At 46.0% G+C, this 288,358-nt stretch overlaps 2 protein-coding genes across 3 annotated transcripts in view; one reads left to right on the forward strand and one right to left on the reverse strand.

The window, feature by feature from the left end:
* Positions 1-55,227: 55,227 nt before the first annotated feature.
* PDZD7 (PDZ domain containing 7) lies at positions 55,228-219,018 on the forward strand. Its single transcript, XM_063961904.1, has 15 exons — positions 55,228-55,589; positions 87,400-87,540; positions 103,818-103,992; positions 106,780-106,956; positions 110,286-110,433; positions 116,235-116,295; positions 118,732-119,223; positions 131,740-131,931; positions 151,218-151,381; positions 173,939-174,030; positions 177,595-177,686; positions 205,999-206,070; positions 214,322-214,948; positions 217,954-218,054; positions 218,565-219,018. Exons 1-15 carry the CDS (start codon positions 55,397-55,399, stop codon positions 218,715-218,717), a joined length of 2,880 nt encoding a protein of 959 aa, XP_063817974.1. The 5' UTR covers positions 55,228-55,396; the 3' UTR covers positions 218,718-219,018.
* A 15,874-nt stretch (positions 219,019-234,892) lies between these two features.
* The window catches only part of LZTS2 (leucine zipper tumor suppressor 2), a 285,481-nt gene continuing 232,015 nt past the window's right edge, over positions 234,893-288,358 (reverse strand). For both annotated transcript variants that reach the window (XM_063961905.1, XM_063961906.1), the window contains 4 exons: positions 272,971-273,492; positions 256,587-257,177; positions 244,697-244,966; positions 234,893-236,699 (listed from right to left, as the gene is read on the reverse strand). In XM_063961905.1, the coding sequence (XP_063817975.1) occupies positions 235,995-236,699; positions 244,697-244,966; positions 256,587-257,177; positions 272,971-273,453 (2,049 nt within the window). In that variant the 5' untranslated portion in view covers positions 273,454-273,492 and the 3' untranslated portion in view covers positions 234,893-235,994. The remainder of the gene's footprint in view (positions 236,700-244,696; positions 244,967-256,586; positions 257,178-272,970; positions 273,493-288,358) is intronic.

Genomic DNA, 288,358 nt, shown 5'->3' on the forward strand with positions numbered 1-288,358 from the left:
CACCTAGCACAGTGAGACAGGATTAGACAGGCAAGTCTTAGAATACAGCCGCAAACTTGCTAAGTTCACAGAGTAGTAACAGAACCCCAGCAAGCTAAACGACTGACTCCAGTCTTACTGCTAGGTCTGGATTGGCAGAGTGTAATACCAAATCCCCAGGCCTATTTGCAGTAAGCAACAAACAAATACAAAGCTACACAGTACTGGCTAACTTTCATGAACTGACTAACCAACAAAGATTCAGCAGCATCTGCTTACCCTGAAAAGAGGCCTTATAAAGCAGGTGCTGTCCACGCCCCACTCAGACCTCACAGACTGTGAGCACAAAAACCAGCACCGGATCCCCTGCCGTGCACAGAGCCTATAACCACTGCACAGCAAAAGACCCGAACCGGAGTATCAGCTGCGCTCAGGTTACTCCACTAGCACTTGTCTCCCGGTTGCCATGACGACGTGGCAGCACAGGGCAGGAGACCCTAACAGTACCCCCCCTCTGACGAGGGGTCAAAGAACCCCTACCACCGGGTTTATCGGGGAACTGCGAGAAGAAAGAGCGTATCAGTCTGGGGGCATGAAGATCACAACTGCGCACCCACGACCGCTCCTCCGGGCCATACCCCTTCCAGTGCACCAAAAATGACAGCCGACCCCGAACCACCTTGGAGTCAAGAATCCTTTCAACAACAAACTCCCTCTGGCCACGTATCAGAAGAGGGGAAGGTCTTCCACTGGAAGAAGGATTACTAATCGCCCGTTTTAAAAGGGAACAATGGAATGTTTTATTGATACCCAAAGAACGGGGCAGATCTAACTGAAATGCCACCGGATTGATAACCCTGGTGATCTTATAAGGGCCGATGAACCGGGGCCCTAACTTATGAGATGGCTGTCTCAACTTCAAATTCTTGGTAGACAACCAGACGAAGTCTCCTAATTTGAAGCTGCAGGGTCTTTTCCGCTTATCAAAAACCCTTTTGGTCACTAATGACACAGACACAAGGGCTTTCTTCACTTTCCGCCAAATACCTCTAAGGACCGAAACCACAGAGGAACCACCAGGCGTGGAGTCCAGGGGGTCAAAAGAATTGGCCTTAGGATGATGCCCATACACACAAAGGAAGGGAGAGATCCCTGTAGCAGAGTGAGCCGCGTTGTTATAGGCAAACTCCGCCATGGACAGATGAGCAACCCAGTCAGTCTGACACTTGGAGACATAACACCTGAGGAACTGCTCCAAGGACTGGTTCACCCTTTAAGTCTGCCCATTAGACTGCGGATGGTAGCCTGACGACAAGCTGACAGAAATCTGGAGATCGGAACAAAATGGCGCTCCCTGATTGGCTGAAGGGACCCTCTTTGACAGGAGTCAGGGGGGGTCCCAGCAGTCGGGGAAAGGGGTCCCATGTGTAAACATGGGACCCCTTTCGGTGCGTGGTTCGGCTTTTTCGGTTTGTTTTTTTGCCAAGTACGTGGATTACAAAGAGGACAGAAGCTACCCTGGATTATGTGAGTATAATTTTTTTCTCAGGTACCCCGTGGAGTCTACATGGAGAAGTGGACCGAGCCTCGTGTGAACATATGTATGTATGTAGGTGTGCATGTATGTAATAAAGTTTTACTGTCACGGTGTGTGTGTCCTGTTTTTTGTTGGGTATTTTTTTTGTTTTAGTACTACAGGTACCAGCGAACCCGTTTCCCCCCCGCATGCTGGTACTTGTGGTTTTCCAAGTACCAGCTGATAGAGTCAAATATTACCTTTGAACATAAGCTATATACTTATTATGGACTAAGTACGCAATTGGCGCACGGAGTACCGTAAGGGTACGCACTTAGCGTAGCAGACGCTTATCGTGGGTGCGACGCACGAGCCGCACGTACGCTTAATGACTGACACACTGTAAACCTTGTTAACAACACACTGTAAGGGTATGCTTATACTGTACACCTTAACACTGTAATATTACCACAATGTAACACTAATTGACCTTGATAATATAAAAGCTGTTTGAGCGATTGAGATGCTCAGAAACCCTATTCAATAACTGGTGAAACACACAAGACCTGGTAAGGTTCCAACACCTTCGTAGAAGATACTTTAGTATAAAAAGGGGAAAAACAGTTACAGCTTATACACTACAGACCTAACATCAATATCTAAACAGAATAACAAGAAATAAATGTAAACAATAGCAAACGATCGCAAACTGAATAAACACACAGAGAATAAAATGGCAAACACTTAAAGGATAACAAAATGAGAACGAATGGCGTACATAAAGAATAACAAAATGGCTACAGAGAAACTTACACACGTGGGAATGATTCGCAAGCGCGTCCTGGACCAGCCCTCAGCCTTCAGTGTGAAAACCTTTGTAGAGAGAGAGTGAGTGCTGGTCCAGCAATGGTGGCCTTTATATACACAACATACAGTAACAATACAATGGTCCCTATAATCTTATGGTTCATTGGACACAGGAATGTGTCTCTGCATTATAACAAAAGGTCATAGGTGCGTTCGAACAGGTGGGCTGTGTCTATTTCCAACTGCTCAGGTGGGAGGTATCCTCAGGATTCCCGCCGCATGGATAATGAACAGCAAATACAGTAAATGTCTAGAAACTACTTTTAAACATAACTATACGCAGGAGCGAACAATCTCTTCCTAACCAACACCGAAATGTTACTATTAAAATACTCTACAGCTGGATACTAAACACCACCGTTCAACCTTTGTCTGACCCTTCATATCATGCAAAGAGGAATTCCTCTGTCCAAGAACCGTTTACACTAAACATACTTTCTAACATTGTTAAGGGGAATATTCACTATAAAACACGCTATGTGGGTAAAATATGATCGAGTCGCCCGCTAGACGCTCACAAACTCTACCGTAAATGCGCATATACCGCGCGTGATCGCCGGAGCGATCTTACGCAATTTGCGGATATGTGCACGCACGGCAGAGCTCATGCACGTGCAGCGGGCATGTGCATGAGGGGTTAGTACAAGGCATATGAATCAGGATATTTTTCGACTTTGACAGTCCACCCTTTGGCAGTCAACAATAACTGCCACTTTCTAAACAATTCAAGCAGAAAAATATATATATTACCATGAAATACCTCATTATGATTGGGAGTAGGGAGGAGAGGAGGAGGTGGGAAATGTATGACCTAGTGGGATAGCAAAAAGCATGTGTGTATGAAATCCATGTCTGAGGGGTCATGTATCATCGTGCTGTACGTGTTCTAAAATAAGCTTCGAGGTATTGCGAAGTATACATTTAATCCTTCTCATCCCGTATTAAGGGTCTGTAAGTGGGCTAACAAACTCTACCGAGCTCTTTTCGGCTTTAGTTCCAACAAATGGGGGTGCACATTAGTTGATGATACATGAAGGGGGAGAATATGTGAGTGCTAATATATGTGCCTATATTACCTGTCGACTATGTGTGTCACTACCTGAAGATAGTAGAGATGAAGATAAGAAACATGCGTTATAAATGCAGTCGTATGATTATGTATGTGGTCGTCTTTGGGTGTCTTGTTGACGTCTTGTCTGATGTCTTGTCTCTTTACTGTATCTTTGCTGTAAGTGGCAAGCAAAGCTCTTCAAGTGTCCATAAAAATTTTACAGTCTCTAAAAGCTCATTAGGTGTCTGTGACACCGTTCATCAATGGTCTGTATATAGGGTCATCAAATTCTTCTTCCAGGTGGATGTCTTTGTACCTTGGAGAAAACCAAAGGAGAATGGGTGAAAGAAACGGACCGTGGAATCACATTTTATCACAACATTGTCTCGATTGACGGGTCATAAATTAAACTAGTTGTTGTTACAATGCCCTCGCTCCTCAAACTCATCAATTTGGTACTACGCTTGCAATTCATTAAAATCCGAACACATCTGAATATCAGACCAATCATTATGACAACTCCTAGGATACATAAGAGGAACTTCCCTACAGTAACGACAACATTTTGAGCCCATTCTCCTAAACCTGAGAACCAATTACGTGGGTTCAACCATGATACCCAGCCGGTCAGTTCATTACCCACAGAAGCAAGGGTAAGGTTGTGTCTCCTTCGGAACTCCCACTTCAATTGCAAGATATCGTCCATCTTTTGATCTATGACCTCTGTTGGGTCCTCAGTGCTGTTTGTGATATACGTACAACACTTCACTCCATACTGAGTTGCTAGGGTGACACAATACCCTCCTGTCATTGCTGTGAGGTAATTTAGAACCATCCTGTGCTGGATCAGTTCCGTTTTGTAAGCTTGCAATTCTCTCCCTGTATACCTGAAGGTGTCATCATACATCTCGGTGATATTGTCTATCAGGTTCGCTAGCGCGGTAATGTACCTAAAATTTATAACTCCTCTGGCGGTACGGGTGATATCTAACGCGAGTAGGAATTGAATCCCGGTGGATTCGTGAATCAAATCAGAGGCTGCATGCTCTGTCCTATCTATAAGGTGTCTTTTTACAATGTGTTCGTAATGGGTGTGAGTGTAAGGAGCTTGAGCATTGCGGTGAACATCTTTCATCTTTTCATGGGTAATGGTCATTACTTCCGGTAACACTCTTCCAATGTAACACAATCCCTCTGAGTTTGGGGCAAGCCACTTATACGCCTTCCTCCCACATATGAAATATGCATCATCGGGGAGGACATATGGGACAGAATATGACATCACCATATTACAAACCTTCCAGGTGAAGACTCCTATCCCTAACTCTCTCATCTGACTAGTACACGTATCAGGTTGTATGATATGAGCACAGTATCCTGGTGATACTTCTCCAACTCGCATGGGCCTACTTCCTAGAGTGTACCTATATTGGAAATATCTTCCACTGTTGGCTATTTGGCGTATAAGCTCTGAGTCGATGGGCATTCTATCGGCTCTGTGTGAGAATGTCATGGTTCGGTTGTTCCATGTCACTTACCAATTTCCCGGCTTTCGGGAATTGGAAATGTTAAAACATATTAGGGACCTATCTACATGGTATTGGTGGAGCTTCAAACTAGGAGGGAAAGAAATATTAAATTTCTTGTCCACCGGTCTCCCACCCCTTAATTCAAGTACCTCATCTATCGTTAATGAGTATGGCACTAGTCCTGACTTTCTATGACCTTGAGGTACTTGTGAGCACACCCAGCATTCCGTTTGGTTTAAAACCTTACCCACTAATGAGTGATAGTCACTCAATGGATGACCGTCCATATTGATATTAATGCTGGACTGACATCTCTGAATGCACCCGTCCTCAACTATGTTATCACAATTTCTACATATACAGTTCTCTTCAGATAACAATCCTTCACAATGTCTATTAATGTCATGGCTACTAGATCGTTTTCTGATACTCGCCGTTACTCGGTGATTGTGTTGCTCTTGGAATTCTACGAATCCATCCTGATCATCAGAACCCATTCCTGATCCTTTCTCGACCTCACTGGTACTCTCACCGAAACAGACTGCTCTGGTCAACAACAGGGTCAACAGGAAAACACGAACTGCAGTCTCTTGGGGCGAGTCCATCTTACAGGAGGAGAAAGAGAAAGTTGTAATGGGTGAAAGAAAACAACTATGAGGGAAAGAAAACTTGGCGCGACAACCGCCTCCTATCTTGTAATTCTCTGTGCTCAGGTGCCGTGACAACAGTCCTGCCTCTCAGCCTTCCCGGAACAGACACTCCAATTATATGGTTTCCTCCACACTCTGTTCTATGTCACGGGCTTTCTCTGGGTCAGCGACCTTCTTACAGTGGGACGAGTGGACCCAAGTCTCTCTCTCGGCAACCTTCAATGCTGTTGTGCTGGTCAGTAAGACTTGGTACGGTCCTTCCCAACGGTCAATCAGGCAACCTGAGCGTAGAAAATTCCGAATCATTACATAATCCCCAGGTTCAATGTCATGACAATTACTGTCTGGCAGATCAGGAATCACCAGCTTTAGATTGCTATTCTGATTCCTCAACTGCTTGCTCATCTTAACCAAATACTTTACGGTTACTTCATTGTTACATTTCAAATCATCCTGGGGGTCAATCATAACATGGGGTTGTCGACCAAAAAGAATTTCAAAAGGGGACAGATTAAGAGGGGACCTGGGAGTGGTTCTGATGCTGTACAATACAAGTGGCAAAGCTTCTGGCCACAACAATCCAGTTTCAGCCATTACTTTGCTCAACTTGTTCTTAATAGTGCTGTTTACTCTTTCCACTTTCGCACTCGCCTGTGGGCGGTACGGAGTATGCAGCTTACTATTAATTCCCATTAATTTGCACATTACCTGAAAGACTTCACCTGTAAAATGGGTACCCCTATCACTTTCAATTATCCTAGGGATACCATACCTGCACACAAATTTGTTATGCACACCAGTGCCTGCAGGAAAGTACTGGTGTTTGAACTGTTATGCAAAACAGATGGACTCACAGACAAACTGGGGGATATGACATAATGTACACAGAAGGTGATAGGGTAACAAAATACACACAAAGTGAACAGAGAAGCCCAGAGGCTAAGGAACTGGGTATCTCCCTTGTATTAGAACTGCTCAGATGGAAAAGCAAGATGTTGTGTTTTAATACGTAGAGAACCCGAAATGCTGTTGCTAAGGGCAACAGCAAAACCCTAAAGGGTTACCAACGGGTGTGGCAGTAAACTCCTTGGTCAGAGATGGAATGATAGACACAAGGAGAATCTCCACAATCCTAATTCTCACTTGCAGTGCACAGGTTTTAGCTTACTGCCACTAAACTGACCCCTGACACCTAGCACAGTGAGACAGGATTAGACAGGCAAGTCTTAGAATACAGCCGCAAACTTGCTAAGTTCACAGAGTAGTAACAGAACCCCAGCAAGCTAAACGACTGACTCCAGTCTTACTGCTAGGTCTGGATTGGCAGAGTGTAATACCAAATCCCCAGGCCTATTTGCAGTAAGCAACAAACAAATACAAAGCTACACAGTACTGGCTAACTTTCATGAACTGACTAACCAACAAAGATTCAGCAGCATCTGCTTACCCTGAAAAGAGGCCTTATAAAGCAGGTGCTGTCCACGCCCCACTCAGACCTCACAGACTGTGAGCACAAAAACCAGCACCGGATCCCCTGCCGTGCACAGAGCCTATAACCACTGCACAGCAAAAGACCCGAACCGGAGTATCAGCTGCGCTCAGGTTACTCCACTAGCACTTGTCTCCCGGTTGCCATGATGACGTGGCAGCACAGGGCAGGAGACCCTAACAGTACCCCCCCTCTGACGAGGGGTCAAAGAACCCCTACCACCGGGTTTATCGGGGAACTGCGAGAAGAAAGAGCGTATCAGTCTGGGGGCATGAAGATCACAACTGCGCACCCACGACCGCTCCTCCGGGCCATACCCCTTCCAGTGCACCAAAAATGACAGCCGACCCCGAACCACCTTGGAGTCAAGAATCCTTTCAACAACAAACTCCCTCTGGCCACGTATCAGAAGAGGGGAAGGTCTTCCACTGGAAGAAGGATTACTAATCGCCCGTTTTAAAAGGGAACAATGGAATGTTTTATTGATACCCAAAGAACGGGGCAGATCTAACTGAAATGCCACCGGATTGATAACCCTGGTGATCTTATAAGGGCCGATGAACCGGGGCCCTAACTTATGAGATGGCTGTCTCAACTTCAAATTCTTGGTAGACAACCAGACGAAGTCTCCTAATTTGAAGCTGCAGGGTCTTTTCCGCTTATCAAAAACCCTTTTGGTCACTAATGACACAGACACAAGGGCTTTCTTCACTTTCCGCCAAATACCTCTAAGGACCAAAACCACAGAGGAACCACCAGGCGTGGAGTCCAGGGGGTCAAAAGAATTGGCCTTAGGATGATGCCCATACACACAAAGGAAGGGAGAGATCCCTGTAGCAGAGTGAGCCGCGTTGTTATAGGCAAACTCCGCCATGGACAGATGAGCAACCCAGTCAGTCTGACACTTGGAGACATAACACCTGAGGAACTGCTCCAAGGACTGGTTCACCCTTTAAGTCTGCCCATTAGACTGCGGATGGTAGCCTGACGACAAGCTGACAGAAATCTGGAGATCGGAACAAAATGCCCTCCAGAATTTGGCCACAAACTGGGATCCGCGGTCAGAGACCACATCAAGTGGCAACCCGTGGAGACGCACAACATGCAGCATAAATAATTCAGACAGGCGTCTGGCTGATGGCAGCCCAACCAGTGGAACGAAGTGCGCCATCTTCGAAAACCTGTCAACGACAACCCAGATGGCTGTCATCCCCGAGGATTTGGGCAAGTCCACCACAAAATCCATAGAAATGTGGGTCCATGGCTTAGATGGGATAGAGAGTGGATGTAATGGGCCAACAGGAACCCCTCTAGGAGTCTTATTTCGGGCACAGATGTCACATGCCCGAACCCACTGATCCACATCCTTAGCCACCGAGGGCCACCACACCGCCCTAGATAGCAACTCCCGAGTTCTGGCAATACCCGGGTGACCTGCCGACTTCTTGGCATGGAATTCCAGGAACACTCGCTGTCTTAACCTAGGAGGCACAAACAAAAGACCTACCGGAAGGTCTGGAGGAGCCTGCTCCTGTGCTCTAAGGACTAATGATAAGAGGTCCTGGGTAATGCCCACTTTAATACATGATGGGGAAACAATGGGCAACGGCTCCTCGGTGGTCTCCTGGATTGGAGCAAAACTCCGCGAGAGCGCATCAGCCTTGATGTTTTTTGACCCAGGGCGATATGTTATCAAAAAATTAAAGCGAGCAAAAAACAAAGCCCATCGTGCCTGCCTGGCATTGAGACGCTTCGCTGACTCTAAATATGCCAGATTCTTATGGTCAGTGAGAATTGAGACCACAAACTTAGCCCCCTCAAGCCAGTGTCTCCACTCCTCGAGTGCATCCTTAATAGCCAACAATTCCCGGTTACCCACGTCATAATTCATCTCGGCAGGCGAAAATTTCCGGGAAAAGTAAGCACAGGGATGAAGGCGATTATCAGACACTCCCATCTGAGAAAGCACTGCCCCAATACCCATCTCAGAGGCATCCACCTCCACCACAAAAGGACGCTCTGGATCTGGGTGTCGCAGCACCTTGGCCGAAACAAATGCCCTTTTGAGACGGGCAAAAGCCGCTTTAGCCTCACAAGACCAGTGAGCAACATCCGCCCCTTTCTTAGTGAGTGCCACCAAGGGCGCCACTATAGACGAAAATCCAGCGATAAATCGTCTATAAAAATTTGCAAAGCCCAGGAAACGCTGAAGCGCCTTCAAACTAGTGGGCTGCACCCAATCCAGGACTGCCTGTACCTTGGAACCCTCCATTTGGAAACCTTCTGGGGAGATAATATATCCTAGAAATGCGATTTGCTGAACTTCAAATTCGCACTTCTCCAGCTTCGCCCCAAGCCGGTGGTCTCTGAGTTTCTGGAGGACTAAGCGTACATGCTTCCGATGTTCCTCCAGGGAATGGGAGAAGATTAGGATGTCATCTAAGTATACAACTAAGAATCTATCCAAATATTCCCTGAGCACATCATTCATGAAATCCTGGAAGACTGCCGGGGCATTACAGAGCCCAAAAGGCATCACCAAATATTCATAATGCCCTGAGTGGGTATTAAAGGCAGTCTTCCATTCATCCCCCTCTCTTATTCGGATTAGATTGTACGCACCGCGTAGGTCAATCTTAGAAAAAATGGTGGCAGTACGAAGCTGGTCAAACTAGACCGAAATGAGAGGCAGTGGGTATGAGTTTTTAATCGTGATACGGTTCAATTCCCTGAAGTCGATGCAGGGTCGCAACGAACCGTCCTTTTTACCCACGAAGAAGAACCCCGACCCAACTGGAGACTGTGAAGGTCTGATAAATCCCTTAGCCAAGTTCTCCTGAATGTACTCTGCCATAGCCTGAGTCTCAGGACGTGACAGGGAGTACAACCTGCTCTTGGGAAGCTTAGCATTTGGCAACAAATCAATGGCACAGTCATAGGGGCGATGGGGAGGTAGTACCTCTGCAACTTTTTTGGAGAACACGTCCGCAAAATCTGCATAACACCCTGGCAATCCTGGCAAACTTAGCTGCGAGAGCCTGACTGGAAGGCTCAAGCAACTCCTGAAACAATCAGTACCCCAACTAAGAATCTCCCCAGAGACCCAGTCAAATTGAGGATTGTGGGCCCTTAACCAGGGTAACCCCAACACCAATGGGGCAAAAGTACAAACAGTCACATAAAAGGACAATTTTTCAGAGTGTGTGGCTCCAATAAACAAAGAAATCTGGCTAGTGCAAGAGGTAATTTTACCTTGGGATAATGGTTCCCCGTTTAACCCACAAATCTCAATTTCCGATGCCAAGGGTACTAAGGGAACAGAGTGTTTCAGGGCGAATTGGCGGTCCATAAAAACCCCGTCGGCCCCACTGTCCACAAAGGCCTCAGTCTTGACAGTTTGACCGAGGATCTTCAAGGTCACCGGAATGATAAAAGTCTTCTTGGGAAATTCTGACTTCTGGCCTGACAGGATATTTCCCATCACCCTCAGGCCCTGAAGTTTTCCGGCTTTTCTGGGCATGATACTACCACATGACCTTTATTCCCACAGTACAAACACAACCCCTGCTGTCTCCTCCGCGTCTTCTCACGCGAGGAGAGGCGGGTAACCCCAATCTGCATAGGCTCCTCAGAAAATTCCTCAGAGTCTGAGGTTCCCTTGGGAAGGAAGGAAATCTCAGTCTCCCTTTCAAGCCTACGCTCTCTCAGCCGTCTATCCACCCGGATGGATAACTGCATGAGCTGATCCAAGTTATCAGGCAAGGGATATTGTACCAGTTGGTCCTTTATCTGGTTAGAAAGACCTCTTCGGTACTGGTGTCTCAGGGCTGGGTCATTCCACTGGGTATCATGGGCCAACCTCCGAAACTCCGTACAGTAAACCTCAACTGGCCTTCGCCCTTGCTTAAGGATCGAAATCTGAGCCTCGGCTGAGGCCGTCTTGTCAGGGTCATCATACAACATGCCCAGTGCCGTAAAAAAAGCATCAACACTTTTAAGCGACGGACAGTCAGGCTGCAACCCATATGCCCAGACCTGTGGGTCTCCTTGTAGCAAGGAAATCACTATGCCCACCCGCTGAATCTCCGACCCAGAAGACTGAGGCCTAAGCCGGAAGTATAGCTTGCAGCTCTCCTTGAAACAAAAGAACTGCGAGCGATCTCCAGAAAAACGATCCGGGAGATTTACTTTCGGCTCCTTAACCCCTGCAGGTGCTGCTGCTGCGGGAGCTCCGCCAGCAGCCTGGGAGGTGTGCATTTTAATGGACAAATCATTAAATTGTCGAGTCAGGACCTGCACCTGATCGACCACCTGTTGCAACGTATTTTGAGGGGTATGCTCCATATTCCCACAAAATTTCAACAGGAGTATTAGGCTGCTGAATATGTTATGCACACCAGTGCCTGCAGGAAAGTACTGGTGTTTGAACTGTTATGCAAAACAGATGGACTCACAGACAAACTGGGGGATATGACATAATGTACACAGAAGGTGATAGGGTAACAAAATACACACAAAGTGAACAGAGAAGCCCAGAGGCTAAGGAACTGGGTATCTCCCTTGTATTAGAACTGCTCAGATGGAAAAGCAAGATGTTGTGTTTTAATACGTAGAGAACCCGAAATGCTGTTGCTAAGGGCAACAGCAAAACCCTAAAGGGTTACCAACGGGTGTGGCAGTAAACTCCTTGGTCAGAGATGGAATGATAGACACAAGGAGAATCTCCACAATCCTAATTCTCACTTGCAGTGCACAGGTTTTAGCTTACTGCCACTAAACTGACCCCTGACACCTAGCACAGTGAGACAGGATTAGACAGGCAAGTCTTAGAATACAGCCGCAAACTTGCTAAGTTCACAGAGTAGTAACAGAACCCCAGCAAGCTAAACAACTGACTCCAGTCTTACTGCTAGGTCTGGATTGGCAGAGTGTAATACCAAATCCCCAGGCCTATTTGCAGTAAGCAACAAACAAATACAAAGCTACACAGTACTGGCTAACTTTCATGAACTGACTACCCAACAAAGATTCAGCAGCATCTGCTTACCCTGAAAAGAGGCCTTATAAAGCAGGTGCTGTCCACGCCCCACTCAGACCTCACAGACTGTGAGCACAAAAACCAGCACCGGATCCCCTGCCGTGCACAGAGCCTATAACCACTGCACAGCAAAAGACCCGAACCGGAGTATCAGCTGCGCTCAGGTTACTCCACTAGCACTTGTCTCCCGGTTGCCATGACGACGTGGCAGCACAGGGCAGGAGACCCTAACAAAATTCCTGCACAATTTTCTTTGCAGTAAACGTAGCGGTATTTGTGGCAGCGGGGAATGCTTCAACCCAATTTGAAAACACATCAATACAAACCAATACATACTTCAAATTTCTACAAGGTGGCAATTGTATGAAATCAATCTGTATTACCTGAAAAGGGCCGTCCGTTGGCAGAATATGGGATGGTTCTGTTGGTATTGCCTTTCCAATGGTCTTCCTCAAGCAGGTGAGGCATGTCATTGCCCTCTTGCTCGCATGAGAAGAAAATCCTGGTGCGCACCAGTAGGCTCTTACCAACTTGCACATACCTTCTTTACCTAGATGAGTCAGCCCATGTGCCGCCTCCGCTAAACTCGGAAGGTATGCTCTGGGTGCCACTGGCTTACCCTGTCCATCTGTCCAGAGTCCTGAGGACTCCTGGCCATATCCTTTTGATCTCCAGACTGCCTTTTCCTGTGGCAACACAAATTTTGCATTTCACTCAATTTCTGTGTGTTGACGGTATTGAATACCATCAGTTGTGTGATGTCTGTCTGTCTGGGGGTATTGGCTGCTGATTTAGCAGCTTCGTCTGCTCGGCTGTTACCAAGTGACACTGGGTCTTGACTGTATGTGTGGGCTTTACACTTGATAACAGCCACTCTGTCAGGTTCCTGTATTGCTGCTAAAAGTCTTTTGATGTGGGTTGCATGTGCCACAGGTGTGCCAGCTGCCGTCATGAAATTTCTGAGGCGCCATAGGGCCCCGAAATCATGTACTACTCCAAAGGCATACCTAGAATCCGTGTAGATATTGGCTGATTTACCTTTAGCCAATTCACACGCTCTGGTTAGGACAACCAGCTCAGCAACTTGTGCTGAGTGAGGTGGGCCCAGGGGTTCCGCTTCTATGGTGCCTTTGTCATCTACGACTGCGTATCCAGTACACAAGTCTCCCAAGTCCGTCTGTCTGTGGCAACTACCGTCAGTGTAGAAAGTAAAATCTACACCGTCCAGTGGGTTGTCACTGATGTCAGGCCTTGCAGTGAAATTTTGGGTCAAATATTCCATACAATCATGTGTGTCAGTGTCTGTACTAAATCCTCCTTCACCATTACTCTCATCCCCCACCCTTTGTGCCTGTCCAGGCACACCTGGGAGATACGTTGCAGGATTTAGTGTGCTGCATCTCCTTATGGTGATGTTTACAGGGGCCATTAGTGCTAATTCCCACCTTGTAAACCGTGTGGATGAGACGTGTCTGGTTTGGGCAGAATTCAGTAAGGCTGACACTGCATGAGGTGTGTGTATGGTCAGGTTGTGTCCTAGCACTACATCTTCGCTTTTACTCACTAGCAATGCTATCGCTGCAACACTTCGCAAGCATGTGGGGAGGGATCGCGCTACCGTGTCTAGCTGAGCACTGTAGTAGGCTACCGGCCTGCTGGCATCACCATGCTTCTGGGTTAAGACACCTGCCGCACATCCAGCACTTTCCGTACCGTACAGTTCAAAGGGTTTCCCATAATCTGGCATACCTAATGCTGGTGCCTGCGTTAGGCACTGTTTTAGTCTCTCAAATGCCAGTTCGGACTCATCTGTGTGCGAAATCCGATCTGGTTTGTTTGATGAGACCATCTCTTGCAAAGGTAAGGCCAGTATGGAAAATCCTGGGATCCAGTTACGACAGTACCCACACATTCCTAGGAACGTGCAAATCTGTTGCTGAGTCTGTGGCAGAGTCATGTTGCGAATTGCCTGTACTCTATCAGTGGTGAGGTGTCTCAGTCCTTGTGTCAAACAATGCCCCAAATATTTTACCTTGGTCTGGCATAATTGCAACTTATCCTTTGAAACCTTGTGTCCCGTATCAGAAAGATGAAACAGAAGCTGTTTCGTGTCTCTCAAGGACGATTCGAGTGAATCAGAACACAGTAGTAAGTCGTCTACATACTGTATTAATATTGATCCGCTCTCAGGTTGAAAGGATTGTAAACAATCATGCAAAGCCTGTGAGAAAATACTTGGGCTGTCAATGAAACCTTGTGGTAAGCTAGTCCAGGTGTACTGTACTCCTCTGTATGTGAATGCAAACAAATATTGACTGTCAGGGTGCAGAGGTACCGAGAAGAAGGCGGAGCAGAGGTCAATTACAGTGAAAAATTTTGCAGTGGGAGGGATTTGCATAAGGATGACAGCTGGATTTGGCACTACGGGGAATTGGCTCTCAACTATTTTGTTGATCCCCCTTAGATCCTGCACTAGCCTGTAACCCCTCCCCCCGCTCTTCTTTACAGGGAAGATGGGACTATTGGCAGTGCTGGACGTCCTAACCAGAATGCCCTGTTGTAGCAAGCGCTCTATTACTGGGTAAACTCCTAACTCCACCTCTGGCTTCAGAGGATACTGTGGGATTTTTGGAGCTATCCCACCATCTTTTACTTGGACTACTACAGGAGCTACATTTGCCATTAATCCAGTGTCTTGTCCATCCTTGGTCCAAAGTGACTCCGGTATCTGGGAAATCATTTTCTCTACCTTGGACGGACACCTATCTATAACAGCAGTATGCGTCATTAACCTTTGTGGGGAATCTAGCATATCCTGTACTTCCTGAGCGTGATTCTCGGGTATATCTAAGTACACACCTCCAGGAGTACAATATATGACACACCCCATCTTGCACAGTAAGTCTCTCCCAAGTAGATTAGTCGGAGCCGATGCAGCTAGCAAAAAGGAATGCTTGGTCTGCAAAGGCCCTATCGTAATCTCTGCTGGTTTGCTTAAAGGGTAGTGTTGTACTACTCCCGTTACTCCCATGGCTGGAATTGTTCTACCAGTGGTCTTCATACCCACTGTTGAATTTATCACTGACTTGGCCGCCCCCGTATCTACAAGGAAAGGTAGAGATCTACCAGCTACATCAATTGTGACATCGGGTTCACTCCCAAGGCTTGCAATTAATTTCACTGGCTGCAGACTACAGGTGTGGCCCCACCCCTATTGTGTGTGGTGACCTCCCCGCAGCGCGCTGGCAGCTACTACATGTGAAGGGGGTAACTGGGAATTATCAGAGACTTGCCAGTCTCTTCTTGGTGGGTACCTTTTTGTTTCCCCTGCATGTGGCTCATAACTCCGTCTCTGCGGTCCCTGATCCCAATTTCGTGTGTCTTGTCGTTGTCTAGGGGGTTGGTATACCTTATATGGGTCGTTAAACATACAATTCCGTGCAATATGTCCTTCTCTGCTACAGTTATAACATTTTATTACATTTGACTTACCCACAGGGGTCTGGGGCTTTGGCTGAGGTGGCTTTGTTGTAAGGGCTTGTATACTTACTGCCATCAGCTTATCGCCCTGTGACTCCCTGTGTCTCATGATGTTCCGATCATGTTCAATAGCGGTCTCTCTCAAAGCAGCCACCGACAGACCTCGCCAACTTGGTTGAGTGGTCTGTACCCTTGTCCTTAACACTTCCTTTAAACTATCCATTAACAAAGAAACTGCTACTTCCCTATGATGCACATTTGTCTTAATGTCTTCTATTCCAGTATACTTAGCCATTTCCTGCAGTGCCCGATGGAAATACTCAGAAGCAGTTTCCCCTTCTTTTTGTCTTATGGAGAAGATTTTGTTCCACTTGACAACAGTTGGGAAATATATTCCTAATTGCATGTTGATCTGCTTAACATTTTCCTGATTGTATGCATCTGTGAGAGGCATCTCTTCATCTAGCCTACAATCAGTGATAAATCTCGCAGAGTCGATATTGGGGAGCAAACATGCCCTCAGCACTGTCCGCCAATCTTTGTTATTGGGTTCTGCAGAGTTACCTAGTTCTCTAACGAACCTTTGGCTTGCAACTAGATCTTTCCTAGGATCAGAGAATTCAGACATAATTGCTCTTAATTCTGTCCGGGAAAAGGGACAATGCATTGCAATGTTCCTGACGGGAGTGACTCCCGAAGTGTCAGTTTTCCCATTTGGGACCGCAATTACCCTGACAGGATTAAGTTCAATAACATCACTCTGGGTTGATTCTACAATATGTGGTGTAATTGTTTCTGCGTAGTGTACAGTGCCGTACTTACCTGCCGACACGACCTCACCTGTCCCACCACTAGGGGCCTTTGCTACTCCTCTTACTGGTTGGGCCGTGCCCACTGTAGTCTCTGCTATGGTGGCTGCTAGAGAGAGTGCCGATATTGTGGTAGGCTCATCTTCCTGCTCGCAATCCTGGGGGAAGTTTAAGATGGGATACAACTTGCACGGGTTAGTATTAACATCAATACACTTATCTACTTTACTCTTATCACTAATACATTTATTAAGTGCATTTTTACCATATACCAGTATGCCATTCTCTGCAGCCATTTTCTCTCCTGTTATGTATGGTGGTGGTGGTGCGGTAGCTATCAGTTTCCTGATAGGATTGGAACCAGCTGCTTGAGCTAATCCTCTTTGTATCTCACCTTCCTGTTGCCATAACTGTAAATAATCATAATGTCTAATCCGTTGCTTGCCGGACTTTATTAGACATATCCTTCTCCTTAAATTTTGCAAAACCTCAGGATTAAAACTGCCTACCCTGGGAAACTTCTCCCCATCGTTCACAGTCATACGTTCCCACTCATTGCATGAAACCTCGGCGTGTGATCCATATTTTTCACACATTATATACCTGGCCGACCCAACTGGTCGCGGTACTGAATCAACCTGAACCCTGGTTGATCGCCCATTACTTGAGCAACTGGCCCCCATTATTTGCAGATATTGCTTTCTCAGCGAATTCCTACAAAAAAAACCAAGTTCCCAGAGGTAAGGCAACGGTGAAAGTTCAACGAGTGCCTTCACTCACTCTCGCCCACGTCGACCAATACGCCCACACACTGCCTTAGCGCTGGCGTACTCAACCCAGGGCCCCTGCAACCTGAACCTCTATTTACTGGGGCGTGTGGGAGTATGCTACCCTCCCCAGTAAATATCAGTTGCTGGAGAATTCCTGAGTGATCAGCGAACCTCCCTTAAAATAAAAAAAACCTACACAAATCACGTTAGAATGTACAAATAGCGTTTATGATCCCGCAAAGAATGGGTATCAAGGTAACAAACTAATGCACACAATTACATGCGGTACAGTAGCAATGCGTATAAGTAACTATTACTTATCCGCAGAACGACCAGCGGAATCGGTTGTTTAGGCTGCGAAACCTTCAGCCGGAGCGTATTCTCAAAACGGGCCTATATGGGTATTGCGCCAACTCCCCTGGGTTGCGCTCACTACCTCTGACCTTTCTTAAGACAGGGTTTTCACAACTTCATATATGTACTTTTAACGGATTTCTGACTTTCGCGGACCTCCTGGTCTGCTGTAACACTAATTGCTCCTCTTACCTTATGGACTTTTAACATGAGATGGCCTTCTCCCACGCCACCACGTGTTCACTTCACGGGTATCCTTCTACGAGATCTCGATTTTTCTCAAGGTTCACACCAAAAAAAACTTTACTTGCATACGCACGCTCTTTCACTTCATATATACTTTGATTTTTCTGTACAGAAAATTTCTTTCATTCAGGTAACACAGGCTAATCCCAGAGGAAATGCAACGAGAGAAGGACCTTTTTCCTTTAAACTAAATTTTGGAAACTGAACAAATTTGTGCTATTATCTTGTGGCTTCCGTATCTACTACCAAAACAATGCTATTGTGTGGTTTGTATTTAGTGGACGTATCCGTACGCACGTTGCGTAATTACGCCACGTGTGTAGGCCTTTGCGTTGCGTACTCTGTCTTGCACTCGGTGAGAGACACGTGTATACAGGCCAGATACGTCCGCAGTAACACAAATAACACGCTTCTATAAATGTAAACGATATTTAACTATAATCGTTTACTAAACACCACACAGTTTCATCTGTATCAACCCTTACAACTAGGCCAGGCTGTGTGCGTGCTTTACAATTACTCCCTTAAGTATTACTCTTTACTTTTAACTAAAATAGCAACAAATTTTCTCAGCACGTTATCAATGCAAATGGCAAACAGGAAAGTTAGATATGTGAAAGTACACAAATGAAAATACAGGTGCGTTGCGTGTGTTGCGTGCGCAATGTGCGCCAAACAGAAATTAAAACAGTTTTAAAAGACAATAGCTTAGCATTCTTACCTTTCGGTTCCGGATCCCACCAGCATCCCTACAAACCAAGCGGAACAGACGCCTATCTGATCAGCACTACCGTATCCCCAACCAAAAACACGGATACAGGGGATACTACCTTCCCGCCCTTTGCTGATGGATAAAAGTCTGCCTAGTTCCGCTTGGCTGCGGGTATGAGGAGGCCCGGACGATGCCCCCAATTGATAGAGTCAAATATTACCTTTGAACATAAGCTATATACTTATTATGGACTAAGTACGCAATTGGCGCACGGAGTACCGTAAGGGTTCGCACTTAGCGTAGCATACGCTTATCGTGGGTGCGACGCACGAGCGGCACGTACGCTTACTGACTGACACACTGTAAACCTTGTTAACAACACACTGTAAGGGTATGCTTATACTGTACACCTTAATACTGTAATATTACCACAATGTAACACTAATTGACCTTGATAATATAAAAGATGTTTGAGCGATTGAGACGCTCAGAAACCCTATTCAATAACTGGTGAAACACACAAGACCTGGTAAGGTTCCAACACCTTCGTAGAAGATACTTTAGTATAAAAAGGGGAAAAACAGTTACAGCTTATACACTACAGACCTAACATCAATATCTAAACAGAATAACAAGAAATAAATGTAAACAATAGCGAATGATCGCAAACAGAATAAACACAAAGAGAATAAAATGGCAAACACATAAAGGATAACAAAATGAGAACGAATGGCGTACATAAAGAATAACAAAATGGCTACAGAGAAACTTACACACGTGGGAATGATTCGCAAGCGCGTCCTGGACCAGCCCTCAGCCTTCAGTGTGAAAACCTTTGTAGAGAGAGAGTGAGTGCTGGTCCAGCAATGGTGGCCTTTATATACATCACATACAGTAACAATACAATGGTCCCTATAATCTTATAGTTCATTGGACACAGGAATGTGTCTCTGCATTATAACAAAAAGTCATAGGTGGGTTCGAACAGGTGGACTGTGTCTATTTCCAACTGCTCAGGTGGGAGGTATCCTCAGGATTCCCGCCGCATGGATAATGAACAGCAAATACAGTAAATGTCTAGAAACTACTTTTAAACATAACTATACGCAGGAGCGAACAATCTCTTCCTAACCAACACCGAAATGTTACTATTAAAATACTCTACAGCTGGATACTAAACACCACCGTTCAACCTTTGTCTGACCCTTCATATCATGCAAAGAGGAATTCCTCTGTCCAAGAACCGTTTACACTAAACATACTTTCTAACATTGTTAAGGGGAATATTCACTATAAAACACGCTATGGGGTAAATTTACTAACATTCGTAATTTTCGGGAAAAGGTCAAAGTTCAATTACGAATGACATCGAAAGTGTAAAACTGCAACTTTTTGAATTGATTACGACTAATTTACTAAGCTGCCGTATTCAGGTTTTTCTTTTGTTCCGATGTCGATGTCATTCGTTTTTTTTGTTTGTTTTTTACGGCAGTGATTAGCAAAACACTGCCGACTTTTTTTACAATTAATCTCGGCCGGATCTGTGTGATCCGTGCTGGGGTTCATTTTTTTTTTTTTTTTTAATTAAACACTGTAAAATCTAAAAAAAAAATTGCGTGGGGTCCCCCCTCCTAAGCATAACCAGCCTCGGGCTCTTTGAGCCGATCCTGGTTGCAGAAATATGGGGGAAAAAATGACAGGGGTTCCCCCATATTTAAGCAACCAGCATCGGGCTCTGCGCCTGGTCCTGGTTCCAAAAATACGGGGGACAAAAAGAGTAGGGGTCCCCCGTATTTTTAAAACCAGCACCGGGCTCCACTAGCTGGACAGATAATGCCACAGCCGGGGGTCACTTTTATATAGTGCCCTGCGGCCGTGGCATCAAAAATCCAACTAGTCACCCCTGGCCGGGGTACCCTGGGGGAGTGGGGACCCCTTCAATCAAGGGGTCCCCCCCCCAGCCACCCAAGGGCCAGGGGTGAAGCCCGAGGCTGTCCCCCCCCATCCAATGGGCTGCGGATGGGGGGGCTGATAGCCTTTGTTGTAAAAGAAAAGATATTGTTTTTAGTAGCAGTACTACAAGTCCCAGCAAGCCTCCCCCGCATGCTGGTACTTGGAGAACCACAAGTACCAGCATGCGGCGGAAAAACGGGCCCGCTGGTACCTGTAGTACTACTACTAAAAAAATACCCAAAAAAACACAAGACACACACACCGTGAAAGTATAATTTTATTACATACATACACACATACATACATACTTACCTTATGTTCCCACGCAGGTCGGTCCTCTTCTCCAGTAGAATCCAAGGGGTACCTGTTGAAGAAATTATACTCACGAGATCCAGGGGTCCAGGGTCCTCGGGGAATCCAGGTGTAATCCACGTACTTGAAAAAAATAACAAAACGGACACCCGAGCCACGCACTAAAAGGGGACCCATGTTTGCACATGGATCCCCTTTTCCCGACTGCCAGAAACCCACTCTGACTGATGTCTAAGTGGGTTTCTTCAGCCAATCAGGGAGTGCCACGTTGTAGCACTCTCCTGATCGGCTGTGTGCTCCTGTACTGAGTGACAGGCGGCACACGGCAGTGTTACAATGTAGCGCCTATGCGCTCCATTGTAACCAATGCTGGGAACTTTCTGCCCTGCGGTTGACCTAAAGTGACGTCACCGCTGAGCAGAAAGTTCCCAGCATTGGTTACAATGGAGCGCATAGGCGCTACATTGTAACACTGCCGTGTGCCGCCTGTCACTCAGTACAGGAGCACACAGCCGATCAGGAGAGTGCTACAACTTGGCACTCCCTGATTGGCTGAAGAAACCCACTTAGACATCAGTCAGAGTGGGTTTCTGGCAGTCGGGAAAAGGGGATCCATGTGCAAACATGGGTCCCCTTTTAGTGCGTGGCTCGGGTGTCCGTTTTGTTATTTTTTTCAAGTACGTGGATTACACCTGGATTCCCCGAGGACCCTGGACCCCTGGATCTCGTGAGTATAATTTCTTCAACAGGTACCCCTTGGATTCTACTGGAGAAGAGGACCGACCTGCGTGGGAACATAAGGTAAGTATGTATGTATGTATGTGTGTATGTATGTAATAAAATTATACTTTCACGGTGTGTGTGTCTTGTGTTTTTTTGGGTATTTTTTTAGTAGTAGTACTACAGGTACCAGCGGGCCCGTTTTTCCGCCGCATGCTGGTACTTGTGGTTCTCCAAGTACCAGCATGCGGGGGAGGCTTGCTGGGACTTGTAGTACTGCTACTAAAAACAATATCTTTTCATTTACATCAAAGGCTATCAGCCCCCCCATCCGCAGCCCATTGGATGGGGGGGGACAGCCTCGGGCTTCACCCCTGGCCCTTGGGTGGCTGGGGGGGGGGACCCCTTGATTGAAGGGGTCCCCACTCCCCCAGGGTACCCCGGCCAGGGGTGACTAGTTGGATTTTTGATGCCACGGCCGCAGGGCACTATATAAAAGTGACCCCCGGCTGTGGCATTATCTGTCCAGCTAGTGGAGCCCGGTGCTGGTTTTAAAAATACGGGGGACCCCTACTCTTTTTGTCCCCCGTATTTTTGGAACCAGGACCAGGCGCAGAGCCCGATGCTGGTTGCTTAAATATGGGGGAACCCCTGTCAATTTTTTCCCCATATTTCTGCAACCAGGATCGGCTCAAAGAGCCCGAGGCTGGTTATGCTTAGGAGGGGGGACCCCACGCAATTTTTATTGAAAAAATAAGCACTTTCCCACCCCTTCCCACTGATATACATGCACGGATCTCATGGATCCGTGCATGCCTATCCAATCACGAATAAAAAAAAAAGGTCTGTTTTTTTTAGCACTTTTTTACGAGTTGTAATTTTTCACGGCAGTGTTTGTTTTTTTTTGCTTTGCACTTCTTAGTAAATGACCGAGATTCATACTTAAACAGCCGCGTTTTGACCGATGGTGTATTCATTCGTGATTTTTTTCCTAGGACTTCAAAATATTACGAATGCCCTCATCACTGCCGTGATTATTGCTTAGTAAATTACCGAGATGACACTTTGATGAAAAAACGGCATCTCGGTCAAAATCGGGAGCTTAGTAAATTTACCCCTATGTGGGTAAAATATGTTATGATCGAGTCGCCCGCTAGACGCTCACAAACTCTACTGTAAATGCGCATATACCGCGCGTGATCGCCGGAGCGATCTTACGCAATTTGCGGTTATGTGCACGCACGGCAGAGCTCATGCACGTGCAGCGGGCATGTGCATGAGGGGTTAGTACAAGGCATATGAATCAGGATATTTTTCGACTTTGACACAGCTTGCGGGGGAGGCTTGCTGGGACTTGTAGTACTGCTACAAAAAACAATATTCTGTTTTTTTCACAAGGCTATCAGTCCCACACCTGCCGCCCTTGGATTGGGGGGACAGCCTCGGGCTTCACCCCTGGCCCTTGGGTGGCTGGAGGGAGGGGGCCCCTTGATTTAAGAGGTTCCCACTCCTCCAGGATACCCCGGCCAGGGGTGACTAGTAAGTTATTTAATGCCAGGCCCGCAGGGACCAAGATAAAGTGTCCCCCGGCTGTGGCATTATCTCTCTGACTAGTGGAGCCCGGTGCTGGTTCCAAAAATACGGGGGACCCCTACGCTTTTTGTCCCCCGCATTTTTGGCACCAGGACCAGGTGCAGAGCCCGGTGCTGGTTGATCAAATATGGGGGAACCCCTGTCATTTTTCCCCCCATATTTTTTCATCCAGGACCGGCTCAAAGAGCTCGAGGCTGGTTATGCTTAGGAGGGGGGACCCCACGCAATTTTTTTCCCAGTTTTTACTGTAAACAGACCCTTTCCCATAGATAACCATGCACAGATCTCACTGATCCGTGCATGGTTATCCAAACTCGACTGGAAAAAGCAGGTCTTTTTTTTGCTGCTTTTTTTAACGATTTGCAAAAAAATACACCCGCACTTGAGCATTCAGAGACTAACACCCAAATACGAATGAATAGTGAATACCCTTGTTGTATGAAATAACAGCCGCGTTTGACCGATGGTCTATTCATTCGTATTTCTGAACTTTGCCAATCAAACCATTATGAATAGCCCAAACACTGCCGAGATTTGTGCTTAGTGAATTCCCGTGTTGGGACTTAGAAAAAAAAACACAAATCGGACAAACTCAGATTTTTAGTAAATATTGGCCCATGTCTGGATTTTGACCTTGTTGGGATTTTGACCGTCGGTCAATGGTTGTTGGTATTTTGACCATCGGTATTTTGATTGTAGGTAAATTGACCACATCCCAATGTGACATCAGGGAGAGGAGCATTAAAAGAAAAAAACAGACGCTGGACACTTGGCGTTTGCAGTGTGCAGGCTCCTCAAGTCTAAAATGACTATATGTATATACTGTAAATATAGAAAGTTGGTGCTCCAATCATGCTTTGGCGGAACTTGACTCTGTCCAAGATATGCAACGGAACTCTATTTAAGGTGACTGCTTGGCAGAGGAATCTAATTGAGGCAGAGATTCTAACGGGACCTGGCGCAGGTAAGACTGTTTATGCCACGTATTCCCCTTATCCCCAACAATTTTACTTTTCAATTCAAGCGCCTGCAGTTTCCTCTAAGCATCTGCTTTGTGTCGAAGTCGAAAAATATTGCAGTACACACATCACGTACAAACTACACACAGATGGCCTCCGTGCGTGTACTTGTTCTGCCGTGCGTGCGCATATTCGCAATTTGCGTATGGTCGCTCCCACGGTCCTGTGCATTAGCGCGTGGTATGAGTATTTACAGTAGGGTTTGTGGACGCATGGAAAAGCTATCAAAACACATTACATATTTAATCCAAATAGTGCACAATGTACACATAGTCTCCCTGCATCACACCAGCAAGTTACAACAGTTTAAATGGTATCAGAACAAAGGGATTCACCTTTACAGGATAGGAGGGGACAGAACAAGGTTATAAGGTGGTGTTTGGTATCCAGCTGTAGGGTATTTTAAGGGTAATATTCCGGTGTTGGTTTGCAGAAGATCGCACGTTCCTGCGAATAGTTATGTGCAGGAGCAGAATATAGATATAAACTGTATTTACTGTACATTAGGTATGCGGCGGGAACCCAGAGGAGACCACCCACAAGTGCATCTTGAACAGACCTCGCCCACCTATTCAAACCAACCTATGACCTCTCCTGTACTGTAAATGACAATCCCTGTGTCCAATGGACAAAGAGATTACAGTATCCATTGTGTTAAGTTTTGGAAGATTGTATAAAAGGAGCCAGTGGCAGGCCTGGTCTCTCTCTCTCTCTCTCTCTCTCTCAAGACTCACAAAGTTATCTATCTAGATGACCGAGGACCAGACTGGGTAGCGCGGCGAAATTCAAACAAGTATGTACCATTGACTGTAGCCATTATTCTATTGTATTGTATTGCTTTGTGATTGTAACCCCCTTTCAGTAATAATATGCTGTGGTGTCGGAACCCAGCAGTTTAAATACAAAGCTGGTGTTGTGTTTTCCTTTCCCTGCTAAGGTTTAAATAAGAATTTACTTACCGATAATTCTATTTCTCATAGTCCGTAGTGGATACTGGGGACTCCGTCAGGACCATGGGGAATAGCGGCTCCGCAGGAGACTGGGCACAAAGTAAAAGCTTTAGGACTAGCTGGTGTGCACTGGCTCCTCCCCCTATGACCCTCCTCCAAGCCTCAGTTAGGATACTGTGCCCGGACGAGCGTACACAATAAGGAAGGATTTTGAATCCCGGGTAAGACTCATTACCAGCCACACCAATCACACCGTACAACTTGTGATCTGAACCCAGTTAACAGCATGATAACAGAAGGAGCCTCTGAAAAGATGGCTCACAACAACAATAACCCGATTTTTGTAACAATAACTATGTACAAGTAATGCAGACAATCCGCACTTGGGATGGGCGCCCAGCATCCACTACGGACTATGAGAAATAGAATTATCGGTAAGTAAATTCTTATTTTCTCTAACGTCCTAGTGGATGCTGGGGACTCCGTCAGGACCATGGGGATTATACCAAAGCTCCCAAACGGGCGGGAGAGTGCGGATGACTCTGCAGCACCGAATGAGAGAACTCCAGGTCCTCCTCAGCCAGGGTATCAAATTTGTAGAATTTAGCAAACGTGTTTGCCCCTGACCAAGTAGCTGCTCGGCAAAGTTGTAAAGCCGAGACCCCTCGGGCAGCCGCCCAAGATGAGCCCACTTTCCGTGTGGAATGGGCTTTTACAGATTTTGGCTGTGGCAGGCCTGCCACAGAATGTGCAAGCTGAATTGTACTACAAATCCAACGAGCAATCGTCTGCTTAGAAGCAGGAGCACCCAGCTTGTTGGGTGCATACAGGATAAACAGCGAGTCAGATTTTCTGACTCCAGTCGTCCTGGAAACATATATTTTCAGGGCCCTGACTACGTCCAGCAACTTGGAATCCTCCAAGTCCCTAGTAGCCGCAGGCACCACAATAGGTTGGTTTAAGTGAAATGCTGAAAACACCTTAGGGAGAAATTGAGGACGAGTCCTCAATTCCGCCCTGTCCGAATGGAAAATCAGATAAGGGCTTTTACAGGATAAAGCCGCCAATTCTGACACGCGCCTGGCCCAGGCCAGGGCCAACAGCATGACCACTTTCCATGTGAGATATTTTAACTCCACAGATTTAAGTGGTTCAAACCAATGTGACTTTTGGAATCCAAAAAAAAACTACATTGAGATCCCAAGTGCCACTGGAGGCACAAAAGGAGGCTGTATATGCAGTACCCCTTTTACAAACGTCTGAACTTCAGGGACTGAAGCTAGTTCTTTTTGGAAGAAAATTGACAGGGCCGAAATTTGAACCTTAATGGACCCCAATTTCAGGCCCATAGACACTCCTGTTTGCAGGAAATGTAGGAATCGACCCAGTCGAATTTCCACCGTCGGGCCTTACTGGCCTCGCACCACGCAACATATTTTCGCCAATTGCGGTGATAATGTTTTTGCGGTTACATCCTTCCTGGCTTTGATCAGGATAGGGATGACTTCATCCGGAATGCCCTTTTTCCTTCAGGATCCGGCGTTCAACCGCCATGCCGTCAAACGCAGCCGCGGTAAGTCTTGGAACAGACAGGGTCCTTGCTGGAGCAGGTCCCTTCTTAGAGGTAGAGGCCACGGATCCTCCGTGAGCATCTCTTGAAGTTCCGGTTACCAAGTCCTTCTTGGCCAATCCGGAGCCACGAATATAGTGCTTACTCCTCACCATCTTATCAATCTCAGTACCTTGGGTATGAGAGGCAGAGGAGGGAACACATACCCTGACTGGTACACCCACGGTGTTACCAGAGCGTCTACAGCTATTGCCTGAGGGTCCCTGGACCTGGCGCAATACCTGTCGAGTTTTTTCCAACGGTTTATAATCATGTGGAAGACTTCTGGGTGAAGTCCCCACTCTCCCCGGGTGGAGGTTGTGCTGAGGAAGTCTGCTTCCCAGTTGTCCACTCCCGGAATGAATACTGCTGACAGTGCTATCCCATGATTTTCCGCCCAGCGAAGAATCCTTGCAGCTTCTGTCATTGCCCTTCTGCTTCTTGTGCCACCCTGTCTGTTTACGTGGGTGACTGCCGTGATGTTGTCCGACTGGATCAACACCGGCTGTCCTTGAAGCAGAGGTCTTGCTAAGCTTAGAGCATTGTAAATGTCCCTTAGCTTCAGGATATTTATGTGAAGTGATGTCTCCGGGCTTGACCATAAGTCCTGGATATTCCTTCCCTGTGTGACTGCTCCCCAGCCTCGCAGGCTGGCATCCGTGGTTACCAGGACCCAGTCCTGAATGCCGAATCTGCGGCCCTCTAGAAGATGAGCACTCTGCAACCACCACAGGAGGGACACCCTTGTCCTTGGTGACAGGGTTATCCGCTGATGCATCTGAAGATGCGACCCGGACCATTTGTCCAGCAGGTCCCACTGGAAAGTTCTTGCGTGGAATCTGCCGAATGGGATTGCTTCGTAGGAAGCCCCCATTTTACCCAGAACCCTTGTGCATTGATGCACTGAGACTTGGCTCGGTTTGAGGAGGTTCCTGACTAGCTCGGATAACTCCCTGGCTTTCTCCTCCGGGAGAAACACCTTTTTCTGGACTGTGTCCAGGATCATCCCTAGGAACAGAAGACACGTCGACGGAACCAGCTGCGATTTTGGAATATTGAGAATCCAATCGTGCTGCCGCAACACTACCTGAGATAGTGCTACACCGACCTCCAACTGTTCCCTGGATCTTACCCTTATCAGGGAATCGTCCAAGTAAGGGATAACTAAAATTCCCTTCCTTCGAAGGAATATCATCATTTCGGCCATTACCTTGGTAAAGACCCGGGGTGCCGTGGACCATCCCTACGGCAGCGTCTGAACTGATAGTGACAGTTCTGTACCATAAACCTGAGGTACCCTTGGTGAGAAGGGTAAATTTTGACATGAAGGTAAGCATCCTTGATGTCCCGAGACATCATGTAGTCCCCTTCTTCCAGGTTCGCAATCACTGCTCTGAGTGACTCAATCTTGAATTTGAACCTCTGTATGTAAGTGTTCAAAGATTTTAGATTTTAGAATCGGTCTCACCGAGCCGTCTGGCTTCGGTACCACAATAGTGTGGAATAATACCCCGTTCCCTGTTGCAGGAGGGGTACCTTGATTATCACCTGCTGGGAATACAGCTTGTGAATGGCTTCCAAAACTGCCTCCCTGTCAGAGGGAGACGTCGGTAAAGTCGACTTTTGGAAACGGCGAGGGGGAGACGTCTCGAATTCCAATATGTACCCCTGATATATTACCTGAAGGATCCAGGGGTCTACTTGCGAGTGAGCCCACTGCGCACTGAAATTCATTGAGAACGGGCCCCCACCGTGCCTGAGCTTGTAAAGCCCTAGCGTCATACTGAGGGCTTTGCCAACAAAGGACTGCGCCTGATAATACGGCGTCTTATTTTGAGAGGCGACCTGGGGTACAAACGTGGATTTCCCAGCTGTTGCCGTGGCCACCAGGTCTAAAAGACCGACCCCAAATGTCCCCTTTCAAAGGCAATACTTCCAAATGCCGTTTGGAATCCGCATCACCTGACCATTTTACTGGTAGAATTGGACAACGCACTTATACTTGATGCCAGTCGGCAATTATTCCGCTGTGCATCATGCATATATAGAAATGCATCTTTTAAGTGCTCTATAGGCAATAATATACTATCCTTATCTAGGATATCAATATTTCCAGTCAGGGAATCCGACCATGCCAACCCAGCACTGCACCTCCAGGCTGAGGCGATAGCTGGTCGCAGTATAACACCAGTATGTGTGTAAATACCTTTTTTTGGTTACCCTCCTGCTTTCTATCAGCAGGATCCTTAAGGGCGGCCATCTCATGAGAGGGTAGAGCCCTTGTTCTTACAAGCGTGTGAGCGCCTTATCCCCCCTAGGGGGTGTTTCCCAATGCATCCTAACCTCTGGCGGGAAAGGGTATGCAGCCAATACTTTTTAAGAAATTATTAATTGTTATCGGGGGGAAACCCACGCATCATCACACATTTTATTTCTCAGATTCAGGAAAACTACAGGTAGTTTTTCCCTCACCGAACATAATACCCCTTTTTTGGTGGTACTCGTATTATCAGAAATGTATAAAACATTTTCCATTGTCTCAATCATGTAACGTGTGGCCCTACTGGAAATCACGGTTGTCTCTTCACCGTCGACACAGGAGTCAGTATCCGTGTCGGCGTCTGTATCTGCCATCTGCCTGACGGCCTATGAGACGTCTGGACAGGCACAAGCTGAGTAGCCGGCTGTCTCATGTCAACCACTGTTTTTTTATATAGAGCTGACACTGTCACGTAATTTTCAACAGTACATCCACTCAGGTGTCGACCCCCTAGGGGGTGACATCACTGTTACAGACACTCTGCTCCGCCTCCACATCATTTTCCTCCTCATACATGTCGACACACACGTACCGACACCCAGCACACACACAGGGAATGCTCTGATAGAGGACAGGACCCACTTAGCCCCTTGGGGAGACAGAGGGAGAGTTTGCCAGCACACACCAGAGCGCTATATATGTATAGGGACAACCTTACAATAAGTGTCTATCCCTTATAGCTGCTTATATCTGTTATTTTGCCAAATAAGTGCCCCCCTCTCTTTTTTACCCTGTTTCTGTAGTTGCAGGATGCAGGGGAGATTCTGGGAGCCTTCCTACCAGCGGAGCTGTGTGGGAAAAATGGCGCTGTGTGCTGAGGAGATAGGCCCCGCCCCCTTCACGGCGGGCTCTTCTCCCGCTTTTTTCTGGAAAACTGGCAGGGGTTAAATACATCCATATAGCCCAGGAGCTATATGTGATGTATTTTTTGCCAACTAAGGTAAATTCATTGCTTCCCAGGACGCCCCCCCCCAGCGTCCTGCACCCTCAGTGACCGGAGTGTGAAGTGTGCTGAGAGCAATGGCGCACAGCTGCAGTGCTGTGCGCTACCTTATGAAGACAGGAAAGTCTTCTGCCGCCGATTTATGGACCTCTTCTTGCTTCAGCATCTGTAAGGGGGCCGGCGGCGCGGCTCCGGGACCCATCCATGGCTGGGCCTGTGATCGTCCCTCTGGAGCTAATGTCCAGTAGCCTAAGAAACCCAATCCACTCTGCACGCAGGTGAGTTCGTTTCTCTCCCCTTAGTCCCTCGATGCAGTGAGCCTGTTGCCAGCAGGTCTCACTGAAAATAAAAAACCTATTTAAACTTTTACTCTAAGCAGCTCAGAAGAGCCACCTAGATTGCACCCTTCTCGTTCGGGCACAAAATCTTAACTGAGGCTTGGAGGAGGGTCATAGGGGGAGGAGCCAGTGCACACCAGCTAGTCCTAAAGCTTTTACTTTGTGCCCAGTCTCCTGCGGAGCCGCTATTCCCCATGGTCCTGACGGAGTCCCCAGCATCCACTAGGACGTTAGAGAAAAGTGTATTACTATCGCATGCATATCTGTTAAGGGTTCACTGCGTAACTTTGGGTGTGTACGCGTTGTGTGTACTTTGTACAGCCAGCGCAGCGTTTGTACGCAAAGTCCGTACGCGGTATGGGACTCGGTACGCTAATGGTGTAATAAGTACGTAGATTGTGGATTAAGTATAGCGGCCGCAGCGGCTTCATTTAAAGTGTATGAAATGTCTTTTCAAAGCGTTGCTTTTAGTCCTGTATGTAAATCAGCGTTTATAATTGGGGGCATCGTCCGATTTCCACATACTCACAGCCTAACAGGTCATAGCAGACTTAATCTATCAGCAAAGGGCGGAAAGAAAGTATCCTACGTAACCTTTTCGTGGTCGATGGATGCACTGAAAACCCTACTTGTATGCTGATTAGATGATGTCTGCTCTGTATGGTTGGCACAGGTGCTGGAAGAACCCGTAATGCAACAGGAAAAAAGCTATTTAAAAATCTGTGAATTTTTTTTGGGCGCCAAATAGCGTACACAAAAGGCACCCATACTTTGCATACCCTCTCACATTGTTGCCATAAAACTCAGATTGCTAATTTCATTTAGATCTGTGTGAAACCGGAGATATTTGTTGCTATATAGTTAAAAATAAAATAAGTGTTTAAGGAAGTAAGTGTAAAGACACAAACTCAGTCTGGCCTGGTTGTAAAGGTTTATACAGAAAAAACTGGGTGTTGTGTTAAGTGAGCGATTATAGTTAGCATTGCTCACATTTATAGAAGTTGTGGGATTTGTTTTACTGCAGACGCACGGTTTTGTACACGTGTCTCGGACAAAGTACAGGACAGCGCAAGCAGCGTAAAAAGACACGCGCGGTCGCTAGTTTACGCAAAGTGCGTAAGAAGTGCGGGCGATAAGTACAAATTACACAATAGTGTCGTTTAGTTCAAAGGTGGGACAGTAGCCATGCTACAATAGCACAAAACTACTCGGTTTCTAAAGCAGATTAGTATAAAACTTTTGTTTAAACTGTATTGCCTCTGGGGTAAAGCTGCCTATCTGAATGAATTAAAATTTTCTGTACAGAAAAACCAAAGTGTATTTGAGTGAGCGAACGTAGGAGTGAGTGGATTTGAACTCCGGAAATCGGGTCCCGTGGTACACCAAGTAAGTGGAGGCTTGGTGGCTTGAGGCGGCTGACTCACGTTAATATAGATTGAAATACGCAAATCGTGAGGAGATTTGCAGAGGAGCGTAATAGGGAATTGTGCATTGTGTAGTATTGTAGTAAAAAGGTTTTTTGTTACGCTCCGAGCTCCGAGCTGAGGGTCGCATCGACCTGTGGTTGTACGGCAGATAGATAACAAGTACCTATACGCTGTGCGATTGGACCGCGCGTTTGAGGGTGCAATATATAGCTCAACTTGATACCCCTTTTACGAGTTTTTTTTGCGTAAAATCGCGGTATCATTAGCGCTGTATAGAGCATACGCAAGTGTGATTTGTGTATAAGTGTATAGGGAGTTTTCGCTGGTCTCTCTCAGGAAAATCTCCAGCGGCAGATATTTACTGGAAAAGGTAAGTCACTCCTAGCACTTCCAGTAAATAGAAACTAGATAGGGCCTCACTGGGTACGCGGTGGTCACTATTGGAGTGAGTCGTGGTACTCAGCGGAGAAGGAGCGAGTGAAAGCGCTAGGTGTCTTTCACGTCTATCTGCGGTGTGCATTGGGGATTGCGTTTATTGGCAAAAAGTCCGCAATGGGATCCAATTGCACAAGCAGTGGGCGTTTAGTAGCTAGGGTTCAGGCTGAAGAAGAGGGACCGAAAAGGTCAGAATTGCGACCGAGAGGGTCAGCAAGGTTTATTATGTGTGAAAAGTATGGTTCACACGGAGGCTTTTTGCAATACATGGTTATGTATGACTGACAAAGATAGGGTACCATTCCCTAAGGTGGGCAGCTTTGAACCGGAGGTATTGCAGAACTTAAGGATAAGGATATGTCTGATAAAATCCAGAAAACAAAGGATTAGACATACAGATTGTTTAAACTTATGGCAGCAAGAGGGGGATGTGCAAAGGGAATTAGCTCGTGCAGCAGGTTCCAAACCTAGCGGGAAAACAATGGCGACCGCACCACCACCACCATATATTGTTGGGGAGAAAGTGGCTACAAGCAATGGTGCATTGGTACAGGATAGGAATGTGATTAATAAATGTACTAACGCTAACCCTTGCCAGCTGTATCCCATTTTAAGTAGTGATGTGCACCGGACATTTTTCGGGTTTTGTGTTTTGGTTTTGGATTCGGTTTCGCGGCCATGTTTTGGATTCGGACGCTTTTTGGCAAAACCTCCCTGAAAATTTTTTGTCGGATTTGGGTGTGTTTTGGATTCGGGTGATTTTTTACAAAAAAACATCAAAAACAGCTTAAATCATAGAATTTGGGGGTCATTTTGATCCCATAGTATTATTAACCTCAATAACCATAATTTACACTCATTTTCAGTCTATTCTGAACACCTCTCACCTCACAATATTATTTTTAGTCCTAAAATTTGCACCGAGGTCGCTGGATGGCTAAGCTAAGCGACCCAAGTGGCCAACACATACACCTGGCCCATCTACGAGTGGCACTGCAGTGTCAGACAGGATGGCACTTCAAAAAAATAATCCCCAAACAGCACATGATGCAAAGAAAAAAAGAGGCGCACCAAGGTCGCTGTGTGACTAAGCTAAGCGACACAAGTGGCCGACACAAACACCTGGCCCATCTAGGAGTGGCACTGCAGTGTCAGGCAGGATGGCACTTCAAAAAAATAGTCCCCAAACAGCACATGATGCAAAGAAAAAAAGAGGCGCACCAAGGTCGCTGTGTGACTAAGCTAAGCGACACAAGAGGCCGACACAAACACCTGGCCCATCTAGGAGTGGCACTGCAGTGTCAGGCAGGATGGCACTTCAAAAAAATTGTCCCCAAACAGCACATGATGCAAAGAAAAAAAGAGGCGCACCAAGGTCGCTGTGTGACTAAGCTAAGCGACACAAGTGGCCGACACAAACACCTGGCCCATCTAGGAGTGGCACTGCAGTGTCAGGCAGGATGGCACTTCAAAAAAATTGTCCCCAAACAGCACATGATGCAAAGAAAAAAAGAGGCGCACCAAGGTCGCTGTGTGACTAAGCTAAGCGACACAAGTGGCCGACACAAACACCTGGCCCTTCTAGGAGTGGCACTGCAGTGTCAGGCAGGATGGCACTTCAAAAAAAATTGTCCCCAAACAGCACATGATGCAAAGAAAAAAAGAGGCGCACCAAGGTCGCTGTGTGACTAAGCTAAGCGACACAAGTGGCCGACACAAACACCTGGCCCATCTAGGAGTGGCACTGCAGTGTCAGGCAGGATGGCACTTCAAAAAAATAGTCCCCAAACAGCACATGATGCAAAGAAAAAGAGGCGCACCAAGGTCGCTGTGTGACTAAGCTAAGCGACCCAAGTGGCCGACACAAACACCAGGCCCATCTAGGAGTGGCACTGCAGTGTCAGGCAGGATGGCACTGCAAAAAAAATAGTCCCCAAACAGCACATGATGCAAAGAAAAAAAGAGGCGCACCAAGGTGGCTGTGTGACTAAGCTAAGCGACACAAGTGGCCGACACAAACACCTGGCCCATCTAGTAGTGGCACTGCAGTGTCAGGCAGGATGTCACTTCAAAAAAATTGTCCCCAAACAGCACATGATGCAAAGAAAAATGAAAGAAAAAAGAGGTGCAAGATGGAATTGTCCTTGGGCCCTCCCACCCACCCTTATGTTGTATAAACAGGACATGCACACTTTAACGAACCCATCATTTCAGCGACAGGGTCTGCCACACGACTGTGACTGAAATGACTGGTTGGTTTGTGCCCCCACCAAAAAAGAAGCAATCAATCTCTCCTTGCACAAACTGGCTCTACAGAGGCAAGATGTCCACCTCATCATCATCCTCCGATTCCTCACCCCTTTCACTGTGTACATCCCCCTCCTCACAGATTATTAATTCGTCCCCACTGGAATCCACCATCTCAGATCCCTGTGTACTTTCTGGAGGCAATTGCTGCTGGTGAATGTCTCCACGGAGGAATTGATTATAATTCATTTTGATGAACATCATCTTCTCCACATTTTCTTGAAGTAACCTCGTATGCCGATTGCTGACAAGGTGAGCGGCTGCACTAAACACTCTTTCGGAGTACACACTGGAGGGAGGGCAACTTAGGTAGAATAAAGCCAGTTTGTGCAAGGGCCTCCAAATTGCCTCTTTTTCCTGTCAGTATACGTACGGACTGTCTGACGTGCCTACTTGGATGCGGTCACTCATATAATCCTCCACCATTCTTTCAATGGTGAGAGAATCATATGCAGTGACAGTAGATGACATGTCAGTAATCGTTGGCAGGTCCTTCAGTCCGGACCAGATGTCAGCACTCGCTCCAGACTGCCCTGCATCACCGCCAGCGGGTGGGCTAGGAATTCTTAGCCTTTTCCTCGCACCCCCAGTTGCGGGAGAATGTGAAGGGGGAGCTGTTGACGGGTCACGTTCCGCTTGACTTGACAATTTTCTCACCAGCAGGTCTTTCAACCTCTGCAGACTTGTGTCTGCCGGAAAGAGAGATACAACGTAGGTTTTAAATCTAGGATTGAGCATGGTGGCCAAAATGTAGTGCTCTGATTTCAACAGATTGACCACCCGTGAATCCTGGTTAAGCGAATTAAGGGCTCCATCCACAAGTCCCACATGCCTAGCGGAATCGTTCTGTTTTAGCTCCTCCTTCAATGTCTCCAGCTTCTTCTGCAAAAGCCTGATGAGGGGAATGACCTGACTCAGGCTGGCAGTGTCTGAACTGACTTCACGTGTGGCAAGTTCAAAGGGTTACAGAACCTTGCACAACGTTGAAATCATTCTCCACTGCGCTTGAGTCAGGTGCATTCCCCCTCCTTTGCCTATATCGTGGGCAGATGTATAGGCTTGAATGGCCTTTTGCTGCTCCTCCATCCTCTGAAGCATATAGAGGGTTGAATTCCACCTCGTTACCACCTCTTGCTTCAGATGATGGCAGGGCAGGTTCAGGAATGTTTGGTCTTCGGCACGCGGTGGCTGAATGCCGAAAGTGGCCCGCAATTCTTCAGGCCACCGACAGCATCTCTTGCACACTCCTGTCGTTTTTTAAATAATTCTGCACCACCAAATTCAATGTATGTGCAAAACATGGGACGTGCTGGAATTTGCCCAGATGTAATGCACGCACAATATTGGTGGCGTTGTCCGATGTCACAAATCCCCAAGAGAGTCCAATTGGGGTAAGCCATTCTGCGATGATGTTCCTCAGTTTCCGTAAGAGGTTGTCAGCTGTGTGCCTCTTATGGAAAGCGGTGATACAAAGCCTAGGAACGAGTTGGCGTTTGCGAGATGCTGCTACTGGTGCCGCCGCTGCTGTTCTTGCTGCGGGAGGCAATACATCTACCCAGTGGGCTGTCACAGTCATATAGTCCTGAGTCTGCCCTGCTCCACTTGTCCACATGTCCGTGGTTAAGTGGACATTGGGTACAACTGCATTTTTTAGGACACTGGTGACTCTTTTTCTGAGGTCTGTGTACATTTTCGGTATCGCCTGCCTAGAGAAATGGAACCTAGATGGTATTTGGTACCGGGGACACAGTACCTCAATCAAGTCTCTAGTTGCCTCTGAATTAACGGTGGATACCGGAACCACGTTTCTTACCGCCCAGGCTTCCAAGGCCTGAGTTATCCGCTTTGCAGCAGGATGACTGCTGTGATATTTCATCTTCCTCGCAAAGGACTGTTGGACAGTCAATTGCTTACTGGAAGTAGTACAAGTGGTCTTCCGACTTCCCCTCTGGGATGACCATCGACTCCCAGCAGCAACAACAGCAGCGCCAGCAGCAGTAGGCGTTACACTCAAGGATGCATCGGAGGAATCCCAGGCAGGAGAGGACTCGTCAGACTTGCCAGTGACATGGCCTGCAGGACTATTGGCTTTCCTGTGTAAGGTGGAAATTGACACTGAGGGAGTTGGTGGTGTGGTTTGCAGGAGCTTGGTTACAACAAGAGGAAGGGATTTAGTGGTCAGTGGACTGCTTCCGCAGTCATCCAAAGTTTTTGAACTTGTCACTGACTTATGATGAGTGCGCTGCAGGTGACGTATAAGGGAGGATGTTCCGAGGTGGTTAACATCCTTACCCCTACTTATTACAGCTTGACAAAGGCAGTGCCGTTTCTAGCGGCGGGCGAGCCGTGCAACAGCATGGGGCGCCGCCGCGGCACTTTGTTACTCCTTCTCGCCTCTCCCGAGCGCTCCTGCTTGGAGGGCGGAGTTTCGCGGAATGACGCGTTGCGTCGTGACATCACGACGCAAACGCGTCATTCCGCGAAACTCCGCCCCCCAAGCAGGAGCGCTCGGGAGAGGCGAGAAGGAGATAAGCGTGAAGGAGGCGGCCGGCGCGAGGGACGTGAGGCGGCGGGACCGAAGAGCGGGAAGACGTAAGTATTCTCTCTCTCCCCCCCTCTCCCCCTTCCTTCCCCTCAACTTGAAACCTGCCTGCCGCTGCTGCACTGTGTAAAATGGGGACACCTGCCTATGGGGATACCTGCCTGCCGCACTGTGTAAAATGGGGGCACCTGCCTGCGTACTGTGTAATATGGGGGCACCTGCCTGCGTACTGTGTAATATGGGGGCACCTGCCTGCGTACTGTGTAATATGGGGGCATCTGCCTGCGTACTGTGTAATATGGGGGCACCTGCCTGCGTTCTGTGTAATATGGGGGCACCTGCCTGCGTACTGTGTAATATGGGGGCACCTGCCTGAGTACTGTGTAATATGGGGGCATCTGCCTGCGTACTGTGTAATATGGGGGCATCTACCTGCGTACTGTGTAATATGGGGGCACCTGCCTGCGTACTGTGTAATATGGGGGCATCTGCATGCGTACTGTGTAAAATGGGGATATCTGCCTGCCGCGCTGTGTAAAATGGGGATACCCGCCTGCCGCACTGTGTAAACTAGGGATACCTGCCTGCTTACTGTGTAATATGGGGGCACCTGCCTGCGTACTGTGTAATATGGGGGCATCTGCCTGCGTACTGTGTAAAATGGGGATATCTGCATGCCGTGCTGTGTAAAATGGGGGCACCTGCCTGCCGCACTGTGTAATATGGGGATACCTGCCTGCCGTGCTGTGTAAAATGGGGATACCTGCCTGCCGCACTGTGTAAAATGGGGATACCTGCCTGCTGCACTTTGTAAAATGGGGGCACCTGCCTGCCGCACTGTGTAATATGGGGATACCTGCCTGCCGCACTGTGTAAAATGGGGATACCTGCCTGCCGCACTGTGTAAAATGGGGATACCTGCCTGCCGCGCTGTGTAAAATGGGGACACCTGCCTGCCGCGCTGTGTGATATGGGGACACTTGCCTGCTGTAATGTGTAAAAAGGGGACTTTTTTATTTTTATTTTTTTCCCCCTGTGGTGGGTGTGATGATATCAGATGAGGCCATGCCCACTTTAATGAGACCACGCCCATTTTAATCAGGCCACACACCCTTGTCGGGAGCGCGCGCGCCTACGGCGCGCGCATGCTTTTTCTTTTTATGGCTATATGGGGGGGGCACACATTTTTTTTTTAGAGCAATGGGGGGGAGGGGGGGGGGGGCGCATTTTGAAATCTCGCACTGGGAGCCAAATTGTCTAGAAACGGCCCTGGACAAAGGCAACACACGGCTTGGCACCTGTTGTCCGCATTTGTGTTGAAATAATTCCACACCGAAGAGCTGATTTTTTTTGTATTTTGACCAGGCATGTCAATGGCCATATTCGTCCCACGGACAACAGGTGTCTCCCCGGGTGCCTGACTTAAACAAACCACCTCACCATCAGAATCCTCCTTGTCAATTTCCTCCCCAGCGCCAGCAACACCCATATCCTCATCCTGGTGTACTTCAACAGTGACATCTTCAATTTGACTATCAGGAACTGGACTGCGGGTGCTCCTTCCAGCACTTGCAGGGGGCGTGCAAATGGTGGAAGGCGCAAGCTCTTCCCGTCCAGTGTTGGGAAGGTCAGGCATCGCAACCGACACAATTGGACTCTCCTTGGGGATTTGTGATTTAGAAGAACGAGTGCTTTTGCCAGCTTAAGTCTTTTCATTTTTCTAGCGAGAGGATGAGTGCTTCCATCCTCATGTAAATCTGAACCACTAGCCATGAACATAGGCCAGGGCCTCAGCCGTTCCTTGCCACTCCGTGTCGTAAATGGCATATTGGCAAGTTTACGCTTCTCATCAGACGCTTTCAATTTTGATTTTTGGGTCATTTTACTGAACTTTTGTTTTTTGGATTTTACATGCTCTCTACTATGACATTGGGCATCGGCCTTGGCAGACGACGTTGATGGCATTTCATCGTCTCGGCCATGACTAGTGGCAGCAGCTTCAGCACGAGGTGGAAGTGGATCTTGATCTTTCCCTATTTTAACCTCCACATTTTTGTTCTCCATTTTTTAATGAGTGGAATTATATGCCAGTATCAATAGCAATGGCCTACTACTATATATACTGCGCACAACTGAAATGCACCACAGGTATGGATGGATAGTATACTTGACGACACAGAGGTAGGTACAGCAGTGGCCTACTGTACCGTAATGCTATATATTATATACTGGTGGTCAGAAAACTGTTCAAAACTGAAATGCACCACAGGTATGGATGGATAGTATACTTGACGACACAGAGATAGGTACAGCAGTGGCCTACTGTACCGTAATGCTATATATTATATACTGGTGGTCAGCAAACTGTGCAAAACTGAAATGCTCCACATGTATGGATGGATAGTATACTTGACGACACAGAGGTAGGTACAGCAGTGGCCTACTGTACCATAATGCTATATATTATATACTGGTGGTCAGCAAACTGTGCAAAACTGAAATGCACCACAGGTATGGATGGATAGTATACTTGACGACACAGAGGTAGGTACAGCAGTGGCCTACTGTACCGTAATGCTATATATTATATACTGGTGGTCAGCAAACTGTGCAAAACTGAAATGCACCACAGGTATGGATGGATAGTATACTTGACGACACAGAGGTAGGTACAGCAGTGGCCTACTGTACCGTAATGCTATATATTATATACTGGTGGTCAGCAAACTGTGCAAAACTGTATGGATGGATAGTATACTTGACGACACAGAGGTAGGTACAGCAGTGGCCTTCTGTACCGTACTCCTATATATTATATACCGGTGGTCAGCAAAGTTATGCACTGTACTCCTACTATATACTACAATGCAGCACAGATATGGAGTGTTTTTCAGGCAGACAACGTATACTGGTGGTCACTGGTCAGCAAAACTCTGCACTGTACTCCTCCTATATAATACTGCTGGTCCGCAGTCCCCACAATAAAGCAGTGTGAGCACAGATATATGCAGCACACTGAGCACAGATATGGAGTGTTTTTCAGGCAGACAACGTATACTGGTGGTCACTGTCAGCAAAACTCTGCACTGTACTCCTCCTATATAATATACTGGTGGTCCCCAGTCCCCACAATAAAGCAGTGTGAGCACAGATATATGCAGCACACTGAGCACAGATATGGAGTGTTTTTCAGGCAGACAACGTATACTGGTGGTCACTGTCAGCAAAACTCTGCACTGTACTCCTCCTATATAATACAGCTGCTCCCCAGTCCCCACAATTAAGCAGTGTGAGCACAGATATATGCAGCACACTGAGCACAGATAAGGAGCGTTTTTTTCAGGCAGAGAACGGATAAAACTGGTGGTCACTGATCAGCAAAACTCTGCACTGTACTCCTCCTATATTAATAATACAGCTGCTCCCCAGTCCCCACAATTAAGATATAAGCAAGCACAAATATTTGCATCAACAATGAATAAACGGAGAGGACGCCAGCCACGTCCTCTCCCTAACATTTCCAATGCACGAGTGAAAATGGCGGCGACGCGCGGCTGCTTATATAGAATCCGAATCTCGCGAGAATCCGACAGCGGGATGATGACGTTCGGGCACGCTCGGGTTAACCGAGCCATACGGGAGAATCCGAGTATGCCTCGGACCCGTGTAAAATGGGTGAAGTTCGGAGGGGTTCGGTTTCCGAGGAACCGAACCCGCTCATCACTAATTTTAAGTTTTCCTGTGAAGATGATCCCAGCACGATATCGGCACTCTCTCTAGCAGCCACCAAACAAGATACTCAAGTGGGCACGGCCCAACCATCAAGAGTTGTAGCAAGGCCCACTAGCGGAGGGATAAGTGAGGTCGTGTCCACAGGTAAGTATGGTACCATACATTATGCAGAAACTATAGCTCCCCACATTGTAGAATCAAACCAGAAGGATGTAATTGAATTAAATCCTGTCAGGGTAATTGCAGTCCCCAACGGGAAAACTGACAATCAGGGAATAACTCCCATCAGGAACATTGCCATGCATTGTCCCTGGTCCCGGGCAGAGTAAAGGTCAATTATGTCTGAATTTCCCGATCCCAGGAAAGATCTAGTCGGATGCCAGAGATTCATTAAAGAGTTAGGTAACACCCATGAGCCTACAAATAAAGATTGGCGAACAGTGCTACCTGCAAATATTGACATCACGAAATTTATAGCAGACAGTAAGTTAGATGCAGAAGTACCTCTCACTGATGAATACAATCAGGAGAATGTACGGCAAATCAATCTGCAATTAGGAGTATATTTCACTACTGTTGTCAAATGGAATAAAATTTTCTCCATGAGACAAAAGGAAGGTGAAACGGCATCCGAATATTTCCATCGGGCACTGCAGGAAATATCTAGATACACTGGGATCGAGGACATTAAAGATAATGCGCATCACAGGGAGGTAGCTGTTACTGTATAAATGGACGGGTTAAAGGAGGCATTAAAAACAAGGGTACAAACCTCTCTACCTAACTGGAGAGGTATCTCGGTGGCTGTATTGAGAGAATCCGCTATCGAGCACGACCGGAACATCAGTAAACACAGGGAGTCTCAGGGGGATAAGCTGATGACAGTAAGTATAAATGCTCTTACAACAAAATCACATTAGCCAAAACTCCAGACCCCTGATGGTAAGTCACGGTCAATAATATGCTTCTATTGTAAAAAGGAAGGACATTTTGCAAGGGACTGTAGGAATAAAGGTACACATAACATATACCGACCCCCTAGACCAGAATACGAACCACACTACAACTCACATAATTGGGATCAGGGACCATATAGAAGAGATTATGAGCCACATAGAGGGGAAACAAGGAGGTACCCACCAAGGAGAGATTTGCAGACCTCCGAAAATTCTCAGCTACCCCCCTCACATATTGTAGCTGCCAATGCGCTGCGAGAGGGTACCCATACACAATAGGGGTTGGGCCACACCTGTAGTCTGCAGCCAGTGAAATTGATTGCTAGCCTTGGAGGCGAACTTGAGGTCACGGTTGATGTAGCTGGTGTACCATTACCATTTCTTGTAGATACAGGGGCGGCCAGGTCAGTGTTGAATTCCACGTCAGGTATGAAGACCACGGGAAAAATGATTTCGGCAATGGGAGTAACAGGAACGGTGCAACAATACCCTTTGAGTAGACCTGCAGAGATTACGATAGGGCCCTTGCAAACCAAACATTCTTTTCTGCTGGCTGCATCGGCTCCGACTAATCTACTCGGCAAAGATTTATTGTGTAAAATGCGGTGTGTCATATACTGTACTCCTGAGGGTGTCTTCTTGGATATACCTGAGAACCACGCTCAAGAAGTGCAAGATATATTAGACACCCCTCAAAGGCTAATGTCGCATTCTACTGTTATAGACAAGTGTCCATCAAAGGTAGAGGAAATGATCTCACAAATACCGGGTTCCCTTTGGACCAAAGATGAACAAGACACTGGATTGATGGCGAATGTAGCTCCAGTAGTAGTACAAGTAAAAGATGGTAGGATAGCTCCAAAAATCCCTCAGTATCCTCTGAAGCCAGAGGTAGAATTAGGAGTGTACCCCGTCATAGAGCGGCTGCTACAGCACGGCATCCTAGTCAGGACATCCAGCACCGCCAATAGCCCCATCTTCCCTGTGAAAAAGAGTGGGGGGAGGGGTTACAGACTAGTGCAGGATCTAAGGGGGATAAACAAGATAGTTGAGAGCCAATTCCCCGTAGTGCCCAATCCAGCTGTCATCCTCATGCAAATTCCCTCTACTGCAAAATTCTTCACTGTCATTGACCTCTGTTCTGCTTTCTTTTCTGTCCCTCTTCACCCTGACAGCCAGTACCATTTTGCCTTTACATACAGGGGAGTACAGTATACCTGGACTCGTCTTCCCCAAGGTTTCATTGACAGCCCAAGTATTTTCTCCCAGGCTTTGCATGACTGTTTACAATCCTTCCAACCTGAGAGTGGATCAGTACTAATACAGTATGTTGATGACTTATTGTCGTGTTCTGATTCACTCGAATCGTCCTTGAAAGACACGAAATAGCTTCTGTTTCATCTTTCCCAAACGGGACACAAGGTTTCAAAGTATAAGTTGCAGTTGTGCCGGACCAGAGTCAAATATTTGGGACATTGCTAGACTCAAGGACTGAGACACCTCACTGCTGATAGAATACAGGCGATTTGCGACATGACTCTGCCACAAGCGCAGCAACAGATCCGCACTTTCCTTGGAATGTGTGGGTACTGTCGAAACTGGATTCCAGGGTTCTCTATACTGGCTTTACCTTTGCAAGAAATGGTCTCTTCGAACAAACCAGAACGGATCTCGCATACAGATGAGTCCGAACTGGCATTTGAGAGACTCAAACAGTGCCTATCACAGGCACCTGCATTAGGTATGCCAGATTATGAGAAGCCCTTTGAATTGTACGGTACAGAAAGTGCAGGGTGCACGGCAGGTGTTTTAACTCAGAGACATGATGATGCCAGCAGATCGGTAGCTTACTACAGTGCCCAGTTGGACACTGTAGCGCGGTCTCTCCCCACTTGCTTACGAAGTGTTGCAGCGATAGCTTTGCTGGTAAGTAAAAGCGAGGAGGTAGTGTTAGGACATGACCTGAGCATTCATACACCTCATGCAGTATCAGCCTTACTAAACTCAGCCCAAACCAGACATGTCTCATCTGCTCGGTTTACAAAGTGGGAATTATCACTGATGGCCCCGGTAAACATCACCATTAGGAGATGCAGCTCACTAAACCCTGCAGATTACTTGCCAAGTGTGCCTGGACAGGCACAAAGGGTGGAGGATGAGAATGTTGGTAAAGGAGGATTTAGTGCAGACACTGATACGCATGATTGTATGGAATACCTGAATCAGACTTTCACAGCGAGACCTGACATCAGTGACAACCCACTGGAAGGAGTAGACTGTACCTTCTACACTGACGGTAGTTGCCACAGATAGACAGAATCGGGAGACTTGTGCACTGGATATGCAGTTGTAGATGACGAAGGAATTATAGAAGCTGAACCCCTGGGCCCACCACACTCAGCACAAGTTGCTGAGTTGGTCGCCCTAACCAGAGTGTGTGAAATGGCCAAGGGTAAGTCAGCTAATATATACACAGATTCAAGGTACGCCTTTGGAGTGGTGCATGATTTCGGGGCCCTATGGCGCCTCAGAAATTTCATGATGGCAGCTGGCACACCTGTAGCGCATGCGTCCCACATCAGAAGGCTTTTGACAGCAATACAGGACCCAGACAGAGTGGCTGTTCTCAAGTGCAAAGCACACACTTACAACCAAGACCCAATTTCACTTGGTAACAGCCATGCAGATGAAGCTGCTAAATCAGCAGCAAGCACCCCCATACAAATGAACATCACATCACTAATGACATTTAACACGATCAACACACAACAATGAATCGAAATGCAAAATTTGTGTTCCATACAGGAAAAGGCAGTCTGGAGGGCAAAGGGGTATGGCCAGGAATCCTCAGGACTGTGGACAGGTGGACAAGGTGAGCCGGTGGCCCCCAGAGCATATCTTCCAAGCCTAGCTGAGGCAGCACATGGTCTGACTCATCTGGGCAAAGAGGGTATGTGCAAGCTGGTAAGAGCCTACTGGTGTGCGCCAGGATTCTCTTCTCGCGCAGGTAAGAGAGCAATGACATGCTTTACTTGCTTGAGGAAGAATATTGGAAAGACAATACCAACAGAGCCATCCCATATCCCTCCTACAGACGGACCTTTTCAGGTAATACAAATCGACTTCATACAGTTACCACCCTGTAGGAATTTTAAATATGTGTTGGTTTGTATTGATGTATTTTCCAACTAGGTAGAAGCGTTCCCTGCTGCCACAAATACTGCTACGTTCACTGCAAAGAAAATTGTGCAGGAATTTGTGTGTAGATATGGTATCCCTAGAATAATTGAAAGTGACAGGGGTACCCATTTTACAGGTGAAGTCTTTCAGGTCATGTGCAAACTGATGGGAATTAATAGCAAGCTGCATACTCTGTACCGTCCACAGGCAAGTGCAAAGGTAGAGAGAGTGAACAGCACTATTAAGAACAAGCTGAGCAAATTAATGGCTGAAACTGGATTGCTGTGGCCAGAAGCTTTGCCACTAGTGTTGTACAGCATCAGAACCACTCCCAGGTCTCCCCTTAAGTTATCACTTTCTGAAATTCTTTTTGGTCGACAACATCATGTAATGATAGACCCCCAGGATGATTTGAAATGTAATAATGAAGTGACTGTGAAATATTTGGTTGGGATGAGCCAGCAGCTGAGAAATCAACAAAGAAATTTAAAGCTGGTGATCCCTGACCTACCGAACAGTAATTGTCATGACATTGAACCTGGGGATTATGTGATGATTAGAAATTTCTTACGCTCAGGTTGCCTCATAGACAGGTGGGAAGGACCATACCAAGTCTTGTTAACCAGCATGACTGCATTGAAGGTCGCAGAAAGAGAGACTTGGGTCCACTCGTCCCACTGCAAGAAGGTCGCTGACCCGGAGAGAACTCGTGACAAAGAGCAGAGTGTAGAGAATCTCGTGTCTGTTCCGGGAAAGTTGAGTGGCAGGACTGTTGAAGGGCATCTGAGCACAGAGAGTAACAAGATCTAGAACGGTTGTCGTACCATTTTTCTTTTTTCACCTCCCTCTGCATTTTCCTTTCTTTTTCTCCTTCTTATTTTCCACCTTTCCCCTAACGAAATGGATCGATCACAAGAGACTGCATTTAGGGTTCTGTTAGTAATTCTGGTTTTGATCAGGACAGTTTGTTTTGGTGAGGGTCCCAGAGAGGTCGAGCAGGGATCTGGAATGGGTTCTGATGGCGAGTACGAAGTTGTAGGATCTCAGGAGCAGCACATCACTTTAGTAAAGGCTGGCATCAGTAAGCGCTCTGATAGTCAGGGAGCTCGGAGGCACTGTGAGGGGTTATTGTCTGATGAATATATTATTTGTAGGATTTGTGAGAATATAGTAGAGGATGGGTGCATCCAGAGATGTCAGTCCAACCTTAATATCAACATGGACCGCCATCCGTTGAGTGATTACCACTCACTAGTGGGTAAGGTCTTAAACCAGACAGAATGCTGGGTGTGCTCACAAGTACCTCAAGGTCAGAGTAAGTCAGGATTAGTACCATACCCTTTAGCAATAGATGAGGTACTCGAATTGCGGGTGGGAGACCGGTGGACAAGAAATTCAATATCTCTAGGCCCCCTAGTTTGAAGCTCCACCAGTATCATGTAGACAGGTCCTTGTTGTGTTTTAATATTTCCAATTACCGAAAACCGGGAAATTGGGAAGTGGCGTGGAATAACCAGACAATGACCTTTTCATACAGAGCTGATAGGATACCCATAGACTCTGAACTTGTACGCCAAATAGCCAACAGTGGGAGGTATTTTCGGTATAGGTATACTCATGGAAGCAAGACCATGTGGGTTGGAAAAGTATCGCCAGGGTATTGTGCTCATATCATCCAGCCCGATACTTGTACTGAGCAGATGGGAGAACTAGGGACTGGTTTCTTTACTTGGAAAATTTGTAATATGGTGATGCTATATTTTGTCCCCTATGTTCTCCCAGATGATGCCTATTTCATATGTGGGAGGAAGGCGTACAAGTGGCTTGCCCCGAGCTCAGAGGAATTGTGTTATATTGGGAGAGTACTACCAGAGGTCATGACCATAACCCATGATAAAATGAAAGACGTTCACCGCAGTGCTCAGGCTCCTTATACTCATACTCACTACGAACACATCATCAAGAGATACCTCATAGATAGGGCAGAGCACGCAGCCTCTGATTTGATCCACGAATCCACCAGGATTCAGTTCCTTCTCGCATTAGACATTACCCGTACTGCCAGAGGAACTATAAATTATAGGTATATCCATGCGCTAGCGAACTTGATAGATAATATCACTGAGATGTATGACGACACCTTCAGGTATACGGGAAGGGAGTTACAAGCTTACAAGAAGGAACTGATTCAGCACAGGATGGTCCTTAATTATGTCACAGCCGTGACAGGTGGGTACTGTGTTACTCTGGCAACTCAATATGGTGTGAAGTGCTGTACTTATATTACGAACAGCACTGATGACCCAACGGAGATCATCGATCAAAAGATGGACGATATCTTGCAGTTGAAGTGGGAGTTCAGGAGGAAGCACAACCTTACCTTAGCGACTGTGAGTAATGAACTGACCGGCTGGGTCTCATGGTTGAACCCACGTAAATGGTTCTCAGGTTTAGGAGAGTGGGCTCAGAATGTCATTATGAGTGTTGGGAAGTTTCTCCTTTGTATCCTGGGAGTCGTCATAATTATTGGTTCGATATTTAGGTGTGTCCAAATTCTAATGCGGCGCAAGCACGGCACAAATTTGATGAGTCTAAGGAGCGAGGGCGCTGTTATAGCAGCAGATTTAATTTATGACCCATCCATAGAGAAGGTGTTATGATAAGGATTGCAAATGAATTTCATGGCCTGTTTCTTTCACCCGTTTTTCTTTTGTCTGCCTCTCTGCCCAGATACATCCATCCGGAAAAGACATCAGCCCTACCCAAAATGTTTATGTGAAAGTATTTTTATATATGTGTCTTATCTTCATCTCTGCAACCTCCAGCTAATGGCACACAGTCGACAGGTGATATCCACATATACTAGTACTCACATATGTTTCCCCATCCATGTATCATCAACTAAATGTGCACCCCATTTGTTGGAAAAAGAAGCCGAATAGAGCTCGGTAGTGTTTGTTGGCCCATTTACAGACCCTTAATACGGGATGAGAAGGATTTAATGTATACTTTGCAATACCTCGAAGCTTATGTATAACATATACGGCACGATGATACATGCCCCACCCAGACATGGATTCATACATACATGCTATTTACTATCCCACTAGGTCATATATTTCCCACCTACAACTCTCCCCCGACCATCCAAACTTCTGTAGATATTGTATAGATATTTTTCTGTTTATTGATTAGGTAGTGGCAGTTATTGGTGACTACCAAAGGGTGGACTGTCGAAGTCAAAAAATATTGCAGTACACACATCACGTACAAACTACACACAGATGGCCTCCGTGCGTGTAGTTGTTCTGCCGTGCGTGCGCATATTCGCAATTTGCGTATGGTCGCTCCCGCGGTCCTGCGCATTAGCGCGTGGTATGAGTATTTATGGTAGGGTTTGTGGACGCATGGAAAAGCTGTCAAAACACATTACATATTTAATCCAAATAGTGCACAATGTACACATAGTCTCCCTGCATCACACCAGCAAATTACAACAGTTTAAATTGTATCAGAACAAAGGGATTCACCTTTACAGGATAGGAGGGGACAGAACAAGGTTATAAGGTGGTGTTTGGTATCCAGCTGTAGGGTATTTTAAGGGTAATATTCCGGTGTTGGTTTGCAGAAGATCGCACGTTCCTGCGAATAGTTATGTGCAGGAGCAGAATATAGACATAAACTGTATTTACTGTACATTAGGTATGCGGCGTGAACCCAGAGGAGACCACCCACAAGTGCATCTTGAACAGACATCGCCCACCTATTCAAATCAACCTATGACCTCTCCTGTACTGTAAATGACAATCCCTGTGTCCAATGGACAAAGAGATTACAGTATCCATTGTGTTAAGTTTTGGAAGATTGTATAAAAGGAGCCAGCGGCAGGCCTGGTCTCTCTCTCTCTCTCTCTCTCTCTCTTTCTCTCAAGACTCACAAAGTTATCTATCTAGATGACCAAGGACCAGACTGGGTAGCGCGGCAAAATTCACACAAGTATGTACCATTGACTGTAGCCATTATTCTATTGTATTGTATTGCTTTGTGATTGTAACCCCCTTTCAGTAATAATATGCTGTGGTGTCGGAACCCAGCAGTTTAAATACAAATCTGGTGTTGCGTTTTCCTTTCCCTGCTAAGGTTTAAAGTGTATTACTATCGCATGCATATCTGTTAAGGGTTCACTGCGTAACTTTGGGTGTGTACGCGCTGTGTGTACTTTGTACAGCCAGTGCAGCGTTTGTACGCAAAGTCCGTACACGGTACGGGACTCGGTACGCTAATGGTGTAATAAGTACGTAGATTGTGGATTAAGTATAGCGGCCGCAGCGGCTTCATTTAAAGTGTATGAAATGTCTTTTTAAAGTGTTGCTTTTAGTCCTGTATGTAAATCAGCATTTACATTCGCTATGATGATCAACAAGTTGCAGGGGCAAATGGTCAAGGCTGCAGGCGTAGATCTCAGGACCAGCTGCTTCTCCCATGGGCAGCTTTATGTGACTTGCTCACGAATTAGTAGCCACAAGCATCTTTTTGTGTTAATCCCTAAAAGAAAAACTGCAAATATTGTTTACAAAGAAATTTTGTGATCAATGTGTACACTATAAAATAATAAGATATACATAACAATATTAGATGGCACTACTGTCTTTGTAAAATCAGTTCACTAAGAAATAACAGCCATCCACATGAGCAGAGCCGCGGGCAAGCACAAGTACATTATAATTATAAGTGCATCTAAGTGTATAATATTTGCAATCCTGTTCTGCTCTTTTGCACCTGTTTTATTTTGTTTTTGTGTCCTGTCAGCACTGTGTTTAGTTTTCATGTATTTGTCATTGTTTCATATGTATGAGCTACATCATACAAAAGAGGATAGATGCAAAGTACACAAGTACTGTATGAAATGTCCATAAATGTACAATATGTGGAAATGTCAATTTTCTTAAATAATTAGATGTCTCCAAGTTTCACTAGATCCCTGACACACAGCAACTTCTCTCTAGGGTACCAGCATCTTCACCTTCCTGACTTATCCTCACCTTGTGCTCTCTCACCCCCAGTACAAAACATCATTGCTACAAATAGTTCTATACACCTGATTAGCCTGGTGCAGCAGGCTTCTCCTATTGGCCGGCAGCAGCCAGTAGAGGGCGCACACAGGTCCTGTCCTGTCTCCCATGTACTGTGCAGGCTGGTGATGTAACAGCTCATTCCCTGGCTGAGCACAGCTCCAGCGTCAGATTATCCCTCTGCAAGGACAGCAGTACAGTAAGTCTACGTTCTGCATGCATGCTACAGCTTTATATTTACTTGCAGGGCTGGGGACTGTATTATCACCGTAGGTGTAAGAGCAGTATACTCTTGGCACATGTGATGCCTTAATATAGCTCATTTAGTGCATAGTAATAGTGTTACCCCTAGTATCCTCTCTGTGTAACTCTATTACACTTTATGCTAGTTACTGAACAATGAATGGTATATGCAGTGTCGTAGTATTGTCTATTAATAAACAAAACTATTGAAATGTCCACCTTTATATTTCATTACTGTAATAATTACATGTTTTCACTATTGTCATTAACCTTTAAAATTGGTTAAGTGTGTGTGTGTGTGTGTGTGTGTGCGTGTGTGTGTGTGTGTGTGTGTGTGTGTGTGTGTGTGTGTGTGTGTGTGTGTGTAGATAGATAGATAGTACACACACAAACTTGTAAGTTGATAGTGTAAACAACACATGAGAATCCATGCTATGACGTTACGTTGTATTTCATCTTTATTTATTGTTTGCTGAGGGTTTTCCCTAAGACAGTCCTGGTTACAGCCAAATGTTCAGCAGAGTGACTAGCTGGGCACACACTGGGTGAGTTTTTAAACAATTTGGCCGATTCTGATATTTCTGTACGACATATTGTTTCATTCGTCCAGTGTGTACCCATCAGCCTGTGGGTCGCTTGCGACATCGCCCATCAACTGTACATGTAGCTCAATATGGCGATGTCACAAGCGTTGCCATGCTGGCGAACTCAGCATGGCCCAGGTCCTCCCTCCGCCGCCGTTCCGACGAAGCCAACATCGGCAAGTGTGTACCGGCATTAGGCGGATTTCAGTCTGGCAGTGTTATGTGCATGAATAAAATGCAGTAGTGTTTGCTGTAATACCTTCTCTTATGGGGAGAGGGAATTAGTGGTGAGGTTCCCCATATAGGTGTGAGCGGAAGTGAGAAAGGGTTTCCTCCTGTAATAACCTGGAATGTGTTCTGCTGCTGCACATCGTGCATGGTCTAATGGATTTCATAGGACTGTGAGCTGGGAACAGAGAAAATGCTGTAATGCTGCTCATTTATTATTTATTTATTAACAGTTTCTTATATAGTGCAGCAAATTCCGTTGCGCTTTACAACTAGACACAATTAGAAGACAAAACTGGGTAAAAACAAATAGTCATAGAGGTAGGAGGGCCCTGTTCGCAAGCTTACAATCTATGGGGAAATAGGCATGGATACACAAGGACAGGTGCTATCTGTTGCATAGTTGTCCACCAGATTGTAAAGGTTCTTGGTGGGCTGCATGATATCACATCACAGCAGTGATGAACCAGGGTCAGGAGGAAAGGAGACTGAAGAAAGAAAATATGTAAGGATAAGTGTGGACTGTACTGTGGGGATATAATTGTATCGGAAAGCTATGAATGTAATGTGGGCGGTTCTGGAAATTGATACGCTTGCCTGAATAGGTGAGTTTTCAGGGAACGCTTGAAGGTCTGTAGACTAGAGGAGAGTCTTAATGTACGTGGTAGGGCATTCCACAGAGTGGGTGCAGCCTGCAGAAAGTCCTGTAATCGTGCATGGGAGCAAGTAATGAGTGTGGATGAGAGACGCAGATCTTGTGAAGATCGGAGATGTCGGTTGGGAGATATTTTGAGATAAGCGAAGTGATGTACGTTGGGGTAGTATGGTTAATGGCCTTGTGTGTGAGTAAAAGTATTTTATATTGAATGCGGTGGAATACAAGTAACCAATGGCGGGACTGACTTAGTGGGTCTGCAGACGATGAACGTCTAGCGAGGAATCTTAGCCTTGCAGCTGCATTCAGAACGGATTGTAATGGTGAAAGTCTCTTCTTAGTGAGATCAGTAAGAAGACTATTGCAATAATCAATGTGGGAGATAATGAGAGCATGGATTAGGGTATTAGCAGTGTCTTGTGTAAGGTATGATTGTGTCTTTGATATGTTTATTAGATGCATGTAACATGATTTTGAGACAGATGAATGTTAGGAGCAAAGGACAGTTCTGAGTCAAGTCTCTACCTTCTTATAGGAATATGGCACCAAATGTCTATATCTATCTATCTATCTATCTATCTATCTATCTATCTATATATAGGAAGTGCTTTATTATAATGCATGTAATATCTGTAATATTTGTGAGAATGTTGTGATTGGGAGATATTTTCCTACATGACCGCAGAAGAACTACCGTGGGTACAGAGGGCATGGTCACTACAGGACCCCAGGGCGAGAAGGGCCCAGATACGCCCCTGTCGGACAGCACGGTGGGTGCAGCAGCAACACTGGGTCACTAGCTAAACACAGCAGACCTCAGTGATAGTGTCAGTGATAAGAATCCAGGACACTACAGTACACTCACCTTTAGCCTCTTACAGCCAAACGTATGCAATGTAGCATTTTCCAAGTTCAGTTACAGTATGGGGACATTCACCTATAAACGTGTGAAAGATATTGGTGTGTTTAATACATACGGAAACTAGTACTTTGCAATTAGTGGACCCCTAAAGATCAGAGAAAAGCAAACAAGTTGAAAAGCCATTAAAGCCCTGCAACCTAATTATTGAGGTCATCTGTAGAGGTATACCGTTCTCAGTGACTGCTCTCCCATTTCTAGCATAGTAAAGGTCCAATGTATTGTGCATCACTTTGCTCCCTACAGCTTAATGTACTGGTATGCTCTGTATTCTGGCGCTCCTCTCTCTGATGAGTGAGGATAAAACATGTTAGTCAGAAGTACAGTATATTTTCATACTGTCTGGCTAAAGAGGAACGGGTTAAACGACATGTGTCCTTTGTGTTGGGTATACAGTCCTATGAAGTGTAACAGCAATCTGTCATATGATACCGCTCTATCGTTCTGGTGAGATGTGAGTTTGCAGAACACAAAGCAGTCACTAGACAGAGTTATACTGCTGCATTTATCTCCTGTGCGGGATGTGTTTTCTGCTGCTGCAATACAGATACATATCCGTTATTATTATTGCAATTAGTGTTTTATTTGTGTTCCTAGCTGATATGATGGAGAATTGGAATCAGTAATAACTTCTCCTGTACCTCTATCATCATAATGCTTTATTTTCTTATTTAGACAGCTAACAGCTCCTGCATGAAGTCAGGTTACAATGAAGCTAGTCATCCATGTCACCTATTTACATTTTGGAACTCCCCCCCAAAAAAACAGCTGCTTGTTAGCTCTGCTTACCAACCATGTCGAGAAAGCCACAACATCTTATTAATTATTCATGCAGCCAGGTATATCTTCCAGGAGTGCCTCGTATACTGCTGACCTGGCTATTCTTTCAGAGGTGAACTCCAAGGCACCTTGCAAGAGATATCTGCCGGCAGAGATTGGGTGAAATTATACAGGACAGGTTGTGCAATGCAATGTGACTGATCCATCAAATGTCACTCAGGATTCTAGCTGCTTGTATTTTAGCTGGGGGAAACAGGTAGCATGCTGCACACTTAGGGGTTCATGTGTGAATTGCCCAACTTGCTGTAATGAGATCTGATACTTAAATGGAAAAATACGTCAAATGCCACCTACAAGGTCCTTGAATAAAGTTTTTCTGCTAATCACCTAATAGGTACAATACATAGATATTAGAGATCGGGGAATACCTACTATAGCATTGACTGTTACCTAGTAAGATTGAATTGAGCTTACTTTCTGTATACAGTAACAATTGAGGCCTCATTGTCATGGTTAATGGATGGTACAACATTGCCAATAACAATACTTTAGTAATATCTTTCAAAAGCATAGCTATAGTATAACAGTGTGCATTGGGGGTCATTCCGAGTTGTTCGCTCGCAAGCTGCTTTTAGCAGCTTTGCACACGCTAAGCCGCCGCCTACTGGGAGTGAATCTTAGCTTCTTAAAATTGCGAACGAAAGATTCGCAATATTGCGATAAGACATCTCTGTGCAGTTTCTGAGTAACTCGAAACTTACTCTGCCACTGCGATCAGTTCAGTGCTTGTCGTTCCTGGTTTGACGTCACAAACACACCCAGCGTTCGCCCAGACACTCCTCCGTTTCTCCAGACACTCCCGCGTTTTTCCCAGAAACGGTAGCGTTTTTTCGCACACTCCCATAAAACGTCCAGTTTCCGCCCAGAAACACCCACTTCCTGTCAATCACACTCCGATCTCCAGAACGAAGAAAAAACCGTGAGTAAAATTCCTAACTGCATAGCAAATTTACTTGGCGCAGTCGCAGTGCGGACATTGCGCATGCGCACTAAGCGGAAAATCGCTGCGATGCGAAGAAATTTACCGAGCGAACAACTCGGAATGACCCCCATTGTGTGTGCTAAATTCACAGACAACTACAGTAGTATTATAGTCACATATGTGGGTCCAAATCACTGGTTATATGGAACCCAGGCCCCAAATTCTGGTAAATGTGGATACAGCTGATATTAAATTGAATCCAGCATTAAAACATTTAGGAGTCAGTGTACTAAAACTTGGAGAGAGATGACATGGATGGAGATAAGGTACTAGCCAATCAGCTCCTGACTACCATGTTACAGCTGTGTATGAAAATTGACAGGAGCTGGTTGGTTGGTACTTTATCTCTCTCCAAGGCTTAGTGCATAGGGGGTCATTCAGACCCGAACACAGCCTGCATTCGGAAGGCCATGGACCGCCTGACAGCTCAGCCAGGCTGCACTGCCAGGGGTTAACCTTAAATCAATGCCACATCATGAGGCGGCGCTACACATACTGGGCGGCCTTGTCCTGTGCTGGGCGGCCCCCAGAATTTGAGGAGATGCGTATGCAGCGATCTGCATCCATCTCTGAATAAGGTCCATAGACCCCTATATTCCTGCCAGTATCGTATTGCAGACTTTAGATATGTAATACAATTATTAAGATTAGCCGGCACCAGAAATGTCCTTAAGATTATTGTATAGTCCTTACTACTATATTATACATACATGAAGTATCTGTATAGTGTATGGTGCCTTAATAATCTGATGTAAAATTGGAAGAAAAAATAAAAGAAATCCAGATTTCTAAAAATGTCTTTTTTGTTTGTTTTTTATTACCAGTGCAGGACATTATTTTCTGTTGAATGGAAATTAATAGGATGGAAAACACAGACTTTCCAGTCATGACCTGAACACATGCTTTTCCTCAATATGTCCAACATACATCTCTTCTGGTGGGAGATGACATGAAGGAGATTCACATTTGAACGTACATAGGAATTATTCACCACAAGCATTTATCTGACTCTAGGTTCCCTATGACTCTCCCTCACGTTCTGCCGCCATGGCACATGCTATTGAAATGGATGACAGTGAGATGACCAATGCTGTCTTGCCCGGGACTTCCAGGAGAGATTCTTCAGTTAGAACTCGGCAAATATTCCGGAGGTTGAACAGGCAGGGAAATGGCCATCCCAAGGGACTTCGAGCCATGTCTCCAATGGGAAGGGTCATTCTGATAAACTCTCCCTTAGAAGGTAAATCACAGGATATATTTACCTGCATCCTATTAACCAATGTGCCACTGGATATGTGCATACTTACATTATGTGTGCTATGGATGAATAATGTATATATTGGACAGTATTATATTTCCTTTTGTAATGTCTACTTTTTTTTTACATTTCATGGCGCTGTGTAAAGAATATTTGTCAATCACATCAATCCTAGTCCCATTGGAGCTTACAGTCTGAAACATGGGTCTATTCTACACAGATAAGGCCCTAGTCGGGAATCTGTCTCATTCTGTAAGGCTACAGTGCTAACCACTGTGGTGCTATGCTACTTTAACTTTATTAGTGTGTACATATTTGCAGGCACGCCACAAAATTTTTAGGTTGGGTGGGGCCACGATATAATTTCATTTTGGTGCCCCTAAATATCTGAATGCCCTCAGGGGCAGCCGGACGTACATACCACACCACCTACCTAACAGACAGATAGAAATATATATATATATATATATATATATATATATATATATAAACCAAAACCACCTTTATCCTGCGCTGTAAAATTGCTGCCCTCTGAAACGGTCCTACTGTTAGCCAGGACCAAACCAAAACACCTCCAAACAATGAATCAGATGGCGCTAATAATCACTTCCTTGCTTGACCAGCAATGCAATTGACCATATCAATGAATAAATAATATCAATTTATTAAAAGCACATATTGCTAAAAGAGATAATCCTTTCACAAACACATGGCAATGATTAGTGTCAGATGATGAAATGAAGGGTATATTTTCTCTCTTCCACCCTGACGCGTTTCGTCCTTAGCGGACTTCTTCAGAGGGATGATCAATACAGCTAAACAATCCAAAATTGACAATCATAGAAATCCTCAGGTCCTTAAGACCATTTACCAGTACAGGTTTGTTTGACAATTTTAAAAATTAAGAGACCTCAGTCTTAATTCGTGAGGGTCTATTCAATAAAATCTGAAAAATAACCCCACTCAGGGAGAATCTCAAAAAATGGTTTGTATATATCCACAAATGAACCACAAGTTCAAGTGTGCTCCTATGTGCTCTCCCAAAGTGCAAGTGGACACACTCAGGTGTGAAGACAATTCGTATTGGTTTAGAACCTAACCAGTTCAGAACATGTAGCAAACCCTCCAGAGACTGGGCTGTCAGTACTGCACTACTGGAGGGTTTGCTACGTGTTCTGAACTGGTAAGGTTCTAAACCTATACGAATTGTCTTCACACCTGAGACTCTGAATGTCAGGCTCAAGCTGTTGACTGATGAGGTGTCTTACGGATATGAACCGGTTAGATTCTATATCCTTATGAATCTTCTCCATATTTGGGTATCCGAATGTCAGGTTCAAGCTGATAATTCATAAGGCCTGGTCCTTGCTGTACCAATCAAGTTCCACTGAAATTTTGAAAAAAACTTTGTTCAAACATCTTTGAATGATCATTTATGTGCAGACAATACTTATTAAATTGATGAGATATCACCCCTGATGAAGTCTCGGAACAAGATGAAACACGTTGGGTTATTTATCTATCTATTGTCCGATGTTACCTCCGAATCTACAATAAGGAGAAGGAGGAAATTGTAGTGACATATCTACATCTTTCCTCACCACTACAAGCTGATTGTTCAAATTGTGCAACAAATTCAAATGTATCAACTCTGTATATTCATGGACATTGGTTTTGAACTTGTGTTTTTATAAATAAATCTTTTATATATGTTATCAGACGAAATTTATCTGTAAAACGTTGCAAGGGTCCGTTTTAAAGTAGGGTGTTGATACGACCCCCTTGGCGCCAATATACCTCTATTTGCTTTGTATATATATATATATATATATAGTCTTTTTGAAAAAGAGGGCACTCACCAATAATTTCTTAAAAGAAGGTCAGAAGGTCATTTTAATGATACATTCGCTGGTCGACGTTTCGATCACATCCCAGTGATCTTTGTCAGGACAACAAAGCGGTGTTGTATGGTGACAGAGCACCAGAAGCAGAATGCCAGACATGTTCAACATACAGGTATTTATACCACCATCAATTTGAGTATCACGCCCCTACTACATATGTCACTTCCTGTTGGTGTGTATACTGAAAAACAGGAATTATAACCTGAAATATGTTCAATATAGCTACTGTGGAAAAAAAGTACATGATACATTAGTGTAGGTGCCTCATGTAGCAAAAAGTTTGCTTTGAATGGTGCTAGTTAGCATAAAACACACCAGCTACGAAAAACAGGAAGTAGTCCGTGCGTTCCAGCGATTGCTGGAACGCACGCGCCAACCGGAAGTCGCTTCCGTAAACCGGAAGTGGGGTATAAACAATCAAAAACACAAGATGAAGGAGTGTAGATGCGTTCCAGCCACCCTGGAACGCACAACAAAACAAAGGAAGTGACAGGTGTGTCAATCGGGGATGACAATCAGGTCATAGAAACCGGAAGTAGTCAATGTAGTAATGAAATAATGATATTTGCAATAGTCAATAATATAATTAAATCAAGAGGATAACGTGGGCAAATACTACTCAGTAGGTCGGCCGAAGATCTCAAATGGATGGTGGTGCACAATTTCTTCCAAATATTAAAAATTATCGAATAAAACGTAACTTTTAATACTAACAATAAAACTAAAAATTAAAGTTATTTAAAAGATATGTATTATGCAAACACCGGGCTATAGAGTGCTCGAGTGTGGCCGCCACAGTACTGGCTGGCATCAAGAGAGCCACAGTATAGCCACGGGTCACACTGATACATATACACAAATATGCCTGAGGAAAAAATATATGTAAGATGAAAATACACCATGACTGTCGATTATCCTAAGAAGATACCGTAAGGGTTAGTTTCATTGAGACCTAGCGGAATAAGTGTCTCTAATTCAAAGATCCACCGTGATTCACGTCGTTTCAATTTCAATTCCCTATCACCACCTCGAATCGTTGATGGAATGTGGTCAATTAACATACATTTCAGATTTGAGACTGAATGTTTATGTTGTAACCAGTGTTTGGCTACTGGTTTATCTGTCTTATTGGTCTCCAATGCCTGCCTGATGGAGTAACGGTGGTTCGCCATGCGTTCACGGAAGCACCGTGTAGTGAGTCCCACATAGTATAGCCCACAGGGGCAGATGATAATATAGATCACAAAGTCAGACGTACATGACAGCTTATGTTTGATTGGAATGCGTTTTCCACTTTGTGGGTGAACAAAGGAAGATCCACTCATCATAGATCTACATGTTGTACAGTCAGGGCATCGGAAACAGCCCAATTTTCTCTTTGCGAGCCATGTTTGATTTGTGATACGTGGTTGTAGAGTCGGACGCATCAATAATTGTCGCAAATTAGGCCCCCTGCGGTAGGAGTGCATCGGTGGTCTTTTGCTCAGACTCACCAGTTTGGCATCTGATGCAACTATAGGCCAGTGTTTCCTGACTGTTTTTTCAGCATCCTTAGACTTTGTGTCAAACGTAGAGGTAAAGATGAGTCGACCAGGCTCAAGTCTTGATGTAGGTTTCTGACCAATATTCTTGAATTTGACCTTAGCCTTCCTGAGGCATCTGGCGACCACCTTCGGTGAGTACCCTCTCGCAAGAAATCTTTCAGACATTTCGGAAAGCTGTTGATCAGCAGTGTCCATTGAAGAGTTGTTACGTAACACACGTAGGAATTGAGAGATAGGCATATTTTCTTTTAAGCTTTCTGGGTGGTGACTTGTTGCAAATAACAGTGTATTCCTATCAGTTTGTTTGCGGAATAGGGTAGATCCTAAGTGTGTACCTTCCCGGAAGATCGTAACATCAAGAAAATTGATACAGTCATGGTGTATTTCATAGGTAAACCGAATAGGGCCATCAATTGTATTAAGATACTGAACCATTCCATGAAACTCGGACACAGTGCCCTTCCATAAGACAAATATATCGTCAATATAACGACCGAAATACGCCAACTTATCCCCAAATTTGGGGACAATATGTGTATTCTCATACTGGTGCATAAATAGATTAGCGTAAGATGGCGCTAAGTTCGAACCCATAGTAGGGGCGTGATACTCAAATTGATGGTGGTATAAATACCTGTATGTTGAACATGTCTGGCATTCTGCTTCTGGTGCTCTGTCACCATACAACACCGCTTTGTTGTCCTGACAAAGATCACTGGGATGTGATCGAAACGTCGACCAGCGAATGTATCATTAAAATGACCTTCTGACCTTCTTTTAAGAAATTATTGGTGAGTGCCCTCTTTTTCAAAAAGACTATTATCAGGAACCCAAAAAATTCCTTGGAGTTGAGCACCACCGTGTTGTCTTCTGGAGATTCAGTACAGTGCGGATACTTGCATATTCTATAGTGTGGCAACGTGTATATCATACCTTTTGCCTTTATCCAGCACCTGTGGACTTAATTTTCTTGATTTCCCTGTTAAATTTATAAGAAGATTTGTTTTTATGCATGTGTTGATTGCTACAGTGCGACAGATTGCATATTGCACCAGCTTGTTCTGTTGTTTTTAATATATGCCTGTTTTAGGGTTTTACCCAGCCATCATTGTTATACTTCTGACTATTCCATGATATTTGATTTAGGTTTTATATTAACTTAAGATAATCTTTTGTTTTGGAGCACTATATTGTCTGCTTAGTATGTCATTTGGGGCAAGCAATATACTCGATGAGGCTACGCTAAACTTAGCACAGAACAATTTTGTCTCATTAACTGATGATGACGCCGAAAAAGTTCTATTTGATCACCGTGATTTTCAAAAACTACCAGACGATACACCCATTGATTTGTATCACAAACTGTTAAAATTAAGGAAGCGGGAGATAGATCTCACTCTCCATGGTCAATTTTTATCTGACTATTATAGAAATAAAAAAATCCCTCGTGGTTTTAGGGTCAGTAACACTCCCACCATTGGACGTAACAATCTGTCATTTTGCACACGATGGTGTGGAGTGTTAAATAAATGCTCACTTGATTTGATTCTTCTTGTAATCGAAGAAGTAGGTACTGAATTGGGTAAGATTAGACTAGAACTCACTGAGTTTAATTCATTACATCTGAGTACACTCACACGTGAAAAAACTGAAAATTGGATTGAGAAACTTAAGGAGCAGGTCACTACATACCAACGTGACCTTATCTCTTTTAAGAGAAAAAAATTAGACACTGTAAACGCTGATTATTCGAACCACCAAGTGTATAGGTGGTTGAAAGGGGACACTAGGAATTCCACACGTAGATTTCAGCATAATCCTAGGTATAGATCACAGAGACAATACGATAGCTCTTCTCAATCTAACTCCGATAGTGAATTCACTGACTCTAGACCGCTTAGGGGTGATTTTTTAGGCCGGGGTACCCGCAAAAATACTACACCCCCAGTCAGGCGTCCCCCAAATACCCGACAAGGAGGGGCGGGAGGAAACACAAAAAAAGACAAAGGAACAAAGACCTAACTACTGTCTTTAATTTGTCCACTACAGCACTTTCCTCCACCGAAATGGAAGTCCTTTCTTTAGGACTATCCTTTGTCCCTACAGTTAGACACGACGCCTTCCAATGGTCTGTTGATCACTTTAAGTTTGGTAGGAAACTCAGACTCAGGGAATTTTTTTCAAATCAACTTTGTGAGAATCCCCGGGATCATACTTTTTCTAAACCCAGTAACTTTGACCCCATCTCTCACAATCCGAGTATTAAATCATTCCTTAGACTTACTGAACATGACTTAAAACAACAGAGGGGCGACCGCCTTTATGATAACCTCAACAAACAACAGAGGCTAGCATTACAGGCACTTAAAAACAATGACCAAATTGTGATCCGCCCAGCTGATAAGGGCGGGGCGATAGTGGTACAGGATTGGGCCAAATATAATAAGGAGATAATGCAACAGTTGTCGGATACTCAGACCTATTGCAAAATTACACAGAATCCCATGCCCGGAATAAAAAAACTTGTAGACTCCACTATCTCTATGGGTCTCCAGAATAACTGGATTGATGCACAAATTGCCATGTATCTCACTGTTGAACACCCGGTGTGCCCAATCCTGTACACATTGCCAAAAATTCACAAATCCCTTGACACCCCCCCTGGACGCCCCATCATATCAGCAAAGGATTCACTATTGCAACCGATTGCCCGTTTTGTGGATAGTTTCTTACAACCACTAGTGAGCAATATGTGGAGCTATATCCGGGACACGGGTGATTTTCTTGATAAAATACACAAAATTGGTGATATCAATGATGACGTATTTTTGGCATCTATGGATGTCAATTCACTGTATACAGTGATCCCCCACTCTACTGGTCTTGAAGCATTGAGGGTGGCGCTGAGTAGTGGTACTCATGGTGGTCCCCCCACTGAATTTTTGATAACACTGGCAGAACTTGTTCTAAGTAAAAATCATTTCTGCTATGGCACTGATTTTTATCTCCAGTGCAATGGGACCGCCATGGGTTCGAACTTAGCGCCATCTTACGCTAATCTATTTATGCACCAGTATGAGAATACACATATTGTCCCCAAATTTGGGGATAAGTTGGCGTATTTCGGTCGTTATATTGACGATATATTTGTCTTATGGAAGGGCACTGTGTCCGAGTTTCATGGAATGGTTCAGTATCTTAATACAATTGATGGCCCTATTCGGTTTACCTATGAAATACACCATGACTGTATCAATTTTCTTGATGTTACGATCTTCCGGGAAGGTACACACTTAGGATCTACCCTATTCCGCAAACAAACTGATAGGAATACACTGTTATTTGCAACAAGTCACCACCCAGAAAGCTTAAAAGAAAATATGCCTATCTCTCAATTCCTACGTGTGTTACGTAACAACTCTTCAATGGACACTGCTGATCAACAGCTTTCCGAAATGTCTGAAAGATTTCTTGCGAGAGGGTACTCACCGAAGGTGGTCGCCAGATGCCTCAGGAAGGCTAAGGTCAAATTCAAGAATATTGGTCAGAAACCTACATCAAGACTTGAGCCTGGTCGACTCATCTTTACCTCTACGTTTGACACAAAGTCTAAGGATGCTGAAAAAACAGTCAGGAAACACTGGCCTATAGTTGCATCAGATGCCAAACTGGTGAGTCTGAGCAAAAGACCACCGATGCACTCCTACCGCAGGGGGCCTAATTTGCGACAATTATTGATGCGTCCGACTCTACAACCACGTATCACAAATCAAACATGGCTCGCAAAGAGAAAATTGGGCTGTTTCCGATGCCCTGACTGTACAACATGTAGATCTATGATGAGTGGATCTTCCTTTGTTCACCCACAAAGTGGAAAACGCATTCCAATCAAACATAAGCTGTCATGTACGTCTGACTTTGTGATCTATATTATCATCTGCCCCTGTGGGCTATACTATGTGGGACTCACTACACGGTGCTTCCGTGAACGCATGGCGAACCACCGTTACTCCATCAGGCAGGCATTGGAGACCAATAAGACAGATAAACCAGTAGCCAAACACTGGTTACAACATAAACATTCAGTCTCAAATCTGAAATGTATGTTAATTGACCACATTCCATCAACGATTCGAGGTGGTGATAGGGAATTGAAATTGAAACGACGTGAATCACGGTGGATCTTTGAATTAGAGACACTTATTCCGCTAGGTCTCAATGAAACTAACCCTTACGGTATCTTCTTAGGATAATCGACAGTCATGGTGTATTTTCATCTTACATATATTTTTTCCTCAGGCATATTTGTGTATATGTATCAGTGTGACCCGTGGCTATACTGTGGCTCTCTTGATGCCAGCCAGTACTGTGGCGGCCACACTCGAGCACTCTATAGCCCGGTGTTTGCATAATACATATCTTTTAAATAACTTTAATTTTTAGTTTTATTGTTAGTATTAAAAGTTACGTTTTATTCGATAATTTTTAATATTTGGAAGAAATTGTGCACCACCATCCATTTGAGATCTTCGGCCGACCTACTGAGTAGTATTTGCCCACGTTATCCTCTTGATTTAATTATATTATTGACTATTGCAAATATCATTATTTCATTACTACATTGACTACTTCCGGTTTCTATGACCTGATTGTCATCCCCGATTGACACACCTGTCACTTCCTTTGTTTTGTTGTGCGTTCCAGGGTGGCTGGAACGCATCTACACTCCTTCATCTTGTGTTTTTGATTGTTTATACCCCACTTCCGGTTTACGGAAGCGACTTCCGGTTGGCGCGTGCGTTCCAGCAATCGCTGGAACGCACGGACTACTTCCTGTTTTTCGTAGCTGGTGTGTTTTATGCTAACTAGCACCATTCAAAGCAAACTTTTTGCTACATGAGGCACCTACACTAATGTATCATGTACTTTTTTTCCACAGTAGCTATATTGAACATATTTCAGGTTATAATTCCTGTTTTTCAGTATACACACCAACAGGAAGTGACATATGTAGTAGGGGCGTGATACTCAAATTGATGGTGGTATAAATACCTGTATGTTGAACATGTCTGGCATTCTGCTTCTGGTGCTCTGTCACCATACAACACCGCTTTGTTGTCCTGACAAAGATCACTGGGATGTGATCGAAACGTCGACCAGCGAATGTATCATTAAAATGACCTTCTGACCTTCTTTTAAGAAATTATTGGTGAGTGCCCTCTTTTTCAAAAAGACTATTATCAGGAACCCAAAAAATTCCTTGGAGTTGAGCACCACCGTGTTGTCTTCTGGAGATTCAGTACAGTGCGGATACTTGCATATTCTATATATATATATATATATATATATGTCTATCTATCTATCTATCTATCTATCTATCTATCTATCTATCTAGGGGTGGTGCTGTGAGGGAGGGAGAAAGGACGAAGCGGAAGCTGAGGGGGAAAAGGGGAGGAACATATTAGGTGAGAAGGACACGTGGGAGTTGAGAAGGACACAGGGCTGGTCTCAGAGGAGGGGCCAGCCCACAGAAACTAGCTACACACTGTAGAAGTTGCTGGGTGCAGGACGAAAGAGTGCCCTGGAGGGAGGCAGAGAAGGGCTGTGGGGAGGGAGGAGGTGGAGCAGCCGGAAAGGAGATTGGGGTCTATTCATGAAGCAGTGAAAAGAGTGGAGAAGTGAGCCTGTGGAGAAGTTGCCCATAGCAACCAATCAGCTGCTCTGTACAATTGTATAGTACGCAAATTATAAATGTTACTTCAATGCTGATATTTTGCCACGGGCAACTTCTCCACTGGCTCACTTCTCCACACTTTTCACTGCTTCATGAATAGAATCCATAATCTCCTTCCTGACACTGCCTGTGGTAAGCCTATGGTGGTCACACTGCACCCCATGACTGAGTACATTGACTAGCACCTCTCAAATATAGGGGGGAGGAGGAAAGCCGCTGCCATGCCCCCCCCACCCCCCTTGCTCTGACACCTATGCATATTTGTATATTGCTTTATCTTTGTAGCACCTTAAGATAACTCAGGCTTTACTGTTTATTCATCTTTCTGCTGCGGGGTACACTGGGCTCCACAAGGATAGACATTGGGGTGTAGAGTAGGATCTTGATCAGAGGCACCAACAGGCTCAAAGGCTTTGGCTGTTCCCAAGATGCATAGCACCGCCTCCTCTATAACCCCGCCTCCCTGCACAGGTGCTCAGTTTTGTAGTTGGTGCCGCAGATAGCAGGCACGTAACAGAGAGGCTGCTCCAGGCAGCCCTAAGAAGAGCTTTTTATGAAGAAAAGTGAAGACTTCAAGGGCTGCAGCAGTGTGTAGATGTCAGGAGACATTCACTGCTGCAGCTCCATCTCTCCCTAGCGGCGCTGTACACTCCCGCACCCTGGTTGCCGGGTAACTACAGCGGGAGGCTCCGGTTCTCTTCCTGTCAGGCACACACGACGGGGGCTCTCCGGGATCGCGTGGCCGCGCTTCGGGAGGTGGTGTGTGGGTCCCGCTCACGGGACCTGTGCTGGATCGCGATCCGGCGCGGCCGGTGGGAGGCGGGCCGCGCGCGCTGGCGGTGGACACTGTGGCAGTACAGGCGATCCCACCAGGGCATGGGTGCAGGTCAGGTTTTCTCTATAAACCGTTTTATATGTAGCCCGCAGTACAAGGTGGTTTTGCCAGCAGAGGGGATAAGGCTTAGACCTGGAGCCCCTCCCCGAGCCCCAGGGAGCCATTTCCAGTAAATGTTCCTGCCCTGGAGCTGCATATCTGTCTCTCCCTCACTCCCTGTCAGTGTTTGGGCGCCATTTCCCCAGCTACACTGTTCCTGGGACTGCTTGGGCAAATCCTCCTTTGTAAAGCTGCCTGGTTGTCAGCGCTGTGACTTTACATGACACTTAAGTATTCTACATGTCACTTAGACAGTGATAGTTAAGAAAGAGTGCATTTAGTCAGGGTTCTCTGGTACAAGTACCCTGTGATATACATCCAGTTCTTACTGTGTAGTGTTATATCTATTGACTACATAGCTATATATATAAGCTAGTCCAGTGCAGTATTATTGTTAGTAATAACCTCTGCATTGTACAACTGTGTCTATATGTGTGTGCATTAGCTTGCTGGGTGATTTTCATTTCGTGTCTCTCACTCAACTTGCTATCCCTATATTCTATAACCTGAGGGGGCTTGGTACGTCAGGTTTATAATACTGTAATATAGGATATTCACAAGACATACTCTAATTGTATTTTTCTCTGTGATTCTAGTCAGCATATCTCTCCTGTAACCCTGCTTGTGCTGACTACACTGCGCAGGGGTTTGGGCAAGAGGTATTGTGCTGCTGGCAATTGTACTGTGTTACCTGATATTGCAAGTTATATCATGTCTGCTCCTGAGGGTAACGGTTCTGCTGACGCCACAGATCCCTATGAGGAGAATATAGCAGGTACGGGCTCTGGTTCTGGGGGCTCCTTGCCCCCCAGTGGGACTGTGGCAACGGGGGTCCATAATGACCCGCCGTGGGCTACTTTCTCCACACTTCTGAATACGCTAGTTACTAAACTAACGCCCCCTATGGGACCTCCTATGCCAGTTCAACCGTATGTGGTCCCCGCGGCTAACCCGCCGTGGGCAGATAGCTTGTCTGCTCAATTGAAGAAATTGAACCAGTCGTTGACTACTAAAAAGTCTGACCCTCGCTCGCCTAAGACCAAGGGGTCCTCTCAGCGAGCTTTTACCTCCTCACAATCCACTGCTGTCACTGACACCTCGTCTGATGAAGATGGCGCTTACACTGACCCTACAGATTCTGACACAGATACTGCTGATGGGGAGGGTAGTTCACATGTGGATGTTCCTGATCTTTTGGAGGCTATTAAGTTGATTCAACAGATTACGGATGATCTCGAGCCATCCGTCCTTCCTAAGAAACCAGATAGGTTGAAGCGTCAGAAGGTGGTTAAACAAGTTTTACCTCATTCTGATCACCTGGTGGATAAACGTCAGGAATCCTGGAAAATCCAGGAAAGAAGTTTGTGCTGCAAAAGAAGATGCTGGCTCGCTATCCCCTCGCGCCAGAGCTGTCTAAAAATTGGGAAACGCCTCCTCCAGTAGACTTGCATGTGGCTAGGATGGTGGTTTCCTCAACTCTACCTGTCACTACCGTCACGTCTCTGAAAGGGCTTACGGATAAACGTGTGGAGGGTTGTCTGACAGCGATTTACACCCTCACGGGTGCTGCACAAAGTCCCACTATTGCAGCAACATGGGCTGCAGAGGCTATTGAAGGCCCTAGAGTTGGAAGCTGAAATCTCTTCTGACCATGCTAGACAGTGCTTGTCATATATTGTCACAGCTTCTCATTATATTAAAGAGGCGGCTTCTGATGTCGGTATTCTAGCAGCCAAGGCCTCTACTACGTCAGTCCTGGCTCGCCGGATATTGTGGCTGAGATCCTGGTCTGTGGATCTGGATTCTAGAAAAACCCTGGAGGTACTCCCTTTCAAGGGAGATATTCTGCTTGGGGAGGACTTAAATAAGATAGTGGCTGATTTGGCTACTGCCAAAACTGCCTGTCTGCCAAGTACCGCTCCTTCTGTGCCGAAGGCTAAAGGTACTTCCTTTCGTCCCTTTCGTCCTTCAGGTAAAGCAAAAGGTCAGGCGTACCACAAGTAGGCCCGCACTTCCAAACCTGGTAAACCAAAGCCCAAAAGAGCCTGGGCTGCCCGTCAGCCAGCTTCCAAGACCGATAAGCCTGTTGCATGACGGGGCGGGCCTCCCCCTGGGGGATCCCAGGGTGGGGGGGCGGCTTCTAGGGTATACCCAGGATTGGTTGAAGTCCACTTCAGATGCCTGGGTACGGGAAGTCGTCACTCGAGGTTACGCCATAGCCTTCAAAAACCGCCCCCCTCATCGATTTTGCCTGACAGACGTCCCTTCAGACCAGATAAAGGCAAAAACTCTATATTCGGTGGTACAGACCCTCCTGGATACAGGAGTGGTGGTACAGGTGCCTCTTGCTCAGAGAGGCCAGGGGTACTATTCTCCAATATTTCTAGTCCCAAAACCGAATGGGTCCTCCCGGCCCATTCTCAACCTCAGGCATTGAACAAGTTTGTGAAAGTCTCCAAGTTCCGTATGGAAACCCTTCGCTCTATCGTTCTGGCCTTGGAACCTGGGTATTATATGGTCTCCCTGGATATACAGGATGCTTATCTGCATATTCCTATAGCAGTGTCGCGTCAGCAATACCTGAGGTTTGCGATTGGCAACCTCCATTACCAGTTTCGGGCGTTACGTTTTGGTTTAACCACGGCTCCGCGAGTCTTCACCAAAGTTATGGCGGTGATGACGGTGGTACTCCGCCGTCAAGGGGTCAGGATCATACCGTATCTGGACGACTTGTTGATCCTGGCAAATTCCCCAGAAATTCTCCTACGTCACCTAGATCTAACTGTCCAGTTTCTGCAAGCCCACGGGTGGCTCATCAACTGGAAGAAATCCTCCCTGGTCCCTGCTCAGAGCATGGTGCACCTGGGAGCGCTATTGGACACACACAACCAGCGGTTGTTCTTGTCTCAGGAGAAAGTCCTGAAGCTTCAGGACAGGATTCGTTGCTTCCTCTCTCGTCCGCAAGTGTCGATACATTCGGCGATGCAGGTGCTGGGCCTCATGGTGTCAGCATTCGACATGGTGGAGTATGCTCAATTCCATTCTCGCCCCCTCCAGAGGCTTATTCTAGCCAAGTGGGACGGCCTGCCTCACCGGATCAGGTCTGACATGATCTCATTGACTCCGGAGGTCCGTCTGTCGCTGTACTGATGGCTCCAGGACCAACGATTGTGCAGGGGCCGTCCCTTCTGGATATCTGACTGGGTCCTGTTGACGACAGATGCCAGTCTAAGGGTTTGGGGTGCGGTGCTGGAGCAACACTCCCTTCAGGGTCGGTGGACCAAGGAGGAGTCTCTCCTCCCGATCAACATTCTGGAATTGCGGGCGGTCTTCAATTCATTGAACCTGGCCCAGCATTTAATTCAGAACCGTCCTGTTCAAGTACAGTCGGACAACGCCACCACAGTGGCTTACATAAATCATCAAGGCGGCACTCGAAGCCGCTTGGCAATGAAGGAAGTCTCACGGATTCTTCAATGGGCGGAACGCCATCAACCGGCCATATCGGCGATATTCATTCCGGGAGTCCTGAATTGGGAAGCGGACTTTCTCAGTCGTCAGGACGTACACGCCGTAGAGTGTGGCCTCCATCCAGAAGTGTTTCAACTCCTAGTGGAAAGGTGGGGCCTTCCAGACGTGCATCTGATGGCGTCTCGACACAACCACAAGGTTCCGGTCTTCGGAGCAAGGACAAGGGATCCTCAAGCAGCATTCGTGGATGCGCTGGCCGTGCCGTGGAGGTTTTCGGCTGCCGTACGTGTTCCCTCACTCCTGCCCAGGGTAATTCGGAAGTTCAAGCAGGAAAGAGGAATACTGCTTCTCATAGCTCCAGCGTGGCCCAGATGGCACTGGTTCTCAGACCTGCAAGACCTCTCGTCAGAGCGTCCAATTCTACTTCCACAATGCCCAGACCTCCTCGTTCAGGGCCCCTGTGTCTACCAGGACCTAGCCCGGCTGTCTTTGACGGCGTGGCTCTTTAAGTTTCCGTCTTGAGGGCTAAAGGGTTTTCTGAGGCGGTCATTCAAACTATGTTGTGGGCCCGGAAACCGGCTTCTGCTCGGATTTACCATAGGGTCTGGCATTCTTACTTTGTTTGGTGCGCATCTAACAATTATGACGCTTCCAAGTTTAGTACAGCCAAGTTGTTGGCTTTTCTTCAACAGGGACTGGACTTAGGCCTGCGTCTGGCCTCCCTCAAGGTTCACATTTCTGCCTTGTCGGTATGGTTTCAGAGAAAAATTGCGACCTTACCTGATGTACATACTTTTACTCAGGGTGTGTTGCGTATCCAACTTCCCTATGTCCCGCCTGTGGCTCCTTGGGACTTGTCGGTGGTTTTGGAGGCATTATAAGAGTGTCCGTTTGAACCTCTTGGTTCAGCTGATCTTAAGTGGCTTTCCCTGAAGGTGGTGTTTCTGCTGGCTATTGCCTCAGCTAGAAGAGTGTCGGATTTGGGTGCCTTGTCTTGTAGTTCACCATATCTGATATTTCACCGTGACCGGGCAGTTCTTAGGACTCGTCCCGGATATTTACCTAAGGTGGTTTCTTCGTTCCACCTTAATCAGGAGATTGTGGTTCCGGCACTTGTTTCTCCTGATCTGTCTCCCAAAGAGCGGTCTTTGGATGTGGTACGGGATCTCCGTATTTATGTGGAGAGAACTGCTTCTATTAGGAAATCTGATTCTCTCTTTGTTCTGTTTGGGTTTCACAAACGGGGCTGGCCTGCTCACAAGCAGACTTTGGCCAGATGGATTAGAATGGTGATTGCACATGCTTATGTGAAGGCTGGTCAGTCAGCTCCTGCTCACATTACGGCCCATTCTACTCGGTCCGTTGGACCTTCTTGGGCGGCCCGTCGTGGTGCGACCCTTGAACAATTGTGCAAGGCGGCTACGTGGTCCTCAATGAACACGTTCATAAGGTTCTATGCCTTCGATACTGCCGCTTCCCAGGATGCTTCCTTTGGACGCCGGGTTCTTGTGCCCGCTACAGTGCGTCCCCTCCCATAAGGGACTGCTTTAGGACATCCCCAATGTCTATCCTTGTGGAGCCCAGTGTACCCCGCAGCAGAAAACGAGTTTTATGGTAAGAACTTACCTTTGTTAAAACTCTTTCTGCGAGGTACACTGGGCTCCACAAGGCGCCCACCCTGACGCAATTAGCTTCTTTGGGTTGGTATGGCATTAGCCGCTGACACTTTCTCCTGTCGTAAGAGTGTGGTTTATGTGGCTACTAACTGTTGTCGTCTCTTTTCCTGCTACTGCATTGGGCTGGTTAACTAAAAACTGAGCTCCTGTGCAGGGAGGCGGGGTTATAGAGGAGGCGGCGCTATGCATCTTGGGAACAGTCAAAGCTTTTGAGCCTGTTGGTGCCTCGGATCAAGATCCTACTCTACACCCCAATGTCTGTCCTTGTGGAGCCCAGTGTACCTCGCAGAAAGAGTTTTAACAAAGGTAAGTTCTTACCATAAAACTCGTTTTCTACTTGGATATAACAAAAATAAGGGCAGCTGTGAATTGGATGCAGTTCTATCCACATAATGGTTTTGTTTTGCATTTGAAGGCAAGTATAATACTAAGGCTACAGTATGTCGGCATGGGTATTGAAAAACGGGTGGTATTCATGTGACCGGCGGTCTGCTGACCGACAGTCACATGACCTCCTCCACCATCCCGCTGGCTCAGTATCCCGATGGTCGGCATGCCGACCAACAGGGACTATTTCCACTTGTGGGTGTCCACGACACCCATAGAGTGGGAATAGAACCCGTGGCGACCGCAGGTCGCCACCGAGCCCGCAGCGTGGCGAGCGCAGCGAGCCCGCAAGGGGCTTGCTGCACTCGCCCCTCCCCGCCGGGATCCCCATTGAAAAACAACGTTTAACTATAGCTAATTTGACTTTACTTTATACCCCTTTCAGACTGACAAGAATGTGTACATGGGTGCTTCCCAGGTGCGACCCGGCTTGAGACCCCTTCAGACTTGCGGCCCGACCCGGCATATTGCCGGGTTGGTGACGTCATCGCTAACGCTACCGGAGGCTGTGCATGGAGATAATCATCTCCAAGCGCCGCCTCCTCCTATGCAGAGAACGGGTGCCGGGTCGCCTTGACCCAGCACACCCGTTCACACCGTACCACATCCCGGGACTATCCCAGATTCAACCCCGGTCGAGACCTGGGATGAAATACTGGGACGCTCGTCCTGGGATATTGTTCCTGTACCCTTTCACACTGAGCAATTTCCCGGGTTGATGAGCGTTTATGTGCAATAACCTGGGAAATTTTTGTCAGTCTGAAAGGGGTATTAGTGAAGCTTTTGAACCAGTAAATTACCATTTATGTACAATACGTGGTTTATCTGGGATTTTGTTTCATCTGCCTGAGGCAGGCGAAACCACATCCCCAGAAACAGCCCAGTTTTCGCTGTATCTACCGAAACACACAGGTTCCACTGAACCTGTTTGTTTTCGGGAGGAATGCTATTTTTTTTACGGATGATCCAGATTGGATAGCCTGTTAAAAAAATAATAATAATTTGGTGAAACATTGGAAAAAAGTGCTTTTTTCACCTCTGATTGGATACCCCTCTATGTTTCTATGTGTTAAGTTGGGTTGCAACCTGTGCAATCTGGTTACATATTGGGGGTCATTCCGAGTTGATCGCTCGCTAGCAGTTTTTAGCAGCCGTGCAAACGCTATGCCGCCGCCCACTGGGAGTGTATTTTAGCTTACCAGAAGTGCGAACGTTTTTATCGCAGAGCGCCTGCAAACATTTTTTGTGTAGTTTCAGAGTAGCTCAAAACCTACTCAGCGCTTGCGATCACTTCAGACTATTCAGTTCCGGATTTGACATCACACACCCGTCCAGCGTTCGCCCAGCCACGCTTGCGTTTTCCCTGGCACACCTGCGTTTTTCCAAACACTCCCTGAAAACGGTCAGTTGCCACCCAGAAACGCCCACTTCATGTCAATCACTCTGCGGCAACCAGTGCGACTGAAATGCATCGCTAGACCCTGTGCAAAACTGCATCATTCGTTGTGCCCGTACATTGCTGCATACGCATGCGCAGAACTGCCGTTTTTTAGCCTGATTGCTGCGCTGTGAACAAATGCAGCTAGCTATCAACTCGGAATGACCTCCATTGAACGCAGTACAAGGAGAGCACGGACATGTTTTTGCAATTGTTTATTTGAATGTTTTGTTGTTTATGGAAGAAAACAATAAACAAATACCTGATTGAAAAAAGTTGGGCTGCAACATAACGTACTAAGGGGCCCATTTATCATGAATTGCATGTGAGATGTGATCTGGGCCCAATATTAGCACTCAGAATCGCATTGCAATATGTGATTCTAACTGCGGGATGTATTATAGAGCACCCGCAGGTATATGGAACCCATCCCTACAATGTGCTCTCAGAGCTGCTGGGGCTCCTGTGCATGCGCGCTCCTGCTGACTGCACATACACAGCAGCCATTGTGGAGAGGGTTATGGGGGAAAGCTTTGCCAGCTGACTATGCGAAGTGTAGCCCATAGGCTACAACGGTCTACCAGGATCTTCAGATGGCAGTGGAGAGAGATAAAGTACCACCCAATCAGCTTTTTACTCATTTACAGGCTGTGTTTAAAAAATTACAGGAGCTGATTGGTTGGTACTTTGTCTTTCTCTCCACCTTATCTCTCTCCAAGCTTTGATAAATCACAGACAGTTCTTCTTCTTGGGACTGGACTAATCACCTTTTTTTTCTTCTCATCTCTCAGGTATGTAAATTCATTGCTACTATGCTACCAGGCTCAGACTGACACAAATGCTGCGTACAAACCACATCTTATATTTGAATGTATGTAAATTCATTGCTACTATGCTACCAGGCTCAGACTGACACAAATGCTGCGTACAAACCACATCTTATATTTGAATGTATGTAAATTCATTGCTACTATGCTACCAGGCTCAGACTGACACAAATGCTGCGTACAAACCACATCTTATATTTGAATGTATGTAAATTCATTGCTACTATGCTACCAGGCTCAGACTGACACAAATGCTGCGTACACACCACATCTTATATTTGAATGTATGTGAAGTTTTTCTTGTAATTTCCTATGTATGTGATTGAATTTATTGTGAATAGCTAGAGTAGTTTTAGTCTGTTGACCCACCCTGTGCAATTTGTTCTATGATCAATTAGCATTTCAATCAGGTGACCAAATGTTCAGAGATTGGCCTGTTCCTAATCAGAGACAGTATTTCCTTAGAGTCAGTTAAGGGGTCAGCTTGCTGGAATTTATTAAGTGTGGAATTAATAAGTGTGTTATCCGAACAGTTAAAAAAACAGTTGAACAAACATTGAAAACAACAGGAAAAGGTAACTTACTTTACCAACTTACTCTAACTCCACTTAACTCAAGAAAACACAAACAACCACAGCATGTTCATCAAACTACTGTGTCTAATTTCAATTCATGGAATTCTCTCCAAATTTAACACATTCTACACTATCCCTGAAACTCACCCCTCTGTACACATTACAGCTTCTATTCTCCACTCCCCTCTTCTAAACACTCATGAGATTTATACTTTCCTCTCTGCAAGTACTTTGACAACCGCAATTGGCCACCAGTACAAACTAGAGATGAGCGCCTGAAATTTTTCGGGTTTTGTGTTTTGGTTTTGGGTTCGGTTCCGCGGCCGTGTTTTGGGTTCGAACGCGTTTTGGCAAAACCTCACCGAATTTTTTTTGTCGGATTCGGGTGTGTTTTGGATTCGGGTGTTTTTTTCCAAAAACACTAAAAAACAGCTTAAATCATAGAATTTGGGGGTCATTTTGATCCCAAAGTATTATTAACCTCAAAAACCATAATTTACACTCATTTTCAGTCTATTCTGAATACCTCACACCTCACAATATTATTTTTAGTCCTAAAATTTGCACCGAGGTCGCTGTGTGAGTAAGATAAGCGACCCTAGTGGCCGACACAAACACCGGGCCCATCTAGGAGTGGCACTGCAGTGTCACGCAGGATGTCCCTTCCAAAAAACCCTCCCCAAACAGCACATGACGCAAAGAAAAAAAGAGGCGCAATGAGGTAGCTGTGTGAGTAAGATTAGCGACCCTAGTGGCCGACACAAACACCGGGCCCATCTAGGAGTGGCACTGCAGTGTCACGCAGGATGGCCCTTCCAAAAAACCCTCCCCAAACAGCACATGACGCAAAGAAAAAAAGAGGCGCAATGAGGTAGCTGTGTGAGTAAGATTAGCGACCCTAGTGGCCGACACAAACACCGGGCCCATCTAGGAGTGGCACTGCAGTGTCACGCAGGATGGCCCTTCCAAAAAACCCTCCCCAAACAGCACATGACGCAAAGAAAAAAAGAGGCGCAATGAGGTAGCTGACTGTGTGAGTAAGATTAGCGACCCTAGTGGCCGACACAAACACCGGGCCCATCTAGGAGTGGCACTGCAGTGTCACGCAGGATGTCCCTTCCAAAAAACCCTCCCCAAACAGCACATGACGCAAAGAAAAAAAGAGGCGCAATGAGGTAGCTGTGTGAGTAAGATTAGCGACCCTAGTGGCCGACACAAACACCGGGCCCATCTAGGAGTGGCACTGCAGTGTCACGCAGGATGTCCCTTCCAAAAAACCCTCCCCAAACAGCACATGACGCAAAGAAAAAAAGAGGCGCAATGAGGTAGCTGACTGTGTGAGTAAGATTAGCGACCCTAGTGGCCGACACAAACACCGGGCCCATCTAGGAGTGGCACTGCAGTGTCACGCAGGATCTCCCTTCCAAAAAACCCTCCCCAAACAGCACATGACGCAAAGAAAAAAAGAGGCGCAATGAGGTAGCTGACTGTGTGAGTAAGATTAGCGACCCTAGTGGCCGACACAAACACCGGGCCCATCTAGGAGTGGCACTGCAGTGTCACGCAGGATGTCCCTTCCAAAAAACCCTCCCCAAACAGCACATGACGCAAAGAAAAAAAGAGGCGCAATGAGGTAGCTGACTGTGTGAGTAAGATTAGCGACCCTAGTGGCCGACACAAACACCGGGCCCATCTAGGAGTGGCACTGCAGTGTCACGCAGGATGTCCCTTCCAAAAAACCCTCCCCAATCAGCACATGATGCAAAGAAAAAGAAAAGAAAAAAGAGGTGCAAGATGGAATTGTCCTTGGGCCCTCCCACCCACCCTTATGTTGTATAAACAAAACAGGACATGCACACTTTAACCAACCCATCATTTCAGTGACAGGGTCTGCCACACGACTGTGACTGATATGACGGGTTGGTTTGGACCCCCCCCAAAAAAGAAGCAATTAATCTCTCCTTGCACAAACTGGCTCTACAGAGGCAAGATGTCCACCTCATCTTCACCCTCCGATATATCACCGTGTACATCCCCCTCCTCACAGATTATCAATTCGTCCCCACTGGAATCCACCATCTCAGCTCCCTGTGTACTTTGTGGAGGCAATTGCTGCTGGTCAATGTCTCCGCGGAGGAATTGATTATAATTCATTTTAATGAACATCATCTTCTCCACATTTTCTGGATGTAACCTCGTACGCCGATTGCTGACAAGGTGAGCGGCGGCACTAAACACTCTTTCGGAGTACACACTTGTGGGAGGGCAACTTAGGTAGAATAAAGCCAGTTTGTGCAAGGGCCTCCAAATTGCCTCTTTTTCCTGCCAGTATAAGTACGGACTGTGTGACGTGCCTACTTGGATGCGGTCACTCATATAATCCTCCACCATTCTATCAATGTTGAGAGAATCATATGCAGTGACAGTAGACGACATGTCCGTAATCGTTGTCAGGTCCTTCAGTCCGGACCAGATGTCAGCATCAGCAGTCGCTCCAGACTGCCCTGCATCACCGCCAGCGGGTGGGCTCGGAATTCTGAGCCTTTTCCTCGCACCCCCAGTTGCGGGAGAATGTGAAGGAGGAGATGTTGACAGGTCGCGTTCCGCTTGACTTGACAATTTTGTCACCAGCAGGTCTTTCAACCCCAGCAGACCTGTGTCTGCCGGAAAGAGAGATCCAAGGTAGGCTTTAAATCTAGGATCGAGCACGGTGGCCAAAATGTAGTGCTCTGATTTCAACAGATTGACCACCCGTGAATCCTTGTTAAGCGAATTAAGGGCTGCATCCACAAGTCCCACATGCCTAGCGGAATCGCTCCCTTTTAGCTCCTTCTTCAATGCCTCCAGCTTCTTCTGCAAAAGCCTGATGAGGGGAATGACCTGACTCAGGCTGGCAGTGTCTGAACTGACTTCACGTGTGGCAAGTTCAAAGGGCATCAGAACCTTGCACAACGTTGAAATCATTCTCCACTGCACTTGAGACAGGTGCATTCCACCTACTATATCGTGCTCAATTGTATAGGCTTGAATGGCCTTTTGCTGCTCCTCCAACCTCTGAAGCATATAGAGGGTTGAATTCCACCTCGTTACCACTTCTTGCTTCAGATGATGGCAGGGCAGGTTCAGTAGTTTTTGGTGGTGCTCCAGTCTTCTGTACGTGGTGCCTGTACGCCGAAAGTGTCCCGCAATTTTTCTGGCCACCGACAGCATCTCTTGCACGCCCCTGTCGTTTTTTAAAAAATTCTGCACCACCAAATTCAAGGTATGTGCAAAACATGGGACGTGCTGGAATTTGCCCATATTTAATGCACACACAATATTGCTGGCGTTGTCCGATGCCACAAATCCACAGGAGAGTCCAATTGGGGTAAGCCATTCCGCGATGATCTTCCTCAGTTGCCGTAAGAGGTTTTCAGCTGTGTGCGTATTCTGGAAAGTGGTGATACAAAGCGTAGCCTGCCTAGGAAAGAGTTGGCGTTTGCGAGATGCTGCTACTGGTGCCGCCGCTGCTGTTCTTGCGGCGGGAGTCCATACATCTACCCAGTGGGCTGTCACAGTCATATAGTCCTGACCCTGCCCTGCTCCACTTGTCCACATGTCCGTGGTTAAGTGGACATTGGGTACAACTGCATTTTTTAGGACACTGGTGAGTCTTTTTCTGACGTCCGTGTACATTCTCGGTATCGCCTGCCTAGAGAAGTGGAACCTAGATGGTATTTGGTAACGGGGGCACACTGCCTCAATAAATTGTCTAGTTCCCTGTGAACTAACGGCGGATACCGGACGCACGTCTAACACCAACATAGTTGTCAAGGACTCAGTTATCCGCTTTGCAGTAGGATGACTGCTGTGATATTTCATCTTCCTCGCAAAGGACTGTTGAACAGTCAATTGCTTACTGGAAGTAGTACAAGTGGGCTTACGACTTCCCCTCTGGGATGACCATCGACTCCCAGCGGCAACAACAGCAGCGCCAGCAGCAGTAGGCGTTACACGCAAGGATGCATCGGAGGAATCCCAGGCAGGAGAGGACTCGTCAGAATTGCCAGTGACATGGCCTGCAGGACTATTGGCATTCCTGGGGAAGGAGGAAATTGACACTGAGGGAGTTGGTGGGGTGGTTTGCGTGAGCTTGGTTACAAGAGGAAGGGATTTACTGGTCAGTGGACTGCTTCCGCTGTCACCCAAAGTTTTTGAACTTGTCACTGACTTATTATGAATGCGCTGCAGGTGACGTATAAGGGAGGATGTTCCGAGGTGGTTAACGTCCTTACCCCTACTTATTACAGCTTGACAAAGGGAACACACGGCTTGACACCTGTTGTCCGCATTTCTGGTTAAATACCTCCACACCGTAGAGCTGATTTTTTTGGTATTTTCACCTGGCATGTCAACGGCCATATTCCTCCCACGGACAACAGGTGTCTCCCCGGGTGCCTGACTTAAACAAACCACCTCACCATCAGAATCCTCCTGGTCAATTTCCTCCCCAGCGCCAGCAACACCCATATCCTCCTCATCCTGGTGTACTTCAACACTGACATCTTCAATCTGACTATCAGGAACTGGACTGCGGGTGCTCCTTCCAGCACTTGCAGGGGGCGTGCAAATGGTGGAAGGCGCATGCTCTTCACGTCCAGTGTTGGGAAGGTCAGGCATCGCAACCGACACAATTGGACTCTCCTTGTGGATTTGGGATTTCAAAGAACGCACAGTTCTTTGCGGTGCTTTTGCCAGCTTGAGTCTTTTCAGTTTTCTAGCGAGAGGCTGAGTGCTTCCATCCTCATGTGAAGCTGAACCACTAGCCATGAACATAGGCCAGGGCCTCAGCCGTTCCTTGCCACTCCGTGTGGTAAATGGCATATTGGCAAGTTTACGCTTCTCCTCCGACAATTTTATTTTAGGTTTTGGAGTCCTTTTTTTACTGATATTTGGTGTTTTGGTTTTGACATGCTCTGTACTATGCCATTGGGCATCGGCCTTGGCAGACGACGTTGCTGGCATTTCATCGTCTCGGCCATGACTAGTGGCAGCAGCTTCAGCACGAGGTGGAAGTGGATCTTGATCTTTCCCTAATTTTGGAACCTCAACATTTTTGTTCTCCATATTTTAATAGGCACAACTAAAAGGCACCTCAGGTAAACAATGGAGATGGATGGATTGGATACTAGTATACAATTATGGACGGGCTGCCGAGTGCCGACACAGAGGTAGCCACAGCCGTGAACTACCGCACTGTACTGTGTCTGCTGCTAATATATAGACTGGTTGATAAAGAGATAGTATACTCGTAACTAGTATGTATGTATAAAGAAAGAAAAAAAAACCACGGTTAGGTGGTATATACAATTATGGACGGGCTGCCGAGTGCCGACACAGAGGTAGCCACAGCCGTGAACTACCGCACTGTACTGTGTCTGCTGCTAATATATAGACTGGTTGATAAAGAGATAGTATACTCGTAACTAGTATGTATGTATAAAGAAAGAAAAAAAAAACACGGTTAGGTGGTATATACAATTATGGACGGGCTGCCGAGTGCCGACACAGAGGTAGCCACAGCCGTGAACTACCGCACTGTACTGTGTCTGCTGCTAATATATAGACTGGTTGATAAAGAGATAGTATACTCGTAACTAGTATGTATGTATAAAGAAAGAAAAAAAAACCACGGTTAGGTGGTATATACAATTATGGACGGGCTGCCGAGTGCCGACACAGAGGTAGCCACAGCCGTGAACTACCGCACTGTACTGTGTCTGCTGCTAATATATAGACTGGTTGATAAAGAGATAGTATACTCGTAACTAGTATGTATGTATAAAGAAAGAAAAAAAAACCACGGTTAGGTGGTATATACAATTATGGACGGGCTGCCGAGTGCCGACACAGAGGTAGCCACAGCCGTGAACTACCGCACTGTACTGTGTCTGCTGCTAATATATAGACTGGTTGATAAAGAGATAGTATACTCGTAACTAGTATGTATGTATAAAGAAAGAAAAAAAAACCACGGTTAGGTGGTATATACAATTATGGACGGGCTGCCGAGTGCCGACACAGAGGTAGCCACAGCCGTGAACTACCGCACTGTACTGTGTCTGCTGCTAATATATAGACTGGTTGATAAAGAGATAGTATACTCGTAACTAGTATGTATGTATAAAGAAAGAAAAAAAAACCACGGTTAGGTGGTATATACAATTATGGACGGGCTGCCGAGTGCCGACACAGAGGTAGCCACAGCCGTGAACTACCGCACTGTACTGTGTCTGCTGCTAATATATAGACTGGTTGATAAAGAGATAGTATACTCGTAACTAGTATGTATGTATAAAGAAAGAAAAAAAAACCACGGTTAGGTGGTATATACAATTATGGACGGGCTGCCGAGTGCCGACACAGAGGTAGCCACAGCCGTGAACTACCGCACTGTACTGTGTCTGCTGCTAATATATAGACTGGTTGATAAAGAGATAGTATACTCGTAACTAGTATGTATGTATAAAGAAAGAAAAAAAAACCACGGTTAGGTGGTATATACAATTATGGACGGGCTGCCGAGTGCCGACACAGAGGTAGCCACAGCCGTGAACTACCGCACTGTACTGTGTCTGCTGCTAATATAGACTGGTTGATAAAGAGATAGTATACTACTAATATTATATACTGGTGGTCAGGTCACTGGTCACTAGTCACACTGGCAGTGGCACTCCTGCAGCAAAAGTGTGCACTGTTTAATTTTAATATAATATTATGTACTCCTGGCTCCTGCTATAACCTATAACTGGCACTGCAGTAGTGCTCCCCAGTCTCCCCCACAATTATAAGCTGTGTGAGCTGAGCAGTCAGACAGATATATAATATATATAGATGATGCAGCACACTGGCCTGAGCCTGAGCAGTGCACACAGATATGGTATGTGACTGACTGAGTCACTGTGTGTATCGCTTTTTTCAGGCAGAGAACGGATATATTAAATAAACTGCACTGTGTGTCTGGTGGTCACTCACTATATAATATATTATGTACTCCTGGCTCCTGCTATAACCTATAACTGGCACTGCAGTAGTGCTCCCCAGTCTCCCCCACAATTATAAGCTGTGTGAGCTGAGCAGTCAGACAGATATATATAATATTATATATAGATAATAGATGATGCAGCACACTGGCCTGAGCCTGAGCAGTGCACACAGATATGGTATGTGACTGAGTCACTGTGTGCTGTGTATCGCTTTTTTCAGGCAGAGAACGGATTATAAATAAAAGTGGTGGTCACTGGTCACTATCAGCAAAACTCTGCACTGTACACTACTGAGTACTCCTAATGCTCCCCAAAATTAGTAAATCAAGTGTCTCTCTAATCTATTCTAATTCTAAACGGAGAGGACGCCAGCCACGTCCTCTCCCTATCAATCTCAATGCACGTGTGAAAATGGCGGCGACGCGCGGCTCCTTATATAGAATCCGAGTCTCGCGATAGAATCCGAGCCTCGCGAGAATCCGACAGCGTCATGATGACGTTCGGGCGCGCTCGGGTTAACCGAGCAAGGCGGGAAGATCCGAGTCGCTCGGACCCGTGAAAAAAAACATGAAGTTCTGGCGGGTTCGGATTCAGAGAAACCGAACCCGCTCATCTCTAGTACAAACACTCGCAAACATCCACCAATATATATCTCACTCTTCTGCTTTTATTAGCTGGGGACATATCACCAAATCCAGGCCCCAACCACCTTTCCCTCTCACACTCTGCTATCTCAAAACAACATAGAAATCCATCTAACCTCATAAATATCACGTGTCTCCCATCCCCCTCCAAATCACTAAAATGTGCCTTATTGAATGCACGCTCTGTTTGTAACAAATTAACATCCATCCATGACCTCTTCATATCTCACAACTTTAATCTGCTGGCTATAACAGAAACATGGCTCACACAATCAGACACTGCCTCCCCTGCAGCACTGTCACATGGTGGTTTCCACTTCTCACACACATCTAGGCCTAATAATAGTAAAGGTGGTGGGGTCGGAATCTTACTGTCTCAGTTTTTCACATACACTGTTCTACCTCAGGTTCCATCACTCGCATTCACCTCATTTGAAGTTCACTCTATCAGGATTTTCACCCCCTTCTCTCTGCGTGTTGCAGCTATCTATCGCCCTCCTGGGCAACCTAAACAACAATTTCTAGAAGATTTCTCTGCCTGGCTCCCACACTTCTTATCCTCTGACATCTCCACCATCATTATGGGCGATTTCAATATAGCTCTTGACAGTCCACAATCTGTTCATGCATCCAAACTCCTCTCTCTAACCTCCTCTCTTGGCCTAACCCAATGGTCCAACTCCTCTACTCACCATGAGGGCCACTGCCTTGATCTTGTGTTCACCAGGCTCTGCTCAGTTTCCGAATTCACTAACACTCCTTTCCCTCTCTCTGATCACAACCTGATCACCTTCACAATCTCTTTTATTACTTTAAATTCTAGGACACTAAAACCAAGCAAGCCTCCTCTAACCCGCAGAAATACTAACAATATACATTTTCAACAACTTTCCACTTCTCTGCAACAACTGCTCTCACCAATCTCTACATTTACTACACCTGACACTGCTGTATCACACCTGCACCAGACCCTAGAGAGTGCCCTTGATGAAGTGGCTCCAGCTACCCATCACACTCCACGTAGGCTTAGATGCCAACCATGGCATTCTAAATCAACAAGACACTTACAAAAACTGTCACGTAAAGTAGAACGTCAGTGGCGGAAATCTCAGAATCCAAGTGACTTTCTCACATATAAGACTACCTACCAGTCCTATCGTCAGGCCCTGGACACTGCCAAACAAACATATTTCCAATCTCTCATCTCTTATCATGCCAACAACCCCAAGTGACTTTTTAATACATTTAAATCACTTCTTTACCCTCCCTCACCTCCCCCACTAGCTACTATCCGTGCACAAGAACTTGCTTCCTACTTCAAGGATAAGATTGATAAAATCCGAGATGAAATGGTATGCTCTAACTCAGCCAGTGACCTGCTCAATTCCCTACCTGAACCCTCTGGCACTTTCTCTTCATTTGATCCCACAAGTGAAGATGAAGTATCAACACTCTTTTCATCCTCCTACTCCACTACCTCTCCTCTTGATCCTATACCCTCACAGGTCAGTAAAACTTTGTCTCCTGTGCTTATCCCAACCTTAACTAAAATCTGTAATCTCTCTCTCTCTACTGGTATCTTTCCCTCTCTGTTTAAACATGCAGTCATTACTCCCATTCTAAAAAAACACAACTCTGACCCAAACACACTCTCTAACTACCGTCCCATTTCCCAGCTACCCAGTCCCTCCAAGCTACTTGAGAGGCTTGCCTACACTCGCCTTACACACTTTCTTAACTCGCACAACTTATTGGATCCACTTCAGTCAGGCTTTCGTGCCCAACACTCCACAGAGACGGCACTGACCAAAGTAGTGAATGATCTAGTCACTGCTAGATCAAAAGGCCATTACACACTACTTATTCTTCTAGATCTCTCTGCTGCTTTTGACACTGTTGACCACTCTCTTCTCATACAAACACTACAATCCCTAGGTCTTCAGGATACAGCCCTTTCTTGGTTCTCATCCTACCTATCTAATCGCTCTTTCAGTGTTCACTTCTCTGATTCTACCTCCTCTTCTCTACCTCTATCAGTTGGAGTACCGCAAGGCTCAGTCTTAGGTCCTCTGCTTTTCTCAATCTATACCTCCTCTCTTGGTAAACTAATCAGCTCCTTTGGATTTCAGTATCATTTGTATGCTGATGATACTCAAATCTACCTATCCTCCCCAGATTTGTCACCACCAGTATTGGCTCGTGTCACTGGATGCCTGTCTGCCATTTCATCTTGGATGTCATCTCGCCACCTCAAACTCAACATTTCCAAAACCGAATTAATTATTTTCCCACCAGCTAAGAGTAGTTACCAACCTGATATCTCTATAACTGTTGACAATGCAACTATCCACCCCACCCCACAAGCTCGTTGCCTAGGTGTCACCCTTGACTCTGAACTGTCCTTTGTTCCACACATTCAATCTGTCTCTAAATCATGTTACATGCACCTTAAAAACATATCCAAAGTACGCCCTTATCTTACACAAGACACTGCAAAAACTCTAATTCATGCACTCATCATCTCCCGCATTGATTATTGTAATAGTCTCCTTACTGGTCTTCCCAAACATAGGCTATCACCACTTCAATCCATTTTAAATGCAGCTGCGAGGCTAATCTTCCTCGCCAGACGTTCTTCATCTGCTGATCCGCTCTGTCAGTCCCTCCATTGGTTACCGGTATTCTACCGTGTCAAATATAAAATACTTTTACTTACATACAAGGCTATTAACCAAACTGCACCATCATACATCTCCTCACTCATCTCAAAATATCTCCCTACCAGACCTCTCCGCTCTGCACAAGATCTGCGTCTCTCATCCACATGTATTACCTGTTCCCACTCAAAATTACAGGACTTTACCCGGGCTTCACCCACTCTGTGGAATGCACTCCCACGCACAATAAGACTCTCCTCTAGTCTCCAAACCTTTAAACGTTCTCTGAAAACTCATCTCTTCAGACAAGCCTACCAAATTTCTGACCCACACACATAACCTTCACAGCTTCCCTATCAAGTTACATCCCCTCTGTACAGTCCACATAAACTCACATTTTGTCTTCCAACATTGCTGGGTGATCATATCATATACAACCCATTAAGAACCTAGCAACCTGGGGAACCATTATGTGACAAGTAGCATCTATCCTTGTGTATCAATGCCTATTTCCCTATAGATTGTAAGCTCGCGAGCAGGGCCTTCCTACCTCTGTCTGTCTGTCTGTCTTTACCCAGTTTTGTTCTATAATTGTTGTTCTAATTGTAAAGCGCAACGGAATATGCTGCGCTATATAAGAAACTGCTAATAATAAATAATAAATAAATCTTCACCCAGGCTTTGATACATCAACCCCTAAGTACTTTACATATTGCTTTGACAGGAATTCCTAATACAGTATTCTACCTAGCGATTATGAAAGCTTTAGGCAATAGCGTTGATGTGAGACAAGGTTGTTCGTTCTCTTACAGTATATTTCCCCAGCATCACAGATCATTTCCTATGCTTTATCAACCATCGGATTTAACACGGGTTGGGTATGTTATGTCGGCTGCCGGGATCTCGGCAGTCAGCATACCAAAACCAGGATCCCGGCAGCAGAATGCCAGCAGGGCGAGGGGGGGAGGGGGGTCGAGCGCAATAAAGCCCCTTGCGGGCTTGCTGCGCTCGCCATGCAGTGGGCTTGGTGGTTCTCTGCACTCGCCACAGGTTCTATTCCCACTCTGTGGGTGTCATGGGAATAGCCCCTGTGGATCACATTCCGACTGCCGGCATTTATAGTGTTCGGGATCCCTGCGTCGGCATGCTGACTGCTGGTATTCCGAGCGCCGGTAACATACCTGCATCCCATTTAACACATGTATGTATGAGTCCTTTATCTGTCTTAGTAACATTTAGGCCTTGGTGGAAAGACATAGAACAAAGCCAGAAAGACGTTTATTTTCATAAAAGTCGATGAAATGTTTCTATGCACCAATAAAATAAAGTATTAGTAACATCATTTGTTTTGTTTTTCTTTCTTGGAAAAAAATTTGGGAAACTTTTTGTGAGAGTTGGGTTATGTTGGTTTAAAAGTGTTAGGGGGAAATTTATCAAAGCTTGGACAGAGATAACATATCAACCATTCAGCTACTGTCATTGGGGGTCATTCCGACCCGATCGCTCGCTGCAGTGTGTCGCACCGCAGCGATCGGGTCGGAACTGCGCCGGCGCATGGCAGCTTTCATTACCTAGCGATCGTCTTTGAGACAGAGGCGGTCGCTATGCGGGAGGGGACTGAACGGCGGCGTTAAGCCGCCGTTTAGGGGGAGCGGTCCGGCCAACGCAGGAGTGGCCGGACAGTTTGGGAGGCGGGCTGCGTGACGTGTCACGCAGCCACTGCAGCCAGCGGGAGCGACGAGCAACTCCCGGCCAGCCACAGGAGCTGCGCTGGCCGGGAGTTACTCCTCAAATACAAAGGCATTGCCTCTGTGCGATGCTTTTGTATTTGACTGCGGTGGGGCCGGACTGACATGCGGGGCGGACTAGCCCTGTGCTGGGCGTCCCCCCGCATGTCTGAGTTTACGATCGTAGCTGTGCTAAATTTAGCACAGGTACAATCAACTCGGAATGACCCTGTGGTGGGATTCAGCCGGTTCGCACCGGTTCTTCAGAAGCGATACCTAATGTTAGGTATGGTTCTGAGAACCGTTTGCTAATGAGCGCCGCCAGCATAGGCGCCGATTCCGTTACCCCAGTAGAGCTTGCCCCCGTTGCCCCCGCAGTAGATTGAGACGCGCTGGGGGCTGCAGAAGCGCTTCTGTACCATAGCAATAAAAACAAAAAACAAAAAATGGCCGCCGCCAAGGAGGAGACAGATGCTAGAGGTCACAATTGACCTCTAGCGCCTGTCTCCTCGGCAGCGGGCATTTTAAGAGGGTGTTTTTTTTACACTACTATGGTACAGAAGCGCTTCCAGAGCCCCCAGCACGTCTCAATCTACTGCGGGGGCTGCGGGGGCTAGCAGTAACCACTGATGCCCGCACCCACCCTCCCTAACTTTACTGATGCAGCGGCCAGGAGATACCTGGCAATACGCAGGAAAGCCCTGGCAACGCACAGGAGACCCCCTAGCAACACGTATGAAACCCCTGGCAATGCACAGGAGACCCCTAGCAACGCACATGAAACCCCTGGCAATGCACAGGAGACCCCTAACAACGCACATGAAACCGCTGGCAACGCACAGGAGACCCTAGCAATGTAAGTGGCATTATTGTGTGTGGGCATAAAATGGTGTCAGGGCCATACCTCTGTGTATCATAATATGTAATTGGCGTTACAGTGTGTGGCATAACGCATAATGGGTGTTATTTGAGTATTAAATGCACGAATTATTAAACTACCCTTTGGTATACTTAAAATGGTCATTTGGACATAGAACCTGTTGTTAATTTATTTGAATCCCATCACTGGAATGACCCCCTTTATTCAAACTCAGCCCTTAACATGGCAGTTAGGAGCTGGTTAGTTGGTACTTTATCTCTCTCCGCTTTATCTCTTTCCAAGGTTTGATAAATCTTCCCCTAATGTGTGTGATATGTTTATAAATTATTACATTATAATCACAGATCCAATGTATCAATCACTTTGCAGCCAACAGTGATGAGAGTGACGCAATTCTTGCTATCACGGTAGACAAAAGTCCTGATGGAAGGCTGGGGTTCAGTGTCAGAGGAGGGTCTGAGCACGGACTGGGGATATTTGTCAGTAAAGTGGAAGAAGGAAGCAGTGCTGGTAAGTTAAAACATTTTATAATGTAGCTGATAAATGATCATAAAGGAAATCAGAGTGGTAATGTGTTAATTATCATTATTAAAAGTGCAATCTACTGTAACAATGGAGGTTTTTGTTTTGTTTTTAATTATGATATTACTGTTTTACAGTTTGGTAAGTGTTATGCAGTTTTCCATGGTAACCACAGTCACATGACATACTGTATTAGTGAGAAATTATGTTTTGAAACATTCAGAATCTAAAACCCTCAATTGTCCTCCTCCCTTGCTACCATATGACCACCAGAGGAGCTTCCTATCTGACCTTGTAGAGAGACATTTAATTGCAGTCACAGTCGTATAAATGTACCATGTAAAACAATGGTGCAAAGGGAACACCTCCTGATAAAATGTGCTTCATGTTAAAGAGTTAACAACAATTCTGTGTAAGTTTGCCTTATGTCTGATAAAACTTGACTCTAGCACTACATTGCCACCTAGATATTCCCAAGAAAGAGTAAACAATGGGGGTGATTCAGACCTGATCGCTGGGCGGCTAACTTTATTATTATAAGAAGAAGAAGAAGAAGAATTTTATTTATATAGCGCTCTTTCTCCAATAGGACTCAAGGCGCTTAACAGATACATAGCATAATATAGTACAGAAAATAATAAAGGCCCTCATTCCGAGTTGTTCGCTCGGTAAAAATCTTCGCATCGCAGCGATTTTCCGCTTAATGCGCATGCGCAATGTTCGCACTGCGACTGCGCCAAGTAAATTTGCTATGCACTTAGGAATTTTACTCACGGCTTTTTTATCGGTTTGGCGATCGTAATGTGATAGACAGGAAATGGGTGTTACTGGGCGGAAACAGGCCGTTTTATGGGCGTGTGGGAAAAAACGCTACTGTTTCCGGAAAAAACGCAGGAGTGGCCGGAGAAACGGAGGAGTGTCTGGGCGAACGCTGGGAGTGTTTGTGACGTCAAACCAGGAACGACAAGCACTGAACTGATCGCAGATGCCGAGTAAGTCTGAAGCTACTCAGAAACTGCTACGAGGTGTGTAATCGCAATATTGCGAATACATCGTTCGCAATTTTAAGATGCTAAGATTCACTCCCAGTAGGCGGCGGCTTAGCGTGAGCAACTCTGCTAAAATCGCCTTGCGAGCGAACAACTCGGAATGACCTCCAAAGTACAGAAAAGCTTTTCATAAAATACAGAAGCATGTAGATACTAAGGGGACATTATGGAAATGCTTGAGTAAACAGGAAAGTCTTGAGTCTACTTTTGAAGGATTCTATAGTTGGGGCCTCTCGCACTGTGCGGGGAAGTGAGTTCCATAGAGTCAGAGCCACATGACTAAAAGCTCGACCCCCACATGAATTACGGTGGATTCTAGGTACTGCTAAAAGTCCTTCATCTACAGATCGCAGTAGTCGAGTGGGGCAGTATGGGATCAGAAGCTGCTTCAGGTACCTTGGGCCCTGGTAATGTAGTGCTTTGAAACTCGGTAAGCCAATCTTGAAGATGATTCGCCATCTTACAGGCAGCCAGTGAAGGGAGTAGAGGGTGGGTGTTATGTGGCTAGAACGGGGCTGGTCGGTTAACAGCCTGGCAGCTGTGTTTTGCAGCAGCTGTAAGATGTGCAATTCTTTTGCTGGGAGACCAAGGTAGAGGGCATTACAGTAGTCTAATCGAGATGATACAAATGCATGTATGACTTTTGGTAGATCATCTGAAGGAATTAAGTGCTTGATTCTGGCTATGTTCCTCAGGTGAAAGAATGAGGATTTGAATGTGGCTGATATCTGATGTTTAAGTGTCAAGCCACCATTCAGGACAACGCCAAGATTCTGCACGTGATCAGTGGTTTGTAATTCTGAATCCCCGAGTATAAGTCAAGTTGGTTGGCTATGCTGCAGCCTTGACCTTTGATGTTGCGGTCCTATCATAAGGACCTCTGTTTTGTCCGGGTTTAGTCGCAGCCAACTGGCACTCATCCACTCCTAGAGTTCAGCTAGACAGCCATTTAGGGTTGCTATTGGGTTATCAGTGCCCGGAGCAAACGATAAGTACAGTTGTGTATCATCTGCATAGCAGTGGTAGACCAGCCCATGTCGCCTGATTATTTCACCCAGCGGGAGCTTGTATACTGCAAAAGGCATGGGGGATAGTATAGAACCTTGTGGGATACCACATGGCAATGGCACTGGTATACTCCAGACGATACTCTCTGTGACCTGCCTGTGATAAATTATTTGAACCAGGTTAGGACTGTGCCATCCAGTTCACAAAAATGTATCAGTCGCTCAATCAGAAGCCCATGGTCCACGGTATCAAATGCAGAGAGATCCAGAAGAATTAATATTGAATAGTCACCTCTGTTTCTTGCCATCAGAAGATCATTTGATACACACACCAGGGCTGTTTCAGTGCTATGTCTTCTCCTGAATCCTGATTGGAATGGATCATAGATATCATGGGTTGTCAGGCGGGTTTTCAGTTGATTTGCAACCACTTTCTCAATAACCTTTCCTAGAAAAGGAAGGTTTGATACCGGTCTGTATTTGGTCATGCAGTCGGGATCTATATTAGGTTTTTTAAGAAGTGGTCTAACAATTGCTTCCTTTAGGGGTCCAGGAAAAATGCCTGTCTGCAAAGAGCACTGAACAATTTTTGCAAAGACAGGACCAATTATATCCATACAACCTATTACAAACTTGGTTGAGGCAGGGTCCAGATCACAGGTGGTGGGACGCAAATATGTGTGCTGCAGTATATATATATGTTATATACTGTGGTATAGTGTATTGGGTGCTGCAGGATATATATGTTATATACTGTGGTATAGTGTATTGGGTGCTGCAGGATATATATGTTAGATACTGTGGTATAATGTATTGGGTGATGCATGATATATATGTTATATACGGTGGTATAATGTATTGGGTGCTGCAGGATATATATGTTATATACTGTTGTATAATGTATTGGGTGCTACAGGATATATATGTTTTTCATAATGCTGGGTGGGAACATGTCACTAACAGAAGCTGGGAAGGATCCTGCTTCACTGTAAAAAATTGGTGCCAGGACTAACCAAAGAGTTGACTTGTCATGGTACGGTAATTGGGGTTCCTGGTCATGTTACGGAAATATGGTACCAAAAACAGTTAAAAAATCCATGTTGACCTTTTTATGTGTCGACGTGCCCCGTGTCGACCAATAGTGGTTGACCTAATGAATGTCGACCATTCATACCAGAACCATGTGTTGGATACTGCTGGATAATGTATTGGGTGCTGCTGGATAATGTATTGGATACTGTTGGATAATGTATTGGGTGCTGCTGGATAATGTATTGGGTGCTGCTGGATAATGTATTGGGTGCTGCTGGATAATGTATTGGGTGCTGCTGGATAATGTATTGGATACTGCTGGATAATGTATTGGGTGCTGCTGGATAATGTATTGGGTGCTGCTGGATAATGTATTGGGTGCTGCTGGATAATGTATTGAGTGCTACTGGATATATGTATTGCAAACTGCTGGATAAATGGTGGAAATTGCTGGATATATTTGTCGGGTAATGTATTGGGTGCTGCAGGATATATATGTTAGATACTGTGGTATAATGTATTGGGTGTTGCAGGATATATATGTTAGATACTGTGGTATAATGTATTGGGTGTTGCAGGATATATATGTTTTTCACTGCTGGATAATATATGGGTGCTGCTTGATATAGATACCATACCCTCCAACTGTACCTTTTTTAGCAGGTACAGTAGCTTTTTTTTATGGTCTGTACCGATTTTTGGCTCTCTAAACTTCCAGTGAAAGTATAGGAAAAGGGGCGTGGCCCTTTACCCATGGCCATGCCCCTTTTCCTAATTTGTACCGATTTTTATGTGTAAAATATTGGAGGGTATGAGATACTGATGTATAATGTATTGGGTCTTGCAGGATATATGTGTTGGATTCTGCTGGATAATGTATTGGGATCTGCTGGATGTCGCAGCATGCCCTGGAGACCAGTGGCGGAACTAGCGAGCGGTGGGCCCAGGTGCGACAAAATGCTTTAATGCTTTGCCCCCCCCCCCCCCTCATCCCTTCCAAGTCCACACCCTCACCCCTGGAGAGGATCTGGTGAGGGGGACCTGCTCAGGGCCAGAGCAATGGATACCTAGCAACAGTGCCGTAACTAGACATTTTAGCACTGTGTGCAAGAAACGGCATCGGAGCCCCACCCCTGCATGCAAAACAGGGGCAGTGCGCGCGTAGGCGCGCGCAAAAATACATAGGGGCGTGGATTTGTGGGGAAGGGGTGTGGCCACAAAATAATACCAATTCATATAACGGTGCACAGTAGTCTCCATTATTCAAATTACGCGGCACAGTAGCACCACTACACCAGGTAGAGAACCTTTTACACCTTACGGCGGACAGATTCCCCTTTTTACACATTACGGCAGACAGCGTCCCCTTTTTACACATTACGGCAGACAGCGTCCCCTTTTTACACATTAAGGCAGACAGCGTCCCCCTTTATACAAATAACGGCAGACAGCATCCTCCTTTTTACACATTATAGCAGACAGCATCCCCCTTTTTACACATTACGGCAGACAGCATCCCCCTTTTTACACATAACGGCAGACAGCGTGCCCTTTTTACACATTTCGGCAGACAGCGTGCCCTTTTTACACATTACGGCAGGCAGATTCCCCCTTTCTCTTACGTCCTAGAGGATGCTGAGGACTCCTACGGACCATGGGGTATAGACGGGCTCCGCAGGAGACATGGGCACTCTAAAGACTTTAGGTGTGCACTGGCTCCTCCCTCTATGCCCCTCCTCCAGACCTCAGTTAGATCCTGTGCCCAGAGTAGACTTGGTGCACTGCAGGGGAGCTCTACTGAGTTTCTCTGTAAAAGACTTTTGTTAGGTTTTTTATTTTCAGGGAGCCTGCTGGCAACAGGCTCCCTGCATCGTGGGACTGAGGGGAGAGAAGCAGACCTACTTAAATGATAGGCTCTGCTTCTTAGGCTACTGGACACCATTAGCTCCAGAGGGTCGGAACGCAGGTCTCACCCTCGCCGTTCGTCCCGGAGCCGCGCCGCCGTCCTCCTCACAGAGCCGGAAGATAGAAGCCGTGTGAGTATGAGAAGAAAGAAGACTTCAAAGGCGGCAGAAGACTTCAGATCTTCAATGAGGTACCGCGCATCGGTAACGCTGCGCGCCATTGCTCCCGCATTTACACACACACTGGTGGCACTGTTTGGGTGCAGGGCGCGGGGGGGCGCCCTGGGTAGCAATTATGAAACCTCTAGGGACACTGGCATAGATATATACTGCGGAGGCTATATATTGCAAAAACCCCCGCCAGTATAAGAATCTGAGCGGGACCAAAGCACGCCGTTGAGGGTGCGGAGCTTGATCCCTCAGCACTAACCAGCGCCATTTTTTCCACAGCACACTGCAGAGAAGCTGGCTCCCCGGACTCTCCCCTGCTGAACACATGTACAGAGGGCAAAAAAGAGGGGGGGGGGGGGGGGGCGCACATTTATTTGGCGCAGTGAGTATCTCCTATATAATAGCCCTGTGATTCTGTGCCTGGGTCTCTAACGCTGGGTGTGGCTAGAAGCTCTCATTGGGTTAGCAGCAGGTCTATCACACCCAGTCCACAGCTGATTGGGCGAGAATCGCCCTCCCACACAGGTTACATCCAATGGGAGCCTCTGCACTTTGCCTGTTGTGTTTTCACAGAGCAGGATTAGCAATGGGACTGATGGAGCTGCAGCTCCAGCCCCACACCCCAAAATAGTCCCCCTGCATCTGCAGCAACACACCCTCCAACAATTTACACAGAAAAATTGTTACAAATTCACAAAGGGGGCGTGGCCACGGGTACATCGACGTGGCCACGCCCCTTTTGCTATACTTTCAATGGAAGCCTGGAGAGTCAAAAAACGGTACAGACCATAAAAAAAAGGGACTGTACCTGCCAAAAAGGTGCAGCTGGAGGGTATGCCACTGCATCTGCAGCAAGTCTCTGCGCTGTACATAGGGGAAAACATCCTTTTACTGCAGCGTCTTATGGGGGTCATTCCGAGTTGTTCGCTAGCTGCATTCGTTCGCTGCACAGTGATCAGGCAAAAACTCGTCAATTCTGCGCATGTTTATGCAGCGCAATGCGCACGCCCGGCGTACTATTACAATGAATTGTGTCGTTTTACACAGGGTCTAGCGATGCTTTTCATTTGCACAGGCAGCCGCAGAGTGATTGACAGGAAGAGGGCATTTCTGGGTGTCAACTGACCGTTTTCAGGGAGTGTTCGGAAAAAGGCAGGCGTGGCTGGGCGAACGCAGGGCGTGTTCGTGAGGTCAAATCAGGAACTGAATGGTCTGAAGTGATCGCAAGCGCTGAGTAGGTCTAAAGCTACTCTGAAACTGCACAAAAAAATTTTGTAGCCGCTCTGCGATCCCTTCATTCGCACTTCTGCTAAGCTAAAATACTCTCCCGTGGGCGGCGGCATAGCGTTTGCACGGCCGCTCAAAACTGCTAGCGAGCGATCAACTCTGAATGACCACCAATGTCTTGCTGCCAGTCCACCTGCCACCTCCGGCATCAACTATCCCCACTCCCTAGCCGCGGCGCACGTGGAACAAAAGCTGCTGCGGCCACTGGCATAGATGTGTATGAAAGCGTTGCAGCAGAAGGCTTTCATAGCCCTCCCTGCACCGCATACTCTCTGAGCCCCGGAGCCGCCTCTGCATGTGATGTCACAGAAGTGCCTCCCAGCCATAGCCGCGCCCAGATCCCCAGAGGCCCTGACTCCGCAACACAGCACCTGGGCTGCCGGCCTGGAAGCCCCGAGATGGCTAATGTAACGGATAGAGTGGGTGATATTGCGGAGGGTAATGTCTGGACGCTGAATCAATGTAAAAGGTGACAGTGCTGTGCAGTACAGTGGGTGTGCAGTCAGGGCCAGTGCTAGGGTGTTCGGCGCCGCCCTACAAACTATAACTTTGCACCCTTGCATACTTTACAAATGCACAGCGCACATAATGCCCCCTGTAGTAGAGACACTTACACATGTAATGCCCCCTGTACCAGAGACGCCTACACATTTATGCCCCCTGAACCAGTCACGCTTACACGTCACATTCCCCTGTACCAGTGACGCTTACACAAGTAACACCCCCTGTAGCAGTGATGCTTATACACGTAATGCCCCCTGTACCGGTGACGCTTACACACGTAACGCCCCCTGTAGCAGTGATGCTTACACACGTACTGCCCCCTGTACCAGTGCCGCTTAGACACATAACGCCCCCTGTACCAGTGCCGCTTAGACACGTAACACCCCCTGTACCAGTGCCGCTTACACACGTAACGCCCCCCTGTACCAGTGCCGCTTAGACACGTAACACCCCCTGTACCAGTGCCGCTTAGACACGTAACACCCCCTGTACCAGTGCCGCTTAGACACGTAACGCCCCCTGTACCAGTGCCGCTTAGACACGTAACACCCCCTGTACCAGTGCCGCTTAGACACGTAACGCCCCCCTGTACCAGTGCCGCTTAGACACGTAACGCCCCCTGTAGCAGTGCCGCTTAGACACGTAACGCCCCCTGTAACAGTGCCGCTTAGACACGTAACGCCCCCTGTAGCAGTGCCGCTTAGACACGTAACGCCCCCTGTAGCGGTGCCGCGTACACACGTAACGCCCCCTGTAGCGGTGCCGCTTACACACGTAACGCCCCCTGTAGCAGTGCCGCTTGCACACGTAACGCCCCCTGTAGCAGTGCCGCTTGCACACGTAACGCCCCCTGTAGCAGTGCCGCTTGCACACGTAACGCCCCCTGTAGCAGTGCCGCTTGCACGCGTAACGCCCCCTGTCGCAGTGCCGCTTGCACGCGTAACGCCCCCTGTCGCAGTGCCGCTTGCACACGTAACGCCCCCTGTCGCAGTGCCGCTTGCACACGTAACGCCCCCTGTCGCAGTGCCGCTTGCACACGTAACGCCCCCTGTCGCAGTGCCGCTTACACACGTAACGCCCCCTGTCGCAGTGCCGCTTACACACGTAACGCCCCCTGTCGCAGTGCCGCTTACACACGTAACGCCCCCTGTCGCAGTGCCGCTTACACACGTAACGCCCCCTCTCCCAGTGCCGCTTACACACGTAACGCCCCCTCTCCCAGTGCCGCTTACACACATTATGCAGCAGTCACACATACACACACACAACAGACACACGCATATATATATATATATATATATATACACAAACACACACACATACATACTGTACATACATTACACACATACACAGTCACACATATGAAGGGGTGGTATTCATGTGACCGCCGGTCAGCTGACCGACAGTCACATGACCTCCTCCACGAGCCCGACGGCTCACTTTCCCGATGGTCGGCATGCCGACCAACATGGACTATTTCCACTCGTGGGTGTCCACGACACCCATAGAGTGGGAATAGAAACCGTGGCGACCGCAGGTCACCACCGAGCCCGCAGCGTGGCGAGCGCAGTGAGCCCGCAAGGGGCTTGCTGCACTCGGCCCTCCCCGCCGGGATCCCGGTGTTGGTATGCTGTCGGGATCCCGGTGTCGGTAAGCTGACCGGCGGTCAGCCATACTACACCCATATATACAGTATATACAGACACTGTATATACACACACACACACACATACACACACACACACACACACACACACACACACACACACTCTCTTTCCAGACACTTATCTAATGAAGTCTGGCTGGCAGAAGCTGTAGCAGCTCATCCTCCTGCTGCAGCATGGTCCAGTCTAGCTCCGCCCCTTATTACCATCTAGCACCGCCCCCTTTGGCTCCCTCCCGGCCACTGAATGTCTTACAGGGGAGAGGAGGTTTTGTGCTGCCGGCGCCGCTGCATGTGTGACAGCAGCCGGCAGCAGCAGGGAAAGCAGCAGCAGCTCAGCACAGGGATGCAAAGCAGGGAGAACGTCTCTCCTTCCTGGTGCCTCCCTGCACTGCATCCCTTTGCTGAGCGGCTAGCGCCAGGCCTCTCACCTTTTACATTGATTCAGCCAGTCACTCAGTTCTGCCAGCCAGTCACTATTGTTAGCGCCAGTGTACCAACGCGCCGCATTACAGGGAAGTAGACGCACTAAATAAACTACAGCTCCCAGCAGCCCTTAGCGCCGGAGCATTCCGGCCCTTATGGCTGCTAGGAGCTGTAGTTTATTGAGTGCATCTTCCTCCCTGTAATGCGGCACGTTGGGACACCGGCGCTAACAATAGTGACTGGCTGCTGTGCGAGTCTCCGGGAGAGCCACTGCCAAAGGGAGGACAGCAGCTTAGCTGCTTCCAGGAGGAGAAGCATTACCCGCCCCTTCCCCATTTGCAGTAACTCCGGGACACATCTGCGGCACCCCCACACTCCCCCTCCAGCACCTGCGGTAGCTCTGGACCCCCTCCCCCGCCCGCAGCAACCCCGCAACCGCCCCTCCCGCTGTACCACCGCATCCGTCCCTCCCCCACCTGGGTCCACCCCCGCAACTGCTCCTCCCCCACTCGCAGTGGCTCCGGACCACCACCCGCGGCACCCACGCACCCTCCCCCACCTGTGGCACCACCGCAACTGCCCCTCCCGCGGCACCCCAGGATCCCATCCGCATCTTCCCCGCACCCGCCACTCCCCCAACCAAAGCACATACTAGGTGATTCATCAGGCTCTGCGTGCGCTGTTCACGCCGTTGCAAGGGGCTTTGACCCCTTAACCATTGCATGCCCTTTGTCCGTGCAATATTTAACCACTCACACAATTATGATTGGATGTCATACTCCATATAATAAAAATATTACACGCCACATGGGTGTGCAAGGGTTAAGGGGGGCATAGCCCCTTACGACGGTGTGAAGAGCGCCCTTAGGGCGCGATGAATCACCTAGTATTTATATAAACGCGCTGTACTGACTGGGATTTTATTCCAGTGTCCGGTGGCGCTGGGTGTGTGCTGGCATACTCTCCCTCTGTCTCTCCAAAGGGCCTTATTGGGGGACTGTCTCCATATATATATATATATATCTATCCCTGAGTGTGTGGGGGTGTCGGTACGTGTGTGTCGACATGTCTGAAGCGGAAGGCTCATCTAAGGAAGAGGTAGAGCAGATGATTGTGGTGTCTCCGTCGGCGACACCAACACCTGATTGGTTGGATATGTGGAATGTTTTAAATGCAAAACAGGGAGTCAATCCATGGCTTTGGCTGTATCACAGGGCCCTCCAGGGTCTCAGAAACGTCCCCTGTCCCAAGTAGCAGACACTGATACCGACACGGATTTTGACTCCAGTGTCGACTACGATGATGCGAGGTTACACCCAAGGGTGGCCAAAAGTATTCATTATATGATTATTGCAATAAAAGATGTTTTGCATATCACAGATGACCCCTCTGTCCCTGACACGAGGGTATGCATGTTTAAGGAAAAGAAGCCTGAGGTAACCTTTCCACCATCTCATGAGCTGAATGCGTTATTTGAAAAGGCTTGGGAAACTCCAGACAAGAAACTGCAGATTCCCAAGAGAATTCTTATGGCGTATCCTTTCCCCGCACAGGACAGGTTACTGTGGGAATCCTCGCCCAGGGTGGACAAGGCTTTGACGCGCTTGTCCAAAAAGGTGGCGCTACCGTCTCCAGACACGGCAGCCCTCAAGGATCCTGCTGATCGCAGACAGGAAACTACCTTAAAATCAATTTATGCACATACGGCTGCCTTGCTCAGACCGGCAATAGCGTCGGCTTTGGTATGTAGCGCAGTAGCAGCATGGGCAGATATCTTGTCATCTGACATTGATACCCTAGATAGGGATAGCATTTTATTGACCTTGGGTCACATTAAAGACGCAGCCTTATATATGAGAGATGCTGCGAGAGACGTTGGGCTGTTAGGTTCAAGAGCCAACGCCATGGCAATTTCTGCTAGGCGAGCCCTGTGGACCCGCCAATGGACGGGTGATGCCGACTCAAAGAGACATATGGAAGTTTTGCCTTGCAAGGGTGAGGTTTTATTTGGGGAGGGTCTCGCGGACCTGGTTTCCACAGCTACCGCGGGTAAATCTACTTTTTTACCTTATGTTCCCCCACAGCAAAAGAAAACACCACAATATCAGATGCAGTCCTTTCGGTCGCATAAGTCCAGAAGAGGTCGGGGCTCTTCCTTCCTCGCCAGAGGTAAGGGTAGAGGGAAAAGAATGCCTGCTACGGCTAGTTCCCAGGAGCAGAAGTCCTCCCCGGCTTCTACTAAATCCACCGCATGACGCTGGGGCTCCGCTGAGGGAGTCCGCGACGGTGGGGGCCCGTCTTCGACTCTTCAGCCAGGTCTGGGTTCAGTCAGACGTGGATCCTTGGGCGATGTAAATTGTATCCCAAGGCTACAAGCTGGAATTTGAAGAGGTGCCTCCTCGCCGATTTTTCAAATCGGCTTTACCAGCTTCTCCCCCAGAGGAGGAAATAGTTTTAGCTGCAATTCAACAGCAAGTGATTATCAAGGTTCCCCTAGTCCAACAGGGGAAGGGGTACTATTTAACTCTTGCTTGTGGTCCCGAAACCGGATGGCTCGGTCAGACCCATTCTGAATCTAAAATCCCTAAACCTGTACTTGAAAAAGTTAAAATTCAAGATGGAATCGCTCCGGGCAGTTATGTCCAGCCTGGAAGGGGGGGATTTTATGGTGTCTCTAGACATAAAGGATGCATACCTTCATGTCCCCATATATCCCCCTTATCAGGCGTACCTGAGATTCGCTGTACAGGACTGTCATTACCAGTTTCAGACGTTGCCGTTAGGGCTTTCCACGGCCCCGAGGATTTTCACCAAGGTAATGGCGGAAATGATGGTGCTCCTGCGCAGGCAGGGAGTCACAATTATCCCGTACTTGGACGATCTCCTGATAAAAGCGAGATCGAGAGATCAGTTGCTGGAAAGCGTGTCGCTCTCCCTGAGAGTGCTGCAGCAGCATGGCTGGATTCTAAATCTACCAAAGTCACAGTTGATTCCAACAACTCGGCTATTTTTCTTAGGCATGATTCTAGACACGGAACAGAAGAGGGTTTTTCTCCCAATGGAAAAAGCCCAGGAACTCCAGAACATGGTCAGGGACCTGCTAAAACCAAAAAGAGTGTCAGTCCATCAATGCACTCGAGTACTGGGAAAAATGGTGGCGACCTACGAGGCCTTCCCCTTCGGCAGGTTCCATGCGAGGACGTTTCAGTGGGATTTTCTGGACAAGTGGTCGGGGTCCCATCTACAAATACATCAGAAAATAAGCCTGTCCCCCAGGGCCAGGGTGTCTCTCCTGTGGTGGCTGCAGAGTACTCACCTTCTCGAGGGTCGCAGGTTCGGCATTCAAGACTGGGTTCTGGTGACCACGGACGCAAGCCTTCGAGGATGGGGAGCAGTCACACAAGGAAGAAATTTTCAGGGACTATGGTCAAGCCAGGAGACTTGTCTACACATCAACGTACTGGAATTGAGGGCCATATACAACAGCCTATGACAAGCGGTGAATCTTCTTCGCCGCCTACCGGTTCTGATTCAATCAGACAACGTCACAGCCGTGGCTCATGTAAACCGCCAATGCGGGACAAGGAGCAGAGTGGCAATGGCGGAAGCCACCAGGATTCTTCGCTGGGTGGAAAGTCACGTAAGTGCTCTGTCAGCAGTCTTCATTCCGGGAGTGGACAACTGGGAAGCAGACTTCCTCAGCAGACACGATCTCCATCCGGGAGAGTGGGGACTTCATCAAGAAGTTTTTGCAGAGATAACAAGTCGTTGGGGACTTCCTCAAATAGACATGATGGCGTCACGCCTCAACAAGAAGCTTCGGAGATATTGTGCCAGGTCAAGGGACCCTCAGGCAGTAGCGGTAGACGCCCTGGTGACACCATGGGTGTTTCAGTCGGTCTATGTGTTCCCTCCTCTTCCACTCATCTCAAAAATATTGAGAATCATAAGACGAAAAAGAGTGCAGACAATACTCATTGTTCCAGATTGTCCTCGAAGGGCCTGGTATTCAGATCTTCAGGACATGCTCACAGAAGATCCGTGGCCTCTTCCTCTCAGGGAGAACCTGTTGCAGCAGGGGCCCTGCGTGTTCCAAGACTTACCACGGTTACGTTTGATGGCATGGCGGTTGAACACCGAATCCTAGCTGGGAAGGTATTCCGGAGGAAGTCATCCCTTCTCTGATAAAGGCTAGGAAGGAGGTGACAGCGAAACACTATCACCATATCTGGAGGAAGTATGTATCTTGGTGTGAAGCCAAGAATGCTCCGACGGAAGATTTCCACCTGGGCCGTTTTCTCCACTTTCTACAAACAGGAGTGGATATGGGCCTAAAGTTAGGCTCCATTAAGGTACAGATTTCGGCCCTATCAATATTCTTTCAGAAGGAATTGGCTTCTCTCCCGGAAGTCCAAACTTTTGTGAAGGGAGTACTGCACATCCAGCCTCCTTTTGTGCCCCCAGTGGCACCATGGGACCTTAACGTGGTGTTACAGTTCCTAAAATCACACTAGTTTGAACCTCTTCAAACGGTTGAATTAAAATTTCTCACTTGGAAAGTGGTCATGTTGCTGGCCTTGGCATCTGCAAGGCGGGTGTCCGAATTGGCGGCTTTGTCTCACAAGAGCCCCTATCTGATTTTCCATGTGGATCGAGCAGAGTTGAGAACTCGTCCTCAATTTCTGCCTAAGGTGGTTTCGTCATTTCATATGAACCAACCTATTGTGGTGCCTGTGGCTACGGGGGACTTAGAGGATTCCAAGTCCCTTGATGTAGTCAGGGCCTTAAAAATTTATGTAGCCAGGACGGCTCGAGTTCGGAAAACAGAAGCACTGTTTGTCCTGTATGCGGCCAACAAAGTTGGCGCTCCTGCTTCTGAGCAGACTATTGCTCGCTGGATCTGTAACACGATCCAGCAGGCTCATTCCACGGCTGGATTGCCGGTACCAAATTCGGTAAAGGCCCATTCCACTGGGAAGGTGGGCTCTTCTTGGGCGGCTGCCCGAGGTGTCTCGGCATTGCAACTTTGCCGAACGGCTACTTGGTCGGGTTCAAACACTTTTGCTAAATTCTACAAGTTTGATACCTTGGCTGAGGAGGACCACTTTTTACATATTACGGCAGACAGCGTCCCCCTTTTTTACACATTACGGCAGACAGCGTCCCCCTTTTTTACACATTACGGCAGACAGTCTCCCTTATTACACATTACGGCAGACAGTCCCCCTTTTTAGAAAGAAAGAAAGAAAGAGAAAGAAAGAAAGAAAGAAAGAAAGAAAGAAAGAAAGAAAGAAAGAAAGAAAGATAGAAAGAAAGAAAGAAAGAAAGAAAGAATTATACTTACCGTCTCTGCTGGCTCAGGCTCCTCGGTGCAGCTTCTGGCAGAGATCCCGATTCCCGGGCAGGAGAGAAGGAGGAGGAGGGAGGTGGAGGAGGGAGTCGCAGCAGCGCTGTGTTATTGGTGGAGGCGCTGCTGCTGCTGTCCCAGTCCTTCACCATAGGCTGTTCTCCGCCGCTGTGAATGCTGGGATGCGCTTCACAGCGTCGGAAGACAGCCTATGGTGAAGGAGAGGGACAGCAGCAGCAGCGCCTCAACCAATAACACAGTGCTGCTACGGCTCCCTCCTCCACCTCCCTCCTCCTCCTTCCCACCGTGGCCGCTGCGCTCCTCTCCTGTGTGCTGTGGGCGGCTGCGGGCGGCGGTTGCACACAGCGGCATGTAATGAGTCAGTTTGACTCATTACATGCTTTGGGCCCCTGGACAGTGGCGGGCCCCAGTGCAACGCACTGGTTGCACTGGCGGTAGTTCCGCCTCTGCTGGAGACCCCAGCCACAGACCCCATCACTTACCATTCTGGGTGATATCAGGACTTCCTTACAGGGTCCTTTGTTAATTGTCTGCCGCTGCTCATTCTCTGTCTCCCAGCCAGAGCTTGCATGCTGGTAGTGCAGGTGGCTCTGGCGTCTCCCATGCTAAAGTCCCGTCGGCTCCGGAGTATGTTTGCCTGGGTCAGCTGACTGCTACACCACCAATGCGGACACAGTTCCTGGTCTCCTGACCGCTTTAACCAATCCACAACTAGCAGTTCCTGTAAAGGGACTTCCTGAAGTGCCAGTGCTATGTCTCTCACAGCCAGCATTGTGAGTAGACCATCTGTGCTCCTCAGCGTTTACCATTGCGGATACTTGTTCCACTGGTTCCAGCCTTGTGTTCAGCCCATGAACCACTACACAGATCAGAGCAGCATGGCCAGAAGGTCCCACAAGATGGATCTCTTGCCTGCAGCCACAGCATTGCCACCCAGAAGCGCCCATTTCTCACAATGAGAAATCCGGCCAAGATGATACTCAAAATGTCTTAAGTAATTTTGCTAAAACTCACTATTTGTGGCCATCTAAGGAGCGTCTGACTTTAAATCATGTAATAAGGAGTAGGCCCAGACTGCAATTAAATGCTTGTCATTGCTGTTTATTGACATTGATATTTATATAGCATCAGTAGATTTAGCTGCGCTTTACAATGAGTGCTAACATAGAGAAAGAGGTAAGAGGACCCTGTTCACAAGATTATAATCTATAAGAACATAGGAATTTGATACACTAGGATAAGTGCCACATATTGCATATTGGTCCTGCCAGATTCCAAGGGTAATAAGTGCTTAGTGGGCTACATGATCCAGTCACACAGCAATGGTGGCCTGGGGTCAGTGGGTTATGCCAGTGTAGAGAGAGAACATATGTAAGTATTGTGTGAACTGTGTAGGGGGGTAGTAATTGCATAGAATAGCTTAGGATGGCTATGTAGGTAGTTCTGGAATTTGGGAAATTGAGTTTTCAAGAAAGCCTTGATGGTTTTGTAGGCTAGAAGAAAGTCTTGTGAGATAAAGGACATTCCATGGAGATGGTGCTCTGTTTTGCACATTTTCACACTGCACATGGACAACACAAAGGGTGATACTGATTCATACACATCTCACTTCAGTCCCTATCCTGTCATCGATCTACATTGTGAGGGTGGAAAATTTGCATATGGTTGTGTCTTTGTTAATGAACGCATTTTGCGCATGGGATATGAGACGCCATTGTGGTCAATTTTGTATCGGCCCCGCAATAATCTTTGTGCATTACAGTTTGTTTTAGTGAACATATGTTAGTAAGGTAAAGTGAGCGCTAAGCCTTAGAAATGCAGAGGGTGTAATATGGTATAAATCTATGCTTGCAGATCTGGCCGGGCTGTGTGTCGGAGATAAGATTGCCGAGGTGAATGGTATCAGTTTAGAGAGTATAACCATGGGAAGTGCAGTCAAAGTGCTGACCGGACACAACCGCCTACGTATGATGGTGAGACGCATGGGAAAAGTGCCAGGGATTAAATTCTCCAGAGAAAAGACCACATGGTAAGCAGAGCCGTACTCTTCACTCACATTCCCTGCACCATTGTCAGCCGTTCTAGGTAAGCAAAAATCACAATGTATCACGTCTATGGGCCAAAGAGAGCGTGTCAGTGTCATTAGAGGATCACAGTATCTGCTTTCATCACAGTACGAGGACTTGTGTCACCGTGAACTTTGACCAGGGAAGATTAAAAGCAAATACACTTCATTAAGTCACCGTAAACCTGCATAACATACAGAAGCCTATTTACTAACAATACAACCACTCAGATAGTAGCATACATAAAACAAGAAATATATATATTTTATCAATTGCAAATGAATGAACTGAAGGGACATATCTAACTCAAATCAATATTTGGTGGGACCACCCTTTGCCTTCAGAACAGCATTGATTCTTCTAGGTACACTTGCACACAGTTTTTGAAGGAACTTGGCAGGGAGGTTGTTCCAAACTTCTTGGGAGAAGTAACCACAGATCTTGGATGTAGGCATTTTCAAATCCTTCTGTCTGTGCATGCAATTCCAGGCAGACTCAATGATGTTGAGATAAGGGCTCTGTTGGGGCAATATCATCACTTCCTGGACTCCTTGTTCTTCTTTACACTGAATATAGTTCTAAATGACATTGGCTGTATGTGTGGGGTCGCTGTCCTGCTGCAGAATACATTTGGAGCCAACCAGATGCCTCCCTGATAGTACGGCATGATGGGATGCAAGTGTATCTAGAAGAATTGATGCTGTTTTGAAGGCAAAGGGTGGTCACAGCAAATATTCATTTGATTTCGATTTTTCTTCTGTTCATTCCCTTTGCATTTTGTTAATTGCTAAGAATAAACTATTAACACTTCTACTTTTGAAAGCATTCTTGCATTATAGCATTTTTTTCAGTCTGCACTGTTCTCTTAGGGGGCAGTTCATTTAGCGGTGATGTGCAGTTCCAATGTGCAGCTGTGTACATCTTCGCTTAATGGGCCTTATTCAGATTGTAAGCTTGCGAGCAGTGGCGCAGAGAGAGGGGGAAAAGGGTACAAATTACTTGGGCCCAGGTCTAATGAAGGGGCCCAGGTCCCCCCTCCCCCCACCTTACCTAGAAGCAGCAGCTGCAGCTTTTCTTCTCAGCCCAGCACATGCTGAGCTGCAGTGTGACCTGACCTGGGAAGTGCTTAAAATACAATTTTTTCTGTATTTTTTTTCTAAGGCTTCATGGCCGCACCTCCTGTGATTAGGACACGCCCCCTATAAAGAACCTGGGCCCAGCCAGGCTCTCTACTGCCCTGGCTGGGAGGCATGCCATGCTAATGTGAGTAGGTGCTTCTCATGTGCTAGACACGCCCCCATGCTGTGGTCACATCCCCTCCAAGGGGGCGGGACCAGGAAGTTGTTGTTCTGGGGCCCAGGATTTCTCTTGGCAGCCCTGCATGCAAATAGGTCCTTTCTACCTCTATGACTGTCTGGAATTACCCAGTTTTGTTTTGCCACTGTTGCGCAATATAAGAGACTGGTAATAATAAATAAATGTGGTTGGAGTTGATATCGCTGCTGCTTAAATAGAAGCAGCAGTGATCGCGCTAATATGGTATTGCAGCAACATGATCGAGTTGCAGTGCAAAATCCCCTTTTGTGCTTCTAACATGCAGAATTATTAACAAAACTGGACCAACAAACTTCTCTTCCCTTGTCTCTATCTCCCACCGCTGATTAGACTGATAGGACTTGATTTTTACATAAGCTCTACGCTAGCAAAGTTCAAGTCTTCTATACTTCGTTCTAATATTATCCAGTTGCAATTTAGAGAAACGCATTTCGCTCTGCTCAGTGTAATAAAAAAACTTCTAACATACAGAAGTTACACATTCTAAATACAGTCCCAGTGCCCCAATACATTAGCCAAAGATGAGGCTAAGCCGTGCTGTGTTCTAGCGGGACAGCTCAGAGTTTGAGGATGAGCCTCCAGATTGGTGGACAGGCAGACCAGTGATAAACAAATGTGTTGTAAATAGGACATCCAGTGCGTTTCATACAGTGGATGAGTTCCAGTGTAAACACACTCAGAGCAGTGTAATGGTGCCCATACACTTATGAGATTATCGGTACTATCCTTCGATTACGACCACATCTGTGAGAGAAATCGAAGGATTGTATGCACATTTTAGTACCTTTCGACACGATGCACGGGCACGCCGGTCGAATATCGCGTCTCAAGATATTATGTGCTGCACATAATATTTATCGAATCGCAGTGTGATCGCATGTGTTTCTAGAAACACATGCTATATATCGCACTGCGATGGGCACCCACTCGGCAGTGACGTGCCCATCACATGATTACCATGCGATCTATCGCATGATCGCATGGTAATCTTTTTGGCAGTTTAGGTGCGATTTAATCGCACCTAAACTGCCGCTGCGATGCCCCGCGATGCCGCGTCGCGGGGCATCACACAAGTGTATGGGCACCATAAGAACTGCAAAAATGTGAGCTTGCTCTGATTTTTCTGTTTGCGGTGAAAGCATGTTGGACAGTTCAACCCTACCATTAATAAATACGTTTTTTACATTATTATTTTATATTATTCTGATTTTGTTATATACATTTTTATCTTACAATAAATAGAAGACAAATAAAAATGTTTTGTACTTTTGTGTACAGTATATATTGCGGTACATGAAGGTGGCTGTATAAACAAAGGCATTATAAAGAGAGTTTACTGTATTCTCCAATTCAGGGAAAAACAGTGCATGCACTTTTTCATTGTCTAATAACTGTCTCCCACTCCGTTACTGAAGGGTTGATGTGCTGAATAAGAGGCTGATAGTAGAAAAGGGCGGTTCAACGCCATCGGACAGCAGTTCTGAAGATGGAATGAGAAGGATTGTCCATCTCTACACATCCTCCGATGACAGCTGCTGGGGTTTTAACATTAGAGGGGGGAAAGAATTTGGACTTGGGATCTTTGTTTCCAAGTAGGTACAAAAAATAACAATGTGCCAAAAATGTCAATTTGTGTCTTACAGTAGATGTTAGAATTTGCCCAGTTACAACGCTTCCCAATTTAGCTGTTGTTGATGTTTAAATCCCCGTCAGTCTAAGGGGTATATGCAATTGCGGTCGAATTCCCAAAATTGTCGAAAAACTGGACTTTTTCGCCCAAAAAAAAAAAATCGACAATGCAATTCAGTACTTTCGGTCAAAAAAACGGACTTTCAAAATTCGACTTTTTGAAATTCGACATTTGTCAAATTCGACTTTTCTGCAATGGTACAAATGCGGCAATTCGACAAAAGTATGGGGGTAATTCCAAGTTGATCGCAGCAGGAAATTTTTTAGCAGTTGGGCAAAACCATGTGCACTGCAGGTGTTGCAGATGTAACATGTGCAGAGAGAGTTAGATTTGGGTGGGATATTTTATTTTTTGTGCAGGGTAATACTGGCTGCTTTATTTTTACACTGCAAATTAGATTGCAGATTGAACACACCACACCCAAATCTAACTCTCTGCACATGTTATATCTGCCTCCCCTGCAGTGCACATGGCTTTGCCCAGTTGCTAACAGAATTCCTGCTGCGATCAACTTGGAATTACCCCCTATATTCAATTGAAGTTTGGAAATTCGACAACAGCGCTTTTAGACAGTAAATTCGTCATTTTCAATCCGCCACACTTTGGTGGGTGATCTAATAAAAAAATTTAAAACATGTTTTTTTTGGTGTTTTTTTTAATGGTAATAGCATATCTATTTATATTAGAAGGGATTAGGTACTTTGTTTGTCTTTTTGGGAGGCACAAGTATTATTTATATATTTTTAAAAATATATATATATTTTTTATTAGATGGAATGGTAAAATCCCGGAAAAAAATGGCGTGGGGTCCCCCCTCCAAAGCATAACCAGCCTCGGGCTCTTCGAGCCGGTCCTGGTTCTAAAAATCCGGGGGGAAAATGGACAGGGGATCCCCCGTATTTTTAAAACCAGCACCGGGCTCTGCGCCTGGTGCTGGTGCAAAAAATACGGGGGACAAAAAGAGTAGGGGACCCCCGTATTTTTTACACCAGCATCGGGCTCCACTAGCTGGACAGATAATGCCACAGCCGGGGGTCACTTTTATACAGCGCCCTGCGGCCGTGGCATTAAATATCCAACTAGTCATCCCTGGCTGGGGTACCCTGGGGGAGTGGGGACCCCTTCAATCAAGGCGTCCCCCCCCCAGCCACCCAAGGGCCAGGGTTGAAGCCCGAGGCTGTCTCCCCCATCCAAGGGCTGCAGATGGGGGGCTGATAGCCTTGAGAAAATTGAAGGAATATTGTTTTTTCCAGTAGTACTACAAGTCCCAGCAAGCCTCCCCCGCAAGCTGGTACTTGGAGAACCACAAGTACCAGCATGCGGGAGAAAAACGGGCCCGCTGGTACCTGTAGTACTACTGGGAAAAAATACCCAAATAAAAACAGGAGACACACACCTTGAGAGTAAAACTTTATTGCACACCTGCCGACACACACATACTTACCTAGAAAGGTCACAGAAAGGTCTCTTAAGCCAATGAGCGAGCGCAACGTCCTGGCACTCTGCTGATTGGCTGCACGTCTGAGCTGTCAGACAGCGCATCGCAAAGCCTCTCCATTATACTCAATGGTGGGAACTTTGCGTCAGCGGTGAGGTCACCCGCGGTCAGCGGCTGACCGCGGGTAACCCCACCGCTGACGGCAAAGTTCCCACCATTGAAAGTAATGGAGAGGCTTTGCGATGCGCTGTCTGAGGTCACACGCGCATACAGCCAATAAGGTGAGTGCAACGAAGTAGCGCTTCCTGATTGGCTGAAGGGACCTTCTGTGACAGGAGTCACGTGGGGTCCCGGCATTCGGGGAAAGGGGTCCCATGTGAAAACATGGGACCCCTTTCAGTCCGCTTGGTCGGGTGTTCGTTTATTTGTTTTGCCAAGTACGAGGATTTATACCTGGACACTGGATTGAGGTGAGTATAATTTTATACACAGGTACCCCGGATCGTCGGATCAGGAGACGTGGCAGTCGGCGGGTCAACATAGGTAAGTATGTGTGTGTCGGCAGGTGTGCAATAAAGTTTTACTCTCAAGGTGTGTGTCTCCTGTTTTTATTTGGGTATTTTTTTTTCAGTAGTACTACAGGTACCAGCGGGCCCGTTTTTCTCCCGCATGCTGGTACTTGTGGTTCTCCAAGTACCAGCTTGCGGGGGAGGCTTGCTGGGACTTGTAGTACTACAGGAAAAAACAATATTCTTGCAATTTTCTCAAGGCTATCAGCCCCCATCCGCAGCCCTTGGATGGGGGGACAGCCTTGGGCTTCACCCCTGGCCCTTGGGTGGCTGGGGGGGGGACCCCTTGATTGAAGGGGTCCCCACTCCCCCAGGGTACCCCGGCCAGGGGTGACTAGTTGGATATTTAATGCCACGGCCGCAGGGCGCTGTATAAAAGTGACCCCCGGCTGTGGCATTATCTGTCCAGCTAGTGGAGCCCGATGCTGGTGTAAAAAATACGGGGGACCCCTACTCTTTTTGTCCCCCGTATTTTTTGCACCAGCACCAGGCGCAGAGCCCGGTGCTGGTTTTAAAAATACGGGGGATCCCCTGTCCATTTTTCACCCGGATTTTTAGAACCAGGACCAGCTCGAAGAGCCCGAGGCTGGTTATGCTTTGGAGGGGGGACCCCACGCCATTTTTTTCCGTGTTTTTTCCCGTTTTTACCCGTTTTTAAAAAAACGGAACAAAATCCGTCAAATCGGCCGTTTTTCGGCAGCGGGACTGTCGAATCCGTTTTTTATTGAATATGGTCAATTTCGGCACCCACTTGCCGAAATTAGACTGTCAAATTGTGTCAAATTGAAAAACGGCTGAAAAATTGCCGCGATTCGCCGCTAATTGCATATACCCCTTAGCTTTGCTCTGTAAGCTCGTTTGTAGGTGACGTTTCTAGAGCTTTCAACAACCTGTAGGCAGCCGCCAGCTCTTTAATCAGTTAATAGCGCTACATTCGTATCCTGGCAACCCTGAGTAACTGCATGAATGGCACACCTAAAGGGTTTCCGGGTCTAGCAACACTTCTGCCCCGTGTCTCCGCGGCAGGATTTGGCTGCTAGCGGGACGAGTTATGGTGCTGTTGCCGGCGTTTGTAAGTCATAAAAACAGCAACTCGCACCTAGTAGGATGGACCCCTATAAATAGATCAGTTCTTTATTTTGGAATGTTTGAGAACAGTTTAACAGCATTCAGTTTTATTTGTTCCCATTACTCACTTATGTTATCCTTCTCTTTCCTATTCAGAGTTGACCCAGGTGGACTAGCGGAAGAAAGGGGTATAAAAGTCGGTGATCAAGTTCTTGCAGCCAATGGAGTCAACTTTGAAGACATAAGCCATAGCAAGGCAGTCGAAGTGCTAAAGGGGTTAACTCACATCATGCTCACGATTAAGGTATCCAGACTGAGGGCAGGTCAGAAATGTTGCAGATTTGGTAACAGAAGAAAGAAATTCTTTACATTTTCTGTTCAGAAACTGGATTAGGGACGGTGGGTCTATGTACTAAGCCTTGGAGAGAAATCAAGTGAACGGAGATAAAGTACCAGCTAATCAGCCCCTAACTGTCATGTTACAGGCTGTGTTTGAAAAATGACAGTTAGTATCTGGTTGATGAGTACTATATCTCCGTACACTTTATCTCTCTCCAAGGCTTAGTACATAGACCCTGAGGTCTCTTATTCTACTACTGAGAGCAGTTAAACAGTAGTTTTCACAATTAAGGAATTAGTTTTCCTTGCTATGAGCTCTCTTGCATACCCATATTATATATTATATATCACATGTATAGACGTACACTAGTGGGTATATTTACTAAAAGTCGATGTTGAGGCGATTTTTAATTGATTTTGTGTTTTAGGGTCTAAATCACACATTTACTGACAGATGTTTTTTTTTTTTAAGATGTCAAAAATCATCTGTTGGTAAATGTGTGATTTAGACCCTTAACCACTTGCCTGTCATGGTCACATCAGATGCGACCAGACCAGGAAGTGCTTTAACTGACCTGATCGCACAGGATGTGACTAGTCACATAAACAGCGTGTGCAGCTCTTAGAGGGACCGGAAGGTTCCACTGTCTTCCCACACCCTACCCCATACCCCAGTGTATGCAGCGCTGCCGATCACTACTGATCGGTCAGCACAGCAGGACCCCCCCCCCCCCCCCCACGCGGCAGCTGCAGACATTAGCAGCCGCTGAGGAAGTATAAATTAACCCCCCCCCCCCCTTCCCAAGCCCTCCCCCCCTGTGTACCTGGTGGCTGGCCGGGCTATTAACATCAAAGTTGCGATGGTCGCAACAATGTTTTCGATGTTCCGATGGATCTGTCCGATGTTGCAGTGTTGGGGAAAAAAAAACACAATTTCAGGGCAGTTTTTGTTAAAAAAAAGTCATCAGTTAAGTGGTTAAACACAAAATCGATCAAAAATCGGCCAAACATTGACCAAAATCAACTTTTAGTAAATATATTCACTTTTGTCAGAATCCAGTTAACCTACCAGTGTGTTTTGGAGTGTGGGGGGAAACCACAGCACCCAGAGGAAACATACAAACTCCACATGGTCAGGAAAGGAACCTCTGCCACCAATGTGTGTACTTTCCTCACAAAACCTATTGGACACTCTCCACTTAGGCTTTTGATCTCAACAATCTGGAGAGACTGCACTGAGAAATTGAATACTCAGTTATCATACACTTCACACACCTATCAAACTGTTCCTTCAGTGTTTGATTCTCTGCATCCACCTCCTCTCTGCTCCCTCTATCTGTTGGACCCTTAGGCTCACTGCCTGGGTGTTATCACTGTCTCAGAACCCTTAGCTCGCTTCCTGGATGTCATCACTGTCTCAGAACCCTTAGGATGGCTGACTGGGTGTCATCACTGTCTCAGAACCCTTAGGTTCTCTGCTTGGATGTCATCACTGTCTCAGAACCCTTAGGGTCGCTGCCTGGGTATCATCACTGTCTCAAAACCTTTAGAGTCGCTGCCTAGGTGTCATCACTGTCTCAGAACCCTTAGGCTCACTGCGTGGGTGTCATCACTGTCTCAGAACCCTTAGGTTCTCTGCCTGGATGTCATCACTGTCTCAGAACCCTTAGGGTCGCTGCCTGGGTATCATCACTGTCTCAAAACCTTTAGAGTCGCTGCCTAGGTGTCATCACTGTCTCAGAACCCTTAGGCTCACTGCGTGGGTGTCATCACTGTCTCAGAACCCATAGGCTCACTGCGTGGGTGTCATCACTGTCTCAGACCCTTTAGGCTCAGAACTGACCTTTGTTCCAATCCAATCTGTATCCAAATCCTGTTACATACATTTCCAGAATACAGTATGCACATAACTCACACAATACACTTAATAATCTTTAATTAATGGACTCATTATCTCTGCAGTGAGGTATCCATTTGGATGGTTGACCATGTTAAGGTCGACAGTCATTAGGTCGACCACTATTGGTCGACATTGACATGGACAAATGGTCGACACAGGGCAAGTCGACACATGGAAAGGTCGACATGTTTTAAAAAAAATAGATTTTTAACTGTTTCATACTTTACCATCCACGTGGACTACGATTGGGAACGGTAACCTTGCCTGTATTGCTCGCTATGCAAGGGGACGGGGTACACTAATTGGGGTTCCTGGTCATGTTACAGAAAAATGACACCAAAAACAGTTCAAAAATCCATGTCGACCTTTCCATGTGGCGACCTGTCCCGCGTAGACCATTTTCGGGTGTCGACTATTAGTCCATGTCGACCATGTCTAAGTCCACCAATAGTAGTCGACCTAATGAATGTCAACCTTAACATGGTCGACCATTCATACCAGAACCCTGCAGTGACTATTGCAATTATTACTGTGTATATAGCACCACCATATTATGGAGCACACTTTACAGACACTATTTAATCAAACTCCTTGTAAGCAGAGCCCTCTTAGCTTTTTCTTCATTTTTTTTATTATTATTATTATTATTATTATTATTACTGTGTATTATTACTGCATTTGCTTTCACTTGTACAGAGCTGTGGAATATGCTGGCACTGCACGTTAACAGTCAGTTGTGTATTTCTCTATAGTCAAGGGTAATAAATCTGAATAATGACAGACCTGGGGGGGGGGGGGGGGGGGGGATACTGTCCACTACCACTGGCAGCACTATAGCAGCACAGCGGCACTACAGGCAGGGAGTGAGAGGAGACTGTTGCTGCTCAGTGTCAGCAGCCTCCCTCCCCCGCCCAACACACGCTGCTGTGTGCTGGGCTGTGGAGGATCCAGGGAGGCTGCTGCCGCTGAGCAGTACCAGTCTTCTATCTCCCTGGCCAATGTGCTGCTGCACTGCTATGCTGTAACAGGTGATTGCAAACAACCCGTCCCCCGGGTTCTACAACTGCTCATTACATAGGATACACAGCAGGTTGGATACACTTTGGGTCTGATTCTGAGTCAGAGGCCAGTGCAAATATGAACAGAGTATAGAAAGCGGTCTCTGATTGCACATGAGCCACACCATGCATATGCACATCGACAGTGATTGAAAGTTCCATTACACTCTTTCTGTGAAATGGGCGGTAACTGGCCGGTGACCATTCAGATGTACAGAACTGTTCCTTCTTGTGGAAGGGGGGGGGGGGGGGGGGGGGCATTGGCATGTAAGCCAACTTCCCTGCTCGATTGTACAATAGCATTCAGACAGAGATAAGATGCCTTTTGCAGACGGATGTTTTACACCTGGCATTGGGATTGATTCCAGTTTAGATTTTTGCAAATGTATTCAAAATAAAAAACTAAGAAATCACATGTACATAAGTATTCATAGATTTTGCTTAATACTTTATTGATGCACCTTTGGCAGCAATTACAGCCTCAATTCTTTTTGAATATGATGCCACAAGCTTGGCACACCTATCTTTGGGCAGTTTCACCCATTCATTTTCTTAGCAGCACCTCTCGAGCATCCGAGCTCCATCAGATTGGATGGGAAGCGTCGGTGCACAGCCATTTTCAGATCTCTCCAGAGATGTTCAATCGGATTCAAGTCTGGGCTCTGGCTGGGCCACTCAAGGACATTCCTGAAGTCACTCCTTTGATATCTTGGCTGTGTGCTTAGGGTCGTTGTCTTGCTGAAAGATGAACCGTCGCACCAGTCTGAGGTCAAGAGCGCTCGGAGCAGGTTTTCATCCAGGATGTCTCTGTACATTGCTGCATTCATCTTTCCCCTTTGTCCTGACTAGTCTCCCAGTTCCTGCCGCTGAAAAACATCCCCACAGCATGATGCTGCCACCACCATACTTCACTGTAGGGATGGTATTGGCCTGGTGATTTGCTGGGCCTGGTTTTCTACAAACATGATGCCTGGCATTCACGCCAAAAAGTTCAATCTTTGTCTCATCAGACCAGAGAATTTTGTTTCTTATGGTCTGAGAGTCCTTCAGGTGCATTTTGGCAAACTCCAGGCGGGCTGCCATGTGCTCTTTACTAAGGAGTGGCTTCCGTCTGGCCACTCTGCCATACAGGCCTAATTGGTGGATTGCTGCAGAGATGGTTGTCCTTCTGGAAGGTTCTTCTCTCTCCACAGAGGAATGCTGTAGCTCTGACAAAGTGACCATTGGGTTCTTGGTCACCTCCCTGACTAGGGCCCTTCTCCCCTGATAGCTCAATTTAGACAGCCGGACAGCTTTAGGAAGAGTCCTGGTGGTTCAGAACCTCTTCCATTTACGGATGATGGAGGTCACTGTGCTCATTGGGACCTTTAAAGCAGCAGATATTTTTCAGTGCCCTTTCCCAGATTTGTGCCTTGAGACAATCCTGTCTTGGAGGTCTACAGACAATTCCTTTGACTTCATACTTGGTTTGTGCTCAGACATGCACTGTCAAGTGTGGGACCTTATATAGAGTGGTGTGTGCCTTTCCAAATTATGTCCAATCTACTGAATTTACCACAGGTGGACTCCAATTAAGCTGTAGGAACATCTCAAGGATGATCAGTGGAAACAGGATGCACCTGAGCTCGATTTTGAGCTTCATGGCAGAGGCTGTGAATACTTATGTACATGTGATTTTTTTAGTTTTTAATTTTTAATACATTTGCAAAAAATCTCAGAAAAACTTTTGTCATGTTGTCATTATGGGGTATTTTGTGTAGAATTTTGAGGAAAAAAAAGAATTTATTCCATGTTGGAATAAGGCTGTAACATAACGTGGAGAAAGTGAAGCGCTGTGAATACTTTCCGGATGCACTGTATGTTCAAATGCAGAGATACAGTACTCGCCACATATGGAATATTAGGTAATAAACATACTGCTGAGACCATGAGCGCTTCTGACCTTTATGCAGAAAGGACACTGGACGGGCATAGTATTCAGGCAAATACACTGTCTAACCCCCCCCTACGCCATCTGCACAATGTAGGCTGCTGTTTGGTTCCTCCCTGTAGAATGCAAACCCTTTTGACTTATATTTCTCTGCTTCGTACCCACAGTGTAATGAGAAAGGTCACTACATGATGTATTCAAGTACTGTCATACACTTTATAAGGGAGCATGTCTAACCAGTTGTATAAGTGGCGTAAGGAGTTAGATCTGAATACGTTGTTAGTAACTGTAAAGAAGAAACTCCAAAATGAAGCTGGACTATTCCAATAACTTTACTGTTTCTGGTTTGCTTGGGGAATACAGTGGGGGAAATGTATCAAATCTTGGAGAGAGATAAAATATCAACCAGTCAGCTTCTGACATTTCTCTAGCATAGCCTTTAAAGTGACAGAAATTGACTGGATGGTACTTTCTCTCCAAGATTTCATAACTCTTCCCCTATATCCTTTACATACATTTGTAATTAGCCGGATACAAAATATTTAGAAAAAAAATTGTGACATCATCACTTTGGACCTTTCACATAAAGAGTCGGAGAAAAGCGAAAAGCAGAGCATGTTTCCGGGTAAGTGACTTACCACTAATTACCTCCGCACAGAAGGGACGAAAATAATCAAGCATCATGCCGGTTGCATCTCAAGGCATAGCAGGGTCACTTACTTAAGGCGCTGTGTATTCTGTTTCATCTGTGAAGAGGGATGTATTATTCATCAAACAGAACTATCAGGTTTTACTTTCTGTAGTCCTTCTTGTATTTGCAGGTGTGTATTTTTTTCTTTCATTCTTTTAAATTCATTTTCTCCACCCATATTTTTCAGGAGACGGGAATGTACCCTGCTTTCAAGGAGATGATTGCAGAGTACTGTTGGTTTAACCGATGTAAGTACTGAGGCAGATCATAAGGCTGAGCGCCTTCTCCCAGGACACGGATATCTCTGAGAAAATGTATACTGCTCAGATATAAGGTTTCCTATAGCACTACTGAGTATTCACCAACTTTTTCCACATTGTTAAATGTACAATCTACACCTTGACCTTTATTTATTAAGCATCAGCATATTACTCACACTGTTCATTAATGGGATTATTATACAAAGAAATGACATGCAATGATATACCCTCCGACACCCCCCTTTGCTATACAAGGTCGAGAATCCTGGATTTTTAAATACTGGTGTGTGGGACAGCTGATACCGCACATACAGTAGCAGAATAACCATTGTAGTTGTTGGTGGGAAGAGTGTTTGTGACTACTATAAATTAAGGGCCTCATACACTAGAACGATATGTCTGAGGCTGAAGTCGGAGGCGATTTCCCTTGAGCTCTCCCGGGAGCGGTTCCATACGATTTGGTACATTTTGCGTGCGATATATCTTATGTGATCCCAGCCATGCCTGCGGGAACCGACATATCACGAATGCAGCACCAACGATCTAGGGGAGCTGATCCGACCCTCACGGGAACACGCATCGGATCGGAAACACATCGAAAAGGCCAGATTTCACCTGATATATCGGCCCAAACGCCCGAAATTGGATGAAATCGGGCATTATCGTTCTAGTGTATGGGGCCCTTTAGATGCTTTATCAGCCATCAATCTTACACAGTCATGGAAATCGCTCAGCAGCTAGTGTTGATCCATTTGATCAAATTGGTAATGAAAATGCATGGCTAAAATGAGTGCCCAAATCTGACCACATGGTGGCACTGTGCATTTGTTCTATATTCATATTTTTTTTGTCTCATTAGAACAATTAATAGAGAAAATATGACTCGCCATAAAACAAATGTACAACAATGAATAGGAGGGCCCTAAAGCAAGATTGTTTTTATCCCCATAGAATAAGCCATCCCTATAGGACATCTATGGATGTTATTGTAAGACGTTTAGCTGGAATACGTACATTGCTGACAAGCAGTATGTGGTCCCCGGAAAGACAGATCAACAAGCGTTAAATGATACTAATAGCATTTCCTGGGTGCCGTCAGTACAAATGTAAATATGATGACATTACACCCCACCGTAGATACCTGATGGGAATGAGAAAGGGTCACTCCTGTCCTAGATGCGGTTTTCAGAGAGCTGAGCTGCCTCACTGTTCCTGGGGATATCCAGTGGTAAGGAGATTCTGGGTCAGGATATCACTCATCACTTGGTAAATGTCCTTCCTTTAACCCCTGAATGGGCGATATTACACCTGAGGGAACTCGAGTAGCACAAGGAGTAAGAAAATTGCTGATATTAGTATCAGTGGCAGCAAAAAAAAAATCATCCTTCAGATGTGGATACAACCTACAGCCCCAACACTCCCATTTTTCCTCTTCTTGGGAAAACTTTTCCATATTTTTAGAATGGATTGGCTGGAAGTTTTGTTGCAAAAAGAGAAGTTTACTGAAAAATTATTTGAGAGATGAGAATTATATAGAAACCCTGTTTCAATCCCTAAAAGAGCAGGTGTGGAAGTGCTTTAAGAGTACATTGTGGTATGAAATACAGGTCTAAGAACAAGATCCCCCATTTTCTTTCTTTAATAAATAATTTATGGCTAATAATGACTCCGATAGAGGTGCAGTATCCTTACTTGACGGGGACTGAAGGTGGTGGTGGTGACACGGCCATGGATCCAGGCTTGCTCTATTTTTCTTTTACTTATGTGTATCTTATTTTGGGTAACACAATTGTGAAATATGCAATGGATTTATCTTAATTGTATAATAGATAATTGTTCATAATGTGTGTTAACTTGTATGTACATAAAACTGCACATTTGATGTAATTCAATGTCATGCTTCAATAAAAGAAACTTTAGAAAAAAAATAACTGTAAATATGATGGTCAAAAATGAGTATGTACCATTGTACAAACTCAGTAGGTTATTGAAATTTTGGTGAATGCAGCCAGTCTTACAATTTGCCTACGAAGAATGATTAAAGAACTTTCACAACTGCCAATATACTGAAAGATCCTTTCACTCAACCCCCAGGTGACCTATCTTGGTCTAATGTGACCACCTATGTGCATGAGTATATAACTGCTCTATGCTCAAGCTGTATGAGTGATGTTGAGGTCATCTAATCATTCACTGGCATAGAGCGTGAATTAACCTACCAGATTTACTGCCAGTCCTATTCAACATCTTACTGATTCTAATCAAATTGAATGGAATTGCTGGTTAGTTTGAGCTGCAGCTGTTAGTTTCCAGTTTGATGTGAAGCAACCAAATTTTCTGTCCAACTCATTACATGCAATTGCAGCTTTATTTTGCTATTTCCTTAGTTGTTTTTGTTGATTATATTTGTATTTTATTTAACAGTAACAAATGGCCAATTGCAGCAACTTTCTCAAGCCTCAGAAACCAGCTCTTCCATTTCTTCCTATTCTTCTGGAGCTCCTCATGGTGCCGTTAATGGATATCATCAAGCACTTATTTCCAGTCCAGCCTTGTACGAGCCAGGGATGGTGGATGTGGGCATTTCCACCGAGACTTCACTTGAAACTAACTACGTGGGCAGTTTGGAGTCTGCCATACAGCCAGATCTCCATGTGTCTTCATCAGGGTTCTCTGAAGGACCTCACAAATTGGGAAAGATCATAAGTGAAACCCAAAGAACTGTGCACCCCACTCTCCTTCTTAAAGACACTGCCATACGAACGGAGAGCTTTCTAGAATCTCAGATGAAGAAGAAGCAAAGGAAACCATTCGGAGATTTCCCAGGCTCAGAATCTCCAAAGACAGCATTACTGTTGGCTCTTAGTAAACCTCGAAAGCCTATCAAAAGATCTCAAAGCTATATTACTCTTTGGGGTGAGTTTTCAAAAATGTTTAATCTAGGTTCTACATGTGTGAACATATACCTATCCTTAAATCGCATCAAATAGTGCTGCTTCAACTTTGCGACTAAGCTTGTCATTCTTCTCGCCATAGGCGTATCGTTATTATGCTGGAGTTTTCTGTCCTCCCTGAGCTCTGTATTCTGTATATTTTCATTATTTATTTCGTAGACTATACCATTTGTAAGTATGGGATTTGTAGGACTCTCCTGGTCCTGACCTAGAAATTACATTCTTCTGAGTTGAATTAAGCTGCCTCTTCAACAGTCTGTTTCCAATTTTTCACTTAACCTGTAACAGGGATAATAATTATTCTAATATATATCTATATATATCTTACGTCCTAGAGGATGCTGGGGTCCACATTAGTACCATGGGGTATAGACGGGTCCACTAGGAGCCACTGGCACTTTATAAGTTTAATAGTGTGGGCTGGCTCCTCCCTCTATGCCCCTCCTATCAGACTCAGTTTAGAAAATGTGCCCGGAGGAGCCGGTCACAGCTAGGGGAGCTCCATAGGAGTTTTTCTAGTTTTGTTATTTTTATTAGAGTTAGGCACAGGGAGTCTACTGGCAACAGCCTCCCTGCGTTGTGGGACTTAGGGGGGGAGTAGTGTCCAACCCTGAGAGGTTAATGGCCACTATCTCCGCTGACAGGACACTGAGCTCCTGAGGGTGATGATCGTTAGCCGCCCCAAGCGACTGCTCACTCCCGCAGCATGCCACCACCCCCTAACAGAGCCAGAAGATTCCGGTGGCGAGTGGGTCACCGGCCCCCACAGCAAGCGGGGAGCCGGTGTGAAGATGGTGGCAACAGGGTGGGAGTGCAGTACTAACTGCGCTCCGGAGGCTCGGCAGTACACAGTGCGGCGCTATGAGGGGCGCCCTGAGCCAGCACCTATACCCCAACTGGTCACCAAGGCTGTCAGGGACCTCGGTAACGCTGCCAGCATAATTCCTCAGGCCAGTATAAAGATGTGAAGAGCGGGAAGCAGCGCCATGTTAAAGGGGCGGAGCTTCTCAGAGCGGACCCAGCAGCGTTCAGCGCCATTTTCCTGCCTGCAGATCCAGTACAGAGACTCTGACTGGGAGAGCTGTCCCTCCACGCAACTCCAGCTATCCTGTGCGGTACCAGGGGGTTGTAGAAGGAGGGGGAGGCTGTGAAATTACTGTGTAGTCTATTAAGGTACACAGTCAGCGCCAGGTAGTTGTATTATATCTACCTAGGGTAGCGCTGTGTGTGTGCTGGCTCCAAGCTCTGTGCTTCTTTGTGGCATTCTTGGGAGGGAAACTGTGTCTGACATTTTCCTGTGTGTGTGTGTGTGTGTGTGTGTGTGTGTGTGTGTGTGTGCGTGTGTGTGTGTGTATGTGTGTTTATTTTCTCACATAGCCATGTCTAGGGACTCTGTGTCTTATGCTGCAGAGGACATTTCTTCTCCAGAAGAGTCCATTCCATGTACACAGGAATGTAATGTCTTGTCTCAGATCCCTATTACTGAGCCGGAGTGGTTGACCTCTATTAAGGGAATGATCTCTCAGATCTCTACTAGAGTAGCTCATACTGAGACTGAAACTCAGGTTTTAAAGAAGTCTATGACAGTTTGGTCAGGTTCTGTTCCTATTCCTTCAAAATCCCCTAGCATATACCCACAGAAACGTGCACTTGCACAGATTATGCAAGATGACACGGATACCGACTCTGACACGGCTGACGGTGATGGGGATATGCTAAGGGGGGGGCGGCATCCCTGGGTAAGGGGGTGCAGCTCATGATTGAGGCCATTAGAGATGTATTGAACATTTCTGACACAACACCTGAGCAGGTTGAGGAGGCTTACTTCACAGATAATAAGAAAGCCTCGCTAACCTTCCCTGCGTCTAAAGAATTAAACGCTTTATTTGAAAAGTCCTGGGAAACCCCGGAGAAAAAATTCCAGATCCCCAAGAGGGTTCTGGTTGCTTTTCCCTTCCCGGAGGAGGATAGAAAAAGATGGGTAAACCCACCCATAGTTTACGCCAATGTCTTCAGACTGTCAAAAAAAAAAAAAGTGGTTTTACCTGTCCCTGGATCTGCCGCGTTAAAAGAACTGGCTGATCGTAAGATTGACATTACGCTCAAATCCATATACACTGCTTCAGGGGTGGCATTAAGGCCTACTATTGCCTGTGCATGGATCTCAAAAGCTATAGTAAAGTGGTCAGGCATGTTACTAGAGGACTTAGATACAATGGCTAGAAGTGACATTGAACTGTTTTTACGTAACATACACGATTCTGCGGGGTTCATGGTGGAGTCCATGAAGGACCTGGGTACGCTGAATGCACGGATATCTTCCATGTCTGTCTCAGCTCGCAGAGGACTCTGGCTACGCCAATGGTTGGCAGACGCGGAATCCAGCAAAAGTGTGGAGAACCTACCACACAGGTCAGGCTCTGTTTGGGGAAGCGTTGGATGCGTGGATTTCCACAGCAACCGCGGGTAAGTCACCCTTTCTTCCCTCACGAAGAAACCCTTTTCTTCATCCGCATCGCAGTCCTTTTCGGACCGCTAAGACAAAAAAGTCCAAAGCCCCTACCACTTTCTTTAGAGGTGGGCGTGCAAAATCCAAAAAGCCTGCACCTGCAGGCTCCCAAGACCAGAAGCCTGCTTCTGGTTCCTCAAAATCCTCAGCATGATGGTGGACCGCACAGCCTGGAGGACGGTCTGGTGGGTGCAAGGCTCAGACGTTTCAGCCACGTCTGGGTGTCGTCCGGCCTGGACAGGATATTGTGTCCCAGGGGTACAGACTGGAGTTTCAAGAACTCCCGCCTCACCGATTCTTCAAATCAGGCTTGCCAACGTTACTGACAGACAGGGCTGTCCTACAAGATGCCATTCAAAAATTGGAAGGGTCAGTGGTCATCATTACAGTTCCACCGCATATGCAAAACAAGGGTTACTATTCGAACCTTTTCGTGGTACCGAAACCGGATGGTTCGGTCAGACCAATTTTGAACTTGAAATCATTAAACCCTTATCTGAAAGAGTTCAAGTTCAAAATGGATTCTCTGAGAGCGGTGATCTCAGGTCTAGAGGAGGGGGAGTTTCTGGTATCCCTGGATATCAAGGATGCGTACCTCCACATTCCGATTTGGCCGCCACACCAGGCTTATTTCAGGTTTGCACTGTTAGACAGTCACTATCAGTTTCAGGCACTGCCATTCGGTCTCTCCACGGTACCGAGGGTGTTCACCAAGGTGATGGCGGAGATGATGATCCTCCTCCACAGACAGGGAGTGAACATAATTCCATATCTGGACGATCTGCTGATAAAGGCGTCAACCAGGGAGACCTTGTTGCAGTCCATTGCTCTCCTGACTCGTCTGCTCAGGGAACATGGTTGGATCCTGAACCTTCCGAAGTCACATTTGGAGCCGACAAAGAGATTGTCTTTCCTGGGGATGATCCTCGACACGGAAGTGCAGAGGGTGTTTCTACCGGAGGAAAAAGCGTTGGTGATTCAAACAATGGTCCGGGATGTCCTGAAGCCAGCCCGGGTATCGATTCATCAGTGCATTCGCCTTCTGGGGAAGATGGTTGCCTCCTATGAGGCTCTACAGTATGGAAGATTTCATGCTCGATCCTTCCAAGTGGATCTCCTAGACAAGTGGTCGGGGTCTCATCTACATATGCACTTGAGGATACGTCTGTCGCCGGAGGCAAGGATTTCACTCCTCTGGTGGCTGCAGATGTCTCACCTTCTGGAGGGCCGCAGGTTCGGGATTCAGGACTGGATCCTTCTAACCACGGACGAAAGTCTCCGGGGTTGGGGCGCAGTCACTCAAGGGGAAACCTTCCAAGGAAGATGGTGAAGTCAGTAATCCAGTCTTTCAATAAACATTCTGGAACTAAGAGCCGTGTACAACGGTTTCAAGCGGCACATCTTCTGCGAGATCGTGCCATTACAGTCGGACAATGTAACGACGGTGGCCTACATAAACCGACAGGGCGGAACGAAGAGCAGAGCTGCAATGTCAGAGGTAAAAAGGATCCTCGCTCTCACCTCCCGTTCTTGGAGCTTTGGTACATCCCTATGGTACTAATGTGGACCCCAGCATCCTTTAGGACGTAAGAGAAAATAGGATTTTAATTACCTACCGGCAAATCCTTTTCTCGTAGTCCGTAGAGGACGCTGGGCGCCCGCCCAGCGCTTCGTTATCCTGCAGTGGTTACTTGGTCAGTACTGCTTTGTTCTTGGTTAAGTACTGCGTTGTTACTTGATTCAGTAATGTAATTCAGCTGTTGCTGAGTTTTTAAGCTAGTTAGCTTGGTTTGCCTTGTTGTGTGAGCTGGTGTGAATCTCGCCACTATCTGTGTAAATTCCTTCTCTCGAAGTATGTCCGTCTCCTCGGGCATAGTTTGTAGACTGAGTCTGGTAGGAGGGGCATAGAGGGAGGAGCCAGCCCACACTATTAAACTCTTAAAGTGCCAGTGGGTCCTAGTGGACCCGTCTATAACCGATGGTACTAATGTGGACCCCAGCATCCTCTACGAACTACGAGAAAAGGATTTACCGGGAGGTAATCAAAATCCTATTATGTGTGTGTATATATCTATATCTATATATATATATATATATATATATATATATATATACACACACAGGTTGAGTATCCCTTATCCAAAATGCTTGGGACCAGAAGTATTTTGGATATCGGATTTTTCTGTATTTCAGAATAACTGCATACCATAATGAGATATACTGGCAATGGGACCCAAGTCTAAGCACAGAATGCATTTATGTTTCATATACACCTTATACACACAGCCTGAAGGTAATTTTATCCAATATTTTTAATAACTTTGTGCATTAAACAAATTGTGTGTACATTCACTCAATAAATTTATGTTTCATATACACCTTATACACACAGCCTGAAGGTCATTTAATACAATATTTTTAATAACTTTGTGTATTAAACAAAGTTTGTGTACATTGAGCCATCAAAAAACAAAGGTTTCACTATCTCACTCTGATTCAAAAAAATTCCGTATTTTGGAATATTTTGTATTTCGGAATATTTGGATATGGGATACTCAACCTGTGTATGTATGTATGTATGTATGTATGTATGTATGTATGTGTATATATGTATGTATGTATGTATGTATATATATATATATATATATATATATTATACTGTATAAAAGTTGTAATTTTTATTTGTTCGTTCCGACTTGGTGATCTAGAAAGTAACTGAGGTACTGTATGTATGATCTCGATGAGACATTAGGGAGAGGAGCAAAAAAAGCAGATGCTTGACACTCGGCGTGTGCAGTGTGCAGTCTCCAAGTCCAAAATGACTATATGTACATAAATATAAATTTTTGGGGAGAAATATACGTAGGGACTGTTTTTGAACTATGGAGACATTTTTTTTCTTTTTTGGACAACATCCACATGAGCGCTGCAGCGGGCAAACGCCAGTCATATATAAATATCTATAGGGAGGAGAGGTTTACTTTACACAGTACGTATATAGGGGAGGTGGTGATAGCACCCCCTCCCCAGTACACAGCAGCAGCAGGCAATAACCCCCCACACACTAGTAATCATCAGCAGCAGCTCGGCACCTTCCCTCTACCTCCAGAGTACCGCAGCGGCCGGAGAGCACCCTTTCCCCCACCCCATCCAGAGTATAGCAGTGGCCAGAGAGAACCCTCTCCTCGCCATTAAAAAGCTGCATCCGGCATACCCACCCCCTTCCCACACAGAAGACAGCAGCAAGCCGGCAACCCCCCTCCCCCCACAGAACACAGCAGTAGGCTGGCAACCCAAGCCCCGCAGTACATAGCACATTTTCTCTGACGTCCTAGTGGATGATGGGAACTCCGTAAGGACCATGGGGATTAGCGGCTCCGCAGGAGACTGGGCACAAAAGTAAAGCTTTAGGACTACCTGGTGTGCACTGGCTCCTCCCCCTATGACCCTCCTCCAAGCCTCAGTTAGATTTTTGTGCCCGGCCGAGAAGGGTGCACACTAGGGGCTCTCCTGAGCTTCTTAGTGAAAGTTTAGTTTTAGATTTTTTATTATCAGTGAGACCTGCTGGCAACAGGCTCACTGCATCGAGGGACTAAGGGGAGAAGAAGCGAACTCACCTGCGTGCAGAGTGGATTGGGCTTCTTAGGCTACTGGACACCATTAGCTCCAGAGGGACCGAACACAGGCCCAGCCTCGGAGCTCGGTCCCAGAGCCGCGCCGCCGGCCCCCTTACAGAGCCAGAAGCAAGAAGAGGTCCGGAAAATCGGCGGCAGAAGACATCCTGTCTTCACCAAGGTAGCGCACAGCACTGCAGCTGTGCGCCATTGCTCCTCAGCACACTTCACACTTCGGTCACTGAGGGTGCAGGGCGCTAGGGGGGGGCGCCCTGAGCAGCAATAAAAACACCTTGGCTGGCGAAAATACATCACATATAGCCCCCAGGGCTATATAGATGAATTTTAACCCCTGCCAGATTCCACAGAAAAACGGGAGAAAAGGCAACCGAGAAGGGGGCGGAGCCTATCTCCTCAGCACACTGGCGCCATTTTCTCTCACAGCTCCGTTGGAGGGAAGCTCCCTGGCTCTCCCCTGCAGTTACTACACTACAGAAAGGGGTTAAAAAAGAGAGGGGGGCACTAATTAGGCGCAGTATAACAATACAGCAGCTATAAGGGGAAAAACACTTATATAAGGTTATCCCTGTATATATATATATAGCGCTCTGGTGTGTGCTGGCATACTCTCCCTCTGTCTCCCCAAAGGGCTAGTGGGGTCCTGTCCTCTATCAGAGCATTCCCTGTGTGTGTGCTGTGTGTCGGTACGTTGTGTCGACATGTATGAGGAGGAAAATGAGGTGGAGGCGGAGCAATTGCCTGTAACAGAGATGTCACCCCCTAGGGAGTCGACACCTGAGTGGATGAGCTTATGGAAGGAATTATGTGACAGTGTCAGCTCTTTACAAAAGATTGATGACATGAGACAGCCGGCGACTCAGCCTGTGCCTGTCCAGGTGTCTCAAAAGCCATCTGGGGCTCTAAAACGCCCGTTACCGCAGATGGCAGATACAGACGCCGACACGGATACTGACTCCAGTGTCGACGATTAAGAGACGAATGTGACTTCCAGTAGGGCCACACGTTACATGATTGAGGCTATGGAAAATGTTTTTACACATTTCTGATAATACCAGTACCACTAAAAAGGGTATTAGGTTGGGTGAGAAAAAACTGCCTGTAGTTTTTCCTGCATCTGAGGAATTAAATGAAGTGTGTGATGATGCGTGGGTTTCCCCCGATAAAAACTGTTAATTCCTAAAAAGTTATTAGCATCATACCCCTTCCCGCCAGAGGATAGGGCACGTTGGGAAACACCCCTTAGGGTGAATAAAGCGCTCACACGCTTGTCTAAACAGGTGGCACTACCGTCCCCGGATACGGCCGCCCTTAAGGAACCTGCTGACAGAAAGCAGTAAAATATCCTAAAATGTATATACACTCACACGGGTGTGATACTGCGACCAGCAATCGCCTCAGCCTGGATGTGCAGTGCTGGGATGGCTTGGTCGGATTCCCTGACTGACAATATTGATACCCTAGATAGGGACAGTATATTACTAACTATAGAGCATTTAAAAGATGCATTTCTATATATGCGTGATGCACAGAGGGATATTTGCCGACTGGCATCAAGAGTAAGTGCGCTGTCCATTTCTGCCAGAAGAGGGTTATGGACAAGACAGTGGTCAGGTGATGATGATTCCAAAAGGCATATGGAAGTATCGCCTTATAAAAGGGAGGAGTTATTTGGGGTAGGTCTAACAGACCTGGTGGCCACTGGAAACAGCCAATTCCCAGGAACAAAAGCCCTCTCCCGCCTCCGCAAAGTCCTCAGCATGACGCTGGGGCTTTACAAGCGGTCTCAGGCACGGTGGGGGCCCGTCTCAAGAAATTCGAGACGTCTCCCCCTCGCCGTTTCATAAAATTTGCTTTACCGACGTCTCCCTCAGACAGGGAGACAGTATTGCAAGCCATTCACAGGCTGTATTCCCAGCAGGTGAAAATCAAGGTACCCCTCCTGCAACAGGGAAAGGGGTACTATTCCACACTATTTGTGGTACCGAAGCCGGACGGCTCGGTGAGACCATTTTTAAATTTAAAATCCTTGAACACTTACATACAAAGGTTCAAATTCAAGATGGAGTCACTCAGAGCAGTGATTGCAAACCTGGAAGAAGGGGACTATATGGTCTCTCTGGACATCAAAGATGCTTACCTACATGTCCCAATTTACCCTTTTCACCAAGGGTACCTCAGGTTTGTGGTACAGAACTGTCACTATCAGTTTCAGACGCTGCCGTTTGGATTGTCCACGGCACCCAGGGTCTTTACCAAGGTAATGGCCGAAATGATGATACTCCTTCGAAGGAAGGGAGTTTTAGTTATCCCTTACTTGGACGATCTCCTGATAAGGGCAAGATCCAGGGAACAGTTGGAAGTCGGGGTAGCACTATCTCAGATAGTGCTGCGCCAGCACGGTTGGATTCTCAATATTCCAAAAATCACAGCTGATCCCGACGACACGACTTCTATTCCTAGGGATGATCCTGGACACAGTCCAGAAAAAGGTGTTTCTCCCGGAGGAGAAAGCCAGGGAGTTATCCGAACTAGTCAGAAACCTCCTAAAACCAGGCCAGGTGTCAGTGCATCAGTGCACAAGGGTCCTGGGAAAAATGGTGGCTTCCTACGAAGCAATTCCATTCGGCAGATTCCACGCAAGAACTTTCCAGTGGGACCTGCTGGACAAATGGTCCGGATCGCATCTTCCGATGCATCAGCGGATAACCCTGTCACCAAAGACAAGGGTGTCTCTCCTGTGGTGGTTGCAGAGGGCTCATCTTCTAGAGGGCCGCAGATTCGGCATTCAGGACTGGGTCCTGGTGACCACGGATGCCAGCCTGAGAGGCTGGGGAGCAGTCACACAGGGAAAAAAATTTCCAGGGCTTGTGGTCAAGCCTGGAGACATCACTTCACATAAATATTTTGGAGCTAAGGGCCATTTACAATGCCCTAAGCCAAGCAAGACCTCTGCTTCAAGGTCAGCCGGTGCTGATCCAGTCGGACAATATCACGGCAGTTGCCCACGTAAACAGACAGGGCGGCACAAGAAGCAGGAGGGCAATGGCAGAAGCTGCAAGGATTTTTCGCTGGGCGGAAAATCATGTGATAGCACTGTCAGCAGTGTTCATTCCGGGAGTGGACAACTGGGAAGCAGACTTCCTCAGCAGGCACGACCTCCACCCGGAAGAGTGGGGACTTCACCCAGAAGTCTTCCACGTGATTGTAAACCATTGGGAAAAACCAAAGGTGGACATGATGGCGTCCCGCCTAAACAAAAAATTGGACAGGTATTGCGCCAGGTCAAGGGACCCTCAGGCAATAGCTGTGGACGCTCTGATAACACCGTGGGTGTACCAGTCAGTGTATGTGTTCCCTCCTCTTCCTCTCATACCAAAAAGTACTGAGAATTATAAGACGGAGGGAAGTAAGAACTATACTCGTGGCTCCGGATTGGCCAAGAAGGACTTGGTACCCGGAACTTCAAGAGATGCTCACGGAGGACCCGTGGCCTCTACCTCTAAGAAGGGACCTGCTCCAGCAAGGACCCTGTCTATTCCAAGACTTACCGCGGCTGCGTTTGACGGCAGGGCGGTTGAACGCCGGATCCTGAAGGAAAAAGGCATTCCGGATGAAGTCATCCCTACCCTGGTCAAGCCAGGAAGGATGTAACCGCAAAGCATTATCACCGCATTTGGCGAAAATATGTTGCGTGGTGCGAGGCCAGTAAGGCCCCGATGGAGGAATTTCAACTAGGTCGATTCCTGCATTTCCTGTAAACAGGAGTGTCTATGGGCCTAAAATTGGGGTCCATTAAGGTTCAAATTTCGGCCCTGTCAATTTTCTTCCAGAAAGAACTAGCTTCACTACCTGAAGTTCAGACGTCTGTAAAAGGGGTACTGCATATACAGCCTCTTTTGGTGCCTCCAGTGGCACTTTGGGATCTCAATGTAGTTTTGGGGTTCCTAAAGTCACATTGGTTTGAACCACTTGAATCTGTGGAGTTAAAATATCTCACATGGAAAGTGGTCATGTTGTTGGCCCTGGCCTCGGCCAGGCACGTGTCAGAATTGGGGGCTTTATCCTGTAAAAGCCCTTATCTGATCTTCCATTCAGACAGGGCGGAATTGAGGACTCGTCATCATTTTCTCCCTAAGGTGGTTTCAGTGTTTCATCTGAACCAACCTATTTTGGTACCTACGGCTACTAGTGACTTGGAGGACTCCAAGTTGTTGGACGTAGTCAGGGCCTTGAAAATATATGTTTCCAGGACGGCTGGAGTCAGAAAATCTGACTCGCTGTTATCCTGTATGCACCCAACAAGCTGGGTGCTCCTGCTTCTAAGCAGACTATTGCTTGTTGGATTTGTAGTACAATTCAGCTTGCACATTCTGTGGCAGGCCTGCCACAGCCAAAATCTGTAAAAGCCCATTCCACAAGGAAGGTGGGCTCATCTTGGGCGGCTGCCCGAGGGGTCTCGGCGTTACAACTTTGCCGAGCAGCTACTTGGTCAGGGGCAAACACGTTTGCTAAATTCTACAAATTTGATACCCTGGCTGAGGAGGACTTGGAGTTCTCTCATTCGGTGCTGCAGAGTCATCCGCACTCTCCCGCCCGTTTAGGAGCTTTGGTATAATCCCCATGGTCCTTACGGAGTTCCCAGCATCCACTAGGACGTCAGAGAAAATAAGAATTTACTTACCGATAATTCTATTTCTCATAGTCCGTAGTGGATGCTGGGCGCCCATCCCAAGTGCGGATTGTCTGCAATACTTGTACATAGTTATTGTTACAAAAATCGGGTTATTATTGTTGTGAGCCATCTTTTCAGAGGCTCCTCTATTATCATGCTGTTAACTGGGTTCAGATCACAGGTTGTACGGTGTGATTGGTGTGGCTGGTATGAGTCTTACCCGGGATTCAAAATCCTTCCTTATTGTGTACGCTCGTCCGGGCACAGTATCCTAACTGAGGCTTGGAGGAGGGTCATAGGGGGAGGAGCCAGTGCACACCAGGTAGTCCTAAAGCTTTACTTTTGTGCCCAGTCTCCTGCGGAGCCGCTAATCCCCATGGTCCTTACGGAGTTCCCAGCATCCACTACGGACTATGAGAAATAGAATTATCGGTAAGTAAATTCTTATTATTACTGTATTTCTATTAAATATGGTGATAAAAAGTATAAACTGGTGAAATGTAAGTAAAATGTGAAAATATATTAAATAGGGGAGGTGGTCAAGATCCCGCCGGATGGAATCCCGGCGGTCGGAATACCGACACCGGGATCCCGACCGGCACAATCCCGACATATTCTCCCTCTGTGGGTGTCCACGACACCCATAGAGGGAGAATAAATTAGTGTGCCGAGTGTAGCGAGCCCGCAAGGGGATGCGTTGCGCTTGCCCCCTATCGGTATTGTGCCGGTCGGGATCCCGGTGTCGGTATTCCGACCGCTGGGATTCTGTCCGGCGGTAGTGCGTACTAATCCCTTAAATAGAACCCTTTATCTCTCTACAACTTATCACTCCAAGACTTAGTACATCTCCCCCATTAACTTTCATGTGGGTGCAGCAGGACTCTCCTCTTTCAAACGAGGGAACTCGCCTCTTTCAAACAAATGCATCCCCATCTTTCTAGGTGATGGGCTTGAGGAGTTAGAGGGACTTTCCCCACCACCTTTCTTCATTCTTTTTTGGGGGGTTTTAAGTGACAGCGGCGTACATTCCAACCCGGGGGCTGCATGGGGTCCCCAACAGTCATTAGGGGCACAGATAGGCACACTTACCTACTCTAACGGTAGGATATATTATACGGGTAGTCCCCTGGACCACCAATAGATTGTGTGGATCTTCCACATCCCTGCCACTTTCTAGTGAATCAGCAGACTGGGGACATATTATCGGGAATCGCATGTCCCCTGAGTGGTCATCTGCATCTCCTCTTTAGGCTTCTCTTGGAGATGCAGGTAGGATAGGAGTGGGGCTCATCCTCCGCAGTCTTGCTGTATACACGGATGAGCCCTACTCATCATCCGCACCAAAAGGGGTAAAGAAGAATGTCACCTAGAATTATTAAAGAAGAGCTGCTTACAATGCAGGCGCCCTTCACCATATCAGCTGTGGTCCCCAATGGTTGTATGTAATGCTCGTCCTGTTTTACACAGACTAAAAGGGTGTCTCTGTGCCCTTTCCCTGTGAGCTACCCACTCACCTTTATATATTATATATTTTACATTCCCAACACAAGATGTAAATACAGCTATCTTGTTGTTCAGAATAATACGAAACAATAAAAAACATAGTAGTATAAGTAAGGAAAAGGTACTTATTGCCATCTGTCAAAATGTTCTTTCATGTAGAAGCCCGGAAGAAGAAGAAGAAAGAGAAGTATGCCTCCCCGGAAAGCGATGGTCTGCAGCGATCAAAAACCTTCATGAATTTATTTTTCAAAGGCAGCCGTGGAAAGCAGAATGGGGAGAAGAGTAAGGAAACCTCCACTCCAGATTCCAAGAGAAGAGCCAGATCACCATCACAGAGTGACCCAGAGAAAGGTAGACTTCCGTCATACAGCCGTGCTCCTAATATTTGCTTCATTTTCTTTTTCTTTTTTTTTCAAAATTTTTTTTATTAAAACAAAAGAGAAATGTACAGACACAGAACATTGGTGGTCATTCCGAGTTGATCGCTAGCTGCATTTGTTTGCAGCGCCGCGATCAGGCTAAAAAACGTCAGTTCTGTGCATGCATATGTGGTGCGCACACGCGACGTACGGGCACAACGAACGATGTCATTTTGCACAGGGTCTAGCGATGCTTTTCAGTCGCACTAGTTGCCGCAGAGTGAGTGACATGAAGTGGGCGTTTCTGGGAGTCAACTGACCGTTTTCAGGGAGTGTTCGGAAAAACGCAGGCGTGCCAGGGAAAACGCAGGTGTGGCTGGGCGAATGCTGGGCAGGTGTGTGACGTCAAATCCGGAACTGAATAGTCTGAAGTGATCGCAAGCGCTGAGTAGGTTTTGAGCTACTCTGAAACTACACAAAAAAAATTTTCAGGCGCTCTGCGATAAAAACGTTCGCACTTCTGCTAAGCTAAAATACACTCCCAGTGGGCAGCGGCATAGCGTTTGCACAGCTGCTAAAAACTGCTAGCGAGCGATCAACACGGAATGACCCCCATTGTACCACACAATAAAGCATCTATAAACAAGTACAAGTCAGGACCATTGTATTGCAGGAACAGCATAGTATAATATAACCAGTCAAAAAAGAAGCAGAGTGTAGTACAAGTAAAAATATATTAAAAATAACTACATAAAAAAAGATATTAAACTAAAACATACACAACAGATCAGGCAGTGCTGTCAAAAGAAAGGAAATAAAAAACAAACAAAACATCAGAATCCTGAAACCCAGTGCAGCCAGGCCATCCCGAACAGGAGGAATACCAATATATCCCACAAAAGAAAAGGAAATATAGCCCGTGACATCTTGGTATAATGATATATGATTACAGATATAAGTCATCAAGAATTCTAAACATGTCATAACATTGCTTCATTTTTTAAAATAGAAAAGTAAAGAAGGATACTTAGGGAGGAATGCAATTCCCAGACATGGAGGCGATGTGGTGTTTCTGGTACGGCACATTGTATCTGCCGGCATCACACGTGTTACTTTGCCCTGCATAGACGAACTACCGCAACTGCCGATATGCGCGCAGCTGGGCATCACAGTGATGACCGGTGAAACGTCGAATAAATTCCACCCTTACTGTCAGAGTCTGGAGTAACAGTAGTGATGCACATATACTTGAAAGGCCATATCTGTGTTACAAACACATATAAGTGTGGGGAAAGTCTATGAGCCATATGTTTGGCACTCCGGCTGTATGGCTAGATCCACCTGGGAACCATTAGTGTGTTTGGTTGATGACTACATTCACTGTCAGATGCAATCATCATCAGGCTACATGTACTGTCCTTCCTCCAGCGTGATCAGCGTTTATTTTCAGTCCCTACTCGCTGCGTTATAGAACCCCCTCCCCCTCCCATGTTTGACACAACCTAACTGGCTGTCAAAATTGCAGAATGCTCAGTTACTTGAACTTGGATTTTCTTGAACATTCTGTAATCGAACTGTGATCAATTAGCCTCATCCAAGTGGTGGTGACACCTCCCTGTCCTGTCTAAAAGATGTCCCACCCACCTATGAATTGTCATAAAATTAGTATCTCCCAATTCTAATTTGACAAAGGGGTAGATGTACTAAGGTTTTTTAGAAGTGGAGATGTTGGCCATACCAACCAATCAGATTCTATCTATTATCTTCTAGAAGCAGCTAGATAAATGTTAAGTGTAATCTGATTTGTTGCTATGGGCAACATTTCCACTTCTAAAAAAAACTCACACCTTAGTAAATATAGCTCAAAGAAGGGTCCAGGAAAATGAGCAGTGGGAGAAAAATGTAAAAACTAAATCCTCTTTGCTGGTTTAGTGGCCTCAGTATGAGGATTCTGGTCAAACTGTCATTAGAAACATAAAGGGTTATATGCAATTGCGGTCTAATTCCGGCTGGAATTCGACCGTTTTTGTATTCAACACAATTCGACAGTCGAAACCCTCACGCTGGGACCCAAATTTGACATATTCAATAAATAACGGATTCGACAGTCCCGCTGTCGAAAAACGGACCAATTGACGAATAGTGGGTGGCCTGGATTCGACTTCATAGATGGCACAAAAGTGTTCAAAAAATCCTGAAAAAAAATGCGTGGGGTCCCCCCTCCTAAGCATAACCAGCCTCAGGCTCTTTGAGCTGGTCCTGGTTGTAAAAATACGGGGGGGGGAAATGACAGGGGTTCCCCCATATTTTAACAACCAGCACCGGGCTCTGCGTCCGGTCCTGGTGCCAAAAATACGGGGGACAAAACACGTAGGGGTCCCCCGTATTTTTCACACCAGCACCGGGCTCCACTAGCCAGAGAGATAATGCCACAGCCGGGGGACACTTTTATATTGGTCCCTGCGGCCGTGGCATTAAATCCCCAACTAGTCACCCCTGGCCGGGGTACCCTGGAGGAGTGGGGACCCCTTAAATCAAGGGGTCCCCCCTCTCCAGCCACCCAAGGGCCAGGGGTGAAGCCCGAGGCTGTCCCCCATCCAAGGGTGGCGGATGGGGGGCTGATAGCTAGAGTGTAAAATGAAAGAATATTGTTTTTTGTAGCAGAACTACAAGTCCCAGCAAGCCTCCCCCGCAAGCTGGTACTTGGAGAACCACAAGTACCAGCATGCGGGGGGGAACGGGCCCGCTGGTACCTGTAGTTCTACTACAAAAAAATACCCAAATAAAAACAGTACACACACACTGTGACAGTACAACTTTATTACATACATGCACACCAGCATACACACATACTTACCTATGTCGACACGAAGAGTCTGTCCCCTTCTCCATGTAGAATCCACGGGGTACCTGTAAATAAAATTATACTCACAACAATCCAGTGTAGATCTGTCCTCTTCTTGTTTGTAATCCACGTACTTGGCAAAAAAAAACAACGAAAAACACGGACCACGCACTGAAAGGCATAACCTCGCGGTCTACCGCTGACCTCAAAGTTCCCACCATTGGATATAATGGAGCGCCTATGCGCTACATTGTATCTCGAGTGCGCCGCCTGATTGACAGTTCAGGCGCGCACAGCCATCAGGAGAGTGCCATGACGTGGCGCTCCCTGATTGGCTGAAGGGACCCTCTTTGACAGCAGTCACGGGGGATCCTGCCAGTCGGGGAAAGGGGTCCCATGTGTAAACATGGGACCCCTTTCAGTGCGTGGTCCGTGTTTTTCGTGTTTTTATTTTGCCAAGTACGTGGATTACAAACAAGAAGAGGACCGATCTACACTGGATTGTTGTGAGTAAATTTTTATTTACAGGTACCCTGTGGATTCTACGTGGAGAAGGGGACCGACTCTTCATGTCAACATGTCAATATTGCGATAAGACATCTCTGTGCAGTTTCTGAGTAGCTCGAGACTTACTCTGCCAGTGCGATCAGTTCAGTGCTTGTCGTTCCTGGTTTGACGTCACAAACACACACAGCGTTCGCCCAGCCACTCCTCCGTTTCTCCAGCCACTCCCGCGTTTTTCCCAGAAACGGTAGCGTTTTTTCACACACTCTCATAAAACGGCCAGTTTCCGCCCAGAAACACCCACTTCCTGTCAATCACATTACGATCACCAGAACGATGAAAAAACCGTGAGTAATATTCCTAACTGCTTAGCAAATTTACTTGGCGCAGTCGCAGTGCGAACATTGCGCATGCGCATTAAGCGGAAAATCGCTGCGATGCGAAGAAAATTACCGAGCGAACAACTCGGAATGACCACCAATATTCTTTCATTTTACACTCTGGCTATCAGCCCCCCATCCGCCACCCTTGGATGGCTGGAGGGGGGGACCCCTTGATTTAAGGGGTCCCCTCTCCTCCAGGGTACCCCGGCCAGGGATGACTAGTTGGGTATTTAATGCCACGGCCGCAAGGACCAATATAAAAGTGTACCCTGGCTGTGGCATTATCTCTCTGGCTAGTGGAGCCCGTTGCTGGTGTGAAAAATACGGGGGACCCCTATATCTTTTGTCCCCCGTATTTTAGGCACCAGGACCGGACGCAGAGCCTGGTGCTGGTTGTTAAAATACGGGTGAACTCCTGTCATTTTTCCCCCCGTATTTTTACAACCAGGACCGGCTCAAAAAGCCTGAGGCTGGTTATGCTTAGGAGGGGGGACCCCGCGCATTTTTTTTTTCAGGATTTTTAACCATTTCACACCCCTTCCAACTGAAAAACATGCACTGATCTCTCCATATTATTGTAGTTAGTTAAAAAAAAAAATATTCTTTTAAAAAAACTATTAAATAATACTTGTGGCTCCTAAATAGACAAACCAAGTAGATAATCCCTTCAAATATAAATAGATATGCTATTAGCAATAAAAAAAAGCACCAAAAAATACATGTTTTTAAAAAAAATTATTAGATCACGACAGAAAAATGAGGCGGAATGAAATTCACGATATGACTGTCGAAAAGCACTGTTGTCGAATCGACATTCTTCAATTGAATATACTTTTGTCGAAAAGCCGCATTTTAACATTGCAGACATGTCGAATTGAAAAAATGTCGAATTGGCAAAAGTCGAAAATGAAACGGCAGGTTTTTTGTCGAAAAGTACTGTTTTGCATTGTCGAATCAAATTCGACAGGTTTTTTGTGTCGAAGATGACCCGTTTTTCGACGTTTTCGGCAATTTGACCGCAATTACATATACCCCAAAGACTACATTTTTAAAAGAGACCAAAAAAAATATTGCCCATATACGTATAGTGCATACTGGATGCTACTACAAACAATAAAATACACAACACTGCTGTCACATTGTATTTTGCAGCAGTTGTAAAATAGACAACAGTGCTGTCACAGTGACACCTTACATTGCACTAAGCCTGTCACTGGTAAGAAGGATTTGGAGACCAATCCAATTTTTTTCTCGTAATCTGAGCCTATATTTGATTGGCTTCCAAATCCTGTTTGGATTACCTTTAGTGAACCTGACCTGTTTGAAAAAAACATTGTTTCAGAACTTGTAGAGAGTCACTTTATTATTTACTCTTTTTTATTTAAGATTTAATTTCAAAAACAAAAACCAAGTGCAACAAAAGTTAAAGAATAAAAAAGTGCACATTTGATAACAGTTTGAAGGTGGGTATGGGACTCCAGATCGACACCAAAAAGGTCGACACACCTTAGGTCGACACCACTTGGTCGACATGGACAAAAGGTCGACATGAGTTTTTTAATGTTTTTTGTAGTCGTTTTCTTCGTAGAGTGACCGGGAACCCCAATTAGTGCACCGCGTCCCCTCGCATGGCTCGCTTCGCTCGCTCCACCACCGCAGCGTTCGGCACAGGTTACTGTTCCCAATTGTAGTCCACGTGGATCGTAAAGTATGAAAAAGTAAAAAAAATGGGGGGGAAATTGTGAAAAACTCTTGTCGACCTTTTTTTCCCATGTCGACCAATCGGTGTTGACCCAAGGTGTGTCAATCTTTTTGGTGTCGACCTGGAGTCCAGATACCTTTGAAGGTTGCTGATGATATTCTACTATTTATAGTCATGTTAGTGTTTAATGGCGTCTGTACAGAATATGGCAGTGGAACATACATTTGTTTCCTTGTATAAAATTCATATATACACCCCCCCTTTAACATACCTTCTGCATTCTCCTCTAGACCCCATCAATTACCATTTATCTGCCACGCACACCAATTGCAGGTGTGTTCAGCAGCAGTCATTCAGCGCTGCTCTCATATGCAGAGCACAGTGAAAATGATGTACATTCCTAAATGTCTGGCCATTCAGAGACCTCAGGTCATGATTGTCCAGGGATTTTTGTTTGCAGTCTGAAAATTCTTTAGCGGAGAATATTTTTTCCAAGTAACAAGAAAGACTCATTATGCAAATTAGTTGTTTCTATCGGCTCACAGACAGATGTCTTTCTGTATAAGGAAAGTGGCCTTCACATTCAGTGTTATGCAGTTTGTACAGTTCCATTTGAGGGCATTCCAGATCAAACTTGTTTGGAAATGGGATAAAGTCGCTCTAACATTTTACCAGACAGCTCATGTCTTCTCTTCAAGAACGCATTGGTCGCTGCTCTAGTGGTTGAGGAACAACAGGGACTATGTGGAACTAGACAATTGTGACAACAGGTGCCAGCATTCAGTCTATGCGTAGGGGGGGCTGTCATTCTTCATGGTTGATGCAGGGTCTGTAGCTCTAATGGAAGCCACTCTTCTGATCAGTGTCCTTGAATTAAGGGTGGTACGAAACACTTTTGTTTAAGGGCAGCTGCTATTGTGGGGATATCCTGTAAGGATTCAGCCAGATAACACCATTGTGGGAGCATACGTTAACCATTAGGGAGGCACAGAAAGCTCCTATACCTTGATGGAACCAGGAGGATCATGCACTAGGCAAAGCAGAATATTCCAGTAATTCTCATCCATGTTCATTTTGGGAGACTATCTCGTCATGTCCTATATCTCCAAGAACGATCTCTTCACCTGAACATCTTCAGGCAAATCGTAGAGAGACTGGGAGAGACGGAGATTAACCTGATGACGCCCTATTTGAACCACAAGGTGGGGCAATAAAACTCAAGGACCAGGAATCCAAAGGTGCTCCTTATGAGCTCTTTCGGTTCCATGGGATTTTCACCTGAATTATTGGTTTCCTATGGTGGTGATATTTCCATACACCTTTAAAAATTTGGGGTTGGTGACGTTGCAGCAACCTGCATTTTTACCATTGGAGTCTCTGTAAAGTGCTGTGTAATACTCTATGTGTTTATATAAGTAACTGTTAAGAAATAAATTCAGTGATGTACAAATTATACCTCTTGAGAACTGAAGAACTCATGCATGCATTATGATCCGGCCAAGAATCAATTTTTTTCAAAATGACCGACATTGTTCTAGTTGCTCAAACATGAGGTGCGACTTAGTAACAAAAAGTAGACAATAGATGGGAATTTGTTCTAATCTTGGTGTCACATCGCAGAGGTCACCCTGTAAGGTGAACAGATACCCAATGTGCCTAGAAACCTTATTTTGCCCACTGTCTGAGCCTGTACACATTTATGGCCATTGTAACATTGTGGTGGCTACCGGTCGCTATACAGCCCCTAACCAGGAATGAGACTGTCAGTAACAGTCACAGCGTATTGCACAAGAACAGTTGGTTCCTAGTCACTCACTCATTCCACATACCGTTTAATCTGGTACAGCTCACCGCAGAGCATGCCATCCCTCCTTCGCTCATCCTGGTGGAATGTAGATCATGCTCGATGCAGGGAAGACCTGCATTGTGTCACCTCGAAAATCCAATGCTTTTAGAGCCAAGAAATGATTCTAATATTAAATATAGTTTACTTTGAATTTACTCATGAAGAGGATTATTTTCTTGTTTTCTTATTATAAGGGTGGAAACATTTTCAAAAAGTTGCAAAAAAGAATGGATATTAAGGTTAAAAATGTAATTTCTGTGTATCGTGTCACTGGGCCCTATTGTACAGTTCCATTAAAGATTGCACAAAGGGGGTTATTCAACAAGGTATGCCACATGCGCACGGTGCGTTCGCATGCAAAGTGCGATCACATTCCAGGAGGATGCGATTGTACTTTGATTGACCGCATTGGACACTGTGGGGGCGGCATGGGGTAAACGGGGGTGGGTCAGCTGCATTTTCGTGGCTGCGTGTGACGTCAAGCAGCCGATCCAATGGAAAAAATGGTGGTGGCCCTTCTGCATATGGAGCCTAGCTGCGGCTGCAGGAAGGCATCCCTAATTTCTGCGTGAGCGATGTGATTGCAATTGTTTTATGATTGCATCACTGGGCCAGTCAATTAGCATGCTGGGTGGCCCCCAGCATGCTACAGAAGGGATAGCAGATTCTGCTTTTTAGCAGAATCTGCTATCCTTAATGAAATAGGGTCCAAAGTCCTCATCAAGTATCATTATGGGGCTGCACTATTTACTGCATGTAAAAAGCCATAGGGAGACTAACAGGAAAAGTGTACTATGTGTTGTTGTACCTGTTTTGTCCTATTTCCAGTATGCTACCAAAAGACAGTCCTATCAGTTCTGAAATGTTTTTGCATTTGCTATAGTACCCAAATGTGATCTTGGAAGAAAGAAATATTTATACAGTATATAGTATGTACGTGTGATCCGTGCCGCAGGGTGCCAGTAAGCTGTTGGTGTATATGTGGCTGTAATATTATTTCCTTTTTTTCTCCAGTTAATATTGTTCAGAAATTTATGATCAGAAGCCTGAAAAAGGGTAATTCAGAGTAACATGGTGTGTGGAGAAGATTTGTGTTTCCAGCCTAACAGACACAAAGATGCATAAACCATATTCTTAGACTGCCAACAGAAACACGCAAATATACAAATCTACTTATATTTTCACACATACTGTAGATGCGTGCTCATACATCTAGCGTCAATACACCGTGTAGCACGAGATGTCTGGCACATTGAGGCTAGATGTAAGAGGACTAGATTTTTTTTTGTAAAAATAATGTTGATAAATATGCCCATAACGGGCATTATTATCAATATTATTCTTACTAAAATAATGTGAAAGGAAAAGGGGTGTGTTCAATTTTTTTTAGGATCAATGTATTAAAGGGCAGTTAGAGAAAAAATTCCCCAAATTCTACTTCAAGCCCTTAATATCGCATTTTATTAGTAATCAGATTGCATTTCCCATACTTGTAATGGGAAATGTGATCTGCCCGAATTTGCAAAAAAAAAAATTATTGTAATAAAATACTGGAGGGAGCCCTGTGATAATAATGATATCTTGAGATAATGTTATCAGGACTTCCTTCTGGTTCTCCTACTCCTGCACAGCCTTCTCTGCCTGCAGACAGTGAAAGCTGAGCTCGGATCTGGCCCCTGTGTTCAGCCATGTGTGTCTGATAGACCACAGACTGATCACTGTGTAAATAAAAATAATATTAAAAATAATACTTACCTGCAGCCAGGATCCGGTGATACGGTGAGGGCAGCCGGTAATCTGATTGTTGTTCTGCTGCTGTGACCCTTGGTGCAGTAAAGTGATGCTATGAAGCCGGCATCTCTTTTTACAACACCAAGGGTCACAGTGGAGCACAGGATCAGATGAACGGCTGCCCTCCCAGATAACCGGTCCTGGCTGCAGGTTAAGTCTCAGGGGAGTTGAGGGGGGGGGGGGAGTTATTAGCTGGAGGCAGCAGCACATGTGGAGTCTCACGCTTAGGTTCTTTTTGATTAAAAATACAAACTTCCAAGCTTCTGTCCCTGCATGTGATAATTGATACATTCTTGCAATGTATTCAATTATCGCACTGTGATTTTGATTGATTTTTTCACAACCCATCCACATCTGAAATGTGGATTAGATAAATAGACCTTGATATGAAGGACAAGCTCATTTTAATATAAAATCACAAGCACTATACTGTAAAGGTGCATACACATGGTGTGATTCTGCCTAAAGGACGATTTTGACTTTACGATTTCGCTTGAACTCCCCAGAGCCCAGAACTACCGATATTGACTATACACACAGTGATATTTTGGCTATGTCCAATTTTAACAATTTTAACTATACTAGAAACTAGATTGTACGCAATATAGTCAAAATTGCCTTGCCCGCACAGTCTTTTTTTTTTCTTGCGATACCGACCCCATGGGAACGCGCATCGGTATCTCAAGCTGTGTACACACGGTGCGATATGTGCTAACTTTTCTTACGATTTTGAATATAGAGTCAAAATTGTACGCAGACATTGCACAGTGTTTATGCATCTTACGTAAGATAATAACATTGCTAATACATACATATATTGTATGTGGAGTCTGTGATGTGGCAGACCATGATCCAACAGATTTACATTAATTAAAAGACTTTAGATGTAAAAACAAAAAAAACTTTTATCACAGTGATGCATCTTTGTGTGTGCTGGCTTTGCTCATGAACATCTTTTTTGCTATTTTGACTCTTCCAGAATGCCATAGTCTGTGTGGGTTTGGTCCTCTCTCAGTGGCCAGTGGGATTTGTACAGAGACGCCCACTGACTGCATCTCTTTGCCACCGCTTGCATGCGATGACACATCGGGCGCACATCAAACAAACATCAGCCTTATCAGCCACCTATGGTCACACAGAATGGTTTCCTTAAATGAGAGGCCGGGGCCAGTTCAGCTACATGCGGAGTGGTGGTGACGCGCCTGTGTTTTAGTTGCCACTTCCCGTAACCTCCCCCATACGGTCCCCATCTGTCAATGGCCCTCATTCAGAGTTGATCGCTCTCTAGCTGCTTTTAGCAGCAGTGCAAACGCAAAGCCGCCGCCCTCTGGGAGTGTATCTTAGCTTAGCAGAAGTGCGAACGAAAGGATCGCAGCGCTACTACAAAAAAAATTGTGCAGTTTCAGAGTAGCTGAAACCTACTCCTACCTTGCGATCACTTCAGACTATTTAGTTCCTGTTTTGACGTCACGAACACGCCCTGCGTTCGGCCAGCCACGCCTACGTTTTTCCAGCCACTCCTGCGTTATTATCTGGCACGCCTGCGTTTTTCACACACTCCCCGAAAACGGTCAGTTACCACCCAGAAACACCCACTTCCTGTCAATCAATCTGCGGCCAGCAGTGCGACTGAAAAGTGTCGCTAGAGCTTGTGTAAAACTGCATCGGCTTTTGTGAAAGTACGACGCGCGTGCGCAGTGCGCCCCATACGCATGCGCAGAATTGCCGATTTTTTTGCCTGAGCGCTGCGAACGAAAGCAGCTAGCGATCAACTCGGAATGAGGGCCAATGTCTCTGCATATAAACACTTTTGCGGGATTATCGCAGTATATGCACAGTGCAGCTCAGATGCAAGCGCAGTATATAAAACATTGGGGGTCATTCCGAGTTGTTCGCTCGCTGCCGTTTTTTAGCAGAATTGCGATCAGGCTAAACACCGTCAATTCTGCGCATGCGTATGGGCCGCAGGGCGCACGCGCTAAGTACTTTCACACAAAACTATGCAATTTTACACAGGGCTGTGCGGCGCTTTTCAGTCGCTGTGTTGATCGGTGAGTGATTGACAGGAAGTGGATGTTTCTGGGTGGTAACTGAGCGTTTTCCGGGAGTGTGCTAAAAAACTCAGGCTCGCCAGACGTAAAACGCAGGAGTGGCTGGGGAAACGGGGGAGTGGCTGGCCGAACGCAGGGCGTGTTTGTGACGTCAAACCAGGAACCAAACAGTCTGCAGTGATCGCACACTAGGAGTAGGTCTGGAGCTACTCAGAAACTGCAGGGAAATATTTAATAGCAGAACTGCTAATCTTTCCTTAGCAATTCTGCTAAGCTACGATACACTCCCCAGTGGCGCACGCAGGGGGGGTTTCTGAGTACCCAGAAACCCCCCCTGACAGACCAATTTTTTCCCCCCTGTAACGGGTCACCGACCGCGGCCCGCGATTAAGCCCCGCCCCTTGAGCACTGGCTCCGCCCCCTCTTCAAACACCCGCGAATCGCGGGTTATGCAGACAGACTAGTCTGCAGTGGAGAGGGAAGATCCGTCCTTGCTGTGCAGCTTTATCTCTGCCTCCCTCTGTCCCTCGTCCACTGTCCAACGCTGCTGCTGCTATTGTGTATGTATGTATCCATCCATCTGCTGTGCTGTGTGTATATATATATATATAGATATATATATACTGTGTATATATGTGTATATATATATATATATATATATATATATATATATATAAATGTGTGTGTATATGTGCCTGCCGTGTATATCTATGTATGTACCTACTGTATGTGTGTATATATATATATATATATATATATATATATAGTATACACACACACACACACACACACTAGGTACATACATGCATAGATATACACAGCAGGTACATATATGTGTGTGTGTGTGTGTGTATATATATATATATAGATATATATATATATAATGTACCCTCTGGGTATATATGTACCTGCTGTGTGTGTTTACATATATATATATATATATATATATATATATGTGTGTGTGTGTGTGTATATATTTGTGTGTGTATATACATATATATATATCTATCTATATATATAATGTATGGGTTGGGTTGGGTTCTGAGTGCCGGCGGTCAGAATACTGACCGCTGCATCCCGATTGTGAGAATCCCGACAGGCGGAAGGTAAGTATACTGTATACATTAGTAGTGCCCCCCTAACCCTACCTTCCTGCAGCCTAAACCTAACCCTCCCCGGTGGTGACTTAAAATGACCCCCTCTTTTCACAGCATAAAACTAACCTCCCCCTCCCCCACAGTTTTACCCTCACCAGGGATGCCTAAATCTAACCCCCCCACCCGCAGCCTAAATCTAACCCCCCCCCCCCCCCCCCCGCAGCCTAAACCTAACCCACCCTCCCAGCAGCCTAAACCTAACCCCTTTCCCTGCAGCCTAACCCTCCCTCCACAGCCTAAACTTAACCACCTACCACCATGACTTACCTCTCCGGCGGCCCCGGCAGTGTATCATTTGGGATCCCGGGTGTCGGGATGCTGGTGCCGGCATTCTGATTAGTGTCTAGGTTCCGGTGTTGGTATTTTGACTGCCAGAATCCTGACCGGATCCTGTGTGTGTGTATATATATATATAAAAAATGTATATGTGTGTGTATAGCCTCCAACATGATCCATTCCATACATGTTTATACTGTATAGCATTTATGTATCTACACTTGTTTAACGGACCAGTTATATGCTGGTTCACCTTAGTCTCAACCCCCACGCTTGGCTCCACCCCTCTCTGGAAACCCCCCCCTGTAAATCCTGCGTTTGCCCCTGCTCCCAGAGGGCAGCGGCCTAGCGTGTGCAATGCTGCTAAAAGCAGCAAGCGAGTGATCAACTCGGAATGAGGGCTATTGTCCATTTGCAAGCGTATAGAAATTGCGTACCTCTGACTCTTGCAATATCCATAAAACTGCAGCCTGTTAATTAGGAACAAGTGATATGTGCCTCAGCTATGTCCCTGGTTCTGTGTAAAGTGATCTGTTTTCAGTGATGTCACTGGCTCTTTGGGATCTGATAGGACACTTTCTCAGTGATGTCACTGGCTCTTTGGGATCTGATTGGATGCTTTCTCAGTGATATCACTGGTTTTAGGTGAATAAACAGGCTGCACAAAATGACTGCTTCCACTGTGCTATTAAACCTTGCTGATGATGAGTATTTCACAAATGGTACAGTTGCATGATGAATTAAATGATGTGCATGAACTGACTTTTATGGCTTAGGGGGACATTTACTAAGCAGTGATAAGAGCGGAGAAGTGGGCCAGTGGAGAAGTGCTCATGCCAACCAATCAGCACTGAAGCAACATCTATAATTTGCATACTACAAAATTATACAGAGCTGCTGATTGGTTAATGGGACAACTTCTCCTTTGGCTCATTTCTCCACTCTTACCACTGCTTAGTAAATGTTTCCCTTAGAGTGCTATGGGCTTTATGTCAGAAATGAAATCTACACTTGCACTCTGTTTTCTCTTACATCCTAGAGGATACTGGGGTCCACATTAGTACCATGGGGTATAGATGGGTCCACTAGGAGCCATGGGCACTTTAAGAAATCAATAGTGTGGGCTGGCTCCTCCCTCTATGCCCCTTCTACCAGACTCAGTTTAGAAAATGTGGCTGGAGGAGCCGGTCACGCTTTGGAGAGCTCCTGAAGAGTTTTCCACCTGTATTTTAAATGTTTGTTTTTTTCAGTCAGGTCTGTTTTGGCAGCAGTCTGACTGCTTCGTGGGACTTAGGGGGGAGAACGGCCCAACTTTCTTAGAGTTAATGGTCCAGTTTCTCTGCTGACAGGACACTGAGCTCCTGAGGGAGCCATTCGCAAGCCACACCACGGCGTAGCGTACCCTCCTGCAGCACGCCACCACCCCCTAACAGCCTGAAGACAAAACAGTGGTGAGTACAGCGCCGGCGTCCCGGTTAGCGGGTCGCCGACGGGAATGGCGGCACAAGGGTGGGAGCGCAGCTCTGAGTACAGGCTGCACTCCAGGGGGCTCAGAAGGCCATTGATACCCACACTGGCCACAACTATCTAACAGGGGTTTTAACCCTTGGTTGGACATTATATTACCTCAGGCCAGTATAATAAATGCGGGAAGCCGCACGCCCTTACAGGAGGCGGGGCTTCACTCAGAGCGGATCCTACAGCTGTCCAGTCCATTTTCCCTCTGCAGCTCGTACAGGCAGCATTCACAGAGAAGCGCAGCTCCTCCACAAGGACTCCAAGTCTCCTCAGCAGTACCAGGGGGTCTTAGTGAAGGGGGGGGAGCAGTGTTAAGATTATAAGCACTACTGAGGTGTTAGTTCTTGCGACCCAGCTAAGTTTCACTTTTGCTAAAGGGGCGCTGTGTGGCTGGCTCTGACTTCTGTGTCTCTCTGAAAACCCTGCCTATATATACTGTGTTTTCACCTGGTATCTGTGTGTGTGTGTGGGTGTCCCTTCACAGTCATGTTCAAGGACTATGTTTCTTGTACAGCGGAATGTCTCTCCTCCACTGGGGACTCGCTATCCTGTACCCAGGATAGTACTCACTCCCAGTCCAGTGGGGCTGAACCCCCATGGTTAGCTTCCATAAAAGGGATGATTTCTAATATTTCCACTAAACTGTCTCATAATGATAAGAAGACGCAATTCTTACGGCAGTCTATGGATGACCTGATAAATAGAGATTCAGCTCACATGCCTGCGTCTCAATCCCTCGCCATTTGCCCACAAAAGCGTATTCTGGCCCAAATCATGCAGGATGATACTGATCCTGATACATCAGTTCCAGAGGAGGGTGAAGTGGATGCGAGTGGGGGGGATGCTGCCCTGTCACAGGGGATTCAGGCCCTCAATGAGGCTATCAGAACTGTCCTGCACATTCCTCACAGGACAGAGGAGATAGAGGAGGAATCTTATTTTAATACTAAAAACAAATCCTCAGCTACTTTTCCCGCTTCAAATGAATTGAATGCCCTCTTTGAAGAGGCTTGGGTAAACCCTGACAAGAAATTTCTGATCCCTAAAAGGTTGATTTCTTCCTTTCCATTAGATTATAGGAAGAAATGGGAGAACCCGTCGATTGTGGACACATCGGTGTCCAGGTTGTTGCGTAAGATAGTCTTACCGGTTCCCGGGGCTGCGTCCTTAAAAGACGCGGCTGACCGCAGGATTGAGACCACTCTCCAATCTTTATACACGGCGGTGGGGGTGGCCCATAGACCCACTATTGCTTGTGCATGGATCACTAGGGCCATCGCTAAATGGTCGGGTAACCTAATTGATGGTTTAGATTCCTTAACCAGGGACGATATTATTTTACTCCTACAGCATATCCAGGACTCAGCTAACTTTATGGTGGAAGCCATAAAAGAAATTGGTGTGTTCAACGCACGCACCACTGCCATGGAAGTGTCAGCACGCAGGGGATTGTGGCTACGCCAGTGTACTGCGGATGCGGACTCCAGGAAAGGAGTGGAAAATATGCCTTTCACAGGAGAGAGGTCCTGTTCGGGGATGAACTGGATAAGCTAATATCCAAGGCTATGGCGGGTAAGTCTACATACCTTCCTTCCGCAGCTACCCCGGCTAGGAAAGCCTACTCTGCTCCAACTCTGCAGTCCTTTCTGATGGCTAAATTCAAGGGCAAATCCAAGGGTTCTTGTACAGCCTTCAAAGGTAATAGAAGTAAGCCCAGAAAACCCGCAGCTGCAGGTTTTCAGGAACAGGCCTCAGGGTCTGCTTCCTCAAAGCCTTCAGCATGACGGTCAAACACACTGCCTGGAAGACAGGCAGGTGAAAGCCCGGTTACGTTGTTTCAGTCACATTTGGGCAACGTCATGCCAGGATCCCTGGGTCAAAGATCTTATAGCACAGGGATAGAGACTGGAGTTTCAGGAACTCCCACCTCCCAGATTCTTCAAATCCGGCTTACCAACTTCTTCAGAAGCCAGTTCGAATTTACAAGCAGCAATTCAAAAACTGGTACTGACTCAGGTCATTGTTCCAGTTCCTCTTGACTTGCAAAACAAAGGTTTTTATTCCAACCTGTTTGTGGTACCGAAACCGGACGGTTCGGTAAAGCCCATTTTAAACCTTAAGTCCCTGTACCCTTACTTACGGGTGCTCAAGTTCAAGATGGAGTCTCTGAGAGCGGTGATCTGAGGTCTGGAGGAGGGGGAATTCCTGGTGTCTCTCGACATCAAGTATGCATACATTCATATTCCGATTTGGCCGCCTCATCAGGCGTATCTAAGGTTTGCTCTGCAGGACTGTCACTTCCAGTTTCAGGCCCTGCCATTTGGCCTCTACACGGCACCGAGAGTTTTCACCAAGGTGATGGCAGAGATGATGTTTCTCCTCCGCAAACAGGGAGTGAACGACCTGTTGATAAAAGCGGTTTCCAGGGAGAGGTTGTTGGACAGCATTGCCCTCTCAACCAGACTTCTCCAGGATCACGGGTGGATTCTGAACCTGCCAAAATCCCACCTGGAACGTACACGGAGGCTTCCGTTCCTAGGAATGATCCTGTATACAGCTGAACAAACTGTGTTTCTTCCATTGGAAAAGGCATTGGTAATACAGTCAATGGTGCGGGATATCCTAAAACCAACCCGGATATCCGTGCATCTGTGCATTCTCCTTCTGTGGAAGATGGTAGCCTTTTACGAGGCTCTGCAGTATGGAAGGTTTCATGCCAGACCATTCCAGCTGGATCTGTTGGATAAATGGTCCGGATCACACCTTCACATGCACCAGAGGATATGTCTCTCGCCAAAAGCCAGGATTTCTCTTCTATGGTGGCTCCAGACTTCTCACCTGACCGAGGGTCGATGGTTCAGGGTTAAAAATTGGATTCTGCTAACCATGGATGCAAGCCTCAGAGGGTGGGAAGCAGTCACTCAGGGGGAACAGTTCCAAGGAAAATGGTCAAGTCAGGAAGCCATTCTCCCGATCAACATTTTGGAACTAAGGGCCATATACAATGCCCTTCTACAGGCATCGCATCTTCTTCAAGATCAAGCCATTCAGTTTCAGTTGGATAATGTGACGGACGTAACGTACATTAACCGACAGGGCGGAACGAAGAGCAGAGCTGCAGTGTCAGAGGTAACAAAAATTCTCCTCTGGGCAGGAAGACACGTGGTGGTGCTGTCGGCAATCTTCATTCCGGGAGTAGACAACTTGGAAGCGGACTTCCTCAGGGACCCGCAAGCAGTGGCGGTGGACACTCTGGTGACTCCATGGGTTTACCAGATGGTTTACATGTTCCCACCAAGAATTCTCAAGAGAATTAAAAGGGAAAAGGTTCAAGCACTTCTCATTGCTCCAGATTGGCCGAGAAGGGCCTGGTATGCTGGAGTTGCTCCTGGAGGACCCGTGGCCTCTACCTCTGTGAGAGGATCTTCTGCAACAGGGGTCGTTCGTCTATCAAGACTTACCACAGCTACGTTTGACGGTATGGAAGTTGAATGTCAGATTTTAGCCCGGAAAGGCATTCCGAACAAGGTTATCCCAACCCTGATCCAAGCCAGGAAAGGGGTAACGTCTAAAAATTACCACTGTATTTGGAAAAAATATGTCTCGTGGTGTGAAAACAGGAAATTTCCTGCAGTGGATTTTCAATTGGGACGTTTTCTCCTTTTTCTAGTCAGGTGTCAGGTGTGGATGTGGGCCTACGTTTGGGCTCCTTGAAAGTCCAGATTTTGGCCTTGTCCATTTTCTTCCAGAAACAATTGGCTTCTCTCCCTGAGGTTCAGACATTCTTGAAGGGTGTTCTGCACATCCAACAGCCCTTTGTGCCTCCCACGGCACCTTGGGATCTTAACGTGGTATTGCAGTTTCTGCAATTGGACTGGTTTGAACCTTTACAGGAGGTTGACGTTAAGTTTCTTACGTGGAAGACTGTTACACTGTTGGCCTTGGCTTCTGCAAGGCGTGTGTCCGAACTGGGGGCTTTGTCTCACAAAAGCCCCTATTTGGTTTTTCATGAGGATAGAGCTGAATTCAGAACTCGTCAGCAATTTCTTCCTAATGTGGCGTCTGCGTTTCATATCAACCAACCTATTGTGGTTCCGGTGCTTACTGACACCTCTGCTACCTCAAAGTCCCTGGATGTTGTGAGGGCTTTGAGGATCTACGTGAAGAGTACAGCTCGTCATAGAAAACCTCACTCGCTGTTTATTCTGTATGATCCCAGGAAAATTGGGTGTCCTGCTTCAAAGCAGTCTATTGCTCGCTGGATCAGGCTTACTATATAGCAGGCTTATTCATCGGCAGGATAGCCGGTTCCTAAAGTACAGGCCCACTCTACTAGGCCAGTGGGTTCTTCCTGGGCGGCTGCCCGGGGTGTCTCGGCTTTACAGCTCTGCAGAGCAGCTACTTGGTTAGGATAGAACACGTTTGCTAAATTCTACAAGTTCAATACTTTGGCCTCTGAGGACCTTCAGTTTGGTCAGTCAGTTCTGCAGGAACCTCAGTACTCTCCCACCTGGTTTGGGAGCTTTGGTACATCCCCATGGTAGTAATGTGGACCCCAGTATCCTCTAGGACATAAGAGAAAATAGGATTTTAATTACCTACCGGTAAATCCTTTTCTCGTAGTCTGTAGAGGATACTGGGCGCCCGCCCGGTGCTTCGTTTTTCTGCAGTGGTTACTTGGTCAGTACTGCTTTGTTCTTGGTTAAGTACTGCGTTGTTACTTGATTCGGTAATGTAATTCAGCTGTTGCTGAGTTTTTAAGCTAGTTAGCTTGGTTTGCCTTGTTGTGTGAGCTGGTGTGAATCGCGCCACTATCTGTGTAAATTCCTTCTCTCGAAGTATGTCCGTCTCCTCGGGCATAGTTTCTAGACTGCACTGTTACTTGGTTAAGTATTATTGTTGGTTCAGCCGTTGCTGTTTCTGTTCAAGTTTGGTTAGCATGGCTTTTTCTTGTTTGTGTGTGCTGGTTCGAATCTCACCACTGTTCAGTTAAATCCTTCTCTCGAAGTATGTCCGTCTCCTCGGGCACAGGATGGTAGCGGGGCATAGAGGGAGGAGCCAGCCCACACTATTGATTTCTTAAAGTGCCCATGGCTCCTAGTGGACCCGTCTATACCCCATGGTACTAATGTGGACCCCAGTATCCTCTACGGACTACGAGAAAAGGATTTACCGGTAGGTAATTAAAATCCTATTTTCTCTTAGGTAAACGGCGCACCCAACCCTTCTTCTTTGGAGCACAGAGAGATCTGAATGCCATCTATAATGGAGACATGTCTATGGAGGATAGGCTGGCTGTGACTGAAGACATGGCCCAGAAACTGCTGAACGAGGATGAGGTAGCTGCGGTCCTGCGCCACTGCAGAAGGGTAAGCTTGTCAACTCTTCCTGTCTACAAACATTAGAGACCCAAATATGTCATATATACTTGTGCCTGCTCTCCAGGACTAGATATAAAACGAGACACGCTCGGCCTGTTCCTATAGAACAAGGGAACCTAAGCCATGCTGTCAACATCCAAAGTTTAATTTGCTTCACCAGTAGCCTCCCTTACAGTTCAGGATTCAAGTATTTTGTGCTTGAGAACAGGTACCTTATACATTTTGATTAAAAAACCTGGACAGTAATGCAGCAGCAAGAACTGTATTTTTGATCTTTTGGTGGGTTCTGGTTACACCTGGGCTTTACGTGTGACCATACCTTTTCATCTATACTGGGAATTCACCTTGGTGTTTTGTTATAGATAGCTCAGGCACTGGCAGAAGCCCACAGTGCTGGTATGTGGTGGCTACCAGTGAGTTGGAGTAGTCACATAAGACATTCTTATTTCATTTCATGTGGCGGCACAGATTCTTAGCTACCCAGTCCAGGCCATTCTGTGTAGTTTTCTGTGTATTCCCTTGTTTGTGGTGTAGTCCAGGCAGCATGGTGGCCCTCCACTTTCTGCAGATCCAGAAAAGCCCCACTCCTGGAGGAGCCGAGTAGCAGCGGTACTACGCAAGCAGCAGTAGTGTGTGTATAACAAAGGTGTGACAGAGACAACAGGTGGCAGTGCAACATTAGCACAAATAGGGGATCTCAGAAAACCTTGCCATCCGCTTGTTTTATAGTCAGGAACTCTTCTATTGACTGAGGACTATTGAGTATTTCCCTCTGAGTCAGTGTCATAACTACCGAGCCAGTCAGATGTATTCACCTTTGCAAGATTGAGGAGATCCTTAAAACTTGACTTCACTTGTAGAACAGAGTTCAGAAATTTCAGGTCACACATATGTATGTAAGGGAAATTCAACATGAGAGCTTGTTATAACAAGATTTGTGTTTATGATATTGGGCCTGATTCATATGTGGAAAGGCTATAGCTGCTGCTTACATGGAAGTGGCGTCACTATGGGGGTGCGAGCTGCACGAGGGTGACACCAAAATGGCGGTTCCTCCGCAGTGACAGGAGCTGGGGGATGCAGTGTGACGTTATCACAGGGGAGAGCCAAATAGGCACTAGTCTCCGGGGACAGCCCAGCATTTCCGGGGATGCTGGGCACAACCCCTAGAGTGATGTTATCAGGATTTCCCATGAGGCCCTTTATGTTAGGCCATACCCGTTTTCGGGTGAACATGCCTCTGGCGCACGAGGGGAGATGTAGCTCTAATATGATAATGCGGGAACAGGTGTCACGCCTACTACACGCATTACTGATCCAAACTGTGTCCTAGGACGCCGTATCAGATCATCTTTGACACCATCAGCCGGCTGCATGAGCCATGGGGGTAGCGCAAGCCGGCAGCCGCAGATGCAGCATAGAGGCCAGGAAATCTCCATCCTCCGATGAAGATCCTAGCCCTGTCCCTACCCCACCACGGCAGCGCCATGTCTCCCCTCCCCACCCACCTGTCATTGACGCACTGTGTTCTCCGTCGCAGACCCATACTACACATGCACAGTGCAGCTTTGGCTCACGCACAAAGTACCGAACATCAGTGCTTTGCGGCGTGCGCAACACTAACATCGGGACCTGAATTAGGCCCATTGGCCCTCATTCCGAGTTGTTCGCTCGCTAGCAGATTTTAGCAGCATTGCACACGCTAGGCCGCTGCCCTCTGGGAGTGTATCTTAGCTTAGCAGAATTGTGAATGACAGATTAGCAGAATTGTGAATAGAAAATTCCGGCCAGCCACTCCCCCGTTTCTCCAGACACTCCCGTGTTTTATCCTGGCACGCATGCGTTTCTCCGCACACTCCCGGAAAACGCTCAGTTTCCACCCAGAAACACCCACTTCCTGTCAATCACACTCCGATCACTTCAACGATGAAAATTCTTCGTTCGGACGTGAGTAAATCTACTAAGTTTTGTGCTAAAATACTTAGCGCATGCGCACTGCGTACCATGCGCATGCACATTTTTGCATTAATCACTCCGTTGCAAAAATCGGCAACGAGCGAACAACTCGGAATGACCCCTTTGTGTGTAAGCTATTCATAAAACAAATAAATGTGATTACAAACAACTAGTGCAGGGTTACACAGAAAGTGGAGTAACAATGTAAAAATAAAACAAGTCATAAACATTCATTCACATTAATGGATATTTATCAGTTGCTGACATGGAGCAGCCATGATGACACCTTTTTTTTTTTTTTTGTGTGTGACCTGCTTGTCTAATTTCTCCTACCAAAAAGTTGTGATACAGACAGGAACAGATTACAAAAAGAAACAATCTGCCTTCTCATATATTTAGGCCAGCAGGACATAATGGTCAAATATATTTCATAGTATTGGAAATTTGGGGACACATATACAATGTATTATTTACATGACAAACATTTCACGTTATGTTATGATCAGAGTGAGGGCCCGATTCAGACCTGGTCGCTGTTGTGTGAATTCGCACAGCGGTCAATTATTGAATGACTGCGCGTGCGTATGCACCGCAAAGCGCAGGCGCATCATCAAACAGCGACAGGATGGTGCGAAAATTTAAATCGCAAGGCGTTTGCAAGGTGACTGACGGGAAGAGGATGTTTGTAGGTGGTAACTGCACGTTTTCAGGGAGTGTCGGGAAAAACGCAGGCGTTTCCCAGCATTTTCTGGGAGGGTGTGTGACGTCAGCTCCGGCTCCGATCAGCCTGTTTGTATCACACTGTAGGAGTAAGCAGTGTCGGACTGGGGCATAAAGGGCCCACCAGGGAAATGCAATCACAGGGGCCCACTAAGGGGCGTTGCCATATGCTGGAAGGGGTGTGGCCACCTGGTCAGAGAGGAGTGGCCAGCCATTATGGGCACCACCTAGCATAGTATATATATATATATATATATATATATATATATATATAAACCCCCCCCCCCCCCCCCCAAAAAAAAAAAAAAACTTTCAAATTTGGCCAGTTTCACCGATACAATGGTGTTAAAATAATTACAGAGATGGAATGTGTATTAATCAATATAAAAACTTTATTTATTCTGATAAACATATGCATGAATGACTACAAAAATATTATAAATCACAGAAAATGAACCAGCAGCATTTGAATTCCGGCACACATTAACCATCATAGCTGTTGTATTTCACAGTTATGGACATACAGTATCTTTACTTTAACACAGAACATTTGATACAAACATAAAACATATAAATCCAGTTCCTTGATATTGAAACATAACTCTACATATCAATAACTTTATAAATATGTAAACCTTTATACTGACAAGCATGTGCATGAATAAATAAAATAAATATAATTATAAATAACAGAAAATTAAACCTCAATACTTGAGCGATATCACAAATTATAACTGTTGTAATTCACAGTTACAGTATGAACATTTTTTTTTAGGTTTAAGACAGAACGTTTGATGCAGACACAAAATAAAACTCGAGTTCTTGGATATTCGAACTTCACACTACACAACAAATCAGTAAATAACCTTTATCCTGACAAACATGAATAAATGCAAAATATAATTATAAATAACAGAAAATTAAATATCACTGTTTAAATGTCAGCACATACATTAGCCATCATAACTGTTGTAACTCACAGATATGAAGGCATTTTTAAAGTAGTTTAAGACCAAGAACGTTTAATGCAAACAACAGAAGAAAATGTGAATCAACTTCCCTGATATTCAAACTTCAGTTCGGAGTTTAAAATAATGGTAAACAAACATGTACTTCACTACACAGACTAGCTAAATACTGGCATATACTGCCTCCTTCACACACTTAAGTGGTATTGTTGAAGTATTACAAGTAATCAATTAAAAATTAAAGAAGCAGCCTTTCAAGGAGGGAAGATGAATGTGCAAATGTGTCAATGATCTCGTCAAATACGAAGCTGCCTGCAATGTCCCTTTCAGTATTGAGAATCAGAAATGATTCTAGCAGTTCCTGGCCTATCATTGATCTCAGTCGAGTTTTTACAATTTTAAGTTTGGAAAAAACTCTTTCACAAGATACCTGTGTACAAGCTAATGTGAGGAGAGTTTTGTAAACTACAAACAGATTCGTATATGCTGCAGAGTGTAAATTGTGATTATATAAGAGCCGGTAGCAGCAGGTCAGGCAGTTTTCACATGCCTTATTTTTCATATCCAAGGACATTGTGTCCTCATCATCAAATTCTTCTTCAGTAACACTTGTTATCTGAGGAGAATCTGGATTTTTAAGCACAGAATAATTCTGCACAAAATTAACTAGTTCTACTTTAAGTTGAACAATGTCTACCTCGGCCAAATCGGCAACTGTTCTCAGCGCTTCTATTGGGATCTCACTCTGACCCTGCTTCATTTGGGCAAACTGCCTTGGGTCAAAGTAGGTTAAATCCCGAATGAGGCCTTCATTTTTTGAAAACCTTCTATCAATACTCTGTACTGCTTGATCAAGTACAACATAAAATGTCTGAATTTCAAAACCTTTAAGGGGGTCTTCTATAGGCTCATCTTGAGATAACTCACCAGGCATCATTTTTTTCCTAGTTATCCTTTTTCCTGGCAGACTTTTTTGTACTTCTGCACTAACAGAAAGCCTGTCAAGAGAACTATCCACTTTTTCTGTAAATGCATTCACTAATACAATCAGTTTGGAAAATGAAGTTCTAAGCTTTTGAAGCAGACTCTTGGCAGTGGCAACCATTCGCCAAGCCTGTAAAATATCCAAGCCAGCAGTCTGCAGATAATCTGAAACAGGAGTCACAATTTCAAAGATCTGCATGAACAGAAATGAGACAAGTAATGTTTCGTGTCTTGTCCAACCATAGAGCAAGTACTCTGCCTCACTAATGATTTTACTTTCAAACTCTGGAGACAGTGAAATGTACTCCAGGCAATAAAGTAGAGTGCTGTACAATTCATTAGATTGGTCAGAAGCTGACCCAAAAATTGTACTTAATGCCCTAGGCTTGCTCCACCAGCGTGTGTCACCAATTTTCTTTAGTCTGGAAAGTTTTTCCTGTCCATGTCTTTGTTTTGAGACCTGTTCTTTCCACACAGACAATCTTTTGTAAGACTCGGAAAAAAAACATGCTGTTTTCTCTAAGAGCCCAAATAACGACTTCACTGGAGTTACACATTGAGTGATATCTACAATTACCAAATTGAGAATATGAGCATAACACCAGGTGTAGACAGCCTTACAGGATTCACTTTTTATGTGTGCCTGTAATCCATTGTAGCACCCACTCATGTTAGCAGCACCATCAAAAGAACAACCAATAATGTTACTTATGGGCAGAGAGAACATTTCTAGTCGCTCCTTCAGAACTGAAAATAACGCTTCCCCAGTTGTGCTTTTTACATCAACAAGACCAAAGAGTCTTTCAGAAACCATGCCATCTTTGGTGTACCTTAATATAATGCTGCATTGTTCCACAACACCAATATCCTGTGTACTGTCCATTTCCACACTGAATTTCACAGCATCTTTTACATACTGGCTAATTTTCTGCTTTATCATATTTCCCATTATTATTATCAACTTGTTGACTGTTGTTTTACTTAAAAAGGTTACTAGTCCACCCCTTCCTTTACTTTCTTGTTGGCGTCTTTTCCTGGCCTTGCTTTTTGCAACTGCTTGCTCTATCTGTTTTTCAAGAACAGCATCAAATTTGCCCAAAAGGAGAACTAACTCAAGAAAGTTACCGTGGTTGACTTGACTATTCAGTAATGTATGAGCAGCCTCATCCTTCCCTCTGTAAGCAAGGCATTGCTTAGCAATGTATAGTATGATAGCAATCAATCGACTGATTACCATGCGATTGTGCTGTACTATTTCTCTTTTTTTGTTAGCCAAATTTACATTAATTAAAGTTTCTATGTCACTTTTTCTTTCTGCAGATAAATATGCATTCACAGCTGCTTGATGCTGGTTCGATTCCTCATGTTCCCTAACTCTGCCATTCACATGGTCTTTATTAACCTTCCAGCCAAAAATAAAATTACTTTTGCGAATACTACAAAATGCCATACATGTGGAACAAAAGATTTTTTGGCTGTCAACACAATAAGACAGCCATTTCCTCTGAATGGCACTTCCACCAGGTACATGTCGATAGTAGACCTTATGTGCGTGGAATGGCAGCATGTGAGTAGCATCTGAGGATGGCTGCACAGGATGAGCTTTCATAAAATGTAACTTAACAGAAACACTACATAATGCTTCAGGTGCATGAAAAACATTACATTTTTCAGCTGAAGATGGAAGAGGTGAAAAGGATATTTCACTTTCTGTAGAACTGCCTGTATCTTCACCATGGGTTTCAGTGACGCTGGCACCACCAATATTTTCTGCTGAGTATTCTGGTTCACTTATTACAGTAGACAGGCCTTCATCTGCACTAGATACTGATGCTGCAGCTTCCTGTTGTAGTGTTCCTTCAGGAACATCTTGAACTGTTAAGTCCACTGACTCCACAGGGATATCCTTTGTCTGCCATAGCTTCTTTTGGCCTGGCGCATTCCCTGCTTCTCTCAGACTCTTTTGTAAAGCCTGCGATCTTTTTACAGAGCCACTTTTATATGTTTTCTTTTTAGTCACCTCCTCTCCTTTGTCTTCTGAAGAAGAACTTCTCTTGGAAGACATTTTATAGTGCCTAGCAATAATACAAACAGTATTTTTGTTATATGGAATGCACATTGGAGATTGACTGATGCTTTCTAAACAGATAGTACCAATGCGGTTCCCCACAAAAATGCATATTAATTCTTTATATCTTATAATTGCAATCAGTACAGATGACCAGCGGTCGGGATGCCAGTGGTCAAAAGACCGAAAGCAGCATCTCAATGGTGATAATACCGACAGGGGTCTGGTAAGTATACTTCCCCTCCCTCTCTACCCCCCTTCCTGCTGCCTAACTCTAACCATCCCTCCCACAGCCTAACCATAACTTTCCCTGGTGGTGCCTAAACCTAACCTCCTCACTGCATAACCCTAAACTCCCTCTCCCCCACGGCCTAAGCCTAACCCCTCTATCCGCAGCCTAACCTTAATCCCTCCCCCCAATGCAGCCTAGCCTTCCCCTAATACATAAACCTCCCCCCATGGTCTAGCCCTAACTGTCACCACATACTTACCATCGGGATGCCGGAAGTCGGGATTCCGACCAATGGCATCCTGAACATATCCCTTCTAATCATCCAAATCATGCTGTTTTATTATTTAATTAGTAACAATCTAAATGTAAACAATGCCAACATGCTAGAATCCCAAGAATACTAAAATATCTATACTGTACCTCCATATGATAAAGCAATCCCATGTGATAACCACAGAAAAATTATCACTATGCCACCTACCAGGGTGTAGTACTGGTGACCGGCGGGTCACCTTACCGACGCCGGGATCCCGGCGGGGAGGGGCGAGTGCAGCAAGCCCCTTGTGGGCTTGCTGCGGTCACCACGGGTTCTATTCCCACTCTATGGGTGTCGTGGACACCCACGAGTGGAAATAGTCCCTGTTGGTCGGCATGCCGACCATCAGGATAGTGAGCCGTCGGGCTCACGGAGGAGGTCATGTGACTGTCGGTCAGCTGACCGGCGGTCACATGAATACCACCCCACCTACCATAATAATACACGCCTACCATAATAATACACATACCCGTGCTAACAAGCCATTCCTTCAAATATAATTCAAATTTAACATTCTACGAGGTGACAATATTATTATGAATAAGCAGTCATCATATCTCATAATAATACCATCCTATGATCATGACATTAATTGTTTTAAAAGCCAATACAAAACATTGAATATCTATACATAGAGGAATATATTCCCTACCTGCCACTAATGAGTACTACTGATTCTGGATTCTCAGTCTGTCTGCTTCTGGTCTTCAGCCAGATAAGGTCCAGTGCGTTTTCTATATTGTAATATATAAGAATATTTCTCAGAAATGTTTTCACCAAGATTGTCTACAACCACATATATAAATGGGGCTTTTTTATCAGTACAAAATTCTACCACACTTAGGGGATTATTTAGCATGGATTGCAGAGTCTGCTGAAAAGAAGAATTTGCAATCCTTTCTTTTGCATGCTGGGGGCCGACCATTGCAGGGCAAGGCCGCCCAGCATGCTAATTGGCAGCCCAGCAATGTGATCGCAAAACAATTGCGATTAAATCGTATGCGCAAAAATGAATGATGACCCCTGGCATCTTCAGCTGGGTTGCGTATGCAGGAGGTCCACTGCCATTTTCATGATCAGAGCGGCTGCGTGTGACAACATACAGCCACCCCAAAAACGCAGCTGATCTTCCCTCATTTTCCCCACGCTGTCAATCAGGCAGAGGCGTACGCAGCCAATGCAAAACAATCACAATGGCTGTGCGCGCACACACAGGACGGGACCCGCGCGTGTGCAGTAGCACCACAAACTGAGGTTTTTTTTGGTCACCTGAATACCCTCCTTAGTCTTTGCATTACAATTCTACAATTCCTTCATTTCTGTTGATCAGTCTGGAAAATTTTCACTTGGGAGAGGAGTACACAGTATGGACTCATAGTGCTGCCTGCAATAATAAAGCTGGGTACACACCTAAAGATATAGCTGCAGATCAGCCAATTAGCAGATATATCGCAGATAGTTGTTCAGATATATCTGTTGTTGAGGACATTGGCCAATTAATCTTTCCTCTGTACACACTGGCAGATCATTGTCAGGAAATGTGCCAAATCTTCCTGCAAATTACACAATGAGCTGGCCTTCTACAGAGCACACAGGTAAAGAAAATAGGCCCTCTAGTCTCCTGTTATCCTTTGCTTCTGTAACAGCATCTGTGTCCTACAAGTGTGCGTGCAATTTTGTGAGCTTGTGTTCCTACACGCACACCATTAAAGTCTATGGTGCAAATGTCCGTTGCGACCACTCGTACTGTAGTGCATTTGCGCTATGTTGCGATGCATATGCCCGTGCGTACGCATCGCGGCATAGATGAGTGTGGTTACATCTGCAGTACCTCATATTTTGCTAAATAAAAATAAAAGCTATATACTTTTAAATATATATTAAACAATGATTATATGGGTCAGGGGTATGGCTTTGGTGCCCTAAGATGACAGACACATTAGTTTAGCTCTACACCAATGACCACTTCAGCCTGTTGTGCATGTGCCCGGGTTACACCGGGAGAGAGCAGTAGTATACAGTATGTGCCCGGGTTACACCGGGAGAGAGCAGTAGTATACAGTATGTGCCCGTGTTACACCAGGAGAGAGCAGTAGTATACAGTATGTGCCCGTGTTACACCAGGAGAGAGCAGTAGTATACAGTATGTGCCCGGGTTACACCAGGAGAGAGCAGTAGTATACAGTATGTGCCCGGGTTACACCAGGAGAGAGCAGTAGTATAGAGTACAGTATGTGCCCGGGTTACACCGGGAGAGAGCAGTAGTATAGAGTATGTGCCCGGGTTACACCGGGAGAGAGCAGTAGTATAGAGTATGTGCCCGGGTTACACCGGGAGAGAGCAGTAGTATACAGTATGTGCTCGGGTTACACCAGGAGAGAGCAGTAGTATACAGTATGTGCCCGTGTTACACCAGGAGAGAGCAGTAGTATACAGTATGTGCCCATGTTACACCAGGAGAGAACAGTAGTACAGAGTATGTGACCGGGTTACACTGGGAGAGAGCAGTAGTATACGAGCCTGGGTTACACCGGGAGAGATCAGTAGTATATGTGCCTGGGTTACACCGGGAGAGAGCAGTAGTATATGTGCCTGGGTTACACCGGGAGAGAGCAGTAGTACATGTGCCTGGGTTACATAATAACAATACACACAAAATGCACAATGGTTGGGAAGGGGCAGTGTACAGTGTCCATATATATTTTACATTCACTTCTATTCAGACCTTTCAACCATGCAGTACATCTTCCTCAACACATACTCTCCTAGGGGTATATTTACTAATATACGTGTTTCTGCCGATTTGGTGGGAGTTTGATCTCGATTTTTATCAGACGTATTTTTTTGCAACTTTTTGAATTCATTTTCGGTAATTTACTAAGGTGCCGAGTTTTCGTTTTTCTAATTTGCCAATGTCGATGACAATCGTATTGTTGGGCAGTGTTTTACGGGAGTGATTAGTAAAACACTGCCGGACGGAACACAATGAAGCCCGGCCGGATCAGTGAGATCCGTGCAGAGCTTCATTGTGTATAGTATAGAAAAAGAGTTAAAACTGTAAAAAAAAAAAAAAAAAATGCATGGGGCCCCCCTCCTAAGCATAACCAGCCTCGGGCTCTTTGAGCCGGTCCTGGTTGTTTTAATACCGGGCAAAAATTGACTGGGGTTCCCCAGTATTTAGACAACCAGCACCGGGCTCTTGGGCCGGCCCTGGTTCCAAAAATATGGGGGACAAAACACATAGGGGTCCCCCATATTTTTAAAACCAGCACCAGGCTCCACTAGCCGAGAAGATAATGCCACAGCCGGGGGACACTTTTATACTGGTCCCTGCGGCCGTGGCATTACCCCCCCAACTAATCACCCCTGGCCGGGGTTCCACGGGGGAGTGGGGACCCCTTAAATCAAGGGGTCCCCCCTCCAGGCACCCAAGGGCCAGGGGTGAAGCCCGAGGCTGTCCCCCCCATCCCTGGGCGGTGGATGGGGGGCTGATAGACTTTTCCAGTGTAAAAAAAGAATATTGTCTTTTGTTTTAGCACTACAAGCCCCAGTAAGCCTCCCCCACTTGCTGGTACTTGGAGAACCGCAAGTAACAGCATGCGGGGAAATAACGGGCCCGCTGGTACCTGTAGTTCTACAACAAAAGAAATACCCAAATAAAAACAAGACACACACACCGTGACAGTACAAATTTATTTAAACACACTTACACACTCACACATACTAACCTACATCCCACGCCGCCAATCGCGTCCCCTTGTCTAGTAGCATCCAATTGTGTACCTATAAAACCAAAGTTCCAATATATACTCACCTATTATCCAGTGATGATCTGTTCTCTTCTTTCCTGAAGTAATCCATGGCCTTGTAAAAAAATAAAATAATTAAAACCCAGTCCACACCACTAAAGGGGTTCTATGTGTACACATGGAACCCCCCCATGACTCCTGTCACTGGAGATCCCAGCAGCCAATCAGGGAGCACCACATCATGGTGCTCTCCTGATTGACAGGCTAGTAGTGCACAGCCAATCGGGAGTAGCGCAGGCTAAAATGGAGGATCGCGTTCCTCCATTCTAGCCTATGATGGGAACTTTGCGGTCTGCGGTTAACAGCAGGGTTAATTGGGGTCACGGGTGCTTCTGTCGGAAACAGGGCCAAATCTGACAGGTTTTGGACACATTTCCGACCATCTCAATATGACTTTAAAAAAATGTTGGATTGAGATGAATGTGCTGAGAAGAGGAGAGTAGCGGGGAGATGGGGGGAGAGCAGCGGCTACAGCAGCGTAGCTGGAGGATGGGGCACCACTGCCAGACCTCACAGAAGCGTCCACCCAGCTCCAGCAAGCGGGTATAGCATGGGATTATAGCGCCCAGAGAAAGTGTCTGCTACAGCACCCCCTTCTATTTTCGAGCAGGTGTTAATAGCGATCCTCAGCTTTTTAGCATACCTCCCTGCACATGAAGATGCTCCCTATACATATTCTCCCATGAGTCTGACCATCACCTGCACAGCATGAGCGTGACCAACCCCTGCCCACAAACATGACCCCCCACCTCACTGCTGTATTGGGCGCACTATACAGAGAATCAGGGCCCCCATGCTGCCGTTCACTGTATATTGGCCACACTTTACAGGGAACCGGGCCCTCCCTGCTGCTGTTCACTGTATATTGGCTTCACTACACAGGGAGCCAGGGCCCCCCTGCTGTTCACTGTAGAGCCAGGGCTTGCCTGCTGCCATTCAGTGGATATTGGCGGCACTATACTGGGACCCAGGGCCCCCCTGCTGCCATTCACTGTAGAGCCAGGGCCCCCATGCTGCCGTTCACTGTATATTGGCCGCACTATACAGGGAGCCAGGGCCCCCCTGCTGCCGGTCACTGTATATTGGCCACACTACAGGGAGCCGGGCCCCCCTTGCTGCTGTTCACTGTATATTGGCTGCACTACACAGGGAGCCAGGGCCCCCCTGCCGTTCACTGTAGAGCCAGGGCCCCCCTGCCGTTCACTGTATATTGGCCGCACTATACAGGGAGCCAGGGCCCCCCTGCTGCCGGTCACTGTATATTGGCCACACTACAGGGAGCCGGGCCCCCCTTGCTGCTGTTCACTGTATATTGGCCGCACTATACAGGGAGCCAGGGCCCCCCTGCTGCCGGTCACTGTATATTGGCCACACTACAGGGAGCCGGGCCCCCCTTGCTGCTGTTCACTGTATATTGGCTGCACTACACAGGGAGCCAGGGCCCCCCTGCCGTTCACTGTAGAGCCAGGGCCCCCCTGCCGTTCAGTGAACGTTGGCCGCACTATACTGGGAGCCAGGGCCCCCCTGCTGTTCACTATATATTGGCCGCACTATACTGGGAGCCGGGACCCCAAACGCAGGATTTTCATTGGGGGGGGGGTCCAAACACAGCAGACATAACATGTAACACACATACTTAAATACACACACATAACACACAGCATGTATACAATAATAGTGACACACAGTAGCATCTAAACACACTTTGTACACACACACACAATATACATATGATCCCACATGATGAGGTGAGAGAGTGCTCACCCGGCCAGCATAATTAAATAACATATGCCCACATGCATCCCTGATCCCCCAGCCCCAGGTCCCATCCGCCCCCCCCCCCAGCTGTACGGTGCGTGGTGTACCTGCAGGCACTCAGACTGCACCAGACACCCAGGAGGAGAAATAAATTTGTTTGATTGTGAGCCGCCGCGACCAGCCCGCTGCCCGCCACTGCACACTGTACGCGCTCACTCACCAACTTGTCACCAGCGCGTGACGGTGTGTTTCCTCCTCTGCGTGCCCTCTCCTCCAGCTCCAGACTGTGGCGGGATCCTCCAGGCAGCGTAAGCACGTGGTGCGGCGCAGCGTGACGCCATCCGCAGACGCTCCTCATTATCACTGCTGATTGCTGAGCCACGCCCACCGGCAGAAGTGGGCGTGGCTAAAACTATCGTGACCCACCGGTGTAACCCCCGGAACCCCGGCAGGCCAGTCCGAGCCTGGGAGTAAGTCTTGGGTTACGCATAGACTACACAGACTGGAAAAATCATTAGATGGTGAGTGAGTTGCGCACGGATTTGCAGCTGTCCGATGTCTGGTGGAATTTTCTCTAAGAGTACACATACATTCGCACAATTACACGGGGCGGGTTTTCACTCTCCCTGGGCGGCGACTATCTGATCGCAGACCTCTGCAAATTTGCAGCACAGCGATCAGGTCTGAATTAGGCTCTGAGCGGTCATTTTGGATGATTGTCAGACACATTCTTTTTTGGGACCAGCAGGTGGTGCCAAAATACAGGCAACTAATAATTGAATCTCATGTCTATTTTCATGAAGTGGTTTCTTGCAAGGCTGTGCGGCTGTGCGGTTATATATACATATTGATAATACAGGTTGAGTATCCCTTATCCAAAATTCAAAATCACACATTTTTGGTTCCCCTACTGAGATAATAACACATATATGTATATATTATATTATATAGCTATATAATATATCTGTATATTATTATTATTATTATTATTATTATTATTAGATTTTATTTATAGGGCGCCACAAGTGTTTCGCAGCCGTACAAAGGACAGTACAGGGAAACAAAACTTAGCATAACAGTAAATAAATAACAAAAATGGAGTGCAGGTAACAAAGAGCAACACAATTCTCAAAACATAATACAGCTTAGATGTAAGTAGTGAGGGAGTAATCATTGTACTACTTGGGGCTGGCGGCCATAGAGAGAGGAGCCTTTACCAGTAGAAGAAAAAGCAGGTAAAGATAGTCGCTGAGTGAAATGTGTCGAGAAGGGGGCTTAGACAACAAGAGGAAAGAGGGCCCTGCTCTGAAGAGCTAACAATCTAGTGGGAAGGGGCGACAGACCGATGACATGAGGTGCAAGCAAGCAGGAGGTAGCCTGATGGTAGTATGAAAGCAAAGCAGAGATGTTCAAGGCATGGGGCAGGGGGATGGAGGAGCAGCCTAAGGACTAGGTTATGCATTGGAAGGGTACGCTTTGATAAATAGGTGGATTTTCAGTGCCCGTTTGAAGCTTTGCAAGGTCGGGGAGAGTGTTATGGAGCGGGGGAGCGCGTTCCACTGAAGGGGTGCAGCACGGGCAAAATCTTGAACTCGTGCATGGGAAGAAGTGACCAAGGCAGAGGAGAGGCGGCGGTCATCGGCCGACCGTAGTGGGCGGGAGGGAGTATGAAGGGAGAGAAGGTTAAAGATGTAGGGAGCAGTGCAGAGGCGGAACTACCGCCAGTGCAACCAGTGCGTTGCACTGGGGCCCGCCTCTGTCCAGGGGCCCAAAGCATGTAATGAGTCAAACTAACTCATTACATGCCGCTGTGTGCTGCGGGCAACCACTGCCCGCAGCACACAGCCGCCCGGAGAGGAGCGCAGCGGCACGGGGGTAAGGAGGAGGAGGGAGGTGGAGGAGGGAGATGGAGGAGGGAGCCGCAGCAGCGCTTTGTTACTGGTTGAGGCGCTGCTGCTGGCCCTCTGCTTCACTATAGGCTGTCTTCCGAGAACAGCCTATAGTGAAGCAGAGGGGCAGCAGCGCCTCCACCAATAACACAGCGCTGCTGCGGCTCCCTCCTCCACCTCCCTCCTCCTCCTTCTCTCCTGCCCGGGAATCGTGAGTGACCAGAAGCTGCACCGAGGAGCCTGAGCCAGCGGAGAGGGTAAGTATAATTCTTTCTTTCTTTCTTTCTTTCTTTCTTTCTTTCTTTCTTTCTTTCTTTCTTTCTTTCTTTCTTTCTTTCTTTCTTTCTTTCTTTCTTGGGACTGCCTGCCGCAATGTGTAAAAAGGGGGAATCTGCCTGCTGCTATGTGTAAAAATGGGGAATCTGCCTGCCGCAATGTGTAAAAAGGGTGAATCTGCCTTCCGCAATGTGTAAAAATGGGGAATCTGCCTGCCGCTATGTGTAAAAATGGGGAATCTGCCTGCCGCAATGTGTAAAAAGGGAATCTGCCTGCCGCAATGTGTAAAAAGGGGGAATCTGCCTTCCGCAATGTGTAAAAATGGGGAATCTGCCTTCCGCTATGTGTAAAAATGGGGAATCTGCCTGCCGCAATGTGTAAAAAGGGAATCTGCCTGCCGCAATGTGTAAAAAGGGGGAATCTGCCTGCCGTAATGTGTAAAAAGGGGGACGCTGTCTGCCGTAATGTGTAACAAGGGCACGCTGTCTGCCGTAATGTGTAAAAAGGGGACGCTGTCTGCCGTTATGTGTAAAAAGTGTACGCTGTCTGCCGTAATGTGTAAAAAGGGGACGCCGTCTGCCGTAATGTGTAAAAAGGGCACGCTGTCTGCCGCTATGAGTAACAAGGGCACGCTGTCTGCCGTTATGTGTAAAAAGTGTACGCTGTCTGCCGCTATGTTTAACAAGGGCACGCTGTCTGCCGTTATGTGTAAAAACTGTACGCTGTCTGCCGCTATGTGTAACAAGGGCACGCTGTCTGCCGTTATGTGTAAAAAGGGGATGCTGTCTGCCGTTATGTGTAAAAAGTGCACGCTGTCTGCCGTAATGTGTAACAAGGGCACGCTGTCTGCCGTTATGTGTAAAAAGTGTACGCTGTCTGCCGCTATGTTTAACAAGGGCATGCTGTCTGCCATTATGTGTAAAAAGTATACGCTGTCTGACGCTATGTGTAAAAAGGGCACGCTGTCTGCCGTTATGTGTAAAAAGGGGACGCTGTCTGCCGTTATGTGTAAAAAGTGCACGCTGTCTGCCGTAATGTGTAAAAAGGGGGACGCTGTCTGCCGTAATGTGTAAAAAGGGGACGCTGTCTGCCGTAATGTGTAAAAAGAGGAATCTGTCCGCCGTAAGGTGTAAAAGGGTCTCTACCTGGTGTAGTGGTGCTACTGTGCGGCGTAATTTGAATAATGGAGACTACTGTGCACAGTTTTATGAATTGGTATTATTTTGTGGCCACACCCCTTCCCCACGAAGCCACGCCACTATGTATTTTTGCGCGCGCCTACGACGCGCACTGCCCCTGTTTTGCATGCAGGGGTGGGGCTCCGATGCCGTTTCTTGCACACAGTGCTAAAATGTCTAGTTACGGCACTGTTGCTAGGTATCCATTTCTCTGGCCCTGAGCAGGTCCCCGTCACCAGATCCTCTCCAGGGGTGAGGGGGTGGACTTGGATGGGATGGCGGGGTGCCAAAGCATTTTGTCACAACTGGGCCCACCGCTCGCTAGTTCCGCCACTGGAGCAGTGGAATTAGAGATGGCCTTGTATGTGAGGGTGAGGAGTTTGAAGAGGATTCTGTAGGGGAATGGGAGCCAGTGTAGATTTTGTTGAAGGGGAGTGGCAGAAGTGGAGCGGCAGGAGAGGAAGATGAGCCTAGCTGCGGAGTTGAGTACAGATTGGAGGGGAGCGAGGTGGGAGCAAGTGAGGCCAATGAGGAGAACATTGCAGTAGTCGAGTCGTGAGATCACCAGTGAGTGGATGATAAGTTTAGTTGCACTCTGGGAGAGAAATGGCCTGATGCGAGCAATGTTGTATAGCTGGCACCGTCAAAATTGCGCCAGAGCTTGGATGTAGAGTGCAAAGGAGAGGGAGGAGTCAAGAGTGACGCCCAGGCACCGGAGTTGGGGAACGGGGGAGATGATTGTGTTGTCAACAGTGGTAGAGATATTTGTAGGGGGTGTTGCTCTGGCTGGGGGAAAGATAATGAGTTCAGTTTTGTCCATATTGAGCTTCAGAGAGCGCTCAGACATCCAGGAGGAGATGGCAGAGAGGCAGCTGGAGTTCTGAGAGAGGACAGAGGGGGACAGATCAGGAGAGGAGAGGTAGAGTTGTGTGTCATTAGCATACAGGTGATATTGAAGGCCAAAGGAGTTAATGAGTGCACCCAGGGAAGAGGTGTACAGGGAGAACAGAAGGGGGTCTAGGACAGAACTCTGAGGGAAGGATGTAAGAGTGTGAGGTGGTTCCGGAGGCAGACACAGAGAAGGAGCAGTTAGTGAGGTATGAGGCAACCAGTCAGGTATGAGGTAAACCAGTCAAACCAGTAAACCAGTTAGTGAGGTATAAGGTAAACCAGAGGCCAACGTTTTGGAGTGTGCGGAGGAGGAAAGGGTGAGCCACGGTGTCAAAGGCAGCAGAGAGGTCCAGAAGGATGAGCAGAGAGGGATCAGTGATCGCAAAAACGCGCCATGGCGCGTTTTTTACCCATTTTTGAATACATGGGACTCCAGTTTACAAAGTGGGAGGGTCCCCGGGGACTCGCTCCTCATTAGCCAATCCCTAAGGGGGATTTGTTTAACTGACAAGCTGGCCTCGGGCTGAATGATATAAAGAGGAGGTGGAGCCAGCTTCCCCTCCTCTTTGGCGCCTAGCTGCTTGCGGAGGCCGGGTGACTCGGTGTCGGTGAGTGAAGAGTAGTGCGGGATGGGTTACGGGGGAGGGGGGGACTCTGAGAGGTGCTGGCAATGTGCAGGGATCGGCGTCCTCCGTGATCTAGTGGGTAAAGCTGGGCTTTGTGACTGGGGCTTCCCGGGTGCCGTCTGAGGCGGTGGCCGCGCTGCCGCTCTTGCTTTGAGGTGTTCAACCCCTCGAAGCAAGAGCGGCAGCACGGCCACTGCCTTAGACGGCACCGCGGGAAGCCCCAGTCACAAAGCCCAGCTTTACCCACTAGATCACGGAGGACGCCGATCCCTGCACCTGTGGTGCGTTCCCTGTCTCCCTCTCTGTGTCCGCTACGGCCCAGGGGGGGGGGGGGGGGGCAGGAGGACGACGCTGGTGATTACTGCAGTGTGCCTCAGTGCACGTACCTGGTGCAGTGTGCCTCAGTGCTCGTACCTGGTGCAGTGTGCCTCAGTGCTCTTACCTGGTGCAGTGTGCCTCAGTGCTCTTACCTGGTGCAGTGTGCCTCAGTGATCTTACCTGGTGCAGTGTGCCTCAGTGCTCTTACCTGGTGCAGTGTGCCTCAGTGCTCTTACCTGGTGCAGTGTGCCTCAGTGATCTTACCTGGTGCAGTGTGCCTCAGTGCTCTTACCTGGTGCAGTGTGCCTCAGTGCTCTTACCGGGCGCATTGTGTATAACGTGCTTTACCGGGCGCATTATGTATAACGTGCTTTACTGGGCGCAGTGTGTATAACGCGCTCTGCCTGGCGCAGTGTGTATAACGCGCTCTGCCTGGCGCACTGTGTATAATGTGCTCTGCCTGGCGCAATCTGTATAACGTGCTCTACCTGGCACAATGTGTATAACGTGTTCTACCTGGCGCAATTTGTATAAGTCCTCTACCTGGTACAAAGTGTATAACGTGCTGTACCTGGTGCAAATTGTATAACGCGCTCTACCTGGTGCATTGTGTATAACGCACTCTAACTGGCGCAGTGTGTATAACGCGCTCTAACTGGCGCACTGTGTATAATGTGCAATAATTGGCGCAATGTGTATAACGTGTTCTACCTTGTGCAATTTCTATAAGTCCTCTACCTGGTGCAAAGTGTATAACGTGCTGTACCTTGTGTAATTTGTATAAGTCTTCTACCTGGTGCAAAGTGTATAACGTGCTGTACCTGGTGCAAAGTGTATAACGTGCTGTACCTGGTGCAAATTGTATAACGTGCTCTACCTGGCGCATTGTGTATAACGTGCTCTAACTGGCGCAGTGTGTATAACGTGCTCTGCCTGGCGCAATGTGTATAACGTGCTCTAACTGGCGCAATGTGTATAACGTGCAATAACTGGTGCAATGTGTATAACGTGTTCTACCTGGCGCAATTTGTATAAGTCCTCTACCTGGTGCACAGTGTATAACGTGCTGTACCTGGTGCAAATTGTATAACGTGCTGTACCTGGTGCATTGTGTATAACGTGCTGTACCTGGTGCATTGTGTATAACGTGCTGTACCTGGTGCATTGTGTATAACGTGCTGTACCTGGTGCAAAGTGTATAACGTACTGTACCTGGTGCATTGTGTATAACGTGCTGTACCTGGAGCAAAGTGTATAACGTGCTATACCTGGCGCAATGTGTATAAAGTGCTCTACCTGGCGCAGTGTGCATAGGAGGTTCTACCTGGTGCAATGTGTATAAGCGGCACTACTGTGTGGTGTAATGTGAATTGGCACTATTATGTGGTCACGCCCCTTCCCCATGAAGCCACACCCCTAAAATTTTGTGGCACGCCTTCGTCGCGCATTGCCTATACTTTGCAGTCTGGGAGGTGAGACACCAATTCACTTTCTGACTAATGGCACCAAAATGTCTAGTTACACCTCTGGTGCAGGGTGTCCTGCATGCTACACAGCCCAGCAGCATTGTCACCCCATCCCCCCACCTTGCAACACTTTTGTAGTGTCCAAACAAGATTAAGTTTAAAATAACCTTCATTCCGATAGGACCCAGAAAAAGACCGGTAGGACCCCAATTTTCAAAAGTGAGGGGTCCCTGGGAGCCACTTTTTTTTTGGCTCAGCGCGATCACTGGGGATGTATATACACATAATATATAATACTGTATATATGTTATTATCGCGGTAGGGGATCCAAAAATGTGGGATTTTGAATTTTGGATAAGGGACACTAAACCTGTAGTAACATACAGCCTACAAATATACCAAGGTGTGTGGTGTGTGTGTATATATATATATATATATCTATGGAACACAAGTAAGGTCAGTGCGCTATTTCCCTTCACAATGAAAAAGATGCAAATGCGGTATAAAGAGTCTTTAGTTTGTCCAACTTGCATGCTAAATCCACAGGTACACCTGCGGACGGCTGCTCAGTCCCTCGGGGTGTCACTAGGTTTAGCAACAAGAAAATCTGAAAAAACAGGGAGAGAGGACAAGCGCCTGATGGTGCAGTAATTTCTCACTTATTAGAATAATTTAACAAAGTGTCTGTAAGTAATCTGCGTACCAGAAGGTGAAATTTGTATCGTGCACATCAAAACACAGTGGCTTATTTCTTGAATCTGTTGTTCACAGCACAACGGATCTAGGATTGACAAGCACAAGATACACTCCTCATAGTGTAGTATAATTCTGTAAAATCACAATAAATACTTTACACTTCTATAAGTATTAAGCGTACCAGACAGATGAAATAATCAGGCATATCATGAGGGGTCTTTGTCCTCCAATAGGTTTGTTCACACAATAGCCGGATCTAAAATTAGCAAGCAAGAGATACGCCTCTCATAGTGCAGTATTGACTCATTCAGTTAGTTAGATTTTTCATATAACGCTACTAGGTATTACGCGTACCAGAGCATGGAAATAGTGTAGCATATCATAGATGATCTTTATCAGGAGTAGCTGACCTCCGTTGTGGTGTATTAAGCCAATGTTGACAAGTCCCACAGTATAAATAAGGATAATATTAACTGATAAAAAACAGAGACTGTTAATAGCCAGTAGTAGTTACAAAAACGTGTTTAATCCGTCACTTCAGTACATCCCAGCGTTTCGGGGCCGTGGCGCCCCATTATCAAGGTGATATGGTTTATCAAGGTATCACCTTGATAAAGGGACGCCACGGCCCCAAAACGTTGGGATGTATTTAAGTGACATATTAAACACGTTTTTGTGACCATTACTGGCCTTTAACAGTCTCTGAGTGCCGCCGCCTGCTCGGAGTGTTATATATATATATATGTAAATATATATACAAAACCACTTTACCCGGCACTCCTATGTGTTCCCTCCGTCAGATATAGCTGCTCCCGTGCCCTCTTAGACAAGAGTACATCCTCCCGTACATAAATCCTCCATGAAAGCGGCACTGGGAGACTTGGTTAAAGTGAAGAAAAACGGTGCTTTTATTGTAGCATAATCGATCTACGTATCGGGGTCGCAGCCCCTTCGTCAGGATAAATGCTTACATCAAATAAAGTGCTTAAATACCTGGTGTGTAACAGAGTCCTCCCTGCTACTCCCTGTCACGCTGCCCGGTTTCCGGTCCTGTATTCACTACACCCCGGAAGTGACACAGCTCCGGTCCGTCCGGCTAACGTGCTGGGGCTGTGGAGAGTAACCATAGCAACCATAAACAACTCTAGTGAAACATCTAGTGTTCAATGTTACCAATGTAACAAAATCAATCACATTATAACTTAATATAAGACATGGTGAACAAAATGAAACACAGAATTAATGTAACAAACAGCTGCCATATTCAATTGTTCCAACAGAATAAAACTTGTTATCCACTTAATGCAATTAATAAACATACTAAAATATTCTATAAAAAACATCTTAGATTTAAAGACTCGTTTAGGCCCTTCGGGTATTGAGTATCCAACTCAAATATCCATTTGGCCTCAATCTGGAGAAGTTTTTTAGACCGGTTACCACCCCTGAGATTTTTGGGAACATGATCTATGATTTTATAGCGCAAAGTCGCCATACTATGCCTTGCTTGGACAAAATGGCGAGCAACCGGTTGTTCACTATTGCCAGTTTTTAATGCCTCTCGTATGGCATACCGGTGTTGTGCCATCCTGGTTTTAAATTCACAGTCGGTCTTGCCGACATATACCAGTCCACATGGACATGTTAATAGATAAATTACGAATCGTGAACTACATGTGAGAGAATAATTGATGTTATATTTCCTCCCTGTATGAGGATGCTGGAATGAATTCCCTGGAGTTAAGTAGCTACAGGTAGTGTTAATAGCCAGTAGTAGTTACAAAAACGTGTTTAATCCGTCACTTCAGTACATCCCAGCGTTTCGGGGCCGTGGCGCCCCATTATCAAGGTGATATGGTTTATCAAGGTATCACCTTGATAAAGGGACGCCACGGCCCCAAAACGTTGGGATGTATTTAAGTGACATATTAAACACGTTTTTGTGACTATTACTGGCCTTTAACAGTCTCTAGTGCCGCCGCCTGCTGGGAGTGTTATATATATATGTATGTATATATATATATATATTTATTTTACCAAGATACAACTTGCAGAGTTTTCTCAGTCTACAAAACTGCTACTCCCTTTGTTACTCCCTACTACTCCCCAGTTTGTTTGCTGAATATAATAAGTAGTTATTATCACTTTTATTGATAAGCCACATTATTAACATGCATTTTTGGTAAATAATGATTCACAGGACTAATGCAGTCCTCAAAATCCTGAAATCCTATTACCTAGCACAACATATTTATAAGTTATTATAGTAAATAAAAATTTGAAACCAACATTGCAAGTAGACTTTACACAAGATGCTCCATTATAGTTAGATTTTTCAAAATCAGCCATATAAAGTACTAAGAATTCATTAGCTTATATGATTTGTCTTTGCAGTATATCCAGGATGGAGGAATTGAGGACCTAGTTAGACCATTGCTTGCAATTCTGGATCGTCCAGAAAAGCTTCTTCTTTTACGAGACATTAGGTAAGAGTACTGAAGGATCTAAACTGGACGTAGATGAAATATTTTCTGGTGAGTGACAGTTTTGCTGATAATAAATAAGTCATAACCAAAGAGCGCCCCCTGCAGGAGACTCTGAAGCTAATCTTATGAGGTAAAGTAATGCAATAAGAGTCCTTTGATTTTCAAAGAAAGGGGGATATGTATTAAGCTTTGGAGAGAGATAAAGTGGGAGAGATAAAATACCTGTCAGGCAGTTCCTAACTGGTATATTTCAGGCTGTGTTTGAAAAATAACAGCAAGGAGCTGATTGGTTGGTAGTTTATCTCTCTCCACTCTATCTCTCTACAAGGCTTAGTACATTTGCCTAAAAATATATTTAAACATTTCTGTGTGTAACACTACAAAGGCTAGTGATGGGAGAAGGTTTGTTAGACTATACTACATCTCTCTAGAGGGTATATTAACTAAAATGCAGGTTTTCACATGTGGAGGTGTTGTCCATAGCAACCAGTCAGATTCTGCCTATTATTTTCCAGAAAGTGCTAGATAAATAAGTAGAATCCAGTGGCGTAACTACTGCCCCAGCAGCCACTGCGATCGCTTGGATGCGCAGGGCTGCGGGGGCGTCACCGCCACTGATTGCTGCTGTTTTGGGAAGGAGCCAGGGGGCACGGCACGCGCCTCTCCTGTGTGTCCCTCTTGGGAATCTGGCTGCGTGTCTGTTAAATGAAGTGCCGGTTCGTGATCCAATCAGAGCTCGTGTACCGGCAGCTGCCAGTCCACGAGCTCTGATTGGCTCACGAATCGGCACTTCATTTGACAGACACGCCGCTGGAGACACACACAGGACGGACACAGCCAGGAGAGGCGCGAGCTGTGCCCTCCGGCTCCTTCCGAAAACTCACAGCAGCGGTGGAGCCCAGGGAGGGTGTGTAACTGGCACTGGGGGCATATGTGTAACTGGCACTGAAGGGGGGGGGGCATATTTGGCACTGGGGGTATATGTGTACCTGGCACTGGGGGGGCATATTTGACACTGGGGGTATATGTGTACCTGGCACTGGGGGGGCATATTTGGCACTGGGGGTATATGTGTACCTGGCACTGGGGGTATATGTGTACCTGGCACTGGGGGGCATATTTGGCACTAGGGTATATGTGTAACTGGCACTGGGGTGGCATATTTGGCACTGGGGGTATATGTGTGCCTGGCACTGAGAGGGCATATTTGGCACTGGGGGTATATGTGTAGCTGGCACTGGGGGGCATATGTGTAACTGGCACTGGGGGGCATATTTGGCACTGGGGGCATATGTGTTTCTGACACTATGGGGGCATATTTTTATCTGGCACTGTGGGGGAATATCTGGCACTGGGGGCATATGTGGCACTGGGAGCACAGCCCTAGCAACAAGCATCACCCCCTGGTAACAAGCACAACACCCAGCTCATGAAATCCCTGGCAACAAGCATTACCCCCTAGCAACGAGCATGACACCCAGTGCATGAAACCCCTGGCAACGAATATTACCCCCTGGCAACATGCTTGAAACCCAGCACATGATACCTCTGGCAACAAGCATAACACCTAGCGTATGAAACCCCTGGCAACGAGCATGACACCCTGAGCATGAAAACCCCTGGCACCGTGCATGGAACCAAGAGCATGAAACCCCTGGCAACGAGCAGGTAATTTAAAAGTAATTAGAAGCCTTACTGTAGGGCTTAATGTGTAATGGGCATTGCAGTGTGTGGCATAATGTATCACGGAGATTACGGTGTGTGGCATAATGTATCACGGAGATTGCGGTGTGTGTCATAATGTGGCACAGGCATTACGGTGTGTGGTATACTATATCACGGGCATTGTAGTATGTGGTATAATGTCTCAGGGGCATTGCAGTGTGTGGCATAATGTATCACGGACATTGCTGTGTGTGTCATAATGTGTCACAGTCATTGTATGTGCTATAATGTATCAGGGGCATTGCAGTGTGTAGCATAATGTATAATGGGCATTACGATGCGTGGTATAATGTGTCTGGGGCATTACGGTATATGGCATACTGTGTCATGGGCATTATTGTGTGTGGCATAATGTCTAAGGGTCATTGCAGTATGTAGCATAATGTATACTGGGCATTACTATAAGGAGGAAAAATTACAAATAATGTAAGGGACATGAATCAGGATAATTTTTTTTTCCTGTGGTGGCCAACGTCTGGGCGTGCAGGTTGCAAAACTGGGGTATAAGGTAGTCTTTTCCTGCAATGCCACACCCCTTTATGCAAAGCCACACCCATTCCAGCAAGGCACGTGCAGATTCATCACTTTGCTAGTGGCAATTATGAGGGGGGAAGGGGGGGCACCAGAGAATGTTTTGGCTTGGGGGAGAAAAATTTCTAGTTACGCCACTGGTAGAATCTGATGGTTGCTATGGACAACATCTCCACATTTGAAAACCTGCAACTATACCCCTAAGAGTGTACAGCACCTAGAGGCAGTGAATGTTGCACCTAAGGAGAATTCCATGCATAGCCATTCCACTAAGGTTTCCTATTATTGCCTCGGTCACGAGCTTCCTTGCAGTAACATCACAGACTAAGATAGATTAGTTTATTTCTATCACCCGGCACTAAGTACCATCTCGTTAGTGGTAGCCAGAAGAAATATCCCTTGCACCCAACTGTCTTTCTTGCCATCTTCATTCAATCCACTAAGAACCTTTGCAATCTGCTGGACCATTATGCAATGGGTAGCATCTATCCTTGTGTATCAATTCCTATTTCCATATAGATTGTAAGCTTGCGAGCAGGTCCTTCCTACCTCTAGGTCTGTCTGTTTTACCCAGTTATGTTCTATTACTGTTGTTTCAATTCTTAAGCGCAACGGAATTTGCAGCGCTGTATAAGAAACTGTTAATAACAATAATAATAATAATAATAACAATCTTAAGGTAAAGCATTGAAAACTAGCATCGAATGGAACCCTCATTACTTCAGCATCAGCTACCACTGAACACCTCATACTCCAAGGCTTTGGACAGCACCATAGGGTTGACGATCACCCATTGATGTAGCCCATATAGCTCCACCCCCTTCACTAATTGACCTATCGCACCCCACTTCCCAAGTTAATTAGAGTCCCTACCATCAATACTGAAAGTGGTTTCCTGACATGAACGTAGACCACCAGTGGTAGACCTTTCATTCCCATCCCTACAATGCTGTTGAAATGCCATGTCATTCTGAAGATCCTTTGGCCAGAAAGGAGAGTTCACATATTGACAATCTATGACCAGATTGATTCAAAGAGATTTCTGAGGAAAAACACATTAAAATAGATTGAATGTATGAAATGTATTTCTTACAGGCTTGCACAGGCTCTCAGCAAGGTGTGTGCAACACCCCAACACCTCGAAAGAGAAAAAGAGCAATGTGACAAAGCACTAGTTGTCGTGTAGATGTATCAGTGCAGTCCATACTTGTACAGAACATAATAAAATATCCTATTGAGGGTTTCCTTTAGGAGCAGTACAGTGTAGCAGGTACAGAATTGATGTGCTGTGTCCTATTTACCTTGCAGAGGTTTGATCGCACTCACTGATCTCGGCCGGTTTGACAGTATGGTTATTTCCCTGGAGATGGAAGCATATGATGCCCTCAAAAGTAGATCAGGTAAGACAACGTTTTAAAATGAAAACTGTGAACTGCTTCATCACACAGGGGACACATCTCAGCTCAGATAGTCACATTGCATATCATTCTGGAAGAATCTCTGGTTTCCGTCACCTGGAATCCTATCCGTTTGCAGGGATAGGATTCCAGTTATTAATGGGATGTAGTTATGTGACTGGCGGTCAGGAGACTAACAAGGACTATTCCCACTCAGCGTCTACGACACCCATAGAGTAGGAATAGAACCTGTGGAAAGGGGCTTCATTGTGCTATGCCCCCTCTTCCCCCCCTTAATAGATATACATTTACTTCTTTCATTAACATGTGATTTCTATTTTTCTATAATGTCATTTTCCTATCGGGGCAATTCAGTTCTGTGTGATTGCAAGGTGCCCGCATTCTGTGCATTTTGCCAGCCCTCGTAAATGTTGTTGTTCTTTATGAAGGTGCGCAGGAGAATCTGTTTTTGGGTTCCTGTAGTCTGAGTGATGGGCACAGCTGTAACATCACTTGGAACTGAATTGCCCTTTTAATGTTTAGTAAGGAGGAACAGATTTGAAAGTAGACGGCAGATGGTGAAATTGTTTTGGATGTCTGGGCCTGATTGGTCCCAGCATTATAACAGCGCATGCTGCACATGTGCAGTGTGAGTGCAGTACAAGTACAGATCTACGACAAAGGCGCAGTCTGGCATAAGACACCCAGTGATTGACAGTCTGATGCCATTTCCCAAAATGGAGGTGTGTCGCTGCAGTTTGTGGGGAGGGTCATGGCCAGGATCTCCGTCAAAGGACAGAGCTTTCCTGGCCTCTTTGTTGTAGCTGTACCGGCCGGCCGATGGTGTCGCAGGTGATTTGATACTGTGTCCTAGGATGCAGCTCGGATCACTAAATCATGCAGGAGGTGACGCAGTAGTTATTTCAGGCAATTTGAATCCCTAAGGATATCAGCCCTGGGCTGAACAGTCTGGGGCTCGTTGATGCTATCGCAGGGCGACTCCACACGGCTGGTCTCCCTGCTATAGTGTCACCTGCCTTGACTGGTTCAGCCTAATGCTGGTTAGTGATGAATTAGGGGGGACTGTTGCACCAACACTATCATTCATTCAAGAGACCCATCCAAAATCAGATGGATCTCTGTGTATGTACAACTTTGTATAGGCCGCCATTCTGCCTATGTGTCCATGGCACGCACTCAGAAGACTTACCCTACATGCAAATGCACCGTAGTCAGCCAGTTATACCCATTATACATTAAGTGTAGAGGTGACAGATGCAAATGACTATGAATTGCCTATAGATGTGCAGTGCGAAAAACATGAGATCTTTACGCAAAACAGACTGGCATGTAGCTGTAAATAAGCCTGGAAGTGACTTGTCAGTGGTGAAAGGAGCAAGCACTGGGATTGGAGCATGGGTCCACAACAACCAAAATATGTCTGGTTACTTACTATTTGGCCTCCCTCAAAAATGCCTCTCTCCACTTCAATCTATCCTCAATGCTGCTGCCGGTCTTATCTTTCTCACCAAACGTACTACATCCACATCCCCTCTCTTGCAGGACCTTCACTGGCTACCCTTCCCATTCAGAATCCAATTCAAGCTTCTCACACTCACCTACAAAGCCCTCACCCACTCTTCTCCCTCTTACGTCTCTGACCTTATCTCTCTTTACACCCGTCCTCTTCGCTCTGCTAATGCACGCCGTCTCTCCTGCCGACTGATTACCTCCTCCCACTCCTCCCTACAATATTTTGCACGTGCTGCTCCCTATCTCTGGAATTCTCTACCTCTCCCCATCCGACTCTCCACCTCTCTACAAAACTTCAAACGGGCTCTCAAGACCCATTTCTTCACGAAACCCAGCCAACTCTCCTCCTGAGTCCTAACCCTCTTGTCTATGCTCACTGTCTTCCCCTTCTGTTTCACTCCGGTCTGTTAGCCCCTCACCTTTTAGATTGTAAGCTTGCAAGAGCAGGGACTTCTTTCCTCATGGGCCTTTCCTTTTCTTACTTACACTATCTTATACTCCATACTCCCTTTGATGGCACCTAACCCTGGGTTTTCTATACTGTCCTATTTTGTCCTGTACTGTAAGTGCGGTTTTCTTGTTTGCTCATTTTATGATGTACTGTGTAATGGGCGCTGCGGATCCCTTGTGGTGCCATATAAATAAAGAATAATAATAATAATAATAATAAATAACAATACTATTGGTGCCACCTTTGTCTGTGTTCCCTGTTTGGGAGCCATATAATTGTAATATCATACCCATCACAATCACCTGATGTTAGCAGTGAGTTGACAAATGAGGTAATTGTCTAAAACTACATAGAAAGAATGTTGTAGATTGCTGTACATCCTTATTTTACTCCCATACTCAGTCATTTGCAAATCTATCAGCTAATATTACATATAAAGCTGACACAGCAGTGCATGTTTTATGTTTTGAAAGCTAACACATATAAAGGAGTTTATGGGGAGAGATAAAGTGGACGGAGATATAGTATCAACCGACCAGATCCTGTCATGTTACTTTTTGAAAAATAACAGGAGCTGATTGGCTGGTACTTTATCTCCATCCACTTTATCTCTCTCCAAAGCTTAATACATAGAGCTCATAATCACAAGCAGCGAACATCCTGATTCATACCCTTTTCTACCGCACATTTGCCTTAATGAGGCAGAGGGGAACACTAATGTCACTGCGTCACCTCAGTCACCGAACAGCATCTCTCAGGTTTTGAGTTTATGTTTATTAATTGATGTTTATTAATTGATTTCTGAGGCCATCACGATAGGGCCTCCATATTCACTCATTTGTTCTATCAGGGGTGGTTTTGAGGTCATTGACTCTGATGTCAGAATAATCAGAGGCTTGCTGGAGACCCAGGCTCACTTCCCTTGGGACTTTGGCATAGTCTGCTTCCCCAGCTGTAAAAGACAGTGCAATTCCAGTGATCAATGTAATTTATTGCAGACTGCATCATAAGATTGCTTTGGTTTGTGGCTGTCTCAAAGACAGTTCATTTATGTGGAAGGGTCCTACATACTGATATAATAATTTATTAATCATTGATACACATGGTCCCTATGACTTTTCAACCTTAGACAGAGACCAAATAGCCTGTCTAAGGTTACACTGGGAACCAGGCCTGGGTCTGTGAGAAATCTGGAGTGTAGTGGGTCTGCAATTTATAATTTGTCTTATAGGCCCTACACACTGGGCGATAATACTCAAAGATATGAACGATCTCGTTCATTAATGAACGAGATTCCATTCATATCTGAGTGTGGAGGTATCAGCGATGAACGATGCTCGTTCATCATTGGTGCCTCGTCGCCTGTGCATGCAGGCCAATATGGACGATCTTGTCCATATTTGCCTGCACTTCCATGGAGCCGGGTGACGGGGGGAGTGAAGAAACTTCACTCCCCCCGTCACTGCCCCCCCCTGCCGCCGGATCGCCCGTCGGTCGTATCCGCCGTCGGGCAGCTCGGTGGCGGATCGCTCAATGTGTAGGGCCCTTACGTCTTTAGACTAGGCTGCATTTAGAATAAAGTGTGTCGGGGACTTTCACTGGTTTGTAGATATCATTGTAGGCAAAAACTCATTGTATGCTCAGCAGGCAAAGAGCGTATTGGACCATGAAATAAGTAAGAGGCTTCATGGTCTGATGCTGGTTGTTATGCAATACCAACTGTGGCCCTCATTCCGAGTTGTTCGCTCGCAAGCTGCTTTTAGCAGCTTTGCACACGCTAAGCCGCCGCCTACTGGGAGTGAATCTTAGCATAGTAAAATTGCGAACGAAAGATTAGCAGAATTGCGAATAGACACTTCTTAGCAGTTTCTGAGTAGCTCCACACTTACTCGGCAACTGCGATCAGTTCAGTCAGTTTCGTTCCTGGTTTGACGTCACAAACACTCCCAGCGTTCGCCCAGACACTCCCCCGTTTCTTCAGACACTCCCGCGTTTTTTCCAGAAACGGCAGCGTTTTTTCACACACACCCATAAAACGGGCAGTTTCCGCCCAGAAACACCCACTTCCTGTCAATCACATTACGATCACCAGAACGAAGAAAAAACCTTGTAATGCCGTGAGTAAAATTCCTAACTGCATAGCAAATTTACTTGGCACAGTCGCAGTGCAAACATTGCGCATGCGCAATTAGCGGAAAATCGCTGCAATGCGAAGAAAATTACTGAGCAAACAACTCGGAATGACCACCTATGTTGTTTATTCTTTGTATACGGTATATAACATTTGGTTATTTATTTAGACTATGGGCGGTATCCTATTAGCAGCGGTACTTTACCGCTGATATCATACAAAATTTGTGGGACTCAAAATAGCAGGCGCTATACTCAACAATACATTCCTGAGTTTCGTAGATGGACAAGATCTCCACACAGCGATTGGAAAGATCTCACCGGGGGCTATCCTATTAGCTCCGATGCTGGCATCATTTTCTCCCAATGCCGGCACTTATTGGGCAGCATAATCCACTGTAAGGGGCCACCGGAGTCGCGATAACACTTATCCCCAATCCCATGTGTTTTCGTGCAATCGCAGGACCAATTTTGGCCTGATTGGATACTGCAATAATGGCCATCGGTCATACATTGCCATATCTGTCCGTTTTCATAGGCCGAAGCAACATTGGGGCTAATAGAATACCGCCCTTTGTGAAATGTATCAAACCGTCTAAAGAGTAGAGAAGTGGACACGCAGAGTTATACCAACCAATCAGCTGCTACCTAAACTCTTATAGAATGTACCTAATCAATGCTAACTAAAAGATGTTTTGGTTGCTATGAACAACTTCTCCTCTTGCCCTCTTCTCCATTCTGTAGAAGGTTTGAGACATGTGTGTTTGATAAATCACATTTGGTTACTACATCAGGCATGGTGTCAAAGGATTGGCGCATAGCTGAGGTGGTGCCTTATTTAAAAAGGGAACTTAAAAATAGGATTTTAATTACCAACCGGTAAATCCTTTTCTCGTAGTCCGTAGAGGATGCTGGGATGCATTTAGTACCGTGGGTATAGATTTGGGAGCCACTGGCACTTTAAGAGTTTAATAGTGTGGGCTGGCTCCTCCCTCTATACCCCTCCTACCAGACTCAGTTTAGAAACTGTGCCCGAGGAGACAGACATACTTCGAGAGAAGGAAATACACAGATAGTGGTGAGATTCACACCAGCTCACACACAACAAAAAGGAAAGCCAAGCTAACCAACTTGGAACAATTCAGCAACGGCTGAAACAACAATCCAAGTAACAATGCAGGAATACGAAGCACTGGGTGGGTGCCCAGTATCCTCTACGGTCTACGAGAAAAGGATTTACCAGTAGGAAATTAAAATCCTATTTTCTCTTACGTCCTAGAGGATGCTGGGGTCCATTTAGTACCCTGGGGATGTACCAAAGCTCCCAGTACGGGAGGGAGAGTGCTGAGGTTCCTGCAGAACAGATTGACCAAACTTTAGGTCCTCAGAGGCCAAAGTATTGAACTTGTAGAACTTAGCAAACGTGTTCGACCCAGACCAAGTAGCTGCTCGGCAAAGCTGTAAAGCCAAGACACCCCGGGCAGCCGCCCAGGAAGAACCCACTTTACGAGTAGAGTGTGGGCCTTAACAGATTTTGGACACGGCAAGCCTACCGTAGAATAAGCTGCTGGATAGTAAACCTGATCCAGCGAGAAATCGTCTGCTTAGAAGCAGGACACCCAACCTTGTTGGGATCATAAAGGACAAATAACGCGTCAGACTTCCTGTGACGAGAAGTTCTCTTCACATAAATTTTCAAAGCCCTCACCACATCCAAGGACCATGAGGTAATTGAGGAGTCAGTAGCCACTGGCACCACAATAGGTTGGCTGATATGAAAAGCCGACACAATCTTTGGAAGAAATTGCTGACGCTTTCTGAACTCTATCTTCATGGAAAATTAAGTAGGGGCTCTTGCATCACAATGCCCCCAATTCTGACACACGTCTAGCAGATGCCAATGCCAACAGTGTGATCGCCTTCCAAGTAAGAAACTTGACGTCAACCTCTTGCAAAGGTTCGAACCAATCCGATTGCAGGAACTGCAGCAGCACATTAAGGCCCTCATTCTGAGTTGTTCGCTCGCTAGCTGCTTTTAGCAGCATTGCACACGCTAAGCCGCCGCCCTCTGGGAGTGTATCTTAGCATAGCAGAATTGCGCACGAAAGATTAGCAGAATTGCGAATAGAAATTTCTTAGCAGTTTTTGAGTAGCTCCAGACTTACTCCTACATTGCGATCAGTTCAGTCAGTTTCGTTCCTGGTTTGACGTCACAAACACACCCAGCGTTCGCCCAGACACTCCCCCGTTTCTTCAGACACTCCCGCGTTTTTCCCAGAAACGCCAGCGTTTTTTCGCACACTCCCAGAAAACGGCCAGTTTCCGCCCAGAAACACCCACTTCCTGTCAATCACACTACGATCACCAGAACGATGAAAAAGCTTAGTTATGCCGTGAGTAAAATACCTAACTTTTGTGTAAAATAACTAAGCGCATGCGCTCTGCGAACCTTGCGCATGCGCAGTAAGCGACTAATCGCAGTATAGCGAAAATCGGCAACGAGCGAACAACTCGGAATGACCCCCCAAGATCCCAGGGTGGCGTAGGAGGCGCAAAGGGTGGTTGGGTGTGCAGAACCACTTTCAAGAATGTCTGAACCTCAGGGATGGCAGCCAATTGTTTCTGGAAGAAAATGGACAAGGCTGGAATCTGGACCTTTATGGAGCACAAGCGTAGGCCCACATCCACACCTGCTTGCAGAAAGAGGAGAAACCGTCCCAGTTGAAACTCCACCGTTGGAAACTTCTTGGATTTACACCAAGACACATATTTTTTCCAAATCCGATGGTAATGTTTAGACGTAACTCCCTTCCTAGCTTGTATCAGGGTAGGAATGACCTTTTTCGGAATGCCCTTCCGAGCTAAGATCTGACGTTCAACCTCCATGCCGTCAAACGTAGCCGCGGTAAGTCTTGATAGGCGAATGGCCCCTGTTGCCGAAGGTCCTCAGAAGAGGCCTCGGATCCTCCAGCAGTAATTCCAGAAGATCCGCGTACAAAGCCCTCCTTGGCCAGTCCGGAGCAATAAGGATCGCCTGAACTCTTGTTCTTTTTATTAGTTTGAGAATCCTTGGGATGAGTGGAAGTGGAGGGAACAGATACACTGACTGGAACACCCACGGAGTTACCAGTGCGTCCACCGCCACTGCCTGTGGGTCTCTCGACCTGGAACAGTACCTCCGAAGCTTCTTGTTGAGGCGAGAGGCCATCATATCTACCTGAGGTACACCCCATCGGCTTGTCACCTCTATGAACACCTCCGGGTGGAGGCCCCATTCTCCTGGATGGAGATCGTGTATGCTGAGGAAGTCCGCTTCCCAGTTGTCCACTCCCGGAATGAAGATTGCTGATAGTGCCACTGCATGCTTTTCTGCCCAGAGGAGGATTCTTGGTACCTCTGACATAACCGCTCTGCTCTTCGTTCCGCCCTGTTGGTTTATGTAGGACACTGCCGTTACATTGTCCGTCTGAACCTGAATTGCCCGATCTTGCAGAAGATGCTTCGCTTGAAGAAGGCCGTTGTATATGGCCCTTAGCTCCAGAATGTTTATCGGAAGGATGGATTCCAGACTTGACCACCTTCCTTGGGAGTTTTCCCCTTGGGTGACCGCTCCCCAGCCTCTGAGACTTGCATGCGTGGTTAGAGGGATCCAATTCTGAATCCCGAACCTGCGTCCCTCGCATAGGTGAGAAGTTTGCAGCCACCAGAGGAGTGAAATTCTGGCTTTCGGCGACAGGCGTATCCACCGGTGCATGTGAAGGTGTGATCCTGACCACTTGTCAAGGAGATCCAGCTGGAAGAATCTTGCAAGGAATCTTCCGTATTGTAGAGCCTCGTAGGAGGCAACCATCTTCCCCAGAAGGCGAATGCACTGGTGAACCGACACCCGGGCTGGCTTCAAGACATCCCGAACCATTGATTGGATCACCAACGCTTTTTCCACTGGCAGAAACACCCGCTGCACTTCTGTGTCGAGTATCATCCCCAGGAAGGGCAGTCTCCATGTCGGCTCCAAATGTGACTTTGGAAGGTTGAGGATCCACCCGTGATCCTGGAGTAGTCGAGTTGATAGACCAATACTCTGCAACAACCTCTCCCTGGAAGATGTTTTTATCAGCAGATTGTCCAGATATGGAATTATGTTCACTCCTTGCCTGCGAAGGAGTAGCATCATCTCTGCCATGACCTTGGTGAACACCCTCGGTGCTGTGGAGAGGCCAAAAGGCAGTGACTGGAACTGATAGTGACAATTCAGCAAAGCAAATCGGAGATAAGCCTGGTGAGGCGGCCAGATTGGAATGTGAAGGTACGCATCCTTGATATCCAGGGATACTAGGAATTCCCCCTCTTCCAGACCTGAGATCACCGCTCTCATAGACTCCATCTTGAATTTGAATTCCCTCAAGTGGCGGTTCAATGACTTTAGGTTTAATATCGGCCTTACCGAACTGTCCGGTTTCGGTAACACAAACAGGTTTGAGTAATAACCCTTGTGTTTTAGGTGAGGTGGAACTGGAACAATAACATTTGTTCGGACCAATTTTTGAATGGCTTCCTGCAGGGTAGCACTTTCTGTCAGTGAAACTGGTAAGCCTAATTTGAAGAATCTGTGAGGTGGGAGTTCTTGAAACTCCAGTCTGTAGCCCTGGGTAACAATGTCTGTCACCCAGGGATCTAGGCATGATGACGCCCAGATGTGACTGAAATTTTTTAGTCTCGCTCCCACCTGCCCGATCTCCAGGCTGGGAGGTCCACCGTCATGCTGAAGATTTTGAGGAAGCAGAACCTGGTTTCTGTTCCTGAGAACCTGTTGGTGCAGGTTTTCTGGATTTTACCCGACCACCCCTAAAGAAGGTGGATGGGGATTTGGATGTTTTAAATTTTGCGGTCCGAAAGGACTGCAATGTAGATGTAGGATAAGATTTCCTAGTCGGTGGTGCTGCTGAAGGGAGAAAGGTTGACTTACCTACAGTTGCCATGGAGATCCATGCATCCAATGTGTCCCCAAACAGAGCCTGACCTGTGAAGGGTAGGTTCTCCACACTTTTCTTGGAATCTGCATCCGCAGTCCATTGGCGTAGCCGGAGTCCTCTGCGCGCCGAAACCGCCATGGAAGTAGCCCTCGCATTCAGCATGCCAAGGTCCTTCATGGCCTCAACCATGAACCCACAGAATCCTGTATGTGACACAAAAACAATTCAATGTCACACCTATCCATAGTATCTAAATCCTCTAGTAATGTGCCTGACCACTTTACTATGGCTTTAGAAATCCACGCACAAGCAATAGTGGGCCTTAAAGCCATGCCTGTAGCAGTGTATAGTGATTTGAGCGTAGTCTCAATCTTGCGGTCAGCCGGCTCTTTTAGGGCGGTTGAACCAGGGACAGGTAAAACCACCTTTTTAGACAACCTAGAAACAGAAGCGTCTACTATAGGTGGGTTTTCCCATTTCTTTCTATCCTCAAGGAATGGGAAAGAAATGAGAATTCTTTTAGGGATCTGGAATTTTTTCTCTGGGTTTTCCCAGCATTTTTCAAATAAAGAATTTAACTCCTTAGAAGCCGGGAAGGTGAGCAAGGATTTTTCTATTTTCCTTAAAAGAAGATTTCTCTACTTGTTCAGGAGCCTTCTCAGAAATATGTAAACATCCCTAATGGCTTCCATCATTAGCTGCACCCCCTTAGCAAGGGATGCATCACCCCCCTGCATATCCCCATCACGGGTCCCCTGTATCAGAGTCGGTATCAGTATCAACTTGCATTATCTGGGCAAGTGTACGCTTTTTTTGGTATGTAGGTGGGTTAGTAGAGGAAGTAGTGGGAGCTGAAGGCTGCAACCCCTCTACAGATTTTCTCAAAAACTGTGTCTCTTTCTCATTATGGGACATCCTTGATGAAATCTGGGATATCATTCCCCTTAAAGAATCCACCCATGGGGGTTCAGATTCAGAAGGCTGGAAAAGCACATTGCAGTCCTGAGTACATGGAATAAACTCCTCTGGAGAAGATCCACACTCTGCAGCACATGATACAGAGCCCTTAGACATGTTAATGTGGATATATACACTCACACACACATACAGGAAAATGTCAGACACAGTTTTCCCCAGAGTACCTTCAGAGAGTCACAGAGTATAAGGAGCCATCCACACAGCGCCCCTGTGGACATTTATTATGATAAAAGCCCAGCGCTGACTAATCAACCTTAATAGGTTAAATAGTGCTAACTACACTCTTCCCCCCTGTCTATAACACCCTGGTACCGCAGTAACTGGATTCATGTAGGGTTCAGTGCTCCCTGTCAGCGTCCTGTTCAGCGTTCTGCAGGGAGAAAATGGCACTGGTGAGTGCTGGATCCGCTCTGGGGAGAAGCCCCGCCCCCTGTAATGGTGCGCGGCTTCCCGCACATTGATTATACTGGTCTGAGGTCTCATGATGCTAACAGCGGGATTAGCCCTTGTTAGCTATATACACCGGTGTTAGGGTGATCTTGCTGGTCCAGGACGCCCCTCAGCAGCGTCTACATACACATGTTGCTGAGCCTTTATGGAGCGCAGCCTGCCAAACCTGCGCTCCCACCCTTGTGCCGCCATTCCCGCTGGCGACCCGCTAACTGGGCCACCGGCTCTACTCACCACTCTTCTGTCTTCTGGCTCTGTTAGAAGGTGGCGGACGTGCTGCAGGAGTGAGCGGTCGCCTCGTGGGCTTGCGATCAGCACCCTCAGGAACTCAGTGTCCTGTCAGCGGAGATAGAGAACCATTAACTTCTAGAGTTAAAAAAAACACAAACTGAGAATGCGCTTTTCAAATCCAATGTAGATTTTATTAATTATCTATATATTATATAAAAATATGCATTTACCTATCACAATTGTATACATTGCCGGCTGGCCACATAAAAAGCCTATTTAATTAAATAAAAATTGTATTTGTATATAATTAAAACTTAATTACAATAGACAGATCTTATATACTTATATATATTGCGCTGGGATCTATTACTAACAAATCCCACATATACTGTATCTAATCACTTTTTCAGGTGATAAACGATCTGCTCAAGTCCATGTATTCATGAATCAATTTAGCAACTTATTGCACAAGATGTAATTAGTAGCAATCTGTTGAGCAAAGCCATGCATCCATAGTCAGATTAGTAACTGTAGCAAAGCAAGTGGTTAATAGCAATCTGTTGAACACAGCCTTCCTCACAGCTGAGCAGTTCCGTTCAAACAATTCACAAAGATAATTTAGTTACAACAGTAACTGATTAGAAATACTGTGTAGCAAAATAGGATTTGTATACCGTACAGAATGCCTCTGTTATCCACAGTACATGCGGTGTCCCTCCTGGTTAGTGTTTTTCTCACCATCCGCTTTCTCTGGAGGAGAACCTGTTTGTGTTAAGTCCTCACCGCTCTTATCCTCCTGGCTCTTAACCTCCCGGCTGGTATTTCTCCTCATCATCCTTATCAGGAGTTCGTGGACTGATGTCAGGCAAATAGCTGCACAAGCTTCGCCTGGCCTTAGGGGTGTTGTAATAGCCGACCAGCTGATGTAACAAATGCTGCAGTCTGTTTGTGAGAGAACGTGACAGACGCGTTTCCCCGCCTACTCACGAGCATCGGCGGCTTGACACTGAGGAAAGCGATGTGGAGTCTCTACAGAATGATTTATTTAAACTTGAAACCTGGGCGTCTAAAGGGGAATGAGGTTCAATATAGAAAAACCTTCACAACTTCTGAGGAAAAAGCTAAGAGACAATTGAAGAGAAATGCATCAAGAGAACTTTACAGAGCCATCCACAAATCACCCCAGCTGAACCAATTTACACACCGGGACCGTGCCCTCCCTCCGGCTGTTGAAACATCCCGCCAGTGCGGCTTGGACTCCGGCTAGCAGCGTAGAACTGATGGTCCGTGCTACACACTGGGGCTGCTCCAGGCATTTACATACAATCAAGGCGGACTACTGCAGCACTAATATTGCCAGCTGGCGATAGACAGCACTCGGAACTGTGAGTAAAAGCGCTACCTTGCACCTGCAAAAGTGATTATAAAGCTCACACCCAAATGGAGTCCTATTAAAATTGGATCAGGACATTGATCCACTGGAGATCGAGCACAGCGCAGAGTATATCCCATCAGCAGTGGGCAATGCTATGATTATAAAAGCACATAATATCACAAGTGCACTTAAATAATCTATATGAACTGTGGATGTTTGTGGAATAAATTGATTTTAATTGTGATATTTAAAGTGACAGTGATTGCTCTATATACTTACTGTATGTAACTATGTAAATTTTATGTATTAAAATTGTTTTATAAAATATGCTTGCGCTCTCAAAATATGATTATTATCATATAATCTATTTGTTATGTACAATATAGAAAAATGCAAAGTTATGCATTTCGGGACAAAAAACACACATGCATTCTACACTCTAAATCACAGTCTCATACAGAAATGACCACATTGAACACTGCATCTAATTGATATAAGTAAAATTGCAGTATCAAACGGATGAGGTAGGCAGACTATTTCTGCTTTATGTTGAAGGGTGGGGATTGAATCCCTCTTGCACCAAAGGCTAATCAGTGGACATTAAGTGCATAAAGGGGGTAAAATACCGCACCCGGGACCATTTGGTACAGAGACTCTCCATACATTGCACCTCCATTGGATCATTTCCGTATGAGACTGTGATTAGTTCTTAAACAGATAGGTAGATGAGAGTAAGACGCTACAGGGCGCTTCACACTACCTTATTAATTCACCATCAATTGACAATATTTGTTTGTTTTGTTTTGTCGATGTGTTATCTGTATGTATGTTCCTGTTTGGTGTACCGGTACTAGGTTGTAGATTATAACAGCAGAAGAATTCATTTTATCTTAATTGTAACACATATACATGATATAGGAGTTGTTTATTTTAGTGTACTATATAAAAGTATAATGAAGACAAACATTGAAATAAATTATCTTTATTTATTACATTGAGTTGATTACATTGCATTTGATTGTGGAGTTGTGCGCAGGGAGCTACTATCGATCTATTGGCATTTCCTAATTGGGCTGACGTAGTGCAGCCGTGCCCCCAGCTGCACTCTTTCCACAGGTGTCCATCACACAGAGAGCGCAGTATAATTTTTTTCTTTTACCCATTGCCAGAACACTCACTGGGCGCCATTTTCTCCTGCAGAAACGCCAGTGTGAAGCTCCTGAAGGAGCCGGAGTGGGTGAGAATGTTGCAAAAGAATATGTCAATGCTTGCAAAGAAATTCTCTGAGTTTGAACAACAGACTAAATATTGGAGGCAGTCTGTGGAGGATGCACTGTTTACTGACCCCTCCATATCATCCACTAGGGTCCCATCCAGTTCCCAGAAAAGGTCTCTGGCCCAGATAATGCAAGGGGACACAGAAAAAGATTCCGACTCTGACGTCGACACTGGGGATTTGAGAGGGGTAGACCCCAAATTAGCCAAAAGCATACAATGTATGATAGTTGCTATAAAGGAAGTGTTGGAGTTTCCTGAAACAACACTGATCCCAGAGAAAAAGGATTATTTTAAATTGAATAAAAAGCAGGTTGTAACTTTTCCTCCTTCAAAGGATTTGAATGCGTTCTTTGAAGAATCATGGGCTAACCCTGAGAAGAAATGTACCCTTCCCAGAAGGATATGTGTAGCGTACCCTTTCCCTGAGGAAGACAGGCACAAATGGTAGACACCCCCAATGATAGACACCTCAGTTTCTCGGGTGTCTAAGAAAATTGTTTTGCCTGCCCCTGGTTCAGCCTCTTTAAAAGATCCAGCTGACCGTAAATTAGAAACAACCCTGAAATCCATATATACGGCTAACGGAACGGTGCTCAGGCCCGTTATTGCTTGTGCGTGGGTGGGTAAAGCTGTGGAAAAATGGTCTGACAACTTGCTTGTTAACATAGACACAGTTGACAGGGATGAAATAGTCCTAACTCTCGGCCATATCAAAGATGCAGCAGGTTACTTAGTCAAAGCTATGAAGGATGTTGGGTTGCTGAGTTCAAGATCCTCCGCTATGGCGATTTCAGCCCGCAGGGCGCTATGGATCCGCCAATGGAATGCTGATGCGGAATAAAAAAAGAATATTGAGGTGCTCCCTTATAAGGGAGAGGCCCTCTTTGGAGACAAGCTGGATGCCATGATTTCAACAACTACGTCAGGCAAGTCAGCATTTCTGCCTTCCGCAGCTGCTCCACCTAGGAAAGGATATCATTCTCATACGATGCAGTCCTTTCGGCCCAACAAGTCCAAAAAGGCAAAAGGTACCCCCTTCTTAGCAGGTAGAGGGCGAGGAAGAGGTAGAAAACCTACTACACCATCAGGCTCGCAAGAGCAGAAGTCAACAGCTGCTTCTGCTAAAACCACAGCATGACGCTGGGGCTCCCCTACGGGAGTACGATCGGGTGGGGGCATGTCTACTGTTCTTCAGCCAGGTCTGGGTTCACTCAGATCTGGATCCTTGGATATTACAGATAGTATCCCAAGGTTACAAATTGGAATTTCAAGACCTTCCCCCATGCTGATTTTTCAAATCAGCCTTACCAGTTTCTGTCCAGGACAGAACAAAAGTGCTGAACGCAATACAGAAATTACGTCAAGACGGAGTAGTTTCCTTAGTTCCTGCCGTACAACAGGAACAAGGATTTTATTCAAGCCTGTTTGTAGTGCCGAAGCCGGATGGCTCGGTCAGACCAATTTTAAACCTAAAAACTCTGAATCTTTATTTAAAAAGGTTCAAATTCAAGATGGAGTCCCTGAGAGCAGTGATCTCCAGCTTGGAGGAAAAGGAATTTCTAGTGTCGGTGGACATCAAGGATGCTTACTTGCATGTTCCCATTTTTCCTCTGCATCAAGCATACCTGAGGTTTGCAGTTCAGAACTGCCAGTAACATTTCCAAACATTACCTTTTGGGCTCTCCACGGCTCCGAGAATATTCACCAAGGTGATGGCGGAGATGATGGTTCTCCTTCGCAAGAAAGGAGTCAACATAATTCCGTACTTGGACGATCTCATAATAGCGAGATCCAGGGAGAAGTTGGTACAACACATTGCCAGCACGGCTGGATCATAAATATTCCGAAATCACAGTTGGAACTGACAATGAGGTTATCATTTCTGGGAATGATATTGGACACCGAAGTACAGAAAGTATTTCTACCAGTGAAAAAGGCTCTGGAAATACAGAAGATGGTCAAACAAACTTTGAAACCAGCACGCGTGTCCATTCATCAGTGCATCTGCCTGCTCTACGAGGCTCTACAATATGGCCGATTCCATGCCAGGGTGTTCCAATGGGACCTACTGGACAAGTGGTCCGGATCGCATGTACACATGCATCAGAGGATAATCCTGTCGACAAAAGCCAGAATTTCACTCCTGTGGTGGCTACAAAGTTCTCACCTCCTGGAGAGACGCAGGTTCAGGATTCAGACTTGGATCCTGGTGACCACTAATGCAAGCCTCCGAGGTTGAGGAGCAGTCACGCAAGGGTAAAGCTTCCAAGGAAGATGGTCAAGTCAAGAGGTACTCCTTCACATAAACATTCTGGAATTGAGAGCTGTGTACAACAGCCTTCATCAAGCGGCACACCTTCTTCAAGGTCGTCCCATACAGATCCAGTCAGACAATGTAACGGCAGTAGCTTACATAAACCGTCAGGGCGGAACAAAAAGCAGAGCGGCAATGACAGAAGTGACAAAAATTCTCTGGGCAGAAAGACATGCAAAAGCTCTGTCGCAAATTTTCATTCCGGAAGTGGACAACTGGGATGTGGACTTCCTCAGCAGACACGATCTCCATCCAGGAGAATGGGGCCTCCACCCAGAAGTCTTTGCAGAGGTAGCAGACCGTTGGGGCGTTCCTCAAGTAGACATGATGGCATCACGTCTCAACAAGAAGCTTCAGAAATATTGTTCCAGGTCGAGAGACCCACAAGCAATAGCAGTAGATGCACTGGTGACCCAGTGGGTGTTTCAGTCGGTGTATCTGTTCCCTCCACTTCCACTAATACCAAAAGTTCTCAAGATCATCAGAAGAACAAGAGTTCGAGTAATTCTCATTGCTCCAGACTGGCCAAGGAGGGCTTGGTATCCAGATCTTCAGGAGTTACTACTGGAAGATCCTCGGCCTCTTCCTCTTCGCGAGGACCTGCTTCAGCAGGGGCCGTTAGTTTATCAAGACTTACCGCGGCTACGTTTGACGTCATGGCTGTTGAGCACCAGATCCTAGCCCATAAGGGTATTCCCAATGAAGTCATTCCCACACTTATTCTGGCCAGGAAAGGGGTAACGTCCAAGCATTACCATCGTATTTGGAGAAAATATGTGTCTTGGTGTGAATCCAAGAAATCTCCGGCGGTGGAGTTTCAATTAGGACATCTTCTCCTTTTTCTACAGGCGGGTGTGGATGCTGGCTTGAGATTAGGGTCTATCAAGGTCCAAATTTCGGCCTTGTCCATTTTCTTTCAGAAACAGTTGGCTTCCCTTCCTGAGGTCCAGACGTTCGTGAAGGGGGTTCTGCGCATCCAACCTCCCTTTGTGCCTCCAGCGGAGCCATGGGATCTTAATGTGGTGTTGCAGTTCCTTAAATCGGACTGGTTTGAGCCTCTGCAAGAGGTGGAGTTCAAGTTTCTCACTTGGAAAGTGGTCATGCTGTTGGCCTTGGCTTCAGGCAGACGAGTGTCTGAATTAGGGGCTCTGTCACACAAGAGTCCTTATTTGATCTTTCATGAAGATAGAGCTGAACTGTGGACGCATCAGCATTTTCTTCCAAAGGTTGTGTCTTCTTTCCATATCAACCAACCTGTGGTGGTGCCAGTGGCTTCTGACACCTCAGCCGTTTCAAAGTCCTTGGATGTCGTCAGAGCGTTGAGGACTTATGTTGCAAGAACGGCTTGGATAAGGAAAACAGAATCTTTGTTTGTCCTCTATGACCCCAACAAGATTGGAGGTCCTGCTTCTAAGCAGACTATTGCGCGCTGGATCAGAGGTACCATTCAGCACGCTTATTCTACGGCAGGATTGCCGTTACCGAGTTCGGTAAAGGCCCACTCTACAAGGAAAGTGGGTTGCCCGGGGAGTCTCGGCGTTGCAAATTTGCCGAGCAGCTACTTGGTCAGGGGCAAACACGTTTGCTAGGTTTTACAAGTTTGACACCTTGGCTGCTGACGACCTTTGGTTTGGTCAGTCAGTTCTACAGGAACATTAGCACTTTCCCGCCCGTACTGGGAGCTTTGGTACATCCCCATGGTACTAAAATGGACCCCAGCATCCTCTAGGACGTAAGAGAAAGTAGGATTTTAATTACCTACCGGTAAATCCTTTTCTCGCAGTCTGTAGAGGATGCTGGGCGCCCGCCCAGTGCTCATTTTTCCTGCAGAATTACGTTTGTCTTTTACATAGGTTCTCATGTGTTAAGATGTTCACAGCTGTTGCTGTTGCGTTATGCATGCACATTGGCATGGGTTATGTTGAAGGCCATGTTAGGCGGCATGTTGGGTAAGGTGTGAGCTGGTGTGAATCTCGACACTAGTTTAATGTAAATTCTTCTTTCGAAGTTGTCCGTCTCTTCGGGCACAGTTCCTATACTGAGGTCTGGAGGAGGGGCATAGAGGGAGGAGCCAGTTCACACTGTTGAAAAGTCTTAAAGTGCCGAAGGCTCCTGCGGAACCGTCTATACCCCATGGTACTAAAATGGACCCCAGCATCCTCTACGGACTACGAGAAAAGGATTTACCGGTAGGTAATTAAAATCCTATTATATGGAGTATTACTTCCAATCATAATTGTGTGAGTGGTTAAATATTGCACAGACAAAGGGCATGTGATGGTTAAGGGGTCGTAGCCCCTTGCAACGGCGTGAACAGCACACGCAGGGCCTGATGAATCACCTAGTAGGTGCTTTGGTTGGGGGAGTGACGCGTGCGGAGGAGACGCGGGTGGGGGAGAGGGTTCGGGGTGGGGGAGCAGCCAGTCACTATTGGTAGCGCCGGTGTCCCAACACTTCGCATTACAGGGAAGAAGATACAATCAATAAACTACAGCTCCCAGCAACCCTTAGCGCCGGAATGCTTCGACCCTAAGGGCTGCTGGGAGCTGTAGTTTATTTAGTGCGTGTACTTCCCGTAATGCGGCGCGTTGGGACACTGGCGCTAACAATAGTGACTGGCTGCAGAACTGACTGACTCGCTGAATTAATGTAAAAGGTGAGACTGCTATGCAGTGTCAGTGACACTGCACACCCACTGCACTGCACTGTCACCTTTTACACTGGTTCAGCATCCAGACATTACCCTCCGCGATATCACCCACTCTATCCGTTACATTAGCCATCTCGGGGCTTCCAGGCCGGCAGCCCAGCCAGGTGCTGTGTTGCGGAGTCAGGGCCTCTGGGGATCTGGGCGCGGCTGTGGTGGGAAGGCACTCCTGTGACATCACGCGCAGAGGAGGCTCCGGGGCTCAGAGTATGCGGCGCAGGGAGGGCTATGAAAGCCTTCCGCTGTGCCGCTATCATACACATCTATGCCAGTGGACGCAGCAGCTTTTGTTCCACCTGCGCCGTGGCTAGGCAGTGGGGATTGTTGATGCCGGTGGGGGCAGGCGAACTGGCAGCAGAACATAGGACGCTGCAGTAAAAGATTTTTCCCCCCCCTATCTGCAGATGCAGTGGCATACCCTCCAACTGTACCTTTTTGGCAGGTACAGTGCCTTTTTTATAGTCTGTACCGATTTTTGGCCCTCCAAACTTCCATTGAAAGTATAGGAAAAGGGGCGTGACCATGTCACTGTACCCGTGGCCACGCCCCCTTTTCGAATTGTTGAACAGTATGTTGCTGCAGATGCAGTGGGCCTATTTTGGTGTGTGGACCTGGAGCTGCAGCTCCATCAGCCCCAGTGTTAATCCTGCTCTGGGAACACACAGCAGCCAAAGGGCAGAGCCTCCCATTGGATGTAACCTGTGTGGGAGGGCGTTTCTCGCCCAGTCAGCAGTGGACTGGGTGTGATAGACCTGCCACTAACCCAGTGAGAGCTCCTAGCCACGCTCAGCGTTAGACACACAGCCATAGTCACAGATCTGGGCTATTATATAGGAGATAAGTAAAAGGCAACATATTAGCTATTCTCAGTGGTCACTAGTCAGTATATTGCAAACTCCATGATATGAGTGTTTTGCATAACAGCTGTCTCACAGAGGATTCCTGTGTATAATAGTCTTATATGTGCTGGCAGCATGGCATACAGCGTGGTTACAGTTACTACAGTCTGAGTTTTAAAAGGGATAGAGGGAAATTAAGTAACTCACAAGCAGCAGCCACTTCTAAGCTAGCTCTGTCTGCAAACAGCCAATATCAAGTTTATTTGACAGTGCATCTCCATGCTCACCAGTCTTATTGCTTTAGAGGCTATTTAAATACCACAGTTGGCACAAAAATGGCTCTTGCTCTGTATGAGGAGACAGTCCGCATTAATATAACATTAGTCATGTTTTCCTTGGCCCATGTGTTACATCTACATGCTACAATATTTTGGGATTGATCCTTAAAATATCCCTAATCGGACATGGTTATGGTGTGAGTGGTGAGGAATGTACAACACCCACAGCACATTCCAGAGCCAGGGTGTCCCAATTAAAGGCAGAGGTGGTTCCGGAACAGTAAGGATTTTCCATTTTCCGCACTTGCCGTGTGTGCACAGCTGTCAGTTCTCAGTGTCCTCCACTGCTATAGCATTAAAGGAAATATCATGCAAATGGTCTCATTATTTCATAACCAACTAGTAACCTGAATACACAGGTTTCTCCCCCCTTCTAATGTCAGTAAGTTTATGAGGTAAATGTCAAGAAAAATATACCCAAGAAGGTTGTAGGGGGTCTCCAATGATACAGTTTATCCAACACAGTGAATTTACAAAAATTAAGTGTGGTCAGGATAATAGGTGTGGATATGCATCATGTATTTACTGACAGGACAGGAAAGACAGGTTATATGGCCATCTTGTGTCAGATTTGGTAGGTCTGTGTTGATATGCGCAGACTCCTGTCTTCCTGTTCACCAGGGAGGCGTCATGCCTTATGCCAAGATGTCCACTAAGATCTCTGTCAGCACATGCAGGGGCCATCTTGCCTTTTATACTGTGTTAGAGCATCACAATGGAAGACATATCTTCCACATTGCTCCAGAGAGACCTGCAATCCACAACAATTTCATTGTTCCTGCACCTCTATCCAGTGCCTACATACACATACCACTACTCAAGCTCGACTCCATCATAGTGTACATGTAACAGTGAGTATGGCTGTACCTGCCATCAATAAACCAACACCACTGGTTAAGTGACTGGGCTGTTTGAGTCATCCGCTGGTGTGTACCTGTGTAATATTAACATCCGCACACACATAATTTCCAACAGTCTGAACAGCCGTTGCCCATTGTTGTGCAGTAACTCTGTAATAGGCATTTGATTCCTCTAGTCATAGTCTAGTGTGAGAGATGTGGTACACTCTAGGAATTCAATTTTGGGTGAAGGTTGTGACTTGCCTTTGTCGCTGCATCTAAATGCTGGCAACTGTCACTAGCCCCGCCCCAGCCAAATCCCAAATTTAGGAAAAATGCTCACAGTCCTATGGGGCTGAGATAGGGCTGCCGTAAAGTGTGGCTGTTGCCACACTGATTCGGCTTGGTGAATACATCCAACCATAATTGAATTCCCCCGCGTATTGTATAAAATGTAATGTGGTGATTATTACAAAGTCAGCCTGTACACAGGGGTGCCAGAAGCCAAGAAAAAATCTGATGAATTGGGATAATGGGGGTCATTCAGACTCGATCGCAGCCGCTCGTCTGTATGCAGCATTCGAGTGGTGTGCGCATGCGCACTGTCCGCAGTGCGCGACCTTACACATTGTGGCACAGTGTGATTGACAAAGGCAGGCAATCGCAGAGCGGGACACACGGGGGCATTCTGGTAGCATTTTTGGGGCGGCTGCATGACGTCACACACAGACACACCGATTTAATTTTTTTTTAAATTGCGGACACATCGTGAGACGGCACTACACATGCTGGGCGGCCCCCAGCATGTGAGGAGATGGACGCAGATCTGGCTGTGTATGCAACTATCTGCGTCCATCCCTGAATAAGGTCCAGTGTCAGTAGTTCTTCTGATGTTGCTTTTTGCTTACTCCATAGACTATTATATTCCCTGTTTGCACAAGATAGAGCATTTTATTCCAAATGCTGTTTATCTACTATGGGTTTGATTCAGAGATATACAGAAATTTAATGCCGCTTGTAAGCATCTTTTCAGGAGGACCATGCAAGAAACGTCTCCATAGAAGAGACGCCTCCTGCATGTAGTTGCGATCCCAGCTATGTGACCGATGTCACAAGCTGGGATCCAATATCGCGACCATCTGCCTCAGCTTACGCAGCTGGCCAACAGAAGGGGCCAGGAAAACAGGATTTTGATACCTACCGGTAAATCCTTTTCTTCTAGTCCGTAGAGGATGCTGGGGTCCACTTCATGACCATGGGATATAGACGATTCCGCAGGAGCCATGGGCACTCGTAAGACTTTTCAATGGGTGTGAACTGGTTCCTCCCTCTATGCCCCTCCTCCAGACCTCAGTTATAGGAACTGTGCCCAGGGAGACGGACATTTCGAGGAAAGGATTTACTTTAAACTAGTGGTGAGATACTGTACATACCAGCTCACACCTCAACCATGCCGCAAAACATTGCATTCAACAGAACACACGCCAACAGGCATGAACCAATTACAGCAACATGCTGAAACTAATATAACACAACTTGTGTAACTCTAATAACAAAACTGCAGGTAAAGTACGCACTGGGACGGGCGCCCAGCATCCTCTACGGACTAGGAGAAAAGGATTTACCGGTAGGTATCAAAATCCTGTTTTCTCATACGTCCTAGAGGATGCTTGGGTCCACTTCATGACCATGGGGTTTATACCAAAGCTCCAGTACGGGCGGGAGAGTGCAGAAGACCCTGCAGCACCGATTGACCGAACTTGAGGTCTTCGTCGGCCAAGGTGTCAAACTTGTAGAATTTAGCAAATGTGTTTGACCCCGACCAAGTAGCTGCTCGGCAAAGTTGCAATGCCGAGACCCCCCGGGCAGCCGCCCAGGATGAGCCCACATATCCAGCCGTAGTATGAGCGTGCTGAATCATACTTCTGATCCAACGCGCAATAGTCTGCTTGGAAGCAGGACACCCAATCTTGTTGGGAGCATACAGGACAAACAAAGACTCTGTTTTCCGTATTCGAGCTGTTCTAGCGGCATAAATCTTCAAAGCCCTAACCACATCTAGAGACTTTGACTCAGTGAACGTGTCAGTAACTACTGGCACCACAATAGGTTTGTTTATGTGGAAAGATGAAACCACCTTCGGAAGAAAATGTTGAGTCCTCAACTCTGCCCTATCTTCATGGAAGATCAGGTAAGGGCTCTTGTGAGACAAGGCCCCCAATTCAGACACCCGCCGCGCGGATGCCAATGCCAAAAGAATCACCACTTTCCAAGTGAGAAACTTCAACTCTATCTCTTGTAGAGGCTCAAACCAATCTGATTGAAGGAACTGCAACACCACGTTAAGGTCCCATGGTGCCACTGGAAGCACAAATGGAGGCTGGATGTGCAGAACCCCTTTCACGAAGTTCTGAACCTCTGGAAGAGAGGCCAATTGTTTTTGGAAGAACACTGACAAGGCCGAAATCTGGACCTTGATTGATCCCAATCGGAGGCCCGCCTCCACACCAGCCTGCAGAAAATGGAGAAAACGTCCCAACTCAAACTCTTCCATAGGAGCCTTCTTGGATTCACACCAAGACACATTTTCTCCAAATACGGTGGTAATATCTCGACGTTAATCCTTTCCTGGCCTAAATAAGGGTGGGGATGACTTCCTTGGGAACACCCTTTCGGGCTAGGATCTGGTGCTCAACAGCCATGCCGTCAAACGTAGCCGCGGTAAGTCTTGATACACGCACGGCCCCTGCTGCAGCAGGTCCTCGCAAAGAGGAAGAGGCCGAGGATCTTCTATGAGCAACTCCTGAAGATCTGGGTACCAAGCCCTCCTTGGCCAGTCTGGGGCAATGAAGATTGCTCGAACTCTTGTTCTTCTTATGATCCTGAGCACTTTTTGGATCAGCGGAAGTGGAGGGAAGACATACACCGCCTGGAACACCCACTGGGCCATCAGCGCATCCACTGCTATTGCTTGAGGGTCTCTCGACCTGGAACAATATTTCTGAAGCTTCTTGTTAAGACGAGATGCTATCTTGTCTACTTGAGGAACTCCCCAAAGACTTGTCTCCTCTGTGAAGACTTCTTGGTGTAGGCCCCACTCTCCTGGATGGAGATCGTGTCTGCTGAGGAAGTGTGCTTCCCAGTTGTCTACTCCCGGAATGAAAATTGCCGACAGAGCCTTTACATGTCTTTCTGCCCAGAGGAGGATCTTCGTCACCTCTGCCATTGCCGCTCAGCTTTTCGTTCCGCCCTGCCTGTTTATGTACGCGACTGCTGTTACATTGTCCGACTGGATCTGCACGGGATGATCTTGAAGAAGATGTACCGCTTGTTGAAGGCCGTTGTAAATGGCTCTCAATTCCAGCACGTTTATGTGAAGGCAGGTTTCCTGACTTGACCATTTCCTTGGAAGCTTTCCCCCTGCGTGACAGCTCCCCAGCCTCGGAGACTTGCATCCGTGGTTATTAGGACCCAGTCGCGAATCCCAAACCTGCGTCCCTCTAGTAGGTGAGAACTGTGTAGCCACCACAGGAGCGAAATCCTGGCTTTGGGGGACAGGATTATTCCGGTGCATGTGTAGGTGGGATCCGGACCACTTGTCCAACAGGTCTCACTGGAATACTCTGGCATGAAATCAGCCAAACTGTATGGCCTCGTAGGCCGCTACCATTTTCCCCAACAACCGAATACATTGATGGATCAACACGCTTGTTGGTTTCAATATTTGTTTGACCATTTTCTGGATTTCCAGAGCCTTTTCCACTGGAAGAAATACTCTCTGTACTTCTGTGTCCAGAATCATCCCTAAAAAGGACAATCTTGTCGTCTGTTCCAACTGCAACTTTGGAAAATTCATGATCCAACCGTGTTGTTGGAGTATTGACAGGGAGAGTGCGATGTTCTGCACCAACTGTTCCCTGGATCTCGCTTTTATCAGGAGATCGTCCAGATAAGGATTATATTGACTCCTTTTTGACGAAGGAGGACCATTATCTCCTCCATCACCTTGGTGAATACCCTCGGTGCCGTGGAGAGTCCGAACGGCAACGTCTGGAACTGGTAATGGCAATCCTGTACTGCGAATCTCAGATAAGCTTGGTGAGGAGGATAAATGGGAACATGCAAGTAAGCATCCTTTATGTCTACTGACACCATGAAGTCCCCCTCCTCCAGACTGGAAATCACTACCCTCAGGGATTCCATCTTGAACTTGAACCTTTTCAGGTAGAGATTCAGATTTTTTCAGGTTTAAAATCGGTCTGACCGAACCGTCCGGCTTCGGAACTACGAAGAGGCTTAAATAAAAACCTTCTCCTTGATGTGACAAGGGTTCCAGGACAATGACCTGATCCTGACATAATTTTTGAATTGCCGTTGTTACTACCTCTCTTTCTGGAAGAGAAGCTGGCAAGGTCGATTTGAAAAATCGGCATGGGGGGACGTCTTGAAACTCTAGTTTGTACCCATGGGACACTATTTGTAAGACCCATGGGTCCAGGCCAGATTGAATCCAGATTTGACTGAAAAGTTTCAGACGTGCTCCCACCCGAGCGGACTCCCGCAAGGGAGCCTCAGCGTCATGCTGCAGATTTGGCAGAAGCAGGGGTGGACTTCTGCTCCTGCGATCCGGGAAACGCTGCAGATTTCTTTCCTTTCCCCATTCCCCTACCTGCAAAAAAGGGGGAACCTTTGGCCTTTTTGTATTTGTTGGCCGAAAGGACTGCATCTGAGAGTGATGTGTCTTTTTCGTCGGTGTAGGAGCATAAGGCAAGAATGTCGACATACCTGCGGTAGCCGCCGAGACTAACGCATCCAGCCCATCACCAAACAAGGCCTCACCTTTATACTGGAGAGCCTCCATATTTCTTTTGGAATCTGCATCAGCATTCCACTGGCGAATCCACAACGCCCTCCGAGCCGATACTGCCATGGTAGCGGTTCTTGATCCCAAGAGACCAATATATTTCATGGCTTCTAATACGTACGCAGCAGCGTCTTTGATATAACCTAACGTTGGGAGTATCTCGTCTCAATCTATTGTGTCAATGCCTGATGACAAGTTTTCTGACCACTTCTCAATAGCACTACTCACCCACGCACAGACAATGGTAGGCCTGAGTAGTGTCCCATTGGCCACATCAATAGATCACCTCACTCACTTGCGCCTGTCGGCTCCTTAAGTGAAGCCATTCCAGGCGCAGGGAGAAACACCTTTTCTTTTTTATGACAGGGCCCTGTCTTAAATGCGGGGTAACTCCCACCTTTTGGAAAAAGGTAAGCTGCCTGAATTCCTTTTGGGAATCTGAAATTTCTTTTCAGGTTAAATCAGACTCCCTCCAAGAGACTGTTCCTGGGGTGGAGGGAAAATTACATTACTTCTTTACTAAAGTAAACCCTCTCCTTGTGGTAAAAGAGGGGGCTTCGTAACTTCTAACACCTCCTTTATAGCTAAAACATGTTTTGAATGCTTTTTTGCTAATTTAGGACCTATTCCCCTGGAATCACTAGTGTCGACACAGGAATCAGAGTCCGTGTCGGTATCAGTTTGTACTACTTTTGCAAATTTGTATGTGACCCAGAAAGGTCCCTGTGGATGAAAGGCAGAACTATTAAAAATCACATCTTCAACAGATTATTTTCATTTTCTGTATGAGATTCAGTCCAACCTCTTACTGATATGATTCACAGTATCATGTAACCTTTCACCCAGTCAGGGTCTTGGTGTCATATTACACCTCTGTGTCCCTAACATGTCTCCACAGAGTTCCCTGCCACACCACAGACACTCCGGGACTTATAGGGGACAGACCCATAGTAAAATCTGTCAGAGGGGCACAGATAGGATTTGCCAGTTCACAACCCAGCGCCAGTAACACAATGTCTGTGAACACAAAATGCCCACTGACATGCAGCGCTTTATAATGTTAATCACACAATTATATAGCACCAAATTCACTGTGGCCCCCCCTGTTTTGCACCCTGATACTTGTTCAGTAGTGGAGGAGGACCAGCGTTGTCTCTGCAGCCTGAGGAGAGAGAGAAAATGGCGCTGAGCAGTGTGGTGGCTGATTGAGGAGGAAGCTCCACTCTTCAATGGTGTGTTTCTCCTCAGCTTTTATGAGGTAATTTTTTATACTTGCGGGGATAGGACTGTGCCTCAGCAACTTATGCCCCTTATTTATGCCAGTTTACATAGGTTTCATGCTGCCCATGGTGCCGCCCCCCCCCCCGCGCCCTGCACCCTGCAGCGCCTGTGTATGTGTGGGCAACATGGCGCACTGCGCTCCCGCCAGCCGCGCGGTACCTCAGCCGTCACTTTACTTGATTGAAGATCTATCTTCTTACACTCACCTGTCTTCTGACTTCTGGCTCTGTGAGGGGGGTGACGGCGTGCTGTGGGAGTGAGCATCTAGGCACGGCTAGCGTTCAGTTCCCTTCAGGAGCTAATGGTGTCCTGTCAGCCAGAAGCAGAGCCATAAAACTCTTTAGGAAGTTGGTTCCTACTTCTGCCCCCTCAGTCCCACGAAGCAGGGAGACTGTTGCCAGCAGATCTCCCTGAAAATAAAAAACCTAACATAAGTCTTTTCAGAGAAACTCAGTAGAGCTCCTCAGAGTGCATCCAGTCTGCCTGGGCACATTTCTAAAACTGAGGTCTGGAGGAGGGGCATAGAGGGAGGAGCCAGTTCACACCCATTGAAAAGTCTTAAGAGTGCCCATGGCTCCTGCGGAACCGTCTATACCCCATGGTCATGAAGTGGACCCCAGCATCCTCTAGGACGTATGAGAAATCTGCTTGGTGACCCGCAGACCCTTGGTTCTCCCCTCCCAGAAAACGGGGGCACGAACGCAGGCTTCTACCAAGCCCCTTCCCCACCCCCTCAACGCCTTTGCATGTCAATCAGACAGCAGCAGAGGTTAACTACGGGCATACGCAGAATGGACCTTGCACAGCCGCAGATTCCAGATGATCGGTAATCTGCATGCTACATCTCTGAATTAGGCACAGTGTTCTCTCCCAATCAGACTTCCTCCAGCCCGAAAAGCAGGAATGTGACAGTCTTCCAAATCAAGATGTTAGATGGCCCTATGGTTTCCTAGCCCTGCTTCAGCTGTTCGTGCTGAAGGAAGAGATCCTGGAGCACAGTGTGTTGAGCAAGCATCTCTCTACTGGGACTCTGGGGGTATTCAATTCTTGTCGGAAACTGCTGTCTTGTCAGAAAGATGGCAGTTTCCGACAGATTTAGGTCGGAAAGGGATTCCAACCTATTCAATGCCGGCTGTTTTCTTCCAATAAGTTGGGAATTTCCAACTTGTCTGAAAACATGTAGATTGTCGGAATCCATGTGTTCTGTCGGAAGCGCGGCCAAACTCGACAGGTTTTAGCCCCGTTTCCGACAATGTCAAGTCGACTTTAAAAAAGTTGGATTGGCATTGTCGGGAATGGGCCAAACCTGTCTGGTTTGACCGCGGCATTGAATACTGACCTGTCGGATCCTTTCCGTCAGAAAGGATTCGACAGGATTTGGGTATACTACCATATGTAGCCTCACAGGACCTGGTGAAACTTCTGCATACCTCAATAATAATGTATGATAGACACCAAACTACCACCCCTTATGCCCCCAAACCATTGATTTCTTTGAAAGTAGTTAATCAGCTTTACCCTACATTATACTACTGCAGTTTGTGGTGAAATATATCTATCTATATACAGTATGCATGTTTAGTGTGTTATCATTCCCACACGGTCATCTGATAGTCAAATCAAGATTGATATATAGTCCCACAATGTGTGTAGTTAGTAAATGGGTCAAGGTAAGGAGAGATGATTTAAATGAAAACAATGCAATTTCTCAATAATATTTTATTGTCATTCCAGTGACATCTCCAGCACTCAGGCCCCCCAGATACGACACACTCCCCAAGAAGCATCTTGTCACTCCAGTTCCTGGTCAGTAATGAGTCAATATATCTATTATCTAAACTGTACCCATATATTTATATGAAAGATTTATATATATATATATATATATATAAATAGATTTTTAAAATGCAAATATTGTGTGCATTGCTGTGATGAGCCACAGAATACAGTACTACTGTAACTATAATGAGCTATTCCTTGTGCCTGTAGCCACCAAAGATCATACATAGGGTCTGATTCTGAGGTGGGAGCACTGAAAATAAAACTAGTAACTTTGCACCTGGAACAATCTATGTTGCGTGCAGGGTAAATACTGGCTGCTTTTGCATGTAGCCCACACACATGCTGGACAGCTTTACTCTCACACTGCAATGTAGATTTGAGTTTGGCCACACCCCTCCCAAGACTAATTACATGGTTTTACCAAGGTGCTCCCGACTCGAAACCAGCCCCATGTGTACAATAGTTTCATTATATGGCGGATGCTTCTTTGCTTGTATGATGCTACAGAAAGTATGCTTCTGCACATATGATTGGTTAGTGGTCTCTTACAGCAAGACCCTACTGCTGGAAGTGCTTTATGTAATAATTCTCCTGCCACCAGCAGAAGAAGCATCATCTGTAAGATAGGTACAATGGAGATGAGTATCTGGCACTTGACACGGAACTGAATTCCTATCAAACAACTGGGTGGACATATATTTATTATGGTTAGGAGATGTGCTTTGTCTTTGCATCATTTATTTTATTTTTAACCCCCACAGCAAAAAGAAAAAATATATATATTCTTTACTAATGCGAGCACATAAGAGGAAAGCATGGGGTGGTATTGCAGTAGTTACAGTAATTAAAGTAGATGGCCACACTTTCTTCTTTTGATCATACCCTCAATTTCAGTGTTGGGCCACTGAATACACGTAAATGGCCACATGTGCGGCAATCTAACCTTCAAAAAGGGCCACACATTGTCTTTACACTTAACCTTGTTAATAAAGATACAAAGAAAGAGAAGTATCTGTTATAACAGATCATGGATGTTTTAATGTGAGATAAACAGTTAGAATTGAATGTGACTGCCGGGTGATCCAATTCTCCAGCAGCTGCAGAAAGATGTGTACAGATGGAACAGGCGCAAAACACATCTGCAGAAAGATTTTTAAAGCAGTCAACCTGTTGTGCATCCGTATGGATAAAAATTAGATGTACTGCAAAATGATCACCTGTACGGGGCCAATCCCCTGTATCGCTGGTCACTAACATGGAGAGCAGCATCTGCCAACCTCTTATGTGAAGCTGCCGGCTGCTCCTTCATGTCTTTGATGGGCTAGAATTTTTGTCGCTTGTCTGTTTTGTCACATCCAAGCACCACTTCCTCAGCCTGAAAATACTGCCCCACCTCTTCCAGGTTAAGAAGCAGCAGGGGTGAGGGTGCCACTTTCAATTGAGGGTGTGGGCACTGCTTACGAATGTGGGGAGGTGTCTATGCTAAAGATCTTGAACCAGCCCTAATTCTCTGTAGTAATTTGGTGTACTGTGTCCTTCCATTCTATACAACAAAATGGTAGCGCGGCTGGGAATTTTGCAATAAAGATCAAACTGTAATAAACGGCATAAATATAAAAATTTTATTATTAATATTTTTCCAAAGTGGACCTGTAATCCGCCACTAATGGAAACAAGTAAAGAGATACATAATATACCATATAGACCATCTAAAACATCTTTATGAACAATAATATTATTTGTATGGACTATCTTTGATAGTCTCAGGTATACCTATAAAGGGAATATTCCTCCTTAAAAGGAAAATTAAATAAAAATATAAAAAGTCACAATGAACTCCTGATGAGGTGCCGGCACCTTAAAAAGTCTTCCGGTTGTTATCTCGTATCCCCGTTATAATTTAGGCTGGTAAATAGCGGTACAAATAACGGAAATTTCCACTTATGTTGTTTAGGGCATCTTATATCATTATGCTATTTTCAAGATTAATAAGTCAGTATGATATATAGGCTGTTTCCTTTGGCCAATTTTATGACTGTGTAGTTTGTGTCTATTACACAGTATACCTGGGTCTCCACGTATTAGTCCCCCTCTTCCACTCTGCTGGCTCCGCCAGTGTTTTACAGCATTGGTGGGTATTGAAGACAAAACTGTGTTCTTTCGTGGTCCCGGTACTTTCCCAGCAGGGAAACAGTCTGCCACATGTGTTGGCAATCACCTCCGTGTAGCCCCCTCGTATAACGCGTTTCTCCGCCTTGTCTCTCGGCAGCTTCCTCAGATACAACTTGGGGCTCCCCAGTGTGCTCTTTTATAGCGGTCCACTCCCGCCACAACCGCATCGTCACGCAGCTCCACTTCCGCATTTTGCGTCTCAAGCCTCGTTTTGATCTCTCCCTTATGTAGACTCCGTCCGCCATCTTGTTTCCGCTTACCAAGCCTCGTTTTCATTATAAATCCAGCTCAATCCTTTCCTTCTTTTACCAATGGACATTTCCCATTTCCGATACTCTGATATTCCCTTATGTCATAATGAAACTTTATTAAAATGAGCATATTAACAATCTCTTACAATTCACGCCGTTCTTTCTTATTGTTATTATTAGATCTTATATATCTTGTACCCATATATTTATTACATAGACTCACATATTATTTCTATTACATCAGCATTTATCCTTTTCCTATAAAATACCACGTAAATGTACATCTAATCTACTCCCTAAAAGTATATAATAGTGCATACCCATATGTATAACACCATTTGGACACAATATTTCTAATTCTTGAAATCAGAAGTGTATTAATAATTTTTCACATATACGCTTACTCCATTCCCATTTTTATTATTGTTGTATTCTTATTTATACTTCATGATACTTACATTATATCATTATTATTGATATTATTTATTGATATTAAATATAAAGTGAACCCTAATAAGAGCGATACAATCCAAACAAAATTATTAATATTATTAACATTCCTCAATAGTCCCACTCATGTCCCAATGTCACCATCCCCCCTCCCTCCCCATATATAACAAAACCCCAATCTAAATCCCTCCTAAACTCACTAAGGTATCCCACTTGTGTTGTAAGGGATGTAGCGGTAACCCCATAAATTTAATCTAGCCTTAATGCTAAAAACCACCACCACCACTATTTAACAACTTAATGTTCCATATTAACATTTAATAGTACCCCTACATTTATAAATTATTCAATTCTATGGTATCATTCAATCCAAGGGGAGTCATAGTCCTTAGACAAAAAAATCCAATAAGCCTCACACTTACATAGTCTCAAAAAAACGATCTCCTCTTTGTGTCAATTCTATATGTTCTATACCTTTTATAGTGATATTCGTGATACTCCCCCCCTGGCATTCTGTAATGTGTCTATACAGTGTATTATTCTTCATTTTCTTTTCAATACTTCTTTTATGCTCCATAAATCTACAATTTAGGGTCCTAATCGTCCTTCCTACGTACTGCATACCGCAGCCGCAGTGCATTAGGTATACTATATATGTTGATCTACAGTTTATAAACTGTTGTATGGGATAGTCTATTTTTGTTGTAAAAGACTCAAACTGGGTGATTTTCTTTTTCTCTATATTTTTACAGGTATTACAGATTGTTCTTCCACATTTGTGATAACCCTGTGGCTTTTGAGGCAGCCACATTTTCTCTCCCTTATTTTTCCGACTCTTTTTATATAAACTAGTGGTTAATTTTCATTTAAAATTTTCAGATTTTCTGAAAATTACAGTGTCTGATAATTTACCTGTACTTTTCAATACCTCATCTAGCTGGAATAGAGGAAAATTTTGTTTAATAATTTTCTTAATATCTTTAAATCCCGTATTATATTTTGTTACAAAGGACATATTTCTATCTAAATTTCCTACTTGTTCAACTTCTATGATTTTCTGTTTCTTTCCTGACCCCTTAAGAATTAAGTTCCTTTGAAGTTTGTTGACCTCCATTAACGCTTTCTCCAGGACATGATCTGGATATCCCTGTTCCTTGAAAGCTTTATATAAATTATTAGATTGTTTCAAAAATGATTCTTCCAAGGAGCAATTTCTTTTAACTCTAAGAAATTGACCCTTTGGTACATTATCCCTCTATATTTTGTAGTGACTACTTCTATACTTTAAATACCGATTTTGATCCACCTTTTTCACATACGTCTCTATCTTAATGGTCTCATTGACCTTAGCGGTGAGTGCGATATCCAAAAATGTGACTTCTGAGTCACTAATGGTACTGGTAATTTTAATTCCAAACTCATTCCGATTTAAATAATTTACAAAAGAATGTGCCGAACGTAAATCCCCTTCCCAAATGAAAAATAAATCGTCGATAAAACGACCATATAGGACCAGGCCCGCGCCGAGTTTGCCACCCCAAATGTGCTGCTCCTCGAACCGTCCCATGAAAAGGTTGGCGAAACTCGTCGCGAACCTGGTCCCCATGGCCGTACCCTTGGTCTGTAAATAAAATTGTGTGTTGAAAGAAAAATAATTATGATATAAAATAAATCTAATAGACTGAATAATGAATTCTTTAGTAACTTCCATAAGGGTTGAATCACCTTTCAAATAATATCCCACAGATCTAATCCCCAACTCATGGTCTATATTGGAATAAAGGGACTCTACATCACATGTTATAAATTTATATTCCTGTTTCCACTTTATATCCTTTATTAAATTCAAAAAATGGGTAGTATCCTTTATATAGGACCGTAAATCTTTCGCATACTTCTGTAAATGGCTGTCAATAAAAAATGATAAATTGTTAGTCAGAGAACCCACCCCCGAGATGATGGGCCTCCCGGGGGGGGGGGGGGGGGCCTCCAGGGATTTATGTAATTTTGGCAAAAAATAAAGTCAGAATGATTGGATGTAACATATAGAGAAAACCATTAACCTCTTTCGATACCGCACCCACCGCCAATGCTTCCTCCAACATTCATTTTAGGTTTTTTTTGAAGATATTTGTAGGGTTACAGGGCATTTTCCTATAGTATTCCTCATTATCCAGCTGTCTTTGTGATTCCTCCAGATAATATGAGGTATCCATTAGCACTACCCCCCCCCCCCTTATCTGCTTGTTTTATTATAATTTTATCATCCTTAACAAGATTCTTTAGTGCCAACCTTTCTCTGCTGAGGTTATCCCTCATGGGTAGATGATCAAATTTTGTGCACATTTCTCTAAATCCTTCCAATGTGGCTTTATAAAAGCTTTCAATATAGGGGCCTTTAAATTGTAGGGGATAAAATTCTGATTTTTGTTTAAACTTCATTCTTTTTAAAGGACTCACCTGACTATCAAACAGCTTAATTGCAGTTGTCTCCTGTATAGATTCCTGTGCTAGATCTTCAAGTATCTCTACCATGAAGTCATCGTCCTCATTCAGAATGACAGGATAACCTGCTTCTTCTTTAGATTTCAATGCTTTCATGGCAAAATAGCGTTTTCTGCTTAAGGTCCTCACATATCTGTTCAAATCTATAAATAGTTCGAATAAATTGGGCTTTGAAGTGGGGGCAAAATTTAAACCACGTTCTAACAATTTCTCTTCCTCCTTTGTAAGTACCTTCTTTGATAGATTAAAAACTCCTTTACCTTTTACTTGTGTTTTACACTTTTTCCCGGATTTCCCCCTAGTTCCTCTGGGTCTTCTAGTTCCTGATCTCTTTGTCTTTTTGTAGACCAATTCCTTCTCTCCTGATTCTTGTATGGACGATTTGGAAACCTGTGATCCTCCTCTAAAAAATCCCTCTCTCTTGAATTTTCTCTTTGTGATTGATGACCTCCCTTCGCAAAGGGTAGGTCTACTTTAACTCCTCTCCCTCCTTTTGGATTCATCCTGGGAGACTGTTCGATACTAAGTGTATCGTATCTGTTCTTAGTGGTGTATGGTTCCCTCCCTCTCCCGGGGTTGGACTGCATTCTAACCTCCCTGGAGCCTTCCCATCCTCTCCTCTCATGTTTGGTGAATTTCCACCTAAATGAATAATCTCCCTTGTCCCCATCCCCTGTGGACCTATTTGAACTCCTCCCCTCTTGTTCTCCATAGCCCCTCCACTTCCTATTAAAGGTGTGTATCTTCCCTTTTTCATAGTTATTCTGATCTCTATTGAGTTTTTCTTTTTTCCTCCCAATGAGTGTTTTCTCAAAAACCTCCACCTTCTTGTTCACTCTCTGCTCCCTTTTGTGATAATCTGGCTCGTCTGAAAAACCCTTCAAAAGATTCTGTACCTTCTCGATTTCTTGTTGTAATTCTGTGACCTTGGATTCTCGATATTTAATTAATAATCTCATTAAACTTTTTGAACAATTATCCAAAGTTGAATTCCACTCATCGGAAAATTGTTTATCCTCCCTAAAGGTGGAATTCTTTAGAATTCGTAACCCTCTAGAAACTAAATTCTGATCCAAATATTTTTGTAGGGATAATTGGTCCCACCAGTGCTTAGTTTCCTCCATACATAGAACCTCCAATTTATTGAAAAGTCCATGCATATTGCTCTTATTTTCATTCTCACCAGCACTGGAGGGATCAATTGGCAATATTCCCTTTAAATATTGTGTCCGTCTTTCAATCCTATCGGAAATACATTTCAATGACGACATATTAGTCAGGATTGGTCTGCTGCACCCTTTCGCAAAGAAAATTGTATACAAAAAAAGGGACACACCAAATGTAAGGTTTTGTGCTGACCTGCTGATGATACAATAAATTTTTCTAAAAATATTAAGATCTGGGTACACTCCAAAATACCCTGCCGCTGCCTCCGATAAGAGGTATTTGCAAAACCTCTGAGTGAAACAAAACAATACAACAAAATGGTAGCACGGCTGGGAATTTTGCAATAAAGATCAAACTGTAATAAACGGCATAAATATAATTAATTTTATTATTAATATTTTTCCAAAGTGGACCTGTAATCCGCCACTAATGGAAACAAGTAAAGAGATACATAATATACCATATAGACCATCTAAAACATCTTTATGAACAATAATATTATTTGTATGGACTATCTTTGATAGTCTCAGGTATACCTATAAAAGGAATATTCCTCCTTAAAAGGAAAATTAAATAAAAATAATAAAAAGTCACAATGAACTCCTGATGAGGTGCCGGCACCTTAAAAAGTCTTCCGGTTGTTATCTCGTATCCCCGTTATAATTTAGGCTGGTAAATAGCAGTACAAATAACGGAAATTTCCACTTATGTTGTTTCGGGCATCTTATATCATTATGCTATTTTCAAGATTAATAAATCAGTATGATATATAGGCTGTTTCCTTTGGCCAATTTTATGACTGTGTAGTTTGTGTCTATTACACAGTATACCTGGGTCTCCACGTATTAGTCCCCCTCTTCCACTCTGCTGGCTCCGCCAGTGTTTTACAGCATTGGTGGGTATTGAAGACAAAACTGTGTTCTTTCATGGTCCCGGTACTTTCCCAGCAGGGAAACAGTCTGCCACATGTGTTGGCAATCACCTCCGTGTAGTTGCCTGCCATTCTAGTTGCCTGCTGACTAAGGCCGGAATTCAGTGGTAGATTACCACAGGCTAATTGATCCCCCTGGGCTATCCAATTAGCCGTGAAGCCAGGAGTTATCATGTATCTTTTTTCACCTCCTTCAGGTGGTCAAAAAAAAAAATCCCTGATACCTAACGGGTTAACGGAATGAGTGCCACGATCCTGTTAATGCACGTATCCATGAACCTTTAATGGATTCTGTGTGTTAACGCCCGTTAACCCGTGTTAACGCCAGTTAACACGTTACTTTATGGGTGTGAACATGGCTATCAGGAGAAAAAGGGAGTGTAATTGAATAGCCCTGGGCGTTAAAGCCTAAGGCTACCTCCCTTTGTCATCCGCTATAATTTATTGCAGGTACTTTATTTCCATCCTTAGTTTTTAGTGAATAGGGAGAAAGCGTGACTACGCTTCCATTCCACTCACAAACAGAAGTATTAATACAAAAATTGCAGGTTATCTTATTATCAATATGCGATTATAAATGTTACAAAATAAAATGTACATGGCTTTCTCTTTTTGCTAATTTGTACAGACTACATTAAAATTATTATTTTGACCATAAATGGAACTCACATTATGAAGCTTTGATACTCCCATGCTTTGTATTATATAATAAGTATAATATTGTTATTGTTGTTGTTATTATTATTATTAGTAGTAGTATTATTATTATTATTATTATTAGTATTATTTATTGTTTTAGATCATAGAGGAACTTTCCAGCTTAAACTAGTGGATGGTGTGAACAGTGAGAGAACGCTACAAAAGGAAATAGAGAGGTTGCAGGTTTCGGATTCAAAAGATGTTAAAAAGACACATTCCAAAAACTTTACCCCACTTGAAGATGTGCCAGTTGATTCCTATGATGCCCAAAATCTAACTTTAAAAAAGTCACCCTCTAGGCCTGCAAGGCCAAATTGGCTCCTTACCGAATCCACAAAGTTGCCTTCTGATTTATCCCAAGGGTCTGGTGATGGCTCAACGTCACTGCCCGGTGACAACCAGTCTTTGCCTACAAGGAGAAGAAAAGATCAAAAGGACACCAGCGACATCTCAAAGGCGTCCAGAACTACTCGCAGCAGATCTAGGGAAAAGAAGGACGCTGCTTATTCTGTGCTCAATAAACCCAAGAAATCCCGGCCAATCTTGTCTCAGATATTTAGAGGTGTGTCTCTGAGTCCACCAAACCTGGACATCAAGCTAAAGCCCGTGACGTTGGAGGCAAATCCCTTAAATACTGATCCGGTTTCCCAAAATGGCTTCAGCAATGAGAATGAAGAGGAATATGAGCTTGTGACCGTAACAATCTCTAAAATGAAGCAATCTCTGGGTGAGTTATACTTCTGGAACATATGAAATGTTTGATACAATAATGCAGTTTTTTATATAAGACATAAAATTTCATACAACAGTTTTTTCAAAAGCATGAAAACTATACAACAGTTGAAGACTTTGATATTATATCTTCCCTCTTCCTCTCTTCTCTCTCACCCCCTCATCCAGCTGTCAATGCATGGATGGCGAGGAGACCCACACACTTTGTGGTTTCTCCCGATGGTCTCAATTTTCTGTGTAGTCGCACCAGCAGGTGTTATCTGTGAAAATGGGAGGAAACTGCTCTGCTGGGAGTGTTTTATAGCATAATATATAATATATAGTATAATATAATAAATTACTCATTGTAAACATGTAAAAAGAGTAACAACAAACTTTTTACAAGTTTGTTGCTGGGTTTATTTCTGTAAAATAAAGGGACGGCAGCGGGTGCACAGCCTTTGTCTCGAAATTTGAGTTATCGGAAAATGCGTCATTCATATACACAATGGAACATATTATGCAATGTTTAGTTGCACGTTTGTAGGAAAGTGCGTTTCAGGATGTATTTCAACCATAAATACTCAGAACTGGCTCATGGAAAAGACAGCTCCCATATCATAACACCATTATGATTAATTTTACACATGAATGCGGCTAAGCCAAGCAGTACTTTAGCAGATTAGTGCAAAATTAAATTAATGAAGAGAGTGGTCCTTAAGATAATTGTACATTAGACTTTGTTTGTGATGTATCTACTGTTTCCAGAGTATCCACTGTCTCACAGATGTAGGTACAGATTGATTTTATAATTGCGTTAAGAGTGGGTAGTGGTAAAATAGAGATCATCAGACCCACATTTTGTGCTGTTCTTTTATGCCCTTAGCACCCTGTGGGCCCCTTGGGAAGAGGGATTATTGACCTAATGGAAAGAGGTTTGTGTCATAGCTATAGTAATAGCAGAAGGACGACTTTTATGAGTGACTTATTTCTATGATGTCGTTGTCTGAGCAGGGCACATCATATACCAAAATAAAGGTCTTAGTTCGTAGATTTACAGAAAACTCTTGGCGTTGGTTGCTTTGTTTTTGAGTTATGTGGCAAAATGTACGCCTGCCATTGACAATGCATCACCATTGTGCTCTAGAAAATGTGACAGTTGGTGAACTCTCCCGGTGACCTGGAACATGTGACCTGCTAGATGACCTGGAGCTCCTGGGTGGTTTGGAAACCGTGACAGTTATTTGCTGCCACCCACTAAGCAGGGTTTTTCAAAATGTAACTCCGAAGGGGGTGAAAAGGGATAAAAAGCAAACCTTTGCCCAGATGAAACTAGGGCACATCAGCTAGTTAATTAATTCATTTATTTATATTTGTATATATACAAGTATATGGTTCTTTTTTTCCCCCAAATTGTCCTTGTTTGGTTTTTATGATTATGTGACGTTGGAGCGAGGAATCTCATGGCACGGTTGTTGCAGAGTAACTTGTGTCAATTGACGTTTCTATTGCCATCACTTTGCCAACTCTCACTTGCTGAGAGCTAGTGTCCTGGAACTTGGCAACAGTCCTCCAATCTATGATGTCCTGTCTTCATCCAGTTGTCTGGTTCAGGCCCAGTCAGCACTCAGTGCCATGACTTGGTGCTTTACTAGTCATTTAGACTCTTAAAAATGTCTCCTAACAAAGCCAATAATTAGGACAAAAACTGATATCTCACGCCTATCCATATAGCACTTACCCATTTTCAGCCCCAAAGATAGATTGCCTAGCCAGATACTGGACTGTTGTGTGAACATGAGTTCTGCTTGTCTAGGTATTGTCAAGTGGCCAGCAGTGAAGATATGAGAGGTAGACTGAGCAATGGATGTGATGGGCAATAACAAATGTGATTGGGGCAGGGATCAAGTATCATCTCTTACACAGTTACACAGATTTCTTCCTAACACAGGGAAAATATCACAGAGCAGACTGTTTTTGGGGGGTATTCAATTCTTTTCACCCCCTTCCACTACCGATCTGTTTCTGCTGATGGGCATGGTATCGTCATTTCAGCTCGCTACCCCTGGGCGCGATATGTGCGATAACTGGGATTAATTTAGAAAGGAGATAGGGCGTGATATATCATTTGAATACCACCCATAGTGTCATGGGCCTGGAGATGATAAGTGGACTTTTGTTGGTGCTGTACTGGATTGACTGGGAATACTGTCCCAACTCCAGTTATGTAATTAATACTAGATAACGTTTTCTCACGTAGGAGTAGTTTTCCTGATTAGTAGCTGACCTATTAACTTCACTCTCTATGATTTAATAAATCAGTTCCCTTTCTTGTTGCAGCATGTCTTTTTTTCATGGGGTTCAGGTGCGAAAGAAGATGCATTGAGCTTGGGATAGTGTAGTCCAAAGGGTATGCGTGATTCCAGCATTGGGATGTTAACCTGTTTGGGATTCCAGTGTTCTGACGGGTGTCGGGATTCCAACTTCTGGGACGCCGACAGCTGGTATCTTGAACGTATACCATCCATAGCATGCAATGCTATTCCAATGTACTCATAAAAAAAAGTGAAAAAAAGTGGAAGGTGCATTATCCTTATATATACAAATCATTTACTGTAACACTGGAAATATGCATAGATAAATGAAATATTGTACTAGGAACAAGAGAGCAGGGTAATCATACCAGAACAAGGGGGCCAATCCAATTATTTGCACCTTTCTCGCACCCGTGAGTCATAGTGGTGGCAGCAACTTTAGCAAATAATTGGATTGACCCCATAGTCTCAAAGCTTCTGAATCCAGTGCTATAGGTTTAAGCACCTTTGATTACTGAACTCTTACTTATTCACTTAAACCTTAAAGTGTTACTTCAAATTAAACTAAAGTATGTTAAGGAATGATGTCTGTATCCATTAGTAATTTGAACAATTACTTTGGAACGAGGTTTATAGTTGACCACTGCTAATATTCCACTCTGCTCGCCCATGTAGATCATAAATCAGCTGTTTTCATTTGTTACAGGAATCAGCATTTCTGGTGGCATTGAATCCAAAGTCCAGCCTATGGTTAAAATAGAGAAGATCTTCCCAGGAGGCTCAGCTTTTGTCAGCGGTAAACTCGAGGTAATAATTAGTTTGCTGAGGGGAAGAAATTGTAATTGGTGACACCTCTGACAACTGATTCAATCACCCAGTTCGGGGCCGAGCAGCCATCAGCACTGCCCGACAGCTGTCCTACACTGAGCTCTGATTGGCTGCTAGAGAGCAATTCAGTTTCAAGGAGTGGACAAGGAGTGCCATCGGAACGGCAGCACATTGAAGGCACAACATTACTCATTTTACATCACACCCCCATAGGGATGCACAGTAAAAAGAGCAAAGTTGCTGTTCCGTAATTATCTGTGGTAATTAAATCATTATATCAAATACTTCCCACCTTTCCCGATTTAAAGTGATAAATGGGTAATGCATACCTATCAGCTATACATTCTCAGCATTTGCTGACCGGGACCTAATGATTCCAAGTGACTTCCCCACATACATCCAATAATTATGCTTTGCCAATGCCAGGAATGATCCGTAATGAATGCATTATTATACTGGTATCTCACACATAGTTTCTTGTACTTCTAGGCTGGCTATGAACTGGTCTCTGTTGACGGAGAAACACTAAAGAATGTAACGCACCAGCGGGCGGTGGACGTGATCCGCCAGTCCTACAGCAATAAGCAAAAAGAGCCAATGGAACTTGTAGTTAAAATTCCAAAGAAAAGCGAGAAGCAGTGACAGTGTGCTTCGCCTTCCGATCTGTCACTTGCGCTAAAAGCTGTAACAGACTAAAGCCTTCATCTCACTCCCCGAGGCTGAGTGGTCTGTTATCACTGCAAGTGCCTAATGCATCGTCTTCAGTCTTCCTGCTAAACCCAAGTGCTTCCCACAGTGGCCTGTCCTGTCCGTACCAGCACCTGTGCATGATCATTTGTATATAGGAAAAGACCTGAAGATAGAGCACAATGACTTTTATTTTTGTTATTTATGTAAATAATGTATTTTTTTAGAATGTGACAAAGTTTTTATTGCACTAAAATGGTCAAAAACACAAAAATAAAGGAAACGTGACTTTGCCTATTTGATATACTTTAGATTTCTAGATGCTTAGAACATGATTGCACTAAAGGGGGGTACACACGGAGAGATCCGTGCTTAAATTCTTAACAATCTGACTAGACTGCTTAGAATTTAAGCACGGATCTCTCCATGTGTATGCCCCACAGCGATAGCGATGCGCAGCTCTGCGCGGTGCTATCGCCGGTGCTAGATTGGCCATGCAGGCGCAATCTAGCAGGTCGCTCATTTCACCCACTGGGTAAAATGAGCGTCCCCCCCTGTTCCCCCCTCGCACAGCACACATCGCGCTGTGCTGAGAGGGGTGAGAAATGTCTCCCCCCCACATCTCCCCCGTGTGGACGGCCCTTAAGATTCCCTTATAGCTCACTGACTATACAGATGTGTCCTCTTACATCCTTGCTGCAGTCACGCTAAACAGCCCTTGAAGTCACGTCATGCCGTGACGGGACTCGGTAGCGCTAAGTGTCTTTTTTTTTTGCAGTCTTTTGTCTTAGACACAAAGTAATGTAATAGGATGCACAAGCAGCTTCTGCTGTTTAAAATTATTTGCTGCATGCCTATGGGGGTAATTCAGAGTTGATCGCAGCAGCAAATTTATTAGCAGTTGGGCAAAACCAGGGTGGTCATTCCGAGTTGATCGCTAGCTGCATTCGTTCGCTGTGCAGCGATGAGGCTAAAAAACGGCATTTATGCGCATGCGTATGCGGCGCAATGCGCACACGTGACGTACTATTACAACGAACTATGTAGTTTCATACAAGGCCTAGCGAAGCTTTTCAGTCGCACTGCTGACCGCAGAGTGATTGACATGAAGTGGGCGTTTCTGGGTGTCAACTGACCGTTTTCAGGGAGTGTTCGAAAAAATGCAGGCATGCCAGGAAAAACGCAGGCGTGCCTGGGCGAACGCAGGGCGTGTTTGTGACGTCAAAACAGGAACTGAACAGTCTCTGAAGTGATCGCAAGCGCTGAGTAGGTTTTGAGCTACTCTAAAACTGCACAAAAAAACTTTGTAGCCGCTCTGCGATCCTTTCTTTCGCACTTCTGCTAAGCTAAAATACACTCCCAGTGGGAGGCGGCATAGTGTTTGCATGGCTGCAAAAAACAGCTCGCGAGCGATCAACTCGGAATGACCACCCATGTGCACTGCAGGTGTGGCAGATATAACATGTTCAGAGAGTTAGATTTGGGTGGGGTGTGTTCAAACTGAAATCTAAATTGCAGTGTAAAAATAAAGCAGCCAGTATTTACCCTGCACAGAAACAAAATAACCCACCCAAATCTAACTCTCTCTGCACATGTTATATCTGCCACACCTGCAGTGCACGTGGTTTTGCGCAACTGCTATGCATTTCGTTGCAGATAGAACCACAATTACACGCAGAATATAGGCATGTCGCATATCATTTTAATCAGCAGAGTCGGCTTAGGCATCCTATTACATTACTTTGCATCTAAGATGCATTTTCGGGTAAAAAGAAGCTAGGCGCTACCAAGTCACACACCACTCACGCGTTATGTGTAATGTGACTTGTGGCGCACAGAACAAAGATGTAAGAGGACACATCTATAAGCACATTTCCAGTTTACATCTATTGCTGGGAATTCTAACACCAAAAGGTAGAGTAATCCAGGATTAGATGGTGATCACTTCTCGCTGGGTGGTCAGCCAATCACATTGTAGGGGGTAATTCCAAATTGATCGCAGCAGGATTTTTGATAGCAACTGGGCAAAACCATGTGCACTGCAGGGGAGGCAGATATAACATGTGCAGAGAGAGTTAGATTTGGGTGTGGTGTGTTCAATCTGCAATCTAATTTGCAGTGTAAAAATAAAGCAGCCAGTATTTACCCTGCACAGAAACAATATAACCCACCCAAATCTAACTCTTTCTGCACATGTTATATCTGCCTCCCCTGCAGTGCACATGGTTTTGCCCAGTTGCTATCAAAAATCCTGCTGCGATCAACTTGGAATTACCCCCATAATCTGTTACTAAGCGCCATACACACTGCACCATTTTCCTGATGTCACTGTATATGTAGGAGATTGCAAACAATGGTATTGGGCATGCTGTTAAATCTAGTAGACCAACAACTGCATCAAAGTGGGTATAATATAGATAGATAGATAGATAGATAGATAGATAGATAGATAGATAGATAGATAGATAGATAGATAGATAGATAAAATCATTTGCATACTGGTCATTTAGCTGGCCCTAAATAACTGGATCAGTCTACTTTGTCCATCCCTTTTGTGTGTCTCTAAATAGACCACAGATTTGGGAAATTAGACGATGCAACTGAATTCACATGTATGGGGCAATCACTAAGATGTACATTATCAGGACAAGTATGAAATAGATTGTTGGGCCTTTACAAAGAAAAATACTTTCACAGTATATACCTTTTAAACACAAGGTTGACCGTGTTTAATTTGTAAGATGCAATGAGTCAGTAGGAAATACAAGTGCAAGAAACTAACATTGCATTTAAGAGTAGCATTTTATTGATATGTTGCCTAGTAGGATGGCAGTTACAGTAGGTGCAGACAGAGTATGGCCTATTAGGATGGCGGTCACAGTAGGTGCAGACAGAATATGGCCTATTAGGATGGCAGTCAAAGTAGGTGAAGATAGAATATGGCCTATTAGGATGGCGGTCAGAGTAGGTGCAGACAGAATGTGGTCTATTAGAATGGTGGAGACAGGTGCAGTCAGAATGTGGCCTATTAGGATGGCGGTCACAGTAGGTGCAGACAGAATGTGGTCTATTAGAATGGTGGAGACAGTAGGTGCAGACGAAATGGTGCCTATTAGGATGGCGGTCACAGTAGGTGCAAACAGAATATGGCCTATTAGGGTGGCGGTCACAGTAGGTGCAGACAGAATGTGGCCTATTAGGATGGCAGTCACAGTAGGTGCAGACAAAATGTGAACGTGACTGTTAGGCCACAAAGAAAGTTCTTAAGCAGATAACGGGGTTTATTGCTAAACATCAGGTAACTGGTAATAGCAGTAATGCAGTGGGTAATTGGTGTTGCAGTGTTGCAGCCTGATACATATTTGGTGTGCTGGCTGTTGCAGAATGCACCAACAGGCTGTGTACCTTATGTATGGCAAGGGCATATAAGCGGTGGTGCAGCATGGTTCTGTAGCCTTTTGTGGTCCAGTGCACTGGGACTGCCTCCATGTCCCAAGGACGCCTGAGGACAAAGACCTGTAGTGTACCTGCACATGCGCATGTTGGAGGCCAGACACATTAATCCACAGCAATGATCATTCAGTGGACTTTGCAACTAATTCATGTTTGTACACATGTCTACGCAGCTGCAATTTTTTTAGGTTTTAGGTTACGGACTTGCTAATAATCACAAATGAAGCTGCCGTCCAAATAAGAATAAAGACGCCCACCGGGGCCATCACAAAGTGCTCAGCAACTGTGTACACATACGCAAGTATCGATGCAATATCAAGGAACTATTACTCCTGAGGTTGGCCTACTGTATGGCTACGCAGACTGGCCACGGCAGTGGCAATGCTGGCGCCATGTTTTTCTATGTACATGATCGCAGCTGAAGGTATATTCCCCGATAATGGCCATGACAAGTCTGCTTTTTTGTGCCAGTCCCCGTTACCTTCCCCAAACGGTCCCTTCCTGTCAATCACTCTGCGTATAAATGTCAGTGTGAGCACAATTGCGACACATGCGCAGTCTGCTGATAGCACTGCCTGAGCCATGCTGAATCTGTCACTCAGTGTAGTGTATACTGTAAAAGCATGCCCTAGGCAGCTGGCAAGCGGAGCAGCTAACAGCAGGCAGAGGGGAATCTGCGTGCCCACATATGGTGGTGCCCGTGCGCGGGTGCCCAGGTGGAAGGTGCCTACAGCCAGCCCTGCTATGGAAGATATACTGTAGAAATGCGCTTGTTAATACTGTATGCCCAATGTGGCCTCGCTGGTACTGCCCAACAGGGAAATCCAAACTTCATGGGAAAGGTCTGCCAAACCAGCTGCCCAAATAGCACTGAGAGGTGTGCAGATACCCGGTGACGTAACTGAGCATATAGTACAGAAATGGTTTATGTCATGAATTAGGAGAATTAGGAGATTCAACTATGAGAGGGGTTGTACACCCCCACCCCCCACATTGGACAGAGATGAGTCAACTAGAAGATGGGAGGCTGATCTAAATTGGAGAGTGCATGGTGCAACGGGATATACAGAGTAGGAATTTGAAATGTTGAATTCCAATTTTAATTGGTCAAAAGATTTAGGAAGTTGATTAAAACACACCTGCCTGGCTGTCTCCAAGCTAAAGTGCCATCATCTCCCTGAACAATTGTATATGTTTGTAGTCATGTCCCGGGTCTCGTTCTGATAGCATCAGATGTTCTTCTTTCTGCTGATTTATGGTTAGAATGATTTTTAAAATGCTATTGCAGTATGTACTTGTACCAACACCCCACCTCCTTTCCCCTCGCCCCACCGTTCACCCCATGTTGTCATAGGAAAAAGTATGTTGTAACGTTACAATTTGTCATAAAAAATGTCCATGGTTATTCCAAGTTCAAAAGTTTCCTCAGATGCGATCACAAAATAAAAAGAATACACCTGCCCAAAGTATTATCTCCAAGAGATTTAACTCCTCATACTGATTATTAATCCAGAGGAAGGTCTGAGGGTGAAATCATACACCACCCAACATCTCCATGCAGTGGCCAGACCTTAGCAGCTTGTCTGATGATAGGAAACATTCTGAGACAGTTCTAACATGAGGACAGTACGTCTGTTCTCCAACATGTCATATTAGTAACTGAGCCGTACTCCGTGTCGGACTGGGGCATGAAGGGCCCACCGGGGGAACACAATGGTAGGGACCCATGTGTAGGGGTGTGGCCAGCCACCACAGAGGCTTGGCTAACCATTAGAGAGTACATGGTCTGGACCCCTTGAGAAATATATATATATATATATATATATATAGTAAATACTGCTACAGTAGTACATGCATGATAATGTACCAGATTAATACCAGAAATGCACTGTAGAGAATACACCATAGTCCTGTGCAGTATAAGGTAACCTATGCATACCTTCCAAATTCTGTGATCCTCGGTACGGAAAGGGGACGGGACCTCACTAAAATGGGCAGGGCCTCGAGAGAAGGGGCAGAGCATCGCGCTACGACCCCCGTTTTTGTTATTTTGAGGGCGTGCCCAGAACTCCCTGCGCAGCTGGGCAGCCCCTTCCTCTCCACCCCGCACTGTTCAGATGCCGTGTACATGTGCACAGCATCTATTCAGTGATCACTGGCTGCTTTGCAGAGCAGCGGTGATCACTTGTTCTCCCAACTGCCACCCTCGCCTGCGGGACGCTGCGACCTGTGGGAGGGACTGCGGGACAGTGTCCGAATAGCGGGACTGTCCCATTAAAATAGGGACAGTTGGGAGGTATGCCTATGTATAATGTATAATTCAAATGCACAGTCTGGAATCTGATCCCTACAGGAGGGGGGTTTCCCCTCTGCCCCTGTGGGCCAGTCCGACCCTGGTCATACTGTTCTTAAAAGCAGCATTTTCTTTCATCAACTGAGACTATATCACACTAATGACTCCAGAAAAAGTCCCTATAAGTGTAAATATAGGTGTTCAAATTTCCAACATGCTTCCTGGCTACTGGGCAGTGCGTCAGGGGACAATATAACACAAATATATGGACTAAGGGAGAGTTATTTAGAGACATTTCAGAACCATGTTCAATTGAAAGATTTGTAATATACTGTATACTGCATTTATAGTAAACAACCACTAATTTAGATGATATTCAACCAGTTTGTACTGCAGGATCAACTCTAAATTTCTCTGTGTTTGTATAATATATTTGTAGCCTGTAGATGTCGCTGTTGCGGTCTATATACAGTATACAGTATGTGAATGTTAGCCACATGAAAAATACAAATTGTAATATGAACTATTAGTACTCCCCACCCCCTCTCACCATTTCCATAAGCCTCATTGTAAAATTACCTCACCCCTTCCAGGGGCAATACCCTCCTCATTACCCTCCACCCCACCTTTTGGTAATAGATCCCTAGTGACATAAGCCCTCTCCAACTTTACCCCTCACCATATAAGTACTGCACAACAACCATCCCCTCAGAACCAATAGACCTTTAAGGGGAATTACCATCCTACATCCCTGTACCTATACATCCCACTCAGGGGCATTAGCCAACCCTAGTGGTATTACCCCTCCACCTAATGTAAAGCACAGCAGAGTGTGTATCAGGGAGGGATATCATCAGTTGCAGCTGATCTCTGCTCTCTGCCTTCTCTGACATTCCCCTTTGCACTTTTGCAAGTGGCGCATGTGCTCCCGAATGCCTTTTGCCACGAAATTCTGGGCATGTAAATGCCTGCCCAGTTTGTGACGTCAATCACAATGGATCAGGCAGTGTGTATGCACAACACACTGCCTGATCCGCCTGTAGATACAGTATATCTGCAGATGAATTGATCTGTAGATGTATCTATAAGTGTGTACCCAGCATAACACTGCCGGGATAGGAGGGTGGGGAACAGGAGAGCCATTCTGCATGTGCAGTGGGATGGAGCAGGATTGCACAGTCGTCTGGGAGTGCACCAAAAAAGTGGTTAAGACAGGTAACAGATAACGAGCGGGTTGCAGCAACGCTAAAAGTGTAGCCAAACTTCTGAAAGTGCAGTCGTCAGAGATTTGGATGCTTACCGCATATGCACCTAGCTCTGGAATACGATATATTACAGAGCTTGGACTCGATGAACAATGCCATCTGAAGATGGCATTACCTTATAGATGCCTATGGGCTTCTTTCGGTCTTTCCCCTGAGAGGGATCCAATTGTATAAACACAGCTGACCTTGATGGTGTTTTTTTCTCTGTTCATACAGTACATATATTATCATGTAGCCTTAGGAACCACCAGTAACAGAAAAGCCGTGAAGTGGACTGGTGGCTTAACCATATATTTGCAAATATATATAACTAAGAACTCTGAATTTTCTACTACCATGTAGTGTATTGCTAATACCCCTTTGTGTGCTGGGGAAAATTGGTTTTGAGTATTTTTTCGTGTTACAGAAGTTTTTAAACTTCTGTTGAAATATAGCGGCGCATGAGTATTTTGCAAGCAAAACAAAAGATTAAAAACATGGGTGTAGGTGTATGTGATGTATGCCTGTCATAATGCTGGCACATACGCTACTGATGCAGACCCACACACAACTTGCAATAGTTGACACTTTTTTAGGTCATGCGTTTTCCGCCCGTGATCTGAGACACGGTTGTGTTCATACTTTACATCAGGCCCTTAGTGAGAATTTATACAGTACAATAAACATCCGTCAGCTCAGGATCCAGACTTCTTGGCTCTCCAAGGAATAAGCAGTGTAAGACAGTTTATATAAATGTGCACCAGTTCTATTAATAGACCAGAAGATTTCATGGGCAACAGTAAAAATTTACATAATTTACTTAAACTGGATCATCAAGGCAGCTCATATGGCTGTAAGTATAAGTAAGTCCATCTCTGAACTTGCATCGGACCTCTATCTTATGCCCTTTTACCTAGGTCAACTCAGCACCTGCATCGCACACAGGAACTGCAGGCAATGCCAGTGCAGCCGTACACTGTAATCTAGTTGTAATGTCGGGTATACACTGGAGTGATGTTGGACCGATTTACCTTTTTAGAACGACAAATCTGTATCGCTCAGTGTGTACGGTTGATTTGCACACTCCCGGGGTTGTAAGTGATGGACAATCATTGGCCCTGCTGCACATCCGACTGGATGTCCGATGCTATCGATGTACGCAATGCAAATGAAGGACGGAATAGTGATCGTTCCATCTTTTTTTTAGATCTTTCCAGTGTGTACAGGCAATTGGGCTCAATGGAAGTTGTCCCTCAAATCAGCACAATTTGTCACGGGGCGTAGTCGCAAGGTCAGTGGCCCGCCAAACAGGACTATTTGGCACGATTTGAGGATAGGAGTATATGAACACATCTGTAATTAGCGTTGAGCATAATCAGAATCAGTTTTATTGGCAAGGTATAATTGCGTATACTAGGGATTTGTCTTTGGTTTGCTATACAACAGCCAAGTAGGTAACAGATAAGCAGGTGGGGGAGAGCAAGTAAAATCACACAGATAGGAATACCGTAGGGACACAAGTGAGTTACATGTACGTCTAGTCAGTCAATAATCAGGAGTTCAGCAGGCGGACCACTTGGGGAAAGAATCATTTGAGGCTTCTGGTGGACCTGGCGGGGACGGCCCTGTAACGCCTGCCTGAAGGAAGCAAGTTAAACATGCTGTGGCCGGGGTGTAGCTGGTCCTTTACTATCTTCATTGCCTGCTTTTTAGCTCTGGACAGGAACAGGTCCTGGACTGAGGGAAGGTCGGCCCCGGTGATCTTCTCTTCGGTTCTGACCATCTTTTGGAGCCTGTATCGAGGAGCACAGTACCGACTCCACAATCGCAGAGTTGAAGAGGAGCAGAAGCTTCTGTGGGATGTTGAACTTCCTTAGTTGCCTGAGAAAGAACAACCTCTGATGCGCTTTCCCGACAGTGGCGTCAGCGTTGGACACCCATTTAAGGTCCCGGGAGATTATGGTCCCCAGGAACTTGAAGGAGTCCACTAGCGATACCACACTGTCAGCAATCGTTAGCGGAGGTGCACTAGCTGACTTCTTCCTGAAGTCCATTTTCATCACGACAGTTTTGAGGGGGTTGAGCTCAAGGTTGTTGTGGCTGGACCACTGGGCCAACCGGTCTACTTCCTGTCTATGGGCTGATTCGTCCCCATTCTTGATGACGGTGGTGTCATCTGCGAATTTGATGATCTTTCACCGAAGACACCACCGTCATCGGCCTAATCAAGGACAGGCATCATAAGCTGTGGGTAATGGTGGATTGCTATACTGTTATTAAATAATACTTTCACTGAAAACATGTAACTTAGTCCTCACAGACATTCTCATATCACTCCAAACTATGTACAGTATTATATACACAGGGTCTTCTGACTATACCAGATCACCGTTTTTTTTTTCTTTTCTCTTTTTGCCTATACTATGATGTCCATTCACAATACTTGGTAAGTGGGGATGTTCCTCGGAAAGTACATGAGTATTTTGTATACACAGACACCACTTATATTATACATCTATTTTTTAAGACCAATAATATTTTCACGATTATTTAGCTTATTAAACCAGGAACCAGTATCATGGCCCATCAACTACTACTGTGTGGCTACTGTGATCTGCACTAGTGACATCATCGACGCGTGAAGCAGCCGACATATCCACTTTAATACTAACGTCTGTTTAACTATGTTTGTTGTGAAAATGGATTCTGGCATCTATTCCACAAACCCCTGCCAGACCCGTAACAGTTCTGGGGAACATCATTATCTTGATGTGTGCGATGACTAAAAAGACTTTACTGACCAAAACCAGATAAAAGTCTTCACAAAGCAAGATGAAAGGACAGACGTCAGACACAATGAACCCTTGTAATGTGCTGGGGCACATGCTTAATGAGAGTGACTGTAAATCCAGCAGACCATTTGGCAGAATAGAGAAATCGTGTTCATCTCTAAATTTATGTGTACAGATGTGACCAGTGGTCTCTGATTACTTCCAAGCATTCTGGTCCTGCCCAGAAATGTGCTGGGACAAGGCTGCTGTTTGCCCTTAGATACCATGTAATGGCATTAATAGTCCTTTAAAAGCTTTAAGACAATTGGATTTGCTTTCAGAAACACTTTCCAGTAACAGTAATTAAATGGGTTTTCCACTTTCAGATGTCTATTTTATTGGCTTGTACATGTCACCCTGCGACTTTTGCTAAATGCCCTCCTTTTATGTTCTTTAATGTTTGTCAGCTATAGATTTATACAGTATATTCATTCTTTTGGAGCTATATTGTTTAGCCACACCATGACATTACATAAAGCTAGTCTTGATATTTGTATGCAGCGTAGTGAGTTCTGGGGCAACTGAAATGTACAGTATTGCACTGGCGGACGATACAAACACGTGACTGAAAATAATAGAAAAGTAAAATCTGATGTAATGTTATAAACACATGGCTGAAAAGCATAACAGAAAGCTAAACACTTCATAAAAGTTTCAGGGGGAGATGTATCAAACCTTGGAGCAGAACTGCTCATACCCGATTTGGCACCCTGGGCATGATTTTGGCTGGTGCCCGCAAGCAGATAATCCCACCAGCAAGTGTTTAGAACGCACTCTTTAGAAGCAGCCAGCAGGGTACAGACACCCCATGGCATATCTCCCAACATCCGGAAGTTTGAAGTTGGGATCCCTTGCGCGGCGCCACCGAAAAGAGTGTGTGGCCAGTTAAAAAAAGGGCATGGCTTCGCGTGAATGCCGATCGTGAGCGCGGCTTACGGACATTAGGTTGACAAAACTTAGGTCGACAGTCATTAGGTCGACATAAGTTTTTAATTTTTAATTTTTTTTGAACTTTTTCATACTTTACGATCCACGTGGACTACAGTTGGGAACGGTAACCTGTACTGAACGCAGCGGTAGCGGAGCGAGGCACCTTGCCCGAAGCATGGCGAGCGAAACGAGCCATGCGAGGGGACACCGTGCACTAATTGGGGTTCCCCGTCACTTTACGAAGAAAACGACACAAAAAAACAACAAAAAAAAAAACTCATGTCGACCCTTTTCCATGTCGACCTTGTTCAAGTCGACCTAATGGCCATGTCGACCAATAGTGGTAGACCTAATGACCCATACCCAGCCACACCTCCCATATTCATCACAGTGTAGGCTCTGTGAGCTGCTGGCCATAACCCCGGTCCCTTTGGTTCCCTGGAGAACAGCGTCTATTCACCGCTGCTCTGAACTAAGTAGACTGCCCCCCCACCCAACCCCACTGCGAGACACTGCGGCCCGCGGGAGGGACAGCGGGACAGACCATAAAAAGTGAGTGTCCTGCGAAAATCGGGACACGATGTATGGGGAAACCGTGGCAGCAGGCAGCAACACACAGATAGAACTTCTGCTGAACTGCTAGTGACAGGATGCTGCATGTGACATGCATGTTCCATGACCTGTTTACACACTGTAGTGTGTGTGTTCCTGGTCACATACAGTAAGCTCCCTCCCCTGCTCCCCCTGTAGTAGCACTGAGCTGGTGTCTGTATATGCCACGGGATACTACCTGGGTGCCGGCTTTCCCGGGGTCCCACTGCCCGTCTCCTCTACCAGGTGCTTCTCTACCCGGTGTGCTCACTCTTTGTTTCCCCCTTTCTTGGGTTCACAGGGGGTCATTCCGACCTGATTGCACACTAGCTATTTTTTGCAGCACTGCGATCAGGTCAAAACTCTGCAAAACTGCGCATGCATATGCACCGCCATGCGCAGGCGCGTCGTACGGGTACAAAGCGAATCGTTGCTGAGCGATGGATTTAACAAAGAATCCATTCGCCCAGCCGATCGCAAGGTGATTGACAGGAAGAAGGCGTTTATGGGTGTCAACTGACCGTTTTCAGGGAGTGTTTGGAAAAATACAGGCGTGTCCAAGTGTTTGCAGGGCGGGTGTCTGACGTCAATGTCGGGACCGGACAGGCTGAAGTGATCGCAGCGGCTGAGTAAGTTCAGACCTACACAGAAACTGCACAAAACTTTTTTGTACCGCTCGGCTGCACAAGCGTTCGCACACTTGTAAAACGAAAATACACTCCCCCATAGGTGGCGACTATCTGATCGCAACACAGCAAAACATAGCTAGCGTGCGATTAGGTCGGAATGCCCCCACAGTCTCTGACTTCTGCTTTGCAGTGGCTGCTCCTCCCTGTGAGCTGGGTCTCTGGCAGCCTTACGCAGTGGATTACATTTCCACTGGCTACTGGAGAGGAAGACTTTTCACGTGCTGCTCCCTATCTCTGGAATTCTCTACCTCTCCATATTAGACTCTCCACTTCTCTACAAAACTTCACACAGGCTCTCAAGGACCACTTCTTTGTTAAACCCAGTTGTCTCTCTTCCTAACCCTCTGTTCTGTGTTCACTGTATACCCCATCTGTGTCACCCCTGTCCGTCTCCCCCTCCTCTTTAGAATGTAAGCTCTCACAAGCAGGGCCCTCTTCTCTGACGTGCTTATCCTTCTCTTACTTAGATTATTATCTACTCTATACTTACTACAAGGCACCTAACCCTTACATTCTGCGGGTATGAGTAATCAGATCTACATGAAAAAGGTCTATAGTCAGCAAGTCGACCACTAATGGTCGACAGAGTCAAAAGGTCAACATGACAAAAGGTTAACAGTAGGAAAGGTCAACAGGGTCAAAAGGTCAACACATGAAAAGGTCAACATTACAAAAGGTTGACACAAAAAAGGCAACAGAAGTTTTTATGGTGTCATTTTAGCTGTCAAAGCATGTGGAACCCTAATTAGTGTACCGCTGTAATCTCACATAAGCCAAAGTCATAAGCACACAGTCCACATCTCAAGAAAAGTTAGTCAAAATCGGTGGTGCTGGGCTCCGGGGAGTTCAGGGGAAATCGCAAGTGAAAATCGGGCATAGCAAGGATCTCACTGTGTGTACACACACTTAGTCCTCTGTATCTGTGGCATAATGTTTGTTTCAAGACTGAATGCAATATTTTTTTTATTTACTATTTTAAAAGCAAATTCCCCAACACGCCTGTTTCCCTGTAACGCTACCTCGCTGCATTACCTCATCACATTAATTCCACAATGACGTGTGTGCGTGCAACTTCAGATCAGTAACGCCATATAACCCAGTAACCGAAGAATCCCTGGAGAATAATCATATCTTTCATGTCAGTCAGACGCTCCAAAAATAGTAATAAACTACAGCTATTGCGCATTACATCATTAAAGCTTACATCCAGCCACAGCACAAGACTTTCCATCACATTTGTGCTTTTCCACCACAGCTTTTAAAACCAAGAGGTCACAGAGGCTGAAGAGCACAAACCTACATTCTATATTCCTGTGTGTGCATCACTCAGCAATAACTTATTCCCTAACCGGATATCTGATCAGCCACTACCACATGCACAACATCAACCATCGTATAGAATAACAAAAATATAATATACAGATGCAAATGTTTGATCCTGTATGCATTTGTCCTTCTGTCTGTGACACAACACAACTAAGCTGTGATGAATTAAAGCTGTACTACCAGTTAGCAGTGGGCGTGATTGTTCTCACTTTTAAAATGGCCACTGGGAGAGATTTGAGCAGAAGGACCAATAATAAGCTACTTGCGGCTTCATTCATACTGGATTAGGCAGGTACAGCCCTGAGGAGGTGTGACCAGTAATGTGTGGGTGTGGCCAATGCCATGTGGGTGTGGCCAATGCCATGTGGGCATATACACCTTTACACCGTCAGCCACAATATCTCTCTACATATTTAAAAGCAGAAAAATTTCATCATGTTGTGAGGAAAACAGGAATACAATTTTAATACCTATGATTTATGGCCGACGGTGTGGAGAGCTTCGTGGCTGGTCATCACCATACTGTCATGATGATGGGCCTTTGTTTAAGTGGAGGCCTGGAGCTGTAGATCCATCTGCCCCATTATTAATCTGGCCCCTAATTCCCTCACACGCATAACTAAAATACTTAAAAAACACTGACATCCTTTTAGAACAAGCGACCAGTGTTAGCTTTACAAAATAACGTTTCACTTCTAAATCTGCATAAGCAAAATTTAGAGTTAAATGAAAAATTAATTGATTGATACCATCTTAGATTTATAGTGTATATGGTAGAGGCAAAATCACAAGCAATTTGCTGCTACGAGCCATCCTCCCTGCGAGTCCCGGTTTTTGCTAGACGACTGGGACATCAGCATACTTCCGGCCGTCTGCTTCCCGCTGGTCACTAGAAACAGGGGACGCCTGTCGGCCACAGGAGGTTGTGTGCTGTGCCAGGGAGAAGTGTAGCATTCCAGCTGCATGAGATTATTTATTAATTGGGGCTCGGCCAGGCTGGGCTCCAGATTGGCTCTTCTCTACTTTAGTAGTAGTCAGCCCTGTCAGTCCCTGCCGGTTATAGTTCATTCCTGCCAGCGTGAGCCTCTGGTCCTCAGCTCTTGGTTCTGGATAGGTTATTCCAGTTGGATTCTCCTGTTGGTTTTTGAGCCTATCCTGTAATCCTGGCCTGCCTGAATATCTACTAGTGCCCTGCACTGCTGGAGTAGCAACCACTCAGCCTATCCTGTATTCCTGGCCTGCCTAAATATCTGCCAGTACCCTGCATGGCTGAGCCGCAACCTCTCAGCCATATCCTGTACCCCTGGCCTACCAACATTTGCCAGAACTGTGTAAGGCTGGAGCTGCAACCTAACAGTAATATCCTGCATTCTTGGCCTGCTCATCATCTGCTAAAACCCTGGAGCAGCGACTCTTTAGCCAGATCTTGTGTTACTGGAGTTATTACCACTTCTGCCAAGCTCTCTGTATGTTTGGGACTTTTGCTACTCAATATCATATCCTGTGATCTTCAGACTGAATGTATAAGCTCTTACTGTTCCAAGCATAAATCCAGGTGGTCACCAAAGTACCGGTGAACATTACTCTCTCTATGGTTACAGCGGATGACTGTTAGTCGTTGAAGACCTTGCTAGCAGTGACTCAAAGGGTCTTGTACAAATCAGTTCTGGTCATCGTAACATTTGCACAGCTCCCAAAAAATAGTTCAAATGTTTTTTTCCTTGTTATCCTGTATATGTGGATACCAGATATATGTACTTTTCCCAATGTTTGGGCTAACTACAGGGCCAGAAATATTGTACCGCACCATTTATCACACGATTGTTGTGAACACCATGGGCCGGATGTAATGGCTTGCGAGACGGCCAGAGCTCCGAGACTCTGGACAAAATAGTACTTTTTTTTAAAGCAGCAAACGTTTACAAGGTAAAACCAACCAGGTTTTGCCTTGTAGACGTTTGCTGTTTTAAGAAAAACACACGTGTTCAGCCAGAGTCTCGGAACTCCGGCTGTTTTGCAAGCCATTACATCCGGCCCCTTGTATAATGGATGGCAGGTTCAGGAATCATTCCGTACGATTATTGGGTCCACCACTGTCAGTGGGAGTCTGGACTCACAAGCAACAGCCCATTACTGCCATTTTGACACAACACCCAAGTGAGTCACTATATACCTGAAGCCAACAGGCTAGAGTACACCTATTAGGGAACTACAGCCAAATTTTACATTATAATTTAGGATTTCTATTACCATTCTTGAAAATGTCCTTTTGATGAACTCATATTTTTCTTTCATGATGTACTCAACCCTTTACGATTCCAAGTTGGAAGTGGTCCCCACCTAAGTACTGACAGATGGCATAAGTGGCCTATGCCATTATTGACAATCCATTTATTTAACAAAATGGAAGTCTGTAGATGGGAGAGTTAAATGATGGTGAGACGAAACAAAGAATGGATGGAATAAAACCATTTGTAAAGTGGAATTATATTTGTACCTACCCATTGGCGCAAACGGTGGAGGGGAGGGTGGTGTTCTGAGTTCCTAGAACCCCCTACCATGACTGACCACAATCGGAGCCCCATTCCCTTGCGGCATAATGCTGTGATTCGCAGGTGTCATTTTGGCTGCACCACTACCCATACACCTGCAAGACCTAATGATGCAATTTACATGGCTTCACCTATAACAAGAGCAGGGTGGACAACCTCTAAGATTCTCTCATACCTACTGTTTTGAAATTAGACCAACCACACAAGACATTTTTCCCAACATTCCTGGGTTTAACCAGGTTTTATTAGGTTCACAAACAAATGACCCATAGAATATTATGGGGATAAGCCAGTCTTATTGGCCTTTCTGAAAGTACAGTCCAGTCCCAACTTGTCTATCTTACCATGTGATTGCAATTGCATTCTTACAGGTCTTCTATAGCTCAGATAAGAAAGAGTTGCAATGCAATTGGCAATGGCTGCTGAGCAGCAAAATCATTACAATCCCACTGTAGTTGCTACTCATTGTCTTCCAGACATTTCTCTCCCTGAAGAGAATAGTCAGTAGGAGGCATTGTCATGTACAGTAATTCACCCATTCTTCTCTCAAGTAGGTGCCCTTTTAACTTTGGGTTCAAAGGTTAAAGGTATATAATACACTTCTCGCAACACTTCTAAAATGCTATTGTAGTGACATAAGGTAAATTAAGGTAGGGTCTACAATCAGATGTACACCACATCCTTTAATGATCTTGGCTGCCAAAGAGGCTCTGCACTTTGTATGGGGTTGTAGGCCCTTTAGAAACTTTGTAAATGAACAGCGTATTGCATATGGTAGTATTTGAAGTGTGTTATGATTGTGCTCTAGCAAGTTGCCTACCTGAGATTGAAAGCGACTACATTTGTCAAAGAGGAAGAGCTAGAGAAGTTGCTCGTCATAGTTTGTACAAAACCATTATCTCGCTTTGGGAAACAAATCTCCTATTTGACATTATTTACAAGAGGTGACCTAAATGTGTCCTAATATGCACCTAAATGAATGGCAGCTGTTATCCGTGACAGAAAACATTCAAACATATGGCAACGTATTACTTATAGCAACAAAGTGAGCGAGCAATGGGACAGGTTTGCAAGGATATTAAAAATAAAACTATTGCAGTTTGTATCTAATGGAAGCATATTGTTCTAGAACAAAAGAGATGTCCTGAGAATGGAACAGGAACAATACACAAGACATAGTATCGTCCTTGTTCCTGCCCAATGACAAGGTGCATTGGTCCTTTAGACAAGTATGTGTGTGTATGTGTGAGTTGCTTTTTGGAAACACACCAGCTGGAATGTCTTAAAGGTCCAGAAAAAGGCATATATGGTAAGTTATTGGCTTTAAATTTCTGTGGCTGTGATTTCTTCAAACTGAATCTCTGCACCGTGTAAGTCAAAATCATCCAGCTCCCTTGCCTCCAGTTCTAGAGTCAGCTGTTTAATGTCTCTCTCCAGCTCCCGGTTCTGTTGGTACATCTGGATATAGTTGTGCTGTAACTGCTTTTGATAACGAATCACCTTTTCTTTTTCCTCCTGCCATATGCGACGTTCATCCTCAAAAGTTTCCATAAGTTCCTGATTTCTCCTGCGTTCTATGACCAGCGACTCCCTGAGCCTTTCCATGTACTGCTTCATCCCTTGCAGGTTTTCCGTGTTCTGCCGCTGTGCTTTGGCCTCGTCACTCTCATAAAGCAAGAATGGATCTTCCTTCTCTTGGCAGTGGCACAGCCCGTGTCGTAGACTGGCTACGGCTGCTTCTCTGAGACTAGACACCTCTTGGTCCAACTTGCTGGCCTTCTCCCGTAGCAGTTCCGCCTCATTCTTCTTGCGCTGTAGTTCATTCTCGCACACCTCCAGCTCCAGCGTCTTTGTATGAGCAGTGTCCTGGAGCTCCTGGACCTGGTCTTCGCTAACCTGGAGGTCTGATCGCGTGTCTCTCAGCTGGGATCGCAGCAGCAATATTTCATTGGACTTCTGAGCCAGCTCACCCTGGGCGTCCTTTAGCTGCTGTTTAAGCAGCGATATTTCCCCCGATTTCTGACATACCTAAAATAAATGAATAAATATCAACTATGGCCATGTGTTTGTGTTTCCACATAAAGAAAATACTTTAAAAAAGGATATATTTATTTAACTTAAAGTAATTGTAGTTATTGCTTTATTTATGTAAAATGTTTTAAAACCATAGTGCATGCAAAATATTGTTGCAGGAGAAGTGCCTGATTGCTATTAATGACGACGGATTTTGCTTGGTTATATGTTTATTACAGCCACCATGATGTCTTAGGGGCATATCCAATTAGGCGCAGTGTTTACAGCGTAGGGACAGGATTGTATTATCCCATGCCGGGCCCCTAGGCTTTCAGGTATTTTGGGCCCCCCCTGGCACTTCAATCTTTCACCCCACTACAGCGGGCGTTTGTTAAGCAAAGCTTATGCCATCATTTACACTTCCGGTATTCACACAGACGATACCCAGTTTGCTACGACGCAGAGTACAAAGTGCCTTTATCCATTGGAGCCCTAGGATGCAGGTAACAGTACCTCTGCAAAAAAATAATAATGATGAGACCCTAGTCGCTGTGGGGCCCTTAGACTTCAACCTGGTCAGCCTTATGGATAATACGGCCCTCCATGGGGAAAGCTCTGGATTTAACGTCCGGGACTATTCAACTACTCTGCGTTTTCTCCACGCATAAAACCTGCACGTAATGTGCCCTATGCCATAGATTCCGAGTAAAAAGTTTTGGAATCTATGGGTTTCCCGCGTGTTATACCCCTGCGGGTGCATTTACTGCAGATTTTTAATTGCAGCTTCTGATCATCGTAATCCTTGTTACATGTGGGGACATTGGAACTAATGAAATAGTCTTATCTTGTGGCTAATTGGATATGCCCCTTGATGCTATGTTTGCAGTATCCGTTATAATGCACTGAAATAAATAATTCATTATCATGTTGATTTATCAATCAGGGAATGCTAATAACTACTGTAAACATTTGTGCCCATGATATTTTTTATTTCCATGTATTTATATAGCATCAGCATACCCTACTCTGGGAGTTATTCAGGACGCATCGCTGCTGCAGTAACCAGCGCCAAAGCACACGCACAGGTCGCGTCCTGCGTGACCAACCAATGCGATCTGATCGCTTTGGCTGCAAACGCCTCTGGCTGATTGACAGGCAGAAAATGGGGGCAGGTCGGCAATGTTTTCTGAGCGGCTGAGCGGCAGACCTCATGCATACGCAGCTGAACTGTGGCTGCAGAGGGTCTTCCACAGTTGTTGCGACCATATTTAAATTAAGGTCACAGCCAGAATCTACAATCTGTACTGAATAACCCCCTCTGTGTCGCTTTACAATTGGGGACAAACAGAGTAATAAATAACACTGAGTATGGACAGACAGACAAGTACTGTAGTAAGAGAGCTCTGCTTGCAACATAAATGTGATCCTAAAATCTTTATTGGAGACAAATTTAGTAAAAAATGTTTTGGTAATCTATAGCATAGCACCCAACCTCGGGCTCCGGCAAAGAGAACATCTGCGTGGAAATAGGGGGTGTGGCCTTGTAGGAAATGAATAGTACAAGTCCTGCCCCCATTTTTCTTCACTGTCAGGGCATGGGTAGTGCTCTAGAAGTTGCTGGCCAAGCCCCCAGTCCCCCTCTCCACGGAATAGAAGCTATGTGCATGCACACAGGGGCCTCTCAACACCCCACTTCCCCCCCTGCGAGATACTGCGGCTTGTGAGTGGGACAGTATCCAGAAAACAGGACTGTCCCTCCAAAATCGGGACAGTTGGTAAGTATGCTATAGTACAGTGCTTCTCAACTCCAGTCCTCAAGCAAGCGCAACAGGTTATGTTTTCAGGATTTCAATCTGTGGAAGCAGGTGGGAAATAGGATTTTAATTACCTAACGGTAAATCCTTTTCTCGTAGTCCGTAGAGGATGCTGGGGTCCACATTAGTACCATGGGGGATAGACGGGTCCACTAGGAGCAATTGGCACTTTAAGAGTTTGAGAGTGTGGGCTGGCTCCTCCCTCTATGCCCCTCCTACCAGACTCAGTCTAGAAACTGTGCCCGAGGAGACGGACATCTTCGAGAGAAGGATTACACAGATAGTGCCGAGATTCACACAAGCTCACACACAAGGCAACCCAAGCTAACTAGCTTGGAACATCAGCAACGGTTTAACAAGATTACTTACCAAGTAACAAGACAGTACTTACCCAGAACCAAGCAATACTGAACTAAATAACCACTGCAGGATAGCGAAGCGCTGGGCGGGCGCCCAGCATTCTCTACAGACTACGAGAAAAGGATTTACCGGTAGGTAATTAAAATCCTATTTTCTCTTACGTCCTAGAGGATGCTGGGGTCCACATTAGTACCATGGGGATGTACCAAAGCTCCCAGAATGGGAGTGAGAGCGCGGAGGCTCCTGCAGAACCAATTGACCAAACTTAAGGTCCTCAGAGGCCAAAGTATCGAACTTGTAGAACTTTGCAAACGTGTTCAACCCCGACCAAGTAGCTGCTCGGCAGAGTTGCAATGCCGAGACACCCCGGGCAGCCGCCCAGGAAGAACCCACCTTACGAGTAGAGTGGGCGTTAACAGACGTAGGACACGGCAAGCCTGCCGTAGAATACGCATGCTGGATAGTGAACCTGATCCAGCGAGAGATCGTCTGCTTAGAAGCAGGACACCCAATTTTCTTGGGATCATACAGGACAAACAGAGAGTTTGATTTTCTGTGATGAGCAGTCCTCTTCACATAGATTTTTAGAGCCCTTACAACATCTAAGAACTTTGCTGAAATTGAGGAGTCAGTCGCAACTGGCAACACAATAGGTTGGTTGATATGAAATGCTGACACAATCTTCGGAAGAAACTGCTGACAAAGCCCCCAACTCCGACAAACGTCTAGCAGAAGCTAAGGCCAACAAAGTGACAGCCTTCCACGTGAGAAATTTGACCTCAACCTCCTGTAGAGGTTCAAACCAGTCCGACTGAAGGAACTGCAACACCACGTTAAGATCCCAGGGCGCCGTAGGCGGTACAAAGGGAGGTTGGCTGTGCAGAACTCCCTTCAAAAAAGTCTGAACCTCAGGGAGGGCAGCCATCTGTTTCTGGAAGAAAATGGATAGAGCAGAAATCTGGACCTTTATAAATCCTAACCTCAGGCCCATATCCACAACTGCTTGCAGGAAGAGGAGAAAACATCCCAGTTGAAACTCCACCGTAGGAAACTTCTTGGACTCACACCAAGACACATATTTTTACTCCTTTCCTAGCCTGTATCAGGGTAGGAATGACCTTGTTCGGAATGCCCTTCCGAGCAAGTATCTGGCGTTCAACCTCCATGCCGTTAAACGTAGCCATGGTAAGTCTTGATAGGCGAACGGCCCCTGCTGCAGCAGGTCCTCCCGAAGAGGAAGAGGCCTTGGCTCTTCTAGCAGTAGATCCAGAAGATCCGCGTACCAAGCCCTTCTTGGCCAGTCTGGAGCAAAGAGGATTGCCTGAACTCCTGTTCTCTTTATGAGTGAGAACCCTTGGAATGAGTGGAAGTGGAGGAAACACGTACACCGACTGGAACACCCACGGAGTCACCAGGGCGTCCACCGTCACTGCTTGCAGGTCACTCGACCTGGAACAATACTGCCGAAGCTTCTTGTTGAGACGAGAGGCCATCATGTCGATTTGGGGTACGCCCCAAAGATCGGTTACCTCCTTGAACACCTCCGGATGGAGACCCCACTCCCCTGGATGGAGATCGTGTCTGCTGAGGAAGTCCGCTTTCCAGTTGTCTACTCCCGGAATGAAGATTGCTGACAGTGCCAACGCGTGTTTTTCTGCCCAGAGGATGATTCTTGTTACCTCTGACATTGCAGCTCTGCTCTTCGTTCTGCCTTGTCGGTTTATGTAAGCCACTGTCGTTACGTTGTCCGACTGTACTTGAACGGCCCGATTTCTCAGAAGATGGGCTGCTTGGAGAAGACCGTTGTATATGGCTCTTCATTCCAGAATGTTTATCGGCAGGCCGGCTTCCAGACTTGACCACCTTCCTTGGAAGGTTTGCCCTTGGGTGACTGCGCCCCAGCCCCGGAGACTTGCATCCTTGGTTAGAAGGATCCAGTCCTGAATACGAACCTGCGGCCCTCCAGAAGGTGAGGTAATTGCAGCCACCAGAGCAGTGAAATCCTGGCCTGTGGCGACAGACGTATTCTCTGGTGCATGTGTAGATGGGATCCCGACCACTTGTCCAGGAGATCCAGTTGAAAGGACCGAGCGTGAAACCTCCCATACTGCAGAGCCTCGTAAGAGGAAACCATCTTCCCCAGAAGGCGAATGCACTGATGAACCGACACCCGGGCTGGCTTCAGGACATCCCGGACCATTGATTGTATCACCAACGCTTTTTCCTCTGGAAGAGACACCCTCTGTACCTCCATGTCGAGGATCATTCCCAGAAAGGACAACCTCCTGGTTGGATCCAAATGTGATTTTGGGATATTCAGGATCCAACCATGTTCCTTGAGAAGCTGGGTTGTGAGAGCTATTGACTGTAACAGCTTCTCCTTGGACGATGCCTTTATCAGCAGATCGTCCAGATACGGAATTATGTTCACCCCGTCTGCGGAGGAGAACCATAATTTCCGCCATCACCTTGGTTTGGTCTTTCTTGGTTTAGAAACCCGAAAGGACTGAGATGCAGGTGAAGAAAAAGTTTTCTTCGGTAGCAGGAGCTGCTGAAGGAAGAAAAGGGGACTTACCCGCTGTAGCCGTGGAGATCCACGCATCCAATGCTTCCCCAAAGAGAGCCTGACCTGTGTAGGGTACGGTCTCCACACCTCTCCTGGATTCCGCGTCGGCAGACCACTGGCACAGCCACAGTCTTCGACAAGCTGAGACGGACAAGGAAGAAATTCCTGCAGCCATTGAAGCCAGGTCTTTCATGGATTCCACCATAAAACCTGCCGAATCCTGAATGTTATGGAGAAACAATTCAATGTCACTCTTATCTAACGTATCCAAATCCTCAAGTAACGTGCCTGACCACTTTACTATAGCTTTGGAAATCCATGCACAGGCAATAGTAGGACGGAGTATCGCCCCTGAAGCGCGTATATGGATTTGAGCGTAGTATCAGTCTTGCGATCAGCCGGCTCCCTTAAGGCGGTTGATCTTGGGACAGGTAAAACCACCTTTTTTGAGAGTCTGGATACAGACGCGTCCACTAGTTTTCCCATTATTTTCTATCCTCCTCAGGGAAGGGGAAAGCAACCAGAACCCTCCTAGGGATCTGGAATATTTTCTCTGGATTTTCCAATGTTTTTTCAAATATAGCATTTAATTCTTTGGACGCAGGGAAGGTTAGGGAGGCTTTCTTATTGTCTGTGAAGTAAGCCTCCTCAAGCTGTTCAGGTGTTGTGCCAGTAATTTTCAACACATCTCTAATAGCCTCTATCATCAACTGCACCCCTTTTGCAAGATATGCGGCCCCCCTGAGCACGTCCCCATCACCGTCTGCCGTGTCAGAGTTGGTATCCGTGTCGTCTTGCATGATCTGGGCAAGAGCACGTTTGTGGGAACCCACATAGGGGGGGCCTGAGGTAACAGAACCAGACCACGCCGCCATAGAATTCTGTAAAACCTGAGTTGCAGATTCATTCTGAGCAACCCTAGCAGAGATCTGAGAAATCATAGTTTTGATAGAGGATAACCACTCCAGCTCCCTTGCTGGTATCTGCGCTACAACAGTGCAATCCTGATTACATGGAATGAGATGATCCTGAGAGGACATGTCCTCAGCTGCATATGACACAGAGTCCCTGGACATAGCTGACTGGAGACCCCAAACACTCCACACACACACAGGGTAGGTTAGACAGAGTTTCCCCCCCTGAGAATAGCAAGAGGGACACAGAGATCAGAGCCAACCCACTCACAGCGCTGTTGTATATAAAGGACACCCCTTAGCTCCTACTGTGTACTGTAATAGTTGCACAGATCTAATTCACTGCCTCCCCACCCCTTCTACAACCCCCTGGTATAGCACAGGATAGTTGGAATTGCTTGTCAGCGTCTGTGTACAGGAACTGCAGGCAGGAAAATGGCGCTGAACGCTGCTGGGTCCGCTCTGAGCAGCTCTGCCCCTTGAAGATGGCGCGTCTTCCCACACAAATTCTTTATATTGGCCTGAGGACTCTGTCACACGGCGGGGGATTCCGTCCCCTGTTGAGCCTCTGTGTACGGAGGATTGTGACGCTAGCCTGGGGATCCAGTCTCTGGTTAGCGTCTGTGACCAGTGTAGGGTATTAAGACGCTGGCTCAGGACGCCCCTCAAAGCGCCAACACTGTGTGCCGCTGAGCCTTCCCAATGCGCAGCCGCTCAGAGCTGCGCTCCTACCCTTGTGCCACCATATCTCGCCTCTTCTGATCTTCTGGCTCTGTAAGGGGGTGGCGGCATGCTGCCAGGGTGAGCGATCCCCTGTGGCGGGGAACGTTCGATCCCCTCAGGAGCTCAGTGTCCTGTCAGCGGAGATAGTGGCTCAGACCCAACAGGGCGGACACTACTCCCCCCTTAGTCCCTCGAAGCAGGGAGGCTGTTGCCAGCAGCCTCCCTGTAAAATAATAAACTCTAAAATAAACTTTTACTAAAGAAGCTCTGTAGAGCTCCCCTACCTGTGACTGGCTCCTCCGGGCACATTTTCTAAACTGAGTCTGGTGGGAGGGGCATAGAGGGAAGAGCCAGCCCACACTCTCAAACTCTTAAAGTGCCAATGGCTCCTAGTGGACCCATCTATACCCCATGGTACTAATGTGGACCCCAGCATCCTCTAGGACATAAGAGAAAAATGACTCAGTAAAATAACTCACCTGTGCATGATTACAGAAATTCAGAAAACATGACCTACAGTATTAGAGGTACTGAGGACTGGAGTTGAGAACCACTGTTCACAATTCATAGTACACAGCAGGACACAGCTGACAACATTAAAATGTTTTTCTTGGACACTTTGTGCCTTATTCAGTTACAGGTCATGGAAATAAATGCAGCTATTCACCCATATGTAGTGCTGCACGTATCTATTCGAACACACTGCTCCCATCTATGTCTTGGCGGGCCATGAGTGTTATAACAGATGGAATGAATCACATGTAACCATCGGCGGCTCTCTGCCCTGCCGGTGATTGCCAGCTGATGCCACCGGGAGGCAGGGCTTAAGTCAGGCGGCAGTGGAAGGTGAGGTTTAAGTATGGGGCGGGTCTCATGTCCAGTGCTGGATTCTAGGGACTACATTGGCTGCAGCCCCTAGAAGTCAGATTGAGCTGCTGTGATAGCAGGGGAGTGGCTTCCCATGGGAAGACTTCTCTCTGTTATGGCAGTCAGGACTGGCAATGCCAGTGGGAGAAAACGTCTCCTCCTGGGACTGCCTGCCTGGCTGTGATTAGCAATCCTGCAGCCCATAGGTAAAATCGACTACTGCATGTAGAATAATATGAATTGCACTGAGCTATTTGCCAAAGTGAAAGATATTAACATTTTCAGTGCAGATGTGTAAAAACTAGGTCTGTCTTTGAGAATTAATGACGGTTTGGCAACTATGAATAGAAGGAACTTGTGAAACATCCTTCAATATAAAAAAGATTGGTTTATTTGGAAATTTGATTAAGAAATGATTTTCAACCTCCATAAAAATGCTGCTCTCACATTAGCAAGGATGAGTATTACACTCAGTGAGCCACCATGTCTCTCTGCTGCTATCTGACCAGAAGCCTCAGCGTGCAACACTAGTTTACTCCTCTCCAGTGTTTCATAATATGTAAAAAATACCTGGGTTGTTTCAGTAAGGAAATGTTGCTGTTGTTAAAAAAACACAACGTCTAACTGAAGCTTTTCTTAAATTATGAACTGTGAATGTATGATAAAGTGCTTGCAACAAAAATTCAACCCAAGATCTTTTCCTCCAAAAAATACATGAAAAAAATATATTCATAGACACAGTAAAATGTATATTTAATTTTAAATTACCTCCCACTTTGTCTCCTCCAGTCGCGGCCCCAGTTCCGTTTGCTCTCTCTCAAACGAGGCACAGCGTTTCTCCAGCAGCTCCCTCTCCTGGAGAAGTTGTGAGAAGTCCTCCTGTTGCTTCTTCTTCTCCTGCTGCAGCTGGAATATCTGAAGCTGCAGAACCTGCTGCAGCCGCTGAGCCTTCTGGGAAGCCTGCTTCATTTTCAGGGCACAGCTTTGACGGAGATCCTCCATCTCCTGCTCACATCGCTTCTGTTTTTCTTCATAGACCTGAGGATGAAATGGAAAAAAAAAAAAAATCCTATGTAAATGTTACATCCGCATCACATACCCAATGCCTGTCAAATTAAATATATGTAAGTGTACCTGTAGTCTACACACACTGGAGGCAGACATTTTGTGAGCTGAATAAACATTTATGTGAATGATGCGTCTCAGATCTCTGGGAATTGAAACAAGTCAGCTTAAGCAAATTACAACTCATTCTAGCTTTATTAGTATTTTCCCTTGATAAAAGGCAAGTAATGGCCATAGGAGGGATGATTTTCCCGGACGGGAATGTGCTTGGCAGGTCAAAGTCCGATATTAGTGTCCAAATTATACGACACAAACCACGTGGGTTGAACACCTCTGGCTGGGGATGTACAGGCATCTGAGTATAAGTATGTTCCTATAGAACTATAAAGCATGTGTTTATTATTACAGTGCTGCCCTGTTTAGATGGGTGTGGATCATCAAATTGACAGTGTCTAGGTCGACAATGTTTAGGTTGACCACTATAGGTCGACAGGGTTGGAAGTAGGGAGGCCAATCCCAGGATAGGGATCGGCGGGATCCCGGGATTTGGGCCCAAAGGGATTGGAACCTCCAATCCTGAGATTCACGGGATTACATTGAGCATGTGCGGGAGGGTGGGTGTAAGTAATACTACTTACTACTAGGCGGGCGGCAGCCATGAACACACGCTGAACGCGGCGCCACTTCAAATGCGACTGCTGTGGCCGCTTCCCTGATTGGCTGCTGGTCCGCCAGCTCTGGTTGGCTGGCGGCCGGCGCTTCATTTGAAATGCCGCCGCGTTCAGTGTGTCCATGGCTGCCACCCACCTAATAGTAAGTAGTATTACTTACACCCACCCTCCCTCCCTCCGTGCAGTGCTAACAGCCTGCCTTTCGCGCTGCTACCTACACCAACCCTCCCTCCCGCACCGCTACCTACACCCTCCCTTCCGCGCCGCTACCTACACCCTCCCTCCAGCGCTGCTCCCTACACCCTGCTCCACTGCCCTTCACTGATCCCTACTGCAATCCCGGGATCCCGGGATCGAGCGTTTTTCAATCCCGAATCCCGGGATTGAAAAAACGGCCCGGGATTGGCCTCCCTAGTTGGAAGGTCGACAGGGTTTCTAGGTCAACATGTGCTAGGTCGACAGGTCAAAAGGTCGACATTAGTTTTTTTGTTTTGTTTTTTGGTGTCGTTTTCTGCGTACAGTGACCGGGAACCCCAATTAGTGCACCGTGTCCCCTCGCATGGCTCGCGAGCTTCGGGCAAGGTGCCTCGCTCCACTACCGCTTCGCACGGCATAGATTACCGTTCCAATCGTAGTCCACGTGGATCGTTAAGTATGAAAAAGTTTAAAAAAAGATTTTTTTTAAAAAACCTCATGTCGACCTTTTGACCTGTTGACCTAGCACATGTCGACCTTCCAACCCTGTCGACCTATAGTGGTCGACCTAAACATTGTCGACCTAGACAGTGTCGATCTTCAGACCGGATCCCGTTTAGATGCCAAGATTAGAATTTACATTTATACCATTTTGGTGACCTAATCATGTAATGCTATGTTTTCTTTTGGATAGTATTAAGAGGAGTAACTGTACTGTAAAAACACACAACACAAAGTAAGAGAGAGCAAACAGCAGTACCACGGCCTCTGACACAACTGGGACAAGGTAGCACAGTCAGAAGGTGACGCGACACACAGGGTGATAGTGGTCATTTTAAGCGCACTTCCCAACAAACCAGGTTATTAAGATGAGGCTGCACTTGGGCTGCATGCACGCAGCATTACACCTATTGCCTTATATCAGCAGCTGTAACATCTGTGCGGCCAGCATAACACATTGTGGCTTGGAGGGATTTCATATAGATGAGAGGAGCCTGTTTATTAAGTACATACAGACAGAACAGCTGTGACAATTGTTCTCTCTCGCCAAAGGTTTTTTGTTTTCTCTATCTCACATTAATATAATAGTGCTGACTATGAAAATGTGCTAATTATAATGTGTGCCATATTTTACCCATGTGATGTAATCTAATCACACACAGGCATGAGAACATCATATACAAGAACCCAGGGCCGTAACTAGGGATGTGCAAGCAGCGCCACCGATCAGAGCGCAGAGCCCTGCGGGCAGCACTGTCCCTGCCCCCTGGTCCCTACATTTAACTGGAAGAGTTCCTGGAACAGCACCCTGCAATCAGAATATCTGCTGCTGTTGATTCTCCTGGAGTGTCCTTAGGACGCTTCAGATGTGCACAATGCAGCCCTCCCTTACAGCCCCCAGAGCATCATCAGGAACCTGTAATTCCTGCCAATGATGGCCCTGCCCCCTCTGCATGAGTCATGCGCTCAGGGGGGTGTGGCCGGCACAGGGTGCCGGGACATCCAGTTACGGTGCTACAAGAACCAATGTCTTAAGCAAGACAAAGTGACTCGTGATTTTGCATATGTCTAAAACTGCCTTAATAAACTTCCTATATTGTTGTGTTTATATAGTGTCCACAATTAACTCCCGTACACTACAAGGATTCAGCAGAAAATATAAGAACTCAAACAAGCTATTTTTTTTACTAGATAACTACATCTACTATATATAATAAAGTCAACTGCTGATAACAATTATATCATACAGACTTGTAACACTTCAGGCTCATGCTAATATACACTAAAGCATTCAACTGCAGCATATACTGCTTACGTACAGTACAAAGGGCATGATTCAGAGGTGGATGCAGTGCAGAGCTGCGACAACCTACTGCTGAATTATGATACTGCGGGAGGCGTACTGTGTAAATAGATACCTCCTGCCAGCTCCTGTGATCCATTGTGCGTCCAAAGACACAACATCACATCACTTGCAAGATTACACAGAATGGCCGTAATAGATCCATAGCCAAGGCCAGTAAATCTGCATCGTAAGGCACTGGCCTCGGCACTCCCAGAAAACAGGTAGGACAAGACCTCATTTTCAGGAACGCTGCCAGGCATGTTTCCCTCCCCGCCTCCAAACGGCCACAGCCTCCTGTTAATTAGGTGGTAGCTTAGGGAGCACTGCGTGCGACGACGCAAAACCAGTTCTGCACAGAATGCATCCTAATCAGACGCAAAGGCCGCCTTTGTCTTCCTCGCACATACATAGATAGCCGGCATTCTTATTTAGACAACTGCCCCGATGCTAGGCGCAACCTTTTGTAGATCCACTTGGAAATGAGCACAGTAAAACACTAATGAAAGTCTACAGTACCGCTACTTTAGGATCGCTGCTCATTTATACCACCTCTCAGTATTTCCCCTCTAATATTCTGCTTACTAATGCATGAAAAAGGTTTTAAATAAATGAGGAAAATAAGGGAACTGTGTCTTTTATTCATGTGTAACATCTGGGGCAGCACGGATGGTGTAATGGTTAGCATTAGTGACTAACAGCACTGAGGTCATGGGTTCAATTCCCACCATGGCCCTAACTGTGTGGAGTTTGTATATTCTCCCCACGCTTCCGTGGGTTCCCTCCGGGTACTCCGGTTTCCTCCCACAAACCAAATATATACTGGTAGGCTAATTGGCTACTAAACAAAACTAACCCTAATGTGAATGTGTGTGTGTACATAAGGTAGGGAATATAGATTGTAAGCTCCACTGGGTCAGGGACTTATGTGAATGGCCAAAATATTCTCTGTTAAAGCACTGCAGTATATGTGTGCGCTATATAAATAACTGGTAGTAACATCTGTATGCTCCAGTTGATTTTATTATACTGGCAGCATGGTGGTACAGTTGTAGCCATTGCAGACTCACATGGAATAATAATACACTGGGATATCTGCATATAAATTGATCCTGGTTCGTGCAAAAGGCACAGGACAACCTTAGAATGTAAGCTCTCCCGAGCAGGGCCCTCTTCCCTCATATGCTTTGGCTTCTCTACCAATACAATCATCTACTCCATGCTCCCTTCAACGATGCCTAACCCTTGACTACCATCATCACCGAACTTCTGTAAAAGGTATTGCCTTTGTTGTGGCGGGTAAAGGGCTCTATAACCTGGGAATATCCCCCTCTAAAAGTGCACTTTCCTCACCTTAAAGTTAATTTTAATATATCATCCAGCAATACGCAGAATTTTGCATATGCGCAGTACATACGTGTGCCCAGCCTTAACTGCTCTGTGTTTTCCAAAAGTCTCTTATAGAACATTCCTATACATGTCTTTTATTTATATGCCCTATACAGTGGGACAAAAAAGTATTTGGACAGCCACCGATTGTGCAAGTTGACCCATTTAAAAAGATGAGTGGTCGGTAATTTCCATCATAGGTACACTTCAATTGTGAGAGACAGAATCTAAAAAAAAACCAGGAAATCACATTGTATGATTTTTAAACAATGTATTTGTATATTCTTGCGGAAAATAAATATTTGGACAATCAAAAAGTTTAACTCAATACTTTGTAATATAACCTCGGTTGGCAATTACAGAGGTCAAACGTTTCCTGTAGTTCTTGACCAGGTTTGCACACAGTGTAGCAGGAATTTTGGCCCACTCTTCCATGCAGATCTTCTCTAGATCGTCATGTTTTGGGGCTGTCGCTGGGCAACACGGACTTTCAACTCCCTCCACAGATTTTCTGTTGGGTTGAGGTCTGGAGACTGGCTAGGCCACTCCAGGACCTTAAAATGCTTCTTAAGGAGCCACTCCTTAGTTGCCTGGGTGGTGTGTTTGGGGTCTTGCCATGCTGGAAGACCCAGCCACGTTCCATCTTCAATGCTGTTACTGAGGAAAAGAGGTTTTTGCCCAAAATCTCACGATACATGGCCCCATTCATCCTCTCCTTAATACGGATCAGTCGTCCTGTCCCCTTTGCAGAAAAGCAGCCCCAAAGCATGATGTTTCCACCCCCATGCTTCACAGTGGGTATGGTGTTCTTGGGATGCCATTCATCATTCTTCTCCCTCCAAACACGGCGAGTGGAATTTATACCAAAAAGTTTGATTTTGCTCTCATCTGACCACATTACATTCTCCCAATCCTCCTCTGGATCATCCAGATGTTCACTGGCAAACTTTAGACAGGCCTGGACATGTGCTGGATTAAGCAGAGGGACCTTTCGGGCACTGTAGGATTTCAATCCATGACAACATAGTGTGTTACTAATGGTAACCTTTGTGACTGTGGTCCCAGCTCTCTTGAGGTCATTGACAAGGTCCCCCCGTGTAGTTCTGGGTTGATTCCTCCCCGTTCTCAAGATCATTGATACCCCACGAGGTGAGATCTTGCATGGAGCCCCAGGTCGAGGGAGACTGTCAGTGATCTTGTATTTCTTCCATTTTTTAATAATTGCGCCAACAGTTGATCTCTTCTCACCAAGCTGCTTGCCTATTGTCGAGTAGCTCATCCCAGCCTTGTGCAGCTCTACAATTTTGTCCCTGGTGTCCTTAGACATCTCTCTGGTCTTGGCCATGGTGGAGAGGTAGCAGTCTGACCGTTTGAGGGTGTGGACAGGTGTCTTTTATACAGATAACCAGTTCAAACAGGTGCCATTAATACAGGTAACGAGTGGAGGATGGAAGAGCTTCTTAAAGAAGAAGTAACAGGTCTGTGAGAGCCAGAAATCTTGCTGCTTGGTAGGTGTCCAAATATTTATTTTCCACAAGAATATACAAGTAAATTGTTTAAAAATCATACAATGTGATTTCCAGTTTCTTTTTCTTTTTCAGATTCTCTCACAGTTGAAGTGTACCTATGATGGAAATTACAGACCTCTCATCTTTTTAAGTGGGTCAACTTGCACAATTGGTGGCTGTCCAAATACTTTTTTGCCCCACAGTATGTGCAAAGACCTATAGAGGAAAACATTTAAATCTATGAGACTTAATTTCACAACATCGTCATCTTTCCCCCTTGGCACGTACAGTATACAGCACTGAGTGTGACAACTCAGCCGCAAAACTGCTTAGCACCCAGCAGTCTGACCCAAAGCACATGCTGAGAGTTACAATGTTACATGAACATTCCATAGGTGGATCACTACTACTAAGATAGCTACAGTACTAACTCCTACCTACCAAGCACAGGTATGGGTCATTTATTCTGAATCATTCTTTCCGTACTGGCAGCAAACACGTAAGTTCAATGTACAGCATCTCATTTACTGTCTGACTTGATTACGGACTGGAAGTCCATACGCCTGATAACTCTGAAGTTTTTTCTTAGTTACATATAAAGTTCCCAGAGCAATCAGTTGTTCTTCAGAGGTCACATAATTAAATTGACTGGCATCTAGGGGTATATTTACTAAGGTCCCGATTTTGACCGAGATGCCGTTTTTTCTTCAAAGTGTCATCTCGGTAATTTACTAAGCAAAAATCATGGCAGTGATGAGGGCATTCGTAATATTTTGGAAGTCCTAGGAAAAAATCACGAATCAACACACCATCGGTCAAATACGCCTGCAATTTGGTAGAAGTCGGGAATTTACTAAAAAGTGCAAAACACAAACACTGCCGACAATAGCCAAACACTGCCGTGCTAAAATACAAATCGTGGAAAAGTGCTAAAAAAAAACAGACCTGCTTTTTTATTCCCGTGTTTGTATAGGCATGCACGGATCCATGAGATCCGTGCATGTTTTTCAGTGGAAAGGGGTGGGAAATGCTATAATTTAAAAAAAAAAAAAAAAATGCGTGGGGTCCCCCCTCCTAAACCAAACCAGCCTCGGGCTCTTTGAGCCGGCCCTGGTTGCAAAAATATGGGAAAAAAATTGACAGGGGTTCTCCCATATTTAAGCACCCAGCACCGGGCTCTGCGCCTGGTCCTGGTTCCAAAAATACGGCGGACAAAAAGCGTAGGGGTCCCCCGTATTTTTTAAACCAGCACCGGGCTCCACTAGCTGGACAGATAATGCCACAGCCGGGGGTCACTTTTATACAGTGCCTTGCGGCCGTGGCATCAAATATCCAACTAGTCACCCCTGGCCGGGGTACCCTGGGGGAGTGGGGACCCCTTCAATCAAGGGGTCCCCCCCCCCCAGCCACCCAAGGGCCAGGGGTGAAGCCCGAGGCTGTCCCCCCCATCCAATGGGCTGCGGATGGGGGCTGATAGCCTTTGTTGAAAGTAATGAATATTGTTTTTAGTAGCAGTACTACAAGTCCCAGCAAGCCTCCCCCACAAGCTGGTACTTGGAGAACCACAAGTACCAGCATGCGGCGGAAAACCGGGCCCGCTGGTACCTGTAGTACTACTACTAAAAAAATACCCCAATAAAGACATTACACACACACCTTGAAAGTATAACTTTAATGCATACATACACACCACCATATACACATACTTACCTTATGTTCACACGAGGGTTGGTCCTCTTCTCCAGTAGAATCCATGGTGTACCTGTTGAAAAATTCCTACTCACCAAATCCAGTGTAGAGGGCTCCTCGGATAATCCATTTGTAATCCACGTACTTGTAAAAATAAAAAAACGGGACACCCGACCACGAACTGAAAGGGGACCCATGTTTTCACATGGGACCCCTTTCCCCGAATGCCAGAAACCCCCTCTGACTGATGTCTAAGTGGGTTTCTTCAGCCAATCAGGGAACGCCACGTTGTGGCACCCTCCTGATCGGCTGTGTGCTCCTGTACTGTCTGACAGGCGGCACACGGCAGTGTTACAATGTAGCGCCTATGCGCTCCATTGTAACCAATGGTGGGAACTTTGTGATCAGCGGTGAGGTCACTTTCGGTCAACCGCTGACCTCAAAGTTCCCACCATTGGTTACAATGGAGCGCATAGGCGCTACATTGTAACACTGCCGTGTGCCGCCTGTCAGACAGTACAGGAGCACACAGCCGATCAGGAGGGTGCCACAACGTGGCGCTCCCTGATTGGCTGAAGAAACCCACTTAGACATCAGTCAGAGGGGGTTTCTGGCATTCGGGGAAAGGGGTCCCATGTGAAAACATGGGGCCCCTTTCAGTTCGTGGTCGGGTGTCCCGTTTTTTTATTTTTACAAGTACGTAGATTACAAATGGATTATCCGAGGAGCCCTCTACACTGGATTTGGTGAGTAGGATTTTTTCAACAGGTTCACCATGGATTCTACTGGAGAAGAGGACCGACCCTCGTGTGAACATAAGGTAAGTATGTGTATATGGTGGTGTGTATGTATGCATTAAAGTTATACTTTCAAGGTGTGTGTGTAATGTCTTTATTGGGGTATTTTTTTAGTAGTAGTACTACTACTACAGGTACCAGCGGGCCCGGTTTTCCGCCGCATGCTGGTACTTTTGGTTCTCCAAGTACCAGCTTACGGGGGAGGCTTGCTGGGACTTGTAGTACTGCTACTAAAAACAATATTCATTACTTTCAACAAAGGCTATCAGCCCCCCATCCGCAGCCCATTGGATGGGTGGGACAGCCTCGGGCTTCACCCCTGGCCCTTGGGTGGCTGGGGGGGGGGACCCCTTGATTGAAGGGGTCCCCACTCCCCCAGGGTACCCCGGCCAGGGGTGACTAGTTGGATATTTGATGCCACGGCCGCAAGGCACTGTATAAAAGTGACCCCCGGCTGTGGCATTATCTGTCCAGCTAGTGAAGCCCGGTGCTGGTTTCAAAAATACGGGGGACCCCTACGCTTTTTGTCCCCCGTATTTTTGGAACCAGGACCAGGCGCAGAGCCCGGTGCTGGTTGTTTAAATATGGGGGAACCCCTGTCAATTTTTCCCCCATATTTTTGCAACCAGGACCGGCTCAAAGAGCCCGAGGCTGGTTTGGCTTAGGAGGGGGTACCCCACGCAATTTTTTTTTTAAGTTTAAACATTTTTTTTTTTTTTTTTACAAGGTGCACAATGAAGCCCAGCACGGATCTCTCAGATCCGTCCGAGATTCATTGTATTAAAGTCGGCAGTGTTTTACAAGTCACTCACGTTAAACACTGCCTAAAAAAACGAATGACATCGACATCGGAAAACCCGAAAATGCAGAATACGGCAGTTTAGTAAATTAGTCGTAATCAATTCAAAAAGTTGCATATTTACACTTTCGATGTCATTCGTGATTGAACTTTGACCTCAAACGGGAAAATACGATTCTTAGTAAATTTACCCCCTAGTATGTATTATTAAAGTGTTTTAATTGATTGAAAGATAAATACACCTGGTTGTAAAGGTATCACCTATGGTTACAGTAATTACAAATAAAAGCTTCACCATGAAGATCAAACAACAGTCAAAGCAAATACCAAAGGGATTGAACACTTTTACAGTAACTGCATAATTTATTCTGCCATAACATGCAGAAGAATGGCTGTAAATTTGAAGATTGAAATATTCTAAATCCTTTATGCTAAGTTAATACCGAGCCTTGCAGATCCATTCAGGTTTTTAAGACAAAAGTAATGATGGCAGAGTGACAGGGATGTCTTGTGCCACCAATCGCTAGATATCTTTAGTAGTAGGTGGATAAGGACAGAAGTAATCACTGTCCCTTTTGGTTCTGTGCATAATCTCTCACCTTCCCCCTGCAGCCTACTAAGCCGAACAGGAGTGAAAGCATTATACTGAAAGCCAACACCCAGTGGCAAACGCAGGATTTGCATGGGGGGGTTTCCAGAACTGGGCGGAGCCAATCACGGGGGTGGGGACTGAGGTGACCCAGTATATGCTGGGTCCGTAAAACTAGTGTGTCTGTGTATATATATATATATATATATATATATATATATATATATCTACACATATATATATATATATATATATACACATATATCTACACACACATATATATATATATATATATACATACATATACATACACACACACATACATATACACGGGTGGTCTTCAGTATGCCGGCGGTCGGGCTCCCGGCGAACAGCATACCGGCGCCGGGAGCCTGACCGCCGGCATACCGACACTTATTCTCCCTCGTGGGGGTCCACGACCCCCCTGGAGGGAGAATAGAATAGTGTGGCGCGCATAGCGTGGCGAGCGCAGCGAGCCCGCAAGGGGCTCATTTGCGCTCGCCACACTGTTGGTAAGCCGGCGGCCGGCCTCCCGGCGCCGGTATGCTGGTCCCGGGAGGCCGGCCGCTGGGAGATCGTAGTGAACCCATATACACATATACATAGCATATTAAACATGCATACATATATACATATATATATATATATATATATATATATATATACACACACACACATACAGTACACATATATATACACATGTATATATATATATATCATGTGTGTGTGTGTGTGTGTGTGTGTGTGTGTGTGTGTGTATGTATGTATGTATATACATGTATATATATGTAGGCACATGGATATATATGTACTATAATTAAAATAAAGTAAACTTTTATTGCACTTGCAAGTGCCACCAGGAAGACAGCAGGCTGCAGAGGACGCTAGACAGTCATTAATAATACTCATGGAGGGGGGTTTCTGGGTACTCGGAAACCCCCCCTGGGTGCGCCACTGAACACCAGGGGTAATACGCTGTCACACAAGCAGCAGCAACAGCACAATCTGCACTTCTCAGTCAGTACTGTACAATGAAATGGTAAAAGCCCAGTGTAAAGTGGACCAACGTTGATCAGTGAAAGTTTTAGAATCACAAAATCTATAAGTCTGAGGATGCCCACAATCCCCCATGCTCAACTGCTACAGGAACACCTGCTAAAATGGAAACTGGTTAATAATGCACATGTCTGTTAGTAATGGCTTTGTTATATATAGCAATTATATTGTATCGTTTTATGGAGCTGTCATAATAGGCTCAGGGCTTGTTCAACAGGGTAAGACAAAAACAATAAAGGTTGGCATGAAGCTGCCGAAGGTACTGTTACCAAGAACAGGTTTTAATTCTTATTATGGCTGCAAACTTAGGTTCTGGTGGGGGTCAATAAAAAGCTTTACGTTAAACATTAAGGCCCCTATTTATCAAGCATTGCATACACTCCAACATTTAACATATAAAAATCAGTACAAACTAGGATTTTCCTATACTTTCAATAGAAAAATGGAGAGTCAAAAATCGGTACAGACCATAGAAAAAAGGTACTGTACCTGCCAAAAAGGTACAGTTGGAGGGTATGGCATTGACGAGTGATAAATAGCACGGTGATAAAATACCAACCAATCAGCTCCTAACTTCCATGTCACAGGTTGTGTTTGAAAAATGACAGTTAGGAGCTGATTGGTTGGTACTTTAGCACCGTGCTATTTATCACTCTCCAAGGCTTGATAAATCTGAGCCTAATTCTCCTCAGATCACAACAACACGCTGTCTGCATGGAAAAGCATGCCGGAACATAGCAGACATTTGGAAATCACCATAAAAGGTGGAACGTAGGAACACAGATATGATTTTGAAAACCGTATAGATCAGCAACACAAAACTGAATTTTGGAAGTAACTAGTCACAGAAAATAGGGATTACTTTTACTTTATTTTTCTACATTTAGTAAAAGTTGTTCTGTGACCAAAACCTGTTCTTTAGGATAAATGTACAAAATTCTGAAACAGAATTTGTTCCCTCAAGGTTCCAACATTTACATAAACTGCCCTTGCCAAGTACACTTTGGGACTGGGAATATGAATTAATCTTTCTAACCTGGCAAATCGCAGCCTCGTTTTCATCTAGATTTTCTTTCAGATGCTGCAGTTCCAACTCTCTGTCTTTTAATTTATCTTCCAGCTCTCTGATGAGAATCTCCTCATTAATGGGGGATCGGTCACATGAGCCACTATCAGAAGATGGGTTTCCCCTTCCGCTTAATGACCCTGTGCTCTTGCTGGATGAAGAGCGGCCACTGTCAGAGTTGGAAGGCCGCGTGCGAGCTCTAGACGTTCGGTCAGAAAATCCATTAATATTAGTGTGATTGTCTAGGTTAATGTGACTCATGGACATGCTGACAGGTTCTATCTGTTGACTGCAGCTTGTGCTGTAGGTGGGAAGACTAGACAGCGAATTCCGGCCAGAGTCTGACATTGTTCCAGCGACGGAACTGTTTCGGCAGCTGAAGGAGTTGTGCTTGTCATTTGTCCCTATTGAGTTCCCATTGAAGAGGAGATTTAAACTGCCTTGGCTGTCAGACAGGCTGGGGCCTCCGTTCCGCTGAACCAGATACTGCAGAGAGGAGTTACGTTTTTTCGGCACCACTGGTTTGAAAGCTGTAGGTTTTATCAAGGTCTTCTCAATGTTCTGTAATAAGAGAAAAGGTGACATAAATTGTCAATAACAAGGAATATGACACATTCTAAATCATTTTTCTCTTATTAACCAGACTACACAGGTTGCTTTATACTAGAGATATGTGGGTTCAGATTTACTCGGTTCAGATTTATCCAGATTTTTCTTATTGGCCATCCAAAACACGTGACATCCGAGAGCCAATAAGATGCCATTTTGAGATCCAAACTCGCGCATTTCTACTTTATACAGCTTAAACTGTAAGCTTCTATCAAGCTTAAAAACAAGTTACTTTTTTGCCCGAATGTTCGTCTTGGTCATTATGTGATGCAACAAAACCGCTTCAAGATACTGCATTGATTAATTTGATATGTGACACTTGTACATCTGTGTGCCGCTAAGTCTCCGAATCTGTAGATGAAGTGCTACTATACAGCATTGTGCACACAGATATACAAGTGTTGCATGTCAAATCAATTAGCACAGTATTGTGAATTGGTATTGAGCATTGGATTCCGACTAAGACACACATTCAAGGTAGGAAGACGCTACACTGCCCTGTGCAACTCACTGGTGTCAGGCGTCTTGTGCTGCATGGCGTATTGAGGGTAGGAGTATGAGGACACACCTGTAAGTGTGGTGAGGTAAAGCAAAATACAAGACTCAGCAGAAGCGTTTCAGTGGCATATAGACATTTTTACATAAACACTACGTGTATTCTTATTATTTCCTGAATAATCTATTCAGAGATAGGTGCAAAAACATTATTAAAAACAAAGTTTGAGAAAAAAAAAAGTTAACACTCACATTAACATGTAGCCACAAATGTATACACAAACTTATCTGTGACAGGTGTCTACTAAAAATGTGATGGGTGCATTACCAGAGGCCATAAGCTGCAATGTCACGGTCATTCGTTTAGGGTAATTATATTAAACGAGAGGCTAGAAAATCTCTCCCCCAAAAAAATAAACATAAATGACTTGTCTAGACTTTTCCAGATCAGTATACCAATGCAGCTGGTGTCATGTTTAAGTTACTGCCGACTACACCATAGGGCTATATTTATCGGGAAAGAAAGAACATGGGTTCTCCTAAGGGGATGTTCAAGCTCAAAAATTAAACTTGAAAAAAAAAATAAAATATATATATATATATATATATATAAAAAAAAAAGACAATACCAATGATTAGTATGATTTCATTTCTAGAGTGCTCGCACAGCCATTGGTTATACTGTATGACATTTAAATAAACCAGGGTTGACTGGTTTAAAGTTAAACCAAATGTTTTTATTTTTATAAAAAAAACACTCTTTTTTTTATTGTGCTGTGACTAGCACTGTGACTACGCTAAAGCCTATTATACTAAAAAAAATAGTGGTTTTATTCAAATTGTTTCATGCCAGTGACATGTCCAATGCTTATGCTTAACTCCTCCCTTTGTGTGTGTGTGTGTGTGTGTGTGTGTGTGTGTGTGTGTGTGTGTGTTTCTCTGAAAAGTGCTTTTGCTTGTTCCATTTTGTATTACTATTTAGATTTATTTAATTCTAATAAGAAAAGCTGGCTAAAGACTAGGATGATTTCAGGTCCGATTGCACGATTTGGGCACCTCAAACGATGCATTGTGTGCAAATCTCGCAGTATTTGGGATGATTACGATCCAATGCGCCATCACACCGGTCATATGTCGTATCTTCTGATCATACGTGCAGCCCATATGATCAGTCATTATTGTTTGCAGATCGTGCCATGTTTTTTGCGTATCCAATGCATCGTCCGATCTGAGTCATTTTGAGTGCCATTTTCCAGGACACTTTTTGTGAGACACATGATCAGGGGTGAAAAATCAATCGTTTGCACATCGTGTGTCATAAAAACACTAAATCGTTAGTCCGGGACTGCCAGGGAGCTGCGGGGAGTTCAAGGGAAATGGTGAGATGAGTCGCATTTGATGCTTTCAATTTCATCTACAGAATCTGTGAGTATACTTTGTATGTATTAATATGTTTAGTCTATCTACATACATTCAGATGTAATAGGAAAAAATAGTTGTAAAACATTTATTTTATTGAAATATGTAAAATAAATCAAAGCCCAATAACATTATTAAGGTTAGAAAGCATTAAAACATGGTTGATCACGGTTCATGGTTTCTAATACACAATTAAAATTTTTTTCCATGAAAACATTAATGCAAAAAAAAATTGGTTTAAAACCAAAAAAAAGTTTTTTTTCTTTTTTTAAATAGGGGGCATTGTACTAAGTCTTGGAGAGAGATAAAGTGGAGAGAGATAAGTACCAGCCAATCAACTCCTAACTCCCATGTTACAGGCTGAGGATGAAAAGTGAGTTAGGAGCTGATTGGTTGCTAGTTTTCTCCCCACTTTATCACTCTCCGGGAGTCACCACATTGGCACTGTCTAGTCTGGCAGCTGGGGCCATAGCTGCACACACTAGGACATGCCCGCCACCGCAGTGATACAAGTACGGTCCAGACGCCACCCTCTCTTCTCAGAATTCCGAATAATGATGTCACACCCATCGCGTGATGCCCGGCACTCTGGGAGGAGCATGTCCTCTACTGTGCCTCAAACACTATGTTCCGACTTCAGCCACTGTGGGGTACCCCAAAAATGTGTGTGGGGGGGATTGTTTAAATTAAGGGGCCCATTTATCATGTGATAAAACTCGTTGTGATTGCTAAGAGTTGTAGCATATGATAGATGGTGCTCCAGCCAATCAGCTCCTGACTGTCGTGTTCTCGTTGCAGATGATAAATGGTGCTCCAGCCTATCAGCTCCCAACTGTCATTTTTCAAACACGACAGGAGCTGATTGGCTTGAGCACCATTTATCATACGCAACGAGGTGTCGCTTCTGGATAAATAAGCTCCTAAGTTTGTAATTTGAAAGTGATCCTTTCCGGGGGGTGGGAGATCATCGTGCCTGCCTCCTGTGCCACAGACTTGACAGTGACTGCTTCGAACAGCCCAGGCTCTATTCTATTTGAAATATATACTATTATAGATCAGCGTAACCTTTGTATATCTGTTAACATGTACGCTTATATTATGGTAATGGTAACAGTTTACCAAACTACCAATAATCCTTTCCAGGGCATTTCTTTATGATAAATACACCATAATTTATGTTCTTTAATATGAGTAAATTTAGACCAAAGTCCAAGAGGGGTGACACCATCCTTAAGCTGGGTACACACACATTTATCTGATGGGAACAAACATCTGGTAATGCATGGGAGCAAATGACAATCTACTATTTGCTCCCAAACGCTGGAAAACGGACAAAAACGATTGGATAATTTTGTTAAATCAAACGGATTTAACTAATTTGTCAGACCAACCATTGGCTGTTTCCCAGTATTTTTTTCACGGCACCCCTAGGCCGAAAATTTCTTATTACGAAATTTAGAAAGAAATATTACATCAAGTAGATTGCGTTTATATGTCATCCTTAGGACTAAAACACACTACCCGGCTGGCGCTGCCCGGCAAAAACCCGGCTAGCTTTTATCCGCTGCCGTGATGCAGGGACACATTGAGCGCAATGTGTCCTTACACACGGTACGGTCCCGGCCCGGCTGCCGGGTTGCAGCCGGAACTATCCACTGGAAGGTCCGGCTGCCGGGCCGGCGCCGTGCCGTCTTTGCAGCCAGTAAACCGTGAGTGTGAAGGGGAGCTTTCATACACAACGTTTTTTTCCCAAGCCGTGTCTAATGCTGCGCATGCGCACAGCATCACACACGGCTCAAAGCCGTCCTGTGTGAGAGACTCTGCCGGTTTCTCACGGATGGCAAAGAGCCGGACAAAGTTTGTCCGGCTTTTTGCCATCCGGGAGAATCCGGGGCGTGTGTTACAGCCCTAAGGGTCAGTTGTGTGATGAGGGACAAGATTTGTTTCTGTTTGGCCACATATTTTATGACTGGCAGCCACCAGCACTGGTTTTGCCTATTACATTGACCATGAATAATTTGAATTGGTCCTGGACCACCAACCCAGGGCACCCCTGCAAGTGTCCCGAGGCACCCCAGGGAGCCACAGCGCGCAGTTTGGGAACCTCTGCTATATACAGTACCAGATTTTTGTTCCCACCAGACAGATTGGACAGGTAAATCTTCAGGAGTGTACCCTGACACTTTATGTTTATGTCCAATAATTCTGTTCATTGTATGACAACTAAAGATCTGACATATGTACATAAAACAGGTCACTTAGCTATAGTTATCCAACCTAACATTATTACATTATAGTTTGAACTTGACAGCCCTGTATTTTTTCAACTTTATTAGTTACCTTGTTATTAATATAATGTTATGCCCACATACAGATGTGCCCCTATACATTGAGCCTCAATACGCCATGCAGCTGGAGATGCCTGACGTGAGCCACCAGGTCTCGTGAGACTCTGCTAGCATGTATGAATGTGGAGAAGTGTGTGAAATGACAGGGGAGCTATGCTATCGATTTAGACACATTCTGTTACTGCAGAGGTGATGGATGGGGTAAATGGGGGTTGTTTCTATAGAGGTGAGGAGGGGACTGTGTTACATGTAGAAGGGTGTGGTTCAAACCTTGGACCAGATTTATCAAGCCTTGGAGAGTGATAAATTGCACGGTGATAAAATACCAACCAATCAGCTCCTGTCATTTTTCAAACACAGGCTGTAACACAGCAGTTAGGAGCTGATTGGCTGGTACTTTATCACCGTGCAGTTTAACACTTTGCAAGTCTTGATAACTCTGGGCCCCTATGTGATATAAGCATACCCATAGCCATGAAGCACACACATCATTCCCCATGGGGACATGCTAAGAAAATGAAGGAATGAGCCATAACTGCAAAGGATGTGACAAAAGACAGTGGGGTAGATGTTTTAAGCCTGGAGAAGTGATAAAACAGTGATAAGTGCAAGGTGATAACGCACCAGCCAATCAGCTCCAATATGTAAATTGACAGTTGGAAGCTGACTGACTGGTGCGTTATCACCTTGCACTTATCACTGCTTTATCACTTCTCCAGGCTTAATACATCTGCCCCAGTGTAAGTTCAGCGATCAGGGTAAGTAGTATGTTGGTGCAGTGGAGTAGGTGAAGCACACAGCTAAATACTGTACCGACACTGGTGTTCATAATGAATGTATACGTTTAAAGCTATAAATACAGTGTGAAACCAGTACTTGAAAGCCAGTTTGCTTTTATGTTAAATTTGTTTCTCTGGGGGTAATTCCAAGTTGATCGCAGCAGCAAATTTGTTAGCAGTTGGGCAAAACCATGTGCACTGCAGGCAGAGCTGGATTAAGGCCTCAGGGGGCCCGGGGTACTTAAGACAGGGGGGCCCTAAGATCTAAAATATATTATCTCTCTCCAGAAAAGAAGGCAGCACTCGGAGACTTGTAGAATAAGGTGAATCAGAACAGCATGTGTTAAATCAACGTTTCGGGGGTCGCACCTCCTTCTTCAAGAAAACAACACACATTCTACAAGTCTCCAAGTGCCGCCTTCTTTTCTGGACATATTGTGGCAGCAAACACCCTTTAGGAGGGCACCAGAGCCGGCATCCAGGTGGGGAGGAGAGTGCCGGACTGCACTGGGGAATAAAAAAATAAGAATTTACTCACCGGTAATTCTATTTCTCGTAGTCCGTAGTGGATGGTGGGAACTCCGTAAGGACCATGGGGAATAGACGGGCTCCGCAGGAGACTGGGCACTCTAAAAGAAAGATTAGGTACTATCTGGTGTGCACTGGCTCCTCCCTCTATGCCCCTCCTCCAGACCTCAGTTAGGGAAACTGTGCCCGGAAGAGCTGACACAACAAGGAAAGGATTTGGAATCCAGGGTAAGACTCATACCAGCCACACCAATCACACTGTACAACTTGTGATAACCATACCCAGTTAACAGTATGAACAACAACTGAGCCTCCGTTTACGGATGGCTCATAACAATAACCCTTTAGTGAAGCAATAACTATATACATGTATTGCAGAGAGTCCGCACTTGGGACGGGCGCCCAGCATCCACTACGGTCTACGAGAAATAGAATTACCGGTGAGTAAATTCTTATTTTCTCTGACGTACTAGTGGATGCTGGGAACTCCGTAAGGACCATGGGGATTATACCAAAGCTCCCAAACGGGCGGGAGAGTGCGGATGACTCTGCAGCACCGAATGGGCAAACTCAAGGTCCTCCTCAGCCAGGGTATCAAACTTGTAGAATTTTGCAAATGTGTTTGAACCCGACCAAGTAGCAGCTCGGCAAAGCTGTAATGCCGAGACACCTCGGGCAGCCGCCCAAGAAGAGCCCACCTTCCTTGTGGAATGGGCCTTCACCGATTTTGGATGCGGCAATCCAGCCGCAAAATGAGCCTGCTGAATCGTGCTACAGATCCAGTGAGCAATAGTTTGCTTTGAAGCAGGAGCACCCAGCTTGTTGGGTGCATGCAGGATAAATAGAGAGTCAGTTTTTCTGACTCCAGCCGTCCTGGAAACATACATTTTCAAAGCCCGGACTACGTCCAGCAACTTGGAATCCTCCAAGTCCCGAGTAGCCGCAGGCACCACAATAGGTTGGTTCAAATGAAACGCTGATACCACCTTTGGGAGAAATTGGGGACGAGTCCTCAATTCTGCCCTGTCCATATGGAAGATCAGATATGGGCTTTTACAAGACAAAGCCGCCAATTCTGACACACGCCTAGCCGAAGCTAAGGCCAATAGCATGACCACCTTCCACGTGAGATACTTTAGCTCCACGGTCTTAAGTGGCTTAAACCAGTGTGATTTCAGGAAATCCAACACAACGTTAAGATCCCAAGGTGCCACTGGAGGCACAAAAGGGGGCTGAATATGCAGCACTCCCTTACCAAACGTCTGAACTTCAGGCAGTGAAGCCAGTTCTTTTTGAAAGAAAATAGATAGGGCCGAAATCTGGACCTTTATGGATCCTAATTTTAGGCCCATAGACACTCCTGACTGTAGGAAGTGCAGGAATCGACCCAGCTGGAATTCCTCTGTAGGGGCCTTCCTGGCCTCACACCAAGCAACATATTTTCGCCATATTCGGTGATAATGTTTTGCTGTCACGTCTTTCCTAGCCTTTATCAGCGTAGGAATAACTTCATCCGGAATGCCCTTTTCCGCTAGGATCCGGCGTTCAACCGCCATGCCGTCAAACGCAGCCACGGTAAGTCTTGGAACAGACAGGGCCCCTGTTGTAACAGGTCCTGTCTGAGAGGCAGAGGCCATGGGTCCTCTGAGATAATTTCTTGTAGTTCTGGGTACCAAGTTCTTCTTGGCCAATCCGGAACGATGAGTATAGTTCTTACTCCTCTCTATCTTACTATCCTCAGTACCTTGGGTATGAGAGGAAGAGGAGGGAACACATAAACCGACTGGTACACCCACGGTGTCACTAGTGCGTCCACAGCTATCGCCTGAGGGTCCCTTGACCTGGCGCAATTTTTTTTAGCTTTTTGTTGAGACGGGACGCCATCATGTCCACTTGTGGCAGTTCCCAGCTATTTACAATCTGTGTGAAGACTTCTTGATGAAGTCCCCACTCTCCCGGGTGGAGGTCGTGCCTGCTGAGGAAGTCTGCTTCCCAGTTGTCCACTCCCGGAATGAACACTGCTGACAGTGCTAGCACGTGATTCTCCGCCCATCGAAGAATCCTTGTGGCTTCTGCCATTGCCATCCTGCTTCTCGTGCCGCCCTGGCGGTTTACATGGGCGACCGCCGTGATGTTGTCTGACTGAAGCAGTACAGGTTGGTTTTGAAGCAGGGGCTCTGCTTGACTCAGGGCGTTATAAATGGCCCTTAGTTCCAGTATATTTATGTGTAGTGAAGTCTCCAGACTTGACCACTGTCCTTGGAAGTTTCTTCCCTGAGTGACTGCCCCCCATCCTCGGAGGCTTGCATCCGTGGTCACCAGGACCCAGTCCTGTATGCCGAACCTGCGGCCGCCCTCGAGAAGATGAGCACTCTGCAGCCACCACAGCAGAGACACCCTGGCCCTTGGGGACAGGGTGATCAACCGATGCATCTGAAGATGCGATCCGGACCATTTGTCTAACAGCTCCCACTGAAAGATCCTTGCATGGAACCTGCCGAAGGGAATTGCTTCGTAAGCAGCCACCATCTTTCCTAGGACTCGTGTGCAGTGATGCACCGATACCTGTTTTGGTTTCAGGAGGTCCCTGACCAGAGATGACAATTCCTGGGCCTTCTCCACCGGGAGAAACACCTTCTTCTGTTCTGTGTCCAGAATCATGCCCAGGAAAAGCAGACGCGTCGCAGGAATCAGCTGCGACTTTGGGATATTCAGAATCCAGCCGTGCTGTTGCAACACTTCCTGAGAGAGTGCTACGCTGACCAACAACTGCTCTCTGGACCTCGCCTTTATGAGGAGATCGTCTAAGTACGGGATAATTATAACTCCCTTCTTCCGAAGGAGTATCATCATTTCGGCCATTACCTTGGTAAATATTCTCGGTGCCGTGGAGAGACCAAACGGCAACGTCTGGAATTGGTAATGACAGTCTTGTACCACAAACCTGAGGTATTCCTGGTGAGGTGGGTAAATGGGGACATGCAAGTAAGCATCCTTGATGTCCAGCGACACCATAAAATCCCCCTCTTCCAGGCTTGCAATAACCGCCCTGAGCGATTCCATTTTGAACTTGAACTTCTTTATATAAGTGTTCAAGGATTTTAAATTCAGGATGGGTCTCACCGAACCGTCCGGTTTCGGTACCACAAACATTGTGGAATAGTAACCCCTGCCTTGTTGAAGGAGGGGGACCTTGATTATCACCTGCTGGAGGTACAGCTTGTGAAATGCCGCCAGTACTACCTCCCTTTCCCTGGGAGCAGCTGGCAAGGCTGATTTGAGGTAACGGCGAGGGGGAGTCGCCTCGAACTCCAGCTTGTATCCCTGAGATACAATTTGTACAGCCCAGAGATCCACTTGTGAGCGAACCCACTGGTTGCTGAAGTTTCGGAGACGCGCCCCCACCGCACCTGGCTCCGCCTGTGGAGCCCCAACGTCAGTGGAAGCAGGGGAGGATTTTTGTTCCTGGGAACTGGCTGCCTGGTGCAGTTTCTTTCCTCTACCCTTGCCTCTGGCCAGAAAGGATGCTCCTCTGACCCGCTTGCCTTTCTGAGGCCGAAAGGACTGCATTTGATAATACGGTGCTTTCTTAGGCTGTGAGGGAACCTGAGGTAAAAAAGTCGACTTCCCAGCAGTTGCTGTGGATACGAGGTCCGAGAGATCGTCCCCAAACAATTCCTCACCCTTATAAGGCAAAACCTCCATGTGTTTTTTAGAATCAGCATCACCTGTCCACTGCCGAGTCCATAATACTCTCCTGGCAGAAATGGACATTGCATTAATTCTAGATGCCAGCAGGCAAATGTCCCTCTGTGCATCCCGCATATATAAGACGACGTCTTTTATATGTTCTATGGTTAGCAAAATAGTATCCCTGTCGAGGGAATCAATGTTGTCTGACAGGGTATCAGTCCATGCTGCTGCAGCACTACATATCCAGGCTGAAGCAATAGCAGGTCTCAGTAGAGTACCTGAGTGTGTATACACAGACTTCAGGATAGCTTCCTGCTTTCTATCCGCAGGATCCTTTAGGGCGGCCGTATCCTGAGACGGCAGTGCCACCCTTTTAGATAAGCGTGTTAGCGCCTTGTCCACCCTAGGGGATGTTTCCCAACATAACCTATCCGTTGGCGGGAAAGGGTACGCCATCAGTAACCTCTTAGAAATTACTAGTTTCTTATCAGGGGAACTCCACGCTTCTTCACACAAATCATTTAATTCATCAGATGGGGGAAAAGTCACTGGCTGCTTTTTCTCCCCAAACATAATACCCCTCTTGGTGGTAACCGGGTTAATATCAGAAATGTGCAATACATCTTTCATTGCAGTAATCATGCATCGGATGGCTTTTGTAGACTGTACATTTGTCTCATCCTCATCTACACTGGAGTCAGACTCCGTGTCGACATCTGTGTCTACCATCAGAGCTAGCGGGCGTTTATGAGCCCCTGACGGCTTCTGAGTCGCCTGGGCAGGCGCGGGCTGAGACCCCGGCTGTCCCAAGGCTGCTGCGTCATCGAACCTTTTATGTAAGGAGTTGACACTGTCGGTTAAGACCTTCCACATATCCATCCAATCAGGTGTCGGCCCCGTCGGGGGCGACACCACACTTATCTGCCTCTGCTCCGCCTCCACGTAACCCTCCTCATCAAACATGTCGACACAGCCGTACCGACACACCGCACACACACAGGGAATGCTCAGACTGAGGACAGGACCCCACAAAGTCCTTTGGGGAGACAGAGAGAGAGTATGCCAGCACACACCACAGCGCTATATAACACAGGGATTTACACTGCTAATAAGTGATTTTCCCAATAGCGGCTTGTCTGTATCGATTTGCGCCTAATTTATGTGCCCCCTCTCTTTTTAACACGTCTTGTACCTGGATACCGCAGGGGAGAGCCTGGGGAGCGTGCTTCCAGCGGAGCTGTGAAGGGAAAATGGCGCTGGTGTGCTGAGGAAGAAGGCCCCGCCCCCTCAGCGGCGGGCTTCTGTCCCGCGTTTTCTGTAAAGTAATGGCGGGGTTTTTTACACATATACAGTTAACTGACTGTATTATGTGTATTCTTTTGCCAAAAGGTATTGAAATTGCTGCCCAGGGTGCCCCCCCCCCCCCCCCCACAGCGCCCTGCACCCTACAGTGACCGGAGTGTGTGGTGTGCTGTGGGAGCAATGGCGCACAGCTGCAGTGCTGTGCGCTACCTTAATGAAGACAGGAGTCTTCTGCTGCCGATTTCATCGTTTCTTCTGTCTTCTGGCTCTGCAAGGGGGACGGCGGTGCGGCTCCGGGAACGGACGATCGAGGTCAGGCCCTGTGTTCGAACCCTCTGGAGCTAATGGTGTCCAGTAGCCTTAGAAGCACAAGCTAGCTGCACGCAGGTAGGTTTGCTTCTCTCCCCTCAGTCCCACGTAGCAGTGAGTCTGTTGCCAGCAGATCTCACTGAAAATAAAAAACCTAACAAATACTTTCTTTTCTAGCAAGCTCAGGAGAGCCCACTAGGAGCACCCAGCTCTGGCCGGGCACAGATTCTAACTGAGGTCTGGAGGAGGGGCATAGAGGGAGGAGCCAGTACACACCAGATAGTACCTAATCTTTCTTTTAGAGTGCCCAGTCTCCTGCGGAGCCGTCTATTCCCCATGGTCCTTACGGAGTTCCCAGCATCCACTAGGACGTCAGAGAATATATATATATATATATATATATATATATATATATATATAATGAAATCCAGAAGCTAAACTTTGTATAGCCAGCCTTACATTTTTTCCGCTTTCCTGGCAGGCTGCTGTCTCTCCAAAACTCTACGCTTGCCAGCTCCACACAGCCCCTCATTTCACAGGCCTCATAGTTCCTGGCCTGCAGCCTGCGCGCCCACCGCATGTCTTCACAGATTATGCTGAGCCATCGCTCAGCTGTCCTGCCTGTGTAGCCCCTTACAACCCGGCGCCAGCGTTTTGATGATGCAGAGGGGAGCTGGTAAAGCCGTCGCCTAGCCGCCTTCACAGCCTGTGGCGCCGCCGCGGCCGCAGCAGCGTCTGTCAGTGCACTGGAGAGCCGGGAGCACAGTACCACAGATCAGAGATGGCGCGGCCGCGGAGGTGCCACATGCTGTGAAGGCAGCTGCGCGACGGCTGTCCCGGTTCTCAGGGCTCCCCTCTACATCATCAAAACGCCGGCGCTGGCATCCGATGTGTGGACGGTGGCGGGGCTGCAGGGGGCCCTTTTAAAAAGGGGGGCCCGGGGTACATACACCCAGGGCACCCCCCTTAATCCGGGCCTGACTGCAGGGGGGGCAGATATAACATTTGCAAAGAGAGTTAGATTTGGGTGGGTTATTTTGTTTCTGTGCAGGGTAAATACTGGCTGCTTTATTTTTACACTGCAATTTAGATTTCAGTTTGAACACACCACCCAAATCTAACTCTCTCTGCACGTTATATCTGCCACACCTGCAGTGCAAATTGTTTTGCCCAACTGCTAAAAAATTTGCTGCTGCGATCAACTCGGAATTACCCCCTCTGTCTCATGCTTTGGAACATTCTGTTTTTAAGTTATTTTAATTTCAGCATCCAACAGACAGAGCTCAGGAGAAAACGATTTTTTTTCTCTATAGGTACTATCCCTCATTGTCTGTTACAGAATCAATGGCCCTCATTCCGAGTTGATCGGTCGCAAGGCGATTTTAGCAGAGTTACACACGCTAAGCTGCCGCCTACTGGGAGTGAATCTTAGCTTCTTAAAATTGCGAACGATGTATTCGCAATATTGCGATAACAAACTTCTTAGCAGTTTCAGAGTAGCTTCAGACTTACTCGGCATCTGCGATCAGTTCAGTGCTTGTCGTTCCTGGTTTGACGTCACAAACACACCCAGCGTTCGCCCAGACACTCCCCCGTTTCTCCGGCCACTCCTGCGTTTTTTCCGGAAACGGTAGCGTTTTCATCCACACGCCCCTAAAACGCCGTGTTTCCGCCCAGTAACACCCATTTCCTGTCAATCACACTACGATCGCCGGAGCGATGAAAAAGCCGTGAGTAAAAATACTATCTTCATTGTAAAATTACTTGGCGCAGTCGCAGTGCGAATATTGCGCATGCGTACTAAGCGAATTTTCACTGCGATGCGATGAAAAATACCGAGCGAACGACTCGGAATGAGGGCCAATGTACAGCAAGAAATAAATAGTATTTCAGGAATAACACAGTAACTAACAGCTACGTTGGGTGATCTGTTATTTTACCCAAGCATCGTTCCCACTAAATAGAAGCCCCCGTTCTAGCTTTTCTCTAAAAAATAGCCTTTATCCGCCTTAAAAATCAATAATTACTGGAGAATACTTTGGAAACCTATGGTCTGGTTTACATCAATCTCCCATACAGAGTCAAGACCTTATCGGCCAATAAAATGCTGTTACATTAACGAAGATAATTATTTTATCTTAATTGCTCTCCCTGGCCCAGCTTGTGTTTGTTAGATCCATTCTTACTGACCTGATCTCACTATATAAAATTGTATCCCCCCCCCCCCCCCATAAATTTGCAAGCTCCTTGGAACAGGGCCCTCTTCCCTCCTGTTCTAACACACTTCAATTACAGCTCTCTCCTACTCAGTGACTGTCTATAGGGTCTATTCAATGTATGTCGGATCCTCTCCGACGGAGAGGATCTGACAGTGCAGTATTTAATTGGCGGGCAATTCCGTCAGGTTTTGCCCATTTCCGACAATGCTGATCCAACTTTTTTTGAAGTCGGATTGGCATTGTCGAAAAACCAACATTCTGTCGGAATTGGCCGATAATTAGACAAAACATGTGGATCTGCGGCTAAGCCGCCGATGCACGTGTTTTCCGCACGTGTCAAATCCTGATTCGACCAAAAAAGGTCGGAAACTGACGTCTTTCCAACTAGACAGCAGTTCCGACTTCAATTGAATAGACCACTATATCTGCATCCCCTCTCGCTCATTAACATGTATCTCTTCCGATGGCTGACCACCCCTAGTAGTACGCTGATTACTCCTTTGCTTCCTCACATCTCAGCTGTATTGTGTACTGAGAACTGTGGTACTAATTGTTACCTGTGCTATGCTTAAGTTTTTAAGTTACTATAATAATTAGTTATGTGTACCCTGTATTGTTCAATGTGTGCAATATGTACGGCGCTGCGAAACACTTGTGGCACCTTATACATAAAATGTAATAATAATAATATAAAAGGAGATTGTAAAAAATCTGGGAAAAGCTGTCTATAAGCTTATAACAGGCCTGACGTGGATAAATACTGCTGTACAGCTATTGTTGTACATCCAGGAATACAGTATTACTGGGCCGGGCTAGCCATGTAGGTACCTTAGCTCTTATTATGTAATGTGCACAGACTATCATTATATGGAAGCTGGGAAACCGAAGCTATGCCTGGTGAACCGCACAACGTCTTCTCTGTCCTGTGTTTTTTAGCAGAGATTTATAATTATAAGACAAAAATATAACACTGAAACGTCACGTGTTCAGTTTTCTTTGTGTCCTGGTTGTTATAAAAACTATTACACTAAATTAGATGTTTTTGAAAAAGGGAGGACTTATCCCCGTATAAATTAATGTCCCAGTCACTAACTGGAGACTGTATGATGTTCAACTCGGCAGTGTCCAGTTGGGAAAACCTAGGTTGCAACATGCTATTTATTCAAACAGTAGGTGGTAAACATAAGGTTCCTATGTGACACAGTGTATTCACACAGCCTGTTGGTTACATAGTATCCCATTATTGCTAGTGATTTCCCCTTCCATCCCGGAGACCCTGCAAATTGTTGGAGGAAAAGCTCATACACCCCTTAACTGTAGACGGTGGTTCCGAGGATCTGCACCGCACAGGCCATATACAGAAGTATGTTATGTTGGGATCCGGTCAAGATGTCGGCTGTCAGGATCTTGTCACCTGTCAGAATACAGACGCCAGAATCCCGAAAAAGGTCAGGACACCGATGCCGGAATCCCGACCGCGAGTATAGTGGGAGGGTTAGGTTTAGCGCCGGGTGTGGGGGGTTAGGTTTAGGCACCGGGAGTGGTTAGGCTGAGGGATGGGAGAGGTTAGGATTTGGGGGGGGGGGGGGGAGGGGGGGGGGGGGGGGGGGGGGGAGTATAGTTTGGCACCACCAGGGGGGGAGGTTAGCTTTAGGAACCAAGGGGGGAGGGCTAGGTTTAGGCTGCAGGAAAAAAGGGAGGTTAGGTTTAGGCAACAATGGGGGGAGGTCAAGGTTAGGCATCAAAGGGAGAGGTTAGGGTTAGGTTGCAGTAAGGGAGGGTTAGGGGCTAGTTCACCCCGTCAGGATTTTAATTGTTGGGATGCCGGTGTCCGGATACTGAATGCCGACATCCCGTCCCTTCGGTAACTCATGCTAAACCCGTTATGTTAGCAATAGCTTATACAAGACATTAGCACAATACAGATGAAAGAGAGATGAGAGGATGACAGAAAATTATGACAGAGATGGGAGGAAGAGGAAGAGAGATGGGAGGAAGAGGAAAAGAGATGGGAGGAAGAGAGATATTGGAGGAACAGAGACGGTAGAGAAAGAGAGATGGGAGAAAGAGGGAAAGAGAGAGAGATGGGAGGAAGAGGGAGAGAGAGATGGGAGGAAGAGATAGGAGGAAATGGGGAGAGAGAGAGACTGGTGGAAGAGGAGGAGAGAAACAGATGGGAAGATGAATGAGAGCGAGTTGGGAGGAATATGGCAAGACAGAACCTGGCGAATGTTTGCTCTCACATTTTTAGGTGAATCATACTAAAGATATTTTTGGGTGAAGTTACCACGGATGGCGTTTGAGGTACTTGAACTATATGAGGTTATCCAATAAAGAATTAGGGCACAGATACTATTTTTCTCAGAGTGTCGGAACAATACAAAACTGCTGCTGATACAGTATGTACTGTAAAGTGCGTCATTCGTTCCTTACCTGCCAGGTAATAAGTCACAGAACAGTAAGAATCATATATATTATAAGAAAGATAAATATGGGCAAAATAAAAAAGTAATTATTGACGTTTTGTTCCATTTTAAATATGAAGTAAATACATGAGCCCTTATTTGAATTCTTACACAACAAGGCCTTAGTATGTCCACTTTGTTATTTCAAGTATATGCAAGTCAGCCCATTGCAAAATATAAAACGCTACCTTTTCAAGTTTGCCAGAAACAGGAATGAGCTTGGGTGGGGGTCCTCGTATGTTCCCACTGAGGGCCCTATCTTCCCGCATATCATCCACATCACTGTAAGGGCTAGTAGGGGCTCTTGCTTCATGCCACTCCTCTTTGAAGTCCTCATTGACATAGGTGTAATTCCCATTACTCCCAGGCGCAGCAGCACAAGGTTTCTTTGTAGAAAGGCCGTTAAATAACGGGTCCTGGGAGTTATAATTATTTTTTAAAAGTCCCTCCTGCTGTTTAAAAAAGTTTGGCATGCTGACAGGTTTTCGGCACTTGCTGCTAAACTCAGAGGCCTTGCACTGTTTGTCATGATAAGGTCTACCGGAGATCAGACTGCTCACACTTCCCATAGTGTTGTCCGTAGCCGGTGACCTTGAGCCTGGCTGGCTTTGGGGAACGTTGACCTCAGTGTTCTGGTCAATGGACGGGGGAAAAGTCTGCACTGCAGCCATTGTGTTGGAGACTGGAAGACGTAGGTCTACATAAGCATCCTAAAAGCAAGAAAAACAGAACAAAGAATACGTTATATTTCTTAGTACTTTTAATCTCAAAGCAAAGTATTTGTGGTCTCGAAGGAGTATCCAACAGATAACCACTAAGCTCGGCTTCACATGGCTGAAGGCTGTTTTCCCCTGCATTCCTTTGGCTCAGTGTGCACCAGTTTATATTTCTCCCCTACTTTTCAGGACACACATGAAAGCACTGAAATGAAGATTTAATGGAGCAAATAAAAGGAAGTTAGACTAGTACTGTTCTGGAGGGATGTGTTCCAATTGTTTTTTTGGTGGGAGCGCAAAAAACGTTTTATCAAAAAGTAAACATGGGAAAGAACATTATCTGGAAGAAATATTCTCAGTACTAAATTCACTATCTGCAACTTCTTTTGGCTGTTAACCCTACAGAATCAGGTCCAGGCTCTGTAAGGGGGTGAGCATCTCCTGAACTGGTGGTCTTCGGTATGCCGGCGCCGGAATCCCGACAGCCGGCATATCAACACTTATTCTCCCTCAGCCGCTGACCGCGAGTGACCTCACCGCTGACCGCAAAGTTCCCACCATTGAAGATAATGGAGCGGCTGTGCGATGTGCCGTCTGACAGCTCAGACGCGCACAGCCAATCAGGAGAGTGCCACGACGTGGCGCTCCCTGATTGGCTGAAGGGACCCTCTGTGACAGGAGTCACGGGGGGTCTCAGCATTCGGGGAAAGGGGTCCCATGTGTAAACATGGGACCCCTTTAAGTCCGTGGTCCGGGTAATGCGTTTTTCTTTTTTTGCCAAGTACGTGGATTACAAAAAAGAACAGGACACAGCTACACTGGATTTTGGTGAGTATAATTTTATTTTCAGGTACACCGTGGATTCTACTTGGAGAAGTGGACAGAGGTCGGCGTGTGAACATAGGTAAGTATGTGTGTGTCGGCATGTATGTAATAAAGTTTTACTATCACAGTGTGCATGTACTGTTTTTATTTGGGTATTTTTTTTGTAGTAGAACTACAGGTACCAGCGGGCCCGTTTCCCCCCCGCATGCTGGTACTTGTGGCTCTCCAAGTACCAGCTTGCGGGGGAGGCTTGCTGGGACTTGTAGTTCTGCTGCAAAAAACAATATTCTTTTATTTGACACAAGGCTATCAGCCCCCCATCCGCAGCCCTTGGATGGGGGGGACAGCCTCGGGCTTCACCCCTGGCCCTTGGGTGGCTGGAGGGGGGGACCCCTTGATTTAAGGGGTCCCCACTCCTCCAGGGTACCCCGGCCAGGGGTGACTAGTTGGGGATTTAAGGTCACGGCCGCAGGGACCGATATAAAAGTGTCCCCCGGCTGTGGCATTATATCTCCAGCTAGTGGAGCCCGGTGCTGGTGTTAAAAATACGGGGGACCCCTACGTCTTTTGTCCCCCGTATTTTTGGCACCAGGACCGGACGCAGAGCCCGGTGCTGGTTGTGAAAATACGGGGGATCCCCTGTCAATTTCCCCCCCGTATTTTTACAACCAGGACCGGCTCAAAGAGCCCGAGGCTGGTTATGCTTAGGAGGGGGGACCCCACGCATTTTTTTCTTGATTTTAATCCATTCCCACCCCTTCCCACTGAAAACCATGCTCTCTCTATTTTAGTCAGGTAAAAAAAAAATATTATTTTAAAAAATATATAAATAATACTTGTCTCCCCTAATAGACAAACCAAGTACATGATCCCTTCTAATATAAATAGATATGCTATTATCAATAAAAAAAACACAAAAAAAACATGTTTTTAAAATTGTTGATTAGATTCCGCCAGCAAAGTGAGGCGGAATGAAATTGACGAAATTACTGTCGAAAAGCACTGTTGTCGAATCGACATTCTTCAATTGAATATACTTTTGTCGAAAAGCCGCATTTTTTACCATTGCAGACATGTCGAATTTGACAACTGTCGAATTTTAAAAATGCCCCGTTTTTCGACATTTGTGGAAATTCGACGCATATACCCCATAGCATTTACAGAAGTTTATACAAAGATTAGCATCACTTGTGTAGTATAGCAATATTATATTGAGTTTACAGATATTAGTATTCACTCGAGGGTGAACACATGGCAGGGCTCAGTAGTGGAAGTGGGCACTTATGCCTGCGCCTTTGAGAAGGGGGCGTGGTTTCATAAGAACCCCCCTGTTCATTATGCCGAGAGATGCTGGGCTGCTCCCAAGCTCTATTCACTGACCCTGCAAAACACATCAACTCACCTGTACATGATTAAAGAAATAAAGAAAACATAACTTGGTGTGGGTACCAGTGATGTCATACTGCAGTATACTCCAGTGGTTTTACTAGCTCTCTGCTGGGAGAGACCAGAGGAGAGGCCGCTACTGTATGAGCTCAGCCACAAGTCTCAGCATGGTATCACCTTTTATTACGTTTACAATTAGAGTGTACAGTCCAGCCCCCCCATATAGTGAGAAACTGCCTGGAGCTGGGAGCGGGGCTTCACTGTGGCCAATAATACTGCAAACCTCAGCACAAGGGGAGGAGCTATCAAATCTGCCTCACTGTGGGGGCGTGGCTTGCTGCAGTGTCAGGTGACCTATCCAGGATGCTCCCCAGCACACGACTAGGAGCAGCCAACACAAAGGAAAGCTGATGATCCAGTTGGCTAAAATGCAGGGGGGCGTGCTGGTGAGCGGCTGCTAGGCAGGGGGGCACAGGACGGGCCACTCCCATCCTGTGGGCACATACTCCCTGCAATAGGGAGGAAGCATATACTTTTAGGCTGGTTCTGAAACGTGTATACTGCTGCACCTGTATATAATTCCCACATGAACCATTGGGTTCATACGTATGTGTGTAACTCTGGCTCTGAGACTAGCCAGTGTCCCCCCAGCCTTTGACCTCACTGCACATCACTGAGGGTTGCAGGGACCCTGTATTTCTTAGCAACCAGCACTTCGGGCGGCAGGAAGGACAAACAGAGAGCTGGAAGCTGCGCGGCCTCCCCAGCCGTCTGTGTGACCGGACTGGCCCACCAGCCCATCGGCACTTCTGGGATTTGCTGAGGGGTACTTGGGTACTGGAGTTGAGAACCACTGATCTAGAGCAAGTGTGGGCAGACTATGACACTTCATCTGTTGTTGACCTGCAAATCCCAGCAAGTACTGATGGCAATCTGGGATTTGTAGTTCCACAACAGCTGGGGAGCCACAAATTGCCTGAATTTGAGCTAAAGGATGGAAAACAAACATTTATTTCCACAACGGAAGTAAAAAAAGATTAAAACAGGGACAAATGGACACTCTCGATCTGTAACAATGCAATGTTTCTAATAGTTTTCTAACAACAAACCTAAGGTAAGCAAGTAATGGAAGTAATGTTCAATTGCATTTTGTTCTAGAAGTATGTCATGAAACTATAATTATTTTAATTACGTTTTGCTTTAGCAGAGTATAGTCTCACAACAAACGATCACTGTTGGGAAGTTACATAAGAGTTTGAACTGCAAATCACAGTCAGTCATCTCAATAAATCTTTTAACCAAACAGGAAAAATTGGTTTTCCAGAAATATACAATTTTCCATCTTAGGTGCCAAAATAAATGGAAGTTATTGAATAGTAATCTATCTATAAGGAGAGAGATTTATTAGGAGTCACTTAACTGGAGATGCAGGAAGGCCAATGTGTATTCATTCTCAGGGAACAAAAACACCAACCTCCCCAAAACACAAAAATAAGCTCTGGGTCTTTAATACTAAACTGTATTTTATTTACATAATTAATACTGAGAAATAAATACAATGCTAAAAACAGAGCACATCTCACATAAGATTCTAGGACTCTAATTATCCTATTGAAAGTTTTCATGAGATTCAGCGTCAATTTCCGTATTGCATAAAATACAAACTGTACACTGTTATATGGTTATAGATTGGAGATGGCTCGTCTTATGGGGGTGTATCGCTGAACTGGCTGCGAACTCAGACGCTTAATGGCTCACAATGGAGTCTATACTCAGAAGGAGATTCTGCACCTTGGCCAGTGAAAGTTTCCATGTTGCAGGCACACCAAGCAGTATTACAGCATCTCAAGTCACTCTTAGTGGGCATCCTAGTCCTTGCACAGTCAGACGCATCTATGGCAGGAGACGCTAAAGCGGTTGCAGCAAAGGTCAACTCCCACTGGACGGATTAATAGACCCTACACATTAGGCGATATAACTGAACGATATGAACGTTCTCGTTCATTAATGAACGAGAACTCATTCATATCGTTCAGTGTGTAGGCATCAACGATGAATGATGCGTGGCCCGCGCTCGTTCATTGTTGGTGTTGGGTCGCTTATGCATGCAGGCCAATATGGACAATCTCGTCGATATTAGCATGCACTGCTATGGGGCCGGGTGACAGGGGAGTGAAGAAACTTCACTCCCCCCGTCACCTCCCCCCGCCGCAGGGTCGCCCGTCTGCCGTATCGGGCAGCTCGGCGGCGGGTCGCCGAATGTGTAGGGCCCATTAGCTTTGCGGAAGGATCCTGCTTGCTAGAACATTTTCCTGGCAATGTAGTATTTCTATTCATGAAAATAAATGGTATTACAGGGAACTGGGGCATCGTCAGGAGTGGGAGTATGTCTTGATTACTGCCTGGCCAAGGTAATCTTTTTCAACAAGGATTACAGCTTTCAGCTGTTGGCTGGCAGAGCATCATGTGAGATGTAATTAAGTAGCCGTGTACGTTAAAGAGACAAAACACACTAATACCATTTTCAGACTTTACAGCAGGAAATTTGTTGGGTTCAGCAGCCAGCAAATTCCCGGGTCTCAGCTCCATGACCCTGGTCGGGACTTAGGGTGTAATTCAGACCTGAACGCTGCTGTGCGTTTTCGCACAACGGGCGATCAGGTCTGTACTGTGCATGCGTATGCACCACGATGCACCGGCGCGTCGGACGACTGCACCAGGCATCGGTGGATAGCGATGGTGCGAAAAAAGCGATCGCATGGGCGATTGCAAGGTGACCGACAGGTATAGGCCGTTTCTGGGTGGCAACTGACCGATTTGTAGGAGTGTCCGGGAAAACGCAGGAGGGACCAGGCGTTTGGAGGGAGGGTTTCTGACGTCAGCTCCGGCCCCGATCATCGCAGCAGAAGAGTAATTCCTGGGCTGAGCAGAGACTGCACAAACTCGTGTTTGTGCCGCTCTGCTACAAATGCGATCGCACTCCTGCACACAGCAAATACCCTCCCCCTGTAGGGGGCGACTACCTGATCGCAGGGATGCAAAAAATGCACCCTAGCGATCCAGTCTGAATTACCCCCTTAGTCCCAGGTTGTTTCCTTTCACACATGCAGAAATCCCGGGTTGATGCAAGAACCTGGGACATAGCTGCATGTGTGAAAGGGGTATTATAGGCACTACGGAACACAGCGTAGAGCAATTACCCACAACTTGGGTGACACAGGAGCTTTACACACATTTATATAGCAAACATAAAACCTACTGAACACTGTACTGGAATAAATTATAATTGTAGCTTCCAGAAAACATGTTTCAAAACATTTTCTTTCTTTCTTTTAACATCCCATACTTTGGACTGAAAATACACCAAACTACAGTTAAAGATTAGAGTGGATATTCTGCCGGGCACGCTCCTTATTACATCATTTAGCATTGTTCTTAATAGTGATTGTAGGGTTAGGGGTATATTTACTTTAGTATGGGTTTATAGTTGTGGAGATGTTGCCCATAGCAACCAATTAGATTCTACTTTTTATTTATTTGAAGATCATAGCTAGAGTCTGATTGGTTGCTATGGGCAACATCTCCACTTCTATAAACCCGCACTTTAGTAAATATACCCCTTAGTGTCTGGCTCATGTCTGTATGTATGACATGATCAGCATACAGCACCAGTTGCTTGATTTTCTTGTAAATGACAGGACTCCTGACAAGACCTGAAAGTGTTGAACACTTTCAATAGGGTTCACTACGATCTGCCGGCGGTCGGGCTCCCGGCGACCAGCATACCGGCGCCGGGAGCCCGACCGCCGGCTTACCGACAGTGTGGCGAGCGCAAATGAGCCCCTTGCGGGCTCTCTGCGCTCGCCACGCTACGGGCACGCGCGCCACGCTATTTTATTCTCCCTCCAGGGGGGTCGTGGACACCCACGAGGGAGAATAAGTGTCAGTATGCCGGGCTGTCGGGATCCCGGCGCCGGTATACTGTGCGCCGGGATCCCAAGAGCCGGCATACTGAAGACCACCCTTTCAATAATATAGTTCTGCTCCCTGTATTATTTTGCCGGTGCAGTTCTTCTGTCATCACCCAAAGTCTCTGTTAAGCAGCACAATACATTTTATTACAAGTAAAAACTTGTTACTCATCTCAGGTCACATAAGTCACATGTGTATAAATTCTCCCTGCTGAGTGTTATTATTACTAAACCTTTTATACAATAAGAACAGGGAATTCTATAGTTCTGCTTTTTGTGTATGTTTTACACAATAGACAGTTTATGGTAGAAAATCTTACTAACCATTAATATACATGCATGCTTTCCAAATATCCCAAATTGGGAGTCTTGATTTCAGGGGACTGTCCCACCACCAGTTTGCACATTGGTGCCACCTCTCATGGTGTTGGTAGGACTGGTGGCAGCGGTAATTCCAAGTGCATCAAAGTGTATTTTGCAAACTGCTGTTACTCTGCAACAGGCCCAACACAACTGAGAACAAACTTAATTTTCTGAGCACTCCTTAACAAGTCCAGTCTCAGCGTATTGCAAATCAAATAGAATTAGATATTTGGGAATATGGATTATTTTCATACTCTTTCACCACTTCTTGGAGACCTGGTTTACATCAGCTTCTAATGTGGTGTAATAACAGAGTTCTATCACATCTCAGAGGATGAATCGACTCTCTGGCTTTTAACCTTCTCAATAAACATTCTGCTGCTGTCTGACTTTTACATCTGATTCCTGAGCTAATCCCCCTCCACCTTCTCCGCTTTCATGTCTAGATTCCTTGCTTCCTCTGACCTCACCTTGGCTTTGTATAGGGATTTCTTTACCCCCTTCTCAGTTGCTACTTTCTTTCTGACTGTAGTCAAGAGTTCAAGAAGCCTTTGCGTGACTAGTTCACATATGTGGAAACACTAGACACCGGGACCTTGTCTTGTGCTAATGAAAACCTTTGCTGCCAATGACAGTGAGCCGAGAAATAACACAGACTCCTTTAACACTACACCCTTGATAGCAAACACCTGCCGTGTGCTCCGAGAGCAATTGAGCCATTCTCCTCCCATGTGTTTCCCTCTACAGCAGGGTCACATATCACCAGCCCAGGCAATGAACCGGGGTCAAAACAAACAAGTGACAGCTTTTTACCTGTTATCTGAAAAACTAACCTAGGAATGTCCACCTTTATTAGACCAATGCACTTTGCATAAAAACAGAAGCAATAACTGTTTTATAATCATAAAATAACTATATTATTCTACACTTACTTTTTTCTGTGTTTCTAGACATACTAGCATATGGGTTTCTGGATAAAATATAATTTTATTATTTCTATTTATAATTGGTACTTCAGTGGCTGTGTTATTACAATGACACGTAATGCAGCATTGCCAATATTTACCAGTTCAGTGCTCTTCTAACGTGGCTTTCCTCCAGGTTGCCAGAAGCCTAACACTGCCAGCGCAAGAATACACTAGAATTTCACGCACAGCCAGTCATAATACTTTTTCCCAGTGGGGATCATGCCTACAGCTTCACTGGACAGGGATCAAGCCTACAGGTTCGCTGGGCAGAAATCGAGCCTCCAGGTTCGCTGGGCAGAAATCGAGCCTCCAGGTTCGCTGGGCAGGGATCGAGCCTCCAGGTTTGCTGGGCAGGGATCAAGCCTCCAGGTTTGCTGGGCAGGGATCAAGCCTCCCGGTTCGCTGGGCAGGGAACAAGCCTCCCGGTTCGCTGGGCAGGGATCAAGCCTCCTGGTTCGCTGGACAGGGATCAAGCCTACAGGTTCGCTGGGCAGAAATCAAGCCTCCAGGTTCGCTGGGCAGGGATCGAGCCTCCCAGTTCGCTGGGCAGGGATCGAGCCTCCCGGTTCGCTGGGCAGGGATCGAGCCTCCCGGTTCGCTGGAGCCTCCCGGTTCGCTGGGCAGGGATCGAGCCTCCCGGTTCGCTGGGCAGGGATCGAGCCTCCCGGTTCGCTGGGCAGGGATCGAGCCTCCCGGTTCGCTGGGCAGGGATCGAGCCTCCCGGATCATGCCTCCAGCTTCACTGGACAGGGATCAAGCTTACAGGTTCGCTGGCAGAAATCAAGCCTCAAGGTTCGCTGGGCAGAAATCGAGCCTCCAGGTTCGCTGGGCAGGCATCGAGCCTCCAGGTTCGCTGGGCAGGGATCGAGCCTCCAGGTTCGCTGGGCAGGGATCGAGCCTCCAGGTTCGCTGGGCAGGGATCGAGCCTCCAGGTTCGCTGGGCAGGGATCGAGCCTCCAGGTTCGCTGGGCAGGGATCGAGCCTCCAGGTTTGCTGGGCAGGGATCAAGCCTCCCGGTTCGCTGGGCAGGGAACAAGCCTCCCGGTTCGCTGGGCAGGGATCAAGCCTCCCGCCTCCTGGTTCGCTGGGCAGGGATCAAGCCTCCAGGTTCGCATGGCAGGGATCAAGCCTCCAGGTTCGCTGGACAGGGATGAAGCCTCCAGGTTCGCATGGCAGGGATCAAGCCTCCAGCTTCGCTGGACAGGGATCAAGCCTACAGGTTCGCTGGGCAGAAATCAAGCCTCCAGGTTCGCTGGGCAGGGATCGAGCCTCCCGGTTCGCTGGGCAGGGATCGAGCCTCCCGGTTCGCTGGGCAGGGATCGAGCCTCCCGGTTCGCTGGGCAGGGATCGAGCCTCCCGGTTCGCTGGGCAGGGTTCGAGCCTCCCGGATCATGCCTCCAGCTTCACTGGACAGGGATCAAGCTTACAGGTTCGCTGGCAGAAATCAAGCCTCCAGGTTTGCTGGGCAGAAATCGAGCCTCCAGGTTCGCTGGGCAGGGATCAAGCCTCCCGGTTCGCTGGGCAGGGAACAAGCCTCCCGGTTCGCTGGGCAGGGATCAAGCCTCCCGCCTCCTGGTTCGCTGGGCAGGGATCAAGCCTCCAGGTTCGCATGGCAGGGATCAAGCCTCCAGGTTCGCTGGACAGGGATCAAGCCTCCAGGTTCGCATGGCAGGGATCAAGCCTCCAGCTTCGCTGGACAGGGATCAAGCCTACAGGTTCGCTGGGCAGAAATCAAGCCTCCAGATTCGCTGGGCAGGGATCGAGCCTCCCGGTTCGCTGGGCAGGGATCGAGCCTCCCGGTTCGCTGGGCAGGGATCGAGCCTCCCGGTTCGCTGGGCAGGGTTCGAGCCTCCCGAATCATGCCTCCAGCTTCACTGGACAGGGATCAAGCCTACAGGTTCGCTGGGCAGAAATCAAGCCTCCAGGTTCGCTGGGCAGAAATCAAGCCTCCAGGTTCGCTGGGCAGGGATCGAGCCTCCCGGTTCGCTGGGCAGGGATCAAGCCTCCCGGATCATGCCTCCAGCTTCACTGGACAGGGATCTAGCCTCCAGGTTCGCTGGGCAGAAATCAAGCCTCCTGGTTCGCTGGGCAGGGATCGAGCCTCCCGGTTCGCTGGGCAGGGATCAAGCCTCCCGGATCATGCCTACAGCTTCACTGGACAGGGATCTAGCCTCCAGGTTCGCTGGGCAGAAATCAAGCCTCCAGGTTCGCTGGGCAGAAATCGAGCCTCCAGGTTCGCTGGGCAGGGATCGAGCCTCCAGGTTCGCTGGGCAGGGATCGAGCCTCCAGGTTCGCTGGGCAGGGATCGAGCCTCCAGGTTCGCTGGGCAGGGATCGAGCCTCCAGGTTCGCTGGGCAGGGATCGAGCCTCCAGGTTCGCTGGGCAGGGATCGAGCCTCCAGGTTCGCTGGGCAGGGATCGAGCCTCCAGGTTTGCTGGACAGGGATCAAGCCTCCAGGTTCGCTGGACAGGGATCAAGCCTCCAGGTTCGCTGGGCAGGGATCGAGCCTCCAGGTTCGCTGGGCAGAAATCAAGCCTCCAGGTTTGCTGGGCAGAAATCAAGCCTCCAGGTTCGCTGGGCAGGGATCGAGCCTCCAGGTTCGCTGTTCAGGGATCAAGCCTCCAGGTTCGCTGGACAGGGATCAAGCCTCCAGGTTCGCTGGGCAGGGATCATGCCTACAGGTTCGCTGGGCAAATATCAAGCCTATAGGTTTGTTAGGCAGGAAGCAAGCCTTAAGCTTTACTGGTCCCAGTCGCCGGCAATAGCTAGAGCCATCCTGTGATTGCATTCGCTACCAGCAAAAAGGGGCTCTGTACACACAAATGGCTAGATAACAACAAAGTAATGAGCTAGAAGGGATAGAGTAATAATTAGTTCAAGGTCAATATAGCCTTCACATCATTTTGTGTTTAAGTAAAAACGTACAAAGTTAATAAACAGAAACTTCATGTTTATTTCTTTTATATAATGACATTATTTTGGCAAACAGTGATTTGGGAGGGGGCTGATGAAGCAGAAAATACAAGTAGGCGATCCAAGGATTACGTCCGGCTGGCATAGAATTACCTTTATTTCCTGTTACCTGGTTATACCCTGCATTCAACTAAAATCCGATTAGTTTTCAGAACAAAAACATCTTTACTCTGTCCCACAGTAAGACCAATTACACAGCACAAGGGAAAATCAGCTTTTTAGCCAGCCTCAATGTATGTCAGTTGTGTAAGCAGGGACACTACATACACAAAGAGTGCATTCAAATGGCTTACTTACACCCCCCAAATTTGGATAAATTTAGCAGAACACTTTAAACCACACAAAAATGTAACGTCACTAAAATGCGATACATATCTGCAAAAGTTCTGGCGGCATTTTGCTACAAAGCAGGTGCTTGTAATGTAAGTACAGCAAAGGGGGGGTTTGGTGCACGAAAATTCCCATCATGAAATGTTCACCGAACTGTCATAATCAACTAAATGATCCTCTTAAGTAAATATTGGGTCACAACTCCCGACAAGAATATGAACTGACCCTGGGAATTGTGTCCTGAATAAAAGGTGCATTTAATCATGATTGAGAAATAGATTAAACTGTTCCTGGGAATTAGAGACATCAACTGTTCCTGGGAATTATAGACATCAAAATATGGAGGTACTATGTTTAGAAAGATCTTGCATATCTTGCTATTTCTTCAGTAATGGGGAAGAAAATAATTATTCATAATGTTTAATAGTTTTGCTCAATTTTTCAGTTTGAAGTGATGCTACGTTTTCCTACAGTATATGGTTTTTACTCACACCGGCTGATTAACATATTAGGATGATTCAGAAGCCTTCATCCTTCATTGTCTGGGCAAGCAATTGTACAATGAAAGCAGTGATTATGATACTCAGTCCACTATCAGGAACATAATATTCAGCTTGACACAGTTCCAGAACTTATTTCCCAAAAGTATGGTTTAAGTTATTCATTTACCTTTATCATTTGCCAGTCCGTGCACAGCGTGCCAATACATTCACTCAGAACGACAGTCGTCTGCCACCTATAGAGCCCCCCTTCCCCCATCTCTCAGATTATATAGACAAATAGTATTCTACTAAAATGAGTCATTTGTTTTGACTCCACTTTCTCGTGTTTTGCTTATGTGCATATATTATATTCACCAAATGATTCCATGGGGAGATCACTGGAGTGGACTGTGATAAACTGCCCTCACCTGGTAGCGAGCCCGGCAATACTGCAGGGACATGATAACTAAAGGAGAATAAGGCCCGCAAAGCCACTTGATCTGGCCCGGCCAGGCTCACCTAACCGAGGGAGATGCCAGGCGCCCGCAGAGATTTTACCAGTGGGCACCCGGCTTCTTATCCTCAGCAGCAGCGGGAGACAGGAGCTCATTCCTTAGCTCCGACTTCCGGCTCAAGCAGTGTACATGTGCGGCGCTATGGGAGAGATGTCATGACGTCTCTCCCATAGTTCCGAGGAGCGGGCGGCCAGCGGAGGGCAGCGGTCCGGAAGCAGGAGCGAGGCTGCTGAGTATTGTGGGTTTTTATTTTTATTTTAATATGTGTGTGTAAGCGGCACTACTAGGGGGCACATCTAATGGGGCATAACAACTGACTGGGGGCATAACTAATGACTTGGGGCATTACTACTGGGGGTATAACTACTGACTTGGGGCATGACTACTGGGAGCAGGCTAATTTTTAAGTTGATAATTTTTGTATGGCCCCCGAAGCATTTTAGAAATATTCAAATGGCCCTTGGTAGAAAAACGGTTCCGCACCCCTGATCTAGAATTATCACAAAACCAGAGACAGATCTTGGTAACAATATTTAGTTACACAGTTCAATAGGGCCTCTACTGTAGATAGTACTGCATCATTTCCATGTACAGTAAGCTATGATCAATATATTGCATATGCTCGGTGCTATAAAAATAATATTAATAATCTATATGTACTTGATCTGTTACCTGGAATACCTGACTCTACAGATGGTCCAGTTAAGATATATTTATTCCCAAAATTTGGAGCATTATGCCTAAAATATATTAAATTCAAATTATAAAATCACACTGCCTATCTTGCTCAATCTTCCACCTTAATTTAGTTGGATCGTCCTGATTTCTGCATCCAAAAAAGGACAGGACAATGGGGGTCATTCCGAGTTGTTCGCTCGCTAGCTGCTTTTAGCAGCATTGCACACGCTAAGCCGCCGCCTACTGGGAGTGTATCTTAGCATAGCAGAATTGCTAACGAAAGCTTCGCTAATTTTCTTGTTACGATTACCCCGCAGTTTCTGAGTAGCTCCAGACTTACTCAGCCATTGCGACCAGCTCAGTCCTTTTCGTTCCTGGTTTGACGTCACAAACACACCCAGCATTCGCCCAGCCACTCCCCCGTTTCTCCAGACACTCCTGCGTTTTGCAACTCGAACGCCTGCGTTTTTCCGCACACTCCCATAAAACAGACAGTTTCCGCCCAGAAACACCCACTTCCTGTCAATCACACTACGATCAGCACAGCGATGAAAAAGCTTTGTTATGCCGTGAGTAAAATATCTAACTTTTGTGTACAATTACTAAGCACATGTGCTCTGCGAACCTTGCGTATGCGCAGTAAGCGGCTAATCGCAGTATAGCGAAAATCGGCAACGAGCAAACAACTCGGAATGACCCCCAATGTCATTTCGTTTAACAGCTTAGCAGTGAACAAGTGGGAATACCTTAATAATAATGTTCCTTGTTCTATTACAAAATACATTTATAGCAACATTTGCTTTCTTTACTTTCTGGTTTTCAGCACTTAACAAAAACAGTTTTCAGAATAAATGATAGAATACCTATATTCCTGTTATCGCCATATCAACTTTACTGCAGAGCACTGGGAGAAGTGGACATTTTACTGCCCGGGGCTTTTTAAGGGGGGGTATCCAATTACCCGTGGTAACTGACCACAGGTAATTTAGTGCGCCGATAAGCCACTGCTTATCAGGGCTTTTGTTTCACTTTCCTCAGGCAGGCAAAACCAAATCCCCGGAAACAGTCCCGTTTTCATGCGAAAACGGGGCTGTTTCTCAAGAAAATACACAGGTTTCACTGAACCAGTGTGTTTTCGGGAGGAAAGCTATTTTTTTTACATGCGATTTAATTGGATAGCCTGTAAAAAAATATTGGTGAAACATCGGTAACAAGTGTGAAAAAACTGACGTTTTTCACACCCGATGTTTTATCTTATCTAATTGAATATGTAGGTGCTGAATATATCAGAGCAGATTTTGTAAAACTTTAAAACGTAGTGATGTTGCCAAAAGCAAACATTGAGATTTTGGTTAGCACTTCATAAAAAGTCCTAAATGAGTATCCGGTCGACAGTAACCATTTCAATGTTCACCACAATTCGCAGGCTAACCCTAACCGTCAGCATCCTGAACCTGACAGTTTGTCTGTCGACACTTTAAACCATGTTGACAGGCACTAGGTAGACATCCTCAAACTGTCAGGTTCAGGATGCTGACGGGGGATCAGTACTAATTGCCGCCGGTCGGAATCCCGGCGGTCGAAATAACGACGCCGGAATCCCGACCACACAATCCCGACAGGGGTGGTGAGCGGAACGAAGCCCCTTGCGGGCTCGCTTCGCTCGCCACGCTGCGGGCACGGTGCCTCGCTACGCTCGGCACACTATTATATTCTCCCTCTATGGGTGTCGTGGACACCCACGGAGGGAGAATATGTCGGGATTGTGGCGGTCGGGATTCCGGCGTCGGTATTTCGACCGCCGGGATTCCGTCCGGCGGCATCCTGACCGCATCCCGCTGACGGTTAGTGTTAGTCTTTGGAAGGGAAGTTTAGGGTTAAGCACAAGGGAGAGGGTTAGGGTCAATATATACTCACCAGAACACTGCAGTATCTGAGGCACACGCCAGAAGTAACTCTCACAGCGCTGCCAGGACCCAGAAGACGACTCTGGAGCAGACAATGCTGCCAGAAGCTAACAAGCCAGTAGACCACCAGGGAATGTTTGTCAACAGTAAATCATGTCGACATATCATTCGGGATGAACCATCCATACCACACCCTGCTAAATGATAGCCAGAATCTTTTCCATTTTATACGTTTTAGTAAATGCACCGCATCGTTTTAATTTCTAATTTTGCTCTAAACCTCCTAATGATAATGTGTGGACCTCCATTCTAAAAGTAAAACATTATATACCCTTAATACCATGAAATAATGACACGGAGACTTGAATTTGGCAGAAAATTGTTAACTATTTATTGTACCCTAACCATTAGAAAAAACCTGTAAAGTAAAAATTAAGTTAACATGCCGATTCAACCGACATA

Source organism: Pseudophryne corroboree, chromosome 3 (assembly GCF_028390025.1).
Source record: "Pseudophryne corroboree isolate aPseCor3 chromosome 3, aPseCor3.hap2, whole genome shotgun sequence".
NCBI lineage: Eukaryota > Metazoa > Chordata > Amphibia > Anura > Myobatrachidae > Pseudophryne > Pseudophryne corroboree.

What these genes read in the sequence shown, in the direction of transcription:
- PDZD7 (XM_063961904.1), top strand. Translation starts at nt 55,397, where the DNA reads ATGGCACATGCTATTGAAATGGATGACAGTGAGATGACCAATGCTGTC. An exon ending in GATAAACTCTCCCTTAGAAG is followed by an intron (nt 55,590 to 87,399) that starts GTAAATCACAGG and finishes ATCACTTTGCAG; the next exon opens with CCAACAGTGATGAGAGTGAC. An exon ending in TGCCCTCAAAAGTAGATCAG is followed by an intron (nt 177,687 to 205,998) that starts GTAAGACAACGT and finishes TTGTCATTCCAG; the next exon opens with TGACATCTCCAGCACTCAGG.